The sequence below is a fragment of the Pelecanus crispus genome, chromosome 16, assembly GCF_030463565.1.
Source record: "Pelecanus crispus isolate bPelCri1 chromosome 16, bPelCri1.pri, whole genome shotgun sequence".
NCBI classification, from domain to species: domain Eukaryota; kingdom Metazoa; phylum Chordata; class Aves; order Pelecaniformes; family Pelecanidae; genus Pelecanus; species Pelecanus crispus.
Window position 1 is genome coordinate 8,987,420 of NC_134658.1, and position 284,722 is coordinate 9,272,141.

Sequence of the window (284,722 nt, forward strand, 5' to 3'; positions counted from 1 at the left end):
AGGGCGCTACGAAAGCCTGAGCGGGCTCTGGCTGGGCTGTAGCTTGGCTTGAGCTGGGCTTAGCAAGGGTTTCTGCTCTTAAAATCTAAAGATAATTGAGTATCATGGTGAGATTTTGCTCAGTTTGTCTCCCTTTGGAGGGGTAGCTGCAGAAGAGTGCTGAAGCTGGTGATGCGAGAGCAGTGGGGATGAACTTCTACACATGGAAAGTCGCAGAGTGAGGGCTTCTGAATTCCCTGGTCCCTGGTGCCTCATGGACATCTCCGGGACAAGAATACCAAAGCGGGGGGCTGGAAATCATCATCGCTTCACTTCAAAATGGCCTGGTCTCCTGGGCTCTGACCAAGTAATTACGTTTCAAACTTGAAATTAAATGTCTTTTTTGACGAGAAAATGCAAATTTAAATGAATTAGCTGCATCTATCAGCAGGCGCTGAAGGGGCTATTTTAATTTAAAAGCTAGGTGTAATCCTGGCTTGGCACATACAGCTTAATTACAGTCAGTTTTAACAATAAACAAAAACACAAGGGGAGAGCAGAGCCTGGCCTAGGCAGCTCTGGGATTTAAAATTTTTTACCAGTATTGAAATTGCTTTCTAATTAATTTACTCACACCTAATGGCATTCCTGGTTAGCTTGATCCCTTAGCTGAATTATGTCATTTAACATTTAAATTTGAGACATGCAGCGAGAGTTCAGCCTGTGCGGACGCAGAGCGCGCTGCTCCTGAGGCTGTGCCGTCGCTGTCTCTGGGGTGCGCGGCTCGGCTTTTCCCACGAGCAGGTGGTGCCTGGGAGCAGAGCGCTGGGCAGGGTGGCCGGGCAGGGTCCGGTTCTACGGTGCCCAGAGTGTCTGGGAACGGCTCCTTCTGCGACGGTGCTGTCGGGCTGCGTGGAGTGACTGGGATAGCGGCAGTCCGCATAAAAATACCTGTATCGGAGTACTGTAGATGCCTTTAAATGTACTGTATCTCTGAATGAGAGGGATGAAGATTATACCGCTAGTGAAAAAGTAATTTTCATTTTTCTACAACTAACACAAAATTGTTGGAGAAATACAATGGAACTTCCTGAAGAGGAGGGGAACTCTTAGCTGATCATGAAGTCGTATGTTAAGCCTGCTAATTTTGCATCCTATATTTATTTAGCAGCCAAAAATGTTTTTGTCATATTGTGAAAACCACATCATTAGCTCTGTTATTTGTCCCATTAACATAGCTCATTGTGCATCGGAGTTTGCCAGTCATCGTGGAGTTAGCACATAGCTTAGAGCACGGACTATGATGTGAAGACAGATGCGTATCTCAGGCCTGATTATAAGCTGTAGCTGGGAAAACAGGGAGTGATTTAATGAAGTTTTGATACAGCTCATCAGATACTGAAATGGGAAGATGCAATATTAATTTAGAAACACATTATCATTTCAATTGTAGTTATTCTGAAGAGTATTAATAACAAGGGAGCTTGTGGCAGTTTGGAAAGATGATGTATTATTCTAAAGGCAAAAATATTCTTCAGAATTATGTTTCATTTGACACCTAAGCATCTAGCATATTCCTATTATCACTGTGTAATCAATTTTTTTGCCGTGTCTTCCACGCTTACAAAACATAATCACTTTAGGCATTTCATGTGCTGTACTGGAGGCTTCTGAAGTGGGTAGGCAGGACAAGCTTAAGACACTAGGTTGACAACTTTTATCTTTTAATCCTCGATTCTTCTGTGGATTTAAATGACTTGAAATTCTGTTTGACAGCAGGACCTCCTTTTGCTGTCACAACCAAAAGAAAGATGCAAATGTAATCTAAAACATTTAATATAGATAGTACTGACCACCATTACTCTGAAAGCTTTGATCCTTTTTACACTACAGTTAGTGCACCTTGGGAAAAATGAGTGGCATCCTCTTCTGCTTAAACAGCAATGTAATTCTCAGCTAACATTAGAGTAGCATCTCTGCTGATGATAGAAGATGTAGAAAGCATATATCCTGATTTTTCTGACCCTGGGTGCAGTTTAATAGAAAATTTGGCATTGGGTTCATGAATTGAGCAAACTTGAATTGATATTTGGTGATCATATGAAGCCACAGCCCTTCTTACCATGACGCGTGCTCAGGCTGTAGCTGCACTGTAAGTGCGCAGCCTGAATTCAAGTTGTGCAGGTGGTGTGTTCAGCCTCTAAAGCACAGTTAGCAGCAGCTGGCAGGAAGGGGTGTGCTTGCTCTTAAAAAAGTGTATGTGGGGTGTTGCTGCTGCTGTGTCTGCTCCTGTAGGATTTCCTGGGTCCTCAGCTTTCTGAGATGAGACAAAAATGAATGTTCTGGAAAATACTTACATGCCCTGAACCATGCATTGTATGGTTGAAGCACGGAAACAAGTGTTTAAATGGATCCCCAGTCTATCACAAGCAGAAGTCCTGTAATCATGCCTTTGAATTTTCAGATCCTTCCGTGATGTGTGTATGTGACCAAGTCCATTGGGATCATCCGTTCCTTCTCCCTCTCCTCCCCATCCCAGAGGAGCAGCTCCTGAGCCTGTGAAGGACCTGGGGGGTTGCTGTATGCAAGGCATATTTGCATCTTGTTAGTGCTTTGCTAAAATAGGCAGGCTCCCTCTGAAATCACTGCTCATAACTTGAGCAAGCTCCAGCCTGAATAACCACTTAATTAACATAGTCTCCTGGCAATGGTGCGCAAGCAAATTTCCCATCTAAAAGCAGAATCAAGGCAATATTTTGTGTCTATTCTTAGTCACATCCATTTAATCTGTAGATACTTGAAATCCTCAAACGGGCTGACTGCAGGGCAGCTCCTTCCTGATGCTTTACAGTGAATTCCAGCCTGCTGCATTCCTGTGCCATGTTGCCAAGATGCAGAGCAGGATCCTGTTCTGTTCCTGAGCTGACCTGCTGAGGGGGGCTCAAGGAGATGCTCCTGGGGGCTGCAGCAGCTCTCCCCAGCAGGCAAGCTGGCGTTCTCAGCTGGCTATAGAGAGCATCAATACCAGATGTCTCCTTTTTCCAGCCCAGTCCTGAAGAGATCATTCTGGTGGTGTCCCAGGAAGTTTTTGGAGGCATTCACTCAAGTCTCTGGACTTCAGCTGTCCTGTGTGACTTTTAATAGACCTGTTACTAGTACCTAGTTGGATTCTTGGCAGACCTGCTGGGCTCCGGCTGTTCAGATTGCAGTGCTTTCCGTAACTTCTGACACAGGCAGCAAAACAACCTTGGCTGGTTTCTCCCAGCCTGTGGGACCTGTCATTCCCCCAAGAAGGCTTACAGAGCCTGCTGGGTTTTTTTGTTTTGTGGGTTTTTTTTTTTTAGCAAAACACAGTGCTGGTGAGGACAGGCAGGTGATCGATGAACAGTGTTTCTTCAAGTGTGCAAGCAGAAATGAATCATCTCAGCACTGAGTGGACAGCTGTATGTGATGCAGATCCTGTTTGTTTAGCAGCATACTGAGCTTGAGACAACTGTTTTCTGGACACTGTCTCCCAGGGAATACGCTGGAATAGAACTGAACTTTTCTTTGGGAAGTGTGAGCCTACTCTTGCAAGGAGGATTAGTCCTTCCTGACACTGGAGCTTTTAGTGGCCTTACATAAATACCATCTAGTCACTGTCTGGTACTTCTGAGAACATCGCTGTCGTGGCTCAGCTTCGCTGCTTTCCCCAGTGACTGGCATAGCGGGCACTGGTGATAACAGGCTTTTGGGCTCATCAGAACACAGGCATTTAAAATATCTGCCAGTCTGTCCTCAGTTCTAAGTGACTGTGAAGGACAAAGTCACCTCTGGTGGTTGGGATGCTTTGGATTTGAGGTAAGAAACAAGTCAAGATGCAAGCATGGCTGGAAGATCTGATGCTGCCTATTCTAGGTGTAAATGAGAAAACTGTTTTGATGGTTTTATGCAAAAGTTCACAGAGGAAACAGCTAGAGACATATATCCTTGCCTCTACCATCTCATTGAATGAGAAGAGTACCGCTCAGTTAAAAATGGCCAGATGATCTGGGAGCTGCCAGCAGACACCTCATCCTTCCCCTTATGGTGGTATTTTCATCATGAACAACAATTTTTTGTGTGTGTGTATACATGTAAAAAAAACCAAGGACAAGCAAAGACAAATCTGCCATTAAAAATAAATAATTAAAAAAAATTTCTAATCTGAGGAAATATTTCTGTGAAGTAGATATTTAGAAAAACCATTTCCTCAGTAATTCCTTTGCTTGGTCCCAAACCGGGGCACAAAAGTGTGCTCAAACCTCAGCTTTTACAGCAATTTCCCCTATTGGAGAATGTGGATAGCTGTCCTCTGAGTTATGCTTTGGCCCTTACTTGTATGTCAAGTCTTTGTATATTTGCCTGCCCAGAGCAGAAATGGTGGGGCCTGACTGTGCTATAATGGCCAATTCCGCAGCGCCGTGCCCTAGGAGGCACTGCAGGGCGCGGTGGCCTCAGGGGCAGGCTGCATCTTAGCTTTTGGCATGTTCTCATTGAATAAAATCTGTAAAAATAAAGCCTTGTATTAGGCTGCTAGTTTCACAATAATTTAAATCAACAAAGGCTTTAGCTACCTCTCTGGTGCTCACTGCTCTTGCCATGTGATGGGGAAAGATAAATAATGAGGCAATATTTTACTCTTCAGGCTCTGCCATTGGCAAATGCTTCTAAATGTGTTCTGTGAATTTATGATGCTGGTGGCAGACTTCCATGGCAATCCTTGTAATTAATCACTTGGTTTAACAATGAGGAACATTTCATTGGTCTGATTAGCACCAGGTGAAGTGATTAGCACAATTAATCAGGTGCAGGGAAGGACTGGGGCTGAATTCAGGCAGAAAAACCCCTTTTGTTTGAAAACCAACTGTTTCCTGCTCCTAGGCGTGAAACGGCCTCAGCAGTGTGTGCTTGGTATGCTGCAGCAGAGCTGCTGCGCGCTGTCCTCTGGGCCAGCTCTCTTGGGGGGTGGGCCTGGAGCAGGGGACAAGGTTTGAATAAAGTGGGTCTGTACAAGAGATCCCAAATATTAAAAGCAGGTCCATCACTTCTGGAATCTGAGATGGCCAAGTGATTCATGTGAGCTACTCACCAAGTACTTGTGTTTGCACATACCCGTGGGGGAACCACAGAAAGTTCCACAAGTCCCAAAATACTTCCTAAAAATATGTTCTTTAAAGATGCTTTTCCTGTTTTGCTGCTTATTGGCTTCAGCTGCCTACTGTTTGACTAGGAAGGCTCTAACACCGCTAGTGAATATTTTATGTGGATCAACTCCCAGTAGCAGTTCTGAACGACCCTAAAGAAGCTGGTTGTATGAGTCGCTTCAGTGCCAGGTTATGTGACGGTCCCTCTTGCATAGCTCTGCAGTCAGTACTGGAGCTCTCTGTTCTGTCCTCACCTTCGGAATTCATCCTGCACACGTTGCATAGTGTTTTAAATGGCAGCTTCAGGCCCGTTTCTGTACCACACATGCACTCGTGTTTAGGTTGTTAGTAGTTCGAGTTCATTCTTCGCTCTGAGGGTGGTGAGGCACTGGCACAGGTTGCCCAGAGAAGCTGTGGATGCCCCATCCCTGGAAGTGCTCAAGGCCAGGTGGGATGGGGCTTGGAGCAGCCTGGTCTGGTGGAAGGTGTCCCTGCCCATGGCAGGGGGCTGGAACGAGATGATCTTTAAGGCTCCTTCTGACCCAAACCATTCTGTGATTGTGCTATAATTGGGTAGCCTTGGGGAAATCACTGTCAGAATTTATAACCTCCGAGCAATCTTTTATCTAGTGGTGAATTACTGCGTACGTTTTTTTTCAGATGTTCATGTATTTATACCCTCCCATGGCACTGCATTTCCTTTGGAGAAATGTACTGATAAATTAGCATCGCAAGCAATGGAAAGGGACAGATCTCCTTTAAACAAGGTGATGTGTGCAGCCTTCAGAATTGCTCAGAACAATAAACAAACAACTTGAAAACAAAGGGAAATACTTTGAACTGTACTTATTCTCTTACCCCATGCCATTGTGGTGACTTACATGTCTGTAAATCTGGGTTGGTAGCAGTGGTGCCTGTCGGCGAACACCGCGAGGCACCCGCAGCCCAGCTCCGTGAGGCGTGTGGGTGTCCCGGCTGGGTTGGTGCCCGGGGGGTGACTGTCCACTGGGATTCCCTGGTGTCTAGCAAGGGGGCTTTCATCTCTGGGGGATCCAGGCGGGAGGAAGTTTTTCCTGTTTATGCTCTGCTGTGTGAGTTACAGACACTCCGGTCTGTCACCTCTTTCCATCTGACACCTTCCGGGTTTCCTGAAGGCAGTGAGTGAGCGCATGGCCATGCAGAGCGTGATGGCACATGTGTTAGTTTCTCAGGCTGGAGTTTTATTATTAATGCTTTCACTTCGAGCTAGCAGCTACTGGTTGTTACTGGTCCCCTCTGGGGTAAGAGGCAGGCTCTCCCAGGAGCAGATAAGCAGCAGCTGCAGAGCTGTGGTGTCTTTGTCACCAAATTACAGAGGAGGCCTCACACACGATGGGGTGATTCATCCAGATTAAGGCAGGAAACATGTTTTCCTGGTGTGTCAGATCCATTTTATGAATCCCAAGGCAGCTGGCGCTCTCCTGCAGAGTTCAGTGAATCCTTTGCTTAAACAGTCCAGTGACGATAGGGATGTAGGAAATAGCTCTCACTCCCTTTAACTTGACTGCTCAGGTTCCTTGTTTACGCCGTGTATTTGCCTTTTCCAAGGGTAAGGCCAACCATTAATTTACTAATTTGTGGGCCCAGCAGACTCAGAAGCTTTCAAAGGTTGTTGCTCACACAGCCTCTTCTCCCAGTCCTCTGGGACGTGCTATGTGAAATGGTGGAAATGGTGCATGATGAGGGAATGCCCTTTGGAAAAGGTTAAGCCTGCTGCCAGTTTATCACACAGCCCTGCGAGCAGGGAAGAGGGCCGGTGGGAAATCAGAGGGAAGCAGGCGCGCTCCGCTGATTAGTGTGAGCCTCGCTGGCCTGCGTTCGCCGGAGATACACGTGCAGAATTAGGATGAGCCCTGTCTGCGCAGGCAGGCTGGCAGCCCTGCTCAGGCGGAGCAGCCTGGGCTGTGGCTGCAGCTGGTTCACTTCGGCTCATTATTAGGCTCCTGGTGTGGTGATGCAAAAATCCCCTCCTGAAATGTTGTATGGTCAAAACTGCTCCAGCTGTCCTAAACCAAAATAGGTTTGTACTTAATTTAGTTCTGTCCTCTTAGTGAATTACCACCTAAATGCCTTTTTACATTGCCAGTGGCTATGCTCAGTTTCATGTTTTGTTTGTCTGGGTTTTTTTTCCTGCAATCTGCATAATCTGCATTTGATTTTTATGCCCAGTTTGGCCATTGAAGGGAAAACAGGACACAACCATAGTCTGGACAACTGGAAGGAATGAGAACAGAAGCTGACTTTTAACTATGAATAGCTGATACCATACTGTTGTTAGCTATTGATAGTTTATACCACCCCATTGTACACAAACTCCTGTCTGCGTGCTCTGCTGGGCCGGAGGTGCTGGGGTTTGTTAGCCCTTCTGTGCAAGCTCCTTCAGGCGGGGATGGGGAAGCAGCCTCCTGGGTCTGCTCGGTTGTGTTTTTCCTTCCACCTGCAAGTCAGCAAGGTGTTGCAGACAGCTCCATGTGTTTTCCGGCTCATTCTTTGTTATTGCACAGAAGTTGGTAAAACGTTTTTTGCGACTGCCAGCCGCAGTGCAGAGGAAGCCCCTGGACAGCGGGAGCGCCCCCGGAAGGTCAGCCCTGCAGAGAGGGCAGGGTGAAGCCCAGGGGCTCGCCTTCCCCCCGCACTGTGCTGCTCAGCAATGAGCTTCACTGTAAAGGGCAGAACTCACAACCTGCTGCTTTATGGTTAGACAAAGGTTTACTTTGCAGATTATATTTATCACATTTGACCTCCTTAATATTTTCATTATTGCTAGTCCCAAGTGCCTCAGTTATGCCAGAATTGTGAAACTGTTTTTAGTAAGTACTTCTGGATTAGTTCTGTTTGTTCCTGTTTCTGTGCAGTGAAGTTGCACTTGGTTTTCCTTCTAACCAAGAGAACCGAGACTCGCTATCAGCTGACACAAGAAGGGCAAACCTAAACAGGAAAGCCAAGAATTTGCAGCCTCATAAATGGAAGATGATCTGGGCTCTGTCGTGTTCCCTGCCCCTGTGTGAGCTGCTTCTGCAATAGGAAATTCTGCAGGTTCCTTCTCTACAGCTTGCATTGGAAGGGAGCATTCATGCAGTTTTTTCAGCTCCATTAAATAGCACAGCTGCCCAAGCAGCTAAATGGATGAGGCTAATGAACATGTGCACAAGCTTGATGGTTCAGGAGCTAAATTGCCTGGGAGCAAGCAAAACAGAATTAGGCAAGTAAAGAACCTGATTGTTTTTCAAGTGATAAAAGATTGGCATGAATTACAGGAGGCATTAGAAATTTGGAAGATATGTAGATTTAAATGGATACATTTGTTTCAATTAGAAAGGGGAACAAAATGCCTGTTCAGAACTATTGTAGAGTGAGGTTTCCATCTGATTTACTGATTCCTGGGCTAAGAATGAATGTCTCTGCATCTGGGGATTAAGAATTTTCTTTTTGTTGTGGGGGAGCCCACCCAAAACAGAGCAAGGGCAGAACAGCTCATTGGGAGCCAGAATAAGAGACTCTGGTCCGTGCTCTGTAGATGCGGGCTCGAGTGCCAGCAGTGGAGCCAGCTCACTTGTTGATGTGTTTTAAGGCATTTTAATGGAGATCTCAATTACCTGCCTTCTCCAGATGGGCTGCTGTCAGAAATCCAGCTTTGAAGTGGCCTTTGGTTCAGCTCAGATGTGGAGTTTGGAGGACCCAAGTACCCAGCACCTGCATGTGGGGTGAACGCAGGTGTTGCAGGGAATGGTCCTGTGGCTGCAGAACCCCAATGTGCTGGTCACGGCCACCCTCCCGTGTCCTCAGCGTGTCCAGGAGAAGGGAAGGCGTGGCAAACCAAAGTGACACAGAAAACCTCACCCTTCTGATATGGTTCTTTTTCAGTGAATCTGAATCTTCCCATTTCCTCTTTATGAAGTTTTGTCTGGTGTTTAACCCAAAATTTTAATTGGAAGTTTTATCAGGTTAGTTTCCAAAGCTGGTATTGGGGTTTTTTTCAATTACAAGTGTTCTTCCTGCAGCCTTTGGAAAATACAGCATTTCTGTGAAGGTTTTAGAAAGTATCTCAAAGAAAATTTTGGTTAAAGCTCTAAACTGAAACATGTGAAGTGTGCTGTTACTGGCAGTCCCCCCAAAGTAATCTAGTTTTATGAAAAATGTGAATGCGTTCATTTACACGCATTGCCCTCTGGGGCACAGACCTCTCCTGCGGGGAAGGACACTGCTGCTGGTTTTGGCAGACGGACAACAGACTCTAACCCCCAATTTCCCTTCCTTATGTCCCATCTTAAAGCTCCTGACATTTCCCATCAGCCCCAGTCCTGTAACGATTGCCTCGCAGAATGTAAATGCAGCACTTTCGCAGCCCCAGAGCCCTTTAGAAAAATCTACTGTCAGGTTCATACAAGCGCTGCGTGGTAGCTTCCTTCCCATTCAGGTCTCAAGATTACTGTGGCATTGATTGAACAGAAGATTCATGGAGGGAAATTAAGCCTCCAGAAGATACAATAATTTAAATAATTGGCAATTTTTTTGTGTATGTGAGAACATGAGAAATACAGAGTGTTCATTCACCATAAATTCCTCCAGGACTGCAGTACAGAAGCAGATGAATTCTTATGAAACAAAGATTCTATTTTCATGCAAATATCCCTCAGTAATAAAATACCCAGGGAATAAAAATGACAGGAAAATGTATGATGTACAAGCAGAACTGTTTCCAAAGCAGTGTATTTTCCACGAAGCCTCAATAGCTCTTTATACTGTAGGCCACGTTGGCAACAATGCAGAAGGCGAGATCAGGCTTCGCATGAGCGGTGTGGTGGAGAGCGCGAGAGATTCTGCTGCTCACGCTGCTTTCTAACTGTAGGTTCTGTGCAGAGGCGATCGTCTCCAGTCATGTATTGAGACAGGGAAAAGTCTTCCCCTTATGCAAGGGGAGTGGGATCTGGCAGGAGGAGAGCAGCTCTTGGAGCGCACTTGGACGATGGCCAAAAGCCCCGATCCCAGTTGAGTCTTGTCCAAATCCGAAGTATTTGAGATTCACTTGTAGAAGCGTGGGTGTAGGCTCTCCTTCGGATGGCTCTGCCCTGTTACTTAGGAGCACAAAGAGGAAGAGCTCCTGCGCGTGGTACGCATTTAGCGCTGACCCGGACTGTCCTTTGGCAGCAGCCATTAGTCAGGAGGACTACAGCGCTGTCTCACCGTTGCAGCCCCAGACAGGTGCTAGCATGTTGTCAAGGCCAGGACATTACCTCTCTCCCTTATTTTTTCTATTTTATACATATTAATGAATATACACAGCTGCAAATGGTGGGAATGCAATCCATGTTCAGTAATCTTTCTTGACTTTTTATCCTGGTGGGAAAACACCCTCAGTGTTTCAGGATGATCCACTGAAGGCTGTTCACTGCTCTCTAGGCAGCTGATAAATGGCTGGAGTGTGAAGCCTTCCTGCTGCCTGAGCTAATGATTGCCTTCCAAATGGCGTATGTACTGGGGGGGCCGTGGGAGGCGGCGCGCTGCGGGAGAAGGGGAATAATCACAGTAAACTCCATCTTACCAAGTGCTGGGCGTATATATCATTTTTACTGCAGGGAAGATGTATAGATTCTGTGGTGGGTTTGGTTTTGTTTCAGTGTAAGGACGTGTTTAAGTTGCTGGTGTATTTCAAACTGTTTGGGTAATCTGGGGCTCATAAACCTTGTTGGAGTTGAGGAAGGCTTCAAAGGCCACTCCTCCGGCTAGCTGATGCGGCAGGGATTTCTGAAGCCCGGAGCACGGTTGCCTCGGCTGGGACGTGAGCGGAACAAGGATTGCTGCTGCTTGGTTTCTTTCCTTTGTTCATTGCTGTGCGATGAAACCCTTTGATTAGCGTTCCTGTGGCACTGCTGTAACAGACGTGCGATAATTGTGCTCACCTCTTTGCCTTCCTCGTCAGGCATGAGCCTACCTGAAACTGGGCCAGTTCACAGTCATCTCCAACCTGTGTGTTTGATGTTTGTGCTGCTGTCTCGTGCTCGGAGTCAAACTTTCAATTGAATAGATTTAAAATCCTTTTTGAATAGAGATGCACCCCAAATGAATAGTTTTTGCACACAATTTTATTGGGGGGAAGGGGAAGTAGTTATTTTTTTGGTGTTGATTTTCCTGCTTTGCTTGCTTGAATAAATAGAACCACTTCATGTAGGCTTTATAAGAAACAGTTTGCCCTAACCTGTGCAAAGTGGAAAGCTTTTGATAGGTATAAATTTGAAGCTTTTCTTCCTTCTATTTAAAAGAATTTAAAATCATTATGTCAAAGCAAAAATCGCTTGTTCAGAATTAATTTCTAATTTTCAAAGCTGTTAATGAATTCTTAATTGCTTTATTTGTTGAGATCAAGGTGTGAAGAATTTACTTGGAAGGGCAACCAGCTGGAGGTGTGAGGGGCAGGGTTGTTCTGTCCTGGCTCTAGAGCCTTCGGTGGCTGAGCTATTCCTCCAAACTTTTTTATAGACAGAGGAAACAGTGCATCCAGAGGACAATGTTCAGCCTGTAACATGCTAAGATAGGTACTTAAAGTCAGATAAACTCTCCTCCAGGGGTGAGTTTTTCTCCAGTCTCTAAAGTGAGCACTGTGACCAATTTGGCTTTGAAGTATTTCTGTTTAGACATTTCACCTTGCAGAAAGCATACCCTGCCATCAGATCCTTTATTTCTGTCAGCAGTATTGCACGGAATATGTTAATTTTGGAAAAATTGCCATTGCTCATCTTTCTCCTTGATGTGGGGAATGTAGAAGCTCAACTTGAGAGTTTTCAGGCCAAAATTATCAGATTGTAAATGTCAAAAGTTCTGAGAGTGCATCAAGAAACAAGCTTGTTCAGCTTTCCGCAGGATACCCACCTCTGGAACGGGACCAAAGCATGGGAAACTTCAGCCAGAAAGGAAAATTCCTCAGAAAGCTGAGAGCATATGAGAAGGGAATTTACAGGGGTGTCCATATGAAATCCCTAATTCAAGCCTGGGCTGTCATGAAGCTGTGTGTGTGCAGGTATGTGCATAGGTACAGTTTGAGGCTTGTGATAAGAGGGGGGAAAAAAAGAATCCCATGGAATTACCTCTTTGAAATTGCGAAGTCATTCTGTTCCACTAGTGTATTTCTGAATCGGAATGTTGCATGAAGAGTACATTACCTCAGAAGCAATCCATTAATGTATTCTGACCACAGTGCAGTCTCATTTACTGTGCAAAATGCAGAGTCTTGGAGATAAAAAAAAAAAAAAAAATCAGTTAGGCTTATTTAATGCTGGGTTTGAAAAACAGCAAAATCAGATGGATAAACTACCCATGAGCTTTTAAACCCCCACCTTGCTAATGTTAATTCATTCTTTTATTTTTCAGCTTGTTTTGATCAGATTCTTCTTTTCTAAATGAATTGGAGATGGATGTTAATCAGCCAGGATGCTCAATGCTTTTCCCCCCTTGCCAAAAACATCTGTCAGTCAGTCAGCCACAGGCGCCGGTTCTGCTGGGGGCAGGTTGGCTGGTTACTCGGAAGTGTGGGATGGGAATGTTCTCGTACCGTCTCGGATCGCGATCTTCTCCTGGCCTGTGGGTGACTGATGGGACTTGGGACGCGGGGTCAGCGGGCAGTAGCCGATCCCTCGGGAAGCCCGTCGCCTTGGAGGAGAGCGGAGCCGTTCGAGGCTTCACGTGCCTCCGGGCCTGAATCTGACCCAGGCGTTTCCCAGCGCCCCGGTCCCGCTGCCGCTTGAGCCTCTCCGTCCCTTTGGTTACTGCAGCTCTGCCGCTCGGGCTGCTGGGTGTAACGCCAGGCTGTTGCAACATCAATCAGGGGTTTTTCCTGCTGTATCTTGGGCCTTACAAGCATGGTTTTAAACATTAGATGAAACTAAATTAATCAATGTATAAATTAATTACCGAAAGTGACTTAGCCTCAGAGGCTGACGCAGGGATGTGAGAGAGAAACCTAAATGGCAAAATCAAAATCTCGATTAAATTTTACAAATAATGGATAATTACAGGGCTTTTTTCTTTTTCTATGTTCATATTAAATTGTAAGGAATTATTAGATATTTAACTGACATTTATCCACATAGCCCACAGCAAGTTAGGTAGCAGTTACATGCTGTAATAAATGTCAGCATTTAAAAATTAATTGCTATGCTATCTAACTTGCTGTGGGCTGTCTCGTTAAATATTAATGGAATGTCTAAAAATATGTTATGAGCTGAAAGGATTATTTGGATATGGGATGGCAGAGTTATAAGGCCTAGAGGGGGAAGGCTGTGTTCGAGCATCATCAGTTCATAGGGATTGCTTCCTGGCGAGGCGGCTCCCAGACACGCACGCCGTCTCCAACGGGAATGGGTTTCTCGGAGAGACCGAGTGCGTGCCGCGGGCTGGGCCTGGCTGTTCGGGGAGCCGGTGCCTGGCAGTGTCCGCTCTACATACAAGCAGATCCTTCAGCTCCTTTGATAATGCATTAGAGGAAACCAGTCCTTGCAGAGGTCAGTCAGCTTTTCAGCAGAGAAGTGGACTTCGCCGCCCCCCCGGGAGAAGAACAGGAGCTGTGGGGTCCCTTGAGATCCCGCTACCGTGCGGAGAGCAGAGCAGTTTCCACCCAGCTGCAGCCCTGGCCCAGATTCTGCAGCTGCTGTGGTTTCGGTGAATGCAGGCAATGGGATTCTGAGGAAGGAAATAGCAAAAAATTTAGTTAAGACCTGGTTCTGCCTGTTGCACCCTCTGTATACAAATCTGAGGCCTTGGGAAGAAAACTAACCATTGTGTGTCTCCCCAGACGCTGCTTCACGTCTCTCATGCACCCCCGTCCCAGCGTGGGCCCATCCTTGTGCTCGGGCGCAGGGCGAAGGGGGTTTGAGCAGGGTCCCTGCCGTTCCCTTCCATGTGGAGCTAATACACAGGGGGAAGGGTGAAGATGAGCTAGGGAGGAGGGATGCCCTGTCCAATGTGATTATTTGTATTTATTATTTTGAGCAAAATACATGCTAAGTGCTTTGCGGAGAATATACATCTAAGCGTGCTAGGTGTTTAAAAAGCAGTGCAAGCGCTGGGAGGGAAAAGTCTTTTGCAGCTCAGTGATACAAACTGAAGGGATATTTTTGTTCTAACTCAATCTCCCCCCATGCATAATGCATGCTGGTCTCCCAGAAACACAGGGTAATCAGAAATATACTGTGTCCATGACAAACACAGTGCACATTACTGTAATAGAGCTTAAAGACTATTCCTATTGACTCTTACTATTTAAAGCTAAGAAATGTGCAATGTGTTTTCCCAGTCAGCCACCACTTTAACTCTAATGCTTTGCTATTCCCCATACACTAATAAAGCGTTTGGAGTGAGCAAGAGCTTTTGCACATAGAGGGAAGGATGCACGATGTGACTGTGGGATGGGTTATTCCTGCGGCTGAAACCTTCCGAGCAAGTACAGATGTCTCGCAGGGTTTCCCTGGTGAACTCCTCCGTGGCAGGGTCCCTGACATAGCTAATTAACTCTGCAGCCAAGGAAATCCCTGTCCCCTGAGCCCCCGCCACGCGGCCAGGCAGATAACGTGAGGATCTCTCCCCAGGGGAGGACCCGTGCGTGTCCCAGGCGGCTGCAGGGCAGATGCCACAACCCGGGCAGGGTGAGCTCAGGGGCTACGTCAGTCTTCCCTGCCTCCATTTTGCATCTCTTGGTTTTGTACACTCTGAGAGAAAATACACCATGATGCGGATTTTCAGTCAGCTGAAGTGTGTGAATCAGGTCTGCATGGATTTTTGAGAGGTGCCATCTCTGAAATAGAAATGGTGAGATTGCTGCGGAAATACCTGCATGAATCCTCTGCCTGCCTTGTGCAGAAGACAGTGCATTTCCTCCTGCACAATTTCTGTCCTTTTCAGCCTCCATCTCTTCCCAATATGCTCTGTAATACCCCTTTGAAGCAGAATATCCTCTGTAAACACTGAGCCTGGTGTGATGCTTGTCCAGCAGGCTGACTTTTCGATTCAGCAGCAAATGACGAAGAATTGAATTTAAGATGCTTTGGAGGAATTCCCCCTTTCTTTCCCCTAAGCAGGCCAGGGAATGTGATTTCATTCATCATGTACTCGGTTCAAAGCACCATTTACTGCTGAAGGATTGAGCAAATATAATTTAAGGTTCCACTGTGCATGTGACAGATTTAATTAGTGTACATGGGAGCTCAAAGTTGTTCAGAAAGTATTTGTTTGCATAAAAATAGGCTATGTCTGCAATTTAAACTGGAATAAAGTACTGCGGTTATGAAGAATTTAATGAGTTGTTGCGTAATGTTCTTTATAAACACCATCCTAGATGGGAAATTGTATTAGGAAATAAAAACTAGGTTAGTAAATGCAACCAAATCCAGCCTCCCATATCCTCTTGCTTACAGCGGCTGTAATTCGTTGTTAATGCCATTCAGTTAATCTGAACGGGAATTGTGTGTCTGCAGTGGTTGTCAGAGGAGCTGGAGTGAAAATCCCTCATGCTTATCACCTCGCCTCTGCGCTAGCTGGAGCGTCGCTCCCGTAGCCGGCTGAGACAGCGGTGCGGCTCTGGGCTGCGGGGTCACGGCTGGCTCCTTCAGCACTGCGCTCATGTGCCTTCCTGGGAAAACCCTTGCAGATAACCTGTTCTCCTGTGGTGTCTAGAGAGTTTGTCCTAAAACGCTGCAACTGTTTGTGCAGAATTGTCAGAAAATTGTTGATCTGTCAGCTGAGGTGCTGATACAAAGATAGAAGTTCTGTTTTGCTGTTTTGTAGATGTCTAACATCGTATGTTAATTGTAAGACTGCTGGCAGCCTGCTTACTACATGACAGTGAAGCTGGTGAGGATTCAGGTTGGAGTGAAATGTGATGACACGGCACAGATTTATCTGAGGAAAAGAGAAAATGGCTTATGAGGCTGTAATCCAGCTGCTGGCTATGTGGGGAGATCAGAGGATTCACCAGCGAACGGCAGTACTGATCTCAGAGAGGTGTGTATGGAAAGAACGAGCAATACTCTGCGTCTCCTCAAGTACAGTAACCTTCAGGTATTGATGAAAGCCAACACGAGTCAGCAGGCAGATGATTCTCTCTCCCCTCTCTCTTTGGGTTTCCGTGCTCTTGTGCAGCAGCCTGGGAGCTTGGCCCCCTGTGCAGGGCTGCTTCGGCAATGAGCGTTTCCGAGCGGCACCCTGCTCTGCACGAGGCTTGGGAACATCCCTGAGCTGTGACAGGTCACTCTGTATTTAAAGGGCACCTTAAGCCATCCAGTGCTGAGCATCTGCACTCTGAGAAAGTCTTTCACGGTCTAAAGCAGAAAAACAAGAGGTGAGAGAAAGGAAGAATTCTTTTCCTCTCCTATTTAGTGCTGTGCAGAGAGCTACCAGCCTGGCTGCCCTGAGCTGGCGCTGCGTGCGGGGCTGCAATGCCGCTCTGCTGGGCACAGAGCTCCCTAAAGAACCCTCTGCCTAGCGTCACTATACGTTTGTTCCTGGTGCAACTTAAATCGTAAGGAGTATTTTCTTTATACTATAACTTCAGCAAACATACCCGTTATTTATTAAGAGGGAGACTAGAGCATTGTGTATTATTTTGCTTTTTTCATCGGCTGTCCAGCAGTTTGAGATCATTGGGACACTGTTTCAGAGCTGTTACAGCTCGTGGCAGCCATGGGAGCAAGCACCATTCAAACAGATAGCGTATTTCATTAGCTTTCTTTTTTTGTAGGCAGGCTGCATGGATGGGGATGTGGCTTCTATTCCAGTAAACCTGTTTCAATGGAATTTCCATCTTATGCTTCTCATATAACACCCAGTAACTTACACATTACTGAGCTGCAGTTACAATCTTGTGGGAGTGAACTCTGTCATTTCCTACTTGGGAATGTCAGTTTTTACCTAGTACCTCTGGAGGTCACTATAACAAAGACAAAAATACAGATACTGGAAATTGTTTTAAGGTTTTTATTTGGATGTTTGCTCTCTAAGTTATTTTCTGTGTTACAGCACATGCATGTGTGAAATCTGATCAATTCATGCAGATGTTTGAATTGATTTCTGCACAGAAAGGTCTTGATCCTGCAGGATCTTGATCCTTCAGTCCATCCTTCTCATTAACTACAGCAATCATCACCTACTGTGCCTGCCCAGTTTGAAGATTTTTCCCACTGGTCAGAAACGGAAGATACCTTAATGGTTTAATACACGCTCATCTGTGTGAAACCCCCAAAAGCTCTGATCTTTCCCTTGAGAGTGAGGAGGTTTTGATATATTTAGTGCTCTTTACACTGATGGCAGAACTGCAGCATGGTTTCTTAAGAGACATAGCTTGAAATAGGAAAACTCTTAAGGCAAATTAACTCAAGAGAGCACCGAATCGCATCTCCAGTATGTAGTGTTAGCCACTGAAGTATCAGCTGGTCCCTCTTAATAAAGCAAAGAGGTGCTGACAAATTACAGTGTAATTTAACAGCTGCTAATTGTCTCTTTTGTAGTATGCAGTAAACCAAGAAGGGGCCTGATTCTCTCAGCATTTAGCCTCTCTTTAATGCTCCCTTATACTGCAGAGTGGTCTAAAAGAGCTTTAATGAACAGCGGAGCAAGAGCCATCCAGTGCACATTGGCCAGATGTCAACACTGTTTTTCAAAACAGACTCAAACCTTCATTTTATTGACAATGTTCCTTGAGCCTTGACTTGGGCTTTGGCGTAATTGTATTTTGAAAGCTCCCTTTTGCCCTCGGTGGGTTGCTGTATAGCAGAAGAAAATCTGAATTCATGACTGTAATGAAAACATGTTGTTCCATGAACAGTTGAATTAACAAGGCCTATGTATTGATTCTTGTTTATAGATGTACATCTTGTATTTGGATTCTCTGCTGTCTAATGAGGCATGAGCTCTGACTTGCAGCCTGGAGCTTTCAAAGCATCCCTCCTTACTCTGTCCTCTGCCCTAAAAGTTCTCTGGTGTTTGCAAGCCTGGAGCACAAGCCAATGGCTTGCTTTCCACAGTACCACTATTATCTCTCTCCTGCACAAACACCTCTTCTTAGGAAGTCAGCTGCAACAAAAGTTTGATACCTCTACTCTGTGCCAGATGTGGCTGAAACAGGCTAGCGAGTGAAAGGGTTACCGGGGGAGGAGGGAACGAGAACAGACTCCCACAAAGCAGAGTCGTGTTGCCCTATTTCCCTAGCAGAAAAAACAAATAGCACGAAGACCTGAGTGTGCCCCTGGTTACAGGTGTAAGGGGCCCCTGTTCCCTCTGCAGCCTGGCCAGCTTGCAAGTCTCTGCTGCTGACACTGCAAATGCATGAGGCTGGGATATTCACGTTGTGCCTTTCCGATGTGTTGGAGTAAATTCTCAGTGGGATTAGACATGTGAAAGGGACCTGTGTTTGTGAGGATGCTTGGTTTTGTGGCTGCGCGGCTGGTCACTGTAGCGTCATTCAGAGAAGACGGGATGTACAGGAGGTACGTGCTAATGCTGTCTGGGGTGCAAGTGCAGAGGATGGATCTGGTCGCATATTTAAAAGCGTAACATGAAGAATGATGTGTGACTGCTGTGGCGTCTGAGCTTGTGCATGAATGAGTGTACAACATCACTGTGGCACAGGAGACCCTGGGTGAGAGGAGCATCTGTGCGGTTATCCTGGACTCATCTCCCTCCTCTCTCCTTCCCATGGCATCTTGCCCCCATGCTGCAGGAGCTCAGGTTAGTCCAGGAGATGCTCGCAGAGCAGCAGAATGCTGCCACCCCCTTTGCATAATGAGACACAGGAGGATGGTGACAAGACCAAGGATATGATGGGGAGATTTTGGGAAAGCCTGGAGTGCTGAATTTGGAAGAAAAATGGAAATATCCCTACAAATAGAATTTCCATTAATGCTACCATTTAAAAAAACCGCTGTTGAAAGAAAGAAGTTGATGGAACGATTTCTACTGGTTTTTAGTCCTTGCCAGCAGAGGTGGGTGCTCAAAAGATCTCATCAGCCATTTCACACCATATCTTGTGTCTTTTTGATCCAGTGTAGACAATTGCAGCATCAGCCAAAAGGTATTATTCTAGGACTTCCTATGAGAAATAAGAATTTTTCATTCTGGTAATATGCAGCATGACCTTCAACTCTGAACACCCTACAATGAAGTTTGCCTGAACTTTCCAATTGATGTAACCAGGCTGCAGTATAAAGCATGAGGGTTTCTCATGATCTGAAGCTTGTGCTCTCCAGTTGTTTATCACCTGAAAAGTACAATGTCTATTCCCTGATATGTCAGGGTATAGACACTATTTTTTGTTTGATGGCTCAGCTTGACTTTTCAATGACTAAAATTTACATTATGGGTTTTCAATCATTTAAGTTAGTTCTTAGCCAAACTTCAGATGCCTTTGATCTCTGCCCATGGGTTAACTGCTTTGAGGAGTCTCAAAATTGTTGGTATTGTTAAACAGACAACATATTTTTCTTTTGATTAGACACCGAGGCTAGCACAACTGTCTGCTTTTCAGAGTTATCTGAGCAGCTTTCTCAAGTGCTGGAAGTTTACCCTTGAATATGACAGGTATAAAACATGTTTTCTGTGTCTGTGTATCTTTCAGTCAAGTGATTGATCTGCTACATTAGTGCAAGCTTCAGTCTTGTCACCCTGGCACTTGCAGGCTGAGCTATATGCTCTGCAAGGGGAGATGACCGAGTGTGAGATTACCAAGGACACTCCTAGGATGGAGTAATCGCCAATAGAAACCTTTGCATCATTTGCAAATATATGAATTTGGTTTGTATGCTAATAAGCACAAAATGTCCATAACAGAAATTGTTTTCAAGGACAACCACAGAGGAAATACTCCTGCAGCCTGCAACCTGAGTAATGTCACTCAGCATCTTTTCTTCAGTGTGTATTAACTTTTCAGAGGTGTTATCAATCAGCTGGTTAAACACCTCTGCTAATATTATTTCAACAGAACTGTAAGGACATACAGCAAATACATGAGGAATGTGGTATAAGCTGTATTTTGTAATTTTTCCTCAAATTAGTTTTTGAAAATGAGTGCAAAAATAATGACGATACATTGCAGAGGTAGGACAGAGCATGGTATATTCGTTCATTTTCTTCAGGATAGTGATAATTCCTAATGAAAGTAGGCAAGAGAGCAAGGCCCTACCAATTAGTCCCAATAAGATGTTAAATACAGCTGCTCCCATGCAGCTGTTCCTTCCAGAATGGATGTGGGCAGGAGATGGACATTGGGAGACATCCTGATGCTGCTTCCTCCATTGGTGTCTTCTGGAAGAGCTGCTGAAGGAGCCACATGTTCTCAGGGGAAGTGCTCTCTTCTGGTGCAGGAGTAAAGCAGGGGTAACCCCATTGCATTTCCCCTCCCGGGCAGCGGAGGGGCGAGGAGGCTGAGCGCTGGGTCTGTTCCTGGCACTGCGTGGGGTGTGTTCCTGGCTCCCGGGCTGAACTGAGGAGCGCCGAGTCCGCAACTGTGTGAGATGGCATTTTTGCCCAAAGAGGGAACTGGCAAAATATGACTTGGCTTTGCAAATCAAGCAATTGATGTGGCCAGTCGTGCCACATGGCACGTGTGGGGCAGCGTGCTTCACGTTGTGCACCACGCTGGGTACCAACCAGAGCAAATTCAGCTGCAGTTTTTCCTTCAGAGAATTGGTTCTGTGTGTCTCGAGCTTTGTGCTTCTGCTCATTCCCCCAAATGTGGAAAGCAACTACAGTTAGCTCCAGTATCTGGTAATAATCCCATCTACTGAATTTCAAGGCTTTAATCAGCCCTAAGTATACAGTAACCTCCTTTAGTAAGAGTAGTCACAGTACAGAGCAAACAGCATCCATCCAGTGTGGGGAGATTATCTCCCTTGTTTTGCCTTGTAGTCATTACTTACAAAAAAGGAAAAAAACCTCAATAAGAGCTAAACAATAGTCTTAACACCTGCAAAGTTAAGAAATAGTAAATAGCAATTATAATTTAAAAGGATGTTTTTTACAGTGGCATTTGAAAATTACTTATTTGGAAACGAACATTTGAAGAGAAACAAAACTTACCGTGTAGTGATGGAAACAGAATTTTATACAAAAGGCAGCACTGCAGTACCTGTAACCTTGATGAACTAGGCAGAAGCAGACACAGTACATCCATCCCTCACCGTCTTGCTAATGTGGTGCCTGGTCTCGGTGTGACTGGAACATTAATTCAGGATTTGGGACCTCTTTTCTCTTAAGTCTACTGGTGCCACAGCAGCAGGTGGCATCGACCTGCTGGGAACTCGGCGGAGTATGAATTGCCAGATGAAGGTGGGGGGAAAAAAGATATCTTGGAAGTTTGAATGGCAGCTGTCAAATGTGCAACTGAGGCCAATATCTCTTTAATTTGTCTCAAGAGATGAGAAATTCCTTGGTGACATTTAGTTATGTCTCCAAAGGTGGTAGAGGTTAGGTTTTTTGGAGACCACTTCTCTGAAGTGCCTCAGAATAAGTATTCAATTCCCTTTTCTCCCAAGAGACTCTGGGCATCTTGTTGAAATACCAAGGAGAGAACAGTAGAAAGACATAAAAAGGTCGTTAGAAAAATTTAAGAAAGTGGCATTTAGCATTTCATCAGATGAAATGCTAGCCTTTACACTAACTGTTGCATGTAAAGATCACCAGGAATGTTTTTTAGAGGACATCTCAGTGAAATATTGCAATTCTTGTTTGTCAACAGACTTTAAGGGGCTATTCACTGAGTAAAATACAGGATGCAACACATCCCTCTTATATTGCAAGATTGCTAGAGTAAATGAATTCTTTGAAATTATAATAGGAATTGCAAACACTAATAGGTATCTCCCAGCTTGCTTAATTGCCAGAAGTGCCCATAGGGAGAAATCTCTGGAGAAAGAAGAATTTTCTTCATTAGCGGTTGTGTGTGGTGTTCTAGCAACACAGAAGTGGAGGGATTTCCCTGACAAACCTCTGCCGCGTGGTGCCGTCGCCGAGTGCCTTCTCACAGAACCAGTGGAATTTGCTGGCGTGCAGGTCGGTGCCTCAGGAAGGGACGTCTTCAGCAGCAGCTCACCCCAGCCGATGCCGAAGGCTTGCAGAGACGAGCGCCGTGGGCTGGGTTGAGCCAGGGCTCCATCTCCGAGGGGGCACGGGCCCCCCCGTTCTGCTCCTAGCCGCCTTCTGAAATGGCGAAAAGCTGGAAGTTGCATACGTGGAGATTTGGTTGTTCCTGGGTTTTGTTTGTTTGCGTTCAGAATAACCTTACTGTTCAACTTCGGGGATGGGTGGCTTTTTGAAAAGAAAACAAACAGGCATTAAAAGAAACTTAGGCTTTTTTTTTTTAAAGCGTTTTAGTGTAACACCCCCTCCTGAATCAAAGCTCTCTATCAAGGGAGGAATATTCCCATATGGGTTATTCCCTGGTGCTCATGTGCTGACTGGCTGAGAGGAAAGCCTGCTAAGAGGCTTCTTCCCACGTTCCTCCAGCTCTCCTCATTACCCCTATTAGATGCGGGCAGATCTGGTATGAAGACGAATGCAACTTCAGTGCTTAGGAAGTGCCAGTGTTTACTGAAATAATGAATTAAATTGCTGCCATGAAGCTTGTTTCACCTTGTGATGTGCATGTTTAATTATTTGACAGGTTTTGATAGAAAGTACAACATTTAAGTGTCGGTTTATTCATAGTATATGGTTCAATGAACTGATCTTTATGTATTCATGCCTTATAAATGGCTTTGAATGCACATCTAACAAGGGACTGTATTAGGCATAATAGGATAGGTACAGCAGAAAGGCGAATGTTTCAATTGGCATCTGAAAGGCATCAGTTTCTGTATGGGATGACAGTGTGAAAGTGCCTCTTAGAATAACCCACGGAAAATGCAAGAGATGAGTTAAATGTGAACCCAGGAGGAAGGTCTTGAAGATTGTGCTCGCGGCAAAAATCTGATCAATCGAGAACAGAAAGCGAAACAATGGTAAAGCCTACCAGCTAAGTAGGTCACCGGTTAACAAGACAGTGACTCACTCAGAGAGGGAGAATTTCATTTTTAAATACCAAATCCCTAGTTTGCTTGAAATGTATATATAAATTTAGCAGCTGGTCAAATAAGATAAAAATATTTAGATTATTTCATTGTTGGCAATTTTTATTTTATTTACTTCTGCAATAGTTTAATAACTTTCAACATTTAAGTCTTGATTCTGTGTGAATTCTTTGTGTTGCTCGTGTTCCTACATACCCAGCTCAGGGCTCACATGAGCCAGTAGCTGTTTGTTCCAGGTGGTGCAGCGGTACACAGCCTTCCAATTTAAATCTCTTAGTAAGGGAGCAAATGTCTGGCCCTGGGGAGAGGTGCATTGTTTTTCTGCTAGTATTGGTCTGTAGCATTCTTCGGGTGCTGCACTAAAATTTCTGGGAGAAGGGCCCGGTCTGTGTTGTCGGCAGCCACCGCCCTTCCCAGGTGCCGCGCAAGCATGAAGCAGCAGGTCCAGCTGGCCCGCTGTCCTGCAGCTTGGCTTTGTTTCCACCGCCTGAGTGAGTGCCACCACGCTCATTTCTCTGCTGCGTGTAGTGCTGTGAAGTTGGTAGATTCAGGTTCTTTGTGTCCTATCTATTCATAGATGTAATATAAAAATATATGTGTGCATGAAAAGCATGATATGTAAAATCATTGATGTATTGCCAGAAAAAGTGGCTGCCCTATCAATTGAATCGGTATATCCTTTACGTAGCCTAAAGGACGTACAAAGTATAATTAAGGTGCCATAATTCAGATCAATGCTTTCCCAATGTATTTGTTATATATGAACAGTTAGTATTTTAATGCATTGCTTTTTCTCCAAGAACAGCTCTGTGTTCACTCGAACCCCAGTTAAAATCTTTCTGTGGTTATAATTAGTATTTTATCTTATTGATTAATGGAGAAAGATCTATAAGGCATATCTCAAAATCATTTAGCAATAAAACACTGTGTAATAATAGTGTCTTTGTAATATTTTTAATAATGACACAAAGAACTTATTCTTCCCTCTCAGATGTCAACACTGGTTTTACGTTAATGAGAGGGAAATTCATTGCGAATCTGTCTAGCCACGGTCTGCACTTCTGGTAGTCCCGAAGCCGAGCAGCTGAGCTGTTTGCAGCTCCGGGCGCACTCGTGGAACTAAGTGCTTAACAATGATGATAAACCACTAATGTATGATATCTGTCCCCACTGTTTGTCAGCTACACAGTTTTGTGTTAGTGGAAAAATATCATCTGGTTTTATGCCTGTAGCTTTTTTCACAGAGCAAATGTTTTCTATAGTATTTTTGTTATATCTGCTGCTTGGCAGAGGGTCTGAAACAGCCCCTCAGTCTGAAGACGTGGGCAACAAATGGGCTAGAAGCAGGCAGGGAGGGAAGTTACTGTCCCCGCGGGCCCCGAGGAGCACACCCAGTGCCCATTTGTCAGGGTGCGCTGTTTTAAAACTAAGTGCACTTAAATGGACGATGCTTTTCTTTTGGTCTACAGAATGATAGATCTTGTTATTTTTGGGTCCCAAACTGAGCTGAGTTAAGCCTACATCATCCCCTCTTAAACAGAATATAAAATGTCCACGTGAAGCTGTGCACCGATTTAATCTGAATAGCTCTTCCAAGCTGTTGAATTCTGAATTGCAGCCAGTGACTAAAGGTGAAAATCTTGCTATTGTGCTTAGTCTTCTGCATTATCCAGACCAACTCATTCTCATGAGGTTTTTAAAAGCATCCTTGAGAGATAAGCACAAATTTTAGACAGTGAAAGGAATTCAACTGTCAGTAGAATGTTTTATGTCTGGAAAATCTTTGAAAGGAGAGATTTGAACCCTCACCAAGCTTCGTTAGTGGTTGGCAAGAGAGGTATCTGAAGAAATCCTTCAGCAGGGAAGGAACGGAACAGGAATCAGAATATTTCAAACAAAAGCAGAGTAATTTTTGTGAAAATCTTCAAACAATTTTGCATGCAAGCAGCTTCTCATTTGCACCTTTCCAATCAAACCCATCTGTCTTGTATTAGCCAGTCCATGGACAGACGCTCCATTTGTCTTCTAGCACATGGCAATGCCAGACTTCCTCAAATCACCGGTTTCTTTTTGTAGCGATCTCTTGGCTGCTTTTTTTCCATCACACCTACACTACCTGATAGTGGCTAGTGCCTGACACCACCATAGCTCTTTTTCAGTTTAGCCCGTCAGTTTTGCAGGGAGGGCAAGGCAGCGTCCCTTCCGTACACGTGGCACGCAGCCAGGGAGCGCCCCGTTTTAATCCGAGAATTGTTCCTCCATGGAGCCACGCCTGCCTGGCTCTGCACTGTGAGAGACTGTGCTCCTGTGGACCATTGCGGAGGTTAAGACAGGGACTGTGAAGAAGAGGGGGGGGCTGTGTTTGCATTCCCTTCTGGTAGGTGTTTTTGCAACTATATGCTGCTAGGCATTGGTCTAAAATAATGAAATGCATATGTATTTTTAGAGATGATGTGAATTTTGGATTAATTAAGAATGTAAGTTCCAGGCCTCTTCTTTAGATGTGAGCTCTTATTAATATTTATAAAAAACTATTACATATTAATACATTCATAATACATAAGATATGTGGCACTATCAGTTTTAATAGATTTTTTTAGAACATCATTGTAACTGTGAGGATGTTCTCCTCTGTCCTTCTTGGAGTTGAAAGAGTAATCATATGGATTTATTCTCCCAATGTTTATACAAGATTTTTTTGAAAAGCCTCCTTTTTAATTACCCTGCCAGTCTATCAATAAAAGGCTGTAGGCAATGTAATTTCAGCTGCGAGTAGCTGTATAAACTGCAATCAGAACACTCAAGGAGCAAAATGGCTGTAGGTATGAACCTGATTGAATCCAATATACGGCACTGGTGCTGAAGAATGTGAATGAATGTGGGGCTTGGGCTGCTCTGGAGAGGTTTGGAAGGCTCCTTAGGAGCACGGCACCGTTCCGAGAAGACCGTGGGTGCCCGTGCCGCATGGTGCGCCATGCCCGGAGGGCTTGGCTTGGCCTCGCCGCTCCGCGTCCTCGCCGCTCCGCGTCCTCGCCGCTCCGCGTCCTCGCCGCTCCGCGTCCTCGCCGCTCCGCGTCCTCGCCGGCTGGCCGCCCCGCTGAGGGTCTGCTCTGGTTCCGCCTACGAGTGGGCAGGGGCCGCTGCCAGGCGAGGTGATGTCCAGCACGCATCGCGTGGCTCACCACTGACTTCGAGCCCGCAGTCGTAGACGGAGTGGGGGAGGGATGAGGAATGCTCCCTGGGTGGAAATATCTGCCGTGGGTTTAAAGGCAGAGCAGAGCTTGGACCAGAGACTGTGGTACAGGAGCTTTTAACTTACTTTTCTGCATACCAGAAATGACTTTAGACTTGTTGGCTGGAAGTGAGTCGCTTTTTCATGGAGGAAAAAGAAGGTGTCTGTTTTTAAAAAATAAAGCAACTAAGGTCTGGGCCTCTTGTATTGCTGCTTCCATGCACGTTTGTACTGGTGTTTGGCTAAACTTTGCCAAACTCCTTCCTCTGCAGTAATTAGGATTCCATATTTTTTTTAAATCTTTTTAGCATTCCTCATTTCAAAGTTAATTTGCTTTCAGAACAACCCAATTAAAGGTGAATCACTCTATATATGTGCAGTTCTGCACTAATTGCTTTATTTGACTATTTTATATTTATAAGTTAAATGCCTTATTTTCTTTAGACGGGAGCTATCATTGCCTCCCACCTACTGCATCTCAAGGTCTTTTCCATTTTGTGGCTGGCTATTAGCAATAAAGAATAAAGTTATTACACGGTTGTTCAGAGAATTATGTAATTTGCAAGAGAATCGCACTAAGAAGCCATCACGTGCTGTTCGAAGGGAGGCTGCATGAAGGGCTCAGGCCGGTGCGGGGGAGCGATGCTTGTCCTGCTTGACACCGCGGGCACGGGAGCTCGGATCCTGCTGCCGTACCTGCTGGATCAAAACCCTGGTCCAGGAGACGAGAAAAATAATTCGGTAATTTGTGACTGGTTGTCTGTGGTGCTGCGGAGAGATGAGATGCCTCTTCCTGGCCCCAGCCGATCATAGTGTTCGTGCTAAACTTTAACTGCACACACAGTCCCATGTCCTGGACTAAATTATTTTTCTGGTTTGAAATAAGTATCTCCTAGTTTCGCAGTAAAGATACATAAATAGTTAAGGGCAAGCCCCTTTGGTCTGTGTTTTTTTATGCGAGTTTAGGATTAATTCTGCATTGGTCCACAGTGGTCTTAAAATAAAAATAACTTTAAAATATTTTGCTATTAGCATATGTTGGCAAGAATAAGCATGAAACCAGGCCTGGTTTTCAGTCAGCCTCACAGTGTGAGAGCTCCAGCTCTAAATGTTCACAGCATGTTCTTTAGGCCGTGTTAATACACATCAATTCTCACAGACAAATTAACATTGAACATTTGCAGCCAGAATGTTTATTAGCTGGGTCAGCTGCAGTATTCTTATTGTAAGGGTGATTTTACCCAGACCTTTCCTCTGACTCCTGGTTTTCTCTTTGGAGTGGGTCACTCTGACCGTGCACCCACACCTTTCTTCCAGATGTATCCGGTCAGAAAAAGAACAAGGATACTTTAAGTCCAGACCTAAGAAGAGAGAAAATCAAAATCTAAAATTTGGAGTGGTGGGGTAAAAGTGAAGCAGAGAGTGGGTAGAATGCCAGATTGACTAGTGGAAACAGCTAACGAACCAGCCCTGGCAAGAGTCAGATGAATATGCCAAGCTGCATTCATGTGGCATTAAAAAAATATCTATTTCCTTAAACACCACAATAAAAGATGATGCCATGCTTTGAAGCCTGCAGCAAATTTTCATGGGAGAGAAAGTAAGTTCTATTTTTTTAAAATTAAATGAATAAATCAATATTAGGTAAGTTTGCCAGTGGTATTTACAACATTGATACTTGAACTTTTGGTTTATTTATAATTTCAAGGATACCGTAGCCAAATTAGTAATGTAAACATTGCTGTCTTGTAACATTTCAAAGTTACAGGCAGCAGTATCCATCTCGAGCAGAATCCCATCTAACAAGCCAGCAGCAAGAAAAGAAATTGGCACAAATTCAATTCATTCAGGCTGGAAATAAGATTGAGAAATACCATCACCTTAATTCATTATTATTTTCACCATGTGAATTGTAATCTTGTCATTATCCTTTATGCCATCCTTACGATAATTCTCTTCTCTGGGGAGTTTCAAATATTTCTTGCCATGTAGCAACGCTAGAAATGTATGTTACATATCGGCACACCGAGCACTGCGTGATAATTACAGGGGACATGCAATCTCATTTAAAAACCCGGGGAGCACCTGTAAAAGCAGGGAAGGTGCTGTGCTCGTTATGCTGCATGGCAGCCACTAATGTTGTTGTTATACAGGTGTGTATTAGATTAAACTGTTTGCTCATTCCATTATGCATTTCCCCAGTAATCATAACTACAGGCACAGAAAGCTCCTGGGATACTAGCAGGCTGTAAGAAAGTATTGAAATGCACTTCCTTACCACCAGCTGTGTTTGAAATAAGAAGCTTTTGTGAGTAATTTCCAAACCCACTGGACCAAACAGGCGAATGGTGAGACCCCTGAGCCTGCAGAACAGGGCAGGCTCGAGAAGCGCGTTGGCAACTGTTGTTCTTTTGGCCGCGACCCAGCAGAGCAGCGCGCGTTTAGCTGGAGAGCCTGGTTCGGAGTCGCTGCCGCGGGGGCCAAGAGCCAGGCCCGTTCCCTTGGGCGTCCAGAGGCTGGGGATCGCGGGCCCTGCGCAGGGAGCGGTTTTGGTTAAGCACAGCGGGTTGTTGTGCTCGAGATGGCTGGAAAAGGAGCTGCTTTGTAAAATGACCTCTGCACTGAGAACTTGCGGACGGGAGCAGGGGTGTGGGGACCAGGTGGGCGGGGGAGATGGGCCAGGAATGCTGATGGAAGCCCTGTCCTAGGGCCCAGCCTGCGGATACAAATGAAATCTGCTTTCTTTGGGGCCAAAACTCTGTCAAAGGCCAAGTGCTCCTGCAGCCTGGGGCAGATGTTTCAGCGGGGGCGTGGAAGGGCAGCTGCTGCCAACATGGCCCCTGTGCTCCGGCTCTGCCGCGGCCCATCTGACCCTGGTCCCCTTCCTACCCGCCATCGTGGCCACCAAAAAGCACAGTCAGGGGAGCAGGAGCACGGGTGGGCAGCTGTTTGCTCTGGTGTGGTGGAAGGTGCCTGCCTGGCAGGAGCTGTCTGTCTGTCCCTGCCTTCATCACACCTGACAGCCTGGTCCCAGCTTAGCAGTCGGAGGTGCTGGGCTGAGGCAAGGCTTGACAGTGTGATGAACACCGCACGCTGACATGTAGGACAAATTGCTGTAGCGGAGCTGTGGTAATAGCTTGTAATGCAGAGGGAAAATAAAACAAGCACCACCTGGAAGGTGCAGGGAGGGCGGGTGCCCCTGCAGCCGCGGGCTGGGACCCTGTGGGTGCTGCTCCTGTGGCTGCCCCAGGTCCCCACCAACTGCCAGACCCCTGGCAAACAAGAAACTCCTGCACCTAGATGGCTATAAAAATACATGATGGGGAATATCTGTAAGAGCATCAATCTTCATGAGTGAGGAGAGGATGGAGCAGGGGAGTCACAAGTGAGTTATCCTGTCGCTCCTGACAAATGAAGATAAATTGTGTGACACTGGCTATTTATTTATACACTTTGCTGGGTATGCATATGGGTGTAAGCAGGAGAAACGGCGTTATGTCACACATGTAACTGTGTGCTACAAAGGGCTTTTGTGAGGCTGAGTTTTGGGTCGTTATTGCTGTATGGTCAAAATGGTCAATGCCTTGGCTCCACAGAAGGCTTGAGATGGCCAGTTCATTAGGGGGTGAGGGAGGGCAGTGGCTGGAAGCAAGCCCCGTAGCCGCAGTGGTGTGTTTGGTCCCTCGGGGGAAGCTCGTGCTGGTCAGCGGGGCAGCACAGCAGCTCTGCGCCCGCCTGTGAGGAGGGAGTGCGGAACTGCTAGGGGAAGCTACAAACTCCTTTTCTACAAGCAAGCCTAAAAGCAGGGGATGGGCCAGTCCCCTGTCTTTGGAAAACAAGCAGTGGGTAAAAAAAGGGGTGGCATATTGTAGAAATACTGCTCTTTCTTGTTAACCAGCTTGCTCGCATGTTTCTATTGGTTTGCAGTTAACTGGCCCCTGGGCAGGGGAAAGAGAATATGTGCAAACACCGCACTACTGCACTGACGTGCAGAATCTGACACCTTGGGCTCACAGATACCCTGCCTGGTGGCCTGACACGTCCCTTGTACATGGAAATGAGCGGGTGGGAGAAGCTCTTTTTGAATGGATACCGTACTTGCGTGTGTCAGGAGGGGATTTCTGAACACGGAACAAGCCTGGGTTTCTGCTGGGGACAGGCTCCGGGGAGGAGCAGTGTGACTCTGTTAGAGGAGCTAAGTGTCCCCAGAACTGAGGCGGAGGGCTGGCGGCCGAGCTGTTGGGGTGTGCTCTGCCTCGGATCACATTTTCAGTCTCGTGCTGCGCTGTGGTAAGTGACACGATAGAGGCTCTCTGCTGAGACCGGCTGGGATGCTTTATAAAAACACTTCCAAGCAGAGCGAGTTGGTTAGGGGAAAAATCCTCTTAGTTGTGCTGGATCTGTGCTCTCATCAGAAATAAATTGATAGAGTTAAACTCCTGTTGTTTCACATCTGAGCAAAGAGAGGCTCCTGTTCTGCAGACTGCCATCTCAAAGAATTGCAGGTGCAAATAACAATAGTTGTGCCTCATCCTGGTTGTTTTCAGCAGCTGACTAGCTAGAGTATAAGCACCCATTAAAAATGAATGTCTGCATTAGCTGGTGGCAAGTTTTCAAAACTGGGCCCCATAGCATTAGGAAATGTTTTATCTGCTACGGTGGCTGTGCTAAAGCTTTGTCAGTCGTGTGGCAGTGTCAGGAGAACCGATGAACCTGATGTGCTGGTGCCCGCTCTGCAGCCTCAGCTCTGCTAGGCTGGGGCGAGCCGTGCCCCTCAGCCATGGGTGTCCTTGTAGCCTGTGAGCACGGCCGGACTCTGCGCTCTTCCCATGCTGGAATGGTGCAGCTGGCTTCGGAGAGCAGCACCCACGACAAACGAGCTGCGACTGGGCCACGTCAGATGGGACATGCCCCGCAGAGCTGATGCTTGCAGGATGCGTTCCTCGCCTTGTCTGGAGCATCTGGCACTTAAACTGCATCCTCCCCTAATCAGCGTTTTCAAAGGCCACCCGGCCCCACACGTGCTGCTCTGCCTGTGGTGCCCAGGTTTCAGTCTCTGTCATGCCAGGGGATTCCTGGAGCTGCCCTGTGGGTGTCACGAAGGACTCTTGTCCTTGCACATGGAAGTAGCCATCAGTCACTCGGGTGCTTGACCCTTCCAGGGCTCCGATCCGAGCCTAGCCATCATGTCTGCCCTGCTTGCAGCCACCTTCGGAGCACGGAGGTGCTTCTGCGCTTGCTTGGCTTGGCCACTGCCACAAAGAGCCGGCAGCATGTGCTGCCTGTAGTGCTTGAAGCCTTTTAACTGTTGGTGGCACTCTGTTTTCACTTGTAAGTCACTGCTATTTTAGTGGCAGTTGCTGTTGATAACTTGCTTCTCTGGCTGCCGTGGGGCCACGCACGACCCGCCGCCCGCTGAGCGTGCCAAGAGTGAGCAGCGGCACGGTGGCATTTGGCCCCGGTGTTACCGCCAGCGTATCCGGGGGGACGTGGTGCTCCCAGCTGAGCTCCCTTCAGCAAGCACCGATCTGGGGCTGGTTCTTGCTCCTGCGCGGTGAGGAAGTCCCGCACAAGTCCCGCAGGCTGAGGCCGCGTCTGTGCATGGCGTTTTGGGCTGGGCAGCCTGAACGCGTTGGCACAGACCGTGAGCAGGAGAGAGCTCTGAGATTCTGGAGAGGAACTTAAAAACTGCTGTAAAATGCCAGTGCTGCCACAGCCTGCCTGCAGGATGCTAGGCAGATCTTTAATTATTCCAACAACAAATCACCTATCCGTCAAATGATATGAGACCAAACACAGTAATCCCTATTTTGTTGAATTTGCTATTTGAAATAATTTTTTAGTCACATTTGTTTGGATGGAAAACATAATAGATGGTTTCCCATGAAAATCTGTATCTTATCTAAAACGTAATAAAAATATTTTCCCCTAACTCTCCTTAGTCTTTCTGTTGCTCAGTTACATGTGCATATATGGTCCCATGTGGTGTCTGAATATTCTCAGCTTCCTTGATCAAGCAAAATACGAAACTTAGAGCTGATATCATTGCTGTCAATGAAGAAATTGAAATAAAATGGAAATAAAGCTATTTAAACTCCTAGGTAATATTAATGCAGAACAAATGGGTGTAAACAGGCCAAGAATAAGTTTAGATGAAAAATGAGAAAGAAAAATCAGCCTGTCAGACAGAACCTGAAACAGCCTTCAAAAAAAAATATATGGGGGAATAAAAAAAAAGCCTCAGCAATTACCAAGTGTATCTTCACTTTATATATTACATGTCAGGATTATATGGCAGGCCTGAAAGATCATAGGAGACTTTTTCTCGCTGATGCTTTCTGGGATGGATCTCTTTGTTTTCCTGAAGCCCACAGCACTGTGAAGATTGAAATCTGTAATTTTGAGAAATCTGTATTGTTGGAACAAAGCTCTGATAGAGTGTAATCCCCGATGTTCTGCAGTGTTTGCAGCACGTCTCATGGAGAGAGTCATGAAGATGCAGGGTGTATGGGCCTGAGAGAGCATTATGCACTTTGCATTATGCATCTTTAGAGATGCAAAATTATTTTCAAATTAACCCTCAGCTCAGTGGAGTCCCACTAATCCTTTTACAAAGGCATGAACTGCTAATCCAAGTCTTGCACTGGGCTTGCAGCTCTTTGGGCAGCTACCTCGATTAGTTTTCATGTTTAAAATGAAACTTGTATTATTTGTATCAAGAGTGCAGTTTAAATTGGCGGTGACTTTTGCTACTCTGGAGGGGTTTCCTGGGAGAGAGCTAGAATGGAATCTTATTTCGAAGCTGCTTCCTAAAATAGAAAGCTGTGGCAGATGAGGTAACGTCTTTCAGTTTCCTGGGATGTGGATTACAGCTGGCTTCTCCTTACGGAACAGTAAAAAGGTGTTACGCTAATACAGTGTCGTGACTTTTGCCTGCAGCAGATAGTGCAAATGGGGACCAAAGTGTGGGAGAGGCTGGCGCGGTGCGGGCCTGCAGTAGCTAACGCGTGACGTGCCAGAGGAGGCCTGCACGCAGCCCGGGCTGCGTCTGATGGTTGCCCATTACCTTCCATCAATATGTTGATAAACTGTTCTCACTAAATTATCCTCAGTCTAATAGAAGCTTCACATCAGTCGGGTATGAAATCCATTACTGTCTGTCATCCCGCTTGGCTAATGGAAGGAAGCCCTGTTTTCTCCATTAGATTTCGGTTGGATCCCTTTATCTGCTCATTACTTCTCCTGTAACTCCTTCTAATGGAATCAGACTAATACGAAATGACAAGGAATCAGAAAAAATGACACTGAAACTGGGGGAGCTGTAAAAGCCTGTATTGCCCCTACTTGGCTTTGTTAAGGAGTGTGAAGTCTGAATTAGTTTAAAGATTTGTTCGTTCACTGAGTGATCCCATGAGCTGGTTTCTTTTGCTTAAAAAAAAAAAGTAATTTTTGTTTTGCAATACATTCAGTATACAAATGGAAAAATATTTACTGTGATGAGTGCAAGAGTTTCTCTGACTCCTTTGTCTTTATAAAAAACGTGGCTGCCTTATAATTTACTATTGTTTTATCAATTTAATCTTACTGTTCTTCCAGCGATCATTCCTATCAAAAAAGGGGAGCTGTGTGATCCAAACAAGGCAGCCAGTCTCGGTGTGTCTGCTCTCTTACCAGCCCTGCGGCTGGGGCGAGGTGCCGTGCACGCTCTCCGGGCCCTGCAGCGGCCGTACGCGTGCTGAGTCGCCCCGCGGCGAGCGGCACCGCACAAGCGCGGTCCATCGGCGATCGCCAGAGCTGTTGTCTGTGCAGGGAGCTGCGCTCGGCAGCGCAGAGGCGAAGCGAGCCGGACCTCGGGGCTGTTTTCGGCAGCGGGACAGCTCAGCTGCGCCTTGACCTTTTGCAGCCCAGCCGTCTGCCCCAGCAGGCAGCAGGGAGAGAAGCGGCTGCGAGCCGCTGCCAATGGCTAACAGAGGTTTGACATCCCGGCTTGCTGCAGGAGTTCCATGCGGGATGCCACGCCAGGCAGCGCTGATTACAGATGTTTGCCGGCACTTAACATTCGCTGCAGGAGCTGGGGCTGCCGCCCGAAGGACGCGCTGATCTCCGAGCATTAAGGAAGGAGGCTCCTCTTAGAGGGCTGGCTGCACGGCCCAGCCTTTGCTGCCTGCTGGCTGGTAGCACTGAGGAAGAAATGCACTGCAGGCAGCGAATGCCCTGCCGGCTTGTATCTCAGTGGCGGCAGAGCCGCTGACTTACTGTGAGCAATACATAAAGGGTCTCATGAGGAAACGGTTAGGGAATACTGCCTTTGGGGGAAGAGCAGGAGCAGGAGCCCTGCTGCCTGGTTAACAAAAGTACTGCCTCTCCTGGCAATCCTCGCCTCTGAGTTGAGTATTTTTCTAACGTTTCTGGCTGGGGATTTTAAAGATTTAGCACATTTTTTTTTTTTAATATTCCATGGACACATGAGATGAGACCAGGCTGTATAATTTTCTTCCTGCTCCCTCTGTGCAGTCACCGAATTCGTCTTAATTTCCTGCATCAGTGCCCATGGACTGGGAGCTGGTTTCTGCCACCTGTGAAGTCAATGGCACTGCTCACAAGCTCAGGTGATTCAAATGGTCAGACTCCAGCTAGGCAGAGAAAAGTGCATTTTCTAATGTATGTTCTCAGTATAATGCAGCAAAAAGAGGTGGGACTGTGGATTGATGCAGCGGGCTGGAGAACGCCTTTAGATGCCATCACCATTTTGGTCTGTGACTACGTGAAGACACGGCAAAGCAGAGCCCCGGAGAGCAGGTATCCGAAAACAGAATGGCCAGTTAATGCCTGTCCATGTCAGCGCTGGCTGCAGGGTGCTCCCGCATGCCAGTAAGGTGGTCTGCACACTGCCTTTGGGTCTGCTCTGCTCAGCTGTGTAAATGAAGACTTTGAGTCCCAGTTTACTGCTGTGTTCACCACTTCATTGCAGCAGATGAAAGCTGTGAAGCCTAAAGGTACTTGAATCTTCCCAAACCCCAGGCCATTAGTCGAGGCTTCCTTGTCCTGGCTCCAAGCACTGCTTTCTTCTTCTCCAAGTTGCGTGACTGCTGTCCTCGGACGCTCTTTGTCCTCCCGCAGTTCCTGCAGACTGCAGGTTTCTTGAAGATGGTAGTTCCGTTCTGTCTCTGGTTTTCACTCCTAGTCTGTTTAGTGTTTGCAGAAAAAAGAGACAAAAGGACTTGACCAAATCCCGAACAAAATCAGATGCGAGAAGAGTGCGTTTCTGAGCTGCAGTGCTGACTCTAGGAATTTTTCTTGTGCTCTCACTGATACACACTTCTGACTTTAATCTCTGAAGTTTGTCTACATGCTGGCTCTGAACTGATTGCTTTTTCTCTTGTGAATCTCTAACAAGCTCTTGCTTCCTTAGCAAAAATGTAATCCTGATCAAAGTTCTCTTCTTTCTCACTTGATTAGAGGAAAAAAACCAACCCTGACAAACCACAGCATCCCCCCGCCAAGTGTGTACTTGAGTTCTTCATTTTACAAACCGTTTTCTCATGCTCCGGTTGCATATTTGTGGGTGCTTTCTGTAGGAAGTCAGAACAAGGCTCATGCAATGCTTGTACGCTATTTAAATAGGTGTTGGCATACTGTGGCTAACAGCAGGCTGGGGCCGGAGGGCGGAGGAACACTTCCCCTTCCCGCTGAAGGGGGATCTCTGCTTCCCTCTTCATCCTCGGGCTGCTCCTGCGCTGAGCAGAGCCCTTTGGTGGGCCCCTGGAGACTGAGCTGCTGTCTCCTGAGAAGCGCTAGAATTTAATAAAGTAAATAAATGAAGAGTGTTTCATGGGCAATTGAGAGGTCAGCACAGATCACGCCATATCATTTGCTGTTCTTCAAACATCCTTTTGTGGCTTCTTGTTAATCCCCAGCCAGATAAGCCACAAGTGCATTCGTTCTCTCTCCCTCTCCCCCCCCACTCCAGCCAGCACCCGCAAGACCCTGGCTTGTCACTGCTGTAACCAGTTGTACACTCGCTTCTGCTGCAGATATTAATTCTTTGTTTATAGAAAAATCCATAAGGTTTGAGTTATCAAAGGCTGTGTGCACTAGTGGGAAAGACACAAAATCAATGCTGAAATATTGCCTTATTTAATGGCTGCTGTAAATAGCTCTGTTATGATTCTTTAGTAGAGGTAAATTATGAAAGCACAGGAGAGGTCAGTTGAACGTACTTGTTTGCAGCCTACGCCCCAGCAAGCCCATCCAGCTTACCTGGCCCTGTTAGGCATTCGCTGACAGAAGTTTGAGATATCTTAGTCCATGGGTTTGCCATCACTCACGTGAGAAAACAAAGAGGAGCATGGGCGGATTCTGCTGGGCTCCCCGTGCTTTGCTCTGCTTCTTGGTACTTCCTTGCTGCTGGAGTTGCTCCGGCAGGTTCCCTCCTGCGGTGCCAGCCGTGGCTCCTCGCTGTGCTCTCTTCTCCGGGCTCCTGCCGTGAGGGGACCGGCTCCCAGCGGCTGCTTTGCAGGGTTTTCCCTTTCCTGGGGGACAGCACAGCCCTGGGGAGGAATTTCATCTCATGTTTCTTCTCACTTTCTCCTTTTTAAGGCATGTTTTTAGAAACATCATTAAGGCTTATAAATGAGGCTTTTAAAAGGTTTTAAATACCGATAATTTTTAATGGTTTATTTCTGTGTCATTGAATGTAATTATCTCCAGTAGAAGTTCTTTCTAGAATATATTTAGGTACTTTGGAAAACACTGGCATTTCCCCCACATTTCTGGAAAGCCAAGTCCTGGGTTGGGGTTACTGTGGTAACCCAGCTGTGTTTCCACCAGCAACAATAATCACTATGGATGAGGGAAAAAAAACCAAAACCCAAAACATTCTAGGATGCCTTGCTTGAAAGTCACAAGGAATTAGGAAATCCTGCTTTGCATAGCTCCTTGAAGGTCAGACAGGCTCACTCTGCAAGCAGCATTAGTCAGTCCAATCACATGAGCAAACTCCGGCGTCTGAAGGGCTCACCAAAAGCTGATAAGAGTTTTCCCTGAAGTACTGCTGCAGCCAGTCGGATAGTGCCGGCACCGCCTCCGTCAATATTTAACTCTGGGTCAATACAGCTTGATGTTTGGCTTAACAGAACCTAATATCTGCCTAATGTCAGCAAAGTTCTAGCAACTGTGCCAGCGCGCTGCCCGATGCCGCGGGGAAGGGGTTTCTCAGCTGAGGAGCCGCAGAGCGGTGGGGCCTCTCGGCTGCTCAGCCGGTGGGAAGGAGCCATGGCTCTCGTTGCTTGCGCGCGAGGGCTGCGCGAGTGACTCCATCTCCGATTCACCCCAGCTGGCTGGGCTGCAAACCCAGACTGGCTTACTGGGGCTGTGCTGGTAAGAGCGAGCGGCGTATCAGGGGACGCGCCTGTCGCTGGCACACAGGACTGATTCCCTAGGCAGGGCTGCGCCGGGCGTTAGCAGCAACTTCTCAAGTCGGCCTCATCCGTCGCCTGTCTGGACAAGCTGCCGGGACTCATGCAGCTCTAACGGGCACCAAAGAAGTACGGAATAGAGGTCCTCTGGTTCCTGTCAATGTCTATAGGGGGGTGGTGCTGCTGGTTTTGCTGTGCGTTGTTCTCGTGAGGAGTCCCCTTATCTCCAACCCGCAGCGATGCATTGAGGCTGATGCAAGCTGCTGGCAGCTGCGGCGAAGGCATGCATCGCTGCTGCTGGCTCCGTCCTCCCCTCAACGTCTTTCCTTCCTCCCTGCAGACTGTTTCTTTGGGCAGCAGTTAGCCAGTGAAAGTGTTTTCTTCTTATTATGGTTTTAATATTCATGATACATGCAAATTAGAAAAAAGGTAATTGTCCTAATTAACACTAAATAGGTTTTTCTCACACATCTTGAGTAATTTGATGCTTCTGCTTATCTCATAAAAAGTTTCCTAGTGGAACTGCCTCAGACTCAGTGTTCATGCAAGAGCCTGCTGAGCTTCTGTAATTAAGCTGTGATTAGCCAGCTATAAATACATGGTTTTGAATACAACATTGCACTCTTGGGGCAACTGGAGATAATAAAGTGATCAGATCAGTGAACACCTAAGGTGCATCAGTAGTGGGGAGCTAGAGCTTTCGCTGCTAATGGCAGGTCACTTGCAGTGGTTCAGTTCCCACGGACTCTCTAAGCCGTGGTCGAGTGCTGGACCGAGCCTGCTGCTGCTGGGAGCGATTGCGTGCCTGCGGTCCTGATGCTCGTGGCTCTGCAGGCAGGCGTTGAGGGAACCTGCCTGTGTGGTGCTGTATGGAATCTCCTCTCTGCTCAGCTCTTCTGACGGAGCGGTTAACCCAAAATGGCTTTCCATTAGGATGACTGGTTCCCCCGACAGCCGGGCGCCCCTGGCTGTGAGCGCTGGCTCAGGTGGAGCTCTTGCAGAGGGGCAGCGGCCGGCAGCACAGAAGCTCCCCATCCCTGGGAGCTCTGTGGGTACGTACCTGTGCCGGGAGCACGAGGGCTCAGTCTAGATGCCTGCAGCTGGTTTCCATTGCCAGATGTCTGGGAAGATCATTTCCACCGAGCACTTGGCACCCTGTCCCACCAGCATCCCTTTGTATTGGAGAGTGATGGGAGAGCGGTGGTAAATTTGCACGGAGGGGGGTGGGCCCCTCTGCTCCCCTTGCTCCCCGTGAGCGGGGCTCCGGAGGTGTGGGATGGGGGGGCTGACAAACCAGATCCTCCTTTCCCCCCGGGACAGAGCACATCTCCTGGGCTTGAAACCAAGGGCCGCACGGTTGTGTTCGTTCAGCCAGAGACATGATGTATCTTGTGGCCTCTGGGCCCAACTGCAGCTGTTTGTAATGTCAGGGAACTGCTCTCAAATGAATTACGGCTGATATTTCATCACACATATTATTCAGCTAAAGAATAAACTGGAGGAAGGCAGGACAATTCAGTGAAGAAAAGCAAGCTGACAGTTCTTGAATAAATGATTCATTATTCACTCAGCTCTGGCTGTTTAGTGCACTTGCCCCGACTCCTGAACAAAAGTTAGCTCGTTTCAAACCCTGCTGCATTTTCATTTCTCTACTGTGACCCAACATGACAGCTGAAATGTTCATGAACACACTTATCTTTCGAATTAGAAGTTCTGTCAAATTTCATTCTGTGAACTGCTTGCAGAAAATTTGTATCAGCTGCTAATTTTCATCCCCTTACATCTCAAATACTGTTTGTGAGCTTTCTAACTCAATGTTATTTCAGTTTTAAAAGCACTTCAGGAAAAACAATGTAGGATTATTTGGCAAAAGAGGCAGTTGTCTAAAGCACTTTCTTTTTAGCGGCCTCTTTCCTCCCTATTACTGCTCCTACCGGGGTTGTTACTGACTTGGCCCCTCTGGGCCGGGCACTGGAGAAACGATGTGTGCAAAATCCTGATGCCCCTGAGCTAAATGGGAGCTCGGTGGTTGCCTGTGGATGTAGCTAGGCGACTCCTCTCAGGCCAGTGAAAGCAGATGCCCCTTCAGTGTGCCAGAGGTTGAAATCCATGGACGGAGGCAAGCGCTGGCTTCCCATGAGCAAGCCCCAGAGGCTGCCGTGCTGGAAAATGTTTGCTTCATACTGGGAGAAATGTTTGCCTGCCGTTCTATGACACGTAAGTACCCAGCCAAGACCCTAGTGTTGAGCTGAAGGCAGTTTTTAAGCAATTTGGGGTAGCGTCATGGATTTTGTAGAGTTGGACATACTGTTGTGGAAGTGTTCCAGTGGATGTGAATGAGGAAATTTGAAACTTCACAAGATTGTGCAAGAGCGAAGAGGTGCAGCACCAGAGAGGGAATGGCAGAGTCCATGCCTAGGTGGAGGGGGAGAAACAGGCGGAAGAGAAAACAGTGTAAAGATTTATGCAAGATCAGAACTGAACAAAATATCCAAGCAAAGACAAAGATCCCAAACAAAATTCAGAGAAAGGAAAACAAAGATTCAGAAAGGGCTCTGCACTCTGGACTCTGTGATGTGCAGGCAAATGTGGCATGTTCCACACCAGCCCCTAAAAATTCGTGAAAACACCTGTGACCAATTAGATCCAAGCTGCCAGCAGGAAACTTCACCCAGAGGGTTGTGAATGCATCCCACATCATTGCTACAACGCTGGCTCGCTGTGCTAGCCTCAGGCAGCGTTAGAATAACCGCAGGGAGCACTAGCAAGTGTTAGCTTCAGTTTGGGTTGTTTCGCACAAAGGACTGTGTCCATGTACATGCTTATTCAGACTGGGAGGAAACATACAGTATAGCTGGAAAACTTTCCTTTCATTGCTAATTTCTCCATCTGTTTTCTATCTTTGCTTTGTTCGCTTGCAGTACTGCGTGGGTGCTTGTCGGAAGAAGGGCGTTCCAGAGCCGCTGCACAGCTTTCCTTGGTAAACATGCTTTGATAGTCACTTCAAGTGGGGCTTTTGCAGTAATTCTCACATTTTATTCCTTTATGCTCTGCCAATCCAGCTGAGTCCTGCTGCTCCTCTTTGTCCCTCTGCTATTCCAGTCCAACCCTGCCCCCCCCCACCCCCCCATGAATGCACAGAGAAGTATTTTTTCCAATTTAAAGCCAGGCAATTTTTATTTGTAGCTGTGAGTGGGTCCATTAGTGCCAGTCAGAGGAAAGCTGAAGAACATTTGGCAGATAATTGGGCCTGGGTCCATCAGAAGGTCTTGATGCAGAGCCTGCTGCACTATGTGCTGGTAAAACATCTGTGTAAATAGCTCTGCAGCTGAGGTTTCATTAGAACTGCCCATCACAACACTCCCCTTAAGCTCTAAATACACTAGGGACTCCTCTGTGTCTACTCAAAATAGCAAGCTCTCCATTTAGCCAGTCCTGTACTGAAACTGGGGTCGTCTCATTTAAATGTTTCTGGCTGTAGGCATGACCTGAGATTCTTTGTTGTAATGTGCTGAGCTATCAAAGCATCACTCTTCATAGCATCTCATCAGTCTTGGAAGAGGTGAGGCTAGGGATGGCATCCAGCTGTGTCCCTGAGCTGAGTATATAATTTTCCAGCCACATCTGGAAAGGGGGAGGTATGTAATTGGATGTAAATGGTCATCTGTCACAGTGAAAAATGTCTTTTCCAGTAGGCTTTTCTTTGAAAAAAAGAGTATACCTTTGGATGAGATGAGATAATTCTAGTGTTTGTGGAACTGAGCGACAGATATAATTTCAGACTCTTTCCCCAACTCTGTTCGAGTTCTGCTCATTTTTAGCCTAGCATACCCATACAGTTTTTCTGGGGCGCCTCACCGCTGCTTCGTGCCTGACCCTGGTTTCCCCACGTGTTTGCCAGCTGTGCGTGTGCCCAGCTCTGCTGCTCACCCTGCTGCTCTGAGCTCGTGCCTGCCGCTGGCTTGGGATGCTTCTGCATCTTGACATTTGTTCATGGCCTAGTGCTCCCTTCAGCTTCTAGAAACTACGTACCGCTTAAGTGACCATCAGAGGATCGCAACCTTCTTTGAGCCAAGAAAATGAACCTTCCCGTGTAGTCTCTTAAAAACATTTAACACTGAGAGAAGATGCAAACCAGAACAGAGCTGACTGAAACCCTTCTGCCTGATGCCCCTCTGCATCTCTCGCGTAGGGCAGAGTAAGTTCCTCCTGGGTCTCCGTCGCCAGGCTGTTACAGCCTGGGCATACCGTACACAGACTATGCTTTGACCTTTAAAAGGCATCAGCTCGTTGGCAGTCACCCGTCGGGCTGGGTTGTTCTGCTCTTGTTATTGTCCGTACTCCTGCTCTCTCCATAAAGCACAGGACAGTGGGCTTTGCAGACAGTATCCCACTTCGTTGTCTGTCGCCAAATACTGCACGTGACGGCAGTGTAAGGCTGGGCTGTGGAGAAGAGGTGTGGGGTTCCATCCCTGCTGGTTAATCAGTAGGGGACGTTATTTAAGATTATTGTTGTATCACTAAGATCAAGTCAGAGGACTTGCTGTTTGCTTGCTGAGATGTGTGTTGATGCCGTACAGGATGAATACCAACCGAGTACTGAGTTTTCAGACATGCAGATTTGTTTTGCAGATCATCATCTGTTCCTTCTGTGTGCCACTTAAACTGTCTGTTGTTATGCAAATCCGGTAATGTATTTGTGAGCGCTCTCCAGAGATTTCAAATGGCATCTAATCTGGTTAGCAGATCCATTCTGCAAGAGACCCGTGTAACGTATTCAGCTGAAGATGAGATATTGGTATTTTATGCATTTGACTAGAGGCAGAAGCTGTTTTATCCCATTCACCAGGCATTGCAATGCTCTTACTGACCTGAAACCCAGGTAACTGCCATGAAGAAGAATGAACACACAAATGTGAACAAGCATGTACAACATACAGCTCCTGACAGTGTCTGCATCAGAGTCACTGCAAACTGTGAACTCGCCTGTTCTCATGGATTAGGCAAGGCTGGGTTGAGTCTGTACCTGGATGAGAAACCCACAGGAACGATCATGGGTGACTGTAGACAGCAGCGCTCTTCCTTTCTGAGCAAATCCGTCCTGATGTCCAGAACGCTCTGGAGCCCAGCCGACAGCACAACCCACTCACTTCTGACCCTGGTATTAGTTTCCAAAGTTTAGACTTGAGTTGCTCACCAGAGCGCCACATCCCGGCTGTGCTGTACCCCTCTGCTCAGCATCTCTAAGCTGTTCTTCTCTATCTGCACAGCTGAATTTGTTCGGGTTTTCATTGCCTTGTGCCCCGATCGCTGAAACTGCTTATCCACAGTTACTGGTCAAGGCAGCCTTGCCCTGCTGTAGCCACTATTTTATGGCTCGTTGCATCTTTCCTCTGCTCCCCCGTTTCCCCTTGCACTGCGTTCAGTGCATGGGTGTCAGGTGCCTGCCCTTGTGCCCACTCCACCTGCAGCTCTTCGGCCAGGGCTAGGTCAGCCCCGCTGTATTTAGTTGGTTACTTGTTTGATTTACAAACAGAGAGCGTTCCCGTGTTCCGTACCGCACAATTGACAAGAGCTCTGTGTAAACAGCTGTAAACGCGTTTCATTCTTTTCCTCCGAATTCTCTGTTCGAACCTGCCCTGCACAGGATGATGCCCGTGACGGCTGCAGGAGCGCTGGGGCTGCCGGTGCCGTCCCAGCGTGCCCGTGCGCCGTGGCCGGTTCCTTTCTGGCGTCCTCCTGTCCATCTGCTGCCTTGTCCTTTGGTTGCAGGAAGTGATGTGGTTTTGTTCTGTATTTGATAATATAATTACTTTCTTGCAAATAAGTGTTTCTACTTTACGGGCTGAACTTAAAAACTACATGTATCCTCTTGGAATGCTTTACTGCAAAAGCTTATTTCTAGCCAAAATGAAAAATTACAACACAGACATTTTGATCAAATGGCACATTTAGTTTCTGTTAGTCAATACAAATTGTTTCTGGTTTTTTTAATGCTGCATTAGAATTAGATTGAGGGAATTAACTCAGAACAGTCTTACTGAAATAAAAAATGTTAATTTAAAAAGTCTCTATGTTTAGACTCTAAAAATAAATTTAAAAGGCAAATGTCTTCAACAAAACAGCAAAAGCGTTTGAATAATTTTGATGAAACACTTTATCAAATTAATCTTTCATTTGAAGACCATAAATGCTGTAAAATTCATAAATCGTAATTTCCCCCCGGTCATCGTGCATTCCAGAAAGGCAGAGCGCGGCGTGGTTCTTGTCTCCCGCTTCCGCGTGGCTCCGGGCCGGCTCCCCACCTGCCGCGGGCACGGCGAGGCTGGAGGAGAGCAGCGAAGGGGCAGAAGAGCCCCCGCTGCCCCGCAGCGTCTTCGCTCCCTTCCCGGACTCTGGGCCGTGTCCCTCCCAGCCCAGAACTGGCCCACGTGGCGCTTCAGCGTTCCTTGTCAACGACGGATTTCAGGAGAGCATTAGTAATTAGGAACTCCACTCTCATCAAGGAAAATAATTAGTGAGAATGCATGCAGTTTACAAAAGCAGTTCAATTAAAGAGAATAACAAGCTTTTTACAGCAACAAAGGAAGGACTAAGTAGACCTCAGTGAGTAAATACAGCTGTAATCAGTGTGATTAATTTAAAATCTCGGGAAGGCATGAATTGGGTTGATATTCCGAAAGTCTAATGTCTCTCCTGGGATCTCAAAAGTAGTCATTCCATGGTTTAGGGAGAATATGAGGCCTCATTAATTGTGAACAACAAGAAAAAGTAAAAAACTGACAGATGTTATTTTGCTATAAATTTCTTTGGAAACACAGAGTTTTGACTAGCGTTTTCTTCATGAGGCTCAGAAAAATCTGTGTATGTTGCCTGGCTAAAATGAAATTAAAGAAACATTTAGAAATGGATTGGCTGGCAATTTAACCAAGATCGTTAAAAACCTCCTTCATCTGAGCGCAGCTGGGAAGCAACTTTGGGGAGGGATTTTTCCCGCAGGTAAGGCTGAGCAATGGTATTTTATGGCAGAACAGGGGCTACGCAAAATGGCCAGGCATTATATTGCCGTATGTGAGAACAGGCAGAAATTCACGGGCAGAAGGGAGCGTGCTGCCTGCGGAATGGCATCCATGGGAGCCGACGGAGCTGGGGCTCCCCGGCTGCGTGGGTCCCGGAGCAGGGGCTGTGCTCGCCTGCAGCTGGAGCGTTGGGAGAAGGAAGGGGAGGGTGCAGGTGACCCTCCCGCAGGGCACGGGGCTGACGCCAGCCTCGGGGACACCCCCGCCGTGACAGGCACTCAGGCACCTTCTCATCCGCTGCCCAGCTCACAGGCTGAGACAAAAATGGAATAAAACTGGCACTTGCTTCACTGCCGCCTTTTTTTTTCTTTTTTTCCTTTTTTTTTTTTTTTTTTTCCTGCCAGCACTGTAGGGACTCACTGATGCTTTTTCTGTTGCTCAAGAAATCAGTGCTACTGGTATTGCTGCCACCAGTATCGCTTCTCCTGCATCTGAAATCTGGCTTTCCTCCATAGTTAATTTTGGGTAGCAACAAACCCTGAACAACTGGACAAGAGCTTGGACTGTAAATTGTAACCGGCTTTAATTTAGTTCATTTCCCACAGGTGACTGATGGCTTCATGGTGCTTTACTACACTTCATAATAATTTAAAGCAGATATTTAGTACATCTATAAAACCTCTTTCACAATGTACTGGGGAAGAAAAGCAATATGAATATTCTTCTGGCTTTTGGTCGCGTTACAAAATGTTGACAGGTCAGTCTTACAAAATAAGTCGTTCCTGGGGGTAGAGGACAGGGCGCTGGGCGCCTGCAGGCGCGATGGTGTGAATGTGCTGCTTCGGGGCAACGCGGAGCGGCGGAAGGGATGCAGCCCCTTGCGTGTGCGGGGTTGGAGTGTATTTTCCCTAGTCCTGATCGACAGCTGTGCAGGGGATGTCCTGGTCTGTGGCCCGTGGAGGCAGATTTCTATTTAACTGTGTGGTGTGTATTAAAATGCCACCCTGAGATGTGCATTGGAGGTATTTGCTGTGGGATTTCACTTTTGTTCTTGTTAAAATCGTCACGTGTGCATTCAGCGCTGACGAGTATAAAGCATCGCAGGGGAAGAACAGGCTGCCACGCAACGGTCCCTCTGTCCCGCTTCCCGCTGCCGGGCAGGCACGAGTCGTCTCCTCCAGCACAACTGGGCATTTCTGTAACCCTGGCTTTACACGAGAGAGACCCAACCGCCTGTAAAGATAAGGCCGTAAGAAATCACCGTGCTCGAAGCAGCCGTTCAGTTCTTGGGGATGGTGTTCTAAATTAATCCCAATCCCCACCTCAGTCTTTATCACTTCATCCTCAAATTCCCTGCCTATTCCTCTCCCTCTATTTCTTGCCAAAAAAATGCCCCATTTTCTTCTAAACCCGGGAGTATTTGCCGCTTTGGGACCTTAAGAGGAGCCTTGCCCTGCGGACTTGCTTTGTTTTAGTGAAAAGAAAAAGAATGACCAAATCTGGAACAGCGGCTGTACGGGAGCGTTTCACGGTCTCCACGTTCAGAGCGGCTTCACTGTGCTCCTCGTTACTGAACCCCTTTGCTTACAGGGAGCCTTTGTTTATAGGGATTTCTAAGTTTTCTCTGGTTGGATCTGGACAGGCTTAATGCTGAAATCTATCTTTGAAGCCAGGAAACATCTTGATGATGTTTCAGTCTAGAAATGTCATGTTCATCCTGAGACAGGCAACTCTTGGGTCTGCTTTTGCTGCAGGATGTAAGGATATAATAATTTACATTGATTAATACTTTTTATTCTTTCTTATTTTTCTAGTCTTTCCAGTATGCTCAACTTTTCTACTCAGTATTTTTGAGTGGAAAAGGAAAAATCATTTGAATGTCTTTGAGTTACATGACAATTATCACTGAATAAGCGCCTCTGATTTACTGGATCTTTCACTTTGGGCAAGGCAGCGCGTTGCGGAGAGGTTCTGAGCAGTTCGGTGTACAAATACAGCAGCCTGCTCCGTTCCCCTCATCTCGCAGAGCAGGGAAACCTTGGCATGCATCCAGCGAGTTAGCTAGGTGAAGCCTCCTTCGTAGAAATACAGGTTGGTTTCTTCTAATTCAGTTATGTTTCTCAAGGCCTCCTCTTGCTAAATGTAAAATTGTGTCTCAGCTGAAGAAAACAAATACTCAGCGCTGTGTGCTGTATATCAGTCTGTTGTGGCACCCCAGAGAGAGATGTGGTATTCAGAGCAGGCATCCGAACAGGTAGAAGCAAAACATACCCTAATTAAAAATACAGCTGGATAAAGAGAGTTCTGATGCGGTCCCGGCAGCCACCGGAGACACGGCAACGGCAATCTGGTGGGTAGGTGGTTGCACGAGCGGAGCGTAGCCAGATGCAGAAGCGATGGTATGTGACAGGGCTTATGTCCGTGCCCGCTGGAGAGACGCCAGTGCTCCTCTGGTTGGACAAAGGTCAGTCTCCATTGGGAAACCTGATAAAAACTTGCAGGCGAAGCATAATTCTAAATTCTAATTCTAAAATTTATGAAGTCGCTGCCCTGTTAGTGTTGTCTGGACTGGACATGGCTCTTGAAAATAGCCTGCCCGTACAATCCCAGATCGTCCTCTGTTGGATACGAGTATATGGCATCTACCAAAAAAATGCGTTAGGCTTTGTGGACATCTAGCAAAACTTGCTATGAGGACACCTCCACGGGCCCCCGGGCCCTGCTGCGGGCAGCGGCTCCCCGGCGGGGCTCCTCAGTGAGCCGGTGCTGACGCGTGCTCGCCCGCGCCGCAGTGCTCGCGCTCATCCCGTGCTCCTGAACACGCACCAAGCCCTCACGCCTTGCCACGGCTCGCGAAGAGCTGCTGCTGCTCCTCTGCTCGTGCATGGCCAGAGATGAGATGGGCTGTAGCTGGCTCCCATCAAATACTGAAGCAGCTTGAGAGGGAATTTCAATTTGTACTACTTCAGATTTTGGATTATTCCCCCTCCCCCAGCCGCCCACAGTATTATGAATGATTTTTCAAATTTAAGCTTACTGTTTATGTGAACCTTGTCTGTGAACTCTGCAGCAGCTTGTATTGTATTGTGAAGGGTAGCATGAAAATAACCTTTCCACAAATAAATGCTGAACGCCGGGGAGCACCTGCAGCACGAATGAAAAATCAGAGGCGATAGGGCTATTTCAGCAGGTTCAAATTCCAACCAACCTCTTTGCAGCAGAGGAAAATGCGATATCAGTACCTCCCCGTACTGTTCATTTGCACCGGAGAAGGATCAGCGTTTGCATTAAGTTCTCCAAAGTTTTGATAACCTTGTTTCCCCCGAGGGAGTTTTCAGGCAGGATAATGTATAGCCCATTGTTGTATGTTCCAAATTCTATTTGTGAGAGATCAGTATTTTATTGCCAGACCAGCATTTAAAAATTGCTCTCTATTTTCTTAGCTCTGTGGGAATTTATGGCCCCCAGAGTGGAAAGAAAAGGATTTTTTTATAAGATATAGGGCTTGATTTTTATTTATTAGTTTTGATGGGAATCTTTACCCCACAGATTAATCTTGCTAGTTACAAAAAGTAGTTAATGAAAACGCCCGGCTCTTTCCTGCTGAGGTGAGGTAGCTGAAGCTCGTGGTGTGTGGCCTGGCTCCCCAGGCACGGAAAGGCTTTTCTCGAGTTGCAGGCACACGTCTTCAGAAACGCCTGGTGATTTGACTGCCCAGCCACCAGCATCGCGAGGCAGGCAGTTCCAAAGGCGTAGTGCTCAGCTTTTCCTAAAAATAGGAGCTCTTTGAGGCGTCTCAAGTTTCTTCCTTTATTCCTCTCTTCATGCCCTCCTTTAGCAGTCGCTGGGGCCAGCCGTGTGTTAGACTCCAGTGCCTCCCCGTAGGCTGCCTTTTGATTGACGATACAGCGCCTTCAGATCCCCGCTGCACCCTTCTGCTCGCGCGTGCCATCCCGTCGGCGCCCGCAGAGCTGGCTGTTCCTGGAGAAGCAGCCGGACGATGTGCCCCAGAAGCTGGAATCGCCTCCTCCTCCTGGCATCCCTGACTGCCGCCTTGCGCTGGCCGTGCTCCTTGCCCCTGCGCTCTTGCAGCTCCACCGCAAGCTGCTCGCTCTAACGCCTGATTTCAGAGGGCCCGCGGTCTCTAGGAGTTTGCATCCGTGCCTCCGCGAGGTCGGGGAGCCCGGATGCGCGAGCAGACGCGGTCCTGCTGGGCTGGTCCACGTGCTGGGGTCCTGGGTGCCTGCTGCGGGTCGGGGCTGTGCTGGGAGCGCTCCGTGCGCGCCCCGCGCCGCCGGCCGGCTCCCTGCGGGGCTCTGCCTTCCAGCTGGAGACGGCGCAGAACTTGCCCGCCGAGTTTTCTGCTTGCTCTTTATTTACCGAAGTATCTATCAAAATGTCTCCTGTTCACTGGTCTCCTGAAGGATTGAGGCTTTGATGCAGATCACAGAAATTATTCTTGGGATAGCGGTTTGGGCTGTGTGCCGCTCCAGCACAGCTGTGGTCTGAGATCCTTTAAATGCATGGGTTCCTTTCCTGAAGCATTAACAGAGAAACTCGCTAATTGCTGCTAATTAATCCTGTCTATGGTTTATCATGTTTATGAGCAGATGAAGTATAACTTTCTTCCCCTCCTCGACGACTTGAGAACATTTAAGCCTTTTGTGTGGCTCCTTGTATCGTCACATTTCAAACCCCACAGATACTGAAATACTTAGTAATTGGCTGATATATATACAATGTACTTGATAACTATATGGGGTTTTTTCTAGTCCTGTATTACTCCCTGTATTGTCATGTCATGTGGCAAATCAATTCTGTTTTAATTTCTGGATCTTTCTCTGAACACTTTGAGAGTCACGGTCCCTCTAAGGCTGGTCTCCACGGTCCCTCTGCCCGCCTGGGGTGACGCTTCCTCGCCTGCGCACGCGTGCGCGCTTGTGAGTGTTCCCGAGTGGCTTTCTGGTGAGCTGCCGCCTCGACCGGCTCCACGGAACAGCGAGCCAGGAGGGCTGGCAGGAGTTCCTGGGCTTTGAAGGTCCCTGAGAGTACCCTGGCTTTTCCGTGCTGGGATCTGTGTCGGTGCCCGTGCAGGCTGCAGCCATGCCGCGTTAGCCGGCAGTTGTAGACTATAGCGTTTGTTACCATTAATTGTGCGTCTTTGCCTGGAGGTGTCTCTGCTCATCTTTGTAGCTAATTTCAAGCAGAATCTCCTTTACAGTCTGAAAAGTCTGGATAAAACAAAGCTAACCAGAGTTTTGTGCCTGCTTGCGCACATCTGCGCTGTGGCTGGGAAAGAACTGCTGCTGCTGGAAATCCGAGGAGTAAAAAGCCTCCTCTGAGTCCGGATGTCAGCGTCGGTGGCACAGTTAGATTTTTGGAGTTCCTGAAACAAAGCTGAGTTCTGAGGTTTTCTTGTTGCTACTAAATAGAGGTATATACATTATTTTCTTTAGCATTTTATGACCTTAACTTGCTGTCTGCTTGCAAGGAAAAAAAACTTTTAAGGAAGTGTTTTAGTCCAGCCCTTCTCCCCCAAAAGCTCTGCTCTTCTAAACCAGCCATGGAATAGCAGCACTGGCTCTGCAAATGTCATTGTACTTGTTGCTTCTTGAGAGCAACACTAGATAAATGGATCTTCCCTTCCCTCCAGGAGTAATGACAGTTTAAAAATGCCCTGTCCTGCCTCCGCTTCCTTCATTTGGCAGATTTTTGGTAGTTTATATAATCTGGCAGTGATCCTCTGTCTAAACCATGTCCAACATTTCATGCAATAAACTTAATGGACTTTTCCATCTTTGAACAGCTGAATTCTTTCTGAGCAGCTGCTCTGGGTTATTGATGGCCTCATTAGAGTGCTGCCTTAGGCCTGCCACCAGCCTAGGAAAGACTTTTTTACATATTCCAGTGTAAAACGCAGAAGCAAAGCGTTTCCAAATGATCCTGCTTAAGGAAGGGAGCACCTGCGGTTTGGATTGCAACAGCACAGACGTGGAGTCTGGCGAGGACAAAATGGCCGGTGCAGGGAGAGCCGCTGCAACAGCCGGCAGGCGAGGTCCTGACTTTTGCAAGGGGCGCGTGCCGAGACGTAGTTAGCCTGGCAGAAATACTGCTGAAGGGCTGCAGTGGCCTCGTGCAAAATGTTTGTCTCTTTTGGGGTGGGGGTGTGCCCAGCGTGCCCACCGCCAGCCCAGGGACCGCGTGGAGAGGCCGAGCTTGTTGGTCCGTGGGTCTCTGCAGCCCTGGCAGGGAAAGTGGCATTTCCCTCACCACTACGTTTTGAGAAAATCTAAACCATTTAGATTGTTTTTAAATTTCCACTGGAAGCTTTGCAATGAAAATGATGCTCCCCTCCCCTGAAAAGCAATAACATTGCCCTTTCCACCCAGCTTTGTTGTTTACTCCATCAATCATCCTTGCTTGGTAGCTCATTTCAAAGGAGTGCTGTAACAGCTTTCTTGGGTGTGAAAACTGAAATTTCAGTCCTTGTGCTTGCATCCAGAAGTCACCTGGCATGTGTCCATTGGTGAGTTAGTCCAGACTGTCTTATCATTCCCCTCCAGATTCTGAGGGGGATAAAAACTCTTGACTTTACTTTCTGGGACCATTCTGCAGCATCCATTTAAATCGCACTGTGCTAGAAAACATTCAAGATGCTAAATTTGTTTACTGGACCTTTCTAGCTATTGACACCCGCTGGAAAAAAAGCTGAAGGGAGTAAGAACAAATTCAGGTGGTTTCCAAATCTCGTAATTTAACATTTGTGGTCACGTAAATAGTTCTTCAGGTCCAAGCTGGAGCGCTCGGACATCGCCGAACAGGTCTGCCTTTTGCAGACGGGGCTGGAAGAGATGAGAGGGAGAGAAAAAGCCTCTCTCATTTAGTCTGGAAGGGCCAGGTCCTCCAAGAAGCCGACTGGAGTGTAGTCTTGAAGATAATCGTGGGTTTGTGTTTGCGTAAGCAGGCGCCAGAGGGCTGCTCTTCCCAAACTTCCTTTAAACCCAACGTGCCCATGGTGTGCACTGTAAATCCTGTTCGAAATAAATAAATAAACCCACCAAGCGATTCAGCCATCAGAATCTCAGACGGTTTTGTTTGTGTTATTTTCATTTGCCTGGGTAATCAAATTTGTTGGAATTAGGGGTTTGTCTGGATAATAACGTTTTCTAACCCTCTGGAACAGAAGAGGGCTGTGGTGAATACCGATGCACAGAGCGCTTGTATTGATTGGAATAAACTGGCCCCAGATAGCATCAATTACCCACTTCTGATGGATGTTTGCTTGCTGGCTGCCAGGTTGGGATTGCACAGTATTAGCCGCCATTTCTGCCTGCTAGAAATGCCCTAAAGCAAACGTACCTCCGCCTCCGCTGGGCACCCCTGGCACGTGGAGGAGACCCGCAGCACGAGCGGATGCTGCGGCGCCGGGCACCCCGGCATCCCTGTTAGAGCAAGCGGTGCGCCGGTGCGTTGGCAGCCTGTCAGGTCGCTATCGATTGCAGCGCTCAGCCTGAATGTCTGCGGCCACTCTGCTTAGCTAATCGCCTCTTTTCTAACGTTCTTTGGTGATTACTGGAGTCAGGCGCTGCCGGATGTTTGGCGACAGAAACAAGGGCACCTGTAATGGCTTGCAGAGCACCTTAGGGCTGTTCCCCGACCTGGTTCTTCAGCGTGAGGCTGGAGTGGCCGCAGTTTGTGAGTATAGGTGGTAGCTAAGCCGTACTGTATCTGAGCCAAATCCTGCCCTGTTAATGGTTAAGGATCTAAAATGTAGATCATTTGTGTTCTTGTATAGCTCTATGTGGAGGAAAAAAATGCAGCAGCTGCATTTAATTTTTCCTGTTTGCCTAGGGTTGTTCAGCCCAGAAGCAATTTGGGTGATGATCCCTTGTGCTCAGGTGTCTGATGTGTCTGGGCCGGAGCCCGTCGGCCCTGCCAGCCCCACGTCTGCAGGTGACCCTGCTCATGTTCATGCCGAATTTCCAGCCAGGAGGGGAGCGGGGCCTCTCTGGTGGCCGTGGCCCCTCGCCCCAGCGGTCCAGCCATGGGGGCTCCCCACGGGCTCGCTCCGTGTGCTTGGGAGCCTCTCCCCATCCAGGAGCAGCCAGGGACAGCTGATCCTGGCAGACTCAGAGTCTTCAAGGAGGTCTGGGATTAGAGACGAAGTGTGTTTTGTGCCGTGGGAACACCAGGGCAGCAAGGCAAACTGGAAATTTAGACGTGTGTATGAACAAGTGTAAAGCTAGAAATGTGAGCAGGGCTGTGGGGTGTGATTATGTTGCAGTGCATCAAGAGGGCCAGTATTCGTGCTAAAAGACAAACTATTCCAATTGTATTACCTGTTGTAGCTGCATGATCATCTGCAGGATAGACTGGGATTAGCATTGTAGTAACAACCTGCTGCTTAACACCCAGCTACTCAAGACTCTCTAATGCTTCTGTGAACTAAAGGAGCCGTCCTCCGCCATGCTCCGTTCCCATCTGAGCAGACAAGAGTGGCAAAGCCATTAGCTCGGAGCATATTCGTTAATGTGGTATAAGCAGCTAAAGAAGATGTATTTATGCTCCTTCATTTGCAATTGATAATCTCAAGACTGAGAGGCTGGTAATAAATTTTCTCACTGGGGCTTCTATCCCTCTGCAGCCCAGGCTGCAGAAGGGAATAGACAGCTCATTTACATAAGATAATGAAACTGCAGCAAAATAGTAAAATTGCAAATCAACTTTGTTTTAATAATGACAGATGCTTCTTAAACACTTTAATTATGTGCCTCAGAGTAGTTTTAGCTGGGCCATGAAAAGGGAGCGCAATATTGCTGAAATACTCGGAATAAAACCCATTCCCTTTCCATAGCTTGAAGTCTCCTGCAAACCAAAACTTTTCTCCTTTGCTCAAATGCTTTTCTGTCTCAGGGAACACCTGTTCCAGGTCCTGAGAGAGAACAGACGAGTCCTCACAGGCAGATAACCCCCAGAGAGGTGGGATGGTGTGGTCTGCAGGCAGTGAGATCCCAGACGAGCGGGGACAGCATTTCTTCCGGCTCTGAGCAAGAGCAGGAGGGACACCAGCCCGGGCAGGTCTGCGTGCTGCAGACACGGGAGCGCTGGGGGACTGCGATTTCTTGTGCTGTCCCACTTGAATTTTTGGAGGCAGCTGGGAGCAGCAGGGCTCTCCCGTGGGTTTGCTGCTTGCTGCAGTCCCCGAGGGGCGAGTGCCCTGATCCCGCGCCCCAGCCCTGCGGGCTCTCGCTGCAGGAGAGCGAAGCGTGGCGATGCCCCTGTGGGCTGGTTCCCCCGGGCACCCGCAGCCCCTCCGCTCCCCGGCACTGAGAAACACAGGGGGCTGCCACCCGCTCTGTAACGGTGCAGATCTCCATGGCTAATGATACCCACAATAACAACAGTGCAAGCAGCAGCCTAAACTTCCCTGGGCAAAATTCCCTGTCAAAGTGCAGCAGCCACTTTGCTATAAAGCAGCAGTGAATGGTGCGTCCAGCAAAGCACGGGGAGAAAGATAAACACATTAATGGAGAAAAAGCCATAATGTGAGTAAACAGCATGCATGTAGAAAATGGAAAGAAATTCTGGGCAGCAGGGGAGGATGAAAATAAGCTAACTAGTGCTGAAGGGTAAAAAGCCCTAAAAGGATGGGATGGTCTGTGCCTGAAATCTTTCTGCAGCACACTTTCAGTCTTTTCTGCAACGATTCGTCTAAGCCTGTTCTCTGCCGTGTGCCCCCTTTCTTCCTGTAACGATGCCCCTTTCCCTTCTGCTGGAGATCATGTTCTGGTTCTGCCTGCTTCCCTTTAATGCCCACAAAAAGAAGCCCCCCAGACCTGGTCCTCCTTTCAGCCAGGGCAGGGTATCTTTGGGGCTGTGAAGTATTAGCTGCATCAGAGCCGCTTCGCTAGTCTGCGAAAACCATTTCAAGGCACTTTATGTACAGAGCCCATATGTTACTTCAGTGCTGCCAAAAGAGTTCTTGTTTACTAAGATCATGCTTTCAGTCGGTGTTCAGAGTGTACTAAATAGCACCATTGATACTACTTAAAATAAAAGGTGTCAGCACCCTGTCTGCCCCAGCAAATCGCGCCGCACTTTCAGCTCTGAAAATGTCCCCGGGCACGGACGCCTCCAGCTGAGCCGCTCCTGCTGAGCTGCTCCTGCTCGCTCGGTCTGGCAGCGGGGCCGGATTCGGCTCCAGTCCTGACCCATCCTTGGTGCTCTCTCATCCTGGCGTGCTCCCCCATCCGCCTGTGTACGTGAGCTCTCGGGCACCTCAGGGGATGCGCCGGGCAAGAGCAGCATTAGCAAAGTTGTTCTTAGGTTGGTGCAGGTGACTCCGGGTTCTCATCTGTGGAGCAGGAGATGGAGGTGGTGCGAGCCGTGCTCACCCCTCGCACGCTCAGCAGGCTCACTCGGGATGACGATAACACCACTTCTGAAAATTGCATTGAGACCCTGAAAGGCTCTCGATGCCTGAAAGGCAACAGCTTTTTCAAGTGGAAAGTTATTTTACTATATGTAGTTACAGCTCCCTGTTTGCGTGGTTGTTATGGCCCGTATGTTAACGATGCATGCCCAGTTCTGACATGTAATGACCGTCTCTCGGTCTGTTAAACCCACCACGTAGGGCATCAGAGGAGAAGCTGGATTTCCTGCTGCCATTATTCTCTCTGTTCCATCCCCAAACTTTCGTTAGGGTATTTTGCTTATGAAAACATTTGGGTCCAAACTTGCCTGAGTCCTTCCCAAGTGACAAAGGTTTGGTTTGGTTTGTTTTGAGGGAGGAGGAGAGAGCTGGTGTTGGTGGCTGCTGGGTGGAGAGCAGGCAAGAGTGCAAGGGAGGAGTCGTGGTGGTTCGTGTCGGCTGCCCTTCCCTGCGAGCAGGCATGGGGATGCATCAGAGCTCTGACATCCACGGTCAGGAACACACCTGCTTGCAGATGTACAACTACTGCTTTAAAATGAGATTTGGCTGAAAGAAATGCAGGTTAAAAATCGTGCTCTCTGCTGAGCTGAAAATCTAAAATGTCTAAAGGTGCCTGGACGGAACAGGGAGGTGGGAGATTGGGCAGAGATGTCTCTCTCACCATTTCCCAATTTTCTCCGTCTTCTGCCCAGGGGGACTCATTGGTGCTCAAAGGGAGCTGATCTCTTTTTTCATGAGTGAAATCTGTTGTCTGATTAATTATTCATTTGTAGCATGATTGGCAGCTTTGAGGTGGTGAGTTCACAGTCAGTAAAGGGTGGTCTGTTGACTGACAAGGTTAATTGCTGCCTCGCGTTATTGGTGATAACGATTTATGTTGACAATTGCTCGTATTTCTAGCGCAGACAGAGGTTTGCCGCGCAGGGTCAGCCAGCGCTGCCCTGTCCTGCCCCGTGCTTGCCTCGGCAGACGGGAGCAGCCATTCCCTTGCTGCAACCCTTGGCACGTGGGAAGGGATTTCGGTCCCAGAAGCAGGTCTCACATGCTAAGCAGTGTAGAAGCAGCTTTGCTTCTACCTTTTTCCCCCTTCTTCTTTTTGACATGTTCTCTGCATATTGATCAGGGTTCAGAATACAACAGTGAGACTCGGCTCTGCTCTGAAAGTCCCTCCTCGGCAGGAGCGTCAAAGCTGTGGTTTTCCAGGGGGCTTGAGTGAATAGAGATGAGAAAGATTTATGAGGGTGACCCTTAAATGTAATTAAAATGGGAAGGAATTGTATTTTAAATCTCAGTGTACAGGAAATGGCAACTTCTGGGGATTATTTAATAAACGCGCAACCCCAGAGCCTGAAATGCCTTCCACCCCCCGCGCGTTTCCAGGGCAATGCCCGTCCCTGGCCGGGGAGGAGAGGAGGGCTTTGGGGAGCGAGGCTTGCAGGAGCCCAAGCTGGGCCAGCGGTCCCCGGGCCGTGCCTCTGCTTCTAGAGGTTGTTTTACTGCAGCCGCGAACGGCACAGCTCTGATCGCTCCCGTCGTTCCCGTCCCGGGAACCACAGACATTTGCTTTCTGCCTCAATATAATACAGCAGAGTCATAAAGATTTCAGACTAATAAACATTGGCCTTTAGGGTGCTTTCAGCTTTTATCAGGCTAATAAGATTTTTGACTTACACCGAAAAGGAAAGCAGGTAAACAGAGCTTTTATGAACCTCGAAGCCCGCTGGGGACCTGCGGTCTCGTCGGAGGGTCTTGGGCTCAGGCACTTTTCTGTAATGAAAAGCGCACGCAGCCTCCGGGCGAGCCGTGCTGGGAGAGGTTTCTGCAGATGGCGTTTCGTGGAGTACCTGGACTTAATTATTTGTCTGATACCAAACTCTCCGTAGGTGTACGAGGACAGGGAGAGTTACGCTGTCTGAGCCTCATCGCCTGTCTGACCCCCGTCACCGAAGGTGAAGCAGATGGGGTCTTTCCTTCCTCGCCGTGGGTTGTGGTCGAGCCCATCATCGCCGCTGCTAAACGCACGCAGGTCCCCTCTGGCGAGCAGCACGAGCAGCTCTGCTCCGGAGGCCTTTGGGTTGAGTTGTGAATTGGGTTTTTTGTCATTGACTTTTTATGGCTGATTATCAGGAGAGACAGGGGATGTCATTAAACAGCTTGGCTTTAGGTATAAAATTTCAACAAGGGAGAAGGAAGTTGTTCGGTATAAACAGGCATAAACTTCATTATTTTCTAGAAATTATTTTTTATTTAAAATTTAAAACCATATTACTTCATACAGCAAACTGTGCACTTTGATATATCACAGTGTCTTAAAAAGGAAAATAATCAGAATTTTTTCTTTTTTTTTTTCTTGGAAATTTTATTTACATCAGCCTAGAATGATCAGCAAGTAACACAGTTACTATGAAACCAAAATTGTTACAAAATGTTTACAAAAAACTATATTCATAGAAATTCTGCATGTCCACAAAGGAAAATCCCCTGAATGTCACGGAGACCATTTTTTTCCTTTTTTCCACTCTTTTCTAGTTTTTTTCTTCTTCTTTTTTTTTGTCTTTTTTTGAGAAACATGTCAAAGTAAGGTACAGACAGCAGAGGGCTTGCGACGCCGATGCCCAGGAACGCTCCTGCCCGGGCAGCCCCGAGCACCCCCGTCCGTGCCGTCGCACCCCACGGTCGCTGGCTCTTGGGGCTCGGGGTCTCCGCGCGGTTTGGCCGCGCGTGGCTCGGCTTGGCGAGCGCTGGGGACAGCTGCCAGGGTCCGCGGGGTCCCTTTGCGGCGACCTTCCCAGAGAGCAGCCACGCTTGCGCCCGGCCGAGTCCCGCCCCGCAGAGGCACCCGCCGAGCGGGGAGCGGTGCTTGCCCGGAGCTGGAGCTGCTTCTCCTTCGCGTATTCCGTCTCTGCGGATCTGTCGTCTCGACATCGCACCCAACGCGCTGTTGGCCAACTCCAAACAGAAAAGCAACCCCAATGCAAGCTACCCGCTGTGCCCCTGCTCTGTCTCGCAGGAGAGCTGGAAGGAAAAAGCAAGTGACAAAGGGACGGTGAACTGAGGTGACGACAGTTTAGATACAGTTTAATAGCCCAAACCTGTTTTTTCTTTATTTCCTCCTCACTTTTTCAGTCCCTCTGCCCACCAAGTGAAGAAAGGAACCGGTTCAAACAAAGTTGGAAGTCCGATGATTTCTAAGACGTGAGCTGCCGATAGTCACACGCAGGTCCCAGAACAGCTCGCAGAAGGCTGTGAGGCTTTCTCATCAGGTCTGCCCCTCCTGAAGTCTCCCGGCGCATCGCTGCCAAGGTCAGGCTCGCTGCTCCTCCTCCGCAATTAAACAGCGCGTGGCTTACGGGCTCCCGCGCTCCCCAGGATGAAGGCAAGGAGGACGCCGGGTACGTGGGAATAACGGGAGAGACGCCGGGCTCTGCCGAGGGCGCAGCAATGGGCCGAGTTCGCCGCCGCTCTGGGTTGCAGCAGGGGGGCTGAGGGCTGAAACCAGCTCCCCTCCTCAGCTCGCGGGAGCTGCGTCCCAGGCAGCTCCCCCAGCTCCTGCGTTGCTTTGAGTGGTGCAGAACAGTTCCTTGTTAAACGTGTCAGATGTTTCAGTGGTCAGGATTTAAACAGAAAACCGTGATGTAGGTGCACGAAGTGAGCTGCTATTTCATGGCTGATCTATGGTCAGTGCAGGGAGGGAAGGGAAAAGGTTCCTCTGCAGGGTTTGGTCTTGCTGGGAGACAGCACCAGTAATTCCAGATTCTCCCCTGTCACTCTGGGACATGGGTGAGTAACATCAAATCAAACTGGTGTCAAAGGTGAATAAACGGGGTTTATGGTATTAGTAATATTTATTTTTAAAAAATCTGCTAAGAAGCAAAATGAATGCTGTTTGCTGTGGTATTTTACTCTCTCTGGACATTTAAAGCCAGTTTCAGACTTTGTTTTTATCTCTGCCTTAATTGTAAAAATGTCCTTCTAAGTAGAAATCTGCAAAGGAAACACAAAATCTACTACTCTGACAAGCCTAAGGATTTGCAAAGAAATGCAGGAAGAATGTCATTAGCTTTGGGAAACAGACCCGGGATTCCAGACTATCCTCTGCTCTAGGTATTTGGTCAGCAAACTATTAAGAATATGATGCCCGTTGAGTTGGCACCTTTCACCCCTAATTTTTCATGGTTTCTATGAACAGGTGAAAATTTAATGTAAATTCTTTGCGTATCTTTACTTGAGTCAAAATACAACAAATTACCTTTTGTTTTGGGTCACTATGTTGCTTTTTTACATCACGGAAAAGCAAAACAAGGACAAATTGTGTTCTGTGATGGGGGGGAACATCTGTCTCCCCTTGAGCTAATTTGCTAATTCTGATCAGCTCCAAAGAGAACCTTAACTGAGCCTCAGAAAGAAATGGGGGAGAAAAAAAAAAATCTGAAATCAGCTACGAACAGGTTTGTTCCTTTGGGGGAGGATAAGCTTTCCAGAAAGGCCTTGCAGGTAGGGGAGGGCGCAGGGGCTCAGCCGGCTGCTGGTTCCTGTGGTGGCCGTGGCGCCTTGCCACGCTGCGACGCAGAGGGCGAAGGCTCGGGCCGCAGAGCTCGGGCACCATCGGGCTGCTCCGTCGCCGCTCTGCCCTGGTGCCCGCCAGCCCATAGCCGGGGTGGGTGCAGGAGGGTCTGCAGCAGCACGACCTGCGGCAGGGCGCTGTCGCCCTTACGTGTGCAAGGGCAGGAGGTCGCTCTTTTCTTCCACAGCTGTGTTTAAATCAGAGCTTTTAAGCACCTTTGCAATATTCTCCATGTGGTGTTCTGGGTTACGATGGGCAGAGCTGTTTCTGCTTGTTTCGTTTTGCAAATTAATCCGCAGAGTGTCCCGGTGGCCACCCGTGCGGTTCCCGCTGGAGGGATGGAGCTGAGTGGTGTCACTCGAGCATTACGTTAGGTCAGCAGAGGGCTCTTTGGTAATGCTGACTGAATTCATCTGCAGGACCAGCCTTCTGGGTTAAGCAACCTGAAAATAAGAACACGGTTCATGGAAGATTTCTTAAAAACGTTCTCGTGTGTGTTTGCTTAAATCACGCGGAGATGCTGCCTGGGGGGCTGCGGTTCGCGGGCAGAGTGAGAGGGGGCTCGGGCTTGGCTCCCACCGTGCTGCTCGTCCCAGGCCAGCCCTGGCCCGGCAGGCTGAGGCTGCCTTTCAGGTCTCTGATGCCACAGAGAGCATTTAGTCCTAAACCAGACGTACAGTCCTCTCCTGGCCCGCGTGCGAACGCAGCAGAGCTGCAGTTCAGCGCTGCTGAATTTCATGGAAATCGATACCGTTTGGCTCTGGGAAACAGCTCTGCTCTGCTGCTGCTGAAGCCTGGGGGCTCGGCTGCTTTCTGCGCTGCTTTGCAGGAGAGACTGAGCTTTGCGGAGAGAGAGAAGCAGCTGAGGAGCTGGAGATCACGGTGTCACCCTGGGCGTGGGCTGGCGTTTGGCACGGGGCGTGCGGGCGCTGTCACTTGGAGATGGCGGTAGCTCCCGTGCATGCTGTGCTGTCCCATTCCTGGCCAGGCGTTGGGCTCCATTCGGGCTTACTCGCCCCTTCCGTAGTCAGCTGTCTTGGATCTGCCGGTGAAGGCGTGCGTTGCCTTCTCCCAGCACACCCCACGAGGACTTCCAGCTGCGGACGGCCACAGCCAGCACAGCCGCGAGGTGAAGGGCCACCGTGAGCTGCTTCGAGAGAAGGCACAGCCTTGGCCGTCACGGCGCTTCACAGATACCTCTCCCTTTCCCAGACAACGTATCCCAAATGTGCTGTGTATGTCAGTGTGGAATAGATGCTCGCACAGACGGCTGCTCACGCTGCACCTGACAAAGTGTTTCTTTTTATTGCCATGCTAAAGAAGCCTTGCTCGGGGGCTCCTCCTTACCCACCGAGGGTCAGTTTGGCTCAATTCTGTTTCGCCTCCATGTGTTTTTAGTATGTAAACATCAGACTCCGGGATGGTAGTGTGTTTGGACTCCATGAGGCCTGTAGGATCTAAGCGTTTAAAAAAAAAAAAAAGGAATGAAAAATAACAAAAACAAAACAGGAAAGCCCCAAGACCCATGTTACAGTCCGTGCTTTGAAGTTCTTGCTTCTGTGCCGGTGATTGATGCAGCTGTGTTGTAAAGGCCTTGTTCTTGAAATGAACCAAACCAGGCTTTTTTTTTTTTTCTGTTTTTTTCTTGTTTTTTAATCCCTTCTTCCCTAGTTAAGAGTGCATCCAGCCTTGTCTGCAGCAATTCCTTCCCTCCCGCCCCCCCGTTCCCATTCCCTAGGGAAACACAGGTGTCAGCCCCGTGTTGCATGTCATGTTGTCCTTCCCTGGCAGCCGTCGGTCGTTGAACGTGTGCATGTTGATCACGGCGTCCGTCTTCACCATGACGGGTGGCTGGGGCTTGTGTTTGACCCGTCGCTGGCAGGTGAGCGACAGCCGGATCTCGTCGGCCATGGCGCTGCAGAAGGAGCGCTGGGGAGAGCAGGGACAAAAAGCACCGTTACTCCTGGCAAAATGTTCTGCTCACCTCTCCGTGAGCAGGAGGTTGCTGAAACTAGGCTCTGCAGAGGGCAAGCACGAGGTTTAGGCTGCATTTAAGGCATCAGCTGTGCTTAGTGGGACGTCAGTGAAGCACGGGTGTCTGGTTGACCCCTCTCTCCTTTGGCAAGAACTGTACCTTTGACACGCTAAATCCTGCAAAAAGGCAGAGTTACAGGCGGCTGTTGGAGTGCTGGTGCTTTGTGTGATCCCTGCTGGGGGTCTGGTAGATTTATGTGCTGGGAAGCAGGGCTATCAAATCCTGCTGGGCTTGCTAGTGGGCAGTTTTCCTTCATCTATCTAGTCCATCACATGGGCAGCTTGCTTTGATTTCTGGTCATGCATGCAAATGCACTTTCCACTTACTGTACAGTGACACACAAGGAAGAGGGAAAAACATAAAAGCAGTCCTCTTGTTTCATGAGCGCTAATCAGCCAGCGCAGGTGGGATGGGCAGTCTGTGTAAGTGTTGTGAAAGGTTGATAAAATAGTATGAGGCTTCCTGGTGGACCCTGACCGGTTCCTTGAGGCTCTTTGAACAGGAGTGGGGAGAAGAGATGGAGACTTCATGCATGTATACATTACGCCTGGAATATGCAACACGATTGCACGGGATAGTGGCGAGTGGATAAAACAGCTCAGAAAGGTCCCTCCCAGGGACCTCTGTCCGTGTTTTCATGACTTATGTGTTGGCTTGCTCAAAATTACACTACAAATGTTTACTAGTCTACTTACTGCAGCAGCAGATGACCCTGTCCAGAGTAGACATGATTTGCCCCCTGGCCTAAGGCTGTTGGAGCCGGACAGAAGCAACAAGCCTTAGAGAAGGGCATTTTGGGCGTGCTGCGTTTCAGCCCTTGGGCTGCAGGCGCTTGCACCTCCAGGCAGCAGGGGCAGGGCTGAATCCCTCTGCCCATCTCCCTGCCTGTCTCTGGGGCCAGCGTGCAAAATCCTTAATGGCTGGGCTAGTGGTGGTGCAGGGAGACCGAGGAAATCAGTACCTGCTCACGCTCGGCCGTTTTGCGCAGCTTGTAGATGAACTCCACCATGGCCACAAAGACGGACAGCACCAAGCCTGCTGCCAAAACGATGAAAATCCCACCGATGTTTTGGATGCCCAGAGCACTGGCCTCCTTGTTCTCATCCTCAGGGCAGCCATTCCCTCGCCACCACTTCTCCTTCATTACGTGGAGCTTGTCTTCCTCCTGGAGCTGGAGGATGGCAATGGTGATCTTGTCCCTGTACGGTGACCCTGGGGACAGGGAACACCATTACGCACAGAGGGAAAGTAGGACAAAAATCACACAAAGTAGGGAATGTGTCTGCGCTGAGCAGGGCTGCTCAGACCGCTCTTCAGCCCGTGGACAGCGTAAGCTTTGGTATTTAGAAATTTGCTGTTGGGAGTGGACTGTCTCAATCCCATCTGTTGTATTTGTGGTAACTAGCCCCCGTCCAGGGCTACCTACAGAAACCCCACTGCTGCCACTTACCCATGGGAGTCCCAATGCCGTAGCCTTTGGAATCGATGAGCCCCCCGATCTGAGTCAGGTTGCAGTTCCTCTGGGTGATGTATTCGATGGTGGTTGACTCCATCAGCAGGGCGTAATCGGCTGTGAGGGTTCGCTGGATTCCTTCCTCGTTGTTTTTAACAAGTGCTGTGGGTTTGCTGCTCATGAAAGCCCACATTTTTTCAAACGTGGAAATTTTGGATTTCTGGAAACAAACGATACCCCCCACCCCCAAAATAAGAATTAGTCTTCTATTTGCTGAAACCTCGTGTCTTTACAGTAAATGATAACACCAGTTTGAGAACAGATCACGTAATGGAACTATTACCAGTTTGACCTTGTCTGAAATATCTCTGTGCTTTCACTGCCCAACACTGTTCAGCTTCGCATCGCCGTAACAAGAGACAAAGGTTCCAGCACGCCCTGTGCAGACGCTCAGCAGAAGAGGTCCCTGCTCCGGAGACCGGACTGTTCATTGGCTTGGGTAAGGTACAGCCAGACCCTGCCTTCGTGCCCTGCAGAGCTTGCTAGTGTGACAGGCTATCAGTATAACTGTTTAAATACATTAGTTTCCTAACCAGAATTTGGTTTATCCTGTAATGTTTCTGCACAATGAGAGAAGACAGAGAACATTTCAGAGGGCATGTTTTTCTCTTTTGCACACATACTATTATATTTTCATCTTTCCTCAAGCATCGCAAGGAAACATGTCTCCTCTGAGATCCGTGCAACTGCCAAACAAATTTAACGTATCCACATAAACAGAAGCATAGAAATATTCAAGAAGATTGTCTTCTGGCTAAAAATAAACATGGATATTCTTTCACTATCAGCAGGCGTTCTGTTAAAAAAGGAGGAATATGTTTTCTAGTTTACTATTCACATGAATGTTTTTTTCTTCTTCTAGACTATGTGTTGGGTGGGCAGAAATATGGTTATTTTATGTCTTTCCATAACATTTGAAATACACCATTTATCTCCGACCACCTTCTGAATGTCTCTGTGTAGATGTCACAAAAGACGTAACTGGCTTTAGTCTAGAAAGCTGATGTGCCTTTCCTGGGGAGTCCTTCTCTTGAAGTACCCCCTTCGCTGGTCACCGTACTCCCGTGGGTGAATGTAGCTCTCAGCAAGCCAGCCCCGCACATCCAGCTGAGCTCTGGAAAAGCGCTTGGGTATTGAGGCTTGTGTTCATGCTGCTGCCTGCTCCTTTATGTGCCATTCTTCTTTTCTGCCTAATTTCTTGGGTTTCCTAGGTGTCTTATTTTATAAGAGGCAGCTTAGTCAGCCAAAACCACCTCCTCCACAACACTACTTAGCCAGAGCCTGAAGCTGGCTGATAAGTTGGAGGGCCTGATAAGTCTTTGTGCTTTGCCTTGAAGAAGGGTAACTGCTCACCTGCAGCTGCACGAGGAGTCGCTGCGGCAGAAGCTGCACTTTCTGGTTTAGCTGTCGTTTACCTCCGTTTCAGGCCTCTGTCCTTCCATAAGAAAGCAGGAGATGGAGCCCCAGCCCATCCCAACTGCTGCTATCGCATCTCCCCCTCATTTTTCAATATCACCCAAAACATGCCAGCATAGGTTCTTCTCATAAAACCAATATAAATAAGGGTAAAAAAAAGTCCTTTATAATGCTTTATATTTCAAATGCTTTGCCTGTCCACATCCTTTTTTTCAGCATATTTAACAACGGTTGGCATGTGGCTTAACACCCCAAAGATGGTTAGTGTAGCACGGTGACAGAGGCTGTTCCTCTGTCTTTAACCCTGTGGGTTCATTCTCCTGACTGAAATAACCATGGACTCATTTCCTCTCCGTTAAAGCTCACGCTTGTTGTAATCCACTTGAACGCGCAGTAGTGGATGTGCCGGAGCAAACTTCATTCGAGAGGCAGGATAATCTCCCTCACTTGAAAATCTGGGCCAGTGCCTGTGAGGTAGATTTGTGGCATCTATCAAACCTCAAAGAGCAGCAAGAAATGTAGCCTCCAAAAGGATTATTAAATATCTGTGCATTACAATGGGTAATTGAAATGAATAGCATACTCGGCTTGCTGATAACGACTTGTTTAACATTTATATAGTTCACATCAGAGGCCTCTGGGTTCACTGGCTCTCTCTTTCTCTCCTCCTCTTCCTGCATTTAATGCTCCTTGGGTGTTGACACAGAGCTCTTAAACTGGGAGAACACTGATGTTGTTTAAAGCATAGAGCAAAATAAACTGGCAAAAAATCAATAGGCTGCATTTAGTGAAGCTAATAGGACTTGCATGAGGCATTGTAGCTCTTCAGGAAACTTAAATTACATGAGACAGGGATCCCTGGAAGAGAAAAAACACTTGTCTGAAATCACCGCTTCTGACCACCTGAAAGGACTTAATCATATTTTGAAATGCCAGGAGGACCCCAGCTTTCCTGGCTCCGGCTGCGCTGCTTCAAGGTGTCCTGGGTGGGGGGCACCGGGCTGGGGCACCCGCGGCGGGCGAGCACCCTCGCCACGAGGCCAGGGCTACCTGTCGCTGCTTGCTCGCGCCTAATGAAACAGCCAAACCAGAGACCCGGCAACAGGGCTGAGCCCCTCGGCAGCAGAACGCCGCTGCTTGCAATGGCCTCATCTTCCCCAAAGATAAGGCTGTGCTCGCTCCTTCAGGGAGGGCAGGGCAAGCCCTCGGTGCCGGCAGCGCAGTCGACACACGTCTCTGGTCACGGCAATCTCAGGCTCTCCTGTAGCCTAAAACCTGCCACATCCTCACTGGGAATTTATTTCCTATTAGTTTCTTTAACTTAGCTAACATGAGGTAAGAACACTCGTTTTCCAAGTGAAAATGCACCAACTGTAATTCTCAGCACAGCACTAGCAGTTTGATAGACCCGGCTATTTGTTCAAAGTCCAATTTAGACGCAATTGTCAGTCATTGTGAGAGCAGTCATCAATCAAAAATTGCAGGAGCAACCATGGTGAGGAGCATACAGTGCTCCAGCTCACACCTCATTCTGGAGAGCTTTGACTACTATACATTTTTTCCTATTAGGGGAAAAGTTGTTCCTTTCTCCCTTTCCTCCTCTCAGAATACTTCAGCCATGCTGCAAAGGTGGTTGCTTATTTATGGGAATTTGGGTGACATCACCTGAGAACATACCATTCAAATAAGCAAAAATATCTTAGCAGTAATTTAATAGTCAGTAAAGAATGCACATAAATTATGTTTATTTTGCTGGCCTTTTTTTTTTTCTCTGTGTGTATACATTTTGTTTCACTGGACGTCTGATTTTACAGCTTAAGTAATTTACCTTAAAAAAAACATCCTGGGGTTAGTTACTGGTTTGAACTGATATTTGCTGTGCTGTGGCTAGGTGCAAATTCTTCTCTATAGAATCACCGTTTACTTTTATGGGCTGCATAAAAGAAATGTGAGTTGGTGGCAGGCAGAGACACCCTCCTGTGCTCCTGCATCCTCTGTAGGGTCCCCAGGTCCCCCTCAGTGACAACTTTGCTTTGCTGTCAAAGGTAGATGAAGAGGAACTGCTTGGTTGGTCTGAGGCGTTAAGATGAAGCGTTAATTGGCCTCGCAATGACTTCTTCCTGGCAGAGAAATTCCAGAGTCGGGAACTCCGGAACGTTAGGAATGATGGAGATTATTGCTAACAAACAAAGGCGGTAGCGTAACGCTGCTGATCAGCGCAGCCGTGGTTCACACCAGGGGATCCAGTCTCTCTCCCGCTTACACGCTCTCCCACCGATTCGTGTGAGTGGAGCTTCTCCTCGTTTTGGTCGGGAGAAATAACATCAGAGTCTGGCCTGCTGTCCTCTGCATCTTAATAAAACCCTGCGTTAGTGCTAAATGAGGTGCATGTATGAAAAGCTGAGTACCGGCCCCTCTGAATGCAGCAATTGCAACGACACTGAGAACGCCTCTGCATTCATTCTTTAGAGTCATAGCTCAGGAGCTACCTTTAATAACCAATGCTTCAAGACCAGTCACCCAAATAAATTAATGGAATAGTTTAGAGGAGCCACTACAAGGCACCTTGCCAAGACACATAGGCTTTTTTATCAGTGAAATGGGCAAGAAAGTAACTTTCAGGCTTAAGATTTTCAATTCCAGCCTGTGTGAAAAAATAAATTGATTTTCACCAACTGAAGATACTTACTCTCGAGGATTTAACATTTCTGTACGAGTGAATGTATATGTACACACATACACACACACTCACACTCGTACTCCAAACTGCACGTTAAACCCAGCATTTGTTCAGAGAGGGACAGCATCCTTTGCAAGATATGAAGGATTTCTGGCATGGTTTATAATGAATGCTGGATGCTGTTCCTAAATTAATTGATCTGTGTTTATTCCTGTAACTCGATCTGCATTGCCAGGGAATAAATAGCTTCTCAAAAGTTCTTTTCATTAAGTCGAAATCTGCCAGTACGGTTGGTAAAACTCACTCTGCTTCCCATTTGCTGGAGCTGGTTAGCTCAGCTGCACAGGCAAAAACCTTTGTGGGAGCGAGATTGCTCGCGGTGGGTCTGCCCCAGAGATGTGTTTTGGCTTGGTTCAGCAGGGAACTCTGCAGTGGCTTTGAGCTCTGCATGAACCCTCGGTCAGCCTGACCACGGGCAGAAAACTGTTTAGCACTTTGGGAACCATCTCAGGGAACAGCATGCAGGGCACTTGCCTTCCTCTTCCTCCTGTTTCCCTTTGCCCCTGAGCTCAGCTCCGGGATCGTGCTCTCCTCCTGCGGCACTAGGTCCCTCTCTCAGACCTCCCGGGTGCCGGGAGGGCTGCGGACCCAGGCAAGGTTCAGCGAAGGACGATGGCCACAGCCGCCAGTCACAGGCGCAGGGGCTGCGGGACCCGGGCTGTGGCGTGGCGGGTCAGTGTCTGAGGTTTGCAGCTTCTTTAATATGCAGAAGCGGAGGAGTGAGTTCCTAATGTGAGGGGAACGACTTTGGGGAACAGCCATACAAGGAGCAAGGTAGCAGTTTGGGCTAAGTCCTAGTGGATAATCCACCAAATAGGCGCGGTGGGGGATCCCCGTTAGGATGCTGCCATCAGCCTCTTGTCCCGGCAGTGGCAGTCTGTTCAGCAAACCGCAGGAGCGCTTGACCAGGTCTCCAGGAGCTTTTCAAGAGCAGCAGTCGCACAGCAGCTGTCTCTCTCCCGGTTACCCCGCTTTTGGCAGAGCAGGGGAAGGAGACATGAAGCCTCGTGCCGTTCGCCGGTCCTTCAGTCCCACCCATCCGGTGGGAGCACAGATCCTCGGCAGACACCGGAGGTGCCCGCTGCTCCGTCCTCCGGGCCTGTGTGCCGTTTGACGGACGTCCCCGTGAAGGTGGCGCTGGCAGAGCAGCCGTACCGAAACCACCGCGGGATTTGCCCGGGCATTTGGCGAAGACCTCGCTGAGGGGTGGGAGAGGTTCTGGCTCTCCCGTATTTCTCTGTACACAAAGGACAAGTGAACATAGCGTCCCACATGGGCGCTCTCACTGTCCAGTAATCGAAATGCTTGTCAGAAGGGATGTCCCTGAGAATTCATCTCCAAACAACAATAATAATAAAAAAGAAAAAGGAAGACACGCTGCATCAATAAACCCTGCCAAATGCCTGTTAGAAGCCTGAAGAATGATTCTGATGGCTAATGATATGAAACAATAAATATACTGTGTCCTTGATTATTTTTAAAAAAGACAGTTTCCTTTCATTCCCATATAAAACTCTTATTGCAAAGAGTGGTTAAAACACAACAGTAAGTCTGTCTCTTCCTAATAGCTGTTGTAGGTTTATATTGCTTTTGGAAGGTAATGCAACACATCCGACCGTGCCAAAGACAAAACTGCGTGCACCAGCTCCACTGCAGAAAGCAAACTAGCCAGCACCAACCTGCTATTCTACGCAACATTTTAATTTCCCAGCGTTAATTAAAGATCAAACCAAACAAAACCCTCCATGTTTCTTTACCAGTCTGTGTTCCTGCCTGGCAAAGTAAGCATAGAGATTCGGAAAGCGTAGTGGCTCCTTAACCAAGTCCTAGCCAAGAAGAGCTGCAGAAGAATGCCGCTGTTTCTTGTTATTAAGATTCAGCACTTCCTTCAATGGGCCTTGGCAATTAAACTGCTGATGGCCTAGTCCAGCTGCCTTTACACTGTGCCTATTCAAATTATTCCAGTATTCCAGGCACCAACTTTTTTTGCAGCATGAACTATGTTTGTCACACTTCAGCTCATGTATTTCCTTCTGAATTAGGGTGACCGGGGGGGAAGGAATATTCCCCAGCGCTGCTCAGAGCAGGGCTGCGGGGGGAGGCAGCCCCGTTCCTGCAGCCAAAGGCTCTGACCTGCCCGTGCTCCGGCTGCCGCGCTGACCCAGTGCCCGGGGAGAGCATCGGCATTGCGCCGGTCGAGCGCACGCCGCGGCTGGGCCCGAGCTCGGCCGGTGCTCCCAGGGAGCGTGGCCGGGGCCCTGCACCGCCTGCACGGGTAACTCCAAACCTTTCCTTGAAAGATGGCGCTCCGAGTTCACCGTTGAATTTAAATTCTTCTTCAAGCCAGGGTGATAATTCCTTAGATTAATCACCCCTCATTTCTATTCCTTTAGTCTTTCTCTTTTTTTTTTTTTTTTTAAAGTGTGTTTTTACAGGCCAGCTGTGGTTTTAAAGGTCTTTTTAAGTCTCTCGGTTTCTTTCAATTTTTGAGGCGGTAGTGAAATATGAATGCTCTTAGCACCCTCCTCTGCAGTGTTGGCTAACTTCTCAAATTAATTATCCTTTAAAGAGAAGAAATTAATGTAATTTGATTCTGATGCATTGGTGGTGTTACCTTGCACAGGGGTTTGGAGGTTAATAAAACTTGACTACATTAATGTGGATACATGAAGGACAAGAAAGATATTTCAGCTGTAAAAAATACTGGTGAGGGAGGGCACATCTGTGCAGCTTTAGGTTTCATTTGTTGTCCTCTAGCCCCGGCAGGCTGGCCGGGTCAGCCTCAAGGGCTCTGGGGCTGTGAGTGCAGGGGCGAGGAAGGAGCTGCAGCGGGCGAGATGTGGACATAGGGAAGATGCGTAAGGGAGTGCAAGGTTTTTCTGTAGGGCTTTAATCTAAGGTGCACCCATCCTATTGTGCCTAATATATGCTTCGTTTTAGGGTGTCTGAGCTAATATTTGGTACAGTCTTTGAAGCTGTCGAATCAATATAATTTTGTAATCGTGACTTCAGTTAGCAATGGGAAGAGGGGAGATTAGCCGTGATGTGCATCTCGGTAAGCTAAACTGACGGGGTCAGAGTCTTGGCGAGGTGCGAGATGGAAACAACCGGCTTATAAGGAGAAGCAGTGGCAGCTTAGGAAGCTTTGTGTCTTTGGTTCTTTGTTCTCACTGCTGTTGGCCTGAGAGCGTTGCATCTCTGCCTGGATGGTAGAAAGCCTTTGCCTGGTCTCACCTTGAAGAAGGTCATAGTAGCTCCATCCTTCACTGCTCCATACTCTATTTTTGTCTGCTTTGCCAAGTCATCTGCTGAGTCGATGGGGGATTCCATCCTCTCCACCGTCAGGAAGGCAGCAAGGTTGGCCGTGTAGGACGAGATGATAATTAGGGTGAAGAACCACCATATGCCACCAATGATCCGTGTAGACAGTGCTTTGGGCATCAGCTCAGAGCCTGGAGTGCGGGATGGGGAAGGAGAAGGAGGAAAGAGGAAACAGAGAGAGAACCCGTTTTATATATACATACGTATATTATATACATACACATATAAAAAGGATTAGGTTTCACTGTCAAAACTGCGCTAGCTATGCAATTAAAGCCAACTGGTTTTGAGGCAAATTATCCAGACATCTTGCATGCAAGGAAATCAGTGGGGTTTTTGTATCATGTGCAGAAAACCCCTCTCCCTTTATTGCTGACCTTGGGTACAGTGCACAATTTAAAGGAAACGTTCAAACTGAAGTAATTAACTAGGCTGCTTTTATGAGATTTAAATAGCAAGCCATTTATGAACTTTTATGGTGTTTTGTTCTGCCATTTAAAAAGTGCTTTGGTTTTATATGGATTACTTTTCAAAGGACTCACTCTAGGGAGTATGTTCAAATACACAAGGTTTAAAAAAAAAAAAAAAAAAATCAAACAGCAAGAGAAAGGAGCTATCAGGGTCCAGTACTTTGAATACTGGTTGGAAGTAGGGAGGCAGGAGATATTACAGCATAAAAGGTGTAACAGGTCTGGAATGACTTTTACTGAGCAGACATGAAGGACTAAATGGGCTGTGCTATTTTTGTAATCGCCCAAGACACCTTTTAAAACTAGGAAAGAGCTTTGCGTTTCAAGCAACTGCGTTCAGAGGATATATCCAACCTGGAATTTGCCACAAAGATTGGGCTTTGCAAAGCAATTTTAAGCAGTGTGGCATCAAAGCATAGTGTGGAGTGTAGCTTTTCTCCTGAGTGCAGCAAGGAGGCACCAGGAAGCGGAGGAGCCCTGGGTATCGAGGGCTGCTTTGGCTCTGCTCAAGATCCTGCTTCTTTCCCATTCCATCTCTTGCCCTTTGATGCATTGGACGCCGTGACATCAGTCTAGCTTTGAAATATTTTTCTTCTTAGATGCAGAATAGAGTTAAAAAGAACACAGCTCTCTTCATTTCTCAGCATCTGATAAGAGGATGATTCATCCTGCTAAACCCTCTTGCTGGGAACTGCCCCTGTCCGTCAGGGCAGCGAGATCTGGGAGGAATCTCTGACGCGCTGCAGCGGCGGCGGCGCGGAGCACTAGCACTGTGCACGCCACCGAGCTGGTGCTGTGGCTCTTCTGCTCTCTGGGTAGAACTGCTGATGGTACACGGTAAATTAAAGTGTGACAAATGTTTGACATTTTCTACTTATTTCTATTCCTGGATTTTCTGCAATTAGATCACAGCTGAATTTGGTTCCTTATTCAGAGCTGCTCACAAGCTCCCCCTCTGCTGTCTTCCTAACAGACTTACTCTGTTCATTCCATCTATATATATTCCATTTGTTCTATTCCATCTACATGTAATCCCGTCCGTATCCCATTTCTAAGGTCCCTGTCATTGTGGCGTCTTACACCGGACCACCGAAGACGTTCAGTCTCGCAGGCAGTGGCTGCCAGGCAGAGCTGCCCGGAGCTGCTCCTCGCCGCCCTCCGACCCAGCAGCCTTTGCCCTGTGCTGGAGGGAGCTTCGGGCTTTCACGACGTGCAGTGACCGCATGAGGTAAAAACGGAGACAGGCCAGAGGGCAAGATGCCCCGTCTTCTGTAAAAGTTGATTTAAAACAGAGCAAGCCAGGACAGAGATCCTGAAATTAAGCAAATTGCTTGAATTAACAGAAGTAGGAGTTTACAGAATCTGTGGGATGCTGTTGAGTTTGATGAATTAAACAGCTGAGGGAGACGAAGGCAGCGTTCCTCCTCGGGGCACGGAGGGTGGGTGCTCCGCTGTGCGCACCAGCAGCAGGACACCTGCGAACGCGCCACCGCTCCATCATCCGGCTGCGTGCTTCCAGATGGCTCCTTCTGACACCTGCCAGAGCGTGCATGCTTCATTAATAGTAATTATTGTTACGCAGCGGCACGTGCGTGCCGGCAGCTAGCTGCAGCTCGCGGGGCGAGCCATGAGTCTGTTGCCGGAGCTGCGGGGCGAGCTGTTGGGATGGGGGCTTTGACCCGCAGAAGGCGGAAAGCACAAATCGAAGCAGGTGTCAAAAAAAAAAAAAAAAAGACTGAAAAGCTCCAGCCTGGATGGCTTTCTTGGCATAAAAGCCTTGGACCTTTTCCCTGGTGCCGCAGACAGGGCTCGGCCCTGGCACATGTGCCGCGCTGTTTCTCCATCCCCGCTGTGCAGGCGAACCGGCACGGCTCAGCGCGTGTCCGCGTGGGGATGAAGTTCAAAGTGAGTGAGTAACAACAAGCGCAGCCGCCAAGAGCTGCTGAACTGCAGATCACAGCCGGTTCCCCCGATGAGGTTATTGTCCCATTAGCCCTTTGCTGGCCTTGGCCCCAGCCAGAGGCCGCCGGCCGCACACGCAGCTCCCCAGGGAGCGGCTGCCTTCGGCGCTGCGGTGCCGGATGCGCGTCTCCGTCGGGAGCAGCGGGCGCCGAGCGGGTGCCAGGAGGTGCTGGGGAGAGCTGCCTCCCCTCTCCCGCACCTCGCCGCCTTCCAGCGGGGAGCCGGGAGCCGGTGCTGACGAGCGCTTCTGTGCCTGCTCAGATGTTTTATCTTGTTCCTGTCGCAAGCAAACTAAATTTTAAATGTGAAAAGCGGTGACAAAAGGCCTGCGCTGGAGGAGCGGCGGGAGGGTGCATGGGCGCGGAGGTGCCGCTGTACCTTGCTGCATCAGCGCTCCCATCCCAAACCAGAAGCTGTTCAAGAGGGTGAAGTTATTCTCCACGATGTCCGATCCTGGGTTGCAGGGATGAGCATCGTACCACTCGTACGGGCTGAACCTGTGGCGGCACATGGAAAGCGAGAACTCGTTAGGCAGGATGTGGCATGACAAGACCCTAAAGGAACAGGAAAAAAAAGAGTCTTAATACATTCCGTGCTGCTGTGCAGGGCCTGCCGATTCCTTCGGTTGTGCGGCTTATTAAAGAAAAAGACAAATTCAGCCAAGAATGGTGGGAGAACACTTATTCCCTGTGGGGGCATATTTCCACGGACAGCTCTGTAGTTCTTGCGCAAAACTGAGGGAATTTTCTGTGATCATCTCTCTGCAAATGCTGCCTAGGATTGGTAGGAAGCGCTGCCGTGAACGTAGCTCTTTTAGCCAGGATCTGGGGAGGATGCTCAACAGGAGAGATGCTAATATTTTTAGAGCTGTTTATTTACATTTTCTAAGAGTCCCAAATTTTGCTGAGATTAAATTAAAAACATAATTGGTATAATTGCTTTTGAACCAGGCATTAATTATCATCTCCGCTTCCTTCCAAAATCCCTGTAGCTTCACAACAGCCCTTTCTCAAAGCCCAGCCCACAGTTTGTATTAGGAGATATTTCTCCCTGTAATTCTCTGCCAGACGCGCTGCTACCCAAGGAGATGTCTTGTTGCTTAATTTCAGACAGTTGGATGTATTTGGAGAAAAGAGCCGCAGCTCTCTGCCAGGTGCCCCTCGGCACACAAACTCCCCAAGCAAACAGCCACCCCCGGCTCTGCTCCGCGCAGCCGCGCCGTGAGACTCCCCCAGAGCCCGACACGCGGGGACATTCCACGAACACGGAGCCGCGGTCCCTGGGCACGCGAACCCGGCGAGGCAGAGGAGGGTGTCCGCAGGGGAGACCCCGTCACAGGGGATGGAGTAGGTGCAACACGCAGGACTTGCGGTTTTAGAACAGGTTGTTCTAGGTGCATCTGCCCCACTTTTTGCTGCCATTTTCCACATTCAAGGTACAGGGTAATGACCTTTCCTTTTCACCCCCCTTTCCTCTTGCCTTTCTGCAGCGGGGACCGTTGCCCCTCTGGGTTTGCAGGGTGCAGAGGCCTCGCCCAGGCTGCACCTGACAATCCTGCTCGTTCCTCCGGCTAATGGCTGCGCCGTTCGTACTGCCCACCTCCCTCTGCTTTTTTAAATAAGAGAAAATCGGAAAGGAAAACAAGAATTCACACCTGGTTTTACATGCTGTCTATTCCTTTAAACTTGCTGTAAATTTATGCCAGAGGTGTATAAAGGCTGGTGCTTAAGCCCTTTCTGTCAAATAAAGCCAGAGTTCAAGAAATAGATGAAAACTTTCTTGGGCTGCCAATGAAAGAATATGAAACGGAAAGGGAATTGGTAAGATCAAATGAACCTGACAAGATGACACACTGAAGAACTTCAAGGTTTCTGAGTGAAAACCTACTGGTGCTGCTCAAATTACAGAGAAATATTCAGAGAACTGCAAAGCAGCGACAGAGTCTTCAGTGCTTGAAAAGCAAGTGGGACCATTAGCGGAAGCAGAGGGGTGATGAAGGCAGAAGCGAGCAGAGCTCCTTGACCCGTACGGCTGAGCCGTAATGAATGGGGGCTGCTCAGGATTCACCATGGGCTGGCTTCCCTCTTCCTCAGGTGCAGAACGGGGCCTGAGAAATATTTCATCAAAAACTGTGATTATTTTCTTGTCTCATCTTGGCCTTTTTGGCAGGGAAACGGGAGCATTTCAAAGAAGGTTTAAAGATCTAACACGAAATACTTTTGAGTCTAAATTGCATCTCCAGAGAAATTTCTTCTGGATGATGCCAGTCCTTGCTGCAATTAAGATGAATATTAAACCCAGCCGCCCCGTTCTGCACCCAAAGGTGATTAGCTGTAATTTGAAGGCTGTACGAGTCTGAGGACGGGTGGCAGTTCAGCTCAGCCAGCTGCACGCCCGCCTGCAGCCTCGCACCAGAGCCACCAGACAAATTACCCCCAGGAAGCCGTATAAATTGCTGGTGTTTATGGCTCTTCAGGGGCTGGGCTGGTTAGGAGCAGAGGCTCCATCAGTAACTACGAAAGACTGATTAAAAGGGGAGATGGATCAAATGCATCCTTTGCCTGCCTCTAAATAGTCCCTAAGTTGGTTTTAAGTGGCATTGACCTATGATTATAGCATCAGCAGAGGACTCTGGTGCCTAGTTCAGGAGACTCATGTCTTTGAAATAAGGCTTTGCTATTTTGACTGTGGTTTTCTCCTGAGAATTGAATTTTAGAGGCCTTGCTGGGGTCAAAAGCAGATATTGCTTCCATTACTTCTGAATGCAGTAAATATTTTCCTCGTGAAATCTCTTGCTCTTCATCTCTGTGTTAAAAGATCGTTCCTGCAGAGCCTTAATTACACCGGATACTTGGTGTTCTTTAAAAGAACAGGAAGACAGACATGTCAGGAGCAAAACATGTGAAGAAGAAACTGTAATTGCAGTATTTTATAGGTTCCATTTCGGCCAAAAAATAGCCTGATAGGGAAAAACTGTTGTATTACATCATAACTGCTATGATGTAGAGAGATTATGAGGCTCATTTCAGGTATTTCAGATCAAAAGCAGAGAACAGCCATGGTCTTCAGGTTTCCATCCCTCAGCGCCAGCCACAAAGCCCAGCACAGCAAGCGGTTCGGAGCCTCCGGCGTCCCTCGTGCCAGGGCAGTCACCGGCGGGGCGTCAAAACAGACACTCGGATCCCGACTGCGGCTGCCGTGTGTTCGGGCGCTCGGGGGTCTGGGTCAGCCCAGGCCCCCACCTCTCTGGGCAGCGAGTGCAGGACGGGTTGCCCTGAGTGCCCGAGGCTGGGCAGCCCCACGGCTCTCGGAACAGAGCATCGAGATTTTCCTGTCTGTAAAACGTGGCTTCTAAGGTGTTTTCGCATCGGGGCCTGCCCTAGCATTTCATTCAACCTTTCCTCAGTATTTAGCGCAATGAATTTCATGCGCAGATACAATTTGCACATTTAACGTGCTTTGAAGGTGGGATTTGGACAATTTGGGCTGGATTTGGCCACTATATGAGTCGGGAAAAATAAACTCATAAATGTAAGATTGTATTTGAATTGTCATTCTGAGTTGCACAAGCAGTCTAATACTTTATGGCATCGGAGCCAAAGATGTTACGGCAGCAGAGCCCATCTAGCTGTGTTCTGCATGGCTAACAGAGACATAAAGCGAAGGAGTTCGATCAGTCATCACAATATTTTTCCTTTTCGTAATTATCTCGAGTTCATTTTCCCAGATGCCTATCCTTTCCTGCCGAGAGCGTCTGGTTCCCCTCTGACACAAAGCAAAACCGCTGAGGGCCTCATCCTGCCCCGCCGGCGTCCCCGGCAGCCTTCCCAGGGGCTTCGGCCGGGGCAGGACAAAGCCGGCAGCAGGGTTTTGCCGGACTGTCGGGCATTTTGTGTGGCCCCCGGCCCCTCGCCCAGCAGTGCCTCCGGCCGCGGGGGCTGCGGGGCAGAGCTGGCGGGAGGGTGGAACAGCGTGTTAATGGCAGCGCAACTCTCGGCCTCTCACGGCGCAGAAACAGCAAGCACTACCGTTTCTGTGCCTTGCGCCGCCGGCTTGCTGAATGCTCTGGTTGGTTGGTGGTACGAGCTGCTGTCCGTATGTCTGTACTGCAGTGCGAGGAGAGCCCCGGCCCGTGCTCCCAGCGGGCGCTGTGCAAGCAGCCTGCAGAGCCACCCGCGCTCAGACGGCTCTGCGGGACCTCGGGAAAACCTGGAAACCCGGTGTGTCTGCGTGCGAGAGAGGGGCATTGCAAAGGCTAGGGAGGAGAACGGCTGCAGTTAAAATCTGGGCCGTAGAAGGCTGCCTGTGTCCTCTAAGAGTGAAGCGCAACCTCTGCGGCTCTGCCCCTCCGCAGAGGAGGGATCAGGCGATGTAGCTGCTTCGCCGTCCCAGATGGTTTGCGGCGTTAATACTGGCTGCTAAGCCGAGTTTGCTCTGACAACTGCTGTTATGTGTAATTAGGATATTACATAGTAAACTCAGGAAATCATCTTTAAATGCCTCTGTGGACCTGAGGGATGTTGAAAATTGCAGATTTGTTGTAACATGAGGGTTAATGGATTCTGGTTGCTGCAGTTTTGTATTTAATCTGTGACTGTCTGATTGATGTCAGTGGATCAGATGGAAGCTGTTTTCTGAAGGATGCTCGGAGGAAAACAGCACAGCAGCCCTTGGAGGGAGAGGGTCTGCACAGAGCCCCGGTCCGAGGTGTGGGGTCAGCAGGGAGGTTTCTGAAGGCACCCCTGGCATAGCTGGAACTGGATGAAACGAGAGATGAGTGGCTAACTGCAGGTCGTGCTTAGGAAGCTTCTCCGGCCGTGCAAAACATTTAAGCATCCAGCGAGGGCTGTGTGGGGCCGGGGAGGGCGGCCGTCCGGCAGGAGGGAGGCAAGTGCTTTGTTTTGGTTTGAAAAGGTAGAATCATGTACTGAGTGCAGCCCTGGACGGTGCAGCTCATCAAAGACTCTGTGAAATTAATAACACATGCAAATGTATGCAAATTCTGCTGCTTTTAAATATAGAGGTTTTAAACATGCTAATTAGATGCATATTAATTTTGTAAACAGACACTGTCTGATCCGTAGCAACGGGTTCTCCATTCTTTTGATATAGGGAAGGGTTTGTGGGAGCTTTGCTGGTGGAGGGTTCAGAGACAGGAGCTGAAAATGGTGCGGGACCACGGGAGCTTTGTGTCCAGGACACCGCGGAGAGGCTGGGCTTCTCCCTGGAGAAGGTGGGTGAGAAGCGACCTAACAGGAGCATGAACCGTGAACGGTACAGAACAGGAAAATCACCCTTCATTATACCAGGGAGGTGCTAATGAAATGGAAAGGCAACAAAATTTCTAAAATGATAAAAGAAAGTGCATTTTAAAATTCTTTTGTACTGGAAGTCTGCTAAATCTGTGGAACTGCCTGCCCTGATACAGCAAAAGAGGCTTACAGGTTTATGTTAATAAAGCAAACAAACACAGGCACATTCAGTATGGTAAAGCAGTACAAAAGATGTAATACAAGCTGGAGCTAGCGAAGAAGGAAACAAATTTCCCCTGTGGATAGCTCATCTTTAATTTTCACCACAGGGTTTGTATCACCTCTACAACCACTCTGAGATACCGGTCCAAAAGGGAACAGAGCACGGGAGCCTGGCAGTCGTGAGCGTCCCCGCGGCAAGAGACCAGCCTGCCTTTGGGTAATGGACCAAAAGTAATTTCATTAATGACACGGGTTTAATGCTGCGGCTCCTGCTGGGTGGTTGGATTCCACCGACACACCGGGCAGCAAAACGGATCTGAGCGTGGGCAGGGCGCCTGGTGGCACGGTGGCACCGGCGTCCCCTTACCTGGCTATGACAAACAGCACGCAGCTGACCCCCAGGTAGGCGAGGAGGATGTACATCCAAATGTCAGGAGACAGGGGGTTGAGGAAGGAGAACACGCTGGGGTTGGTCCCGTTGGGCTTCCGGTACAAGATGCTGACCCCCAGCGTCATAAAGGGCTTGGAGAAGTCTATCGCTTTCTCCCGAACGTGGGTGATGGTGAGAGGAGCAACGGCCAGGTCAGCTTTCTGCGTGCAACACAGAGCGAGAGCGGAAGAAGGCGTTAGAAACCGAGGCGTTTCCATCCCCTTAGACACACCCGCAGCAGTCACACTGCAGTGTGGGGCCAGAAAACCCCCAAAGCACAGCCCTGGGGTCCCCCCTCCCTTTGCACGGGGGTGAGCCTGCCCTGTGCCCCCTGCGCCTGGGCAGCGCGGGCGCCGCGTAGCTGCTCCCCGTCAGACCCGCAGCCTGGCTGTACGGGCGAACACAAAGCTGTCACGCAGCTGCGCTGCCGGGCACACGAGCGGTGTCGGGGCAGCTTTCTGTGAGCTCTGCTCCAAAGCCTTCCAGGTGGGGCACCAAGGACCGGTCTGTGTGCGATAGCACGAGCCTGAGGTAGGACAGGTGGAACGTGGAACCGATCTAATGTGGCCCGGTTGTTACGAATACTTCTCATCACCTACACAAAACTCCATCAACATCGATGCAGGGTCTCCAAAACATGCTGGGCGAGATTCTGGACGTGGTGGTGTGCATGTGTTTACCACCTTTATGAGAGTTGTTCTGGATTTAGATTAGCGAGCTGGAGAGCGAAATGCGGTCTACTGTTTGCTAGTTATACTTTATGACTTTCATTGTCTAGATTTTTGGCTGATGTTAGCTACTGAAATACAGCGCAGACAACAGAGAGATGTTCCGGCCTCCACCGCTTTAGCCCAGGTGCAGTGAGCGCATTTTGATAGGCTCTTCCAAGATGGTCAGAACAATTATATCTTAAAATGGTATAAAACACCTGCGATCCTCGCTGTGCTTGCTTCTTGCCGCAGAACTCTTTGCAACAGAGCGTTTGCTCTGTGCAAATCCCACCGTTTGCAGAGATGATTTGTTTTTGTTGGCCTTCCTTTTAATGTTGCTGCGAGAGGAGAAAGTCGCAGGGGGAGGCCACTCCAGAATGAAGTTGCATGAAGTAATATTGTAGTGGCGTGAGGGAAAAGGCTCAATTTCTTTCCCCTCAGTCGACTTCATGATACGACTTGAAAGGCTCATTCTAAGGAAGCTGTGGCATAGGGCACCGCTGTTTGGGAATGCTCACAAGCGTGCCTGGCTGGTGGGAGTGAGCAAAACCTCACGCGGTTCCCGTGGGGGCTTTCTTCCGTGCGTAAGGCTGCAAGCCCCACCGGGGAGATGCTTCTGCTCATTAATGGTGGACTTCACAGCTCATTGTGCTGGAACTGTCTGAGCTGCACGAGGAATTTAAGCTGAGGATAGTATTCATCCTGACTTCCTGTATGAATTGTGTTTCCTTCTATTATTCCTGTTATTTCATCATTTCTGTGCTAGATTCAGCGAGTGACCACGTACAACCTCTTTCTGTTGCTTAAGAGCTGCGTTCATTTCCTCTCACTAAACATTCATTCAGGTTCTTAAAAATCTTCAGTAAATGCGTCCAAGGCTACCTCAATGTCAGCTGCCTTGCTTGGGTTTGCAAATCGCTCTTTTGGTATCGACTTCAGAGGAAATGCAGGCACATAAATTACGTTTCTGAAGTTGAGCAGTGCCTTCCCCCCGTGCCAGGTGCCTAGCATACCCGTACAAGATTTATTTAACATCTGGTTCTGAAAATTAAAATTCTAAATTAACCATGAGTGATAATTACCTAGAGATATAGTGGATTTGTCATTACTTGCAAACTTTAAATCAATATTAGCTGTCTTGCTAGAACATGCTTTTCTCTAACAGAAACTATGGGTTCACTGTGGAAATTGGTGAAGATCTCTGGCCTGTGTTGTGGAGGAAGGTCAGACTAATGATCTTGTTTGACCTTGCAAATCCGTGACGAAAGTCAGCGGAATATTTTTAAATACAGGAATCTGTGTCTTTTTCTACAAGAGGAGTTTCTACGCGAGCTTTTATCCGTTACATACATATGTATGTGTGTGTATGAAAGGGTCTGCTCGCCAAAGAACATAGCTGTAGAGGTCCTGAACAGAACGGTTTCAGGAATTCTCTAACAAGGGTAAAAATATGTATTTTTTTTTTTAGCATGGTTCTTTAGCCAAGCTCTGGTTGGTTCCCTCTCCTTGTCACTTTCCAAATGGAAATACATTTTAAAATCAGCTTGGTACAGAATGTGTCCGTTTCAATCACTGGCATTTGTCAAAACTTTGAGAAAATGGAAACAATATGTTCCCAACGAGCGCCTTTGTGCCAGCTGTGGCTGGCTGCGGTGACATTGATGAAAACTGAAGGACAGCGGCTTTCAGAAGCGGCCAGGCAATGCTGGCTGCCCAGCTCGAGACGGGGAGGGTCTGCGTCTCGGGAGCCGGCTCTGCATCCTGGGCGCCGTCCTGGCAGAGGATGCCCGGCAGCTTTGTAGCTCGGCTGCTCTCCCCACGTTACAGCGCACTTGGGAATTTTGGCTTATCAGTCTCCAAAGTCGCAAGGCAGAAATGGCAAAAGAAACGCAGCGTTACGGCTCCTGCGTCGCTCCTGCGTGCGTGTCCTGACTCAACGGGGAAAACCAAAGGAGATCTTGAAGGATTTGGCTATGGATTTTTCTGAAGGAGGAAACAAATGAGCAGTTCTGTGGTCTGTGCTCGCTAGCAACGGCCTGTCTGAAAGATCCTGAGCCAAATTTGTCAAAATGGTGTAGCAAGCTAAGTAACAGCTAGGAGTTTATGCTTTACCACAGAAAATGAAGAGAGAGAAATCTGCATGGATGCCCAAGGATCAAAATGCTTTTAGTGCAGAAATAAAATTTTACTGTGTCATTTCAGCAGCTCCTGTGATTTGATCACAGCCCCGTGTCCTTGGCAGTAAATGTCGCACACAGGCAGAAGGGAGCATGCATTAGGGAGCCCAGTCTGGTGCGGTGTCCTGAGCTGTTAAAGGCAGTACGGGGCTGCACTTCGATATCCTTTTCATCAATGCAGATTTTTCTGAAGGTGGCCTCTAATTAAGGGTTTGCTGACTGAGAGGATCTAAATCAAAACCCACCAAGGGCGAAGCTTTCATTTGTCGTGCTCTGACATTACAAACCGGGAAGTCAATTATCAGGCCCTGACTGCTTCCTTCCCTCAGCCCCAACTTTTATGCTGTTGCACAGTAAGATGGGTTTTATTAAAAATGAGGAATTACATCAAGTGCCAGTGGCTTAAAGGCCCTTATCCAGCAAAACCACTTAAGCACACGCTTCTGTTTTACTGGAGCTTGCACGCCTTCCAAGTCTTATGTATGTTCTTAAGTGTTCTGCTGAAATGAGGCCAAAAAGATGAATTTTCCAAAGGCAGCTACACACCGAATGCAGACATTTCTCTAACACACCTTGAAGGGTTTGGATCTCCTTATTCACCCAGCGTTACAGCATTTTCACTTGGGTGGAACTGATGCGAGTGCACTGGGCATTCAGTGGATGGAGGATTGGATTCTCTGAGAGATATTGGGCTTTTATCAGAAAATGCTAGGTCTTATCTTCAAGTTCTCAGTTATCATAGGAATGTGGCCTACGGGTCAGAACAGCTCCTGCACAGCCGTGGTCACTGTGGAAATCCTGCGGCATCCGACCTCCGCCGGAGGAAAGCCGCACGTGACGGCCAGTCACGGCAAAGCCCACAGACAGCATAAGCACCAAGATAAATAATTATTCAAGAAAATAAGCTGCCTCTGTGCTTATTTTGCCAATCTGAGTTAGGTATTTACATAAACTAATTACGTGCGTGTTGCCTGAGAGACAGGTAAATAGTGCATATTTTACTTATTTAATTGTTACTCAGGTGTCTGTCTGGCAGCGTTGACACTTTCATCCCTCGGTCTCTTTTGCCACCACCACCGCCAGCGCTGGGGCTGCAGCGTTTTCCTGCTCTTCTGCTCCCACCGCCCTGCTTCGGGTCCCATCTCCCTCCCCTCCCTGCTTTGCTTGCTCGGCTGCTGTGCCGTGCTCCAGCGCCCTGTCCCTGCATGGTCTGCTGCGTGCCGGCCTCGCTCCTGCGTCTTCCCGCATCTTTCCCTGCAGCGGAGCCGGCACCCGGGCATCCTTGGGCACAGACGTCCCGGAGCACTGGGGGAGGACAAGGCCAGGCACAGCCGGGGCAGCCGCTCTGTCTTGCAGCCCGTGGCTTGGAGACAGAGGGGCTGCTGCTTTAGCGGGCGGCCGAACGCTCTGCCAAGAGCCCTGTGCCCGCAGCCCTCCCCTCTTGCTGCCCAGCGGTAGGAAGACACTCCGCGTGGGAAGCGATGCTCGAGGCAGAGCGAGGTCGCGCCCGGCAGCATCCCAGACGCTCCTCAGCCTGCCACCACGTGCCCCGTGCGCGGGCGGTCAGCGTTAATTGCCTGACTCCAGCTCTTAATGGCTGCTCTTGCAATGTCGGTCCTAATTTCCACATAATTTTTGTCAATGAATTTATTTAATATCAGTGTGAATTAAGAACAGGTGTCGGCAGGGAAAAGCCTAGCTGTAAGCTGAAGAGGAGAAATGAGGAGCATGAAGTCCTCTTGGGCCTCTTGTGATCTTTTCTTTAGGGAAGTTCCTCAGAGATAGAGCTACCCTTAGTTGTACCTAAGAGATGGCTGTCGGATCCCGGTGAGGACGGCCGTATTTTTAGACAAGCCCTGTCCTATGAATTGCTGGCAGGTGAGCAAGCTGGGGAGGGAGAGGCAGGTCCAGAGCCTGCAGAACAAGCAGAGAGCTCAGGGCTCCCAACGCGCACCTCAGTATGCTTCCATCGCCGGGATCGCCGAATACGATGAATATGAATCCACCCAATTAACGATGCTGAGCACAAAGGGAGAAACTGCAGCCAGCTGTTTGGGCTTATTTCTGTCTCCTCCCTAACGCTGAGCTCCTGCAGCGTATAAACAAGAGATGGGGAACACTTCATTCAACAAAATTGGTTTTTTCCTATTCCTGGCCTAGTGGCTTCCAAATGAATCCCCAGCTCATGGCACTTGAAAAGAACATCCACCGGTGCGGGGACGTTAAATGGGAATGTGGCAATGTGGTGCAGTATGTGTTTCTGCCAGAATTTACTGTCAATAAATGCCCATTTATTGTGAAAGTGTTAAATCAACTGTCATAAATCGTCCCTAAGGATAGATATTACATCTTCTCTATAGTTACCATTGGCAGGGATTTCCATTAGAAACCCTATTATTTTTCATACCTTTTTTATTCCCACATGAAGTTTTAGATTGAATGGAAATTTGATATGCACTGTCTCAGCAGAAGACAAGTTTTATTTGTGAAAAAGTTTGTGCAAAATGTCCAGAACAACTAATTTTGCTGGTTTTATGTGATTCCGCCCACAAACAATGGGGAAGATTTGCAGGCGTTCTTTTGCCAGACAACTAGAATTTATAAATCAGAATGTATGGGCCACAGTGCACACTGTAGTTTTGCTTGTGTCAATAATAATTTCTATGAATAAACATCAATAACAGTTCACTACTGATGAAAGGAGGCGACTCGACAGTTGCCAGGTTCCCCGTATATTACGGATGCAGGGCGCAGGAGCTTCTGTGTCACCTGGGTGCCCCAAAGCTCCCCAAATGCCGGTGTTGAGTTCCGCTTTCATGGCCCATCTGATGGAGGCTCCTCTGCGGGGGTGGCCAGGGAGACCGACAATAACAACCGGCTGTGGCGAGGAAAGGGGCTGGTTCTCCGGGGAATGGACTGAACTCCCCAAAACAGGGATTTTTTTGTGGTGAAGGACGAGCAGCAGATGAAAGGCGGCAGGGCGGGGCGTTTTGCCTCTAACTGCACGAGGCTGGCTTCTCCAGATCTGCTACCGGGGTCCGGGAAGGCAGGGTCACGTTGCGAGCTGCTCTGACTGCTCTTGCTTTTCCTGTTTATGCTTAAGGCCAGACTAGAAACGAAGCGATTTTACAAAGGGTCACAGCCTAAGGCGTTACTGCCTGTGGGCAGGCATGTCTGGATCAGAGAGGACAGGCGAAGGAGGAGGATGCGTAACTCCAAAACAAGCCATGAGAGCTCACCGCGTAACCAGCCCGCCCTGCCTCACGTGCTCTGGGCTGTACGCCTTCGCGCGCTGGGCACCACCGTCCCCGACGCCGTAGTTATACGCCTGCCTGGGCTGCCCTGCCTCGCACCTGCGCCCAGCTCCTCTGGCTCTATTTGCAGCCCCAGCAGAAGGCTGTCCCGCCCGATGGGCTGCCCCTTGCTTCGACCGTCTCCTTTTCACCAAATTTCAGCCTCGGATCAGCATCTGCCGCGCCCATGGCTCTCAGCCCTTCCATAACAATCATAACATAACGATGGTGATAACAATCGCCATTTTAGCCTCTTATTTCACCTCGGGAGCGCCCTGTCCCATGCACAGGGCATTCAGCCAGGCCTGTGCGTCAGCTCGGTGCATCGCAGCAGTGCTCGGCGGCTCATTATCATAACATGCACGAGTTAAGTGGCTCCTCAGCCACGCACAGTCTTTCTGCACAGAGTTAATCCTGGCCGGGGTGTTTGGATCTCACAAAATCCTACCTGCTTTACACTCTTACCTGAATGATCCCAATTCTTTTATGAGAATGAGACACTGAACATGGAGGAAAGCCAGCCTAGATATCAAACTCGCAGTGTGGGCAGCCCTGTTTTCATCACTACAACTTTGTTTGAATGCTGTCTCCAACACTTTTCCTACTAGGTGTGAAGTAAGTTTGAACTTTCCCATTGCAAAGTGCCAATCAGTTGTTCCTTTCCCCACACAATTTGAAGATGCTTTGCTGCTGAGGAAGGGCCCCATCTGCTTGCAGTTTCACTTTTTAATGCTTTACATAAACACTGCTATAAAAAGCAATGACATGCAGATAAAGAAAATAATGGCTTCATATGGGGTTTGGGCAGTGGTTATGAATCACTGCAAGGCGTGTGCCCAACCACGCCTGTTAGAAAGCAAAGTTCAAACTTGATGCTACAGTAAAACTTGCAAGGAGAGGGGATTTGGTCCTTTTCTGTCGCCGTATGTTAATTTGCTTTTTAAATACTTAGCCAAGAAATACTTTGATGCAGGTTGACCATGAATTTTGTCTTATTTAATGAGGTTGTTCCCCATACTTTCTTCTCGGTCTGTCTCTTTGAGCTGACCACACACAGCTCTGGGAAGGCTGAAAGCCTCCCGGGAGCCCTATTACATCTTGTAGGGCGTTGGAAGTGACATGGTTTGGACTAAATGACAGTCTGGTTTCTATTTCCTCTATCTTATTTTCTGCTGTGCAGTGATTTACTTCTTCAGAGCCCTAATCTACAGATGCTCTGCGGTGAGAGCCACAGCCTCTGCTCCCGGCAGCGGGCGCGGGACCGCAGGAGGCTGTGTCCCGGGGCGCGCTGCCGCGGTTCGCAGCCTGTGCTCTGCGTCTCTTCGTATCCGTCGCGCACATCACTCCGAGCGGCACAGCACCAGTCTCTTCCGCTGGGACGCCGAGTGTCACTTGTCTAACTTAGCGAGGCTGTTGCGTAGAGACCATGAAATCTGTATTTTGAGCTGTGTGGAGTTCTCTGGAAGCAAAAATACAAAGGCGGGTTTGCGCAGCCTGTGGTGTATTCCCCTGTGAGACGCAGTGTCCTGCTTCCTGAGGGCCGTCCTTGCGTGCCCTTGCCGCACTTCCCACTTCTCCAGGGTGAGCCACGTAAGGACTAGAGCGCTCTTCGCAAACTGATTAAGCATCACTTTGTCCCTATAAGGGACATAATCATAATCATCTGCGTTTTACAGATGGAGGAAGTATTGCACAGAAGCAACTTGTCCAATGTCATTTAGGGCAGAGAAGCCAAATCCGGAAACACAACCGAGATCCCTGAGCCCCGGCTCCGCAGTCTCACCGCCAGACAATGCTCTGTTATCTGTTCACAGCGAAGCTCATTTACTGAGGTGACTCACCCAGCAAATAGATTCTTCTCACATGAACTGTAAGAGCATCACAGCTGCTACGTACGTGGGATTATTTTTGTCTCTTTTCTGCTTAGGCAACGTTTTCAAAATGTAGCCAGGAACACAAGAGGTGGTCCGAGGGCTGCACCACTTGAGCAGGACATTCAGGAGCAGGCTTATACTGCTGCCTGTGCTGCGGAGAGCATGGATTAATTTTGTCCTGATCTCTTCTTCCAGAGACCTTTTCTGGGAATAAGAGATTCATAAAAACACCAGCTTTCCTCACCTCCCTAACTGGGCTTCTGGGATCATAGGATGTGCTGGAGGCAAAATATCTAATTAGGAAACTGAGCAACTTCTGGCTGCGAGTCGAGGTTTCAGACTAGGTGACTTTTTGGCGGCTGTGAAAGTAAAGCTGCCACGACAGTTTCACTGGTGTTTAACGGGCTTTTAGAAGCGGCCGCAGAAGGAAAAGCAAAGCTGCTCTGCTGCAGGGGGAGTGCTGTGTCCCAGGAGATTTTAGAAAATAATATGTGTTTATAAAAAACATATATATATATATATATATATATATATATATAAAACCCTGTCCGCTGCACAGCTGCTCTTGCAGACTGGATATGCCACCTGGGTTCAGCTGAGCTGTGTCTGGGATGAGTCTGGGGTCCCTGCGCCGCCTCCGTCGTGCCCTGGCCCGTGCTTGTCGGGGCAGAGCGGCAGCGTCCTCGGGGGCCGAGAGCAGGCGCGCACTGCTCCCGGGCGCCGTGCTGCCGGCTGGGGAGAGCCAGCGCGCAGCTGGGCCTCGGAGAAGCCACTTCCCTCCTCCCTGCGTGCCCAGCCTGCATCCCGCTGCAGGGCAGCAGCCTGGCGGGGAGGGTCTGCGGCTGGAGCCACGGACCCCGTTTCTGTACTGTGAGAACGTCCATTCAGAAATTCCAAATGAATATTTGGAAGAGTCAGACAAAAAGAAACTCTCCCGACAAACGGTGCAACAGAGGCAGAGCCCAGGCAGGGTTGGGAGCTCGCTGCGGGGGTCCCGAGCCAGCCAGCAGCGGGCACCCGTCCTACCCCCGCAGAAAGCCCCGGGCACCGCCACCCCTCGGCAGCCGCCGGCCGCCCGCCCCGCGGATGGGCCCCACTCACGTGGTCGATGAGCTCCTTGATCATGCCGTTCCACTGCCCCTTCTCATCCTGCGCCCCGTACTTCCCATCCTCCACCAGCCGGATCTCGTAGGTGAAGCCCAGGATGATGGCCAGCTCCTTCAGGAGGTCGATGCAGTAACCCTCAAAGCGGTCGTTCCCAAACAGGGCCGTGTCGGACTTACGGAACATGACGAAGGGCTCTTCCTGCGCACGGGAAGGCAAAAAGTCCCCGTTAGGGTCAGCTGTGGTCCCAGCTCCCACCGGCGGCAGGGCCGCCCCTGCGGGCCAACCTGAGCCACGAGGCGCAGGCTCTTCGAGCAGGGTTGGCACCGTGACACGCTGGGAATAAATTAACTTTGCACAGCGCATCAGCTAATTAGCAACCTTGTTTACCCCACAAAATTTAATTTTGTCTCTTCTGAGCAGCCAACTGTTTTCCATTTGGTAGAATTTCAGGGAGGAAAATAACCATTTCATGCTCTGAAAATGAAGAGTGTTGGGAAACAATAAAAGGGGGGGACGACAAATTCAACCCCGAGTCCCGTACAGCAGAAGTGCGGCCCAACCGCACCGCAGTACCTGTCGCTTGCTGCAGCGAGCAAGAGGCTGGTGGGTTAAATACAGGGCGAGGGAGCCACGCGTGGCTGGTGGCGGTGGCCAGCCCGAAACACTCCCCGGTTTGGTTTGCTTCCCTTTTGGCCGGCGCTAGCTGATGGGGTACGGGGCCCTACTGCTGCCCGGAGAGAGTTCCTGCCGTCTGCTCCAGTTACGCCTGCCCTGGGAAGGTGGGGGGTGTCTTTAATCTCAGCAGGGCCAAGCACCAGTGCAAGGGAAAAGTGACAAATAAAGTGCTTTCCAGCAGGCTTTGCCCTATGGATCCCTGCCTCTTTTGCAGAGGCTGGCGGGTGAAGCGGGCAAACACGCAGCAAACTGCACAGCCCCTCGGTGAATATCAGGCTTGGGCGGCCACCGAGGACGAGGGACACTGGGGAGCCCGAGGGAGGAAATGTGTAGAGGACAGATGGAAATGGCAAAAGATGGTAGGCAGCAGGCAAAGCTAGAAGGCAAGGGGAGGACGAGGTATCAACAGCAGCTAACTCATGGCTTGCGCTGGGGGTACCTGTGAGGCTGCTGTCCTTGCCCGCGGGGCGGGGGGGCTCATGTTTTGCTGTGTCGCTGGAGTCCCCGCGGTATTGCACGGGGACTTGGAGTTGTGGGAGGGAAGGTCTGGAGTCCTGGTTGGGGTATTGCCGAGATGCCCGGTCTGGCGGAGGCGGGCGCCTGCCTCGGGTGGGTGCGCCGAGGAGGGGGTTCGGGACCCGGCGCTGGAGGTTGGCGGCTCTTGTCTCCCAGCAGCGCCCGTCAGCCCCCACCCCTGCCACCCCCGGGGCGGGCAGGGGGTGCCTGCTCGGCCTCACAGCAGGGCAGGGAGGGGATGAGAGAGCACGTGAACCTCGATTTGCAGAATTACAAGGCAAAACTGATAGCATCACACCTATAGAGTTTAGCTTGGCATGCGCAGCACAGCTAAATCCTCCTCTCCCTGGCCGCCTCCTCAGCTTTCTTCTCTGGAATTAGTGCTTTGTTTGTGAATCAGCTGAATCTATGGATCTCGGTACAAATACACCAGCTCCGGAGCAGCCATAAAGCACTATTAATTTTGGGAAGTGCTGTAGGGATTACATACATATTTAACAGCCGAAGCACTGAACATTAGGACGCCACACGCTTCAGTAATGTATCTCCAGGTCTCAAACATTTCCTAGGGGGTAATTCTGAACTCTGTGAACCACTTATTCACGGACTATTTCACAATTTATTACTGAAAATGGCCAGACATCCAATTCGCAAGCTCTCTCGGTTTGCTAATCGATTTCTCAGTGAAGGTGCCCTCAATTTCATAACTTCACAGTTCCCATATTGCTTGGGGAGAGTGGTGCTGGCTGCTGGGGTAATATTTCTCTTCCAACAAGTCACTGCAATATGAGCAAAAGGGGAAAAAATAACCTTTCATGCTTTTCCTCTTAAAGGTTCCTCCTATGGCTTTTGAACAATCATTTGCACCAGTGCAAAAGTACAAAGGGGTGTTGCAGATGCAAATAAAATTTAGGGCTGTATTTTATTTTTTAGAATCCAGTATACGAAAATGTAATTATTGCAGAACTCAGGTCTAAGCACATTTCCTCCTCCTGCAGGCAAAGGAATTGCAGGACAGCTGCGGTTTTGAGGTAGATACCCCGGGGCACATGTGCAGGTCCAAGGAATGGCGCAATTAATAGGAACTGATACCACCCTTGTACATTATGTAGTTTGTACACGCTCGTGGAGTACGAGATGAAAATGCTGCCGAAAAAAGCATGTCAAAGGCAGATGGCTGACGCGTCTCCTCCTGGCTCCATCATTTTGCATTATGCTGTGGCCTTTGAGGTACAGTGATCATTGCACCCTAGACCCAGGCATTTCCCCAGCTCTGGCCACGCATCCTGCCCCTGACAAGATGCGTCTTTTCTGGTTTCCCTCAGTCCTGTCCGTACAGCTTTCACGGATATTCCAGTCCTGAACTTATCTGCTGTCCCTCGGCTTCACGCCGCGCCCGGGTGCTCCTCAGCTCCCAGTGCAGGCAGCTCTGCTGCCGTCCCTCAGCCTTCCCCCCAGCGCCACCAGCCATCCCGCCCCGGGAATCTTGCCCAGCGTGCTGCGCACAGGTCTAATTAAAGAGAGTAGGGGGAACAGGAGTCATTGTGTAACTTCTGGTGAGTTTTAGCCAGCCGCAGCGCGGGTTGAACAATTCCCTTAGAGCTGATCCTGAGCCTCCACCTGGGAGTGACGCGATGTGTTATTCACGTTGCCCTAAAAATTTGCATCTCCCACGTATAGATACTGGCAGCACTTTAGGTTACCTTGCTAAAATGAACTAAACCTGGCATGGCAGGTCTCTCCATTTGGCCTGTTAGAAAAACACTACCTAAATTTCTGCTTTCTGAACACGCCAAGAATGCTTAAATGCAAAAGAAAAAAAAAAGCAAACTGCGTGTATGCTATGCCTGAGTGCATGCACACTGCTGCAAGGGTCTCAACAGAAGCAGTCTTACAATCTGATGCATGCTGAATTGTTAAAGTGCCTTTTGCTCTGTCATTTCTCTACTCCTCCTGCATTAACTCCTGATGTGACGATTCATTTTGATAACCCTAGCCAGTGGGGAACCATTGCTAATTCAATTAGCAATTCTGCTAATGCACGTGGCACAGGAACGCCTCCCCGTGCAGACTCCCCATATGCAAGACCCATCATGGTCTCATGGGTCTGGCACGGCAGAAAACTTTGGGACTGGGAAGGGAAGGAACTTTTCCAGTCTCCCCTGCATGTTGAGACACAAAAGCTGTGTGTTACTGAGCACAGTCAATGAGCTAAACCTGTACCTGCCTCTTGGAGGAGGGACTTTAATGAAAATGTTTCACTGGAACAAATCTTGTGTGATGAATGGGAAGTTCGTTAGAAGGGGTGGCTAATTTGCAAGGAAAGCTGCAGCAGTGTCTGTATTTGGCTCACATTCTGCCTGCTTCCATTCTGCTAAGCTCTTGCGGAGTGATGCAAGACCTTTGGTTCCAGCCCTCCCTCGCCCTGGACCAAGTGTTTCCTTTCTCTGTTCTCCTCTGGGCACCTTCTTGGTCCCATTCCTTCTACAATACAAAACCTCACTCTGTCAGGTCACGTCCTTTTAGGAAGGCAAGGACGTCACGAGGGATCACGCTGCTCTGGACTGGGGAGTGCATCCCCAGCTGGCTCTTTATCATCTGTACCTTTATGCTCCCTGAAAATATGGAACACGAAAGGGCCAGAGAATGTCCACAGGCAAAACCTAATTCAGGCCTGATCGTGGGTAGGCTGTCCAAGGGCTGATGGTTTTTGTTGCTTCCTGGTGACATGCCATGAGGCTGCGCTGTGTAATACAGCCATATAGAAACCAATGCTACTAGTCATAATTCATTAGATAGTAAATAAAAATTCATTCTGATCTGATGCCTGCTGTCAAATCCAATAGTGAATGTGAGAAGAAAATGCAGCACGACAGTTGGAAGCGGAGGAGACCTGTTAAGCAACCGTGGTTTGCTGGATAACAGCATTACTCTTAGCTAGTTTATCAAATACGTACTTAAGAGGGGGAAGGAAACACGATTGTCACAGCTAAGCCAGGGTCTCTGGTTGTTCTTGGTATTTTCTTCTGCAACAAGAACGCTCCTCTCTGAGGTGGGCAGTGCTGGCCATCTGACAGTGCCCGCCGCTGCCTGCCCAGGCGCTGCTGGTAAATGGGCGACTCGGAGCTTTCCTGGAGCTCGGCACAAACCTCCCGCGCCCTCCAGCACGCAGGGAGCGAGGCGGGACAGGGGGCCCGGCCGGGCAGCTGGCACGGAGGAGCTCGGCCGGGACGAGCAGCAGCCTCCCGGGCACAGGGAACACACAGGGTTCCGGCTGGCCCCCGCCGGCCTCACCGGCCACCACGTGTTGGCTGGCAGCCTGCTCGGGAGCGGTGGCATCGGAGGATGCCGCAGGTCACCTCGGTGCAGGCACACGGGCATCGCGGTGCCCTGTGGAGCCCAGCCCCCACGCGGGGGCTCCCCGTGCCCTTGCTCGGGCTTTCCAGAGGGACTGGCGGATCTGTACTGGGATGCTGTGAATTTTCAGAGATACCAGATATCCCTGAGATTTGTGGGTGGAAGAAAAAGACAGGCTTGTAATCTCCTACCAGGACAGTGGTGACAATTAGAGATCTGTTGCTCAGTGAGTCTGTGACGTTAGGCCCTCGTCCTTTGGAGATTTCTGTGATGTTCAAACCATCGGAAGGGCTCCACGCTCCAACCTGCAACGAAGGAAATGAATGCATGAACACCCAGCTTACATTCCTTACTTGCTCTCAGTATCCTACTGGTCTGGGAAATGGAGCTTGCTTCTTTCATCTACAGTAAACAGAAGCAAAGCTGAAATTACCGTCTTGTGTCACCTAAACAGAAGATTTGCATTAACCCTTCAGTTGCAGGTCACTCCAGCTGTACAGGTATGATAAGCAACCCTTATGCTGCCCTCTGATGCAGGTGTATGAAAGAAGACCACGATGACTGGAATTTAGGGGCTGAATGAATAATTTGCAGAGGTACTGTGTAGAGCAAACAATCAAACCATGCTGAAGAGTCAACTCTGGGCAAGGATAAAGCAGAACAAAAGAAAACAAATACAGATATGAGGCCATTTTCCTTCTTTTTTATTTCCCCACCAATTTGCTTTGGTGGGGAAGATTAAAAACGACTTGACCAGCTTTGCAAATCCCTGGTAGGGGCCATTCCTATCCTCTGCGCTGTGGCAAACTAGACGGATGTTTCTGATGGGTCCCCTTGGAAGGACCCTGGTCACCCCTTCAGGGGTGCCACCGCAACGGGAGCTGTCGGTCCTGGTAGCAGACCTGGAGGAGGGAGTGGCAGCAGCCTTGCTCAGGCATGGGCACAGGCACACGCAGCCGTGTTCCTCATCAATTCGAGGTGCTCTGTTTTTCTTAAGCTGTCAATTTTAATAAATTATTAGACTTTGAAGAAGTCTATTGACCCAGAAATAGCAAAACATGTCTCTATTTAAGAGAAGTCATCTGGGCAACGCTAAGCCTGTTAACCTGATCTCCACGGTGCAGGGGAGGCTTTAGAACAAACTTTGAAGGCAGGACTGGCTAAAGGACTGTGACGGTGAGATAAAATGTCAGGAAAGCTGGAGGAATATGGGATTGCTGCCAAGAAACGGAGCAGGGTGGCCATATAGCCAGCCTGACAGTGAGAAAAAACAAAACCCCACGTGGAAATGGGAACAGAACGATCCATCTGTAGGGTCAAACTGTGAGATGGGACTCAGAGAGAAACCAAAGGCAGACAACTCAAACCCACTGGGGAGCCAGGAACTTCCGATATTTTATTTATTGCTATTCTTAAGATTCTTTGCCCTCTTCAGCAGTCCAAGGAGAGAACTTGGTTTTCCTGCATCCCCAAAAAGAGACTTTGTAATGAGCAATGCTGCCTGGCAAAAAAATGTCATAAATTCTAGAAGAGTTTCCATGAACTTTGTGAAAGGCTCTAAATATGTCAGGTAAAACCTAAGCAATCCTCCATATCTCCCTTCGATCGCACAACAGCTGCAATGTCAAAAGATTATTATTGTGCATGGGAAAAGAGAAGCAAGTCTAAGAGGTCCCTGCTAGCAGTGCTGCAGGCTCAGTTAACTACGCCTTGCTAAGTTTTCTTTAAGAAAATTAAATATGCGGCACTTAAGACTGAATTAATCAGTTTAAAATATTAAAAAAGGAAAGAGAAAGGAAAAAAGTGCATTGAGAGAACTGTGCGAGTCAGATAGTCAAACTACATGTGATTAGGTTTAGTTAATACTCCTGTAGTCCCTGGAACATCCAGGAGGTACGAGGATCAGGAGTTCAATCCTAAAGCTCAACAAACATAAGCTATTATGCATAATGCACAATCCGTGAGGGATTTGTTTGTAGTTTGGCGTTTTGTTATTTCAGATTAACTATTGACAGAAACCGAGCTTCAACAGAGATTTGACACTGATACTGTAAAACCCCTCTAGAGTTGACAAGAAGCTTTAAAAAAATAATAGTGGGAACTGTGAAATCTGTGAATTGTTGGAGACAAAAGTTGAATGGCTGTACGAGTATGCATCAAGGTATGGCAGCTTCCTATGGGCTTTCTGTGACACACAATAGTAATAAATACAGCTGGTGCCGGCTATTCTCCAGTGCACCTGAGGAGCGTTAGTTTGACAGATAGATATTGTGGTTGTACTTAAACACTTAGATTCGCATAGTATCCAAATCCTTGCCCATTTTTCTATTATTCTACCAACACAGCTCTCCGGCAGTCCGTCGGTGCCGCCGTACTCCAAAAAGATGTGTTGCGTTTTTTTGGTTTAGACTCTATAAGCAACATATTTTGTAAAAAAAGAAGCCAAGCTACAACGATCATCTGCTCCGTTCTTGTGAGAGGGTGGCGGCTCCCCCTGCTCCTCTCCTGCCTCCTTCCTGCCCAGGCTCGGCTGATCTCAGCCGAGACTGAAGGTCACTGGGTTTCTTTGAAATGTTTTCTTTATTCTGTATTTGACACCAAAAATACCCACTAGGAGAGTGCTGTGGTGACCTTGAGAGTTTTTACATGAAGCAAAGAACTACTGCTGTGGTGTGAAAGCGTGGCAACAATTTATCTCAAAGCGAAGGAGAAACGAACTGCAAAAAGGGGGGACGGGGAAGTCAAGCTGCTTGGTCTCAGGGAGCTTCACCGCGCAGGAGCCGTCCCCTCCGAACAGGGGGGGTTGATCAAACTGCTGCCTCCCGCCTCCGGGGGCTGCCTGCCGGCGCCGTTTGATTAATTCCCCGGCCTTAACTGGAAAAGTCATCTGTGCATGTTGAGCCGCTTGCTGCATGGTTAATTGAAAACTCTCTTTCTCCACTCCCGGCTGGCATTTCCCGCGGCAGCGTAACCTGTCTCCATGCCCAAAGGTTACAGGACTCGGCACTCGTCCCCAGCTGCCGGTAGGCACCCTGTGCGTGTCAAAAAGCAGACTCTGCTCTAGAAAGCGATTTGCTGCCCAGTGGCCAGCTTTCTCCTGTAAATCTGCAAGACGCCTTTAGCGGAACAGGGACTCAAAATTACTCACAAAAGGGGTCAGGCTCCGGCAGCCCTCGGCGGCCTCGCGTGCCGTTATTTGGAGCCCGATCAGAGCGCAGCCCCCGGGCATTGCTCCCTGTTGGCATCAGCTGTCCGCCGCGCAGCGCTTTCTTCTCTTCAGGCCGCTCGCTGCTCCCTTTTGTCTTCAACGAACTGATCTCGCCTTGAAACCCGTGTTCTAGGGGCTTTAATGCTGTGCATATTGCCTTTTTTTTTTTTTTAAGTAATTGAAGGAAAGGAAATGAAATCCCCATGAACACCTGAGAATCAGATTTGCACATCAGCTTTGTATTTCTGTGCCCAGAGGAGATTTGCACTAATTAGGAGGATCTGAGGCTGCAGCCTTTGTGCTGCGTCTCCTCTGGGTGGCTGGGCAAACACAGCCACTGAATGAGACCCCTCCAGCCAGCCAGGTAAAAACACACTTTGCTTTTTTTCTTATTGTCCCTTAAATAACACGGAGAAGAAATAAACAAAAATACACACTGCATCCTCCTGCAAAATCTAGGCTGTAATAAGCTGGTGCTATTTCCAAGCCTTAGGCAATTTTCATTGTGGGAATCACACCGAGATGATGCTTTCAAGAGCTGTTGCCTCCTTAGGGAAAAATAAACATTTTGTGAGCAAGCCCAGCAAGACAGGGGGTGGGACAGGCTTTATTCCTTCCACCTTTGGCCTGGGCAAGGAGAGGCTAATGGCTGCTCAGAAAGTTTCTTCTGCTTCCAGTATCCCAGGAAGGTGCCACAGCACTTCTGCAGCTAGTAACTGTAATCCCACGCACGTCGCTTCGGGGCTAGTGAGTCATGGATGAGGCATGGAAAAGGATCTGAGAAATCCCACCAAGTAAAAATCCTTTCATATAAAAAACAGAAAACGTGGAAACAATGCAACCACCCACCATTTTCTCTGTTGCCTGAGTATCAGAGTTAAACTAAGCTATATGCAGATAAGACAAACCCTGCCTACCTTTTCGAGACCATCTTCTTTGAGGCTGATGATATCCAAATCAAAATCTGTCCGTAAACCACTGGTTTTATTAAAGACAATTCGTCCCGTTAATCCTTCCCATTGGGCCTGTGGAAGGGAGAAAAAGTAGCAGGGTTGTTGGTACCATAAATAATCTTTTGCCCTCCACTGTATATTCTTTTAATTAGTCCTTAAGCTGGTCCTTTCTCCCCAAAGAGCATGCTTAATTAATAATCACCTCCATCACTGTTCAGACTGCAGACAGAGCTGTGGATTTTCTTAACTCTCTTGCAGTCCTTGCTACAATTTTTGTTTGCACCTTTTGTGTTCGCCAGCTGTTGCAGGACATGATGACTCAGTAGAAAACTGTTTGCATTTATCATGGCATCCTTGTGTGCTGCATTTATCCTTGTAGTACTGATAAATGGCGGGCTGCAGGGAGCCTGGGTTTGGGACAACTCCAGTCAACCTCATAAATAATCCTTTTTTGCCCAAACCTGCTGATGCTTCCAAGGTGTGTGGAAGCTAAAATGTCCTGAACACTTCCCTCCATCCTTTCAGATGGAAAGTGGACCAGAAGAGGCTAAGGGCTTGTCCATGCTAGCAGGCTCTGTTGTTTTGAAACAGGCATGGGAATCTGGTGGGTGCGTGCTGCATCGGTACCTGGCTCAGTTTTTGGCCATATAAGCATGGGGCAGGTGCCCAAAGGGGCTGGGGAAGCCCCGTTCTGGAGATTTTCAATGCTTGACTGGACAAGGTCCTGCACAGCCTGGTCCGATTTAGGAGCTAGTCCTGCTCTGAGCAGGAGCTTGGGGCAAAGATGTCCCAGCTGGTTTCAACCAAAATTATGCTATGTCGCTGTTTCTTTTCCGCTGTACACTTTGCAGCACCACCAGAATTAATCTCTCTGAGTGTTCAAAAAACGGGTAGATGTGGCACTTCGGGACATGGTTTAGTCTGGTCTACCCTTGATTGGTTTAGAGTGGACTCGGTAGTGTAGGTTAATGGTTGGACTGGATGATCTTAAAGGTCTTTTCCAACCTAAACGATTCTATGATTCTATGATTCAAGTATCAGGCGCTAGCTGTGTTAGCAGCGCAGGCGCTAAGGGACGGCGTGGTGTGCGATGCCTGCTCTGCCCGGGGACAGTGCTCGGATGTGCTATAAGCATCCGTCCCGAGGAGGATGCTCCCGTAAGAGTGCCGGGCTGCTGGCGTGGTTTACTGCTTTGTAACCACATCTCAGCGGCGGAGAGCCGGGATTCGGGCTCGTTCCCCTGAGCAGTTCAGTGCGCGCTCCTCGCCGGTGAAGGTGTTTCCTTTATGGGCAAGGGAGCTTGAAATATCCCAGTGTGATGAAGGTGGCATAGTGTATTCTCAGGGGGGAATGACTGGCATATTTCTCAGTAAATACGCTCCTCTGACTCTTCCTCATTAATTCCTGAGGGGTAATGACAGCTCCTCCCAGCCTCGCCACCCTTGAGTTTTGGGGAAGGCTGCCTGTGTTTGCTCACTTTGGCGTGCAGGAGGCTCGCCTGTGGGATGCGCAGCCTGCGGAGCCCCCCGGGAGCCTGGGAAAACACGGCGCGATCAGGTGCCCAGCTGGAGAAAACACAGCTGTGCGCTGAGCCCTGCACCTGCCGCGGGGCTGGAGCGAGGGCACCGACGGGCTGCACGGCTCCCACGGCCGGGCTGGGGTGCACGGCATCGCCACGGCCCCCGACGGGCTCCGATCCCGCCGGTGTCGGCCCCGTCTCTGCGGGCAAACTCCGAGCGCTGCTGTCCCGGGCTCCGGGCAGGAGGAGCCTGTCCCCTCGCCTCCTGCCTCCGTGCTCGGGCCTGTGCCCCGTTCCCGGGGAGCCCTGACGGCACACGGGATGAGGGCGGCCTCCCCGGGGCTGGCAGGGCCACCATCCCGGCCCCTTTGCCCCTCGGCACGTGTGAACAAACGGGGCGTCAGCCCGGGAGCGAGAGCTCGGCAGCGAGGCGGTGCAGTCGGGGCCGCGGCCTGTGCCCGCACAAAGAGCGAGCGGGGCTGCTATCTGTGGGGAGCCGGGGCGGGGGGAGCGGGCGTCTGCGCTGAGGCATCCCTCTGCGCGCCGCTTGCTCTCACGGGAGTTCAGAGAGCGCGGTTACTGTGTGTTCGATTGCAGCGGGGAGGAAGCTTATCCCTGCAACGAGCTGACACGGCGCCAGAAAGGGAAACAACAGGCAGGCACTGGAGTGTGAGGCTCAGGGTAATTTGCAAAAGGAGCCAACCAAACAAATTATTTACACTCTCTTTTGGCAGCCAGCTGGAGCGGCTTTCTGCAGAAAGGAACAAAACACAAAGAGGGGAGAAAGAGAGAGGCAGAGAGAGGAGAGATACCATCTTCGGTGCCTATTAAGAAAAAAGTTCATTCTCTCTCTGCAGCGGGAATCATTTTCTCTTCTCCTCCCCTACGTCTGTGCGCTCCGTGCAGCTCGGGGAGTGCCTGGGGTGGGCCCGCTCTCACGGCGCTTACGTGCCCTGTTCAGGGTCCGCTGGGGTCTGTGGGCGATAGTGCAGCACAAATCATAGTAGCGATTAACAGTGTACCTCTCTTTTCTGTTTAAAAACCTCAGGGGATTTTATGCCCAGACTTTCAAATGCGGCCCAGTTGTGTATCCTGTACTGTAGCCAATTTTGTAACTTCCCACGTGAAGAGCCACAGGCACGGAAGTTTAAAAAGGCCTCAGGGTAAATAAGGATTTTTTATCACACAGACATGTCCGGTAGAGTTTGCAGTATCTCCCTGAAGCTTCGCCTTCGTTTTTTTCTTATGTGAGGGCTCCTTTTTGCAGACAGAGCAAAACCCGGGGGGTGGATGCAGGGGTGTGTGCCCGGGGGCTCTTTTGGGAGGGCTGGCCACCTCTCGCTGCAACCTCCCTGTGCCGCGCTCACTGCTCATAAACACCCGTGCTTTGAGTCTGCTTGCGTGCTTAAGCCAGATGCAAACAAACAATTACGTGGGCTGAAAAGAGAGAAGTCATAATGACTGAAAACAGAGAGGGAACGAAGCTGCCTCCTCGCTCCCCTGGCTCCCTGCTTGCTCAATCCACCGCTCTGCCAAAGCCGTTCATCAGCACACAGGCAGAGCCGCACAGCGCTGCCAGCTTTGCCGCTGGGATGTAGCTGCCCTGAATGCCCTTTGTGGACCCCAAGCAAATGTTCCTGTAAAAGGCAAATGGCTGTTGCTCTGCTAAGGAACGGCCTCCGAGAGAGAGGTCTAGCTGCTCTTGACGCAAGAAGAGGCCAGGGCAAGTCTCGGGGACAGCATGGGAGATTTCAGCGTGCTTTGGATGTTTTGGCATGGCTGCACGGATGTTATTTTGAAGGCAAAGACAGGATTTTTCCTTTCTGGGTGCACTCAGCAGCCTGGTGCATATCTGTGCTTCCATCCAGTTGTACCTGCCCAGGCGAGGGGATTTTTTATCACCCTCTACCTGCCAAGCCTCTCGGCCACATGCCTCCGTACCTGCATGCTGAGCAGCTGCGCTGCTCCTGCTGGGCAAGTTCTGCGTTAGTGGGAAGCAATTACGGTTGCAAATCATGCTTTTACCTCTTTTATAAAATTCATGAAGCGGCCACCGAACCTCCAGGCTTTGTGCCGATGGCACTGCAGGGAGTTCACGGTCATCTGAGGGGCGCGCTGGTAGCAGACGGAGACCACGTGCACCGCGTCGTACAACAGGGCAGCGTCTGTCTAAAGTAAAGGGGAACAGCATTTGTGTCGAGAGTGGTTCCAGAGCAAGGCAGCATTTGGACAGCAAGGCAGCGGGGGATCTGTAACGTGTCGCAGGAGAAGCTGCAAGAACCCCCTCTGAGCTACCCCCTGCCCAACACCCGGCGGACCCGAGGGATTCTCTGTCCTGGTGTGCTGCCGGCCACGCCACCTCCTGGGTGTCTGACCCTGCACACAGCGCTCCGCGGGCAGGGCTGTGCTCTCGAGATTCACTGGGGTCTCACGAGATTGCCGTCAATGCGTACGCTTTAACACAAGACTTGTATAAACCTCTAGGCTGACCTCTCATGCAAAACACATCCTCAACACGTAGCTCTGCGCATGACAAAGCCTCGTGAGCGTGTTTTTCTGTTATGTGGCTCTTTAGACTAAAAGGTCATAGTCCTGTCTTAAAATCAGAGATTGTGAAAATGTCATCTGTCTGTGTGCACCCATTTTGGTTATTCCTAGCGCATTTACTACTGTATTGCCAAACAAGGGAGCTGGCTATTTCTAAATGTAGAAAATAGTAACAGAATTTTCTTATGTAGTCTGTTTTGTCCGAGTATAAAAAAAACCTGTATGAACATATTATCCACATGGGGAAGTAAGAAACAGAGAAGTTAAATGGCTTGTTCACGAGCACGGAATTTTCCAAAATGACCCAAACTGCCGCTGAAATCAGGACCTCAGAGATCTGTAACACCTTCCCACATTTCAGTGATTTGAACTAGGGAGAACTTTTTTTTTTCCTTCCATATAACATGATGGGTTTAGATTCAATTTGAGATGGCCCGTCTCACCTCCAAACAGTGTTCAAGAGAACTGGATTTATTTTACACACCAATATGGTAAGACCTCCTAGTGAAAATAAATTATTTGCTGGCTTCACAAAGCTACAAAACAGATGTGAGTGTAGCAGCAGCGTAATAAAACACAATAAAACAAAATAATACAGCAAACAACCGAGCAAATATCGAACAGGATGTGGCCATGGAGAAAATCCTCCAGCGCTGGCAGCCATCCCCGTGACCTTCCCTTTCCGCAGCACCCGAGCATAAAGAGCAGGCACCCGACCTGCGTCCCGTGGGCTTGTACTTCCCGCAGCAGGGACAGGTTTTGTAGGTTTGGGACTGGGGAGGAGTAGGTACAAGAATATGTCTAAGCGATTTCATGGTGAATTACGTATTGTAATGCCCAGCTGAGATCAGGGCCCCACTGGGATGGACACCGGGCAAACAAAAGTAAGAGGCAGGATCCCCTCTGAAGAAGCAAACAGGCAGAGAACGGGAGGGGAGCCAGCGGCGGCGGGGGGAAGCCAGCACCGCTGCCGGCAGCTCGCTGCTGTCGTCGTGGGCAGCGCTGCAGAGGAGTGGAAGGCTAAAGGAGAATGGTGGGGCTCTCCTCTAGGAAAAAAAAAAAGAACAGGAGGGATACGAGGAGCTGTTTCAAGGTGAAAGTCTGGGAGGCTTTGCCACTTATGGAGGGAGTTCTGGCAGATCTAAAGGGAGAGGGAAGGAGGGAGCCAGTCAGCAATTACGGGTGTCGGAGACAGCCTCGCAGGGAAGACAGATGGGCGAGCAGGTGCTGTACCTTCCGAGGAGTAACTCAGCGGAGCAGAGCTGCCATCAGACCCTAAAAGGAGTCATCAAAGCTGCAGCAAAGCCCATCTCTGGGCATAGCTTTGGCTCTTTCTCCCTGCATCAATCTCAGCAAATTGCCTGGCCCAGTCCAGCCGTGTGCTGTGCTCCCAGGCTGCTCTCAGGGACCGCATGGGGAGACGATGGCAGCTGGAGCCCTGCAAGCCCCGGTGGGACAGGCCCTGGCTACCTGGCTCATCCGGTGGGATGGGAGCATTTCTGCTCCCCAGCGCTGCTCCCGGGGCTGGCAGGGGGACTTGCAAGGTGATCGTCCTGCCCTGAGCCAAAACAGGGAGGGCAACCAAAGAGAGAGGATGCCCTTTCCTGTGTGCTCCGGGGTTTGGGGCACTCGAAGCCCATCCCTTTCCAGGTCAGTGAGCACTCGCTGCAGCTGCACGTCAGGCGAGCACGGAGAAATCCTGCTGCGCCTGAACATGGGGTACAATATCCAGCCGATTGCGGCTCCCTCTCTTGTTCCTGGCACAAAATGGCCGGGGCGCTTCCCCACCATGCTCAGCCCTTTCTGGAACTGGAAGCTTTGAATTTTGCTGGTCCAGGGGGCAGCTTTTTACTGGCAAGAAGGGAGGGGAGGGAAGGAGCACAGTCTCTCAAAATTGGCAAATCTGTCGGCAGTTGGGCCTGCAGAAGGACAGACAGAGCAGTGGGCTGCAGGGCATTCACCAGCCGAACTTGCTGCAATTGGACGGTTCCTAAAGAATGCAAGTGGCTACCTTGGGGAAGGTATCTGGGATGAGCTGTTACAAGAACCAGTAACCGTAACATTAGGCATGTTCCTGCCTTCCCCACCGCTCTGGTCTGCTTCCCAGACTTCACCCGTGCTTTTCTAAACTTCTCATACCATCATCACGCCATCGAGCAGTCCCAGCTCCGCCTTGGGCGCTGACTGCAGCCGCTCCATGGACCACTTCTCGATGATGGAGGACACGTGCGGGTTCTCCACATTGAGGATCCGGAAGCCGGTCAGGTTCACTCCGGAGTAGCGGTATGGTTCTAGGTCTAATGCATAAAGATCCTTAAAAGAGAGAAACCAGTTTAAACATTTTGTTTAGCTTTGTTTTGTTTGTCTTTTCTGCACCGGTTCATGTCTGTGTTTGAAGCGAGAAGGCAGAGCCCACAGAAGGTGGGAGGGAGGACGATGCCCTCATGGATTTGGTGGATTGTACTGTCTGTTGCCATCCGTCACTGCTTGCAGAAAGACAGCACTCGTAGGTGTTAGCGGAATTAGGGTGTCATATGTGCAGGTTCACCCACACACGGCAGAGGGAAACTCCCTGCCAAAGAGCTCACTCTCTGCATAAAAGAGGCAAGTGGATTGTGGGGAGAAACCCAGAACCGCTATCTGTAACCGTGAAAAAAGAGGCTTGCAACCAAGGGGGAGGGGACAAGGCAGAGTTCCTGTATCCAAAGCTCTCCGGGGCCTTTCCGTGGAGGATTTGCTGTGAGTGCTGAAGCCCACAGGGTGCTGCAGATGACAGAGTACCTCTGAATGCAGAATGCCAATTTGCAGACGGCTATCAAAGAGGAACTAAGACGCATTTCTTGACATTACGACCAGCCTACACAGTCTGCAAATGAATGAGAGTGCCCTTTATATGATTTAAAAAGCCACAGCCAGGCAGTCCTCAGCTCTGCTGGCAGCCAGCCCGCGAGCATCACTTGGCAGGCAGCGAGAGAGGGGCACTTGGAGGCCTCTGCAAGCGCGCTTCTTCGGTGCATCTCTTGGCTCTGCCGCACGTCTAAGTATTACCTTCGGTTCAGGGATTAACTTCGATGCTCCGTAACTAGTCTGAGTAGTTTGGGGTTAGACAACGTGGCAAGAGCATACCACGGCTGATCTGCTCAGCAAAAACCCAGGGCAGCTGACCCGAGGGAAGTGAGGGCTGCCCGGGTGATGGTGCCGAGCCAGGGGGATCATGAAGCAACGTGGTGGAGTGGCAGTCTGGAGCAGGGGGCTTCGTTAATGAATCATTTGTTGGATGGGACACATTTAATCAGAGTTTATCCTGAACAATTTCCGCAAGTGTTCAATGGTAGTAGAAATGTGGGGGGGCGGAAAGGCAACACCGCTGTCTTCTGTGATAGAGAGTGGGGGATGAATATGGGAACGATGTCATTGCTCTCACAAGGGATTATAAAAAAGAGTTTAAATACAGCATGAGATTACGTGGCTGTTGCTGTTCTGCATAACGTGGCTACACTGGCAGGACACAGCCACGCTGTGGGTTCACCCAGACGCGGCGTCCGTCAGCAGCGAGCTCTGTTCTGCCCACGGGGGAGCTGGAAAAGCCCTGGTCCTAAAACGCACTGCCCGAAGCAAAGCATGACAAAATCAGCACTTGCCAGCAACTGAGACTTCATTCTCAGTGGGAGAGCAAAGAATTCTTACAGCTGTTTTGCTTTAATAAGCTTCGGAGGGTTGATCTTTTCCTTAAGCACTGGCCTCTGACTTTGCACCCCCAAGGCATGCTGCTGATGGATGCCGTGTTTTAATCTGCAGGTGCAGCCAGGGACCGAGTCATTAATCACACCCGCAACAGAGTTCAGGATCTTTGTTATTTGGGGTATTTTTTTCCCCCCTGAAAGATTGCAAATACAAAACTCCATGTTTTGTTAAAGGGCATCGTGCAAAACCAGGCCATAAAGTTGACTTTTAAATGACTTACAGTAACTAAGGACAAATGCAGTTTCACCTCAGACAGATGCTTATATCATCTGGGTATGAGGGTGTGCAGCGGTCCTGTGCCTGACCCACTGGAACAGATTTTTTTTTTTTCAGGATTCATAACTTTTTGTCAGACACTTCAGTTTGTATTCTGGAAATTGCTGTGGGGAAATAATTTTTGGTTGCAAAAGCAGACCATTTGCCCCTCACAATGTGACCATGTGTGACAAATCTGATCCACCGAGCTCCAGATCTCATGGTCTCCATCGCGCAGCTGTCAGACTGCTGGCCCTGGCCACCTCTCAGATCCTACCAGTGTTTTGGGTGCCCTCACGGGTTCAATCCCTGCTCACTGCAGGGGGGTTGGGCTAGATGATCTCTCAAGGTCCCTTCCAACCCAAAGCATTCTATGACTCTATGACTCCCTGTCCTGCTGCTCTCCACTGACCCTTCATTTCACCAATTTCCTATAGAAGCCAACCTCCCATCAGGTCCCTTTTTGGTTCCAGTTTAAATCTCAGCTGCAACCTGATTTATCATCTCCTGGAATTAGAGGATAATTAAGAATACAAGCTGAGTGTCAGAATATGGAGAGGTGGGGGGGGGAGGGAATTGCCATATCAGTTTCTTCTGGATTTTCTGCTCCTGCGCAGCCACAAATTGAAACATCTGGTTCTATTTTCCACCTCATCTACATTCCCTTTCACTCATTATTTTCTGTACTGCAGATTAATTCTCCCCTCCATCTTACTACCTTTTAAGAAAGTTTTATTCTCGGTGTTCCTGTGCAGCTCTTCCCCTTTCTTACACACGCTCTCCCACCTCCCCAGCTTCGGTTCATCAGCCGTAGGCGGCAACGCTGAGGTCTGATCCTCGCCACCATCCGCAGTAGGAAGCTGCAAAAGCAAGCGTCCAGGAAGGGCATCCTCCATCTGCTGTTGTGCGAAACAGCTCGTGGATACCGTGCCTGCCGCGGATTGCCGAGGATGCCTGTCTGGGCACGCGTTTGCATGGGCAGCTGTCACTGGGAGGCGCGGCCGTGGCCGTGGCGGGAGGCATACGTGTACAGCGCCGTTACAACCGCTGATGTACTCGGTCACGAGTACGCTCGCGTTGTGACGGGAGCCTCGGGTACCCTGAGTTTAACAAGAGTACCTGATTATCAGCGCCAGTGGAAAACTGGACTGGTGTGGTTTCGTGTCTCGTCGGGAGAAGGCAGGCTGGGTGTGTAATTTTTGTTTACGTTGACTCAAAGCATGGGAAGAGGTTCCTGCTTCTGCCTGTCTGTAACTGCTGTAGGCAGCGGCAGTGACAGCAGGCAGCGGGGAAACCTCTGTATTTGCAAGGGCTCACTTTTACTAGCTGCTGAGAAATTCCTGGAAGCGTTGAGTTCAAGGGGGCTGTCACTGCTTGGGACTTTGCACGCCTGAGACAAAGGCTCGGAAGAGTTCCTCCTCCTCCTCCTCTGGTAGAAGAGGCTGATGGGGCTCTTCATGCTCAAATCAGTGAACTGTAGTCTTGCTGCCTAGCAAAATGTTGAAGCGTTTCATGCCAAGTGTTGATACACTGTACTCAGTATTGACTAGGGACCTTTTAGAAACATTCAGTGTAACATAACAGAGTAATTCATTAGCACCCCATGGGCCTAGTATGTAGAAGCTGAAGCACATGCATTGCAAGCTAGGAAAACATTGCCTTAAGGAATGACAGATTAAAATATCTTTCCCATGATATAACTGTTATTTCAGGAAAGTGGCATTAATTGTGATTGCTTATCTATTAATTTATTATAATTCTTCTTTTCCCACCTCCAGGCTGTACCTACACATGAAATGTACGCTAGGCTCAGCTGGGGCTGATTAATAGGAGGTTATCTGGGAAATGCTTAAAGCTGCCTGGAATAGATAATGGCAGCAGGGGTAATTAAAATGTCTTTTGCATTTGAAAAATAAATTTTGCAGTTTTTAAGGGTTAGTTTAGTCTGATTCTTTCCTAAAGGCAAAAAGATAAATTGGATTTTCAAAAAATCGCACAAAATTCAACAGTATACTAGACAATAGCATCCTAAATGGAAACAAAAATGGCATGCCAAAAAAACCAAACCAAAATGCCTCCTGGAGTCAGAGAAGAACTGGCCCATGTTTAATGAGAGTGGAGTTAATTTCAAGCCGAGTTCTTCTCATGCAAAATAAACCTGCAGCACTGAACTATTGACCACAGCAGGGCTGCTCCTGGCTTTTAAGGGAGACCTACGTGAACACACAGAAACACAAACCCAGTTCTTACTGAAACCTGGTCCCATGGAACCCTGTCTGTGGGACTACAACCTCGCAAGTTCACACACATGCTCATCTTCCAGTGCATGGGTAACTACGCTGAAATCAAAATGACTGGGAGGGGAAATTAAACCAGAACCTACATCTGTGCACAGCCCAGAGGAGTGGGCCAGTCCAAAAGCAGCGAAAGAAAGGACTGATGTCTCTCAGAATGGGCACTTGGGCAGGGCTGCAGTCGCAGAGATGTTACAACCAAATCATTGTGGTTTGATTCTAACCCGAAGCTAAGTCTAGCCCTGCCCTCGCCTTCTGTTAGGGTACAGACCTCCCGTTCCCTTGCTTTTCCCACCCCACCGCTTCAGTCTCCTGCAGCTGTGCAATGCACGCCCAGGACGGGACACCCAGCCCGCTCTCCTGCCGCTTAGGCTGCCTCCTCGCTTCCCATCCCGGCGCAGCTGCGAGCGTGTAAAAGGCGTTTGCGCGGATTAGATACTTTACCAGAGTGGTGAAGATGAAGTGGTAGTATTCTGTCATCATTCCCATTGCCATGGCCTTGAGGAGAGTAGGGAAAGGAGGTTAGTAAGAGTGGGTACAAGAATATAACAACAGTCATGCAACATAAACCTCTAAAGAGCTGATCTGGAAAATGCGGCAGGAGACGGACCCAGAGACACAGAAGCTGGATTCTGGATCAGTCGTGTGAAGCAGTTAAGCATGTGCTTAGCCAGCAAGAGGCACGTGCTTAAGTGCTGAGCTGAACTGTGGCCCTCGAACCTTTCTGAAACGGCAGCAAAGCCTCGCTGTCCAGCTCCCGCAGAGGCCGGTGGCGTTTCTGCGTGTTGCTGTGGCGCAGAAAGCCGTGACACCGGCTGCGGCACACCGCTGTGCTCACGGGTCACGCACGGTGCAGAATCTTCCAGGGCTGCAGGCTTGCTTCTGTCGGCACGACGGGGAGGAAGGGGGTTGCCTTTCCTTCTCGGATACCAAACAGCCAGCAGCCTTACATAAACCTGTGCGGAATGACCACAAAGCAGCCTGTTCTTATGGTTACAAGTCCATGTGCTGGCTAAGCTCAGTAAAAGGCTTTTTATTTCTTGCGTGTGTATTTCTGGTGCTCTGTATCCCCTCCCCTTCAGTGCCTGTTTGTAGAACGTGTACCTATAGCTCCTGTCTGTGCGTCCCTCCTTCCCGCATACAACAGCCAGATTCTAACGTAGCGCCTGGTTTAGAAACGGGTCAGTGAAAGTACAGGCGCAGGGATGGGGAGCAGGAACATCTCCCATCCCTCAGCCCTTGGAGATCGTGGTCTGGACGATCCAGAGCCTTGGCCAGCCCAGGCTCTAGGTGTGCCAGCCCCGACACGACGGATGGTTTGTGCAGATTGCTGGGATTTGCATAACTGAGCAGTGGAGAGAACATGCTGTTCTGTGAGGTTTGTCAGAGAATGACTGGGCTGAAGGGACCTGGGCTGGGTGACCTTGCCCAGGCCCTACACAACACAAGGGCAACGTGTTTCCGTCAAGGGTTGCCTTGACGTTTGTGGCTGGCTAAAGGAAAGAGATACCCATGGGTTTGACTGTGATGCTGACTCTGTGAGCATGTTTTCTGGAGAAAACACATGCAAGAGCACTTTCAAATGTCCACCGATGGGAAAGTGACTTCAAGTCCCCCCAGGAAATGCTTGCTTCTTTGGTTTTTGCTAAAATTACTAGAGCAGAATGTAGCTCCGAGGAAGGAAGTGACAGTTTGAAAAGAAGTGAGATGTCAAAAACCAAGGGAAAAGGAAGGGGTCTAGATTACAAGCCTAGGTATTGTAACTCTAGAGCGTGACTTTATCCCACGTTTTCTGGCCTGGAAGTTCCTTTCAGAAAGCCTGGCAGCCGCCTCTGTGCGGCAGCGTGCCGTGCCGTCCCGTCCCCCTCCTCCCTGCGCAGCCGGTGGATCTGCGGGGCCGCGTCATAGCTCCCTCCTGACCCGCACACCCGGGTGCAAAGAGCTGGAGCAGGGAACGATACCTCAGTATGTGAAGCATCAGTTAGATGATGTGAAACCAATCGGGAGTAAATCATGCGATTCCAGTTCAGATTCTACAGCTGGATCAGTGGTAGATGAAGAGTCCAGACCTGCTGTAAGAAGCAAGCCCCAGCTTCCCAGTACTTGCAGCCTGTGTGCAGGATACATCTGGGTTTGTGGGGAAATGAATAAATGATAAACCTGGTGGCTAAGCTACAGGCAATCACCAGGATGAGAACGGGAGCTCCGTTAGAGCTAAGGCAGGCACATCTGCGCGCTGCAGACTGCAGCAACTGTTCGGAGGCAGCTGCCAAGGAGCACAGAGAGGCTGGGAAGCCGGAGAACAGATGTCAAGCATTAACCAGTGACCAAAGATGAGCAAGGCCAGGGAAGCTGGGGTAGGATGGGGAGGCCTCAGGAGCGGGCCTGGCTCTGTGATAGGTTTCTACAATGACTTGTTTGTCCAAGGGGGTGAAATAATGAATGGATTAATGTCTCAGTCACTCCAAGGAACCCAGGCTGGAGCAGTATGTGGCAATGTCACCTGTACCTCTTTGTGCCACCTCCTGTGTTATTATTCATGGATTACTAATCCATGGGGGTTTTTTACTAATCCAGTTTAAAAATACTGCCCAGATTATCAGCAAAGTGTCTTGCTACTCATGTGTTGTGGGAGCGTGTTACCTTAAATAACTGGGGAGCAAGATCTGGGCTGGCTTGATGCTGTGTTTAGGAGCTACTTGTAGTCAGAGCAATCGTAGGCTGTAGTTGCTCAAACCATTTTAAGTTACCTAAAGATGCGCAGTTAAAGCCAGTACCAAGTGGTGGAAATTTAGCACGAGTCTCGAGAGAACCTTTTCTGCATCCATGGGTGCTGCACTGGGGCGGGCAGCGCGGCCAAGGGGCTGCAGGGACCTTGCCTGGTCGGAGCAAACACCGGAGGCCAAATGTCTGCAAAGCTAACTGGTGTAGTTACCAAAATGCTACAAAAGGCAAATAGCAGCAATAATAGATGAACGTTATTGTTTCTGGGACAAACAGAAGGCTGGGCCGTTCTTCCCTGACTTTTTTTGCAGTCCTTTTTTTTTCCCCTGTGTAGTGTTCTTCTAACACTGCAAAGTGTGTCAGGAGGAGATTTTGGCTTTACCCAGCTCGTACTTCTGGTGAGCCTGCAAAGCAGAGCGTGAGGAGGGCAGCGTGGAGTAGGGATTGGGAAGCCTGTTTGTCTGTCCCATCCTATGCAAAAGAAAAACGCTGTTTCAGAAGTGAAGGTGGCACCTCTAGAAGTGCATTTCTTGATACGGGTAGAAAAGTGAGGAAAAGGTGAGGTTTCTGAGCTTCCCAATTCTTCAGCAAATGAGGGTGCCAACAGCGAGAGACACACAAGGGTTGCGGTGTGCGCTGCTCGGAGCCTCCGCGGTGTTACACACCCGAGCGTGCAAGCGTTCAGAGAGGCTCGGGTTTGTGCACCCTCCCAAACTCTGAAAATATTTAACAGTTTTTTTCCTGAGTGAAAATACACTATGTAATATTGCTAAGCTGAAATCCATTGCTTTGGGTCCTGAAAAAAGCCAACACACGCACAGAACCAGCCAGAAGGACTTAGAAAGACTTCTTTCCCCCTAGTCCCCCTTCTCCTCCATCTTCCTCACTCTGCACTCCCCGGGATGAGCGGAGCAGATGGCACAATACGCTATAATAAACTGCATAATAAGTGAACAGCACCAAACACAGCCAGCATGTTAAAACAACAGGCAGGAGACAATGAGCCCCTTATATTGCTTTCTTTAATAATCCCTCCAAGGCTTTCTGATTTCTCTGAGCACTTCTCTTCATTTTGCATCAAGCAGGCTGCAAGAGAAGTCTCTTTCCATGAGCTTGCGTTCTCAGCCCTTCAGGGGATTTATTTAATCTATGTGGTAGTGTCTTGCTGGGCTGATATGAGCAACACTTCCACCGGCTGGTTTTTAGCATTCTTTGTGAGAGCATTTTCCTCTGCCTCATATTGACCCTGAAACCTAAAGGCACTTGGAAATGAGGAGGAGCTGGGATGAGCAGCAAACCTTCTGGTCTGTGAAAAATGCCCGCGGAGGAACTCGGGGAGAAAGAAGAGAGACCAAATGAATGGAAAATCACTGACATCTGGCTTAAAGTCCAAGAATTGCACATGGTGCTCACGAAGGGACAGAGGACGCCGTCCCTCCCCGGCTGGCCCAGTCCTGGCTGCCTGCAGCGAGACGCAGGACTGCGTGCACAGCTCGGAAAATAGCTACGCAAAACGAAGCGTTTTATACCCTGCCCTGTATGGGCATGTGTGCACAACCCTGGGGGCATGAAGCAGCACAGAAGGGAAAGAAGATACTTAAAATCGGCAAGCATGAAAAGCTCGTACAGGGCTAAATGAGCAGTGGCGGAAGTGGCCCAGGGCAGAGTCCTGCCTGACGCCCTGGCCGAGGGAGAGAAGCGACCGCTGCTGCCGGCAGCTGCGGCGGAGGGCAGAGGGCTGGGGCTGCGCAGCCGCGGGCAGAAGCGGGACGGCAGCCTGGTCTCAGCGCTGCGTTCGGCGCAGACGCTTGGCACTTTCTCCTCCTGTAACATTTGTTCGTTCTTACCGACAGTCGCTTTTTGATACTTCCAGTTTTTTTCAGTGAAAACCAAATTTTCTATAGAAATCCAATAGTATCCTTGAAAAATGTACGTGTTGTATCTTTTAGCGTAGCTGTGGATGGTGGAGGGAGGGAAAGCTGCGGGTCTGCACCCCTATCTGCGGGGCTCCCTGCAGCACGGCCGCCCCGTACGCACGGGGCCCTCGGTGGCCGCTTCTGCTTCGCCCCCCGTCGCTCCCCGCTCACCTGCTTGAGGATCTGAGCCGCCATCAGGTGGCTGCAGTCGAAGATGATGCGGAATTCCCTGCCCCGCTTCATCTCCTTCAGCAGCGGCCGGGCATCGTCGGTGTCCAGCGGGAGCTGGCGGATTTTCAGCCGGATATTGTACCTTGACGGGGCCATGATGAGCTCTTGCAGCCGTATAAGGCCTTTGGGCATTGCACAAAGACAAACCCACAGTGTTACAGGAAAGTCTGCCCTTGCCCTGCAGGCTGGGTATAACAGCAAGTTATTTCTTCCTATATTATTTTATGGAATGCAATCAAGTCTTTCCTCCCTCCCTCAGATGGCCGTTGCTAAAGGCGGATCAAAGCCAAGCTGTCATGTGTCAATCATTAAACCCCCAGATATTTCCCGAGCAGTTGTTCTAAGGCAGAATGGCTTTTCCTGGGGTTTTCCTGCTGCCCCTGCATCCAGCTATGGTAGAGCTGGGATCCCCGCACTAGGTAGGAAGGGGAGAATAGCACATTGGTCCTAAACTTTGACATCTCTGGGATCATGACATTTTTTCTTAAGCAAATATGCCCTTGAGAAAGGACAGAATGTGATAATCAGCTATAAGACAAATTATAATCTGCAGTATTTACCATGCACAACAGCAAAAGAGAAAAATGAATATGCGCTTAGATTTATGAATAGCATAGCTCATAATGGTCACTTAATCACAACTTGTAACTTTCTTACTAGCCTGAGAATTAATTTGTTTTTTATGTAGAAGGTATAAAGCAATGCTGGATGCAGCTGAGCAGGAATTATTGGTATCTAATGTTGCAAGAAGAAATTAATCAGACGCCTATTGCAAGGAGGAAAAGAGAAGCATGTCCCTCTGCATCGTGGAAGAAATACATTAGAATACGCCACGAAGGGAACATACTGTGACCCACATTTGCAAAACAGGAATGTCAAACTGTGTTCTCATCAGCCCTCCTCTAAAGAAACCATTTGGTTTAGTGGAATTAGGTTGGACAGGCTATCCAATGTGTCTTTTGTTTTGTTATTTTTTTTAATCTATAGTGCTCTGCAGTGCTTTGCTTTGTTTAACCATCAACAGCTTGCTTTATGTGAAAAACTTTGTCAGCTATGCTTTATAGAATTAACCAGAAAACAAAAAACTTCCCAGAACCGCTTTTGCTTTTAGCTGGGAAACTGCACCCTCAGTGGCAGCCACAGACCAAGGTCTTTGCTTGTGCAGACGGGCACCGCGGTGCCAAATACAGCCGAGCTGAGCCAGATCACACCAGCGGGCCACTAATCCTCGCCCTGACCCTTTGTCAGCTGGCGTGGTGCTGAGGGCCACCCACTTGCTAAGCGCTTTGGGGATGAAATGCTTCAGAAAGGATCCCAGGGCCTTCTACAACGCTCGCTTGAATGCTCGGGAACCGGGGTGTCCCCTGCACTGATCGCGGCACGGGGTGTCATTTTGCTCCTAAAAGGGTTCATTAGAAAAGTTCCTAAATGGGACCTACAACAAAAAAAATCTCCTGGATTCCTCCTCTAAAGCCCCTCCTTTACCTACCTGTACTGTCATCGTAAACCACAGTGGCTGACCTCCATTTCAAATATTGCACGAGGTCCAGGATGGCATGGCTAAGAGAAGCGTAGTCGGGATACAGGTTGACGTAGAAAGTGTCCTTGTTATCCAAAGGGTGATGCTTCCATCGAAGCTGTATGTGGGGGACTTCCAGGGCGTTGCAAATAGACTGGACGGCATTGGTACAGGAGCCTTGGGAAGGTCCGAATATTGCTACGACCCCCAGCGCGAGCTGGTCACAGGCTGGAAGAGGAAGGAGGGAGGGGAAGGATGCGGTCAGTAGGCACGGGGCACCGCTGCGGCGGGGAGCGTGGGGCAGCTCTCGCCCCGGCCGGGCAGGGCAGCCGGCGGGCACAGGCTGCTTCCCGACCTGGACCACGGAGCGGCGGGCGGGCAGAGGAGCTGCTGGGCACTAACAGCGGCACGGGTACTAGGTAATACAACTGTGAAGAGAGGCAGAGGAGGAATTACGGCAGCGGGGGTCTGGACCAGTTGTTAGAGGCACAGGGATGTTTCCAGAGGAGGGAATAACGGCTGCGGTGTGTTAGGAATGGCTGAGCCTCCAGAGGTGTGAAAGAAATACCCAGAGATGATCAGAGTTGCCCTGACAAATGTGTTTTTCCATTAATTTTAGTAATTTTTTTTTGTTTCTGCAAAATAATGCTTTTCATAGCTTTGCTCAAGCTTTCACTGAGAAATTAAAATGGAACAACCGCATTTGGGGCTGCACTTTCGGGGCGGGGGGTAAGTATCAGTTTTGCAGAGGAACAGGAGCCGATCGTTTCTCAACTGCCTCTGCAGGACCTTCCAAACTGAACGCCAACACGTAGCACTGTCAGCAGGAGCTTTGTGACGGCTGCATGTCGTTACAAGAGTTTAGGAAAGCCACCGCTCCCAGCCCGGAGGGGCGGGAACGCAGAGAGCAGCTGAGGCTCACGGGTCCCCCGGCACGCACGTGTCCCGGCGCGGGCCCGGCGCCTTCTGCCCCTGTCCCGACCCTCGGAGCAGCCGCCCGGGGTGCTCCCCGCAGCCCGGCACAGCGGAGAGCCAGGCAGAGCTCTGAGGAAGCCTCTGCCACAAAGCAACCCTGAAAAGGGGCAGCGGGGGGGGAACGCGCCTGTGAGCAGATTCCCCTCTCCCCGGTGATGCCCCTCGGATAACCTGCTCAGGCAGCAGGTTTCATTTCTCCCAAAACAGAAGCAAACTCGATAAGCCCTCAGGTCATCAGCCCCACAGCCCTTGCTGTGTACTGCCATTTCTTCCCTCCCCTTCAGTGCTTCAGGTAGGCTGCTGTTATCCGATAATAAAAAATGACTGTCTGTTAGGAAGAGAATGGAATTTCTACACTAGGGATGTTAAAACTGCCAGGGATACACTAAAATAAACAAAGGCATGGCCTACAGCCCTTCGCTCAGGATTAGAAGCAAACACTGAAAGGAATTTTGTGAGGTTTGCAGACGAAAAAAAGAATCGCTGTTCCCCTTATATTAAAATGCCTCTGGAAGGTCAGCTCCTGGAGGACTTCAGATCTCAATCACTGACTAGAGCAGGACAAAACGAGCTGCTGGGTCTCAAGCCAAACCATGCCTTTTTCTAATGAATCAATGACCACAAAGCTGCTAAGCGTGCTCTGCTCTTACCTTTCTTAGTTGCTTCAAAGCTGTCATGGAAGTGTATCCTCTGAATGTCGTAGGTTAGTGTTGTGTTAGGCAACAAAGTTCTGTTTCTATTAATAATATTGGCAGAAAATCTGAAGGCTTGCTCCTCAGCACTCATAACCTGGGTATTGGGGCCATCTGCATACTCAAAGATTCCTCCTGCAAGACAAGACAAAACCAGCATTAAGCCACGTAAAGTTTGATTATTAATCTTACGTAGCAAGGCCAAGAAAACTCTTGGACAGAGCTGTGACATTTGCAGGCTGAACAAGCCTTGCTCCCAGGACATTTCCTGGACTGAAATAAAGACATGAAAACATTTGGGGTTTTATTACTTGCTGGTCCACGGAAGAGTTCAGAATGCCAGCTTTGCAGGGCAATACGGGACAAATTTAAAGTCTTGGAATATTTTTATTAGACAGATGAGTGGCTTCCCATAGCACTTTAAGACCAGACCTTGGGAAGCGTGGACCGGCTTATTGCTGAGCTGCAGAGGTGCTGCGGGCCTGGGCTCTGAGGAGCTGCTGCGGCACGAAGCTGGCACTGCCCTTCCCTGCCTGCCACGCCGGACCCCCCGCCTCGCCCACCCGCTCCAAGGCCTCACGCAGGAGGCAGGCAGTGCAGCGCTGCTGCTCGCTGGTTTTAGTGCCATTTTTAGTGCCCTGCTCATCTTTTATTGTTCCTCATGTTTAGTTATTCAAGTCCTTAATTCAGACCAGCAGAGACTTCTAAATTTGCCTACCCTACAGCTTATCTGCTCAATAATGCACATCTTGAATGCGTGCTTTCCCATGTTCAAAAGTTGTTAATGCCGTTACACCTCCCCAAGGGCAGCAAGCTCATGTCACAGTATCGCTGGGTTTCTTGGCTCTGTATCTGCGAGTCTTGTCCTCAGTTCCCCACTGACAGCCGCTCTAATTGAAGTGACTGAGCGCAGGCGTAAATTATGTACTTGCATGTCCTTGTCTCCGAGATGTAGGCACCGTCCTGTGCCCCTTACAGAACCACCGAAAGACACATAAACCTTGCTCTATCTTATTACAAAGTAAACCAAAATAATTAATGGATAAGCGAGATAAGCAAGTGCAATTGGTAACAGATGGTCTCTGGGTTCATTAGCAGAAGGAAAATCTTCCTCTTCAATTTAAGGTAGACCTAAAATGTTTTGTTACAGACAACAGATGTCTACTCAGCCCTCCCAGTTTTCAAGCAACTGCATGAATCCTCCTCCAGGAGCCAGAGCACACTGTCTGTAGTTTTTGTGGCAATTTGGTGCAAGCCAAGATTGCCACCTTGGCAAGAGCCAAGCTGACACATGTTGACAGCCATGCTCTGTGCGTCCTCCCAGGCCATGGGCTGAGCGAGCCACAGTAGCGATGCTCGCAGATTTTCACAGCAAGGGTGCAAAGGAGGCTGCGGAAGGCCTCTGGCTTTTCTGCTCCCCATGATCATGGCAAGGCACTTCCCTCTTCCTGCAGACTCTGTGCATTTGTGTCCCCAGTTGTAAAGTGAGTGTGGTAATGAATTTACATTCCTAAACATCCAAAAACGTTTGAGCTGATCACTGCATGTCTCTGGTAGAAAAAATATTACTGATCTCAGTACCAAAACTTAAGTAATAGGGGGAAGAATAAAGAAAAAGAGGGTGAATGCTCCTTTGGAGACCCGTTTCAGTCCCATGCGATCTTCAGGCAAATCACTTAGGACCAGGTTTTCAATCTAGAATGCCTAGCAGTGTAGGCAGGAGCCTAGCAAAATTGTCCAAGTGCCTCATTCTCACTGGATCGTGCCAAAACATTTGGTTATTGACCGCTGTGAGGAAAGTTATTCATCCATATCAAAGTTTGCACATGCTGGTAGCTCAATCTAAGTTTCTTAGGGCGGAAAAAGTTCATACACAATATACAGCAGAAACAATAAACAAAACTAAAGTGAGCGTGAGATTCATCCCTGTCTTTCTGTTCAAAGCTTTACTGTCCAGAACATTTTAGCAAAGGATTTTTTGTTTTCTAGCATCATCCTGAAGCAATAACTGGGTTCATGTTACATTGATTATCAACTAGCTGACATTAGGCTGTCTCCTAGCCCAGAGCTTCAGGGTTGCTTTCGAGCATGTCTTACTATGATAGAATATAGAAGGACTGGGTATGTGGATTATTGGTGTTTGATCCCAAATAAATTCACATTCCAGACATCCAACTGGATATAATAGGCTTTTTGACAGAAAAGAATTTTCTGTGCAGCCACCCAATACCTTGAATTTAGTGCCAGGCAATCGGAAAGCAGACAGGCAGAAGTAACGCATTTCTGGTTTTACTGCTGGGTGCTGAATACATTGGGACAATGTGAAATCCACTGCAGTTGCGAAGGTGTTGAAGAGCAGCCACCACATGCAACAGCCTGCTCTCTCCTCAGAAACCCGGGGGACGGAGAACGTCTGACGGCAGAGCTGCGCTGCAGCCGGGCGTGCTGAGCGCGGCCCCGTCCCCGGAGCCCAGCTCCTGGAGATCGGGCGCTGCCGTCCCTCTTGGCTTGTGTGCCTCTCCTTCAGAGATGTTCATTCTGATCATTATTTAAAGAGCCTAATAACTGGCTTGCAACAGCTGATTAATGCATAATCTTCATCATGATTACATAGCATAACTGGCATTAATTTGAAAAGCCAGCTAATTATGAAAATAATTGTTGCAGCTTTTTCATTTGCGCAAAATGGAGAATATCAGCCTGTGCTACTGAGAGAATGAGGGATGTGACATCAGCTGGCTGATCACTGGGCTGGGGGGACCCCCTGCGTCCCCTGCGAGCCTCAACAGGAAAGGTGAAGCAACACAAAGATGGGCAAAGTGTCTGGACAAACAAACTTGGTCAGCTCTACCTGTGCTCCCCAGAGAGAGCGATCGCATGTGGATCTTAGGACAGTAACCTCACTGTGACTTTACTCTTATAAAAATATAGAAAGTCAATGGGCTATAAAAAGTCAACAACAAAAGAGTTTCCACTTTTATATACTACCTATAAACAAGTTTCATCTGAGATAGTAAAACTAAAGGTCCTTAGTGTTGCTGTCTGTCTCTCAACCATGTCCATCTCTCAACCATTTCTGCCTCCACCCTGGTTTTTATGATATTTCAAATGTCTTGGAGATTAATTGATGCTGCTCACTTGACCTGGTGCTAACGACCTTTTCCCAGTATTGCCTCTGTCTGTTCAGATCCCAGCTTCCCCTTCCTTCCTTCTTCACCTCCTGTAGCTTTGCAGACAGATAAAAGACGGCCGTGCTGAGGTCTGTCACGATTTGGAACGTCCTCCTGATGCTCATGAGAGTATTCACTGCCAAATTTATCCAGGAAGGGACCGTGCTGTTTCCTTGACCAGTCAGCACAGCCCACGGACTCCCTACTGCAACGCCACGTGTTGTTCAGCACACACTGAGGTTTAACAACTTCAGGTTGTGCTTGTTTGCGTATAAGTTTCTCCCTGAAAACCTTTTTATGCCATGTTTGTACTGCCTTCAGTGCAATGGGATCCAGGTCTGGCAATCAGCCTTGCAGGAGATGCCTCAGCACAAACCGTAGATATCTTCTCAGGCAGGACAGGATCAAACGCTATCAACTGTTATCACTTTTACATATTTTTTGATGGAGTCATCCATTATTAGATCTGACTTCTTGGACTTAACAATATCAATCACCAGGTAGGTTAAGTAATTATTCAGTTGTCTTTTACCTTTAAAACAGGCTTAATTGCTTTCCAGAGAATGCCAGTCAGCAAATGAGAAAACACAGTAATTAGAATCAACTTCCCATCTTGTTATTTTATATTATTTTATTTGATTTGATGACCACTGACATTGCTGCTGAGGTGGGGAGGTTTAAAAATTCAAGATGAGAATCCAAAGCCTGAAACTCTTATTTTAGATCTAGCCCAGAAGAGCAATAGTAGGGCCAGGCCCGGGAAGGAGGCTGGCGCTGCGCTGAAGGGAGGTTCAGCCGCAAAACACGGAGGATCTCGCTCCCAGTAGCAGAAAATTAGCCTCTCTGTTCAGGGTAAAATCTGGATCCCACAGAACACCCGAAATCTCACTGAGGTCAGTCAGAACAGGCCCACGTCTGTCTGCTCAAGCACAGGCACGCTGCACTCCTCCCATCTCTGGGTGACGATGCTGGAAGACCTTTGGAATGGCCCCAGGAGGGAGCCAGAATGAAGCCTGGTCAATGGGATGGGAATCCTTTTCCAGTGCTTTAGCTTATCCTGAGCTGTGGCTGCACAGGCTGAATGCAATCGGAGTTATTTTTAGCTTTGTCGAAAGCTAAGTCAAGAAAGTCAGAGTATTTTAGGTTTTCACTTTCGCCCCTCTTCCCCTTTTTAACAAAACAAACAGCTTCATTCTCCGAAAGAAAATTCCAACAGCCCTCAGTGTATGGTGTGATCTCTTATCTTTTACTCCTTATAAAACCACCGAGTTACTTAGCTTTGAAGAACAACTATTTCTGATAACACTTTTCTCTCCCCCGCTGACAGTGTTGTTAACACATTTAGACAGCTTTCTGACAGTCTCCTTCCATGTGACGTCCTGGAAGAAGTACTTGTTTTGAAATAGCTCTTACTGAGGATGGAGCCAGCCTGGGCTCCTCCGGGGACGCGAGAGCTCCTGCCTCCACCTCACAGACCTCTCGTGCCCCAAGATCTGCATTTTATGTATTTTTTCTCTGAGGTCACAAAACGTCTTTCTTGGTGAACAGCAGGGCTGGCTGTGGCAAGGCAATTTGTCCTCTTCTGATGGGCTCTGTTTTGGGGACAGCATTAGCAAACGGGACGATCAGGACCAGTATGCATCATTCAGTGCCTGTTCCTCCAGGATGCCGCTCGGCAGGTCCCCGAGGCGGGAGGACGGGAGAGCCCTTCCTCACAAGACGTGCCTCCCCCGGCAAGGCTTGGAGAACGGATGCTTCTGCTTATCCAGCCAGACCAGTGGAGAGAATGTCACTGTCGTGGTCCAGGTCCCTCCGGGGCCGGTGTTTATACTGATAAAGAGAAACGAGATAACACTGGTGGGAAGTAAAAGAAAGTTCTCAGGAGCACGCGGTTGTGCACTGGGAATGGAGCTAAAACTCCCGGAGACTGCCCGTCAGCACGGGACCGCTACAGTCTCAAATGCAGTAATACTGAATGCAGTGAAAGCAGCAAAATCCGGAAGGCAATAAATATCACCAAAAAAAGAGGAGAAGCAATGACAGATTTGTTCACAAGAAATCTCTCCTTGCACTTTCCCCCAAGGAGCTGCCACTATAAAATGCTCCACAAGTAAATGCAGCTGAAGCTGGAGTTGGTCCCTCGTTCAGCCAGGCGTTGAGCGGAGCCCCTCCATCTGATGTCGATGCCAGCTGGTGTCCTCCAAACAGAAACAAAACCAGCCTGTGCATTGATGAGCGAGGAAGGCAGTGCCGAGGAATGTGGGGGGCTCCCACCCTTCAAGAGCCCCTTTTCCTGCCTGGGAAGTCCTTGCACCCGGAGCGGTGCCGTGGAGCTGCCCTGGTGCTCCACGGGCTCTGCTCGGACTCTACGTGTCAGACTGCGGCGGCGCGGGACGTGCTCACTGCGGCAGGACCATGGACAGGCGCAATGCAAAGGCGGTAAGCAGAACTTGCAAACCTACTGAAACAAACCTGGGAAGGACCTGAAAATAATTTCTTCGGTCTGTCAAGGGGTTTCTGATTTTGACAGAACAGCGGAGCGGCAGCACCCGAGTTCCTGTCCTCTTAAACTGCTGCTGATCATGCATCAGCCTTGTCACTTCAGCGTGGCACTGCTTAATGTGATGCAGCACAGCCACGTATCCAAAGCAATTTCAGGCTTCATAAACACGCATCACGCAAGAGAGATCCTGTGCAGGAATCTGCTGCTGCTCACAGGCCCAAGCTGTCCCCTGCCCACGGGGGCTGCTCCCTCTCTGGATGCTAATTGCTAAAAACCCAGGAGGATCTGACTCCGAACGCAGGAAGAGCATTACCTTCGGAGCCGGCATGTCTGGATTGCTTACACTCACACGCTGCCCGTATTCATTACGCATCTCTTTTACAAGAATTAAAAAGGAATCGTGCCTGTCCCCGAGCAGACACGTTCCTGCCCTGGCAGTTTCTCTGGCTCTCAGGTCCAGGGTATTTCCAGCTGTATTTGCTGAGGACGCCAAGGTTCCCCCTGCCTCCAGGCACTGATGAAGCCCGGGATGTACTTGCCCAGCTGGAAGCTTCCCCCGTGTCCACGACACCCTACAGCGAGGTGGAGCCAAGCGGGGGCTCAGCGCAGCCCCTCCATGCTCTGCCTGCTCGAATAGCACGGCTGCGGGGTCGTGAATGCCCCAGCTTAGGTTGCCAGATCTGCTCCCCAACGGCCTTCACAAGAGGCAAGGCGTGGCGCAGGGAGGACGGCTCTCCTCTGCTTTGAACCCTCCCGTGAGCTCAGAGGGGGGACAGACACAGGAGAACCGCCGGTCCCCGAGGTGGCCAGGAGCTCCCCGTCCCCCCAGCACGGTCAAAAGCGAACGTGCAACTTCAGATTTCTGACCCTCACGACAGCCCCGAGGCACCGGCCGCCGCCGCCGGCACTGCCGCGCAGCCGCCGCCGCGAGACTTCAGCACGGGGCCGAATGTCGGAGGGGACGGTCCCGCTCCCAGCTGCCCGCCGCAGCCTGGCTCCCGGCGCTGCCCGCCTCGCTGGGGGTCTGCTGGGGACCCCGCGGCGGCTGGCGGGAGGAGCTGGCAAACCGAGTAGCGCTCCCAGGACCTCGGATTCCACCACGTTTGGCAGCGTAATGAAAGGCCAGGTACTTGCTGAGTAATGCCAGGAAAATGAACTCAAGCAGAAAATCAGATATGCAGAACGCGCGTGTCCCATAAGGAGGGATTTTCCCACCTGCCAGGACAGAAAGCCCGTCACAGCGGGTTGATCCATTCCCAGGAGACGGCATCTCCCTCTTTTCTCGTTTTGCTATTGAATATGCAAAATCCTATTTCATTTGCTCTGTATTAGGTACTTCATGTCACAGGGGGTGACATTCTTCTCCTATGTATAAGCTGCTTAACAGATGAGCAGTCAAGTGGCAAAGAAATACATTATTAATGTTTCTGGTTAAATTAACTCATTAAAAACACTGTAGCTAAAATGTATGTATCAGCACTTTACTTGCACTAAATGAGAAATTAATGGAATATGGCGGCTAGATAGGGATGGTCTGGCGAGGTACACCACCTCCAACAGAATGACCCGTGCGGGCCGCGGGCGCACAGATTTGGTTTTTCAGCGCACGCCTTTGCATCCTCGGCAGCGAGTCCGGGCGCAGGCACCACTCATCCCCGCAGGGCTGGAGCAGGGCTGGGCACGCGTGCACGGTTGCAGCTTCTGGAAACAAACTTCTCCTCGTTTGCAACTCCTACTCACTTGGCCTAATTGGCAATGTTTCCTCTGCCATTTCTTTGAACAAGCTGTTCTGGTGTTGCATGTTTTACATCTGAGAAAGAGCATTTACCACAGCAGCAGCACGTAACCCCGACCAAGGGAGTGGATCAAAGCGCTAATGTGAGATCAAAGGCCTTCAGCAGTGCTCCAGCAGAAATAAATTAAGTTAGCAACAGATTTCTTAGTGATATTTACATTTTTCATTTGCATAATACATGATTAAAATGAAATGGGCATCTTTATTTTTTATGCAGGCTCAATTAATTAAAAAAAAAGCCAACCCAGCATCATAATCTCCTAGGAATAGATTCCCATCAAGATAAGGGCAATGAAAATGCCAAGAAACTTTTCATTTACCTAACGTGCAGCTCACAGAGTAATGCGGATCTCCACAAGTGACCGGTGGGTCGCAGCCCGGGAAACCCCCGCGGGGCAGAGCTGCCAGAAGGAGCCCAGTGACCCCCGTCCCCCCGTCCCCCCCGTCCCACCGCCCTCCCTCAGTGCTGGCTGGGAAGGGCTCCCACCGCCTCCATAGTTGCACTTCAAGCGGGCTTATTCCTCCGAAAAAGGTAATCTTGCAGGCTGTGGGCTACTCGCATTCGAATCGTTCTCACCATCGGATACCTCACCAAATACCTGGGCTCACTCTGAGGAATTAGCAAGTCAGATTTTTTGTGCGTGGGTTGCCACAAGTACGGAATTAAACCGCGTTATTTATTCGTGCCTCCGCTTTACGACAGCCCGCTGCTGGGGAGGAGCAGCTGGGCTGGCCCGTGCCCAGAGCTGCCACGCAGCGCGCCGGGGCCGTCCCCTGCTCTGAGCGATGAGCAGCTCCCTCCCCAAAATCTTACTGAGGCTGTGCAAACTCAGCAGACTTGTCCTGGAAATCACCGATGACCAAATAAATCAGGCACGCTCGGATGTCATGTTTATGATTGTGCTTTGGGCTATAAGCATGCTTTAAACTGTAATATATGGGAGAAAAAATGTTTGAAAGCTTAAAATTATTAAGGATCTGTAATACAGGGTTTAGGCAACACAGCTGTAAGTATATTTTTCTATTGTGTTTTATTGGCCTGCAGTGTAATCTAGTGTTAGATGTGATGTCCATCTGGCGCACAGCTCGAGCGAAATATGAAGCAGAGAAGCAAGGCCACAACTGAAATAAATCCAGGTTCATGCCTGTGATTGACTGGGCTTGTAACAAAACCTGCAGGATGATAAAATACTTCAGATGTGTCTTTATTATGTGCCACGGAGCTCGGCGTTGGCACCGTGTCTCCCTGCACACTCTCCAGTTTTGGACTTGCAACAACTGCTCGAGTGTAGCGCAGCTTGGCTGGCCGCGGTTTTTTATGTTCTCTGTCCATTTTCCTCCCCTACTAGTTATTAGCTCCTGTTTTACCTGGAAATAGAAATATACCTGGTATAAATATGAAATAGAAGGTGTCCTGTGATGAAATGAAGTCCCTCATAAAAATTCAACCCAATTAAAATTACAAGTATTGCATGCTAATTAAATTCTTAAATATTCATTGCTAAGCCCCAGCTAACAAACGTTAATACCTACCTGGCGTGTGGCATATAATATTAGACTTCAGAAATCTAAATTAAAGCCTACACTTCATTTACAATGTAACCAAATCCCGGCAGTCAACTGATTGTTTCTCATTCTTGCGTTGATGCTTCCAAAAATCAGGGCTTTAAGTAAGATGATGCATTGAATAGCAAATGCCATTCTGCAAATATTATGACATATTGTTTGTCATCTGCCCTAAATATTTAACAGTTCAGTTTTACAAGATTTTTATGCCACATGCTGAGAATTTGCTCCTGATAGATGCTGAATTTGATGAAATGGATTCCATTCAGGAGCTGACAATCCCCAGCCCTTGTCAGGGTCTTTGCTGTCAGCATCTTCTGGTTTTGTCCCCTCTTTAAAAGAAAGCAGAGAGAGGGGAAAAACCCCACAGAGTTCTCTGGGAAAACTGTTTCTGCTTAATCCCATCCACTCTGTACAGAAAAAGCTTTATGTAGGAAAAGATCAAAGGTCTGTAATAGATTTCAGCAGGTTTGCAAGAGGTGCGTGGTGCAGAAGGGAGCGCAAGGCTCCGAGTGATTGCCCTGCCCTGTGCTGCTGCTACCCAGGGACAGCCCAAGATGCAACTGGGAGATCTAAACACCTATTTTAACCTTTTTATCTTCCTATTTTAATGTCGTTGCACAGAGAGAAAAGCCAGACTTTGCCAGGACGTGGGGCTTGTGCGTGCTGGGAGCGGGAGGTGGTGGGGAGCACGGGGTCTGCTCCCGGGCAGGGGTTTGGGGGGCAGCGCTGGGATGTGCCTGACCCGGGACCTGTGCTCCCCGTGCTGCTCCCGGCCGTGTTCAGGAAAATAACGTCAGAGCCCATTTCTGGTGAGCTGGGGTTTTCCCTGTCGGGTTCTGGATGGTTACTCCGTACTGACCGAGCGGGGCGGGAGGGACGAGGAGCGGTTCTGGCAGCGCGGGCAGAGCCTGCTCACAGCACAGCGGCAGGGAGCCCCCAGCCCCGGAGCATCCCGGCGAGAGGGCGGCCGCTGCGTCTGCATGGTCTGGTATTTTGTGAGGAAAAAAGCTCAGGATTTTTTGGATATTCCTTCACAATCCACCTTGACTAACATCTTTCATGGTAGGAAAGATCTGCCTGGGGTAGGCATTTTGTAAACGTGCAACATCCAAAATTTTTTATGAATGGTTATTTTTCCTTAGGTTTTTTTTTTTTTTAATTTCTTAATTGTCAATTCTGAATGTCCAGGGTAATTAAAGCTGCAAGATTTGCTGACTTAAAAGCAGCACTTTATTCCGGGGAATGAAAGAAAAAAAGGGAGTGACAAAAGGGTCCACTCTGAAAAATGCTTTCATTATTTTCCTGTCATCTGCACTCTCATTTTACAAACAGCTACACACAGAGCAGGGGATGCAAAGGGATGCGCTGGAACTGCCCAGCAGCATGACCGCAAAGGAATTGTAAATCCCCCTAAATGATCAAAATCAGCTACTAAAAATCTTTTCCATCTCATAAAAGAAAATGGTGCAGATGAAAGGCAGCTTGCGTGGAGCTGCGATCGGTGCCTTTGGCCGAACCCGCTGCTCGCTCTGGGTCTCGGTGGGCGCGGCGGCAGCACGGGGCCCTGGCACGGCGGCGGGCACCCTGCCTGCGCCGCAGCCACGCGTCCAGGCTGCCCAGGGCGCTCGGACGTCGCTGCTGGCCCCTCTGCCCAAGGCCGGGGCTCGGCCCGTGGTGCGTGCGGAGCCGGGTGCTCGCACCGGGGCAGGGTCCCGATCCCGTCCACGCCGAGCTCTGCTCCTGTGGGAAGAGGGGTTCGGATTGTGCCACGAGCGGGGAGCAGACCCAAGCGCTGTCCCGGGGCACCGGCTGCTCCGTGCCGAGCTCCGGGCAGGGCAGCACCCCACCGCCGGGCACCCTGCGAGCCCCCTTCCGTCTCCCCTCCTGCTGCCGGCGAGGTGGCGAGCAGCAGGGCCGCGCGCGGCGTGAGCCTGCGCAGGGCTGGGAGCAGGCCCTGCCGAGCGACGCCGCTGTCACGCAGACGGAGCTGCGCGCCTTTCAGCGTCAACCGAACCGAGTGTGTGCTGAGGAAGCTGCATATTCATTATTACGACTAAACACAGTGAATCACAAATGAAAGTGGGTAAATTATTAGTTTGGTAGCTCAGAAAAGGGGAAATTTGAAGACCGTTCCAATTGTAGAGGAGGTGGAATAGGAAAACTTTGTTAATAGATTCAAATCTAATTAAAAATGCATGCTAGTCATTGTATAGTGCTTCACACCTTTGTCATCGATGACAATGGATGTAACCGTACCACTTGTCTGCTCAGCAGTGACCTAACCACTTAATTGCTTTGATGTTTTGTGATAATTCCAAGATTTATCATGGTGATCGCTGTTTATTTAATGCTAAGGACATTGTTTCCTCAACTACAGCATTATGAATTACCAAGGATTATGCATTCAGTGGCTCCTATTGATTCATGCAGAGCTAATTAATGAGACACATCACCCAATCATAAACATGAGCAATAACACATGCCTCGTTAGCACAAACGAGTAAACTGCTGCAGGGAGCATGGAGGGTGAGGGCAGGTCTCTGGAAGGGTTAATGGGACAATATCTACTGATTGAGGTAAAACTTCTTTTATCAACTCCTAAGGAGAGAGTGAAAAGCTGCACCTGCTGCAGGCAGCTGGGTTATTGCTTCCTCCTAATTGCCCTGGCCTTGGGGTGGGTATTTCTGCTGCCCTGGGGCGGCTGGGGCTGCTTCCGGAGTGGTGGGAGAGGCTGTGGAGCTGGAGGAGTGATTGGAGCTTAAAGCAGACCTGTAGATCTAAGGTATGTTTGTTGAGCTTTATTTAGATGAAAGTTTTTGTTATCTGGCGCTTCTCCTGTAGGCTCTTCAGGAATTAGCACCTTCTTCCACCTCTGGAGCATGGCGTAGCTAAAGAGGTCTTTGTGGGAATTGGGTTTTGGCCAGGCCCTTGGTAAAGACTGGAAGGTAGCTCGAGTCTGGGAGCTTCCCTTCCCGCCAGGAGCAGAGCTGTGCCGCTGTCGGAGCGCCCTGGGGACTGCTCGGACCGAGATCTCGTACCTCCGCGTCGCTACCTTAGCTCTAGGTCTGTTGGGGTAGGACGCAGGGTAAGAAGTTGCAGATGAGACTGTGAAAGGTGAACTGACTGGCTTCCCGTGGGATGTTAAGTAACCCCTTACTTTCTTGCTTTCTTCTGGAATTGTTTCTTTTCTGCTATTTTGTTCATTTTAGGTGAATCGGTGTCTCCTGTGTAATGATTGTATGGTGTAAAATGAACTGGGAGCTATAAACTGAGAGTAGTATGAATTCAATGGTAAAAATGACTTGATACAAGTTAAGCAAGCTTGGGAGGAAGGGTTACTTATGAGTGGGAGATGCAAAAGGAGCTTAAAATGCAGCTGAGCTGAATTTGACTTCAATTAAAAGTGTATTCAAGGAAGAGATTTCTGACAGGAAAGCTGAGGAGTGAAGGTTTCCTATTTCCCACCCTATTTATAAACCAGTGAACATGAGCTGGCGTTCCTCTCCACGGTGGGTCTACAGTAAGCAGATTGTCTGTGGGGAAACCACACGAAGTTGGGCAAAACAATCCTCCCCCTCTTCTTCCTGCGTGTGGGACGAGCAGCCGTGGAGCAGCTTGGTGGTGGCTACTACTGCCGTGCCTGGGCCATAGGTCAGGATCGGGGACAGTGTCCCTGACTTATCCTCTAATTTACAGATGACTGGTGCAGAACTCAATTAATATCCTCAGTTTTAAAGAGTTAAGCAGGATAAACCCAAGATTAATAAGTAGAACAGTCCATCTGAAAGCAAGTTTGGAGCGGATGCTGTAGACATACACCCTACTATACTGCTGAGCATCTGGCTTATGCAGCACTTCCTTCTTGATGCATGTGACATATTTAAAGGCTATTCGGAAAAGATGTTTCTAGCACCCTCTAGCCCAGCAGCAAGGGGGACTCTGCTGGGTAGCAGCACTACTGATGAACCGAAGGGTCAGGTCACTGCCGTGTGCCCTGTACAGCATCCCGAATTAAGCCACTGCAAATGCGTCGGTCCCAGTAACGTCCCAAGGGTGGCTGGGGGAACCTGCAGGGCGCCGATCCAGCTCTGGAAATGATATATTGCAGACGTACCCTCTGCCCCGCGCGCCTGGCACAGCTTTGTGCGTGCAGTTGTGGAGGTGAGCGCCGCGGGCACGGGGACGGCGGCGCGTTACGCAGGAGCTGCAGGGCTGGTGGCGGCTCGCGAGCGCGCTGTCACTGCAGGGCTGCGTAAGCACCGGTGCCACGTCGCAAGCAAAGGTGATGCCCAGCAAGCCAGGGGGGCGTGGGGTTTTGGCATTGCACGCATCCTGCTCTGCGCTCTTTTAAAGCTGGTATCGCAACTCGGCTGTTCTGCCAGGGTGAGCGTGTACAATGCGTGTGCTTCACGGGATTCCCTTAATTACAATCAACTAGTAACATCTTGGGGCTATAATAATGAAACTACACGAGTTAGCATTGGAAATCAATAGCGTTATTTCTGGTCATGCTGTGGACCTCGCTGGTGAAATGTAGAAACAATGCAGAAAAGATCTGAAATTAAAACGTAAAGTGAGATGTAAGGCTGCTTCATGCTGGTGTGCGCTTCCCTTTCTTTCCCTTGTTCCTGTGCAAGTGAAGGGGTGGGTGCGGTCCTTGTCGCCCTCGCTGGTGCCCCAGCAGAGCTTTCGTCTTTGGGCAGCTCCTAGGATGTTCCCAGCCGCGGAGATGACCTTGCCCTCTCCTGGGCGGGGAGCAGCGTAGATCTCTAGGCTTTGCTCAGGTCCCTCTTGCAAAACTACTTACTAGAAATGCAGTGTGAATTATTTTACTACTTAGATACTGTTTATGGAAATACTTCAAGGCCTGACCTCAGTCACATCTCACCAGGCAATGAGCTGGAATAACCCTACTGCTTAGTGTTTCACTCGGCTTTGTAGTATAAAGAGAGTACTAGAGCTTTATAGTGTAAAGAGAAAAACCAGACACCAGCTAGAAGGCAAGGGAGGGGAAAAAAAGGATGCGATTTTTAAAACTTGCAGATGGTAAGATTAAGGCCCAGAAAGATGATTCTTTGCTCAAGATCTGCAGTGAGTTTGGCAGAGTCCTGGGTACCCTACCTGCGGCGTGAATGCTCTCCCTCCTGCCTTGCCGGCAGGTTTGGGTGACTTGCTGGCTGGAGCTCCGGACCGTGCGACACTGCCTGTCCCCTCCTGCTAGGCAAGAGCTGTTTCGGTGCCCGCAGCGTGGCGTGAGACACCTGCTCTGCTGCAGGGAGCAAACCAGCTCAACGTGGCAGCTGCTTTGAGCTCCACCCCGCAGGCCCTCCCAGCTCCCCAAGATGGACAGGACCGAGCCCAGGTAGATGAGGACTATGGTGAGATGTGACAACTGTCCAGAAGTGTTTAGAAGGCATCAGCTCTTATTTGCACAGGTCCTGGCAGGGTGAGCAGAGATAGTGAAGATCAGATGGAAATTTTAGGTTGGACTTCAGAAAGAGCTTCCTTGCTGCAAAGCTGACAGACTGAAGGCACAGCCTCTTAGGATGGAAATCTTCCTGACGCTGCAGATAAACTCCCCCTGCTGTCCCCCCACTTCTGCTTTCTCCTGGCCTGTGTCCTCAGGAACGTCCTGCCAGAGACCTTGCAGGATAAATTGGGTTCATGGGAACTGCCACAGCCAGGAAGAACTGTTTTCGGTTGACAGGCAACCCCAAATTGCAGTGGGTGTGCTGCAATACTTGTGATGCTATTGGGAGCAATGCTTTAATTTAGACACTCGCTTTGGCAGAGCAAAGAGCTTTCACATTGAAAGAAATGCTCACCTTTACATTTTAAAGGAAAGGAAACTCTGCTGTTAAATGCTCTCCTGGTATATTGTAGAGCAAATGGAAGAAAGCGTCCGGAAGCCATGCTGTAATGACTTGTGATGCCTTGCCACCCAGGAAAGCACTTGGAAAATCACCAAGAGGAAAAAAATCTTAGTTTACCCTGCAGGAACCCTGGGTTTTATGCTGCTTTTGAGTTAGCGTGAGGAGCTTTAGGACGCTGAAAGCTCCACTCGCCTGAAGAAAGGACAAATGTTCCCAGGGTGGAAATTTGCTCCACTTAGCGATATTAGTAAATTTATAGCTCCCTTCCCTGCATTCCCTGTGACCTGCCAGCAGTGACTAAAAATTCAAGGTAATGTCCATGTCCCCATCAGCCAGGTGGAGTCCTGCGTGCTGGAGGTGGGCTCCCTGGAGAGGGTTTGGCTGGAGATGAAGGACCCGCGTTAGCAGATTGCAGCAGTGCAGCAGGGGGATAGAGGCAGCGAAAGCTTTCCCCAGGATGACAGGCACAATGCGGTGATGCGGAGATTTCCTGAGCTGTTGTTGCTTTTTTCAGATGAAACGGCAATGGGAACTGGGAATAAAATTGGTGCCATGTTAGCACATTAGCAGCTCGGGGCGGGGGGAATCCCGTCATGCGCATGAAATGCAGCAGGAGAGCCTGCAAGGGGCTTTGCCCTGGGCTGCGCGGGAGAAGCGTTCAGAGGTGAGCTCTCCCCAGGGCGAGCGGTCGCTGAGGCTCTGCCGGGCCTCCTGCTCGCTCACAAACGCTTTTATTTTTAGACAGAGCTTTTGCCAGTGGCCTGGTGATCCGCGGGTGTCTCTTACCCTTGAGGAGAGGCAAATGTGGAGGGAGAAGCTGTGCTTGATACTAAATGCCCACACTTCAGGGGTATTTCCTGAGGAAAAATGACTGAAGGCACTGAGCAAATGATACAAGGGGAGCTATTGACCCAACTAGCAAAAGAGTGCTCTTGCTCTGTACTGCAGGCTCTGATACTGAGCTGGTTTGCAGCTTTTCTCTTTCAAACGGTGCTTTCAGGTGCCAGCGCAATCCTTTCAGATGTGCGTGCTTCTGACAGGGTCTGGTAACAGTAGAGGCTTTGTACGCATGGACAGGTAACTGGATGGCAGCACGACGAGGGGGAAAGGGACCGGTTTTGTAACTGAAAGTGTTAGGAAATGCATCGGAACTTCTGGAACTTAACCCAGACTGAAGTGCTGAAATCTGGGGAAAATGCGCAGAGTAGTAGAAATCAGATTTTCTTGCCCCTTCTTGTCTCCTCCTTAGCAGGAGCGGCCCGTCTTTTGAGGATGCAGAAAACCAGAGCGAGGGCTTGCACTTTGATGCTGCGTTTGTCCATCTCCACGTAGCCCGGGGGAGCCTTGCCCAGCCCGAGCTTGCTGCAGCGGTTCCCTGTCCCTGTCCCCGTCCCTCCCCGCTGTCCTGCAGGAGCCGGCTGCTGCGGGGACCCCGGGGAGCTGCCGCCCCTGCTCCTCACGCAGGCTGCAGCGCAAAAAGGGGCGTGCAAATCCTCCTCTGCAAAACCTGTGCCATGTCCCTGATGGTAGCCTACCATGCTCACTGCAGAGATTTTAATTGCCATAATCCCTTTCCATGTTGTAGTAATAAAGTGCTTGCTTCCCCAATAAACAGGAGTTAATTTGGGTGCACTGAAGCTCCGTGTTTGTTTTTTTGGATTTGGGAGGCTCTTCCTGAAGCATTCATGTTGAACTAACAAATTTTTATTAATGCTTTCAAATGGAGATGAAAATGACGCGTTATCTCAGATGTCAGGCTTGATGAAACCAAAAATCCCACTGGTTCAACCTCTGGTCCTTCTGCTCTGTGTAGCTGAGCCTTAATGCAGTAATGATATTGCAGTACCCTCCGAGATGAATATAGAAACCCTAACTGGATTAGCATGCTGAACTGTTACTCCAGCTGGGCTTTCTTTGCTCACAAGAGCTTGTCTGAACTTCATTCATTAATGTGCTGCTAAAACAAGGGAATGGCTTTGCAGTGTAAGTTTCGTCTTTTCTATTTTCCCTCACCTAAGCAAGTGTACAACTATTTATTTCCTCCTGTAGAGTAATCCAAACAAATCCTAGGAGCAGCCAGGTTAATCTCTTCGGCAATTGAAGCTGGTCAATAGAATCCAGTGGAAGGGTGAATGTATTGGATTGGGCAGCAGAGATAACCCAGTCCTTATTTTCTCTATCCCTTAACGAAGGCATGGCTCACCAGCACTCCTTTTGAGGATCACCTTGCTAGTGCAGTCAGCACAGCGGTTTGGGAGCTGCTGGGGCAGCCGGCTTCGGCCGCCGAGGATGCAGCAGCCCCCGTTTCACGCGTGTCCCTGGGTGGCCGCTCCGCTGGGAACCGCGGGGATGTGTCCCGTCGGCTGGTGAGGCGGTCACCGTGATGGGGTGTGAGCTAAGAACGTGCTATGGAGATGTGTGCAGCCGCGTCTGTGCTTAGGTGTTGCTTTTGCCTTCTATGCAGATTTTACCATTAATAATGATATTTTAGCTTCTCCTTCCAGAACTCACACAAGCATGTATTTTTGATCTCTCTCAAATATCTTGCTAGCAAATCTGAAATATATTCTTGCAACGTATGTTGCAAGCATATAAGAAACACATTTTTTCCTTAAGAGTTCTTCAAATAATCCTTGTTTGTCAAGTGCCAAAACAAAGACACATAAAGGTCTGTTTCTGCAGGAGGAACATAAGTTAAAGGTCACAGGGAGAACGTATGAGGGTTGCCCATGGAGCTAAAGGGATAAATGCAAATGCCTGCCTTAACTTCTCTCATCCTCTTGATGCTCACCCACCACCAGTGGCAATAATGCAGCCTCTTCTGCAGGAGAGGAGAGGGGAAAGGGCACCTTAGCTGTGCTGAAGAGCTACATGTGCTGAATCTTTTTCTGCAAATTTTCTTTTTTTTTTAAAGTTGTATCAGATACTAAGAACTAAGCCTTTTCCTGGTTTAATAACAAGGAATATTCCCAATGTCAAAGGCAGTATTAGAATCTATGGGGCCAATTAACTCCCAGAGTTTTCCTGTGACCTTTGAAGTCTGCACTGAGGTACACTTTGTATAAATAGACTAAAATAATATTGAAGGATGATGGTTGTTCCTTCAGTTTAGTAGCAAAAAAGGCTTTCCTTGAACAAATATGGCAAGTGTGTACAGAAAGGTCAGCAAACTGAGTCCCATAGTTGATACAGAGAGGCTGGTATTTAAAACCCAACTTGTTTCAAAGCTGAACACTGCTGTGATGGGTACAACCCCTTTGGCAGCATCCCAGGTGCATCCATGTGGAGTTTGTCCACATTTCTGTGCCTGCGAAGCACCCGATTATCTCTGGGAAGTCAGCGTCGGGCAGCGGAACAGCGGTGGCAGGCTCTGCAGCTTCTGGCAGGACGAGTGCTTTGCTTTGGCACCCTCGGATCTCTCCAGTCTGGTCTCGGAGATGCCGGTTCTGCCTCCAGATCCGCCTGTGGTCGATCTCTGTCCGGCGCCTTGCAGAGCGGCTCCTGCAGAGCAGCCCCTGCGTGTCGCGTCCCCCGCTCCCCGGGTGCCCTGCCAGGCGCGGCGCAGCAGGGCGAGTGCGATGGAAGGCGTGACGATGCCCCGTTCTCGGCCGGGTTGTTCCTGTCGGTCTGTGTGCTCCTCTGAATGGCTCGGCCGTGCTCCCTGGGGCCAGTCCTCCCAGAAGGATGAGAGGGTCCTGCAGGGAGGAGGTCTGTGGGGGAATAGCCCTGGGAGCTCTGCCAAAGTCCGTGTGCCCCTGGGTATCTCAGTCGGAGCCCTTCCTCGCCAGCCGCGGAGAGGGGATGCAATGTTTATCTACAGTCAGCAGTCGGGATCTCCACTGGCCCTGAATCGCCCTCTCGGAGCTCCCGCAGCACAGGGGCCAGCCCCGGTCTGTTCGGGCCACAGCATGGGCGCCCTGCGGCACATCCCAGGCTCCGTCCTCTGGGAGAAGCTCCCTCGGGCTGTGTTTCGAGCTCTTTCGGACCAAGGCAAGGTTCCACTTACGGCACTCGGGCAGCTCAGCTCCCCGGGTGTGCGGAGCAAATACTCGAGGTCTCCGTGAGCGTCGGCTGGAGCCCGCTCGGCAGCCTGGGGTGGGACTGACCGTGCCAGGACAGCCCCCGCCACGGCACAGCTTTGCCCTGCTTGTGCCGCTGCTGCCCGTGTGCTGCCTGCGCCCCTTCAAGGGGAGGCATTTTAGGGCAGAGCACTAGGGAGTCGGTTTAATTACCAGGTTACGAGGTATTTGTGCTTAAATTAACGCTGGGCCTGTTTTCTTCCCACTGCACAAGCTTAGTTAAGACACCACTTAATAGTGCAGACTTCTTAACGGGTTCTCTAGTAAGTGGCTGTGGCTTTATCTACTGATTAATAACCGCAAGCTGAATTGAAGGTCGCAGTGTTATGTTCTCCATGGGTGTATAAAAATAAACATGTAAGATGTCCTTTCGGTATTTCTGTGCAGGCATTGTGCACGGGGGCCAGAGCATAAACATGGCCATAAAATCATCGTAACATCGCACAGCTCAATGACAATGTATTGTCTAATTATGGAAGGCTCAAAGACATCCTCAAGAAGATATAAAGTGGAAATGTAGGTCTATGGATGGATCCAGGATGAATCCTGAGGAGACTGGCTAAAAGAAGTTGGTATTAATGAGTAGCACAGAAATAAAGACTTGAGGAAATTCAGCTATAAAAAGATGGGGGGAAAGGGCTTGTCTGTATAACTAGGAAAGAGCTAAAACAACAGACCAAAAGGGAAACATAAAGCTGGAAATTGGGTAATAAATCTCTGCCCTCATCAAAGAAGAGACAGTTCTATTGGAAAATAAAAATAACATTCTAGAACACAACAACATGGAATTTATAGTCCAATTAAAAATGCATGACTAAAAAAAGAAAACCTCAAATACTTTTCTTCCTACTTTAGGTAGAATATGGTGAGAGCACAGTGTATCTGGGGGGGAAGAAGGCTGTTGGAAACTGCAAGAAAATAATAGCTTGCACGTACGATTGATTAAAGACTTCTCTCTGCCTCTGAGACAGTCTGCAAAGTCACAAGCTGCTCCAGAGCTGCTGCTTCCCCTGGACTTGGATTCATTTGCTCTACAGCAGTTGAATGTCTGGCCCTGGTGCTCCAACCTGAGGTTGAGAGACCATGAAAAATGGAGCCTGGGGAAGAGATGGTCTCACCTGCACCGAGCCGTTGCTCAGGGTTTACAGGGGATGGCTGTGCTGCATGTGACAGGACTATGTGGGAATCTGTAGATGCGACTTAAACTTGACATTTTTAAACTATTGGGAGATGCAGCAGGAGCCTGGGGACAGGATGGAGGCTTGTACCTGTAGTGGTGTCAGCAGAGGAAGCTGTAACCGGAGTCAGGAGCAGCCCTACGGCTCTCCTCCCCTGGAGGAAATGCTCTGTCATAGCATTAATGTGGCTACAAACCTAATGAAACAGCTCAATGACAACAGATTGTCTAATTATAGAGGCCACAAAAACATCATCTTTAAGCATCATATAAAACAGAAGTGCAGATCTGAGGATGAATCACCAACTCCCAAAGAACACGGGAAAAGAGGGAGGAACGCTGATGTGCTGCACCGGGAGGACAACTCCCTCCCGGCCGACAGCGGTGTCAGCGCTGGGAGGAGAGAGGAGTGCCCTGGTAGTGCTTCAGCGGGGAAAGGAACACCCATGGGTCCAGGGAGGGAGGGAGGAAAGCGAACGCCGTTATTATCACAAATGCTCCTGAAAATTCAGGGTGGCTTTTGCATGAGCAACAAAAGCTGCGCTAGCCATGCAAACCATCTGGAGTTCCCTGTGGGGATTCAATAAACTTGCTCAAATTGCTTTAGACATTTTCCACTCTCTCCACTCATTTTATGTGCAGAGTTCAGCGAGACACTGTTTCCTATTCCAACACCACTTGTCACTTATATTTGGGTCGTTTTTCTTCTCTCTGCCAATACTTTGTTCTTCTGGCTCTTGAGCCTCCCGTGCCCTTCCCCACACCAGCCCTTGGCGCAGAGGGGCTGTGCACCTCGGCACAGGTCACGCAGCTCAGCAAGGCGCAGCCAGCCCCGTCGCGCCGTGGGGCACCCCGCCGCCCTTGGAGCCTCGCAGCGATGCGGTGAGCGCTGGTGCGTTTGTGCACCAGGGACTGACTCAGCTGCCAGACCCCTCCCTTCTCCTCCAACAGAATTGCTGGTTTTTTTTCTCTGTGCTCTTCACCAGCTCCTGTCCTGCTCCAGCCCTGCTGCAGTGCAGGCAGCGGTGCCAGCAGCACCAGCTGGTGACCACGTTTCTGTCTGTCTGCTGCTTATCAGGAGTCAAGCCACAGACACTCACACTCCAGCAGTGAATTATGATATAAAAATAAGCATAGGCCTGATTATTGGCTTTGTCTGCTTTTTGCAAACAGATGCTCCATTGTTTATTGAGCCTGTTCTCTAAATCCACTGACATGTACGTGGTATTTTAGATTTGCAGGCACTCTTGTATCTTAATTTTTAAAGTGCACCCTTTAAAATGCCCAACAGATGCATTTTGCGTGTTCTCTGTTAGCATGGCCTTCTCCCACAGGCCGGTGTATTTAGCAGTGACCCAAGGCCAGAAGAGCTTTGTTTCCCAACCCTATCAGAAAAGTAGATCCCACCGCAACCTTGATCTAAAGAAAGCATTTATGTGTATATCACAGCCTTCCCTTGCTGATGCTCAGTGGTTCATCTCAAGGAAGGGGAAACTTTGTTGTGCTGGAGCTGACCCCTGGCTCAGAGTCTGATAGTTTTCTTCTAGACAATATGAAAATATGCTGAAGTAACAGTCATTAATCACCGATCATGCCATCTCGCAAGGTATAGAAGGCTGAACTCTTAGGAAGTTGCCCAGTGCATGTTCTCTGCTCTGTTGGATGACCAAATAGGACCTTCTGGCGCCTATATAGACTTAATTTGCTCAAATACAGGTCTTCTGTGAATATATGAGCTCACATGATGTTAAAATTAGCTTGCATCAAACATTCTATCCCTTGTCTATTTGCAGACACGCTGTATATATGGCAAGCAGATTCATTAAAAAAAAAATCAATTTTACAGAGGGAATATTTTGAACTATTATGCCTACCATAGTTGTTTATGCACATGCTGGATAGAAAAGAACCCCTGCCTGTTCATTGTGCTGTTTGTGACATTTTCAAATCTCAGCCCTGTCCCATCTACCAATATTGCAAGAGTGCGTCCTGAATAAGGGGATTTGGTGAAGCTCTGCAATACTCAGCAATTTCAGCTCCCAGGGATACACAGGAGCAATTTTCCTCATGCTCCTTGTCATTTCAGGTTTCATTTCTGAAGAAACTTAAAGGAAAACTCAGCCCAAATTACCCTGCATTTGCCTCCCATCAGAGCAAAATTGTATGATAGCTTTTACTTGATTTCTGCATGAAGCCCCGTGTCTTAGTCAAGAACTTTTTGTATGTGTCCCGCTAAATAAGAAGGAAATGCAGGTGCTTGAAAGGGTAAACCCCAGCCTTGAATCCCTGACTCTCAGCAAGTTTGGCTTGCTTCAGCTCTCCAGCCAGAGCAGATGCGGGAGGGCATCTCCTTTCTGAAGTCCTTTCAACTCCGGTTGGAGCTTATCCTGAACCGAGGCGGCTGCGCGGTGCCTCTACCAAATACCTGGAGCCCACGGCAGCCGGCAGTGCCGCCCCGTGCTGGCTCTACCTCGGCTGGTGCAGGCAGCCAGCGAGGCTGCAAATAACCAAGACCTTTCTGAGCACCTGTGTTGTCAGTGGGTTTTAATGGCAAGGCCATAATAATTGCTGCCTGGAAGTCTTGATGCCGTGTATTATCACAAATGCTCCTGAAAATTCAGGGTGGCTTTTGCATGAGCAAATGTTGCTGTGGTGCATGGCGCCAGGAGATGCATGTGCAGAACCTGCCTGAAAGGAAGACGCCCACACGAGAGATACTGACCTAGGCCAGACGCTCTCTGCTGCTGATGCCAAATCTAGGTTTGTTCTGCTTCTAAAATAGTAACGGAGCAAACTTTCTAAGCATCTCGGTGACAGACATATCTTCCCCGAATTCTTCAAAGGGAAAGGCTCCTTCTTTCAGAGCTCGCTGAGGTCACTTAGGCTGCGGCACAACAACACTACATGGCTTTCAACAGCATTTTCAATTAACACCAAAATCTAATGAGAGTACGTAATCACAGGTATTGGACTGCCACGGGATTGATAGGAGATGCAGACTTCAAATGCAGTGTCTTCAGAAACCCAGCTAAAAAAAGCTTTTTATGCATATTAGTCTGATACGTGCTTTCTCACTTAGGCATTTTGCCAAGGGAACGATCTTTAGTTAATTCTGACAGAAGGAGAAACCACTTTGCCCCATAAGGGCTAAGACTGGTCCCAAAAAGCAGAAGTCAGTGGGAAGTGTGGTGAGCAGCAGCAGGCGCAGCTCAGCTCTGCCCAGCTGTGAGCGTAACGCACGTTCGAACAACGAGCTGGCGCAGAAGCCGTTCTGCCGTCGGGAGCCTGCTCAGCAGACAGCAAAAGAGGATGATGTCCCCCAGTAGCTGGGACTTTGCTATTATTATTAATTTTTAATGTCTTGCTTTGTTCATGCATCACATACGTGCAGCCCGAATCCAGCCTTCAGTCAATAACCTGTCAGTCTTCCTCCCGTCTTTCCCCTTGCAAATCTCTACGCCTGTGTTGCCGGCTGGTTTTGCCGGTGCCGAGGGAAGGGCCGGTGACCACGGGGAAGCGGATCACTTACACCTTGGGTCAGCCTGGCCCTTGCTTCTCAGCTGGGTTGTGTATACTTGCTTTTCTGTTCTACGCATTAGTGCATTTTTATGATTGCATTTATATTCATCGTTCTAAAGCCTGCTTCAGGCGCTCAGCAGGGCACCTTGTTAGCCAAGGTCATGTCCCGAGATGCTTTGAAGCCATTACGCAAGTGGGATGCAGTGAGCAAGGAGGAGGTGGGGGCGAACAAAGGGTTGCACCGCTAAAACTCTGAGGTGCTTTGGAAACCTTGCTCGCGTCTCAATGCGTTCCAGGCGTTGCAGCTACCTGCGCATGGGATTAGCTCCCCCAGTGCCAGTCAGAGCGTTCGTGCTGCCCGTGGCCGGGCCCTGCCCGTGCCGGAGCGCGGCCGGGTGCTTTGCACCGGTTGCTGTCTGATCGTTCCCGCGTGCGAGCTGTGACCCTCATCCCTCATGGGGTCTTGTAGCAATCGCCCCCTTTGTTTCTTGCCCTTGGTCTGAAAGAGTTTCAGACTTCTATAAACCAAATTTGAAGTACTTTAAATGATGTGCAGATCTGCAGTTATTTCTGAGCGCAACTGGTGGTTCTTAGTGTCTGGGAACAACTGGCTTAGAGGGAGAAATCCTTGGCTCCTCCAAACAGCCACAAATCGCCTGAGTCTGGGGCCACTTTTGTTGCTTTTGATAGCCAGGAAAAAAGCCAGTGCAAATTCAATAGGGACCAGAGTTTGGAAATCGTGTATTAGATTTGTGCCCTGGAAAAGCAAGTAAAGAAGAGGAACCTTTATTATTAAGTGTCCCTATAGCACAGACTATCTGAGAGTGAATTCGCCTAGCTGATTCAATTGGAAATAATGTTTTCAAAAACAAGATGCAGCTGTTCTCTCCTCCCCTAATGAAATTACTTAGCACCCTACTATTATACTGTTTCCAGAAATAAGATTCACTGGATGATAAAAATGACGCAAAAAATGGATCCAGGTAGAGGAAGTACGTATGGAGCGACAGTAGTAACCTGAGCAGCTGTGCCGCACCAGTACGCTTCAGGTAAACTTCTTCCTATAGCAGAAGCACTAACTGCGTTAAAAATGTGCTGGCTTCTGTTTTATTCACAGTTAGCCAAAGATGCATGTTGTTTAGAGTTCTTGGTTCAGGAACGTGTAGGATGTGTTACTTCCCAGTGAGGGGAAGGGTGGAGGTGGGGGGGAATGATTAAACCAAATAAAGTGAAGAAGAAGAAGAAATAGCCCTTGAGCCCCCGTTCTTCCAGAATCAAATTTCTGATTCCGGTGTCCAAAAGGTTGGTGGTGTTGATGTTTTCATGTATCCACTGTACAAAATAGACACCTTCATCCCTTGCTCTTAGAACTGCGCGAACTCTCCGCTCGTAACGCATAACCATCCTAGGTGATGTAATTTCTAGGGAAGCTTCAGAGTTAGTTTTATAGTGATATTTTTTCCCCCTAAAGTTTGACAGGAGAGCCAGAAATGCCAAACTCCACCTTAATACCCACGACCCGTGCCACGCGGGCCCCTCCAGATGCAGCTTACGGCCTCTGTGCCTTTCCACCATCCTCCCGCGTGGCTTTGCACGTCAGTCTGTGCCGGTCGTCTCCTCTGGGCTCCGCACGGCTCTGCGCCCATTCACGCTAACGCTAAAATCCAACACTGAATAAGAGAGAGGGCTGTATCGCCCGAATCCCAGACCTCATCAAAGAATGAAGTCAGATTTATCTGACAGCTCTTTTCCATGAAAATGTGTTGGGAGGCGTTACGCTAGTACTACTCGCAAACGCTTCATTAATTGACTTTCCCATCACCTCTGCCAAGCTTGCATTAACTGGTTCACCCCGCTTTCCTCTCTTTAACAGTGCTGTCTCCCCGACTTCTGGAACTTGCCAGCACTCGCACATTTTGTTAAAATCGGCCCGTGTTGCCCAGTGCCACCCTCAGCCATCGCCCGGCCTGGGGAAGCTTTTCTGGGTTTTTAGTCTCTCCTTACAGCCACAGTCTGGGCTCCCCCTCGGTTACCAAGGGAAAGAAATACACTTCAGCATCCCTCAGCAAAACTGGATAGCACTGCTCTTTTCTTGTAAAGATCAGAAAGTAGGTATTAATCCTTTCTCTGTATTACTTCTGCACTGTTAAAAACAATTACATCATATTCATCTAATAACGTCCTATTGATTTATTAGCATTTTGTAGGATTTCGCCTATTCTCTACCTTGCTAACCATGGATCTTTTACCAGGGTATCTTTAGATTTTCTTATAAATTTTCTAGTTTGCATAATCTCTAATTTATTGTTACCAATTTTGTATTTTTCCTTTATGCTTTTTGTGTTTTGTTTCTGGCTTTTGATTTTATTGCTGGCTTCAGTTCAGCAATAAATAGGGATGGGCTCCTAGCCAAAGCTATCTTCTCTTCTGATGTGCCAAAGCAAATGTATCTCTATATTCTGGTAAATTCTCCAAAGCTGCCTGGTTGCAGTGCCCCCCTCCCGCTGGCGTGAGGTCAGTGAGGGCTTCCCGGGAGCTGCCGGCCAGGGCTCTGGCGCCAGCGCTGCGTAAGCAGGTGCCCGGAACCAGAAAGTTACTTAGAAAGATTAAATGACTCGGTGCGCTGCATCTCAAACACCTCGGAGCATCAGTTGTGACACAGCTATATTTTAAACTGACAGGATCCCATTGCTGCACTGCAATGAAGGGGGCTTTCAGCTCCTGTTGGGCAAGGGCTTTTCCCGGCGTGCTTGTCCTTCGCTCCAGAGCCAGCTCCAGCTCGGAGGAGTAGAAAGATGCTCCTTGGTTGACACAAAGAAGTAGCTGCTTCCAGGACTCTGAAGCACCTTATCCAGACACTTCTGAACAGGTTTTTCCTTTAGTCAGGCAGGAATCGAGCCAAGCCAGCCCATGTCCACCCTCGCGGGTGCCTGACCAGCCTGTCCCCCAGTTCCGCGTCTGCCTGGGATGGAGCCTGCGGAGCGCGTTTGCCCCGCCGCGGCGCGGGCTCTGCGGACGGGGAGGAGGAGGAGGCTGGCAGAGCTGCTGGCAGATCCTGACTTACGGTAACAAGGATGGTGCGCAGAGCATCGGCTGGCAGCCGCAGCGCTCCCACCTCAGCATATGTCCTCCTGCCACTTAGCATAAGCCGGTTTTTGCTAATGGGAATTATCGGCGCTTTCATCTGTGCTGCTGATTGAAGTGCTGCATGGTTCCCACCACTCCGCAGCCCGGGAGGGGACGCGCACCCGGCAAGGAGCCGCCGGCAGAGCCTGCAGCCAGGCGCTTCCCCTCGCGGGATCCAGTGGGATCCTGCTTCCCAGGTCCTCTCCAGACCCAGTCCCGCGTTAGCGGAGGGCTGCAAAGCACCCTCTGAGATCCTGCAAAAGCATCTGTTGGGGTCCAATTTCCCCTCTTTTAAACATCCTCCAGGATGTCTACAGCCTTTTCTGCTCTTTAGTGGGAGCTGCAGAAAGCTTTCAACAACTATGGTAAATTCAAAGTATTGGGATTTAAAACCAGCGGTCATGGGGGTCCTGATGTACCTGGCTAAGAGAAGGCTCCATTTTCTTTGCTCTCTGTGCCCACTCCAGCAGTGCTATTCTGAATAACACACCAGTTCCTAGAATCTCAGGCACAGGCTGAGATTGCAGTATTTTTAAGACATAATGAAAAAGGTAATTTTCCCAGCCTCCCTGCAATCTTCATCATTGGGGAGGTATTTTGTGCAATTTTCAGTACTAGCTATAATCATGCTCCCAGAGATGATAGTGTGCTGCCGTATTGCCAGGGGTTCTTTGAAAGCTGCGATGCTTTGGGCCCCCCCAGTAAAGGAGAGGAAAAGTGAGTACAGCTGTATAGGTGCCATCTCTGCTGAGCTGCTCACGTCTAAAGCTCCTGTGCCGAGAGCAGTGTGTCATCTAGGCAAAGGCTGGCCGAATACCCGGAGTTTAGTCTCTGCTACTGAGACGAGAAGCTTAAAAAAACAGAGATCAAAGGTGAATGAATCCCTCAAATGTGTTAGCACACGGAACATATGTCCTGTGAAGGGGACACCGACATGGCCCTGGCGACATACTGCAGTCTGTCACTCTTCTGCCACGCTGTTGCTTCAGGGGAGAAACCCACAGCACTGAAATTATGGTGATCACCATAATAATTTTGGCAGGATTAGTTGCTGTGCAATGAACGGGACACAAGATTGATGTGATGTCCAGCACATTAGCCTTTGAAAACCTGATGGGACTTGGAAGAGCTTCTAGATTGCTGGGGACTTTGTAGTTCTCACTGTCTGTGATGGATTTGTTGAAACCAGGGGCGGAGCGGGAAGCAGAGCAGGCTTTCTAGAGGACCTAAGGGCGGGAGTAAGGGGTGCAGGTCTGAAGGCAGCAAAGCTATGTGGGTGCTGTTTCTTCCCCCCGCTCCTGGGGTGCCTTTGGAGGCAGGCGTCGAGCCTGGCTCAGCGCGGCTCGGGAAGGCACGGGAGCGTGCGCGGCCGGCGGCTGTGGCCTGGATCTCCAGCTGCGTTCAGCAGAACCCGTTGCGGCTGCACGGAGCAGCCGTGCTCTCGCCCTGCCGCTTTCCCTTACCCTGCAGAGAGGGTCTGTTACACCAGGAGACCCGCATTCGTGGAAGATGATGTTTCAGAGTTGTAGGACAAGATCTGAGAAGAGCTGTGAAGAGCCCGTTGCTAATGTCTGAATATGTAGATATATGGGGTATTAATAGCAGGACGGTGCTCCCAACAAGAGCTCTGTAGTCAGAGAGCTCCCAGCAGTGAAGCTGGTTGGAATGAGCTCCATCTACTGACACAGCAGCACTGTCATACACTCAAGGGCAAGGCTGGCTTGAAGGAGGCTGCGTTTCGCTCCCCAACTGCTTGTACCAGATGAGCGGGACGCTGAGGGGTAACGCTAAACAGCACAGAGTCTGTAATGCGCTTGCAGCAGCAGCTGATGGAAGCAAAGTGCAAAGTTGTGTTACCGGCAAAATGGAGCACGGGAGTCTGGGCAGCAGCCTCCGCAGTGCTCATGAAATAAAAACATGCCTCTTGAGCTACATGCCAGAAGCCATTATCCAGAAAGCAAATCATCTACAGAAAGGACCGGGAGGAGAGCACAGCTCAAAGATGGGGGGGTCTGCAGCAGCTAATCTGCAATCACTCACTTAATCAGGACGTCTCTGTCCCTGCCTCACTGCCTTGTGTTTCTGGTGCTAGGGCTTGTGATGTATATTCGCTTGCAGTAGGATGCAAACAAGCTGTAATGCTCAATCAAGTGATGTTAGGGATTTCAAGTAAAACAGAAATGAAAATGTCAAACCTGTTAAGCATTGGAGTGCTTTCACCAGAACGTGGGCAGGAGGGACTCCAGGAGGTTGTTTAAAAATAGGAGCCAGAGGGAAATTGCTCTCACAATGGTGACATTCTGGTGTTGATGCCCTGCTGGAGCACTGCTCACTCTGCTTTTTATAGATCACAAAAGGAAAAAAAAAAGAAAAATCATGTGATGCTTAATATATGAACCCACTCAAAAAGCAGGGGCTCAAAACTCAGCTCAGTCATCTTAATTTCAGCCTTGATAGTGTCTGTGTCATAGCTCCGAGTGCCTGAACAAAGAGGCAGAAGAGGGTAGGAGAGACAGTCAGGTGTCCAAGGCTTGGTGCCTCTTACCGTCGTTTCTACCTGCGCAAGGGCAGCGTAGGACACTCACACCTCGGGAAGGCAGTATCCTACACCTTTTTTGCATCTCTCGAGTACAGATCTCTACTTCAGCACGCAGCAGAACAACAGGTCAGCTGCCTGTACCGCCTCTGCGTGCTGCTCGGCTGTGCTGGGGCTTCTCTGCTGAAGCACAGCACAAGCTAGAAAGCTGAATTGCCTGAGAGCATGGGAGGAGTGACGAATACTAGGAGGGGTCTCAGGAACTTTAAGTATTAATGTAACATAGTTGTTTCTCCTGTACGAGGGCACTGCGGTTAAGAGACGGGGAAAGGGTTAGTGATCGGGATTTTAGCTTGCTTGTTGCAGTTAAAGGCCATTTCAAGCTGCATGTAACTCAGGCTTTTGCTCCACTAAAACATGCATATGTGATAGTATAAGTCTTTTCTTGTGTTTATTTACGTGTAATCCTTTGGTTTACACTATGTTGAATAGGAGAGAGCATTACTAGAAAGCTTTTTGTTAGATTGAAAGCAGTGCACTGGGAAAGGAAGCGTGTAACGCACAGAGACTGATTTTCCCCCCTCTGCGGTCCCTCCTGCAGCCCCCGACCCTGGGCGAATTTGCACCAGGGGCAGGGAGTGAAGGATCGGGCCCCAGGCACCCGGTGCAGGGGTCCTGTCCCCCCTTCCTCCCTCCCCTTCCCCGCGCAGGGATGTCTTCGCTTGCCGCCACAATGCGATCGCTCCCGTGTGCCAAGGAGGAGTCTGGCAGGGCTGTGCCCGACGGCTCTGCCAAGAGCTGTTTGGCAAACGTGGCACTGATAGACTGCGAGAGCAGATACCGGATCTGCAATATGGCCCGGCTCCGACGGTAAGCAAACAAACTACCGTGCCGCCCTGTTTCTTGCTCAGCTTGTTGAATCTCCCCTTGGTCGCCGTAGCAGAAGTGCTGGTGCCCGGCAGCTGCTTCGGCGCTGCGGGCGCCCGTGGCCGCGCAGGACGGCTGCGGGGTCTGCGGCTCCGCCAGCCGCGCCCCTGCCCTGGCCAGCCGCGGGCAAAGCCGGCAGCTCCGCCGAGGCTCCACGTGCGCTCGGGGAAGGTTTCTTTTTGCAGCTCTTTAAGGCTACCAGGATTCCCTAATTGTTACAGCTGCTCTGTTAACATAAAAGTGATTTGTTCTAAGCCTACAAATACAGAAACATTTTGCCTACTCCATTTTTCTTCTTGTCTGAGAGGAGGCTAGGCTAATACATCACAGGGTCTGCAAAGCAGCATCACAACCATCAGCTGATGTAGGAAAATGCTACGAATCCTTCTGTCCGTATCTGCTACCGCAGGCTGGGGAGTCCCCTCGTCACTGCCCTGCCTGTTTTCGGTAACCCACTGTCCAAGGCTTGCGCCACGCAGGGCGGAACAGAGGACCAAAGTCCCTGGGTCAGTAAGGAGTGGATCTGCCCTGCTCCCCCGGTGCTGAACTGACAGCTGAAATACCGTGCTTCGGGAAGTCTGAACGCAGGGGTGGGTTCCCGCACCCGTTTTCCAGGTCTGACTCTGCAGGGTGCCGTATGCTGCCTTCCCTGTGACCATGCTCCAGCCGCTCTTTGCTCCACCTGCATCATGAGGCTCCCACCCTCCCCTTCCTTCCCCTTCCTTTATCTTTCTCAGCCATTTACATCAGAAGCTTTTCGCAGCCAAGACCGCCTTTTGCCCTGTGTTTGCAAAGCCCCTCTTGCAGTAGGGCCCTTTTGATGTTAGAGCCTCCTCGGCATCCCTGTCCCCGCGCTGGCAGGAGCGCTGCGCCGCGAGTCGGGAGCGTCTGCGTTGCAGCGAGACGCGCCGAGCACGGCTCTGCCACAGGTGGTCTCCGCTCTTCCATCTCGGCTGCTCCCGGAGGCATCCCTCCCTCTGCTCCGTGCTCACAGCACAGGCGACAACGGGAGCGAGCTGCACGCCTGGTGTAATCAAAGCAGCAAACAGACAGGGAGACTGCAAATACACCGAGCGGTACAAAGGGCAAGACAAAAATAAAGAGTCTGATCCAGACATTCGGGTATAAGATGACAAAAACATAAACAGCACGCTAGTGCCTGTAAATGAATTGCAATTCAGCAGCCAGGCGAGCAGAGCTGACGGGGAATGACAGCTCCTCTCATCATCTTTTCAATTACCTGCTGAACACTGGACCTCGCAGCCGGCGAAGTCACCGGCCCCTTAGAGAAAGTGGCTGACTGAGCAGCAGCTGTCCCTTCCTTTGGAAGAGGCGAGGAATAAAGACCGGCTTAGAAGGCTTCTAAGCCCTCATTCAGTCCTGCCAGCAGCATCGATTGCTCTGCTGTGGCACGCGGGCGGGAGGGAGACGGCGCCCGTGCCCCCTGTGCCCCCCGCCCCATCGGGCGCTCTGCGGGGCTGCGTGCCCCCGTGCCGCGGGGCCGTGTCCATCCCCGAGCACCTGGAGCTCAGGATTTCCATCCTGCCAGCCGGGAAAGGGCTTTCCCGGTGGTGTGGGCGGCAGCTGCTTTATGCAAAATTAATATTAATACACACGCGTGCAAAGGTTGCTCCCCTGCCGCCGGCGTGCAGGAAGGGAGCCGCAGTGAATGTCCGACTCTGGCCGCCCAGAAGTAGCTGTGTGGCTTTGAGTCGGATCAAAGCATCTCCTTTCTGCAGAAATGCCAAAGGGACAGAGCTCCTCGGCCCCTCTCGCTGCACAGGAAAATGGAGGCAGTTGCAGCGGCTGCAAAAGCTCCGGGGACAGGCAGGGAGGGAGCGGAGGTGGACTCCGCAGGCTGGAAAAAGCGAAGCAGGGAAACAAAAACTTTGGCCACATAAAAAGTCGTAATGTTCACCTTATAAAACACACAAACTCAGTGATTTAAAGGGGGGAAAACTACTATTTGTTTCCAAATTTACAGGCAATAATACTTGATTTAGATCCCTGTCTGCCTCCTGTATAGACTGCAGTATAATTTAAAGGACAATAAAGCCTGGGACCATAATACCATCACCACAATAAATCAGGCTAGCTACCACTACTCGGAACAGAAATTATTAATCTGTGTTCCAAATGATATGCCTGCATATTGCTTATTTTAGCTGTTTATGCAGCAAGCTGAGATAGCACTTTCCCCCGTTATTATTTTTTACTTTTGCAATGAAATACTGTCTCCTCCTACCAAAGGGGCATTTATTACCCAATATATACGGGGGCAGCCTAGCGTGTTGCGCACACAAAGCATCTAATATCAGGATACAACTTTACAACGTACCACCACGCTACTCGTTTCTAGGGTGCTCTCGGTGCTGAGGGCACTAACTCATCCGCAGCCGGCAGCGGCAGGAGCGCGGCGGTGGCACGCACCGGGCAGGCTCGCCGGCGTCGCTGCACGGAGGGAAACGGGACGGTGCCGTGCAGGGAGCCTGTCTGCAGCCCGGCACCCGGTAACGCCGTTAGCGCTGCTCCCGGCGCCCCCGGGGTGCCCTGGGTCCCCTCCCAGCCACGGCGCCTCCCAGGAGGGCTCGGGGCGCCCGGGAACGTTCGTACCCTTTGCACTTGCAGACCGGCAGCGGGTTTGGCAAAGTACATTTACAATGCTAAGATAGAATTTAACTTTTAAAAATTCAAATTTGGGGAGGGGTTAACAATACGAGGAAGGGAGGAAAGTCTGTTAAATTTTGAGGGGGAAAAGCGTGCATTTTCCTGAAGAAGTACACTAGCAAACTGATCAAAGTTTGTCTCGTTTTTCAGCGGGCGTTTCAGGCCCGCGGTCGGCGTGTGAATGCGCTGCTGGGGTGGGTCTGTAGCAGGTCTCCAGCCCGGTCTGGCCGTGCCGTCCGGTGCACTCGTGCTCTCCGGTGACAAAGGGAACCCGTGCCCGAACAGGAACGAGAAGTCATTAGCGTTTGTCCCGCAAACGGCTCTGCAGAGCTGCTGCCAGATAGGCACATTATCATTTTCTGATTACGATCTGACAGTTGACAATTTGAGCAAGGGAGCGATTCACCCAAAGCAACAAAAGCAAGAATGAGACTTTTCAATTTTCTTCCCTTGGGATAGAAACTAATTAAGTGCAGTAATCTGTGGTCCTGTCTGAAGCCAGGCACAGCTCGCATGCCCCGCTGGCCTTGAAAAGGAGGCAGGATGAGCATTGCTGCAGATGTCTCCCTTTCTTTTTTGTAAAATCACAATTATCACCGGGAATTTCCTCATCGCTCCAGACTCAGCTAAACACAAAAAGCCATCCCAGGGAGCATTCAGGAAGCCGGCCCGCCTTTTCATACCCTTTCCCAGTAACTCAGAAGCAATGGACTGAAAATCACAATATTTTATAAGTTCAGGGACTGTTCTTGCATCTTTACCAAGATTCGATCATGCAAGGTCTACCTTCCTCTAATAAAAATTACTAGAATTGTATTTTCTGTTAAGGAATGATGAGATTGGCCCTTGAGTAGAGAACACCCTGTATTGGGTTGGCGTGGCAAGGTTTTGGTAGCAGGGAGGCTACCGGGGTGGCTTCTGTGAGAAGCTGCTGGAAGCTTCCCCGACATCCGACAGAGCCAACGCCAGCCAGCTCCAAGATGGACCCATCGCTGGCCAAGGCCGAGCCCATCAGCGACGGCGGTAGCACCTCTGGGATAAAATATTTAAGAAGGGAAAAAAAGACCCGCACAACAGCAATTGCAGCTGGAGTGAGGAGTGAGAATATGTGAGAGGAAGGGCTCTGCAGCCCCCAAGGTCAGGGCAGGAGGGGCTCCAGGCGCCGGAGCGGAGATTCCCCTGCAGCCCCTGGTGCAGCCCATGGCGAGGCAGCTGTGCCCCCGCAGCCCAGGGGGGTCCGTGGTGGAGCAGAGATCCCCCTGCAGCCGGGGGGGTCCGTGGTGGAGCAGAGATCCCCCTGCAGCCGGGGAGGAGCCCACGCCGGAGCAGGGGAGGAGCGTGAGGAGCCCTCCCCTGCGGAGGAAGGAGCGGCAGAGACATCGTGTGATGAACTGACCCCAACCCCATTCCCGTCCCCCCGCACAGCTGGCGGGGACATGAGAGAGAATTTGGGGGTGAAGTTAAGCCCAGGAAGACGGGAGGGGTGAGGGGAAGGTGTTTCAAGATTTGGTTTTATTTCTCATTACCCTACTCTGATTTGATTGGTAATAAATTAAGTTAATGTCCCCAAGTCGAGTCTGTTTTGCCCGTGACGGTAACTGCTGAGGGATCTCCCCGTCCTTACCTCGACCCACCAGCCGCTCGTTACATTTTCTCTCCCCTGTCCAGCTGAGGAGGGGAGCGATGGAGCGGCTTTGGTGGGCACCTGGTGCCCAGCTGGGGCCAACCCACCACAGCCCCCACCTGGGGTCTTTATCTGGATGCAAACTATGATGAGCTTCCTGTTTAAAATGAGCAGAATTGCTGACTCTTCTGAAATCCCTGGGATTTCATGAGAGGAGAAAGTACTGCTGTCGTGGGCAAACCCACTCACAGCTAGACTCAGGATTTTGTCTACGTTAGCAAGGGATTAGCAGCATTTTCATTTGCAGGAGCGATCTGTTTTCATCTGGAGTAAAACATTAAGATGTTAACGTGAATTTTAACATACTCCTCAGGACTACTTAAAAACCTGTGGTTTTAATAAAGTACAATTTATTTGTTAAACAAATAGCATATTTTTTTGAAAAAAATTGCAGCCTCCCACATTGTCTGCAAACCACATTCTGTCTGAAGCAAAGGGCTGAAAGTTACGTTTGTACATAATGAAATATTCAGCACTGAAATTTTCCCCAGGAATGTCCCCATCTGCTGCTAGATTTCTCTTTCATGCTAATTATTAAATATATCTGAATGCAAATAAATAATAGATCTCCTTTAAAGAAGCGGAAGTAGAATTTCATGAGCGTTTGGTGTTGGGGTGTGTTTTCCCCTTTGAAGTGGCAGCAGCCTTAATGCACCCCGAGCCGCAGGCATCGCCCCCCGTCAGCAGACCAGCAAACCTCTGACGGGAGCAGCACCGCTTGCTCCAGCGCGCTCCCCGCAGCTCTGCCTTGGCTTTGGCAGCCAGGTGCTTCTGTCCCCTCTCATTAGCAACCAAGCTCCTCTCCAAACCCAGTCCTCAGCTAATAAATACAACTTTTTATAGCTATTCTCAAGCAAACTGCAGGACCTGGAGCTGTGCTGAGACAGCCTGTCCCCGAGAAAGCCCCGGTCCCCACCAAAGCCTCAGCAAACCCAGACTGGAAGAGCTCCAGTTACCTCGATCGTTTTGCTTCCTCATGAGCTAATTTCATGCCTTCGCTGGAAGGTATGTTCAGGAATAATGGCAGCGTTCAGTTCACAAAACATCTCACAATATGATGCCCTTTCTTGGTGAGGACTATGCTCTTAAAATACAATGTGTAGCGTTAAGTCTACTTATTTATGCGGCGTGGCCTTGTGCACCAGCTAGAGCCGGTGCAGAGAAGCCCCGTCGAGGCGCTGGCGCGGATCCCGCTGGCGCTGTCTGAACAGCTCGGAACTCCCCGGCAATCTTCACGTGGCACAAGGAGCCTGAGCCTTCTCTGATGCTGCTTTGGTGGAGCGCGATGGAGCTGGGTCTCGTGCGCTGCGGGGTGCGAGACGGGCCGCGGGACAGTCCTCCTCGAGAGAGTGTCTTGGGGAACGTGTTCTCTCTTCTTCCCTCGCGTTAAAAAATGTAGTGTAGTTATTAAGAAATAGGAAGGAATGACAGTGTTGTACTACAGATACAGAAAATGGTTTGTGGAAGAAAGAATGAGAAAAATTGTATTTCCTCCTCAGCGTAATTATTGATGCACCTCTAGAAATGTTGCCCGCTTTCAAAAATGAACCTGTGCCGAGACGTTGGCCCGTCGGCCCCGCCGTCACCGCCCCCATTGCACGCCAGTCGTGGGTGCATCGAGCCCGCTCCTTTGTTCGGCAGGGTTCTTGCCCTTTTCGGTGACTCCTGGCGACTGCAGCAATACAAATAAAAAGTACCGGTAATAACATTTCTTACAAGAGGCCTCGCATCGCACCAGCTAATCAGTTCCCTGCTGGAAGCCCGTGTGTTGCAGGAGCTCTGCACCACGGCGCGGTGACCCCGTCCTTACACTCCGTCTTGGTAGATTTTCTCTCTTCTTACTGGAAGCAAATGTGTCCCTAATAGTGCAGATTGCTGCGGAAGTGTTAATGAAACACGTTGCAACTGTAAAGTAGGAAGAAATCTGTTACTATAAATTGCGTTTCGATTTCCCTATTACCAATTAGACTAGGAGAGTCAAACAGGTCATATTTGTATGCAGCTTGTCAGGAACAAGCTTTCACAGTTAAAATAACAAGAGCAAGAGCTGTTTAATTGTTTACTCTGCCTTTCTGGAGGGAAGGGGTCGGTGCTCAGGGACGGCGAGTGGGAAGGGTCTGGTTGGGGATGGAGATCGCCAGGGTGTCTGTCTGTCTGCGCACTCCTCATCAGCCGATTTCTTTTCCCCCCGTCTTAAATATCCTTGTTCTTAAATAGGGAACCTCTTCAGCAATCAAATATTCTTACCCCTAGGACGGTTTTCTTATTCTGTAATTTATAGCCCATATGTTTCATGTTATAGGGTGGTTTTAAAAATCTACGGAAAGGTGTCTTCTTGATGACAAATTTTGAAGTTAAGTACAAATCCTGTTTGCACCTACCCTGTTTATGCCATAGGAACTTTCTGAGAAGGAAAAGCGAGCGCCACAAATGTCAGGAAGATTAAAAGATCTCTGTAAATGAGGTTTGATTCATCCTTCCATCATTCCGGGAAGAAATGCATTGAACTATACTCCAGAGTTTGCCGTTCACAAGGCTTTCAGATGAAATCTTGAAACACTTAAAATCTGTACGTTTGGTAGAAACTGCAGGTCAAATGGTTGTGCTGAAAGAACGTATTTTTGGTTTGTCACCTGGGCAAAAAGCTCCTTTGATTTTTTTTAAAAAAGCATATTCCTGATGCGGAGATGAATGGTAAGCGTGTGGTAAAACAATTTGGGATCCCTTAGCAGGCAAAGGCTGCGCCTGTTCTGATCTCTTTCCGTTTGGTGACAGTGGAGATGAAAGCTTTGTCTTCTCATGTGCTGGCATATTTAATTCCTCCTCACATCTGTTTTCCCCAATTTATTCCAAATGACAATGGAATTAACATATATAATGGCAAGCAAAAAATCTGACTTAAAATGCTTTCTGAAAACTTTCTGTCCAAAAGATTCAGCTCTGTCCCTTTCAATTAGCTTTTCAGTTTTCTCTCAGTTAATTGCAAAGTTGTCATTCTGACAGTCTGCTGTAAAACAAGGGAAAGAAAAGACTGAGGCAGAAGCCAGAGTGTAAATTATTCAGGGATGTCATGCATTTCTCGAGGGGACCCAGGTGACGTCTCTTCATGCCCAAGAACTCAGAAGACCCAGAGAAGACTTGGGAGGAAATTCAAGCCTCGCCAAGATATCCCAATCTGAGATGGCATTTTGGCCATTAGCCGGTCTTTGTACCCGTGCCCGAACAGAAGCGCAGCGCAGCTGGAAGTGAACACTTCCCATCCCTGGAAGTGTTCAAAAACCGGGCAGAGGTGGCACTTGGGGCCATGGTTCAGTCTGGTCTGCCCTTGACTGGTTTAGTGTGGGCTTGGTAGTGTAGGTTAATGGTTGGACTGGATGATCTTAAAGGGCTTTTCCAACCTCAACGATTCTGTGATTCACAGACAGGCGTGACACCTCGTGTGTATTTAAAAGCCGCTTCTCTGCATCGCTCGTCGTCCCCTGAGCCCCAGCCCTCTTGGGTGCCGTGCCCCTGCCCCCTCTCTGCTCCGTCCTGCCCCTTCCCGGGCTGCGGAGCTCCGCGGCTTGCCTTTGGCGAGCACGGTGTCGGTGGCTCCAGGGACGCGGGCCAGGGAAAGCCGCCGGCGGCAGGGAGCTGCCGGGGTGGGAGGAGAGCTCCGTCGGCCCGAGGGAGCTCGCTCGCCCCGGTGACTTCGAACGGAGCCACTATGGCGCAGGGCCCTCGCTGAATTACAGCAGGGGCTGGACTTCCCCACAGGGGCATTCGGGATGAAATGCACGGTAGGAAACCACGTCTGCGCCCTGAAGGATTTAAAGTGGAAGTGAGTAGGAGAAAGGGACGGAGAGGAGAGCTGTAGGGACTCGCCCTGGGAGAGCCTGCAGGGACAGGGACGCGGAGCTCCGTGGCTCCCCCGAGCCACAGCACCCCCGGCCCGGCGCCACGTCCCGCTGCGGGCCAGAGGACCCGGTAAAGCGAAGCAGGCGAGAGGCGAGCTGGCCCGCGCCATCGCCACGTCCCGCTGCGGGCCAGAGGACCCGGTAAAGCGAAGCAGGCGAGAGGCGAGCTGGCCCGCGCCGGCGAGGGAGGACGCGTGCGGGGACGGGAGGGAGCCACGGCTGCAGCTTGAGACGAGTCTCTGCACGTTTCAGTAGCCAGGTATGGGAAGACCCCGAACCCCATCTTTTATGGGTCACCCGATGAAGCAGCCGCAGGGCAGCGTTCCCTATTGCAGCACAAACTAATGCGTTATGTCTTTGTTATGCTAATGTCCCAGCACTGCACAACTTAAATAGCACTTCCAGAAAAATTAAGTATGTTCATTGACACAGTGAAATGTTTTCACCCTCCATGTAACCTTCACAGTTTCTGTACAAAATCTATCAGTCAGTAAACTATTCATCTGCGAATGCTTACCAATTATTATGCTAATGTATTACAATACATTACAGTGAATTCTTTTTAAATGCCAGGAAATGCAGCTGTCTGGCAACCTACCTCGCCTGTATTATGGAGCTATCAATAAACAGCATAGCATTTGCAACTGGATTTTGACTGCTTTGTCAGAACTATGCAAAAAATGCCTTATCATTTAATATTATGAAGAAATTCAGGAATTAAAGTGGTGCAATGTATTCTCCATGCAGCGGACTCAAGAATGGCACATAAACGCAAAGCAGACAGCTGTTGCATGGGTTTGCATTGAGCCAACTTGTGCATGAACGTTGCGGCATGCAGCGCAGGAAAAGTACTGTACGTCCACAGGAGCCAGTACAGATATATGCATGCTATGATGTGTAACTGCTCCAGAAGTCATATCTCTTTTTTGGAACTGAGTGATATTAAAACTTAGACTAGCATATGTAGACTGCAAATGGAGATACTAGGTTATATATGGAGCACAGCATATTAATAGTTCACACTGAGATGATTCCTTCTACAGATCATGAGAACTGCTTCCCGGTACCTAAAGGATCTCTCTCTTTTGTTGCCTGATAGAGGAAATATTCAATATTAATACAAATTTGGCGGTACTCTAAATCACTGAGGAATGATATTATAAAAATCCTAATTTATTATCTAGAATTAATATTGCTCTGTTGAAAAGATGAAATTGCTTAGTCCGTGTATTTTAAATTTCATTGCATTTTTAACACACTGCCTGTGCTGAGAGGTGCGTGCAGAACAGCGACCAGCACCTGAGTTTGCTTTCCCAGCGGCTCAGTTCCCTTGCCCGAGAACACGTGCAGATCCACGTACCGGCAACTGCGCAGGACTTTGCGCTGTTATGTAGGTTTACATAAATGTACATACTTGGTATTTTTAAACATTTGCAATTGCATGATACTTTAATGAATTCATTTATTCCTCTGTAGCACGACACAGAATATTGGAGAGGGACTGTGCACACGTTAGCGGTGCAAAAAACCTCCCGGCTCCAAGGATGCCCCTGGCAGTCGGGCTTACGAGCCCGGGCCCGTTGCTGCCGATCCCCGGGGACACCGGCTGTCCTGTGGGACCAGCCAAGCCTGGCTGCGCACAGGGCTCTGTCAGATAAGATAATCTCACCCTCGGAGGCAGTGGAAATCTCCATTTTCTCAGAGGAGGTAATGCCCGGGGCCATGAGATGCTGCCAGAGCCTGACGTCCCGTGGTGCTGAGCTGGCCGAGCGTGGACCTGCCAAGCGCGTCTTCGCTGGCAGGGAGGTGGTGTACGGGGAGAGCAGAGCGGGAGCAGCGTTTGCCACACAAGCAAACCCTCTCCCTGTGTACCAGCCCCGCCGCGACAGCCAGCCCTGCCTGCCCGCTCCGAGGGGTCCGAGCAGCTCCTTGGTGCGGGGCCCATCTCGGTGTAGCGCGCTCTCCGTCGCCGGCCGATCCCGGACGTGTGCCTTAGTGCAGCAACGAGCGGTAGTGGCATGTTTCTGCAGCAGCCCGTTTCTCTGTCAGCCCCATGGCTCGTTAGCTACCTAGCCTTCTTAAATTACGGTGAGTTGTCTCAGTGTGGCAGATGTTTGGGAATTTTTAATCAAAAATGCAAAGAAAAATAAATGCAGCTAGAGGCATCCATCAAAACTTCTCTGGTTCCCGTATTTGTCTTTTCTCAGAAGCCAATATCCATGAGCTTGGTTATTAGAGTCACGATGTTATAATTATTTCATTTAATACTCTAATTATCCCTTGTGATTAATCCTGACCATAACAGAAATGTCTGTGAGTCTGGAAGGCATGTTTCAATAGATTTTGCATTATGAATGTTAATTTGAGTTAACAAGTATGATAGCTAGAGGAAAAGAAACTGAAGAGCATGAGGACTTTCAGCTTCTGAGCAAGCACAGGGTCTTTTCCTGTCTGTTTTCGCTAGTAACTGGGCCAGCGAGCCCGAGTTCCTGCTGGCGTGGATTCCGTGACTTCGGTGTAGCATTGGAAAATCTGGGTCCATACGCGGAGGCTGTGCAGCAGCAGAGGTGATGGGTGAGAGCCCATCGGGCTGCGGGCAGACCTGTGTCCGAGTGTTGCATTAGCAAGTACAGCACTGCTGATCGCCTGTGTCCGTGCTGTAACGTCCATGCGCATCCCCTGAGCCCCATGGTGGTACGGATGTTCTCCTGCGGTTCCCTGTTCCCGTTCTCCAGGTTTAGATGGATCCAGTGTAGGGCTTACGCTTTGGCCAGGCGGTATTTTGATGCCTATTTGAGAGCTATCTGATCCCACTGTACTACCCCATTTCCAGTTGTTTTCAGCTACAAAGTCACACTCAAAGAACGTAAAAGTATCTTAAATTCTTCAGTATCTTCAGTGTCTTTGTCGGCAGGCCCAGTGCAGCCACAGCGCACCGCTATGAATAGAAGAGCAAAAGCTTTTTCATAGTATCTGGTCTTCAGGTCCAAGGACGTTGGCGAATGCGCTTTGCAGCTGTCAGAGATGTATTGGCTGTTATATGCACAAATATCTCTTTACACACCTTCACACTGCAGTTGTACCGAGCTGAAAAACTGCTGTCTAGGTCAACACCAAAATGAGCGCTAAGCCTGGCATTTTTGTTGCTTCTTGCTGCAGAGGAAGCAGCAAGGGCGGCGCTCAGAGCCATGCGCACGCTCGGGCTCTTTCTCGAACAAGCGTGCATTCACATGCACGCCCAGACACACGCGTGCCCTCAGCCTCTGCACGCCTGCCTCCAGGGACTGGCCATCTGTGCCCTTCTGTACAGAGGGAAGGAATGTATGGATGGGGAGCCTGCGCCGCTGGCAGAGACCTACGGGGACAGGCTTCTGGGATCTTTAGAGAAAGGCTTTTCCTAGCAGGCAGATCTTTAAACGGCACCGTGTCAAAAAGAGCCAGTGGTATCTTCTCTTCACGGGCCAAGACAGTGGCTGTAAACAAACCTCAACTGAGCACGCAAAAATGAGGGAGGAGAGAAATTTCTGGCCTTGTTGTCTACACACAGGGATCGGGCAGAGTCAGCTTGGCCCATTTCACCGTGCTCTTTACCTAATGCCCGAATTAATCATCAGGCCCTCTTGCTCCACCTCCATATGGTCACAGCAAACACTGCATAGATTTTTTTCTTTATATACACAAACAATGAGGTTGCAGAAAATAGCCTTTCAAACAGGAATTATTGCTGGCTCCTGGCTTCTGTGCCCATCTATCAAAATGACTGCTGACAAAGGCTGAAGTCTTTGGCCTTGCACGCATTGAAAGATGCCAAGCAAGAGGAATACGTGTGATGAGTACTTTTCCCTGTGTAGATATTTCTGTGGCCTTCACATTCCCATCGCTAAAGTGGTCAGTCTTTGAGAAACCAGGAATCCTAAAGATGATGCTTCTGCTCTCATCGCCTGAGGCTGTCTCGGAGCTCCAGCGGTTTGCCCCCCCACTGGTGATTTTCTGCTCCTGCCCCGCCGTCAGTGCTGCAGGCTGGTGAGCCTTGAGCGCTGCAGGACCAGGTTGCTTCTCCATCTGGGGCTGAGCTGTACACGGGAGTCTCACTCCCTTACATGCTACTGCTTAGAAACCATCACTGCTTGCAAAAAAAAATAATTAAAATAAAAATTGCTAGTGGTGACAACCATTTTGTCCGCAAGTACAGCCCTTATTTTGTCAGCTGCACGCAATTCTCTTGGATCCATTTGCTTCAGTCGTTTCCGAAAGAGCTAAGAAGCTGGTGCCTCCGCTTTTCCTGGCTGCTGTCAGAACTGCCCCGGAGCTGCGGGCTCTCCGGCAGAGAAGGCGCCCGGCCCGGCTGCGCCGGCGGAGCAGATTGGGAGAGCACCGTCCCGATCTCGCGTGTGGTACTCGCGGGGCCGGCGCCTCCTCCCACCCTGCACGGGCGCCGAGGGTGAGGGAAGAAGGAAGGAACTGGGAGGTGAGCGTCTCCCTGGCCTGCCTCCGAGACAGGTCTTGTGTAGCGCCACGCTTCCCTACCCGCTGCTGCAAAGGGGGGAGCGGCTGGCGAGACCTGCTTTGGTCTGCAATGCAAGTTACCAGTGACAGACAAATTACCAACATTTACTAAATAGTATGAGACACCTGCGCACACAAACTCACTTTTCCTTTAAACAACGGAACACCTGGCAGTGCCTAACTTCTTGAAATATTTTTTCAGGTGCTCTCAAACGTTTGCATGTTGGCCTCTCTAAAGCGAGGTGCTTAAATTATACAGGGATGGAGCTAGCTGTCTAATTTTAGGTACTGAAATGTGAAAGATTGAGCCGAACGTAGCAAAGCCTCCTCTACAGCCTGGAGTGGAAGGCGAGGCTGCGGCAGAACCTCCGGAGGCTTCTTGTGTCGCACGGACGGCTGAGGGCACACAGGGAATCGCCCCGGGGCTGGAGTACAGATAGGGAAATCAGTGTTACCTGGTTTCTTCCCTACTAGTCCGTAGCCCACGCATTTTTCCCAATTTAGTTCACCTTGTGATAAGTCCACAGCTACTGGGTTCACCACCTCTGCCCTGTTAGCCGCACCAAGCCCGAGTTTCTGGCAGGGTTGCTGCAACACGTCTGAGCACTGCGTGCGCCTGACCTTCCCCTGCCCGCCGCCAGCAGCATTGGAGCTCTCCCAGATGGTTTCCACACCCGCCCACCTCTCATCGCTCCGAGACAGATGTTTATCTGCAGGGCAGCGCTCTGAGCTCCAGCGGCTGTGCCCCGTCCCTCCGCCGAGGCTGGCGGTCGATGGAGAAGGTGGGGCCGTCCTGGGCGGACGGGCTGCGGCGCGGTCTCCTCGTTAGCACAGACAGAGCCCGTTAGCGAGCCAGAGGGAGATCCAGATGTTGAGCAGCTGCAGAGGGCACGCACAGCCACAGGGTGCAGCGGGCCGGCTGGGTGGCACAGTGGTGTTCTGCCAGAACAAACGGGCACTTTCTCTTCCCTTCCTATTTACCTTTTCCATACTCCAAAGGTGGCGGCCAAGGACCGCAGCCACGCAACGGAGCTGCGGCCTTCAGCTGTCAGAGAGATGATCTCAATTTCTGAGAGAAATTGTTGATTCTCAACAATGAAAAGTTCACATCCGACAGAATAGTTCTGCTGGGCCATCTCGGGTATCCTTGGGCTTGTGGAAGTGCTGCAGGAGCAGGGAAGGACGGGCGGAGGCACTTGCGCTTTACGGTGAGGCTAAGGACGTGCCACGCAGCACCACCGAGGGATGTGCTCTTCGACGCTTTTCAGATGGAGCCGCATTAAGTTTCCCAGAAGGAGCAAACCTCATCCTCCGTAAGCAGAACCATCTCCCAGATTGCCCGCTAAAAGCTGTTTGTGTGTTTTATAGCAAGGAGCTACAGCAAGGAGCGCACAGCGGGCTGCAAGGACACAAGCACCGTACCCGGGGTAACCCTCATCCCCACCTCAGTCTCCTCCTGGAGACAACCTCCGTAGAGAAGGTTGCTCAAACCTCATTCAGAGCCAATCGCAACCTGGAGCTGTCGGGAGGGAAATGCTGGTGTGGCGTCTGCTGCCCCATCTCGGCGGCAGGGCGGGCAGCAGACAGTGGGCACGCAGCAGCAGCAGCAGCAGCAGGAGACGGAGGAGCCCCGGGAGCATGGCAGAGCCCGGCGCCCGTGCAGAGCCGGCCCCACGGGCTGCTCGTGCCCTCATTTGATGAACGAGCCGGGTCGGCTTCGCTCCGGCGTAAGCCCCATCTAGAGAGCAGCGACTCTCGGCGAAGCCAAGTCCCCTTTTTCTGTGTCTCTGGCAGCCAATTACTCATTTCCAGTGCGACAGTCTGTTCTTAATTTGGCAGTTAGGGGTTGTCGAAGGAAATAATGCAGCAATGTCCTCTTAGTGGGAGTCTCAAAAACAATATTCTAAGAGACAGGAGAAAATTAATGCGAAAAGGTGGTGTTTACAAGCCCCTGTCACTGCCCATGCTTGAAGGACTGACTATTAACACCTGGGCAATAACAAGAGCTTTCTCTAAAGGTTTTTTTAAAAGGCATCAAGGATGATATTGAAGAGCATGAAAATAATCTGATTAATATGAAGCCTCCCTGAAACATTTCTGAAATGTGTGAAGTGTTACTTTTACTGCAGCGTACTTTTCCGGCACAAAGTGAAAATCAAAGTGCAGAACAACACAAAATGCAGAGATCCTTACTACATGGAATAATGAGGCCATAAAATGAAACAATAAAGTTAAATAATTTACCATAAATATCTAAAGCTCTCAAATTATTCTCTACATTAACTGCCTATGTTTAAAATGATCTTTGCATTCACCATGTCACAGATGGCAACATCAGACAAGAGAGTCCTTGACAAAATCTCGCTGTAATTATTCTTTCCACAGCTGCAGTTATTTTAATGCCTTTTCAGTTAAGCTGAAAGAGACGCACACATTTTATAAATAAGGGCTTTTAACCAGTTTGACAATGAAGCATTTGAAACGTACAGTGCAAAAAAAAAAAAAAACAACCCAAAAACTTTCACTGCATCTTGAAACCTGGGAGAGCAACTGTGCAGACTCAGAGCAGGAAGACGACTGTTCTTCCTACAGCAATATTTAGCAATTACAGCTAAAATTATGTTGATTGTAATGACCTGAGATAGCTGTTACTAGCAACTTTCGGAGTTGCTCAGACACAATCTAACAATTAGTTTTATTTTGGCTAGCAGCTCGAAGAGCCCTGTCTCCATTCAGAAACTGCCCCTCATTACGGACAGGGAGCTCTGAGGCTGACTTCCAGGAGAAAAATACAGCTTGAATGAGGTCAAGGTTGCACACTGCTCTGACCAAAGTGGTCAGCTGCAGTCCGGGTTTGGTTGGCTTTTCTTGTTTGTTTTGGGTTCTTTCCAAAGTGCTTTAAATCACGGTGGCAAGTCCTTCTCCCGAAGGAACACGACACGTTAGCCTCTCCTACACCTAGACAAACCAGCCAACTGGCTGACCAGCCGTGGCTCAGCTGCGCGCTGCGTTTGCACCGCTCCAGTTGCCCAAAAGCCAAGGATGGACTGCCCTGACAGAGGCTGTGTCCCCGGGACGCAGTCCGGCTCCCCTCAGGCCCACTTCCTCAGCCTAGCGACTAAAGCGTCCTTCCCCGGGCACTCGGTTACGCTCCCTCTTCCCCCGTCCCCGTTTCTTTCGGCGAAGGGTGACACCCTTGCTCGGGCTGTTGCCCTCCCCGCCACAGGGGCGATTCCACTTCGGAAGCGACTCTGAAAGCCCGGACGTATTTAGGCACCTAAATAAAAGCAGGCTCATTTTGGAGTGATCCTGTGTATTGTAATTTTCATCCGCTCAGAGGACTTAGGGAGTTTGGGATATACCTAAAACTCCACGCAGCTATGAAAACTTGAGCTGAAGCACCAAAATTTCGGTTCCTGCAGGAGTTTGTGAAAGTGCTGCCGAGCACGCCAGCCAGCAGAGCTCTGTGTGACCTTCCCTCCTGCTTCTAAATCTCTTGAAAGCCTTCAAAACACCTCTCCCCTAAATCTATGTTTCAGGAGCCTGAATAAGTGGCCGTATTTTTTAAAGCTCTGAACACTCAACAGCTCTTGTGAAAAACAAAAGAAGCTGGATCCTCTTTAAGTGAAGTTCGCCCGCTCCCAGCAAGTTGCAGCTGCTTTTCCCTCCCCCCTTTAGGCTGTCTGTTAGCTTAAAAGAAATGTGTAGAGATGCAACTGAAATGATGTAGCTGTACTGGGAGGATATTTTCCCATTTAAACCAAATAAAGAAAAGTGAAAGAAAGGAAGATCGGTGGGAGGTTTTTTCCAAGTGTAATCCCAGCAAGCCTTGGCATACAAAGAAGACATCGTGGTCTCCGACGCTTGCAGACCAGGGAAGCCTGATTAATGAAGGTTATTGTCGGGGAGGCCTGGCTTTTATGCTCAACACTGAAAGGCACCAACCCTCAAAGTATTCAGCATTATACAATAACAGATTGCGTGCAGTTAGCCTTAGACAACAAATGTGCTCTCTCATATGAGATTACAGAGCATCCACCACTGGCTGGCATTAAATACCACGCACTAGTGTATGTAATTAGCAATACATGACATCTAAACATTATTTAAAGCAGTTGGAACAACACAAAACATGGAGTGGATGTTCATATTTCGCCTTCCCGCTGAAGTGTCTTTTCTCTCCGACCCGAGGTCCCCAGGGAAGGGGCTTCTCCAGCCCGCAGAGCCGCGCCGCGGGAGGGGCGCATGGTTACCCTGGCTCTGCCTCCGGCATCCGCCCAGCCTCACGCCTGCACCGCCGGGATGCGGCTGCGTCGGCCACCGCTCCCAGGACAGGGACGGTTCCCTGCCAAAACCTCCGCTGATCCTCTTACTAGGTTTAGACGGCAAATGAAATACAACAGTAGAGCTGAAATGGGGAAAATGGGATTTTTTATGAGACACAGTGTGCACTGTGTTAACGGACTGCTCATAAACCATGGCTTGCCTCAAAATCCTCTGCAAAATCCAAAGAGCTGCCACATCACAGATCTCTCTGCACTTATTTTATCTGCCTACAAAAGGAAACAAGGGCATCAACTCTCTCCAGGAGAAACGACACCACGGTTGTAAATCCGTTTGGTTTGCTCTGTGGGTCACTAGCCCTGAGCTGCTGCACCGGGCGACGCTGCGAGGTGACCCGGAGAGCAGAGGTGTCTCGGTGCTGCCGGCGGAGCTGCTTTAGGAACCCATTTGTCCCCACCTCTCCTCTCTTACTCCAGCGCAACTTCACCGCCGCGGTCAGCGGCGGTGCAGGATGGGGTGAGGACCCTCCTGATGCAGCACACGTGCTATTTAAACCTGCGAGCCCCCCAGTCTCTGGAAGCATTTGGATTCGGAGGGAGAGAGTAGTTACACACCGAAGGGCAGCTCTTTACACATAAATACAGGTGAAAGTCTCTTTTTTCTCCTGCGTCAGTCATTGCTATCACAGCGTTGCCCGGGGTCTCTGTCGGGCAGGGTGCGCAGGCAGGCGCAGCCAGCCCTTACCTCCGGGGGCTGCAGAGAAAGGACGGGCGGAAGACGAACCAGGGACCATCGGCAGGTGACCCCGCTGAAGTCTTCCCATGCTTTCCATGGAATTCCATAGCATTTACTCTCGCTTGCATCCTGCCCACCATATGCAAAATGGGAACTGTATTCTCCTTAAGTATTTTGCCTAGGGCTACCCAGGGTCTCTGTGAGAGATGGGACCTGACCTGAGGCTCCTGGATGCCAAGCTCTTACCCTGCCTTTTTTTTTTTTTTTTTGCACTGTACTGCAGCATCAGCCACACAATTAAGAGCTATATTTAGGCACTTGAATAAACAAACAAACTTCATCCTTGAAACAGTCAAGCATGCCTCGTGGGGTCCCCATATTCCTCAGTTTTGAATCTCAGGCTGATAATTGAAAAGAAAAAAAATCACTTATACAAATTAACATCACATCATGCTGTGGAGCTAGCACAAAGCTATTGTCACTTCCTATTTCAAACATGCTTGAATTAAAGGAGGCTTGGATTATTTTTTTTTTTCCAAGAGAGGCAGAGAGAAGTCACTTGCCTGGACGGCAAGCAGCTGTCTTCAGACGCACATCCCGAGGGCTCCGTCTAACACAGGCTGCCCATGAAAGCCTGGCCCGGGACAGGATAACGATACAGGCACGTCATAACAATGATACAGGCATGTCATAACGATACAGGCACGTCATAACGATACAGGCACGTCACTGCCCGTTCTGCGATTCCCGCTGCGGAAGAGGCAAGGGCAGGGTGCGGTCCAGACTCCCAGCAGGGAGGCAGCAGTGCAGGATTCCCAAGGTTCCCGTAAGCATCACACAATACTTTGGCCTTGGGCGCACCGTCCGGATCGCTCCTTCACACCAGGACTTCTGGCCAAAAGGGGTCACAAGGCTGGCGGGGTCTCCCGCAGGGGAATTGCTTGACGCTGTTTCCCACGGCTGCGATAAAGCCAAAGCTGCCGCTGCGGGCTGCTGCTTGTCAAGAGCATCCTTGCCCTGAGTGGACCCCAGTGAGTATTCTGGTCCCTGGAGCCTCCGGCATCCAGAAGCGTGAAGCATCCACGGCCCGACCTCTCTCCCGCAGCACCTCGGCTCTGCCGCCCCCCAGGATCGAAGCCGTCCCGTACGGGGTAGGAGCAGCTCCCCAGGGCCGAGAGCACCGCACGGGCACCGTCTTGGCCGGCAGCAGCACCGCATCCCCAGCTCCGCGCAGCCCCGGCGTGCTGGCCGCCCCAGCACGGCCCCGTGCGACAGGCGCGTCTGCTCCGCGATGCGCTTGGCACCGAGTGGCGCGCAGAATCCTTGGTCGTATGGATCTGGCTGGGGAGCCAAATGATCGGGAGCTTATTATCGCCTCCTTTTTAATTAAGTGTCTCAAATAGGGATTTAATTGGGATGTAATAGCACACGCTATTGTACATTAGTTAAATACCAAGGGATTATTAAGAGTATGTTTTTAAGGCTTTACAGTCCCATATTGAGTAAACAGTTGTTAAATTTCAATAAATAACTTTTAAAATCTACATTAAATAAGCAGTTAAGCATATTTAGGATACTCCTTTTTTTTCAGAATGACTCCAGTCAGAGAGTCCCGGGCTGTAATCTCAGTATCTCACTAGTTTAATAGGGTTGTGCCTGCTCATACCTATTTGCTCTGCCTCAAAGACCCTGCTTTGGTGCGGCAATCTCAGCTATTTACATCCGCGTGTCACAGTCTTTAAAACCCTCACCATTACAACAGCCCAGAGAAGCAGGGATTGCACTTAGCCCTATTTTACAAGTACAGAATTAAGGCACAGAAGAGCAAAGTCATTTGTTCAAAGCCACGCGGGGAGTCTGTTACAGAGCAGAACAGGAGCTAACGAAAGATCAAAAAATACTTTTCTAAAAATAAGGCTTTGAAAATCTGCAGAGGAAATGTGGCTCTAACAAATTGCTATATTATGATCAAAAATGCAATTAGTCGTATGCTGGTTTTGTCACTGCCATTGGTAACGAACATACAGACGCCCCACGATCCCCAAAATCTAATGAGCATTTCCATCCATTTGCTCCTTGTGTCCAGGGAATGCCAGCTCGGGCTGAAGGGCTGAGGAGGGACAGCAGTGGCCGGCCCCCGAGCTTTGATCCCTGGCAGGCAGCTCTCACCTGTGTTGCACCGGGAGGGTCTTTCTAAGCACATCAGAACCAAAAGGTGTGATCACCCTGGTAACCATGGCAGTGAATAATTTAGGACTCGCTTAACCTTCGTATTAAGGTTGATCGTGAGCTTCCTGCTGCTCTCTGCAGCCGTGGTGTTCCTACAGTGGATTATCGGCGCATCCTGAGCAGTAACTGGGTAAACTGCTGCGGTTCTGGAGACCGGCGCCCGCGGCACAGAGCGAGTGCCCCGGTGCTCGGAGGAGAGGGCGTGAAGAGGCGGCAGCTCCACGCACAGCCCCGCCGCAGCCGGCGGGGAGCAGGAGCAGCGACAGCTCTGTGCACAGGGACCCTTCGGTAACGCCGGGCTGGAAAACCCACCGTGCCTTACGGCCGGGCAGCCGCGCTGCCGGGGCCGCATCCAGGATGCCTCAGCACCAGCAGCCGGCCCCGGGCGGCGGGCGCGCAGGAGCAGGCGGTGCAGGTGGGACGCGTGCGGCCGACCGCTCCGGCTCGGGGCACCGAGTCCCACGGACCGGCGCTGGCTGGCGCCCTGGGGAGACTGAGAAGCCTCTAAAATCTTGCCCTGCTCCCACCTTCTGCTCGGAGCTGCCCAGAGCTTCGTCCTCCCTTTCTGCTGCTGTAAAGCAATCGGAATTCAAGTGCTCCCTTCTGAAGGCACCTCCGTTACTCTGCACTGCTGAACAGGTAACGCTAACGAAGAAGCCAAGGCATCGGGAATCTTCAACCGAGTGCACTGTAAAATTAATGAGAAGCTACTGAAGAAGATAAATAATCCGTGCTCCCCATTAGAGGTAGTTAGCACCATTAAAGCAAGCCAGAGAAAAACCTGCCCAGGCACCACCAGCCGTTCTCCCTTGGAAATCCATCACTGTCACCTAGTTTTTGTCAGCTGAAATCAAAGGGCGGTTAACCCTTTAACATCCAGGCTATTTAGAAATAATTATTGTTATTATAAATCAAAAGTGACGGCTTAACCGGTCGCAAAAATGTATATATAAAAGATCAAAATGAAGGGGCATGGTCACAAAGAAAAAATCATTAGCTCCCTAGTGGGTTTACAAGTAATTTGCTAGCAATAAATATGCAAACCCACATTTTGGTGTGTAATGATCATAAATAATCCTTGGACAAGAATTCTTTCCAGGACGCACATGTCCACTCCCTTAATGGCAAGTTTTATTACCCCGGTTTCTCTGTGTTTTCTTTCAAAATGCTGCTGTCATAACAATTTATGAATTACAGTCCTGTTGGCATAAACTTTCATAATTCATATGGAAATAGGTTTCCCCACAAACATTCACAAAGCACAGAGTCCTGTAACCACACAGAATGACCTTAATGATGCAGTCACAGGATATAGCTCGGGCCCCCGGGCCAGCGCTAAATGCGGACGGTCGGCAGGTCGGGAAGAACGCCCGGGTGGGGTTGTGGAGCGGGGTGGGGTGCGTCGCCGTGCGGCCAGCGCGGCTCCAAGGAGCGGTGCTGTCACCCAGGCTGGTGGCACCTTGCAGGATCTTTAGAAACAAGGAACATATTGAGCGTTTTGTTTCCAAGCACTGGCAATAAGTGAAAATCCCAACCAGCTGCTGAGGAAGCCTGTGAATGCAGTTTTTTCTTAAAATAGGAGAAAGTACAGCTTGTTCAAGATTTAAACCCTATTAAGTTCTTCCCTCCGCTTTTGAGGCAGAGGGTGAAGAGTGGAGTTCAGCCACGATAGCGCGGGGGGAGCTGCAGGGCGGGGGCTGAGGCTATGCCTTGGGCAAGACCAGTGGCAGTCGCAGCTGCCAAGGTGAAATCCTGAACAAGGATGGCGGGGATTTCGCGCGGCTCATCTGTGTGCTTGAGTTGTTCGTCAAAGTGTATGGGGGGGTCCTTGGAGTAGGAGGGAGAGAAGGAAAGAGAGTGAAAGTTAATTAGGTTAGAATTGCCTCCAAAAGGTGCTAAAACTAAATGTGAATTCATAATGTAAAGATGAGGATATGCAGATCGGGCTGGGTTTCAGATTTTAGTGTGCCACTGCTCTCCCTCTAATTGGAGGAAACGGATCCAGCAACTGAAATTGCCACACTTAATGTATAAAGTTACACTGCAGACAAGAAAATATTTCATGTTTTTCCTCAAATAAGCACCCCCACATTAATGTACAAGAAAATTAAGTAAATATGGATGTAGCTATTTTTTTACTGATCAGTTTATAAGTAGATGGGCACATGTACAAAGTCAGTCTTGTCTGCTGAAACACACCACTGGGATTGAAGGCAGCTGCTAGAAGAACAGGATTGTTTATATTCGACACTTTTATTTATAACTTTAATCTTAAGTGAAGTTGATAATCTGTGCAAAGACAAGCTCTGCGTTTTGAAAAATGTTATCGGCTTATCTAAGATCATGCACCACACTTTCTGGATAACCCTTTCCCCACAATGTAGATGAATAGGAAAAGAAACTAAAGATCCTATTTCCATTCACATATTATGAGCCAAGCCTAGATAACACCCTGAAGCTAAACGTCCAAGGACTCATTTTGAATTTCTTCTAAGTAAAGATGACAAAAAATGATCTTGCAGAAATAAAAATGCGTAAGAAGAAAAGTGCATAAAATGAGGAAGAAAATGGTTTTCTTTCCCCGTAAAGGAAGAACAGATCTTTAAGATTTTATAGACCAGAAATTTAAACCAAGAGCCTCCTTTTTACAGGTCCCTGTTTCAGCTTAAAATGGTAATAGCATGACTGCAAAAAAAAAAAAAAAAAAGGAATAGTGATGGCATCCCGAGCTGCGGAAGGTGCAGGTCTCTGCAGCGAGCTCTGGAGCGGTTGCCGGCTCTGCAGGACCGGGGTCCGGAGGAGAGGGACAAGGATTCGGAGGATTTCCCTGCGCCCCCTCCTCTCACCCCAGGGGCTTGAGCTGCCGGCTGCGGGCTTTAAACCGCCCTGCGGGAATGCTGCCATTGGCACGGACGGGAAACAAGATGCCAGCCATCAGCCTGCTTCTGCACCTTGGGAACTCCCCGGGGCTTCGCACAGCTCGAGATTTCCAGTCTCCAGTCAAGTTTTCATTCTGACGGGATGGTTCAAATCAGGAAAATCCTGCCTCTGTGCCAGACAAAGTAATTAAGGCAAAATCTTTTCCTGCAACAGAAAGTACTGAAACTGTGGAGATAGCGTAATAATCAGTGTTTCTGCCATCGAAAGCCCACAAAACAAATTGGATTTTGAATGAAGCACATGGAACAGTGACCTATGTATAAAACTTAACTTGACCTCAAAAAGTAATGGCATTTTGTCTCCAATTCTACTGCTAATTACAAATGCAGAATTCTGAGATTTGCGAAGGATTCATTGCCTGACTGTTTAAGAAATGTAACAGCAGCAAGGTGCTGTGAAGTTTCTCTCTTCGTACGGACAGCCACTTCGCTAAAACTCCCAGGCCTGTCTTCTGCCCAGCTCAAACGGAGCAGACGCCGGCAGCAAACTCCGAACTGTGGGGGGACTTTGGACCCAGGCTCTTCTTCCTCACCTAAAGTATCTATAAGCTTCAGGCTTGGTAATTTTGATTCCTCTTGCTGCATCCCATGGTTAATTCTCTGGATCAACCCTTTCCTAACTCAGGAGGACAGCCAAACGATCGTCCATTACTCAAGTCCTTGAACTGTACAAGACGCAAGTGATGGGGAATTACAGCGACCTTCACCAGGGGTGAGCCCACCCCCGCTGCGCACAGGACGCAGCCGAGCGCAGGCAGCAACCAGGGCAGAGAGCCCAAATTAGATGAAGAACAATTTAAGCAGCCTATAATGCAAAGCAGAGCCAGAGACCAGGGCAGAAGTGACCTGAAGCATGATTTGCAGCGAATGTCTTTTTCTCTCATAAATAGGAGAGACACTGTGGGATGATTATCCACCCAGATTTATCTCTGCAGCTCCGTGTGTATCCTTCTGTGCTTAAAAATGTCTCACTGCCCTTTGCATTATTGCATTGCCCTTTACATTCATACCGCATAAACCTCTCAAGTACCGTAAAACTTACAAGGTGTAATATAATGTCGTGATTTTCTTTTACACACCATAAACAAAAGTCACTGAAAAAGGAGCACGGAAAGGGAGACGTTATTTGGCCTGACAACGATACAGGATGAAAATATATATACAAGTACACATACGTACACTCTTACACACTTAAAATCCCAAGCTGGATTGATTATCTGGCATTGATGGATCACTTTAATGTATTACATAGATAAGGAAATTGATTATGCAATAAATCTCCGTCTGCACTATGAATCCAGTGTTAAAAAAGAAAGGGAAAATATTATAAATCTGTCTTGCACACGCAAGGAAAAAGCTTATACTTTTAAGGTTAATCATTATGTACCTTTTGCCGCACCTCCAGTGAAGGAACAACATCCTGCGTTTCTGCAGCGCCACATGACCGGTTTTCCTTCCCGAAGCTCTCTAGGAAGCGACCCTTCCTTGGGCGGCCCGAGGCTGCTCCGGCCGTTCCTGCGGCGAGCAGCGTGCTGCCGGCGGGCAGGCACCCGGCCGAGGCACCGGCACAGCACCCTGAGCTGCGATGCAGCCGCACAGCGCCCGCGGCAGCCCAGCTGGGCGCCGAAGGTGACCGGAGAGGCAGAAAGTGCCCCAAAACGCGGCGGCAGAGGGGAGGCCGCACGGAGGCTCCGACGCGCAGCCTGCTGCGTCCAGCGTGACTGCAGCCTGCCATGAGCGGGGCTCGGGAGCGGGGAGCTCCCCGCAGCGCCGGGGATGGATGGGAGGAACCTGCCCGGGCACCACGAGCCCCCGGCCGGCACCCGCGCCGCGGGCGGGAGCAGAGCAGAGGGAGCGGGAACGTCACCGGAATGGGAGCCAGAAAGGACAACAAAGGAATATCGAAATGAAAACTGGAATATCTGGGACTCGGAGAAACCATCCGCCTCTGGGTCCCTCTGGAGATCTGGCCAGCGTGTTTTCTGGGCCTGGTTTTGGTCTGTCTCGGGTCTTTCTCGGCAGCGAGCTTGCTTCTGCTTCCGAAGGAGTGGAGCAGGAGCCAGGTGAAGTCAGAGGCTTTTAAAAAGCTCAGGCAAGGCATGTCATTGAAATGCCTTATAGCAGTATTAATAAATAACAGCAAAAGCTAAGCTAACAGACATGCTTTAGAAAGAAAATACCTAATGGCTGGATGCTTTTGCTGGGGAAAAGTGTTTGAAATGGTCTGTGATAAACTTCCTGTAACAGGAATCTGGAGGAAAGAATACAAACATTCCTGCAAGTTATGACTACGATGTCGTCAAGCTGAGTTACTTCTAAAAATCTCCAGGCCACATCATGGTGCCATAATGTTCCTGTGACTCCCAACACAGAAAACAGAGCAGCTCTCCCAGTCATGTGTCGGCAGGGATTGAAAACTGCTGCAAGGCGTTGGTTGCCGAGTGTCCTGCAGGTCTGACGCTGCCCCGGGAGGCAAGACATGAATTCCCGGGAAACCGCCTTCTTGCCCAGGAAACTCCGCTGCCTGCGCTGTCAAGTAGCAGGGAAGGAAGGCAACGAGAGGTTAGCTGATACTGTGCTCTTCAAGGATAGTTTGTCTTTTCTGCTCCAACACGGAGGATCCAGACCCTGTCGCTGCCTGTGCTGCGGTCCGATGTCACCCAGACAGCAGCAGTCCTGTTACGCTCTCAGAACTCTTTCCCTGTATATAAAAATGCAAATGGCTATAGAAACCGTTAGGAAACGGTCTTGATCTGCTCTAATTGTCCCTACAAAATATATACCAGCCACCCTTGTGCAGAATATGAGAGATTAATAATTCCCCTCCGGTGAGGCATGAATCCGAGCGATTCAGACCGAGCAGCACCTGTTCGGTTAGAGAAAACCTTTATTTATACGGCAATGAAAACAGCCGTCTTTTTTTCAAACTCCCAGACACCGTAGCAATACAGACACGCACATTATTCTTCACTGACAACTTAAAGGCCAACTTTCCAGCAGAGCAGCTGCCTGCTGGCAGGCTCCGTTTCACGCTGGCAGCGCAGCCCCGCGGAGCGCCCGTGCGGGCAGAGCGGCGCTGGACCCCGAGAGCAAAGCTGGAGGTGCAGGTGCAGCGCGCGCGGCTCCCGAAGCAACGCCTGCCTCCGTCCTTCGTGCGAGAATCTGCTCTCAGATCCCCTGCTAAGCGTGTGCTGTAGCCATTTGCTTCACTCCTAACAGCCCTGTTTCTAACATACAACTTCTGCTGCAGCCAGGTTAAAACTCCATCGGCGCCTGTACCCGGGCAGGCGCGGTGTCTCGCAGGGGTGGAATTTAAAATCACTGCTGTGACTTCTTTCTGAGTGCTTTGAAATCACTGCAAAACTAACCAACAAGTCTAACACTTCAGTCCCAATAGACAGCTGTAACTCAGCTAAATTTGTGGGTTATACCGGAATTTATTTACCGTTTCATCCTGGGAGGTAAGAGATGACAGCCATCTATTCATTAAAGTGGGGGGAAGCCGCCCACAGCTAATGCTGTTCTCTCACCGTACACTTCCATATCTTTAATCAAATTTGGATTTTGCAGTACCAGCCCTGTTATTTTAAGAACAGCTTATGTTCCTATTCACCTGGGTGCTGGTGAGTTCAAAGAGCTGGTCTGTTCACCTCGAAGTCCCCAATTTGAGCAAAGGACATGCTGTAGCAATCAAATGTCATTAGCAGCTAATGAGTATCCAGTGGCCTATGTAGGAGCAGTCAATGGCCTCTTCCCATTCCTTAGTGGACATAGGAACCACCGTGATAGCCCAAACTGCTGCAGTGGCACTAATGAATGCTCCTGAAGCTACTGTTTGCAGGTGTCAAGGATGGAAGGCTAATTTAAATCAATCAGTCTCAAAAGCCTTTGTAATGTGCTTAGTGCTCTGCTACCTGGGAATCCGGACACCCCTTAGTGGGGATGAGCAAGGCCCAAATTCAAGAATCCAGCTGAACATTTATGTAATTTTAAGTCTTTGTTTTATTCCCTTGATATTAGCTGGTTTACATGTCTGCTTAAAAACCTTCCTGAACAGGGATGTGTTTCTGACTCGGTAACTGCACAGACTAAACTCCTAATCCAAGGTGCAAATAGTCCTTACTTTGGTGTTCGACTTAGCCTGACGTCAGCAAGGTCAGGCTGTACTTCAAGGAACAAAATGCAAACTGGGGGCGTTTTGTGCAGGCGGGTGAGCCTTCGGTGCGTCGGTTCGGGGCAGGGCTGAGGCTGAGCCGGGCAGCAGCCGGTGCCTCCCCGAGCCTCCCCGGCAGCGCCGGTGCCCGCGGCGTGGTGGAGGAGCGCTTCTGCGCCGCCCTGGGCTCGCCCGGGCAGGCTGGAAGCACTGCCCCATCTGCCCCAGCTGTGCGACACCCAAGCGAGCCACCTCACGCCCGCGTCGTGCTCTTGCCCAGGCAGCTGACAAAACGCGCTACAGCATCTTTTGGGCTGCCTGGGAGCCTTTACCTGCAAATCCGAAGGGCACAGGCAGGAGCAGATTACAGCTGAAAACCAGAGCCCCGTTCCCGAAACCTCTGGTGCCCTGTCCTGGTTTCGGCTGGGATAGAGTTAATTTTCTTCCCAGTAGCAGGCACAGTGCTGTGTTTTGGATTTAGGAGGAGAAGAATGCTGATAACACGCTGATGGTTTAGTTGTTGCTCAGCGCTGCTTATGCCAGGCAAGGACTTTCCAGCTTCCCCTGCTCTGCCAGGGGCACAAGAAACTGGGAGGGGGCACAGCCAGAAGAGTTGATCCGAAGTGGCCCAAGGGCCATTCCATACCATACGGCGTCATGGGCAGTATGGAAACTGGGGGGGTTGGCCGGGGAGCAGCGATCGCTGCTCGGGAACTGGCTGGGCATCGGTCAGCGGGTGGTGAGCAATTGCATTGGGCATCGCTTGCTTTGGATATCATTATTATTATTATCATTATTATACTGTTACTATTATCATTACTATTTTACTTTATTTCAATTATTAAACTGTTCTTATCTCACCCCAGGAGTGTTTCTCACTCTTACTCCTCCGATTCTCTCCCCCATCCCATGGGGCAGGGGCAGCGAGTGATGGTTGCGTGGTGCTGAGCCGCTGCCTGGGGCTGAACCCCGACATGCCCAGACCTTTGCAGTTTGCCACCATCGTGCAGCACCCTGGCTCTCGCTGGAGGGGCTTTTCAAGGGAGTAGTTACTGTGCAGCCCCTCTCCTCCTGCCAGGCTGCGCAGCCGCCCCCCTTTAGGGCACCTCTGATCAAGAAGCCAGAAATCTCGTATTTCCTTTTTCCTCCTCTTTTCCTTTTGCACTATTAAGCATCGTGGCAGACTTACTCCACCACTCCCACAGCACCTCTTCATCTCATTATTTTAAACTCTGTGATCACCAAGGGAAGCCGCTCTTCCCGTGCTGCTGCCTCGTTACCTGAGGCTGCACAGCGCGCTCCTCTGCCCCGCTCGGGCTGTCCGCCTTCCCGACATCCCTCTGCCTTCCTCCTTCCCTGCGTCCCCAGCAAGACAGGCCCCGTGCCGGTGATGTATTTACCAGCAGGGCATAGTGACAGAAAACAGCCTCATAAAGTGAAACAACTGGTGGGTCTTCTACACCTGACACGGTGGAGAAAAACTGTCCTGGGTGACTTAGCACAGCCCACCTTGCTATTTAAAAAATGAAAGTATTGAGGTGTTTGCTATCCCCCCAAACTGTGTGCAGCAGATAATCTGTGTTGTGGCAGCCGGAGAAGGGACCTGCGGTAATGCTGCACCCTGCGGCACTGCTCTCGGACATCGTGCGGCTGCGGCCGCACCACTGGCTGCGTCCTGCGGCGTGAGACCTCGGGCAATGGGGAGGCGCGTACCTAGCCAAGAGCGCTCTGGGGCCATACCCACACAGGCCGAGGCTTTTGAAGCCCAGTCCTGCTGGTTATTTTCCAGGTCACGCTGCTTTCCTGAACGTCCCAAGCTCAAGGAGGTAATACTGAATGTGCCGGTTGCTCCCTCACTACTTCACAATTCTGATTTTTGTCTTAGGCATTTGACCCCACACTGAGTGGTGCTGGTTCTTGGCTGGGGCACAGCAACAAAAACCAAAGTCTGACCAGGTCCCTGGGCTAAAATACTAAATAATACAGATGGAGCAAGGTGGCCTTTTGTTGCCGATGCCAGTGTTTGCTTTCCTGTCCTTATTTGCACTGCTGCAGAGGCAGAACAATTTGGTGTGTGTAGCGGGAAGTTCAGAGCAGCATTGGGGATTGCCCCTGACGCATGGTACCCCATGGCTCTCCTGAGCAGTGCTCGCAACCGAACGGCATTTTCCTGATTATCTTCCCTCCCAGAAATGATGGAGCAGGCGCATCCATATTTGTGTATTTATGCACAATGTCTTGCTGCAGTTTTAAAGCACAAGGGCTGATGCTGCTGAACACTCAGGTAACACTCGACATGGCGAGCGCCTCGTGCAAGCCCGAGAGATGAAGGTGTAACGTCAGAGGAAGGTTCCCTGCGGGGCAGCACAGCGAGGGGGGGCAGCAGGAGGCAAGAGCAAAAGGGGTTAACAGAGGCAGCCACAAAGAAGGGCCGGTGCTGGAGCAAAGACAAAGCAGTGAACGGAGCCTTCCGCCTGCTTTAAGAGCTCTTGCTTGCGGTAAGGACCTGCGTCTGTTTTAGGCTTTATTATGAGTGATAAATACCAGCACGTTGTCGCTGGTTTTACTGTTAATGAGCAACAGTAGGGATGCACAAAGCCCCATCGCAGCTGAATCCCCTCTGCAGCAGCCCAAACCAGGACAATCCGTGCCTGAAAAAACAAGCTGGAGTCTCCAAGGGGCGCAGAAGCCCACGGTGCTCGCTGGTGGAGTGTCGGGATCCCCCGTGCAGTCACTGCAAACAGCAACATCTGCAGTCACAGCAATTTCGATTCTCACGGCTTTAAGACAACCAGCACTCCTCATTTCACATCCACTCCCTTTGGCAACATCCCACAGCGCGGCTTTTATCCTCGCCTTCAGCCCTCAGCTCCTCTCCAACATTTGCTTCTCTCCCCCCTCGCCCATGGAGTTCTGGTGCTTTCAACTCGTTATCTGCCTTACCCAGAGACTTCCACCAGCCTGTCTTCGAAGTATGCAAAGGCAAAAAGAAGTCTGTACGGCATCACGTTAAAATGAGGGAAAGGAGATTGCGCAGCGTAACTGGTGGAGACATGCAATACTTTGGATTACGAGGCGTAATGCTTGCTACAAACAGACCGCAGCGTCGGGTTTTGTTTGATATTGTGTCTCCGTGAGAGGCTCCAGCATCGCAGCTGCTCTGGCAGAGCCACTCCATGCACACGCTTGGGGATCAGCGGTGATGGCTGACAGGAGAAGGCAGCGGCCGGGAGCGGGACGGAGGAAGGTGGCCAGCGAGCGCAGGCAGGGCGGGAGGCGGCGAGGCGCAGTGCCCTCTGCTGATGCTGGGCCCCGCCGACCTCTGGCATCGTCCTGGCAGCAGGCGAGAGGAGGAAAAGCTGGATTTCACTTGGGATTGCTAATTTAGTGAAACTGCTGATCTGTGGCAAAGGAGCACTTCATTTACCAGGACAAGAGAGACCCAGCTTCGCCGGAGATTGAATTACTTTTCGTATTGTTCTGTGCACGACTGCGTCGCGAAGGCTTTACAGAGACCTTTTCATAATATCAACCCTCGGTTATTTTCATCAGTAAAAACATCCAGAGACGGAGAGATTCAGCTTGAAGCGGTGGCGGTGGATTTGCACCCGCTGGTGACGGAGCCAAAGTGGCAACGCAGCAGGAGCCGGCGGGCTGCACTGCGAAGGCGTGCGGCCCCGGCGCAGGGCAGAGCAACCGCGGCCGTCCCTGCAACGTCCACGCAAGGCTCCCTCACCGCTCCAGTTCTGCAGAAAGCTGCCGCCCTCCCGCCCGGGGGGTGCGGACGTGCTGGTGCACGCCGTCGGCCGAACGTGCCTGCTCTGAGGAAGCAGCCCAGCACTAAGTAGGTCTGTTTATTTTGGCGGTACTCCTGCCCTATGATGAATGAGGGTCTATTTTTTCTGGTTTGTGGTTTGATCTTAATTTCCTGTATGAAGTTCTCAAGAGGATGCCAAGATCAAATAATTAGACTATTCTGCGATAAAGAGGTAACATTGTTATTCAAATGTATTCAGAATTAATTTACCACCAAACAATTTACACTGCCACCCTTATATCCTGCTGAAATTACTGGAATACGTTATCTGACACACAAAGCATCTCATGACCTGAAGTAACTTCATCAGCCAGTAAATGCTTGAGCAATGGGTGCGTGGCCACAGAAATACACACGGAAACGCTGGGGGAGCCACAAAGGCAGTGGGGTGATTTAAAACCAGGAAAAACAAAACAAAACTAAACTAGCACTTTACTTGCAACAGTGAACGTGCCGAAAGCAGAATCCTGAAGCAGCCCACCAGCGTGCTTGGCCCCAGGGGCTCGGGGGCCAGACCCTCACCTCAGGCTGCCGCGCGAGATGCCATCGGCACCGCTGCGGATCCACGCCCGCAGCACGCAGGGCTCCGTCCCAGCCTGCGCCCGGCCCTGGGCCAGCTGCCCCGTGGCCGGGGACACCCAGCTCTGCCTTCTGCCTGCTTATACTCCACACCGGGAGCAGACGGCAGCGATGTGGGCAGTCGGGCTGCCCGCGGGGAGGGTCCCCCCAGTTAACGTTTGCTGAGCCTGCGGGCTGGTCTCAGGTGCTGCGAAGCTGCTTCTCTGGAGCCGTTCGCTTCGGGGAGGGGGAAGCGTATCGATCGTACTTCAATTTCCGCCTGCTCCTACCCTGCCACGTTTCATCGCCTCGCCAGCCACGGAGGGAGATTTCTCATCGCTTGGCGCTGGGTGAGCCCCGGAGCCTGGGCGGGGGCCGAGGCCGGCTGGGCTCTGGCGTCGCACCTCACCGGCCGGCAGCGCGCGGCGTGGCGGCGGCAGCGGCTGCCTGCGGGGCTCGGACGGCCTGGGGGGGCTCGGGCCGCGGGCAAACACGCACCGCTCGTCTTGGAGCACAAGGGTAAAGAGGCGAGCCTCGGCCAGCCTGCGCCGTTTGCGGGGGGAGAAGCCCCCCCCCACGGGCCGCTGTGCGCAGGTGGGGCTCCGGCCCCCCTCGCGCCCCGGTGCACCCAACGCCGGCGCAACGCCGCGGCTGGAGCGCGGGGCTGGGCCATCCCCTCCCGAAGGACACCGGCCAAACCGCCCCAGGCTCGAGCGGAGCAGAAAACCGCTCGAGCCGCCTTCCTGAGCATCCCCGCTCCAGCATCCGCATCGCCCGTAGCCCTGCAGCTCCCGCCCTGTGGGCACTGCCTTTTTTAGCCTGCAAAAGCCTGCTTTTGCCTTTATTTTTAAAAATAAAACTTCGCTTGCAGAGTGTGGGAAGGTGATTTCAAAATAAAATTCCAGACAGGCATAATAAGCCTCAGAAAAGCCAATCACACGGAGGAGGATAATTATCCACAGAATTTGTTTTCTATGTATTTATATAAAATAATCAATGATTTTTTTTCCAGACTCCAATCCAATTTGATTGTCTTTTCTGTGTTACTTGCAAATCATACAAACAATCGATGCCCTGACCCCTTCTCTACGCAAACACAGCTTACAAAGAGACTACAAGAAATAAAATCCAATGAATTCCTCCATGCAGGACCGTTTGTTTAAAAGCTTAGCTGGAGCCCAGTCCTGTTCACAGCGACCTCAGTGATACAAGACTGGGACCTTCAGACATGCTTGAGGTATAATTATTGCCGCAAATATCAGCGGGAATATAACCTTAGTTAAAAAAACAGAACAAGAGTAAGAACCCGGAGGTGACGGTGATTCCTTTTAAAAATGTAGAAAGCAAAACGAAATCCCTCCCAGGCACAGCGCGCTTCTGCAGAGGCAGGGCAAGGCGAGCGTGCGGGCGGGGTGTGGGGGGCCCCAGGCGCAGGGCGTGCTGCAGCCCCCGCCCGTCCCCTCCCGCCGGCAGGCAGGGTGGCAGCGCCGCGTCTGCTGCTCTCCTGGCGGGAGCCGGGGTGGCCGAGGGGAACGATGGCAGCGGGGCCGCGTGGGCTTGGTGTCACCCCCTCTGCAGCACCTGAATGCAAACAAACCCACTAATCAACAAATGCAGGTGCTAGAACGGGATTGATGGCTCCTGTGGTCTATTTTTTACAATTACTTATTAATCTCAAAGCGTTGGCATCCATCTGATCTGCACGTATATCTTGCTAACACACCATCCATCAAAATAATCACTCCGAGTAATTTCTGATGATGCTTCAGCAAAGCACGGCAATTGCAGCCGGTCTGCTATGCAACGCCAGTCCTTCCGGCCCCACGTGTGACACCGCTCCCAGTCATCCCGCGCTGCTTTGTTAGGGCCCGTGCCATCAGGCTCTGCAAAATGGCATCGAGCTCTCGTCTGTCACTTTGAAGGGGTGCTACTACTGCTTTTTAATCTAAGAGGAAGGTTAGATAAATAGGCTATCTACAGTAGCTTAATCATCTTGCACTCACTGCTTTTACTATATGAGGGGCATGATATTGCAAATGCTCAGCTGCTCGGTGCAGCACTTAATAACAGGTATAATCTCACTGATCTCACCCGCAGTCAGGGCTGGCAGCATCACAGGCTGCCTCTCAGTCACAGTGGTGTAAACACGGAGTAACTCCACTCACACCGTCTTTATACCAGAATAACTCGGAGCTGAATCGAGCACCTGGAGCGTGCAGCAGATCTAGATGGTGTTCTCCGAAACAGCATTTTCAAATATTTAACAGATTGCATAATAATTGAATGGCTGTGAATAAGCTTCAGATACAAACTCATACTTAACAAAAAAAATGCAGCAATGAGGCACAGATTTTCTTTGTACGCATATATGTATAGATTATGTTTAGATGTGTAGATTAAATATTTATATTTTACTTGTGAGAGAAAGAGCGCTTTTGGCTTTTCCTTCCCTTTCTTAGATATCTCTCCCTGTATTTATTTTAATAGTCAGCTTCATAGGAAAACAAGAGACCTTTGAAAAGTTACCTGTTTTCTCTCCAGTTTGATTTTCAGTTCTAAAACAATACTTATTTAAGTGTTCTCCACTTCTTGGCACAACCTAATAATTAAAAGAATTACTTGAAAGCTGGGGCATCTTTGCACAAATCAATGCAGGGGGAAAAAGCTGCAATTTGCTGGTGGGCTGAAAAAGAGGTCAAAATTATGCCAGTTCTAGCTGAGAGCAAAGGTAAACACGTATCTCCCTGCAGCCCCGTTTAAAGCCTTTTTCTGATCTTTAAGTTTCTTATTTTACTGATCAAGAAAAAGGCTAAATGAGGTGCTGAATGTTAGGGTATTTCTCAGCAATTAAAGCAAGGCTGTTGCTGCGGAAGGCACGGCGGTGCTGGCAGAGGAGGTGCAAAGCAGTGCTCCCACGGCGGGCAGCGCTGCCTGCTTGCTGCCTGCCTGAATGTGTGCTGCCTTGCCTGCCTGCTGCCCTGCCTGCTTGCTGCCCTGCCTGCCTGAATGCCTGCTGCCTGCTTGCTGCCTGCTGCCTGCCTGAATGTGTGCTGCCTGCTGCTTGCTGCCCTGCCTGCTTGCTGCCCTGCCTGCTTGCTGCCCTGCCTGCTGCTTGCTGCCCTGCCTGCTTGCTGCCCGCCGCCCTGCCTGAATGCGTGCTGCCTGCCTGCTGCCCTGCCTGCCTGAATGCCTGCCTGCTGCCTGCCTGCGCCCTGCCTGCCTGCTGCCTGCCTGCTGCCTGCCTGCCTGAATGCCTGCCTGCTGCCTGCCTGCTGCCTGCTGTCTCGCTGCGTTCGCAGCAGCCCAGCACGAGTGTCCCCCCGAGCCGAGCCGGGAGCTCCAGGTGAAGGGGAGCAGAGCCACCGCAAACCCAAGTGATTTTGGTGAGCTCCTCCAGCCTTCTGTGCAATCGCTTTGATCCCTGTCCAGAAAAATCCATTTTCAGGGCAACTGAGGCACCTGGACTTGAGGCTAAACATCTCCGCAGATCCACAGGGATACTCCTGGGCCTGAACATCTCCCACGAGCCACGCCGGTGTTCCCAGAGGTCTCAGCACCCCCCCGCCCTAGCAGCTTCAGCCCCTTCCCCCGCGAGCGTCTGCTTGCACAGCAGCAGCCCCTCGCACGCCACCGCCGGAGCATCAGCCTGGCACACGCCGGGTCTGGCCACCGAGGATCAGGCCCGCTGCTGCCGAGCCGAAAGCAGGACGAGCCACAAGCCCAGCGCTCCCAGCTGCGGCAGGACCCCCCCGGGCACGCTGCTTACAGTCCCGATGGGGATCTGCGCCCTGGGACCCCTCGGGAAGGGAGACGCTGCCGCAGCACTGCGGTGCTTGCGGTGGGGACAGGCTGGGGGTACACGGGGGGGCTCTGCCACGGCGCAGCGGGACGCCGCCCCCCCTGCTCGCGTGGGACTGGCAAAGCCCGGCGCGCCCCGTCAGCAGCAACGGGAGCTTTCCCGCGAGCGGGTTTCTGTTGCACAAAACATTTCCAGCTGTTCCAGGCTGCGGCTGAGCATACCAAGCGGCTTGGCTCCGGTAAAAGTTCGGCGGCCGCCAGGCCCCAGGCCCCAGGGGCAGGTCCATTAACCTTTTCCACCAGCAACATGCACAGGACCACGTCTGCCTGGAGTGCCTTGCTCACAGAAGTCCAGGGGGGAGCAGATGTTCACCCTGCAGGAATCTAGCCCTTGTCCATGAGACGATCTGGGCCACGCAGTCGCTCAAAACCGTGCTGGAGGTGACAGCGTTTCTCCTCAGAAGCAGCTGTCCCTCAGGACTAGCATTTTTCTCTTACTGGCTTTCACATTGCTGCTGTGCAGTTGCACTGGGATAAATAAGACCCATTTTTTCCACTTTAAAATATTCACAAATCCATTCAGTTTTCACTCGTTTCTCTGGGTTAGAATTTGGTCCCTGAAAAGACAGGTAAATCTGTCTTTCTAATTTTTACCAGGCAGACAGCAAATCCCTGGGAATGTGTACCGATGGCAAAGTACATGGGATGTAACAGGAAACCAGCACCGTTCTTTACATAACAAGCTTAAAACAAGATCTCGCTAATTGGAAAAAGAAAGATCGTAGACTCTTTCCCAAGCTGTTATCTGTGCAATTACTTTATGTAACATTATTAAAAATTAATTTTCCCCGGAACCTCAGCGATTTAATGAAACACGCCTGGCCCTCAGCAGCAGCTGCAGCGTAGCCAGCCCACCGGCATCCTCTGGGCAGCGGGGTCGGTGCTGCGGGCCCCCCCGGGCTGCCTGTCCCTTGCGCTGGGCACCTCTGGCCCGGGCTCAAAGCACCTCTGCACAGCACCCCATTGCAGCAGGCTCAGCACCTCTGTGCAGCAGCACAGCACCCCTCCTTGCACTGGCACAGCACCGCTTCTCGCACCGGGCACCGCAGCCCCCCCTCACGGGGGGCTCAGCATCCCCTTCTCCAGGGGCACCGCAGCCCTCCTTGTAGCAGGCACAGCATCCCCCCTCTCCAGGGGCTCAGCATCCCCCCTCTCCAGGGGCTCAGCATCCCCCCTCTCCTGGGGGCTCAGCATCCCCCCTCTCTGGGGGCTCAGCATCCCCCCTCTCTGGGGGCACCGCAGCCCTCCTTGGAGCAGGCTCAGCATCTCCCCTCTCCGGGGTCTCAGCATCTCCATGCTCTAGGGACTCGGCATCTCCCCTCTCCGGGGCTCAGCATCCCCTTCTCCAGGGGCACCGCAGCCCTCCTCACACCAGGCACCACAGCCCTCCTTGGAGCAGGCACAGCATCCCCACTCTCCGGGGGCTCAGCATCTCCCTTCTCCCAGGGCTCAGCATTCCGTCTGTCTGGGGCTCAGCATCCCCCCTCTCCAGGGCAGAGCATCCCCCCTGTCCCGGGGCTCAGCATCCTCCCGCTCCGGGGCTCAGCATCGCCCTGCTCCCGGGGCTCAGCATCGCCCTGCTCCCGGGGCTCAGCATCGCCCTGCTCCCGGGGCTCAGCATCCCCCTTCTCCCGGGGCTCAGCATCCCCCTTCTCCCGGGGCTCAGCATCCCCCTTCTCCCGGGGCTCAGCATCCCTCCGCTCCTCTTTGCACCGTGCCCAGCACCCCCGCTGCCCCGTGCCGGGGTTGCCCCTCGGCAGCAGCACCTCGCCCTCCGCGCCGGCCCCCGGCCCCCGCCCCGGCACCGCGCCCCGAACTCGGCGGCCTTACCGATCCGGATGACATGCGGCATCCCGTGCGAGCACTGGCCCCAGAAGCCGCCGACCAGGAGCGCTGCCCAGTATTCCCAGAGCACGCCGCGGAGCGCCGGCCAGAGCTGGGGCATGGTCGGGGAGGGCGCGGCCCTAGGGCCCCCGGGGCAGCGGGGCGGCGGGCGGCTGCTGCCCGGGGCTCAGGCGGAGCGGCCGGTGGGCGCCGAGCCCGCCCCGCGCATGGCGCATCTTAGTGCGGCCGCGCCGGGCCGTCCCGCGGCAGCCGAGCCGAGCCGGGCCGAGCCGGGCCGAGCCGGGCCGAGCCGGGCCGATCCCAGCCGAGCCAAGCCGATCCCAGCCGAGCCGGGCTGAGCCGAGCCGAGCCGAGCCGAGCCCAGCCGAGCCGAGCCGATCCCAGCCGAGCCGGGCCGAGCCGAGCCGGGCCGAGCCGAGCCGGGCCGAGCCGAGCCCAGCCGAGCCGGGTCGAGCCGAGCCGAGCCCAGCGAAGCCCAGCCGAGCCGAGCCGGGCCGAGCCGATCCCAGCCGAGCCGAGCCCAGCCGAGCCGAGCCGAGCCGAGCCGAGCCGATCCCAGCCGATCCCAGCCGAGCCGAGCCGAGCCGAGCCCAGCCGATCCCAGCCGAGCCGAGCCGAGCCGAGCCCAGCCGATCCCAGCCGAGCCGAGCCGAGCCGAGCCGAGCCGAGCCCAGCCGATCCCAGCCGAGCCCAGCCGATCCCAGCCGAGCCGAGCCCAGCCGATCCCAGCCGAGCCGAGCCGGGCCGGGCCGTGCGGTGCCGGTGCCGGTCGGGCAGCACCTGCGGAGCCCGGTGCCGGTGCGCCCGCGGGAGCGGCTCTGTCCCCTCCTACCGCTGATGCGCGCGGCTCGCGCCAAGCCCCGGAGTGGAGCCTGCACACACAGACAGACAGACAGACAGACAGACGGACAGACAGACACGGTCACACCCCCGGCACACACCCCCGGCACCCGCCCGCTCCCCCGGGTCCCGCGGGCGGGCAGGAGGCGGCCGGGGACCCTCGGCGGGCACCGCGGGGCGGGGGGCGGCAGCCCCGGGGGTCCCCGCGTCCCCCCGGCCCCGGCCCGCAGAGCCCGGGGCGCCGCTGTCCCCTGCGTGCCCGGGGTGCCCGGCCCGGGAGCGGGCAGCGGGGCTGCGGTGACCCCGGTGGCAGAGACAAAGGGGCCGCACATGCGGCAGATAAGCAGGCGGCTTTGTCAACTTGCTGGGCTAGGCTAGGGCGAATTTATTTTTTTCTCATTTAAGTAATTTGATCTATTCCATCATTTCCAATCGCTCCCATTTGCCAGCTGTCTGCTAACTACATCGCGTGGAACATCTGAAGAGCAAATCTTTAATTTTCTTACAAACACACTATTACTCTGTATCTGTTCGTTCTTTTAATTTTCCCTGTCCGTCGCTTTCCCCAGCAGCAAGCTCGGCGTGCTCTGCGCTGTGAGAAACGCTGGTCGCTGTCCTGCGCTCGAGTGACCCATCCCGGGCCAGCCTCCGCTAGCCCGAGTGTATGAGCCGGAGGAGGGGACACGTGCAAATCGTGAAACTCAGAGTTTCTGGGTGTTGCATCTGACAGCAGACAGCGAGCACGCTGGCTGCTGCAGTGAGGCAGGCCCGCTGGGCGGGATCCCTGCGTGCCCATCGCAGCGGTGTCCGATCTCCGGCTGTTTCTGTACAGCAGGAGCAGTGGGGGGTTGGCCAGGGTACCCGAGAGCTGTCATCATCGCGGAATCACCAGGAAAAGCTGGCAGAGTCTCTGGGGGATCTGCACGCCCAGGGTAGGACCAGCCTGTCCTGGAGATGCTGGTGTAACTCTTCCTAAAGCCTCCCCGGTGCCGTGGTTTAACCCGCGCTTCGTTTGGGGTGATGGGAGGGCACCCCGAGCGTGACCTGAGCCCTCAGCGTTATGTCACGGTGGAGGAAACTTTTTTCTTACTCCCACCTAAGAGTCAAGCCAGAGAGGCAAGGGCACTACTCAGCATCCTCAAAGCACCGTGCAGAAGTTTGCTCGCTGAGTAGAGCTGTTGTTGCTGTGGATTGTGGGCAGGCCGAGGCCCCACCAGCCAGCGGGGAATCTTCTTACCACTGCCCCCGACAGTTACAGAAAGGGGTTCTCCTGTTAAGGATATTTTTATCCCTCATGACACCAAAAAGGATAAGATTTAGCAAAAGGGCATGGAAGACATTTTCTTTACTTCTTGCTTAAATGACAGACAGGTGTTTCTGCGAACTTGTTATAAAGTTAAATGTCACAACCTGGTGAGCCTTTGCACCTGGAGAGGAAAAAGCCCTACAAAGCTCTTGGGAGGGAGAGGGTAGAGAGGGCTCTTCTGTGGCTGTTCTTTACTCTTTGCAGACTCCAGCATGTAGAGAAGAGGGTTTGATTTTCAGTAACTCGGGACAAGAGGTTCAGACTTTGTGGGCTGTTTAAATTAAAATGTAGCGAGGGTGATACGTTCTGTTAGTTCATTAGTGTCAAGATGCTGCTTCTTGCCTTTTTCTTGGCACCAGGCACTAATAAGGCTCTAACCTTCGCTTCAGCCTCTGGATCCTACTGCAGTACCAGCACAAACTATTTATTTCTTATTATCTTATCTGATTAGTATCTGATGGGTGTATGGAGGTCATGAATAGTCCTCGTCGTGTATGTAGGTCAGAGAGGAAGCCTGCGCCGCTCAGAAAGGCCGGACAGGAGCAATCATTCATCAGAAGTTGGACAGCAAACCAAACCAAACGTGCCCAGACACCGGGCAGAGGTGCGCTCTGTGCTGCAGGTCTCCTTGCTCGGGGCTTGCGTGGCCTTTCCTTCCCAAAGCGATCGGAGCGGCGTGCAGCGGAACAGCGGGTCATGGCTGTGCTTCCCTTCCTCCGAATCCCTGAGTTCCCGCGCTGTCCCCAGCCCCGTCCCTCGCGTGCAGCTCGGCAGCGCTCCTCTCTCCTGGCAGCGTCCCGCTGCCCTCCAAGGGGGTCCCAGGGCTGTGCCATGTCGTGATTAAAAAGAGGGATAATTTTGAAACTACTCTTAGGTGTTGCACCGCAGTTGCCTTAGATGACTTTTTTCCCTACAGTGACTGCTTGGCTTCGTATGCTGCCTGTGGATGCGCTGCCCCAGGGTCCGCACCCGCGAGCAATGACCCCTCTCCGTCAGGCCAAGCTCTCCCCCAGCTGCGGTGCAGCTAGGGCGTTAGCATATCATTACAGGAAAGACAAAATGGCTGAAAGAAGCGGAACGTGCCTGCGAGGCCAGCAGAGCACCTCTCGGGACCGGAGCTCCATCCCCGTGCTACCGCGTGGTAAGTGCTGCCCTGCCCTGTGCCGCGTGGGATGCCGGGGCTGGGCCGCGTGGGCAGCGCGGCCTTGGGAGGGGGCGGGCGTGGGTTGGGTAAGTTGGGAACTTCTTGGGGAGCCTGCGGCTGCTGCCTTGCTGAAGGACAGTCGAAGGTAGCAGGAGGGCTTTGGCATTCTGCTGCGGTCTGTTACAGTGATGCTGAAACTGTAAGGTGTTTGCTTGGTTCTCAACCGCTGAGAAAATAGCTTTAGTGCGGTAATTCGTTTCATAGTATATTAATTAGTGCAAATTCTCTGCTGTATTTATAACTTATGAGCATAGTGTACTATTTAAAAGAAGTCAGTTGGTTATTCCTAGTTTGTTACGAGGATATTTGGATATGTTGGATTTTCATGCTGCCTTTTTTTATAGTAAATACATGTGGTATTTAGAGCTCTGTTTATTCCACAGGTGCTCGTGTATGTTACAGTCTGGTACTCGTGTACGTTTTACGTTTTTTCTCTATACATAAAAATCTCAGTTCTCCCACCTACAAATGAAGCTCTATATTTATGGATGTTCTAAAGACTATGAATGTAAGACATTTTATTTTTGAGTATGAAAAGGAACTGCTTGCAAAAGGGGAAAAAATGTTGAAATTATTAATATCTAGGGAAAAATGTTGATTGACAAAGGACCTTTTCAAATAAGATTCATGCTTCAGAGCAGCAGCAGAAGTATGAGCCTTGCAGAAAGAGGCATAGGCATTTCTATAGCTATGGCATTTTTCCATGCTAATGAAGAAAAAGAGGCTTCTCTTTATTTTTTTTGATGGTATCTAAACTGGTTCATTTGAATTAGCTACATCCACATGCATTTTGTTTAGATTTATATGCATCAGGCGTAATATAACCACAATCAATGTGAGTTATGAGGCCCAGTGCTCACATTACTGAGATTCATGTGCTGAAGTCCTCTCCTAAAATACCGGAGAGTAAATAACCGGGGCTGGCAAATGCAGATTTCTGGGACTTGAGTGCCCTCTACTGAAACAGTCCCAGCTAGCCCTTAGCTCTGACACCCAGCAGCTCGATTGATGGGTTGCTAAATGAGATTTAAGCCTAAGGTTCACAGGTTCACCGGTCATGAAGAATCAGTCCTTCCTTTCGTTCTTCTCCTGTCTGATCCTGCGCTCGGTTCTTCTCCCTTCTCTTCTTTTAGCACTCTGGTTTTAATTCTGACTCCGCCTGAAGCTCTGCATATGCCACAGTAGATTTTCTTTTTTTCAAATGGCAAGTTTAGATACAGCAAGGATTCCTTCTGAAACAATCTGGGGAGCCGCAATCGTGCCGACGAGCGCTGAGGGTTGCGTTAGGCTGGGCACGGCAGCGCCCACGGGGAGAAGCCGGCTTCGCCCCGGAGAGCTCGGGTCTGTTGGGCGCTCCGTCGCTGTGAAAGGCGTTGACGCCTCGCGAGCAGCTGGGGCGAGGGACGGTGCCACCCACGCTCTCGGGGCTCTTGCAAAAGAAACAGCAAGAAACCATGTTTGTCCCCACAAACTTCTTGTAATTTTGTGTTGTATTTTGCTTGTTGCGAGGGGAAAGAGGAAAAATTTCCACTCCCTACTCGGCATTTCATCTGTAACGGGAAGAGCGTTGTGTTTCCCCGCGCCTCGCCTACAGCCCGAGCAGGGCTCCTCTCGCCGCAGCGCAGCGATGCTCCGCTCTCAGGCAGCGACGGAGGCACCGGGCGGTTCCGCCATCCCCGCCGCGGGGGAGGGACTGAGGAACGTACCAGAAACCGCTCGCACGTTGTACAGCGTGCTGCTGGAGGGATGATTTGAATGCCTGGAGGCTTCCCCCTTCTTAAATTTCTGTCAGGTTTATTCTCTCTGATTTTGTGCAGGTTTGCCAGGGGAGCATGTTTTGCGGCGCGGTCCGCTCTGTAAGTCCTGGCGCGGTGAGGGAGGTGGGGCGGGTGTCGGAGCAGGTAGGGAAATGCGTTTTTTCTGCAATCTGTGTTACAGAGTAATACTCCTTGAAGAATTGTTGCTGAACTACACTGCATATATTTGTGTTGGAACATACTGTGGTGTAATAGCTGGTTTGAAACATATCCAGTTCTGCTGAATACATTACCGTGAAAGTCAGGCAAACACACTGGGAGAATGCGAGCTCCTGTCAAACCAGAGAGCAGAAACGCTCCGCAGAAACTGTGAAAACGAGAAGGGAGTTGGTACCGACTGCAGCACTCCTGTTCTCGTACAGGGCTGTTTGCAGGGGCCGGTGCTACGGGGAGAGCTCTGGTCAGAGCCGCGCGTGGGGCCCGTGTGTCTGAACACATCAAACGGCTTCTTTGCTCCCGTCCGGGAATGGCATCGCCTGCCTTCGCGCACTCCCCTCCTCACGGCGGGCGCAGGAGCCGAGCGCGGGGCCCGGCTGGTCCCTGCCCGCAGAGCTGGTGGGAGGATTTGTCCTGGTGTCCCCTGGCTGGCAGGAGATGCGAGCCGGCTCTTCCTTCGCCCGGGTGGTATTTGCATCGCCAGTTCCTTCCATCCCCTCCTTCCCAGCCGGGTCCTCGGCGCCCTGGGGCAGACCTGGGGGGTGAGCCAAGGGCTGCACCCAGTGCTGGGAGAGCATCGCACAGCCCTTGATAAAATGATGACGACTGGAGAAGTTTGCCAGACTTTCCTGCCTGGAGCTGGTTTAACTAAGGCTAATGGAAACTCTTCGAATAAGAAAATAACAAGGGGGCGGGGGAATCCTGATTTTATTTTTATCACTTACGCCCCCATTTGCCTTGTCTGAGGGTCCCCTCCCGGCTCGCAGTGGTGTCACGCCGCTGGCAGGGACCCGGCTGGGTCTTTGCAGTAGCACCCAACCCCCGTCATACGGGGGTGCCTGCCCCGGGGGGGCTGGCTGCTTTCGCCCAGGAGGGGACAGCAGAAACACGGCACCCTCGGCTGGCGGTGGGAGGTCGTGGGAGGTGGTTCAGCCACCCTGGCTCTGCCGCGGATGCTGGGGCAGCTGCGTCCGTGCCAGCTCTCGCGTTGAACCCCACGCCCTTGCCGGGCACCTCCCCGGCAGGGACTCCCTTATCAGCCGCTTCTTCTGGAGTGATCCTGGTCTTGAACCTGGAGATGGGCCGGTACTCGCTCTGAGAGACCGGGCTGCGTGCTTCCCAGCACCCGCGTTGTCGGAGTCGCCTGAGGCGTGGGAGAATGTAAAGAGCTGCCCGGCCTTCTTGGGTGGCTGTGGCGGCAGCGAGCAGGGACTGAGCTCTCTCGGTGCCCGAGGGCGTCGCATCCCGCCGGGCACGGGGAGCGTGCCCTCGGCTGCTCGTCAGCCTTACACAGCAGCAGGCGAATTTGTACAATTGTAGCATGCCTTACAGGCTGAAAAGGGCAACAGGGAACAAATGAATAAGTAAGACCAGTTTAAATTATTATCTTTATTGCGCCACATGTTCGTTCCCTGGCAGGAGAAGCTGTTTTGGCCAGTCAGCTCCGTCAAGTGCTCCCTTCTCTGCGCTGCAGTGTAATCTTTTGAACTAGGCTGAGTGGAAATACGCATTTGTATCAGACAGCCTTTGCATGTATTTTTCATTCTCTTTCTGCAGAGGTAGGAAATAATCTTTTTTCCTTTGGGGGGGAAAAAAAAAAAAACCTCACACCTCTATCTTTAGGATTGGTGGGAGAAGCCATTTGCAACTGATGGGTGTAAATTATGCCTGCTTAGTCAGACAAGAAAATTAGAGACTGCAGAATTAGACTCTGCTTGCAATTATCGTTACATGGAACCAGTTTACAAAAAAACTTGGTATGCTCCTTGGCTTTCTGATAAATTCTTATGCGATTTATTTTTGACCTGTCAGCTTCAAAGTGTGGTCCATTGTATGATGTATACCCGGGAAGGGTATCTCCTTTTTTTCTCCTGTACAAGCGTACCAACTGGCTGAGCAGAAGGTTGGTCACCTGCCAACCTGTGAGTGCACAGGGCACTTTACTACCCATGTGTCTAATTACCCATGCAAAGATTTGGAATGAGTTGTTAATACCTTTTTTTTTTTCCTGTACACATGCAAAGGGCAAGAAAAGAGCACGTTATTTCGAATGCCTGTTAAAATCGGACTTCAGTGGAATTATGCTGGGAATTAATTTGGCCAGCTGCAGCCAGTCTTTTTTCCCAATCCCCTTGCAAACTCAGGCCTGTTTCCAATTCGCAGCAAATTTCTCGGTTGTTCCAGCACATTCAGAGAAAGTTTAAATGTCGGGTGGGGAAGCTGTGACTGGGTCTGGCTGTTCCTATTCAGAACAAAATACGGCATGCCTAGGCATCGCTTCTCTTGGCAGTCCTGATGTACGGGGGGATAAGGAGGCTCCTGCCTCGGGAAGGGCATGGGATGTCCAGGAGAAAGCAGCTTTCCTGTAGCAGTGGGCATTGGCTATGGGCAAGATGCTGTGACAGGCTGAGGTGCGTTCAGTGTGGAGGGAAAAGGTATGTGTGCGTAGGGGGAAAAATGTCCTGGCCCTGAGCTATGGCGTGATCCCACCTTTGGGAAGGGGCGTACGAGAGGAGGGGTGGGAGAAGGAGGAGGTGCCACGCTGTGCTCTGGGGGGGCTGGGATTATCCTTGTGTGGTTACCTGGTGTTTGTGTGCCTGGACTTTGTCGTTACTTGGGCCCCCCAAACTCTTCTGTGCAATTCCAGCTTAGAACCCCAGACTCTGTAACACTCGCAAAACACGCTTTTCCTACCGCACTGCCTGGATAATGAATGAGCAATTAATGAGCCCACACGTGGCCCCGACCATATCCCGCCTCTCGCCGCCGTCATGCAGTGGGGCTGAGCGGGGGTCTGGCAGGGGGTGGGCAGCGGCTGAGAAACCACCCCGAAACATTCCTGCCCAGTCTTTCAGAGCTCCTGTGTGTGACCAAACTGTGTTCCAGTGCAAACGACGCTGCCCGTCCCCAAAGGTGAGGGTGTGGGTACAGGCGATCGGGGAGGGAAAACCTCTCCGTCAGCTGCTGCGGACGGCGCTTGCCTCCTGCCTGGGGTCACGAGGCGCGAGGAGACCCGCCTGCACCACGGGCTTCCAGTGGCCGTGTTTTAAGCTGATGCGAAACTCTAAAACTGGTGCTAAACCAGACCACTGCGCCGGTTAATACTTGTTATTTGTGGCTGTCGGTGCCTGGGCATGAGGTTAATTTTGGCACTTTTCAGCTTAGCAAGCAATGAACAGCTTCATGTTTTATCCTGTTGGAAGAGGATCGTGCAGCATGTCGTATTTATGGATTGAAAGGGGAGTGTGGGAGGCTTCCCGCGTACGTCCTATTCACAGGAAGAGAGAAATGCTGCTTTTTATTCTCTTTTTTTAAAATCTGATGTTTATTTGGTATTTTAAAGGTGTTAAGAAAACAGAGAAAACGAATTTCAAAAGATGGAAAACAAATTGGGATTTGAAATGTAGCTTGTAAGATGCTCTCTGGTTTTCCCAGTTCTTCCAGGTTGCCCCAGTGACCGTGGTGACAGACACGCTGCCGGGGTGGTGGCACCGGCGTCTGGCTGATGCTGCCGGGATGCCACCTTTCCTTCCAGCAGTGCCCCGTGCCACTGAGCAACTTCAGCAACTGCTGACCTCGCCGTAGAGGAGAACTTGAAAGCTGACGTGCCGCAGGCTATGCTGAGTTTGCCTTTTTTGTAAACCGTTTTGAGAGACCTCCTTTGGCTGTGTAGGAGATGCAGGGCTCAGAATTCACCCAGGGTTTGCAGGTAACTCGGCTGTGTTCGTATCGTAAGAGCTGGAGGGACAAGAAAGAGATGGCTGGGAGCAAAAGCAGCGAGAGACCTGACGCCGGGCAGTCTCCCAGCTGGAGAGGGCTGCTCTTCCCTTCAGTCCTTCAGCACAAACCGCACACAAGGCGCAGGACTCTGAATTCATTCATGTTTTATATCCAAGTCTTTCTTGCACCCGGAAAGAATATAAAATTAATTTATTTAATGGTAACTCTCGGATGTGTCCCGTTTGGTGCAGCAGAGAGGAACCAGCCCAAGGGGGGTCTTGTGGGCGAGCGCTGGCTGGTTTGGTTTTCACCCCCCGTTCCGCCAACAGGCTCCGAAATGCGGGCGGGGAAGGACGTTACAAACCCTCCTGTGAATTCTTGGTTGGCTTCACACCGGGAACGCCTGGTTCCCTGCTCTGATGCCCAGCTGCTCTAACTTCGAATCTGAAATACCCTGTGTAATTTTCATCGCTGCTATTTCTATGTATCTTTTCTCTTTGGTGATGAGACAGAAGAACATTTTTAAGCAGGTCTTAGTACAAGTAAAACAGAGCTGATGTGGCTTTATTTTAGACAGTGCGCAAAATCTTCACTCGATTGTATCTGTGCTCTGCGTGGCCTTCCACTTCCCAGTGCGAACATGACTTGCATATTGAAACCTGATGTGAAAAAACCCTAGGAAAAATAACGAGCCTCTCTTTATAGTTTATTTCCATAATTTCCTATGGGAAGCTTTTGCTTTTTTCAAATGTAAAGGAGAAAAACCAAACTGTGTCCTGTAAATGTTAGATATTTAAAGTGTTTGTATATAGAGAAGTATTTTGTGTTGGCTTTTTTTTTTAAATATAAAAGCAAAAAGTGAATAACTTTGCATAACTATTTTTGTTTTATAAGTATTCACTGGGGGAAGGGAGAGCGCAAGGTCTTGCCAAAATTATGCATTCTGTAGAATTTTTATTTGGTCAAAATCCTTCCCCCCCCCGCTACACTTCAGTGGATGCGAGGCTCTGGCTGTGGTGATGCCTGCTTTGTCCCAGGATGGGTGGAGGCTGTCTGCTGGACTGTGTGACTGTTTTTTAATAAACAAAGGCCAAAATCATACGAAATCAATCAGTTCGTGCCTGTCTGCACGTCATACCTTAGGGAACAGGGAAGTCAGATGCCTTTATGTTTTGATTGGAAGTGAATCTATATCTTTCCAGGAAAGCAGTCGCAATTCTCGTAAATACTTTCACATATTTCAGTAAGATACAGCCTGAAAGCGGGCGAGAGCGAAGCGTTCTGGCTCTGCCCTCCCAGCGCCCGCTGGGCTCAGATGCTCGCTGCGGGAGGATGTGGCCCTGGAGAGATGCAATTACATACCCTTGTGTTAACAGTTTAAAGATCAAGTAAGGAGGAGTTTGACTAGAGATTAAATATAAAGATACCCATTTATGAATTGGAAAAAAAGAAGCAAAAACCCTCCAAGTAGATTAAAGTCTTGCAGAACTGACTAATAAATCAACTGCTGGCGAAGCGTGGCAGCCTTGTCTGCCTCTCTGAAGTGGCTAAGGACAAGTTTAATAATGCTTTACAATTCAGAGGCTAAATGAAGAGCAAGCAAAGAGAGAGCAGCACACCCACTAACTCTGTAAAGGCGATGAAAAGGGACTCAGGAATAAGCACAAGCTTTGGCTGCAGCGAGAGCCAGCGGTGGGAGAGGTGACCCCCGGGACCTCCGCTCGCCTGCGCCCGCTCCGCCTCCGTCCTTCCAGCTGGAAGGAGGGTGCCCCGTAAAGCAGGCCCTGAGTTTGGGCTGAGACCTCCTGGGTGAAGGAGAGAAATGCCGTAGCCACGCGCGGGGGAATAAGATGATGGATATTGTAATTTTCCTTTTTAACTTTCCTTTGTTAGCTTAGACTGAGGACTCTTCTGAGGCATAGACTGCCTTTTAGTGCCGAACTTTCAAAACAGCATGAAGGGACATGCCTCTCTAGGCAAAATCAGAGTGCAGTGACAGGTCAGCTGTGGCCCGCCATGGGGACAAGCTTGGGAAGCAAACGCTCCTGGAGTTTCTTGGGAAAACTCACCCTTTACTGCAACCAGTAAAGTAAATACTTTAGAAATTGTGCTCTTCTGGAAAAAGCCAAAACACACCTCACTGCATTACCGCAATAGGTAGCGGAAGGTAACTAATAAGCCATCAAAGGCTTTGGGAGGTATCCCTTGGAGATATTTGGAGAGAGAAGCTGCTGCAAAGGCGTGCTGCTTCTAGGGCTGAAGGTTCTCATACGCATTTAGCAAAGTGTCTGTAGATGCTGCCTGCCTGCCCCCTCACACACATCAAAGCATAACCTACTGCTTGTATCATTTTCGTAGCAAAACAAAAATATTGCAATATGATCCTAGCAGAGGATTACAATCTGTCCTTCAGGCACAGGATAACGGTAGGAGCACACTTCCTTTGCCAACAGAAAAGGCTTTGGTGAACTTGGCTGGTGTTCACGTGCCATGGCAATGCAGCTGGAAGGTGCTTAATAGAACAGGCTGGAGTTCTGATATGGCCCTTCCTGGGGAATGAACTATATTTATGTCAGGGAGTCCTTGCAAATACACAGCAGCATCGGGTTCTGTGATTACTAAACATCAGATCCTTGGGATTTTTGCTCATTTGTTGCATTGCTCTTCATTACACCGGTGTGAAAATGGACCTTACAGAACCAGGTGCAGCTACCACTGGATAAGAGATGTCATTTGCTTCAGCAGCAACCTATTGCTTTTACTGGGTGTACGCTTTTAACAACCCAGTCTTGGGGTGGAGAGACAGTGGGATTAATTTCTGGCTCAGGGAGCGAACAGCTCTAGGTGAAGTCAAGGGTGATCAACCTCAGCTAGGCAGCCATTTCCCAGGAGACGCTGTATGCCAAGGGTACCTCGGGCTATAAATTGCTTTGGATGTTTGAATATAGACCTCTTATAAACTCAAACACCGCACAGGACACTTGTGTCCTTGTGCTGCCATCGTGCCCTCAATCACTGTGAATTGTTCAAGTTCATAAGAAGAGCCTCTAGTAATCTCGAATTAAATCCAGTTTGTTTGACTACCGTAATTTTGTCTTATCTTTGCACCCAGTTTTCCCAATTCTCAGAATGCTTTTTCTGTTCTGTCCTGTGGGGTGCTCCCGGGTCCGTCACCGTACTGATGCATCAGAAGCATCTTGAGTAATATGCAGATGCAAATCGGTTATTTCTGCAGTGTGCTCTCAGAACCTGCTAAAAGACGAAGAGCACGGTGCTGAGAGCCCGCTGGCAAGCAATGCACTCAAGCCCCTATTAAAAACAGCAGAACAAGTTTAATGTCTGGATGGTGGGGAAGTTTGCATTGTCAGCATTGTTTGATCCAAGTTTTAAAGGCAAAATTGAAATCATTCTTCACCAGGCTCAACACATTGATCTCTAGAAAAGAGCACTTGTAAATAACCTCCTTGAGGATGTGTCACCCTCTTTCTCCTCCAAACCATACTCCTCCATGAAAAGGGCGATCCCCAAGGATGCTCCAAAAGCAAGAAGGAGAATAAGCAGAAGTGGCTTCAGGGAATTTCTCTCTCTCATTCCTCCTCCTCCGGTCCACCATCGAACGCACGCATCGCATGCTCCAGATCACAAGCCATTAATAAGGAAAAATACCGACTCATTTCCCCTTTCCCAAAAAGGGTTGACTTGCTTTCCTAAACGGTTCATCTTCTCCAGCATTCCGAAGGTGCCGGGCAGGACAGGTGGCTGAGCCATGGACGCTGGCCAGACAGGCTGTTCGGTGTGTGCCCAGGCGGGCTCGCAACCAAAAAGCAGAGGGTTGGCTGGGTTCGGGTGCAGGGCGCGTCCCTGGAGCACTGGCAGGATGCTCTGTGAGGCAGCGTCCCTGCTCTCCCTGTCTTCAGAGCCAGGATTTTCCATGTCCCACTTCGGTGAAGTCTTTCATGCTTCCTGTAACTTGAAGTAACCTCCTTCCTGTTTACGCTGTGTTTCTTGTTGATTTTATTTCTAGCAGTGTAAGGTGTGCCTGCAGACAGCCGTAAGGTTCTTCCTCCCTTATTCAGATCAAGAATTTTTCTTTTTTCCAACTTGTTTTACAAGAAGGAAAAGGCGCAACCTCTGCACTCTTTGCTAATTATTTGACATTACAAACCGCTTAAGCAGAGTTTAATCAATGTTTCCCCTCTACTAGCAGCAGTCCCGACTACCACCACCTCCTGTTTTCCAAACCCTTTTTGTACGCCCCGAGGAGACCCAGCCCCGCGGTGGCATGTCCCTCCTCGTGCCGCGTTGCACGTTGGCAGGAGTGGAAGGGAACCGTCACCCCGGCTTTGGGCTCGGTGCCACGGGGACGGACGAGGTGCTTGGGCACCGAGATCTGGATGCGGGTTTACCCTTCCCTCGGCGCTGATCAAATGCCACGCGCTTTCCGCTTCCGTCAGCAAGGTTGCTTCAGCGCAGCCTTTGGGGGAAACGAATGATCTCTTCTCTTGGGATTGATAGGACATTTTTAGGCATATCTTCAATAGAAAGGAAAAGCAGCTAATGTTAGACTTGCTCTATGTGTAAGATTTCCCTGGCAGGGTTAGATATATTTAGGGCATCTAACTGCCAGGGAATTATAAAGTGATTTTTTTTTTTTTCTTCTTGACTAAATGAGACATAATGATCACTTTCAGCATGTGTAAATTGCACTGAAAATGGAAAAACTTGTAATATGGAGATTTAAAAATTGTTATTTTTTGAATTAGCCCCTGTTAAACTTCAAGATAGTTTGTGAAATGGCTTGTGGGGGTGTGTGTCCTGTCGGTGCGGCGTGCTTGTGTCATTTCCCTTAACGTCTGCAGGAGCGGCCGTGACTAACGTGACCTCGTGTGGGATTTGATCTTGCAAGATGCTGAGCACTTTGGATTTGATCTTCAAGTATCTTTTGACTTCAATAAGTTGATTCATTAGCTTCAAGTTAAGAACACGTTTAAATGATTTGCAGAATTGAACCCAGTCAATGTGATTTTCAAATTAGATGTATTCCATGGGGTGTTTTTTCTTAGGTTTATTGGATTTTTTCACAGCTTTGAAGGGATACTGTGGCAGTTGCTATGACCTACTTCGGAGCAGAGACTGGGTGAGTCTGGCCAGTGGCTCTGCGCTGATTACCCATGTCTTTCTAAATACATACGCTTCCACTTGAATGTAATTTACCTGCAAGGGCGGGGGGGGTGGGGAAAATCAGTGTAGCGTAACTGGACAAATTCACAGGAAAAGCATCTTTAACAGTGACAGGCATCTAATTCATGCTCTCCTCTGAACGAGGAGGAGGAGGTTTCCTCTCTCGCCCTCCTCATCTGATGCAGACAAATCCGTCTGACCAGGGACAGAACCAGGACTGTGCTCACTGAGGATTTTCAGTGGCAACACGTAGCATTTGATTACGTGTTGGTCCAAAATTAATATATTCTAGCTTTCCAATTGATCTGGAAGGATTGTCCGAGATGGATTGGGGGATGGAGGATGTTGGCATTGGGGGAAAAACAAATCTTTTTTTTTTTTTTTTAAACAAAGCTGTCTATATTTGAAAGTGAAAACGATCATGATGCATTTTCAGAACAAAATCTTGATGCAACGTGTGGAGCCGCTGGCGTGGGGTGACGCCGTTCCCGCAGCTCCTGCTGCGCTTGGGCTGGCCCGGGGATGCGGTGGCCGAGCCCGGGGCCCTGCGGAGCTGCTGGGCTGCCCGTGCAAGGCGAGGACACGGGCTTGCTCCAAGCCTTGTCTGCCTAGGCTGCGTCTGGGGGCTGGCGGGCGTGCTGATCCCCCCGGGGGCCACCCGGCTGGCAGGGGGAGCCCCTAATTTGCAGCGTCGAGGGCAGTTTGGGTGCGCAGCCCGGGGCTGCCGGGACACGGCCCAAAGCGGGGTCTGACGGAGCCCAGCTTGCTGCCCCGCGGTGCGCTCCGGCGCGTGCCCAGCGCGCAGGAGGCCTCGCCGTGTCCGCTGGGATGCTCGCGGCAAGCAAACCTCTTGCCGTTCTGGAAGCCTCACAGAAACCAGCTGAGAAATGCCCTGCGTTCGGGTAGCTCTGGATCCAAGCATCTCAAGGTTGGAGCGAATAGATCTAGGAAAACACAAGCAGGAGATGAAAGAGAAGAATGCATGATTTGGAAATAAAATGAAGTCATCTTTAATGAAGCACTTCAAAAATAGCTTTGTCACTTTTACCCACAAAGGAAGTTATTGTGGTGAAATTACATTATCATCTCGTGCTGGTTCTGAAAACCAAGCTGTGCCTCCTGGGGAAAAGTGACTGTAAAAAGCTCTTTGTTTTTTCTTGAAAAAACAATGCTGTGAGGATGTGTGTTTTCAGTCAGTGGGGGCTCATAACTAATGGATCAGAACAGTTGAGAAGCCAGCAACAAACTGAAGGCATTAATAACTGTTGCTTTCAAGTCAATGGAATTGATCAGCAAATTCAGTTTATTTCTGAATGATCATTGTAGAAAAGTGGAAAGCAAACCAATATTTAAAGATGTACCTGCAAGCAATAATACATGATTGCAGCCTTTGGCAAGCTGGGTAGCAGCAAAAGGGCTGGATGACATAACAGATCATTCATAATTGTCAACCAAATTGCATAGCTGGTATTGAGCTTTAAAAAATGAACCATAAGAAGCATTTCTTATTGATTTTGTTTCGTTAGAAACAATATAAGGTTGCCTTAAAGAACTGGGAACAGGCTGCAATTGATTCTCTTTCCTTTTGAGCAAATTCCAGTAGAATTTGCAATTTGATTTTAATTTAGGATTTATTAAGCTTTTTCTTTCTCTTCCACTTCTCTGTTACTATAGGAGAGGTTGGAGGCATGGGAGCTGAACTAAAACTTGGGGAAAGTTTATGCCAGAGGGCACAAACTCCACTGAAACTGGGTATTTCACAGATTCTCTAAAGGGGGGGCGAGAACTGAGAGTCCAACTTTTACAGGCCAGAGACAGCTGATTTTTGGCAGGTATGCAGGGTGTGCTACCACCAGCTTCCCAATTCGTTTCTGCTCCTCTGCCCAATATTTAGATTATCGCCAGTTCCTCCTCACTGTCCTTCCTCTGCCGTGAAGATGCTGTCATTAAACCTTTTAATTGTGAACTATTAGGCTTGTATTTGCAAACAGAGCGCTCCCTCGCTTAGATGTATGGCTCCTAAATGATCATTAGGCTTTTACATGAAAACGCCCTTATTTTAACCAGAACCGCGTTGCTGTAGATGTGACTTCAAGGGGATTTGTTAGTCACCAGCAGCCTGCACACCGGGACGCCTTCCCTGGGAGCCCGACTGGAGACCGCAGCGTGCGGCGCTCTGGACCGGTGCCCGTCCGCGCCGGTGCTCTCGCTCTCTGCCGGCGTCCCTGCGTTCTCTTTGCCGGTATCGTGCAAAGAGGAGAGTTCATCTTGTGGGGCAGCTCCTTCTCCTGCTCTCCGATAAACCCCCCGTAACCTGCCATTCGCTGCGGACCCGTGTGACCGCAGGTGCCTGGGCTGAGAACAGGATGACTTGCGCTGCCGCAGCTCTGCGGAGAGCAGCACCTGGGGCTCTGCCGGGCTCGTGCCACGGGCTGGCTGCATCCCGGCGCCCTTCCCCGTCACCGTGGGTGCTGCGGGCCCCGGGGCGCTGGGGATCTGGCTGGACGGCTTCAGGATCAGCCCCTCAGCAAGAGAGCGAGCTCGCAGGCTTGCTTTCTAGTCCTGGGAAAAGTGGGGATGCCCTGTCTCAACGAGGGAATGACAAGTGTAAAGAAATGGGTGTTCAGGCTTTGCTTTACCAGCATCCTGCAGCTCAGCAGCTAATGAGGAATGCTGTGTCCGAAAAGGCTGTCCGGTTTTATGGCAAACTCACAAGATGCCTGAGCCAATGCAGCTGCGGTGTGAAATGGAGGCGCTTGGAGCTGCGGAGAGAGCTTCAGGGCTGTGATGTGCTGGGAACAGCGCCCGGTTTGGGTGACTAGAGCAGGTAGTGTGTTGTAAGATACCGCTTCTCTGTCACTTGTCTTGAAATGTGAACGTGGTGGGACTTCATGTGACCTTGCTCTGGCCCTTGGCGTGTGGGGCAGAGGGGGTTTCTCCTGGGAAGACACACACTTTGCACAAACTGGGAAGTGTTTGAGCTGGGGGGTTTCCATGTGCACTTGGCTTTCCCTCCCCAGTGCCAAATAACGATGCTACTGCTTCTACTCGTGTGATTCATTTCCAATGCTTGCTTCTAAACAGACCGATCTCCTCTTCCATCCCTCCACTGCTAGATAATAAATACACAGCACCTCATGCATGAAGGTTACACATCTCTTCTTCCTCCTCAAGACCACAGGCAAAGCCTGTAAGACCTAATATTATTTAAGGTCCTTCTAACATGAGAAAGAGATGTAATCGCCCTTCACAGGCGAGAGATTCTGAGGGGATTAATTTCACGTTATTCTACATTAAACTGGTTCACTTTAAACTTTTAGTGCCTGCTGTTAGGAGGAGAAGGCAGGTGGGATGAGGCAAGGCTTGCTGCCCGCTGCGGTGGGGCTGGTCCGGGCACCTGCAGATGTGTCCGTCCCAGGGGCGCTGATTCCCTGGACCATGGAAGCGATTCCTCACTTTCATCTGTACTGAAGTTATTTCTTTGAGGAAACAGAAGAGAACTCTACAGAAAGGAATAGTAATTTTCCTGAATTGATCTAACCAGTCATTTGTATAATCTATTCTTCGCATGAGACAAATGGCTCGAGCAGAGGTTAGCAAGGGAGAGTAAAGACACAGGGGCTTTGTGGGGGCTCTTCGAGGCCCCCTTAATTAATGGGGAGACTCTGCTGACTTGGTGCGTTTTAGCCGATGCTCCCTCTCTAAACCTGGGCGATGTGCGCTGAAGCTGCAGAAGCCGTGGCAGCGTGAGCTGGCGCAGCCGCTGCCCTGCGGTGGAGGGAGCGGCAGGGTCCGGCGATGCCGGCCGTGCTCCTGCCCTGCCTGCACGTGCTGCTGCTCCCGGGCTGGGGCTCGGCAGCATTTGCTTAGTGTGGGAGCAGAGTTAAGCTGGGTCCTTCCCCATTTCCCCTTTTTTAGCCTCCTGCAAACGCTCAATAAGGCTGGAGAGAAGTACACGGCAACGGTGTAGGGGCAAACCCAAACAAATAAACCCCAGCTCCAAAAATGTGAAACAAGAGCCAGTTATTTTAGGCTAACTTTGAAAGTGTTTCTGTTTTTCCTTATAAGATACTTACCTGCTGCCAATAGAAATATGATGTGAAACCAGATTTTTTTTTTTACTTTCCTGGTGTTACCTGCAGGTGATGTGGCCCTAGTTAAGGGGAGCTCATTGCATCTGCCATCATGCTGGTTATCAAAGATTTTACACTGGGGCCAGGATGGCCTTTACCAGGTGCCGTGTCCAGGGCCAGTCCTTGGGGGGTCTGGCTGTGCGTATTAAATTCTAAGCAATAAGGCAAATCTAGAATAATGTCTACATGTTTCTGTTTTCTCAGAATAGCAGATGTGCTTCAGCTCAGCCCTCCAGAGGAGCAGGCTTCTCTTAAAGCACTGATTTGTAGGGGTTTGTTATTCAGAGCCTCCTGTTAAGTTAACAGTAAAGATTCAAAACTGCAAATTAATCGCAGGATCAAAATTGCTTACAAACATGTCAAGGCCTGAAGCTGCTGCAAGTTGGTCAGATTTACATATATCATATGGCTAAATAATTCAAGCTAAACAGATTAGCATGTTATGCTCCTGATGAAATGATCCTCGAATATACCACGGCCTCGTGCCAGGGCCATTACGAGAAGGGGAAAATCCTTGTTTGCTGCCAGTGACATTCAAGTGACAATGAAAGCAGAAAAACACCTGGAGGTGGTGGTTTTGTAGATATTAAAAAAAAAAAAATCAAGATGTTAGAGTCTTGCCATGAGCCAAGGAAGGAAAAGCAGAGAGAGGTTCTTGTGGTTTTGATTTAACTTCTGACCTCAGGAGCCAGCAGAGGACAAGCGAGCCGCTCTGACTGCAGCTGCTCTTCGCCTGCTGGTAGCAGATGGCTGGGTCTGGCACGGGCTCCGAGCATCCCTGGGGAGGGATGGGTGGATAACAGCCGCCACAGGACTAAGTTCACCTATCGTGATTTATGCAAACAAAACCACACCAGCTTTTGGCCCCTGTGTACCGATATCAAATGTAAAGAGAGGCTTTAAGGTCAAGCATGTGCTTGGCTAATATAAATGATGATGCGTGCGATTTGGGCCTGAAGCCTGCTTATTTGTCATTTAAAAACACATAAATACACTTCTGTTCATTTTTTTTGAATGTCATTGGCACTGCCTGTCACAGATGTTGCGGTTAAATACCTCCATATACATGGGTATTGGGCTTAGATTTGATTTGGACGAGAGAGCGATCCGGATAAAGGGGCGATGCAGACCTCCCAGCACCAGCAAAGGCAGCGGAGTTATTGCTGCCCCCCAGTCAATGGAGGCGACTGGGAAACTAAGGGCACTGGAACAGAGGAGGAGAGGAATAAATTCTGCAGTAAAGCTGGGAGCAAAGTGCCTTTGCTGGTCACCGTCCTCGATGCGGACACTGAGTGCGGCTCTTCGATGTGCTCCGCTTCTCGCAGCCTTCATGGCAGGAGACAGCGTTGGCGAAGGAAAACCTTGTTCCTCAGGAACAAAAGGTTGCACTCTGAAGAGAGATGGGTGCGCGGGTGGGATTTACCCCAAAAGTAACGCTCACATAGCATCTATAGGTGATAGGAAGAAGCTGTCTCTATTATTTCATCTAAAGGAGTTACTCCTTCGAGTGATCAGTATCGCCTGGATGGGACCCAGCAGGTGGTGGGTCAGCGTACGACCTGCCTGTGCGGGCGTCTGAATGCTCCCTAGGCTGGGAGCAGGCAACCTTGGCCTCAAACGGTCTTTCTTTTGGAGGAGACAAAGCGGACAGATTTAAATTGTGTCTCCTAATTGCGTGGTTCAGGGTAGGGTGTGGGGGGGGTGCGGTTTGCCCCGGGAGCGCAGGCAGTGATGCTGCTGGTGAGCCGGCTCCAGCAGATGAGCGCTCGGGCACCAAGCGCAGCCGGTGCGATAGCTCTGTAAATCATAGAATCGTTGAGGTTGGAAAACACCTTTAAGATCATCCAGTCCAACCATTAACCTACACTACCAAGCCCACACTAAACCAGTCAAGGGCAGACCAGACTGAACCATGGCCCCAAGTGCCACCTCTGCCCGGTTTTTGAACCCCTCCAGGGATGGGGACTCCCCCACCTCTCTGGGCAGCCTGTTCCAATGCCTGACCACCCTTTCCGTAAAGAAATTTTTCCTAATTTCCAACCTAAACCTCCCCTGGCACAGCTTGAGCCCATTTCCTCTCGTCCCATCGCTGTTCCTTGGGAGCAGAGCCCAGCACCCCCTCCCTGCCCCCTCCTGCCAGGAGCTGCAGAGCGATCAGGTCTCCCCTCAGCCTCCTCTTCTCCAGGCTGAACACCCCCAGCTCCCTCAGCCGCTCCCCACCAGCCCTGTGCTCCAGACCCTGCCCCAGCTCCGCTGCCCTTCTCTGGACACGCTCCAGCACCTCACTGTCTGTCTTGTAGTGAGGGGCCCAATACAGCTGGCTGGCGGCTTGCTTTTTCTTACTGTTTTATTTTATGCAGAGATTTTTGCTGAAATGTTCTCCTTTCAGCACCATAACTTCAATACATTTTATAGGGAGCTCTTTTATGTGTCAATAAAGAAAAAGCAGCGCTGGTGTTCCATGAGGCTGTAAGCGTGATGGAGAGCGTGGCAGCGGCTGCTCCGGGGCTGCCGGAGGTTTCGGCAGGGCAGACCTGGCTTGGCGAAGAGTGCCGGGGTCTCTCGGCTGCCGCGGGGCCGGCTCCCTTACGCGTGCGCTCCGTGTAGACAGGCACGGTTCTGCAGACCCGTCGGGAAGAAAAGAAAAACCTCTAGGGCTTCCAAGTACTTAGGCGATGCTTTTGGCTCTGGGAAGAAGCGTGTGAGCCTGAGCCAGCACGTGCGTGGATGGAAGGACTCGGGGTACGCGCTGCAGGATGTGGCCACGGCCCCGCTCGGACGCGGCAGAGCAGCAGCGCTGCGCTTGCCGTCTTAGGGGCTCGTGGTAAATGTGCTGATATTCCTGTGGCTATCGTGGCGCTGGTATCTAGGCAGATGTGGAGATACGTGTATAGCGTTAGCGCAGAAATCTATTAGCATAAATTACTGATGAATTCACCTAAAAAGCCAAGCCCCAGCTCCATGATTAAAAATAGTGACAGAACTTCAAAGGGGCAATAGGCATGATTTATTTTTAAGATAATGTGGATAATTTCAAGTACCAAAGGATCTTGCTTATGCTGCTTTCCTTGGTATTCTGCATAATCTGCTGTGTCCAGCTAAGCTTAGATAAAAGCAAAAGCAGGATCACTTTTCCTTTCCAACATTAACTATTTTGCTTCTCTTTACCCAGAGATGAGGTCTCAGAGCTTCATGAGCAGAATGTTCCTCTTGGCTCCAGACTTCACTTCCAGAAACTTTTTGGGTTTTTTTTTTTTCTGCATTGTGCTGCTCATGGTTAGGTCTGTGGGAGCACTGGGGTGCGGCCTTCGGTGTGGCCCAGCGGCGGGGAAGGGAGCGGTGGTGCGGGTGCCTCGGCAGAACCTCGTGTGCGGCAAGCGGCGCACGCGGTCGCGGTCCTGCCGCCCGTGCCAGCCCGTCCCCAGGCTCAGAAGCAGAGCTGCTCACCAAGGGCAGTCCAGCTTCTTAGTTCTTGCTTGGTTTTATCTGAAACTTTTTATTTACTCACATTCAATGCAAATGAGCCTTCCACACAAACATTACCAAAGCTTATTTGCAGTATGCCAGGCATCTTTAAAAGTCCATTTGTTTCATCAGGTTTCTAATTGTTTACAAATTGTTGTTACTCGGGCTCAAAAAGGAGCAACCACTTCTATAAAACTGGCGTGATCTTGGTGTCGCTTTTCCTACGCTCCCATCTTTATTTTTATTACTAATATCGTGGTGATCTTTCCTGCTTCAGGAGCTCCTGGGAAGCGCTCACGGTGCTGGTGGGTCTGTCCCCACACCAGTAACCCCCTCCGGGCTGTGAACAGCAGTGACTGCGTGTTTCCTGGCAGAACGTCTGGGGCAGCAATAACTCATTGCCAAGTTTCTGCAGGATGGTCTCGAGGGATGATTATCTGGGCTATACTTGCACTCAAGCATTATGCAACTTTTTTTTTTTTTGATCCTATTCATATGGTAGAAATCTTGTCTGTAGAAATGAGCCTGTCTGATGGGTCTGTGCCTTTGGCACTCTCTGCTGCCCGCTCCGCTGGGCTCAGCGTGATGCGCAGCCTCCTGCAGCAGCGGGGCTTGCCAAAGAGGAGCTGCCTCTCACCTGTGAGCGTACAGGTGCAGTGCCAGCGTCTGGCAAAGGGGCACAAGGGGTGGCTGGTATTTTGGTTTTCCCCTAAAAAGAAATGGCTGATCCCTTCAAAGTTCAAAACTAAGCAGAAACAACTTTCAGGGATGATCAAACCTCAGCTAAGAGCATTCTCTTGCCGCCTCGCCTGTGCACAAACCCCAGCCGCTCCCAGAGTGAGCAAGCTGCTCCGGTGCAGCCACATCCTCTCCGCTCGTCGTCTTTTATGTTGTTAGTGGCGGCGGAGGGAGGATCAATGCCTTTGGTGTCACAGCAAGACAATGTCTGTGCGTTACTGCCGTGATATTGACAGCTTGGCTGCTTTTCTGGTGTCTTCTATACTTCATTTGTGAAAAGTACTGTAATTATCCCCTAGTAGTCATTTTGGGAATGGTGCACAACTTGAAAAGAAATCGAAATGGGTACACCTGATTGCAAAGAAAACACTTTAAATATTGAACAATTTTTCTAACGGTCTAAATTTTCTATTTGCCTTGGCACCTGGCATTTGTGCAGCCATTTCATATGAGCTTAACAATGGACATTTTACACTGAGGGCATTTATAGTAATAAAAATGAAGAAGAGTTTACCCCCCCATACCCTTCTTGCTATTTTGTATCTCTCCTTCTGTATACTCCCAGGCAATTAATAAAACCCTTAAGTCTGTCTTCCCCGCCCCCCCCCAATCCATGCAGACTTTCCCAACCTCATTGTCAGTCTAGCTCTCATTAAGCCAGCTGCAGACTTTTAATCTACTTCTTTGGAAGAGCTTTTGTGTTCAGCATTTGAACGAACTAGTCGCATTTACAAGATTCCAAAATAAGGTTTCTGGAAAAGAAAATGCAGCTTAGCAAAATAAAAAAATTGTGCAAAGCCCCCAGAGAACTAATTCATATGCATTTCAGCAATAATAATAAAAAAAATAGCATGAGTAGCACGAGACAGTCTGGCTTAGCAGTGCAGAGATGCAGTAAGAATGTGGCGTTCTCCACCTCCTAGAAGCTTTTTTACTTAGGCACCAGGCTGGTAACAGCCCCGAATCTGCAGGATCAGAGTGCTGCGCTTCTGTGCATCTTCCTTAGAGTAACTTTGTATGAAAGTTTGTCAACCTGAAACCAGCTCCTTTGGCGTTGTACTCAAATAACTCAAAGTACCGGGATAAGACTTTATGCTTAACGCCAAGATGAGGATGGAGCATGGCGCAACAGCCCCGGGCTGAGGATGAGCCACGGGCAGTGGCTCCAGGAGCTCTTTTGTGATCGACACAAGACCATGGTGATGCTCTCGGCTCTGGGCCGAGGCAGTGCTACCTGTTTCCCCCGGCTGCCCTCTTGCGTTACACGCGCACCCCGTCGCCTAGAGAAAAATCCATTTAGGAGCTGATAAATGCTGAAGAAAACTGCAGCAGTTAGTTAATAGCCCCGTGTCTTGTGCGGTTGGCTCCAATAGCAGATTCTGGTATCGGAGCTGTTTGGGAAGTCAGTCCAGATTGTATCCTACAGAACACATTCACGCTAATAAGCGATTTCTGTATTCAAGGGTAGTTTTTATTCCATTTCCAGTACTTTATTTTGACTAGCGAGTCAAATATTCTTGAAGTATCAAAACAATCTTTGTAGCTGTGTAACAGGAGCATAAGGATGTCATTAAAAATGAACCCAGCTTGATCTGGATGCTGGCAAAACAACTTCAAAAGTATCCCAGTTATTCTGGGGGAAAGGAGCTGTGTTCTCTCAGGATGAAAGGATCCATTTGAGAGTAGTTGAAAGGCAGGATTGGTCCCAGGCAAAGGGAAGGCTGCCTAGGGATCCTCCCTGAAACGAATTGGTAAAAATCTGACTGTAGATTTTGGGGAGCCTGTAAATGACTGCCGGATGTAGCCCCCGAACTCGCACAGACCCGAGCGCTGCCCGCGGGAAGGAGAGAGCGGGAGCAGCAGCAGCCAGCGCAATGCTTTCCTAGCGCAGAGAGGTTGGGTCTGGCGGTCCTCCCACAAAGAGGCATCCGGTGACGTTGTTGGGCAGGAGGTGTAAAATGAAGGGAAACTGTTTTCAGAGTATGGGGATCACTGCTGCTGGATGCTGTAGAGCTAGGAGTATAAACGGGTAGGGGAAGAGCCGACACAAAGGAGGAATAGGTCCATGGGTGGCAGATAGCATTGACAGCCCAGTCGGCCAGGAAATTCCTGAATCTCTGCCAAAGCTGGAAGGGTAGAGAGTGGGAAATGTCACTCTGTACGTGACACCTTTTACTCTCTCTCTATACATCTACTTCAGCTACTATTGCAAATAGGAGTGCTAGGACTCTGATTTAGCTCAATTTTTTTTTTTTTTTTTTTTTTTTAAGTAAAGTTGTGGAAATGACAGTAATGATTAGAGACAGGGAAATCCTGGTGGTATCTATGGAGAGTCCGTGTTCCATCATTCAAAGCCATGTCTCTTTGGGCTTGAAAGTGCAGTGAATGAGTAGAACAAAAAAATTAACTTTTGCATTAGGTTATTGATACTTTGATTCTCTGCATTCCTTTGATGTTTGGGGGTTTTTCTTTGGTTTTTCTTCGTGGAGTGTCCCTTGGATTTAAGCAAGAGCAAGGCTCTTATTTAATGGTTTTTCTTGCCCCAGCAGTACCTTAGTGAAAGAGAAAAGGAATGTCAGGCAGGTTAATTCAACTGTCTTGTGGGATGAGACACTTCTTACTGGAAAACAGTTAAGGAATTTGGGCTTAAATTTCCTTGTTCCAAAATTCTTGTCTAGCGACATCCCTATATCCTTATAGACGTAAGCAGGTACCTCTGGGATCCCTCTGCCCCACCAACCATAGACAAATACGTCTTTAATTTTAGGGTTAAGGCAGTAAAAGCAGGTCAGGATGAAGTGCTTTATAGGTTAATACTACCTTCACTTATGAAGTAGTGGAGCAAAACCCCAGAGGTCTGAAAAGTCGATGAAGAATCTTCATCTCCCCCAATATTTTTTTTTGCTACTGTAAAACCTAGTTTGCATCAGTCATACACAGTTGTGCAGTTTTCCCAGAAGGTCACTGTGCAATGAATGTGTAACTGCACAAACTATTTCTGCATATTCAAAAAAAAAAAAAAAGATTTTTCTCTTTGCATGCAATTTTTAAGAAGCGGAGACCAAAGAGCCATAAAGCTTCCTTTTATAGATGTGGAAGACAGCAGCAGAGTGTGCTAAAGTGAGCGAGGAAAACCCAAGGTGACATTTAATTTTAGTGATAATAAGCTATGGTAAAACTCCTCTTATTAAAGACCTAAGGCAAAAATGTTCGGCTGGTATATTCTGGAGCAGAGACACTGCAAGGAGCAAAGGGAGATGGAGTAAGACACCTTGAGCAAGATTCAAAGAGCCAGGCATTAATTTTGGAGATGAAGAATTTGAGCACCTTTGCTAAGCAATAAATGAGTAATGCCCGTTACAGCAAGACAGAGCTGTTCTACTTCTCAGGTTGGCACAACAGAAATTTCCCTTGAATAAGGCAAGACTGCTGCTTGGGCACAGCTGGGGTGCGTGGGCTGGGGCCCCTACAAAAACATTCTCCAGCTCGCGCCCTAAGCACCCCTGCCTCTCACAGCGGGTGCGAGCTGTCGGAGGCCATTTCCAGCGTCAGGGAGCTGCAGGCTGTGCCGCGGCAGCAAGGAAGGGCCGGAGTCCTGCTGGGGTGCTGCTGCCCTGCGTCCGACTCACAGACAGGTCTCGAGGGGCCAGTCCAGCCAAGTGACCTTGCATGCTTCTGGATACAGCATCTGCTACCTCTCACCTGAAAACCTTGCAGCCTCTGGATTAGGGGAAAAACTGAGTCAGAATTTGAGGTGACGGGTAGAAAGCATCCAGGGTGAGGTGTTTTCCTTAGCAGATGACTGGCCAGCAGGCCCGTATCCCACCTCAGCCTTGCTTTGCAGAAATGCCTGTTGAAACTCCAACTGTGGAGTATGAAGAGTGCAATCTGTTTGCTTTTATAGGTTTAGGGGTGAAGTGCTGTAATTCTCACCTTGCATTCTGCTCCAGTGCACAGTGGTGCAGTCTCTGGAGATGGGGGTCTGTTGATGGAGGGGGCTTCACATAACGCCCTCCCTACTCCCAATAATACCAGTTTGCTCTGAGTGCAGAGCCCTGGTTCTGCCCCCCTTGCTGCAGTCCTCTCACTAGTTTCCTTTCATTTGCTGCAAATCCTCATGACTGAATGTTTTCAAAGGGAGGAGGGCTCTTTCGATAGGTCTCTTTGCAGATGTTTATTCCTGGTGGCAGCTATATCTGCAGATAATTGCCCAACACCTATTTTGGCAGTACTTTTCTAGAAAGAATTGATAAAATCTAATAAAGCACGTAGCTGGTGAAGCTGCGTGGCTTTCCGGCTGCACACCCGAGTGGGTAATACAGCGGGATATTGAGTCTCCTCAAAGGACTCCCAGCAGCCGGGGCACAGCTGTGAGTCTGAGCTGTTCAGCCTTGCCATGGTGCTCCTGGAACTGCGCTGTGAACAGGCGCGTTGCAGAGGGAGTCCACGGCAGTGGCTTGCTAGGATGCTCCAGGTATATTTGTTAATACAGATGCCTCCAATTACATGTAGAACAGATCTAAAAGGCCTGGTACAGCTGCTGTACAGAAAGAAATTTGCAGTTTCTGCCATCTCTCTGTGCATGTTCTCTTGTTGAGCAGTCCTGCAATGGTGCCAAAAGCCGTGCTGAGGCTTTGAGTCACGATTTTCAGCCTGGTTCCTTTCTGCTTTGTCTCTGGTGTGTTAGTGCCATAGGATCTCTCGGTGCTTCAGTAGAGGAAGGAAGATGTTGCTGGCACCCATAACAAGCTGCCTGTACAGTAATTGTGTTCAGTAATGGGCGAGATGGGTGCTTGAATACCAAACAGCTGCTCCCAGTCACTGCCTGCAGTGGTTTTCTCTCCGGAGATCTGTGCCACTGCTGCTTGGGGAAGCACGGGGAGCGAGACGTGTGGTGCAAACCCATCGGTCCCGTCGGAGCAATCCTCACTTGGCTCCGTGGCTGTAGGGAAAACGGTGACACATACTGGTACTTGTAGCAGATTCTCCAGCTGTGTCAGGTGTAATTCTCATATTGGCCTCGGCTAATGTGCTCCAGTGCCCAGGAGCGTGTTGCCGACCCACTAACGCAGCCCAGCGGGGCTGCATCTGCTGCTGGGGCCGGGAACCGGCTCCCTCCTGGGGGCTGGCAGAAACGGATGGGGCAGCGGGATTCCCGCCCTTGGGAAGCCCCTCTGTCCCCTCTCCAGCTGGTAGGGAGGAGGTGGGCTGGCAGGACCCGCAGCTCCTGCCTGCCTGCCCTTGGAGCTGCGCTGCAGGAGGGGAGCAGGAGAGTCAGATCAAGGACTCCCAAATCTGTTTCTGAATCTCTGTCTTATCCGGCTGGATCAAAGCAAGGCTGCATAGCCTAGACCGTGTCTCTGGATTTCTAATATTAAGCTGCTTTATAGCAAGTTTGTGAAAATAAGTAGAAGGCAGCAACGGGCAGCCTGCTGACCAGCAACTTCTTAGTTCTTGGCTGTCTGTAGAACCAGACCTTTCTCTGCCAGCGTGGATGTGGATATAAATAGATGCACAGAGGTGATGAGTGGATTAACAATGAACCTCGGTGCTCTCAAGAGCCAAAAATACCTATGGGAATGATGGGCAGTTTGAATGACACTGGCAGAATGCTGCTAATGGCAAAAAATTGCTGCCATGTGTAACAGAGTCCCTGTCGCAGATGAATCGCCCGTCCTGCCAGCACAGAGACTCGCACCCGTGAGTTCAGCTAATGGTGGCCCCTCCGTCGCCGTGCGTTTGCTGCTCTCGCCCCGGTGCTTTGCTGCCTGAGGAGGGACGGGGCTCAGCAGACAAAAGGGTTCCAGCGTTTCATGGTCTCCTCGGCCTCGCGGCTCAGATTTCAGGTCAACGTCATTTTCCTCTTCCATTTTGCAAAATGACAGGAGAACTGATCATGCTCCCCTTAGCAAGGAAGCGAATCCTGCCATTGTTGCAGTATAATAGGGGACAATAATTCTTGGAGAGAGAGCGAGAGAGGGAGGTTTTGTGAAATGCTCCCATTTTGTATATAAACCTATCTCTCTTTTTTTCAATCCTAAATGGCCCTTGTATTGAAAGCCCGGTGTACGAGCCGTCTCCATTCACTGTGAAAGCTGCAAAGAAATAGACACTGTCCAGAATTGCTCAGCCTCCGGGAGAGGGGATGGTTTTCTCTACGGATGTTTTTAACTATGTCTTGCTGCAAAGCTGCGATGATTTTATGGTTATGAGATTGGGACTAAAAGGTATTGAGCTTCTCACCCGGCTCGCTCGCAGACCCCGTGTGACCTTGGGCAGTTTGCCGTGCCGCGCTGTGTGTCCGGCCCCAGCTCTAAAACGCGTGGGACCGGCGTCCGCCTGCCTTGCAGGGTCCTGGGTGCTGCCGGGGCGCGCGCAGCGCGGTGGCTGCGGGGACCGGCCGAGTGCGGCTCCGTCCGAGGGCCGGTGAAGTGCAACCTCCGCAGCCGGGCAGCCTTAGGCAGAAAATGGGATGTTCCTCCCTCTGCCATTGGATCGCAGATCCCCGTGGGCATTTCTTAAATACAGGAGCCCGAGAAGGTTCGAGCACCACTTAGGAAATGAGTTGTTAAATTATAGCTGTCTTGAGGCGTGCATGTAGCATGTTCTCCTTATTCTGGCAGTGACCACGGGGACGGTCGCAGGGCTGGGGGTCCGGCAGGCGCTGCCGCAGGACTGAGCTGCGGATGGGCGCAGTCGGTACGCCGGTGGGGAAGGGCAGGGTCGAAACCCGACGGAGACAGCCTGCTGCTCTCTGCGCAGTACCCCCAGCCAAATCCTGCCGCGCTCCAGTGAGCGGTCTCGGTACGTGCCCAGGTGGCCAAGGTGGCCAACAGCATCCTGGCTTGTGTCAGGAACGGTGTGGCCAGCAGGAGCAGGGAGGTGATTGTGCCCCTGTGCTCGGCGCTGGGGAGGCCGCACCTGGAATGCTGTGTCCAGTTTTGGGCCCCTCGGCACAAGAAGGACATCGGGGTGCTGGAGCGTGTCCAGAGAAGGGCAGCGGAGCTGGGGCAGGGTCTGGAGCACAGGGCTGGTGGGGAGCGGCTGAGGGAGCTGGGGGTGTTCAGCCTGGAGAAGAGGAGGCTGAGGGGAGACCTGATCGCTCTGCAGCTCCTGGCAGGAGGGGGCAGGGAGGGGGTGCTGGGCTCTGCTCCCAAGGAACAGCGATAGGACGAGAGGAAATGGGCTCAAGCTGCGCCAGGGGAGGTTTAGGTTGGAAATTAGGAAAAATTTCTTTACGGAAAGGGTGGTCAAGCATTGGACCAGGCTGCCCAGAGAGGTGGGGGAGTCCCCAGCCCTGGAAGTGTTCAAAAACCGGGCAGAGGTGGCACTTGGGGACATGGTTCAGTCTGGTCTGCCCTTGACTGGTTTAGTGTGGGCTTGGTAGTATAGGTTAATGGTTGGACTGGATGATCTTAAAGGGCTTTTCCAACCTAAATGATTCTATTCTATGATTCTATACGTTAAAGAGCGTGCTGGAGGCAGGGGTGAGGCACGGCTGCGGAGGTGCGGTGCTGCCATTTGGGAACTGGGAGGGCTATAGTCACAGCTGAAAACTTACCACTGGCGTTTGAATAATTCAGTTCCTTATAAAAAAAACCAAACCAAGAAAACCACAGCGCTACCCCTGGGTCCGGCCCTGCGTGTGAGCAGTTTGCAGACTGCTGCTCTCGTTAGCCCCGTTACCGACCCCGCGCAGGCGCTGCCGGCACCGGGAGCCCGTGGTGAGCCCGGGCGGGCTGGGCTGGGAACGGCGGTGTCTTGCAGATGTCTCGTACAGGGTTTGCCTCGAGCCATTTTTGCTAACAGTAAGTGGTGAATGTTTCTATGAATCTCATATCCCAAGGCCCTTAACTGTTACAAGTAAACCATGTTATTAAAATTGTCAGAGCAGAGTGAGTAAAGCAAATCCTTACTGCATGTTTAGATGCTGTAGTTGTCCTTCCAGGGGCTGCTGGAGAGGTTTGCGGGTAGGTGGAGGCTGCGAACCCCGTAATGTCACACGTGTGTTATTCACTGACAGTTGCTTGGGATTAACCAGCAATCGTGTATATCAGTTCTTGGTGCGGCTGACATCCAGCACTGCTCTGGGCACATACCGCAGCTTTCAGCAGCATTGTCTCTCCGTCAGGCTGGTTTCCCCACGCTGTCGATTCTGTTAATGAGAAGCTGTCGGGGTGCCCGGGCAGCCCGTCTCTGATTCCCGACGGGGGCAAGGCTCCCCCTTCCTTCCACAAAGGGCTTGGTTTTCTCAGATGCTATTTTTCGTGGCAGATGCGCTGCTATAGGCAGCCTCCTGCTTGGGCCCCGCTGTATTAAAAACGAATAGCAAAGTCTGACGCTCCATTCCAAAACACCAAGTTCACGTGCTGGCTCGAATCGCCCTGTGCCAGAGGTGCCTGAATCGCACGTGCTCACACGGACTCGTGACGGGTTTTGATAATCCTGATGTGCTCAGAGCTAAAAGCTGGAAATCACCCGTGCGGTTTTTGAGCAGAATGAGCGGCAGCTGGGGCTCGGCCGAGATGTGCTGTGTTGCAGTTCCGTGCCGAATTTCCATTGCTGCAGTTTCGGGAGGTGTGGGCTCTGCCACTGCGTGTTTGCTCGGGATGAGGGGGAGCAAACTCCCTTACGCCCATCGCCTCGGGGTGACATACGCCTTCTGCAAGGGGACGCGTGGTCTGTCGGAGGGAGCGTGTGCAGCACGAGGACAGGCGAGGTTACAGCACTGGGCGTTGGGCTATAAGGAATCCCCAGACGTTCCTGGTGTTTGGTTGACTCTGGGAATGTTCTCCAAAAATCCTAAAATAAAAATAAGGATGGGAATTGCCACCCACCCTGCAAGGAGGGATTGCCCAAAGAGAACTGCCTCCTTGAAACACGACTTGGTGGAATTCCAATATCCTATTTATTTTCCTCTAATTTGGGGTGCTGAAATGCCAGTGGGCTCCCTTGTTTGTACCCGTACCTTTGCCGGAGCTCCTTCAGAGCGCAAAATCAGCGACGTGTCCCTGCCTGCTTCCAACCCTAGGCTCCACTAGACATATATTAGTAGTTGCATGACTCAATCGTATTAATTGTTGCATTAAATTATATGGTATTACTCAAAAAGAATGTTAATTTAGTTTTCCTACAACTGTGTTCAACTTAATTTTTAATCAGAACTGACAGTAAAAATTTAAATCAAGTGCTGCATCTTGGCTCTAAGAGGACTGAGTACATAATGAATGTACTAAAGCGATCAGGACCGTTTGCAACACTAATACACATTAAACGTAGGCAGGCTGCTGAGCTGAAGACAGTAATTATTCCTTTTCTCCCACCAAGCTGAACTTCATGGAGGAAGAGCTGAACAGAGCTCTTGGGTCGGGGTCTGGAAGGCAGAACTAGGATCGTTTAATGCTGACGCTCCGTGAGCCAGAGCTGACGGACACAAACAGGTTTAACAGGGGGCCGAGAGTGACCCCCCTGGCAAACTCATGCTCCCGGTAGCAAACGTGAAGCAAAAATAGGTTAGAAAGCAGGCTTCAGTTTTTGTAATTTGGACAGTAACGCAGGAAGGGTAGGGAGGGAACCAAAAGCAATTTGCAGTGGCAGAGTGAGCATGTAACTGCATTTTAAGTTGAAAAGCGACAGTAAGAGTGTTTTCCAGGCAATTGCAATGTTACTGAACTTCACCAAATGAAAGAGCGTCTTCCAAACTAGGCCAGGTAGCAGCATGGTTTCTATTCAGCGTTTCCTACAACTGATCTGTATTCAGGAGATCAGGTCCTGGAGATAAAGGACTACTAATTAGGAGAGCTTGGCTAATTAAAGAAAAAATAAACCACTAAACCCCTAGCAAGCCGCTGGTCTGTTAATCCCAGTAATATACTGGGGGGAGTTTAGGGAGCCATGCAAGTTCTTAAAAATCCTAATGGAAACACTACAGATCTCCTCTCTTGCCTTATTGAGAGTGCATTAGTCTGCTGAAAATACCGATGGCCACTCGTTCCACCGCGCGGGAAGGCGCATGCGTGGGTTTGTGCTCGCGTGTTTCTCTCCTCGGCGCTCATTCCATCAGCAGGCATGAAAGGGTTTTTCCTTTTTTGAAAGCCGTGTGCATCGCTGTATGTCCTCTAATAGGAAAAGCAAGATCTGTATAAATTCATAATGGCTGCAGTAATCTTTCTTTTCCATGAGAAGCTGGTATTAATAAGGAGTGTCACAAACTATGAATTTTATTGTAGTGATATTCATTATATGTGATATACAGAGAGAAAACGCGATGCAGCAAGTGCAATGAATTGTATTTGTTGCAAAGACTAGAGCTAAGTGGAAATAAATTAAGCGTGATGTGTTTTAGGAGGTTCTATATTCTCTAGCAGGTACAAAAAACTGTCCAAAAATGTTGATATAGAAAAGATTTCTAAGGTGCAAACGGAGATACAAACATAGAAAAAGAAAAATAAATTCATTTTGATGCGCAGAGATACATCCTTTGCTGTGCATTTAGAAGAGGGCTGCAGAAAGCAAATATTCCTTCTGTTCTAGAAATTTGCAGAACCAGGATAATTGCTACCTGTGGTTGCTGTGGGAACCAGAACTTTTCAATTCCAGATTTCAAGAGCATAAAGTCTCAGCCAAATGTGCCATATTAATGTGACTGCTGTCACATTACAGGAAATCGGCCAATTTGTGGTTAATATAAACACATTAGGAAGGGAGAATTTTGTAGAAGTAGAGAACAGGTTGGTGTTTTTTTTTCCTCGAAGAAAACTGGGATTTGGCAGTTGGGCTGGAGCCACGGGTTTGGTTCGAGGGCAGAGCCGTTTGAGCCCCAGATTGCCTTTCTGAGCACCGGGAGCAGGGGCTGGCTGGGCTGGCTGGGCGCTGCTGTGGGTCCCTCTGCCCACGCCGTGCCCTCTCCGTCCCGCGGCAGCGGCAGGGCTGGCTGGGTGCGGGCAGGAGCAGCCGGCGCTCGCGGTGTGAGGAGGCTCCCCAGTACTTCCACGCGTCAAATAGGAAATTGAACCCAGGTCCCTGACAGCTTCCACGACTTCTCTTCAGGAAAATAACCGCTCCAGCACCCCAGCCCGGGAGAGCCGTCCTGCCAGCAGCCTCCCAGGCAGGGCGCGCGTCTGCCGGGTCTGTTGCCCGCCGGGGTAGCACGGGGCATCTCCGCGCCAGAGACCCCCAGCCCTCCCGTCGCAGCCGCCTGCGTCCCAGTGAGCGGCTCCCGCGTCCCACCGGCAGGCTCGGAGCCGCCCGGGGCGGCCACCGGACGCGGGTGCCTGCAGCAGCCTCCGGTAGGAAGAGTGACCGTCACGCTGGGTACCACGCTTCCTCTTGCTTTTAGAACAAATGCACGCTTGTTCTATTTTTCTCTCGATTAACAACAGGAAAAGCAGCGAAGAGGTGGATTAGGGACTTGGCTGTCGCCAGCCTTACAAAAGGAGCGATGACGGGTAATGGCTCCTCGGCAGGGGAGCACGGGGAGGTTTTTGCGGGGGAGAGGAGCCGGTGGCAGTGCAGCGGAGGAGCAGATCCATTTGGAAGAGCAGCGGCACCACACAGCCAAGCCCCGTGGCCCCTCGCTGGCGCTGCCATGTTCGTGGAGACCCCGGAGCAGCTCGGAGCTGCGGGTCCAAGGCAGAAGTGATGCTCCCAGGCTTCTAAAGTACATGCGGGACCAAGGGCCAGAGAGCATTTTATTTAGTATTTGACTGGAAGAAAGTAATCAGGATAAAAGGGCTCCCTAGTTAACAATTCAGTCTTGGCATCTGGTGGTTTTTCATGTGTGCATTGATTGTTTGTGCTCATTGGGGCTTGTCAGCCTCCTTGCACAGCCAGCTTCGCACCTGCAGCGAGCGAGGGATGCTCTCTGGGCTTCAGGTGCCTGGTGTCGAGCCAGGCAGCGTAATACGGAGCCGTGCGTGTTGCCAAATTTGCACGGTCATTTCTGAGCCCCTCAGGACACAGCCTGGAACCATCACAAATATATCTACATCTCCAGCGTCACTGCCCTGGTAGCATTTTATTTTTAAGGGACACTTAAATGAGCCTGTGTAGGCTTAGGGACAAAAAACCCACCAAGGCAGAGCAAGTGCAGGGAGGGTCACAGCAACGTGATGCCGAGCACCAGCCAGAAATCCACAGCAGCAGCGCACCGGCTAGAGCACTCGTCGGGAAAAATATTACCTGAAATGCAAAGCAAAGGCAAAGAAGGCTCCAGCTTAGATACATCTGCAGTGATATTTTATTGATTGCATGGGACCCTTAAGGCAATTTCGTTAGAGCCTGTAAAGAAGGATTTTGTTTTTGTTCCCCTGAATGCCGTTGTTTCCTGGCTGCCTAGAAAAGTCCTTTGACTTCCTTTGTGCAGTGCTACAAGCTGCCAGAATAATCGCTTTAAAACTTAGGTTTGGGTTTCTAGAAGATGCTAGAAGGAACAGAGTAATTTAGCTAAAACCAATATTCCTTGCATCAACGTTGCATTTATGACTTATAAGCAAGGCTTAGGATTTGCTGTGTTGGCACATTTAGGCTGTGTTTTAGCAACGCTCTCTAACTGGCACTTCAGATGATTCAAAGCAGGCCCAAATATTCCTGTACAAAAACTGTGGCAGGTGTACTACGGTTTGTGCTTCCTAATTCTCACAGGGTGTTGCTAAATGCGCTGGGAATAGGGATTATTGCGCGTGCCTGGGACAAATTAGCAGGAACACTTAGCTGCGCCTGAAACTGATGCAGAAGATAAGGAAAATAAGCTATATTTAAAATAGAAGTAAAGAGGGTCCCTATAGGGGGTCCCTTGGCAGTGTTAGGTTAATGGTTGGACTGGATGATCGTAAAGGTCTCTTCCAACCTAAACGATTCTGTGATTCATAGGAACCGCGGTGCTGAGGCACGGCCGCAGCGGTGGTGCGGGTGAACGGCCCCGGCAGCTATAGCCGTAGCTACAGGGCTCTGCCCGGCGGCCGGAACGTCAGGGCCCGGCTCTGCGCCATGGAGCTCTGGCTGAGGAACCGGCTGTATCCGCACAAAGGACTTCTTGATGCACAGGAGTAAATTTGGAAAGTACCGTGCATTATTTTATGTTCTTTACATAAGCAAGGGTTAAAAAGTGTAGCGCACTTATTAATTTTTTTTTTCATTTGCAGAGCTTTGCTGGAGGTATTTTATAGAGAGAATAAAACTCAAACTGATGGCCTATTTGATATTTTTTTCTACACTTTTCAAGTCTCTCAAGCGTACACCCTTGCAGAGCTGCTTCACTCCAGCCAGACGTTTCCAAGTGAACTTGCTGTTGCTGGATCGGGAGCGCGTGGTGTGTCCGCGGCTGGGGTGCTGAAGGCTGGGCTCTGTCCTGGTGCAAGCCCACTGCTGTTTGAGCTGTGGAGTAACGTTTGCTGCCTAGTGAAGGTTCTCGTCAGTTCTCTGAGCTGTTGTTTTAGCAACTGGTTAAGAACCCAGTACGCACTCGTATGGTAACACTTCTTACTAGATTGAATGGGAAAGATTTTACTTTGTAAGTTCATAGACGATGAAAACTCCCAGTGTATTGGTGATACATCAGTGTTTGCATAAATAGCAGGAGTTTTTCTAGTAAAAAAGCAATATTCTTGGCATCATGCTAGGCAAAGAGGGTGCTTTTACCTGCTTTGAATAAATGTTCTCATTTTAAAAGGAAATAAGTCTGTGAATTCCTACGATTGCTTATGAAAGATCTTACAGTGCAATTAAAATACTGGCTTTTACTTAATCTTACTGAGAAACGATGGACTGTTTATTGGGAACAGGAAATAACAATGAAGCTTGATACTGCTGTCATTTGGGTATTCTCATTTTCCAGGGAAGGAGATCTGGTGATGTAGGGGCTGGCGGGTGCGCGGGGTCGGGCTGCTGGCGCGGGGCCAGCGCGGGCACTGCCGGCACCGCTCGTGCCCGTGGGCACCCGGCGGGCGAGCGTGGGCGCGGGCACCGACCCCTCGCTTGGGCACCGACCCCTCGCTCGGGCTGGCTGGAAACCCTCAGCCTTCTGCCGACAGCGTCAGGAGAAAAGCTTCCCCAGGCTGCTTCCTCCGGATAGAAACAATTCCTCAAAGCATAAACGTTTCTGATGGGAGCCAGGGAGGGTTTCGTGCTGTGTCCCCGCGGCCGCAGGGCAACGAGTGACAAACCTGCCCGTGCACTGAAAACGGAAAATGAAAAATAAAGATTTATACTGAGATCATTTAGGCTGGAAGTTAAACGTGTTGAGTCAAAATGGCTTTTTCACTTTGAACATCTTTACTGCAGAATTTTAGGAAACTCAGACTTGATGTTTCCTTTAACACTTTCATTAAACACTTTTCTTAAAAACAGGTTTTGGGCCAAAGCAAATCTAACCAGCTTGGGTTTGGAAATCTGGTTTGGATTTTAAACCTGTGATAGTACAACTCTTTCCAAATTCCAATTAGCTAGAATTTTTTCTTAGCATTTTTTTCTACAGAAGCCTCTATTCTCTATGCATTTTTAATAAGCTTTATCCTGGGAAAACATGAGAGCGCTAACTGCAAGTGAAAAGAATAAAGGCAGTTGCTGCGTAGCTCTGAAAAATCTGTTAAGTACTGGAAAGCTCGTAGTAAAAAGCAAAGCAATGAAGAAATCTTAGCTCTGTTCTTAGCTCTGTTCTTATTAGAAACTGTGAATGAAGATAAAACCTTTTCACAAACCTCGTCTGGCTGAAAAAAATGCAGAGTAACAGCACGAGATAAACCTGCGACAGCGCTCGTATGTGTTGCCAGTAGCGGAATACACAGCAGAAGACCTCTGTGTCCTTTTTTTCTTTCCCTAAATTGCAGAGCTTCGAGTTCGGGACTGACTGATCCCTCCTGGAGGAGGGGAGGGTGCGCTGGATCAGTGTCAAACGCTGAAAGCAGAGGAGTTAAAAAAAACCCACATAAACCCAGATTGTTAAGGAGAAAGTAGTTATACAGATGATCTTTCCAGAATGTATAATTTTTTTTTTTTTTTTTAAGGCGAACAGATGGGCCCAGGGTACCCAGCAGGCAGGTTTCTGCCTCGGGTGCAGGTTAGCAAGGCGGGCGGGAGCGTGGCAGCGTCACCCGGCGCAGAGCCCAGGCGAGGGCTGCGGCCGCCGGGGGTTGCTGGGCCGAAGGCCAGGAGCCAAGGTGAGGGGCGAGACCCCACGGGTGACCCTCGCCAGGCCCCGGCGCTCGCCGCCTTTGCTCGCCAGCCGCTGCCAGGTGCCGCGGCTCTGCGCAGTCGCCGCGGTCCGGCCCTGCCAGGGCCAGCTGTGGGGCGCGCAGCGCTCCCGGCCCCCCGGCCAGCTCTCCGCAGCCACGGCGCAGCCCCCCGAGCCTTTTCGTGGCTCAAGCGGCGGAGATGCCCCAGGGCTAGAGTCGGGGCCCGTTCTTGCCCTTCATCCCGGGCAGGCAGCCCACCCGGTGCCGGCGCTGGGGCGCGGGGCTGTGCCGGGCGTCCCTGCGGGGATGGGAGCGCAGAGCAGGGCCTCGGGGGGGCACGGGGAGGCTCTGGGCTGGCAGGGGGGCACGGGGGCTGCCCAGCCTCCCACTGCCGCGTTCTCCTTCCCACCTGTTCATGTTTTGGAAATACTAAGAAATAATATTTAGGTGTTTAAAACATACTCCTGGTTTGAACCTAGGCGTTTGTAATGGGCAGCTTGAGCCCCCCGAGCCGGCGTGCAGGGCGTTTGCTGTTTGCCTGCACTGGCACGAGCGTTCCTTTACCTGCAATTACACGATTCCAGAAGTTTCCCTCAAATCTCACGTGCTGTTTTCTGCAGCTCCCTTTTAGTGCCTGCTGTTCTGAGAGCACCCCGTCTCTACCTTGGGCCCCTCTTGCTAAATGTGGGGTGCTGGAGCCAGGCCCCCCAGGTCTCCCCAACCCATCTGGGGGACGTGGGGCAGCCAGGGCGGGAGGGCTCCCGTGCTGCACGCAGAGGGGTCCCGCGGCCGGGTGCCGCTGTGCAGAGGGGTCCCGTGGCCGGGTGCCACCGTCGCCCCGTGCAGAGGGGTCCCGCGGCCGGGTGCCGCCATCGCCCCGTGCAGAGGGGTCCCGTGGCCGGGTGCAGCTGTGCAGAGGGGTCCTGTGGCCACGTGCAGCCGTCGCCCCGTGCAGAGGGGTCCCGCGGCCGGGTGCAGCCGTCGCCCCGTGCAGAGGGGTCCTGTGGCCACGTGCAGCCGTCGCCCCATGCAGAGGGGTCCCGCGGCCGGGTGCAGCCGTCGCCCTGTGCAGAGGGGTCCCGCGGCCGGGTGCAGCCGTCGCCCCGTGCAGAGGGTGCAGACACCGCAGCGGGGAGCGGGTGGGCCCCGCTCGGCTCCTCGGCCATCCCGGCGAGCGGGCGCGGGAGCAGCCTCGCCAGGAAAAGCTGCTGATCAGCCCTTTCCCCGTCAGAACTAATCAGCATCAGACAAGCTAATGGGGAACACAAAACCTATTTAAAAGCTACATTTACCACTTGGCTGATTCCATTACATCGTGTAATATCCAGGTGTCACATTTCTTCTCCAAATGCCGGTTTTAATGCTTTCCTGGCCGGCTCAGCTGAGCTGTCTGACAGGAGGGACCTCCCACCACGCGTCCTCAGCCCGGCAGCACCCAGGAGCTGCCAGGAGGAGAGGGGACCCGTGGGGCGACGATGGGGCATGGGGGCCCGAGGGGAAATTGGGTGCTCAGCCGGGTGCTCCGGAGGTGGGGTGGAAACGCGTTAACTGAGCCGGTCGTGATGCTGCCAGACCCGAGTGCCCGCAGTCCTGGGGACACCGAGCGGTTCGGGGATGTGCTGAAGTCCCTCAGGTTTCCGAGGTTTTCCCTGGACCGGGTCCACATGTGCTGGCCGGCCTTGGCTCCCCACGGCAAAGGCTTTCCAGCCGACGGCTCCTGGATGGGAAGCAGCCGCTTGGTTATTTCTGAGATTTAAGGGCTGAGTGCATTGGGTTTTTAATGTCTCGGTGTAGTCTCCATTATCACTGAATTATGCATGATCACTTTCATTACAGGAATGGGTTTAAAACTATTTGTGTTTGTTTTGTTTTTTTTTTAAGGGAGACACCTATCCCTGCCTTCTCTGCGCTGTAAATAGACAAACTGTTGCTTTCCGCCACCTCTGTAAATCCAGCACAGGCAGGGGCCGTGGCAGCCAAGGCTACGCAAAGGGCTGCATTCTGTTGACTTACTGCCTTGACGTGGAGTGCTGCTCTTCACCTCTGAAAAAAGAAGTGCATTGCCTGGAGCCGTACCGCTCGCCTGTACCAATGCAGTTTCCCCCAGGAAAGCATCTTGAGCTTCCCATCTGCTGTAGGTGATGTGTCCTCATTGGTACAGGCTGTTCCTGTTCCAGGGACGCCGGGTGTCTAGAATCACCTGGAACAATGAATTTTTATTTTGCAGTAATTCTTGGTTTAGAGTAGGTATTTTTGCAAGGATTCAGGTGCTTAGTGAAAAGTAAATATCATCTGTGCTGCTCACCCAGTTTCCCACACTGAGGCTCTGTCATGAGTGACTTTATGCAAGCACAAAAAGCCAACACATGTAACTTGTGCCATGCAAGTTCTGCTGGGGGACTGGAATAGGCTTTGTGGTGCTAAAATGAGATGTTTAAGTCATAGCTAGCTCTTCCACTGTGCTGGATTTCACCCAAAGTGAAAAAAATATTTTTTCAGCAAACGGAATGCTATGTACATAGCTCCTTTTGAGTTTCATCTCTTCCCCATACTTATAAAGCTGAAATTCCTTTCTTAGCTTTTTCTTTTCTTCTGTTTTGCTTCCCCTTTGGGCCCTTGAAATCTTACAGATCTGCAGCCATATCAGTAAATGTATCTAGAATTAGAAGGAAACCTTATCTTTAGGCCTTGCTGATATTTTCTGTTCTTGGTACACAAGTGCCAGAAAAAAGCCTCTGAGTTTGCAACTTGCACTCAAGCTGTCTTAGACGGATCTGAAATTTTAGGGAGTTCTGAAGCTCCTTTCTAGGTGTCTTAAGTCAGGCATCAAAGATCACACGTCACTTTTACTCTCTTGTTTTGTGTTCGTGCTATAGTATATGTTACCCATGGTGGTTTTATCTGTAGCTACAGTTTTATAGAACAAGATTAAGGATGTAATTGCTTTCTTTGATTCTTAACAAGATCAAACAGAATGACAGACATACCAGTAAAAGGTTTTGCAAAATGCTCACTTATTTGAACAGATGTATGTACCTACCTCTCGCGGTTAAAAGGAGCGCTGGCTGCAGGGTGATGCTCTGTGAAGAAAGAATAGGCTGCTTCTCCAGAAAATGATGCTGATAAACAACATTGGTCAGAGCGCGGGGTTTTTTCCAAGTGCTTTTGCATGGGTCGGAGACTGCACAGGCACAAAAATGTTGGGACAACCAACGGCTCGGCACGGTCCCCCGGGTCAGCGTGGCAGCCTCTCCCAGCCCCAGCCCCGGGCAGCTCGGGGACCCCCAGCCGGGTGGGCGAGGCGGCCGTCGGCACCCGGTGCGGTCCCGCAGCCCTGCACGCCGGTGCTCTGCCGCGGTGCTCTGCCGCGGTGCTCCGGGCGCCCGGCTGGCTGCGGGCAGCCGCTCAGGCTGGTGAGACACGTCTGACGGAGGGAGAGCTGCACGCTCTTCTCGGTGCCTTTCCTTAGGTCCTCTTTCAGCTCGGCGTGCCTGTGTGAGATAAAACAGGTCAAGTAAACGAACAGACGTAAGTCTGCTCAGAGTAAATGCAAGGATAACAGAGTAATGATGTTTAAGCACGACACAACTCATCGGCAGCATAACAGGAGTTGGCATCTGATCTCATGCCGCGCAATTACTCAAGTGCTGCATGCACAAGTAGGAAGCTATCACGCTGCTGCATAATTTAGCCTTGTGTTGTGTGTGATTCCTGGCTCTAATGCTAAGTACGTGAATGATTAAATATATGGCGCTCCCCATTAGTCTGCAAGGCAAGAAGAGTTTGCAGGGGAGTTCAGCTCATGTGCAGACAGAGGAGCCATGACCCAGAAGCAGGGCTGTGAAAGTGCATTTTGTGCCATAGCTATGTCCGGAATGTGTGATTGCGGGACACAGATCCTGTTGGAGAAGGACATCGGGCAGGAGGATTTACAGGTGCTATTAAGAACAAAGAATGAATCTAAGCATTTGGGGTTTTAGAAGAAAATCTGTTCGGATACGCTAAAGTTTGCTTTGTGGTACATTCCCCACCTCTGTCAGAGGAATAAACACGGAGTCCCCGTGGCAAGGAGGAGGTTGTCGCTGCGAGGTTCCCAGCACAGGCTTTGGTGGCTGGGGGGCTCACTGGGAGGTAGCTCCCTCAGGCTGGTCTTTGCAGAGCTTTGTGGAGCAGGTGCAGGCAGTCAGGCTCCTCCGGGCTTCTCCGGAGCCACATCCCAGGAAAAATCCCTTTCATTTCAGCAGGAGAGTTTAGCTGGGGACTGGTAGATTTGTCCTTCGCGGATGCTGCTGCTGTGGCCACCCAGGAGCTGCCAGGACGGGATGCAACGTGCCCTGGAGACAAGTGTTTGGGATGGGTCCTGTGTTCAGAGCCAAGCACTAACTTCTGACAACTTCTGAAAAGGCCGTGGTGAGAACGATGCAGGAGGACGAGCTAAGGCGCGGCTCGGGCGGCCGGCACTGCAGAGGGCTCGCGTGCCTCTGCCTTGGCTCTGCCGGAGAAAGGTGCAGCAGGTGCCCGGGTCCTGGCGGGGCAGGGGCTGCGTGCGCTCCCTTTGGGCTTGCACGCTTGAAACGTGCTATTTCTGACATCCACGGCCAAGGTGGGGTGACCCACGGCCATCTCGCCTTCCAGACCTTTGGTTTCTGTTGTTGTTTGGAAAAGGAAGGAATGATGAGATTTTGAAATGTTTCTGAAATTTTCTGGGGGGTAAAGTCTCTCTCAGCCAGCTCAGTGCTGTGTTTTCCACAGTACAGCGCACAGAATGACATCTTTATTAAGAAAGATGAAGTTCTCGGGCTCAGCTAGAACAGCTTCTGCAAGGCTGTATGGCAGGGTCACTGAAACAGCAGTTGTCGTGAACTTAACATAAAGGTATTGAAAAATAGTGTTAAAATACTGGAGGAATATAACAAAGGTCTCTTATTTGGTACACCTTAAACACAAATGTTCAAATAAACAGAGGAAGAAGAGCATGACAAATGGATATTGAAAAAAGCAGTTCTGGGTGCAGGTGCAGAAATGAACGGAAAGGAATGCACAGGATTTTGTTTTCCTCTTCTCTGAAATATCCTCTGTTCCTCTGAGATATGGGAACGATAAGTCTCTGAGAAAGAAAAACATTCCTCTTGGTGACCTTATGGATTTAAGATCTATTTCTAAACCAAATTTTCATAAAAAACCTGCCACACACAATCTCCAGATTAAACCTCATTTTATTTTCAGACAGGCATGACCTTTCCTAGCTTTGGATATTAAATATCACAAAACCTGCTGCAATTTAAGCTGAGGATTTTACATTTAAATAAATGTAACTTAAAAGCAAAGCTAACTTCTGTGCAGAACACAGGGGAACACGGAGCTGGGTGGGAGAAGCGCTCCCCTCTCCTCCCGAGGACGCCCCTGCACGGTCCGTGTCCCTGCGGGTGGGTTCTGCGCCCCTTGCCCAGCCCGCGCAGAGATGCTCGTGTTGGTTTGACCTTCTGGCCGGCCTGCAGGAGACGGCTGTCGGGGCACGGGCAGCCTCCTTAGTCCTTAGCCTGAAAGAAGCAGCTTTGCCCAGCGGTTTGGTCTACGTCAGTCACTGAGTGGTGTACGGCGCTGGAAGGGGGAGCGGAATCATTCCCTGTGGAACATCGGTGCTGCTGGGACGGCCAGTGCCGTCAGAGTGGCCGCAGGACAGGACCTGGGTGGACAGGCAGCCACTAGTGACGATTTTTGCAAAGAGAAAATAACAACACCTGGTGTGCGAATGCTATTTTGGATATGCTCATGTTCACCGAAAGATGCATCGTAAGGGGGGGGAAAGGCACTGACATCAGCAGATTTCGTCTCTGGCCTTGTCTCCGCTGGAGAACATGTACTTAGTTGTAAAATGAAGTTTGTCTAATTTCCAAGAACTTTAAACTTCAGCAGGTTTTTTTCCATCCTTCCCTTTTCAGCTGGAAATGCCTTTTGGTGAACAAATGCTTTGCGACAACAAATCAATGTTCTTCTGTGTAACGGAATTAACTCAACTTGCACAGCTACAGATTTGCTCTTTGATTATTGTCAATAACCAATCTTTTCGTGGGTGAAATGAAGGATCTCAGCTCATTAGCACATCCTTTACTGAATGTCATTTATCAGCAGAAGGAAGTTAAAACCTCCAAAAGGGGTAAGGGCAGTATAGGTGAAGGTGAATGCTAAACAAAGAATGATAGTGCTGGGCAAGGCTGGGACAAAATAAATAATCTTGGTTTGGACTGGGAGGGCAATTTTGGATGCTTTCCCAAGGCTTTGCTCTGTTCTTTTTTTTGTCTTGCACTTGAAATTTCATGAGAATTAAATGGCTCATCTGATTTCCAGTGTTGCTGCTTCAATAGCTGGATCCTAAATATCTCTCCAAAGAGTAGTTGTTGCACTCGTGCTATAAGCGTATAGTTACAGCATTCTCGGGAAGATGTGGTTGAGAGAAATCACTGCTGTGGACAAAGCCAGGGACGGTGGGTTCGGCAGCAGAGAATTCACCGTGCGCGCGTGCGTGCGTGTGACGCCACGATTGTTTTCTGGTGCGAGTTGACGGCCGCTCAAAGCAAGGGATGCTCACGGCCAAAGGCCAAGTGAAGTGACTGGTGAGGGGAGCGGTGGTAAAGCCTGGAGGGACTCTGTCTCCTTCAGACTGTCCCGCCCGGTTTATCCAGCCCTGAATTGGAGTCTTCATCTCAGATTCGTCACGGTGCCGCTCGCCCCCTCCCCATCCCACCCGCAAAGCTGGTCTTCCTCCCCGAGATACCTCCCTGCTTCAGAGCCTGCAGTTCTGATTTAGTGGGGTACTTTCAGCAAAAATGAAGGCAGCTGGTCCTGCCGCTGCTCCCCGAGGCCGCGCCGCCGGCTGCCCTGCCCACTTCTGTACTGCCACGGTCGCGGGTGCAAGGTCTGACCAGACTGAAACACCCCACAAGTCCAGGCGAGCCCCGAATTTCCCAACGTGTCTATTCAGGCCACATAAGCGAGTTGCCATGGAGATGTGCTGAGTGCGGGCACGATGCTCGAGTGATGGAGTCTCACAGCCAGAGGCATCTGTTAATCTTATTTTTATCAATTTTTAAAGAAGGTATGGTGGTGGTATCTCCCCCACCTTCCCCTTGTCTCTTGCAAAAGCTTGGCATTTGCACTTTATTGAGGGCACGGACTTCAACAACTTTGAAAATGAACCTTAACGAACATGAAGAGCCAGCTTGGGGAATGTGTGCTATGAGGGATGGAATTTAGTAGCAGGGAGCTGCCACCTTTGACATATTGCTCTGGCTGTAATGAGGGGGAGATTGACAGCCCAAGAGAGAGGTAAAGGAAGATGTGCCTTTGCCTTCACCGGGGGGGGGTGGGAGCTGGGTCAGGGGGAGGAAACGGGGCTTTTATTTATGGAACTCTGACTCAGTGGCCATCTGCAAATGGATCTCTTAATTGGATTTTCCTTCCCCTTGTTCTGGGTGTGTTGACTCCAGCTGCCTGGTAACGTGTTCCTGGAGGAGATGGGGCGGTGGGTCCCGGTGAGCGCCCGGCCCTGCCGCAGCCGGAGCAGCGAGCACCGGCTCTGGGCTGGGAGAGCTGTGGGGGCTGCAGGTACTTTTATGGAAGCGTAAGGGGACGTCCAGCCAGAAGCGCTTCTATCGTTTAACGTGGGTAACGTATACCTCGGCAGCGAGGTATTGAATGTGCATCGGCATTTTGAAGTCCTTACACAATAGCCGCTGGTGGAGCATGTAAATGCAGAGTAGTAATAGTGTTCCGAGGAGGAAATAATTTTTTAACATGAAGCAAATATGTGTTTTCCTCATTTTTTACCTGATTTTATTTAGCTAAGTGCCATACAAGTCTCAACAATGGGAAAACTTCTACCTCGGCTCCAAGCAGACAAAGCGAGCCTGTCTCTCTCAGGCGTAAATCACGGCTAACTCCTCTGAGGCTATTATAAGTCACTATAAAAATGACACAAAGAACCACATAGGGCGTGAGCCAAAAACAGCATGGGGGGAAAAATAAAGCAAAGTTATGGCCCTTATCACTTGCAAAGTACACTTTCCACACAGATTCCCAAGAAGAATAGCCCTGAATGCCGTGCTGCGAATCAGACAGCAGTGATGCGGTGGTGTTACTGCTCACGTATTATCATGATTTTCAGCATCATGGTGGTGCTTGAAGATGCTGATTAGGCTCTGGCCTCATTAAACTGTGCAAATATGTAATGAAAAGCTGGCCTCCCTGGAAAGTCTCGTACCCTGAGCTTCGAAGAGAGCAGGTGGCAGAAGGCTTTAGGAGTGAAGATGAAGACAGCAATAAAGCAGATGTGTTTTTTAGGGAATCGGTTTCAGTCCAAATAGGACTGTGCTGGGCTGGGCACAGTCTTTATTTCATGGATATAACCACGATCACAGCAAGGAATTATTCTTCACTCTAAAAACCACGGGTCTGCAGCACCCAGGACTATCCCGTGAAGGGGTGTTGAGGCGGGTTCCAAGGCAGGGCGAGATCATAACCAGCCAAAATCCGCGGCTCTCCTCCGTGGCCGTGCCGGGGAGGGACATTGCTGAAGCTGCTGCTGCCTGCAGCCGTCTGCTCCGAGCCCGGGACGTGCCCGCTGAGGCGGCAGCAGCGGTGGGCAGCGCTGGGCTGGGACAGCCTCACATCCCCGCGGCGTTACCAAGCCGTAAAGCGATGGTTCGGTAATTAGCACATGCTGACCCCTAATGACTGTTCCACAGGAATAAGATCACCTGGGCTGAGAGCATGGGTCTGCGAAGGGGGGCTCTGCGCCGTGCCCAGACCCCATCCCGTGCCCGCTCCTGCCCACCCCGGGCACCCGCCAGCCCCCCACCTGTGGGGACACGCGCATTTCCACGTCTTGGCTCGCAGCTGTGTGCAAAAGTGTTTCTGGAACCCAACAGGGTTCACTCTGGAACACATAATGCAGAATTATGAGAGTCGTTTGCCTGAGTATTATCTAATCATGGAGCTAAACTGAGCTGTGTGATGATACGGGTACATTTTTTACATGAGTAATCTGCTAAGATGCTCTACATAAACGTCACCTGATTTTGTTCTGATTTAATCCCCTTTATTTATTGTACTGTTGTACCTGTTTATTATTTTCAATTTCTCTTCTTGGCATTTTACTTCGCTGCACCTGCCACTTCTGATCCTGCATCAGAACCTCCAGGTGAGGACAACGAAGCACCTCCGTGTCATTCTCTGCTTTGATAGGAAAGTAAGAGAGGGAATATGGAGAAAATAGATGCCAAAAAAGCTGCACACACATGTTCTAAAAATAGCGCGATGGCTCCTTGCAGCGCTGGCAGCAACGCGGTCTGGAGGCGGTCGCCGTGCCCCGCTGTGGCCAGCGCGTCTTGCTGCCCTGGTTCAGAGCACCCTGCACCAGGCGCGGGGGCGTTGGCGGGGTCGGGTCGGAGCGAGCCCGGGGTCTGCTCTCCTGCGCCTGCTCGTGCAGGTCGTCCCAGGGCTGCAGAGCTGGCGAGCCGCTCCCCGGGCTGGGACGGCGCCGGCGGCATCCCTCGCGCATCCCTGGCTGGGAGAGAGCTTGCTTCTCCGCGAGTTGTCCGGCTCTGGTCCCAGGCCAGCGCCGCGGTGCAGCGGCGGGGCGGGTGGCGTGGCTGATGGGCGCGCAGCTCGCCGCAGGCTGTGCGGGGTGGCCCAGCGCAGCCCCCGGGCCAGGCCAGCCGCGAGCTCCTGCCTCGGGGAGACGGGGGGCTCCTTCCCGCTGCGGTCTCGGGGCATCGGCCGCCGCTGCACCCCGGGACGAGGATGCTCCCCTGGACCGCGGAGGCGGCTCCGCTCTGAGCGACGGTTGGTCTTGGCAATTTATCAGACATAATTACGCCAATTAGCCCACACATGCAGCTCCGGCTCCAGGAAGGCTTTATGACCTGACAATATATCTCTGCTGGCCAGAGAAGCACATACCTTTTCCTCACATTATTGCAAACTAATCACCCTGGGTGATAAGTTTACGATTCAGCACACAGCTCGGTAGTCTGGTTATAAATGCTTCGGTTTGTTGCTGTTTAAGTTGCCCTCCTTTGCAGGACTGATATCAATCCTCATTCAAATCAAAGTCCTTTTCGCACATGCTTCAGTGAAGTGGAATTTTCTGCAAAATAAGGTGTTATTAACCTAGCTCCGCTCTTCCCAGCAAGGAATGAGCCCTGCCACTGAAACCATTCCTCACCGATGAACCCCACTTAAATAGCAATTAGCAGACTTTCTAGCAGCAAGAAAAATGCAAAACCTGTGACCTTTCGAGCTCTTAGCTGCAGTGACTTTTAAGATGCAAGAGTATTTTCTGTTTCTCTTCCCAGAATTTCAGCAAACAGTGATTTTTATAGCTCTTCTCATCAGCACATCGCTTTTCGACTTCTCCATTTCTGTTTACTTTACTTCTCCTCTCCCTCTTGCATGATGCTATTCTGGGACCAGCTCGGGGACCATCTGACAGCCCAAATTCCCACCCCGCAGAGCTGGCGCAGGGCGCTCCCCCCCAGCCCGGACAACCCTCGTGTTGGCTGTGGATCAGCCAGCGCCGTACTGGTGGTGCCGCTTCTTGAAATAGGGCGGTAATATTCTTGCGTCAAGCCTGAGTTAAAACAAGGAGGGTGGGGAGAGAAGGGGGGACGAGGGGCACCCCGAAGCCCAGGGGCGGTGCCAGCCCAGCACCTCCGGGCCCATCGCCAGCCCTGGGAGAGACGTGCTGTCACGTCCGGATGCGCGGAAGGGCAGGAGAAGCGTAGATGGGAAGCGTTGCAGCGTTCGGTGTCTCCTGCCAGGTTTACCCCAAAATAGCAGGAGTCGCTGGAGGTTTGAGTCCCCTGGCATTTGGTGGGTTTATCTGCATGAGGAGCCTGCCGCGGCTCCGTAGCGCTAGCTGAAAAATGGAAACATTAGTGCATGGAAAAACATTTGTAATTTAAAAATTGTTCCCATTTCAGAAATTTAAAAAAGAAACAGCAGTTTTATTTTAAGATTTGTCAGGATTTTGTTGATGATGATGATTTCCCTCTCCTGCTACAGTCTAACGTAAAATGAATAAATGCATTCTCCTGCCTTTTTCTCCTACTCAGTAACTTCTAAATTTGTAGAGAAAAAAGAAAATGTGATGAGAACCCTCCTTTTTCTCCGTCTAACCTTATTCATTGTGGTGTATTCTTTCAGTAATAAACGGAGGGGAAAATCGGGGAGAGCAATATCAAATTGCAGATTCCCCCTCAAAAAAAACCCACAACCCAAAATCCAAAAGCAAACTAAAATGCTACTTTCCATCAAAGCGGTATTTTTTTTGTGGAAGAGGTTGCTTTCAGCTGGGCCCAGTTTTTCCAGGGAAAGATGTTAATTTTAACCACCAAGGAGGAGGGGAGGGAGGCACTCTGCATGGGTGACGCTGCGGCTGCGCGAGCAGCAGGTGCTCCTCTGAGCTGGTCTGTGCGGCATCGCCTCCGCCTGTGTCCTCTGCCCGCTCCTCCAGCCCCCAGGGCTGGGGGCAGGCAGCAGCCCTTAGCAGCCAGAGAATCTAATGCCACTGCCGCTACGTCTTGGAATAACGCTTTGCAGAACGTATTGCAGAGGCAAACCGTGCTTTTGTGCGTGCCATCGCTAAAGCGAAGCACAGAAAGCAGAGCGTGTGCTGCCTGCGGTGGTGGCGGGGGCTGCGGCCCTTCGGAGTTGGGCGCAGCATCTTTACCTGCTGCTGCGCCTTTCCTCCGAGAGCATCCTCCAGCGTCGCTCTGCCTCCCCGCTTCTGACAGCGCAACTCTGCCCGACACGGTGTTCGGCACCAAGGGCAGCCCGCGGGACCCAGGAGGGGTGCCCTGGGACCTAGGAGGGGGGCCCTGGGAGCCGGGAGGGGGGCCCTGGGAGCGAGGAGGGGTGCCCTGGGAGCCGGGGGACCCCTCTGCCCGTGGGCTGAGCTGCTCCGTCTCCCTCTGCTTCATATCTTATCTGCCAAAGGGAGCTTTAAGTACAGCGTCGTGGTTTCTGCAGGGCAGGGAGGGGTGGGTGCCTGACTGATTGGTGCCTGGATGGTGGGGGGAGCAGGACAGACAGACGCACAGATGTGCAAAACCAAGCAGCATGCAGAAGCCTTTCGGGAGCCGTTGAGATCTGTGATGGAACAGCCAACCACCCGTGTGCATGCATGCAGGCACTTGTAGAGGCACATGAAAGAATGCGCCCCAAAGCCCGCCCGACCCTCCCAGCACAAGCACAGGCTGCTTCATGGCGTTTTGGTAATTTTGAGCTGACCTGAGCCTGTGCTTTTCACATGGGTAACTTACCCGCAGGTCTGGCTGAGGAAAGCTGTGTCAGTTCAGGTATCTGAGCTGTTCTTGTGAAGAAGAGCTTACACCAGACCAAAGAACTAACAGCTATAATTATTAGCTTTAAAAATTCTAAAACTTTGAAATGAAAAGAAAGTTTCAGCATAAGCCAGAAATCTATGTTGTAGGTATTGACATAGTCCTCACCCTCGTGCGTTGTCATAAACAAGGACATGATAATTAGATATTTTTTAAGGGCCAAAATTATTTTATTTGCTTTCCTGCCAGTTTTCATGAGACCATCAATCATCCCCTGCATAGATAAGATTTCTTATGTTCACTGACAGGATAAATTATATGGTTCTCATCCAGCAAATCAGCGTTACTGTGCAACGTTATCTCTCGCAAAGCGATGTCTGAGAAAATCATAAATTCCATCCAGGTTTATTAGATCTGTCTCTTATTCACATATTTATTTTATCCCAAGCTGAGGTGCATTTTTTCCCTAATTATTAATCACATTAATAAGGATGGGGGGGGATGTGGCTTTCTGTAAAACAAAACCGCTGCGGTGACGCTTGGGTGTTCATGGACTTTTCATTAGAGGGTGCTGTGAAGTCCGACCGTGGCGATGTTGCGGCTATCAGCGCGGAGATGACGCGGTGACAGATCTGGCGTGCGTGCTCACCGGGGAGATGATGACAGCCAGGCTAACGAGGAGCCGTTCTGCCTTGCCGTGTAGGGTTTGGGTGGAGAGGCAACATCACCTCAGCCGGCAGCCGGGCCACCCCGGGCGGCCGTGGCTGAGCCCTGGCAGGGGGTGGCCAGTGGCCACGGGGGGTGCGGGGCAGGAGCAGGTCCCCGTCCGCCGTGCCTGAGCAGGTGCTGAGCATCCACGGCATCCTCAGCATCACCGTGCCTTCGGCGCAGCCTGAGAGACTTTTGAGACCTTCCCAAATCAGAGCTTGCTGGTTTAGAAAATCTCAATTATCGGGATGGCTAATTATTGGCTTCCACATTTCCCCGGTGATCTCCCTGACAGCTCGCCAAAGATAAGCTTTGCAGTGGGGAAAGAGGGGAATTTCTCCCCACCATCCCCTATGGGCCCTTTGTTTTCAAGGAGGAAGCTGGTGAATCCTCCAGCTGATTATCTGAGACCACCAAAATAAATGTATGCGTAATGGAGATGTGATGCTCTGGAGAGCTGTAAAAGTCACCGCGAGTCAAGAGCCTGCCGTAAAGTAAAAGGCTTGAAAATGAGATTGAGAAATGAACCGGGAGCGACATTGGCATTTAGCGATGATGAGCCTCGTCGGCAGCCTGGCCGTGCCGAGGCCGTGCTCTCCTGACGCCCCTGCCGAGCTGGGTTACAGCCAGGTGACAGAGTCAGAGATCGCTGTCTCGCCGGGCTGAGGATGTCTGTCAAGCAAAACTTTGCTCAGGCCGAGCACAGGGACTGCGACGGCTCCTAGCGCAGCTGTAAACTGGGTGTGCCGAAATATTGCCGTCACGGAGCGTGAAGGGATGCTGCCCGCAGCACCCCGTGCTTCGTATCGCAACGGAGGAGCCGTGGCCTCCTGTTAGACACCTGCGCTACCAAAAGGAAACGGCATTTTGCCAGGTGTGATATGGGACTCGCGTGAAGTGGAAACCACCGCTGAAGTTACTGGCTGAGCAAGCAGCTGGGTGCATGGGGCTTTGCAGCATTTTTCACATCGCTTGCATATAATGCGGTTGGTGTAATTCAGCACCCTTTTATCCTCCCAGACTCATCAAAAGCTCCGAGAAATGAGGCTGGATATGTGGGCTGAGGTGAGCGAGGCTGAATTATTGTTGAAGTTATTGATTGAAGAGTGGGAGAAATAGCATTAGAGCCTGGATCTCCTTTTATTCTGTTAGAGAGAGGAAACAACATTTTCTTAAACTATGAGTCAATAAATAATTGTTTGTGACTTTTTTTACCCTTTCTGATGATGTTGTTATGTAGCTCTGAGGCATTTTTGGAAGGAGTGCAGCTTTCTTGGCCTTTGGAGGGGTAAAAGCTTTCAGCTCATCAGCTTGGTTAATACGAAAAGGAGGAGCCTGAACACCTTTAAGAAAAGAAAATCTCTTTAACCGGACACAGAGGACAGAAGCGATGGGAGCCGTTTATCAAACACAGGCACAGGTTAGACCTCACGGCCGAGAGACTTGCTAACTCTGGTGTCCTTACCCAGTCTCTGCAAGGGCTCCACTCTCCATCCTCGGAAACGCTGGAGGGGCTGTGGCACCCCCCAGGTGCCTCACATCTGGCACCCGGGTACCGTGGGGCTCCGCTTCCCCCGTCACCTCTGAGCCCCCCGGGGTTGCAGCCCCCCTCCCAAAGCACAGCCTGCAGCCGAGAGAGCAAAGGCTTCCGTGCGTCCGTCCCCGCTGCTCCCCCGAGCCAGCTGCCCAGGGCTCCTGCAACCCCTTCCCATTCTGTACTTTTAACATGAAAAAATACGATTAATTCTAATCATATGGTGCTCCCGTCTCTTCATAAGTTGGGAATGAAACAAATACTATATTTCAAAGAAATGGTGCAGGGCAACAATTTGTAAGGTGTAGTTTATCCAGCAAATTAAAGTTTTCCTCTGCAAAGATTTCTATGAAGGAACAGATTATTTACTCCTTTGTTCAGTCATATTAAACTGATGAGTAAGTAGCAGGAACAGACTTCATGTTTATTGAACGCTCGCAGATTTTCATTTCATTTGATGCTCGCTGTTCTAGGCTTGGGTTCTGGGACTGGCAGCCCAGGTACCGCTGCTACCATGACGTTGTTTCTTTTCCGTGGCTGGTGTCCTGGCATTTTTAAGGAAGCCCTGCTTCTTCTAGTAGAAGTGAGTTTGATTTTGTAATTAAATTAAACTTCCGCTTTGTGCCAAAAATTTGCTTTTCAAGAACGTAACTCAGAAAAGAACTGAATTCTCTTATTTCATCAACTCCCACAAAGTGAACAGTGGAGCCATTTACTGTGATTAAATTAATCACTGAGCAGAAATTTGCGTGTAATAGTCTGCCACCAAAGCAGTCACTAATGACTTTAAGCATTATACTCTAGGGGTCAGCAATTTCTCACCCCTTCGGGCTGGAACGAAGGGGCTGTTAGGCTCCTTGCGGGGAAGTCTCTCGTTAAATGAGAGGGGTATCTGAAGGATGCCAGGGTTGTGACGGGTCAGAACACTTGAACAGCAAAACGCCGGGAGAGGCCCAGGAGATCGGTAACGCTCCCAGCTCCAGGCGTGCCCTGCGTGGCGGTGCAGCCGCGCCGGCTCTCTGGACCGCGCCGTCCCGCGAGTCGCGTTTGCCTCATCTCGGTGCCGGCGGTGCCGCCCTGCCAGCTGCTTTGCCGCTCTTCCCTTTGGTTTGCTCGAGCAGCGTCGGGCCGGGGATCCAGGCATGGAGGCGCGCGTGGGGTGCCGCGGGGTGCGATGCAGAGGAGCTGGGGCGCGTGGGGGCTGGCCGGCTTTGCTGCAGGCAGCGGGCTGCTTCGCAGCTCCCCAGCTGGGGCTGGGACGGGTTCTCCTGAGCAGTTTCTTACAGTCTCTTCGTGGTTACAGCGAGTGCTGTTAACGTGAGCCACGGAAAGACCTGTCATCCGTTTTCAAGGAGTAACATTCTCCTGCTTCTTCTAACTGGCATAGTTGGAGATAAAATTGTTTCTCAGAAACGGGCGTGAGATTTGAACTGACATTCCCTGAGAAGATGAATTCTGCAGCTAATTTCCCAATGTACAGGTTGAGCTGAATGGTAAATGAATGATACTAACCAAGAGGAGTGGCTGGGTTTTCATGAAGTTCCAGCTTCAATTGCTTTACTCTATTCGTGCCGTGCGCTGACTGCAGAAAGCACCAGCCCTGGTGCCACAGCGCCCGGAGCCCGAGGGGGCCGGGGAGGGGTATTCAGGAACGCATCGAACTGCAGAACGGTTTGGTTTTGTAGGCATTTCATGTTGTCTGGTCACTTACCAAAACAATGAACCTTCTTAAAAGAAACCGCAAGCATTGCACGTGGAGAAGAGGAAGCAGACTTGGGGCTCTGCTCTTCATCCTCCTCGTAGCTGCCCCGCTCCAGTGCCTCGGCACGGCTGCGCAGCGCTGAGCTCGCGAGTAGGTGCTGGAGAAGTGATCGCTTCACACGCAGCCTTTTGAGGTACAAAAATAATGTCATTGCCTCTCTCATTATCCACTTCATCAATCTCAAACTGTCGCCTAATGACACTCACCCACTCTTCCTCCTCCCCGGCAAAGTTAAATAACAAATAGCTGCTCTCACCCCAAGGGTACCGGTTCTGCGGAGCTGCATACCTTGGGCGATGCATGCGATCAGGAACGGCTTTTGGAGCAGGCACGATGTAATTCCCAGTCCCACAGATAGGTCCTGGCTCGGCTTCTGGGGGTTTGGGAGCTTTGAGGTGGGGGCTCCGCTCCCAGCGCAGGAGGGCGGGCTGCGGGGGGCAGGAGGCTGGCGCAGGGCGCGGGCAGATTGGGGCCGTGTTGGTGGGAGCAGGGGAAGATGTGGAGCGCGTGCAGCCCCCGTTGCTAAGGGAGCAAACCACATCTCGTTCCCGTGCAAGGCTGAGCTGGGAGTCGGGGTTTGAGGATCAAAGTGGTGCCTGGCCTCCATCTGAGCCACGAGCGTGAATTTTAGCAGCACAAAACCAAAGCACAGTGGGTTTTCAGGCTCAGGAAAGACTCAGAACTGTGCAGTGACCCAGACAGGGGGAGGACGGGATTTGTGCTCTGACAGCATCTTCTGTCTGCCCTAAAGGCTCTGCGTGCTGATGGATGCTCATCCATCAGAGGGAAATCCACAGCAGCTTGTGTCCATCTTGGCAGCGTTTTTTTCTCTTCCTGGCACTTTGTCTGCCTTGTCCGTGGAGACTGTGAGCTCCTGGGAGGGGTGACGGTCCCTGGCTGGGGGGTTATACAGCACTTAACACAAAGAGGCATTGCCTCCGTTGGCACCTCTAAGCTGGAAGAGGTTTGTCCCACACGCCGGTGAACCTTTCGCAAACACCTGTACCCAAATCATCGCCCTCAGGGCTCAGCATGGGATCAGGAACTGCTGGTGAGGCAGGGACTGGCATTGCTCTGGAATTGCTGCTTTCCTGCGGAGCATCTGGTACCCACAAGAGACTGAACTCGGGGATCAGTGGTGTGGCGCAGAGCAGTGCATCGCCCACGCTCCAGACAGCCGGCCTGTCTGTGACTCCAGGGCGGGGAGGGCGATGCCAAGAGGAGGTGGTGCTGTGGTGAGAAGGCGGCGGGAATCGCCCTTGCATTCTGCTCAGGGCAGCGCGTGGGACGTGACCGTCCGCGCCAGGCTTTGTTAGGGACTGTCGGTAGGAAGGATCGCCGCATCTCTCACACCCGGCAATCCTAGGACGAAGCTCGCCCTGCCTCAGCAGCGCGCTGTCTGACTCCAGGGTGTACGAGAGCATCGTATCTCAATGGGAAGGGAGAGCGAGCGATAACAAAGAAGTCCCACAATACAACGCATTTACTCAGTTGAAGGAAATAAGTCATTCTCTAACTCAGGAGAGAGTCGTGAAGGTCATTGCATTAAGTAGAGAAATAAATTCTCGCATATTTTATTGTTTCCCATGCCTTGTTTATATTATTGCTACCTGTGTGGTATGTTTTATTAGTACCAAGTGCCTAATCTCTTGATGCTTCATTATTTTGCTAGATTTATATGACTGGCAATAAAAATAATTATTTTAAAATAAGTAGCCAATCATGAAATCTCTAGATACTAATAGTGAAGAATTAACTCGGCATTAATGCCAATGCAGTATGCCATTTGTGTGGGTAGAGAAGTACACTAAGTCACTAAATAAAGAGCGGGGGATCAGCGTAGAGGATATGCACAGAGGAAACAGCTGTATATTAGTGCATCTGTAAAATGGAAATACTTCAGAAGCAACTGAGAGACGTTCAGTGTGAAGGGTAGCGGGTGTTTCCCAGAGCCCCAGAAGCCAATATTTTGTGATTTCCGACACATTCCTGTGTAGGTCCTCTTTGCCCTGGCTGAACCCCGGAGCTGGTGTGGAAGGGAACTGTCTTGAGGAGAAATTGCTTCTGTGAATTGCCTGGACCTGGATATTTGCACCCTGGAAACTGCCTGTGGAGCGGGAGCAGCTCTCTGCTTTTTGTAGGCAAAAAATCATATATTTTCATTGTAATGAAATGCTCACCTCTTGATTCTGTCCCTAATGTCATCCCCCATCATCATGTTCCTCCTTGTACTGGAGCATAATCAAAATTTCAAAGGGCTTGGATGAAGCTGATCGAAGATGGATGGGGAATGTTTTTCTCCCCTGACAATAGGCGTTGTTAAGGCTTTTGTGCGCAGCTCCTCGGCTTCTGAGAAATGAGCATGTAATCTCCATCCTTACATGCAAAGGAAATAGAAAATCCATACAGGCCATTTTAAACCCTATAGATTTCAAAAGCTTTATTCCCCTAGGGGTGCTGAGCAAAATGCAGTCCCCTATTGAAAGCCAGGCACGCCGCTCCCCCCGTATTTAGGGGCGCGAGGAGGGGTCCTGCGCGGCGCCCGCAGCGGGGAGGGCGCGCGCTGATGGGGTGATCAGTGCTCGCAGTGGCAGAAGTGAGCGGGGGAGTTGTGTAGAGGATCCGCTCTTCCTCTGGACCAGCCCCGGAGCCGGTCTTGGAGAATCTAACGGGGTCTCGGGCCCTTGAGCGTTTTGCAGCCTTTGAAGCTATTGGGGAGCAATCCGGAATCCTTTGAAATGATCCTTTGATTCCAGTGGCCTTTCTTGAGGCACAACATGAAGTCCTAAAAGGTGAACGCTCTGAGCTGATAACTGCTGCTGCTCGCTGGCTGGGCATGGGATGGGAGCTTCTTTCTTACCTCTAGAGTCTGTCAAAAACTCCAACGTGCGTGTCCTAGGGAAGATTTTGTTTTCAAAAGACACTGCTAAGTGGCACCATCTCACTGTTTAGGTAACAGGTAGATTGTTCTGGACAAGAATATAGGTGTCTCTTTAAATAAAATACTTACGGCAAAATAATAAAAACTGAAGAAGAAAAAGAAAATTTTCATCCATTTGGTCATTATGATATAATTATTTAATAAAAATTAGAAAACAAAGTGCAAGGATCAATTCTTAAGACTTTGTAATGCTTTAGATAAGTAGCACAGAGTTTTCTTTCCTTTCTGTTTATATTTAGATCAGCCTCACGCAACAGAGGTAAAATCGTTTTGGTTAATTTTAGAAGCCCCTTAATTTCTTCATTGCTTTACCAGCATTTCTCACCGGCTCCGCGGCCTTCAAGCCCAAGACAGTTGACTAAAGACAAATTAGAGCCCGCGCTGCTTTTGTCTGCTTTAATGAGTGGCTGCCATTACCCTTGAGATGCTTCCAGGACTGTGAGCTCTTAAATGCCTGTTTTCAATAAGAAAGATATAATTTTAGTTTTTAGTGTTTAAAGATTAATTACATAGTAGCCCCTCTGCAGATCCTCAGCTTCCTTCCCCTTGTTTGCAATTTGGTACTTTAAAATAGTTAAGGCAGGGGGTGAGGCTGGCTCTGGTCCCCACGAAACACCCTCGGGGTCGCTCCCCGCAGCCGCGCTCCAGCCTGGGTGACCCGGGAGGGCCACGGGGCGACGTTTCTCGCCCGGTTTGTCTCTGCGCGGTGGGCTCCCAGGCCAGCAGCTCTAAGGGCTTTATTCCATCTTGTGATTTGCAGATTGTCTGAGTGCACAAATATTTTCCCTCCGTGCCTCTCCTCTGATCCTAACCGTACGACAAAACCCCGGCAGTCTGAGCTCTAGGCTTGCGCAGAATTCACAAGGCAAATAAACCATGTTAAAACACGTCAACAAGATGTGTGTTAATAGAAGCAATTTCAATGCTTAAGATGGTGCATTTTTTAACAGTTTTTTTTAACATCATAATCCTTTGCATTTGGCAACCTTCAGATCACTCCTGGATACACACATTTGTCACTGGTTGATTGATTTTGACAATTACGCTATTAGAGCAAACCCAGGACATTCACATCATATTCCTTGCATGTTTCCAGCATGAAAAAAGCAACTCCGATTTAAAAAATAATTTTAGGTGTTCCTTCATGACCGACCGGCTGCAAAGAAATATTTTAAATCAAAATAATGAGGTTTCTACAAGCGGGTTCTCTTTCCTGTGCCTTCGGTGAGAAACAATCGAGAAGTTTCCGCTGGCCTCGCTGCTCTCCCCCGGCAGCGCCCAGGGTCCCTCTCTCTTTCGGCTGAGCGCAAACCGTAAAGCCGGCGACCGGCTGCTCCCCGGTCAGCGCGGGCGGCTCGGGGCCGTGGCTGGTGCAGGATGTGACAGGGTTTTCTGGAGCAAACAGAGCCCTCCCGCCGACGGTAAGGAGTCGCTAGGAACGGATCCTGGAAACCCTCAGTGCTGTGACCCTCCTCCTCCAGCTGCGAGAGCAATTGAGTGTCTGTTAGCAGTGGCAGATCCTTCAAAAGGAGCGTTTTGTCGGTCATAGTAACAAAGGAAAGGAGAGCGTGAGGGACGCCACAGGGCGCTGGTGAGTAGCACCAGGGGATTGCTCTGGGTCTGAAGCGAACTGAAAAGGACCCCAAGTTCTCCGCTGAGTCTCAAGGGATCAGACCTGGCAGCCCAGGCAGCCCCCCAGAAGCTGCGGGTGCCCCCACCCAAGGGCCCTGCCGACCGCTCCGTCGCGTGCGGGTGGTGCGTCGTCGCGGGGACGAAGCCCGGCGGGGCCCTGCTCCGTCGGCGCCTCCAGGTTGCAGAGGGCGAGGGGAGGGCCCCTCCCCGCCCCTCCCCGCCCCTCCCCGCCGCGCTCGCCCAGGCTGCCGAAGGTGGCTCCGTACTGCAGAGGGACGAAGAGGGCGGTGGCGATGCGGGTAACGAAAGGATCCATCGGGTTTCTCCCTGCAGAGCATCGGGGCTTCACGAGCGCGGGCGGCCCCGGGGGCAGGCGGGGCTGCAGCAGAGATGCAGCGGGGAGGCGTTGGATGCGGCGCAGTCCCGGCGAGGGCGCGACGGGCTCTCCGGGAGCTGCAGCCCAAGGCTGAGCTCGGACTTGAGGAAAACAGCGTTCTCTTAATTCTGTTCGGAGAAAAATGCTACTATTCCTTCTGGGGAAAAACAGGCAACTGGGAGGAAGGATTGTGGGTTTCTGCAGAAAGACTAGTCAGCCTTCAGTGGTTTCACACGTTGCCTTCTGCCTTTTCTTTCCCTACAGAAATAGCTCTTACTCCAGCACATGGGAATGGCATCACAAAAAGTAAGCTGCCTGTGACCGGCGTAAATGGGCCACTTTGCTGGCAGATTCGTTTATCGTGGCAGTTGAACCTCCCTGGCAGAGCTGTCCCAGCAGGAGCTCTGCGTGCTCCTGGGTGTCCCTGGTGTGACCGCAGCCGTGGCTGCCCAGCCTGGCACAGGGAGCAGTAGCTGTTGTGACAGCCTCATCCAAGGGAAAATACTACATACAGTGCAAGAGGCTAAAAATAGGTAACATTTCTCCATCTGTTCTGCTTGCACTAAGAGCACAGAAAGCAAACGAGGCGTAAACCGCTCTGCCTGCAGCTGTGGGCGCCGGGGCAGGAGGAGGGAAGGGGAAGGAGCCGAAGGAGCCGGGTCTCCTCCCGGGGCTGCTCCTCGCGCACGGGCTGGAGCGGGGCCGAGGTGCTCAGCAGGATTCGCGGCCGGCCTGAGCCGGCCCATCGAAGCCGTTCCAGGGGCATCATTTCAACATGTTGGCCACAAGGTCTCGTGAATGAAACGGGCCAGTGGCCGAGCCCCTGGGCCGGCTGCGCTGAAGGCCCCTTCGGTGGCTGTGCCCTCTGGTCTTTTAAAGTCCTCTCTGGAAGGGGTGGACAGGGCTAGACGTACAAACACCTGCAGCCGTGGGAGCGGCAGGGTAATAGATGTGATTATTTTTATGAATGATAGGCAGGAGCCTTGATTTCCATGGGTGAAACGATATAATATGCCAATTCCTCGCAAACCCACCAAATAAATCTACATTCTGTATACAACTTAATTTCAACTTCATAGCTCAAATGTATGTGTTTATTCCTGGGAGTAAGCACTATTTGTAGTTTCCAGTACAATGCAGCTCATAATTTTTTCACACCTCTCGGAGCAGGTGACAGCTTGCTTGCAAAGTCTAATTCATTCTCACACTGTGCAGAAAGCTGTGTTTTTAATGCATGCACAAATAACACATCAAAATAAGACTGTAGACAGAAGGATCTGTCCCCATTCCCAAAACACCCCTTGCGTGTCCAGCAATAAGAAAGGACGCTGTGCAGCAGCCAGCCCGACACTCGCAGGCGGCCACGCGAGGAGACCTCACTCTATAATTTCCTCTTGGACAGAGCCCCTTTTTACTTAATTGCAGGAAGGATTGTTATGCTAATTGCTGTTTTGCACCGAGTTAATTCTCCAGTGTTGCGCATCTAAATTAAGCTCCCCGCGCTGAGGGGCCGGTGCCTGTGCTGGGATGCAGTGGGACGGTTCTTTGGCTCGTAGTGACCCCGTCCATGCCCCCGGTCCCCGCCGGTCGCTGTCACTGAGCATCACCGAGCATCTGCCCGCTGGTCCCGCTGGTCCTGCCCTGTCTCGCCATGGTGCAGAAGCTGGCTTCTCGCTCCATCCGGGTGCAGGGAGCTGAGGTCTGGGATTCAAGATCCTTGCCGAGCGGTCTTTGAAACCCCTTAAGCTGCACTATTCTTTGATGTGCCGTAATTGCATTTAGTCAAGTTTTGGGTGTATTTTAATGGTATCGATTGTTAATAACAAAGCTGTGGCTGCTTAATGCCGAAAGATGATTCATTGTCAGTGGGAGCAGAAAGTCCGGGGGCAAAGTATTATTTTTGACATACAGTAATTTCTTCTAGCAGGATTTTTTTTTTTTTTTTTTAATAAACCAGCTCTGTGTTCTGGAGGCCGATGGGCGGGTGGGTTCCTGGGGGCGTCGGGCTGTGTGTGCCCGCAGGGGCGATGAGCGGCTGCGGAGCCCCCGTGCCGCCCCGCCGGGCTCCAGCCCCGGCTCTGGCTCCCGCGGCGAGCCTGGTCTTTGTCTGGAGCTGGAGGGGCTTTAGCGGGAAAGCGCAGCGCAAAAGGGACTTGGACCCGCTAGCCTGGGAGCTGTGGGAAATGGGGAAGGAGAGTGGGGCGGGTTGCTCGGACCTGGGCAGAGCCTTTGCAATTTTAGTGGAAAACCTGAGGAAGCAGAGGCGGGGCAGCGGGCAGCGCCGGGGGCTGTGAAGCCGGCAAGGTCATGACATTGAGTGCTGGGGAAATTGTTGGGCTGCTGAGCAGCTTTCATCTCTGGCACGAACTTGGGACCGCCCTGGTAACGTAGGTGCGTACCTTCTGTGTCTGCAGCGAGTGCGATGAGTGAGGCCTCGTGGGGACTTGTCGCATAAATAATAGTAATGAAAAACTGGTAGTTCCCTCACTCCGCGTTTTCCCTATATATGTTCCCTTTATTGGTTAATCCTCATAGTCAACAAAATAGATATTTCTGATCAGGTTTAACTTGCAGGATACTTATGTGCAATGCAAAGTGTATTAAAACGTAGTATACTTTTTAAAATTAGGGTGGGTTTTTTTTGTGATAAGCCGTTGAGCTGTAAATGCATTTCAGTCACACTGAGAAGATGAAAGAGCCTGAGCCACTGTATTACTTTAAGTAATCAGGCTTGAGGCTAAAGGTAGCTTTCTTTTTAGCTGACAAATAGAAGGAATAAATAACCTGGACACTAAAAGTTGCATTAGGCAAATAAACATTTCCACAAGAATTATGTGTGACGTTCAAGGGACAGCAAATAAACCTTGACTTATGGAAAGCTATCAACCCTCTTGGAGAATTAAATAACAGAAAATCATTATGTAGCATTTGCAGCAGCTATTAAAGACTGTCCGTTCTTTTAGGCGCTACTGTAAATAAGGCGTGTTTGTAACCCCGCGTACACCACATTCATCCAGCATCTGGTTCTGAGCATACTAAGCAATTCGGTTTTATTTGAAACGCCTTTTGATTGTGAGAAAGGCGGTTTCCCATACCCCTGCCCCCCCGCGAGTGCTTGTGCGCTGTGGGGGACCTGTCCCCGTGGGTCCGTTCACCCAAGCCATCGGCCGGGCTCCCCCGCGCCGTGTTCCAGCACCTTCCGGTGCTGCTGCGGAGCACCGCGGCTCTGCCGCGACGGCTGCGCCGGCGTCCCCGCAGGGCTCCTTGGGGACGGGCTGACCCCTCCGCCTTCCAAACTGGGGTGTCGGGGTAAAACTCCCTAAACCAAGTTCACGCGTTGGCTGTCGGAGGGGAAGAGGCAGTGGTGGTAAGCTCCGTGTGACAGAAGCAGCCCCTCCGGTTTTAATTGAACTCTTGAAGGACGAGGTGCGGTGACAGCTCTGCGCCGTCAAGGCAGGGTCTGCGGCCACGCGCTGGGGGTGCCGAACCGCAGTTCCCCCGGGAGAGAGGCCGGTATTTCATTTATAGCTCTGGGATACCTGGGGGTACTGGGTACGATGGAGATGTCACCCCAGGACTTGGCACACGAGCACGTCTGTGGTAATAACAGCCGCCAATCACGCAGCCCTGCTCTGCAGCAGAAATAGCCGCGCTCAGAGCCCGTCGCTCTCTGCTGCAGCAGCAGATTGCACGGGCAAAGCGGGGTACACAGAGAAAACAATTTCGGCTTGAAACTAAAACACGTTTTCTGAGACCAGCAAATGTAGCTCTGCAGAAAACGCAACAGTCAACATGACATAAATAGCACCCAGCGCTGCAGTCAGGCAGCTACTGTGGCTCTGAAGACAAAAAGCCTCTTTTCAGCTATGCTCAAACTTTTCTGCAAGTGATTTCTGTGCTGGTAAAAGCTTGGCAGAGGCAGCAGCTGCCACGGCAGTAGGTTTGCCATGCTGCGGGTTCACGGGCGCCAGCACGGAGAGGGCGATCAGCGCTTTTAGCCGGTCTGCAGTATCCGAGTCTTTCCTAGCTCAGCAGTGCAGCCCCCAGTTCTTTGCCGTTTGAGGGCACTTGCTCTATCCTGTTAGAAGAGCGGCGGGGAAATGCGCTGCCGGGGGTGAGGGGAGTGTGCTACAGCCCAGCTTCAGCGCTCCTCCAGCCCCTGCTCCCGACGGGGATCCCCCAGGATCCGGCTGATCCAGCTGGAACACCTTGCCAGGCTCCCCTGAGCAGCAAAGACTTGTTTGGGGGTCTGGCTTTGTTGCTTTCGTCTTTCCTGTGGCTTCGCTTTTTAGTAAGATGACTTATTTCTTAATTCCAATTATAAGAAGTTAATCAAATAACTTAAAGATGATGGCAACATCCAGCTAAGCGAGCACCCCCGGGGGCGCGGCCTCGGCAGAGCGCCACGTTAATGTTCGGTTCTAACAGCAAACATTACGGTTTTCAATTTAGCAGATGATACTTGCGGTTAGTTATGTATCGTGCTATACTCTGCTCTCTGGGTGGTTTCTGTCATCAGCAGCAACAGTATTTTGCCAGTTATAAAAAAGGCCATTTTTCTCTGAGAGCACTTTCTATTTACTGATCCAGTGAAGCAGCATCGGGATCAAAATCATGTTCTGAAAAGTAATTGATATAATCAGCTAGACAGAGCTCTCTGTTCATGATAAAAGTTTTCTCCAGCGAGCCGCGGGAAGTGCAGCAAGATGGGATTTGATTAACGGGAGTTTAGCCCCCGAGCAGAGGAGCGTCAGGAGGAATTCCCTCTTCACTGCCTTCTCCTGCAGGTGATGTTTCCTCCGGCATCTCCAGGTAACATCAGTGCCCTCCCCCCTGCACTCCTGCTGCCTGTCGGCAGTGAAAGGCGTCATCCTCTCCTGCCAAGAAGCCAGCCCTTCGCATTTCTGACGTCCTCCCGCAGTGCCTGGGCTCCAGCCCTCGGCACGGCAGAACTGGGGCGGCAGCCCAAGGCATCTGCACGCAGCCCCTTCCCCTCTGCCCCCCGGCCCCGGCAGCAGCCCTGGCCCCGGCGGCGTGGACACGAAGCCCACCGTGCCCCGGCAAGGCAGCGGCTGTTGCGTCAGCCCTGCGCAGGCTGTGAACGCACGGGAGAGCCAGGATCCGCAGGCAGAGCCATCCTGCAAGACAGACAGTGCTCGGGTGGGACGGCGGTGCTGCTTCGGGGTCACTCATCCCTCTCTGCTGGCATCCCCCTGTGGTAGGATACCCTGGAAAACCAGCCGCCTGATGTGCTTCACTCGTCACCCTGTTGGCAAATGCTCAGATCGGGGCAGCGCTGAGTTCACTGATGTGAAACCCAAGCAGAAAATGAGAGCAACCACTGACTGCGCCGCGGAAATCCCTGCAGCACCCCTGCAGCGCACTGCATCGTGCGGTCCCCAGGCCCCGGGAGATGGGTCTCCCAGGGAAGCTGCAGGCTGTCAAGTGTGCCAGCAACTTCCATGACTTGGCAGCGGGGAAAGAACACAACACTCATTGAAAGTGTCATGAAGGGAGATACAGAGGAGCAAATATTGCAGGAAGGTGCTGCAGAGTTAATGCAGGCTAGAGCTGTCACCTTCGCCTTCTCCTTGCCACAGCCCCAGCTCAGCATCTGGCTGCATCGTGTCTGCAAGCAAAGAGCCATTACTTTCCAAAACGTGCTTGTGAAAGGGCAAAGGTCGGCAGCAAGGGTATTTCAAATGCTCTCTCTGCTTTGGAATGCTGCTGGAGAACACCAGGGGATGGAGCAGAGCCGCAGAGTGAAAGGCAGCGGCTGCTGCTCTGAATTGTCCCCGCGCGCCGCCGGCTCCAGCGTGGGTGCGGGCTCCTGAAAGCCTTTTCTTGACTCCACGCACACTGCGCTCGTGCTCTGCTTTGCCAGGACTTGAGGAACGTGGTGTAGTTGCTGGCTGATAGCTATTTATTTTCCCCGTGTGTGAGGTGAAAAGGTTCTGTGCCACAAAACTCGGCTCTAGAGATAGCTTTAAATTAATCAATTAGGAAAAATGAGCTGTGTGATGTAAAATGTCCTTGCTCCATACAAGTCTTTTGAACTATTAGTTCTCTTGAGGAGATTAATTATGAGCGTACAGAGCTAATGCCCTTTTAATGGAATCAGTTACTCGGTTTTAAGGAGTCCTGGGTACTGAGGACGCTGGTATTAGATATTCATTGTGTAAGTTCCAGATCAAACAAGAGAGGATAAAGCTGATCAAGGAGGGGCTCTCTGTTCTCGGGGAGCTGATCTGATGCGAGGCGCAGGCTGGGAGTTGCTTTAATCGTCTCCTCTGTATGTGATTCCAGAAACTGGCTTTTAACCTGCAGTAAAAAGGGTTGTTTACGAAGTGCATACATTTGCATCTCAACTAACTCTCCTTGGCTTAATGAAACTTGGAGATGAGCACTTGGCTTCTTGTTGCTGCTGGGTTGCAGACAAATTCCTCCCCAGATCCTGCACAGCTTTCCCTTTCTCTGCCTTCTCCTTCTGAGTTGGAGTCATCCATTTTTAGTGCCCGCATTTTAAGGTAGCAAAGGCCCAAGATCACGCAGCTCCCACCAGCCTCGTTAGCAATTGGGACAATTAAGCATGTGATGTGCACCTGCTCCAAAATCGAAGCACCAAGAGCAAATCCCCTTATTCGGCAGCAAATTGCAAATGGAAAGTTGAAGGAAACAATCTCTGAAATAACTCTGATAGGGAAGAACAGGATCTTTCCAGAATATCTCAAGTCCCTCTAGGACACTTTCAGAAAGGCGTCCTTTGGGCAAAAAGACTTTATTAGCTGGGCTGGTGGTGTGGGAGGGAAAGAAGGGCCATTAGCTTGGGAATCTGATTAAAGTACCACCTTTCTTGAATGGATTCAATCCAGAAAGCTAGTTTGCAGTCTGGCCCAAAACACAGGCTTCCTAGTGAGTCAATACATTTTTTTTTTGCAGGCCGGTCTACTCAGACTTATCAATTATGGATCTAACTGGTAGCACAGCTTTCTCTATATGGCAGCCAGATCTATCTCCAATGTTATTCTTTTTCCATGGTAGAAACAAAACATTTGCTAAACTGAAGAACATTCATTAGCACACGATGGAAATGACCCAGTATTTTGGTTTCCCACTTGCCTAATTAGTTTTTGCAGATTAGCAAGTAGAACAGCTGAACAATCAATTGGACATATTAATCAGGCCTATTTTGGAAGCTTTAAATAGAGAATATGTTTCGTCTCTTCTTTCATTTAGGATATAATGGCTCGTAAATGGACACACACAACATAAATTACATCCTTTAACAAGATGAGAGGAGAAAATGGTAAAGTCTAAATAAGGAAAGCTGGAGCATTTATTGGCAACTCATGGGGCTCCAGCCTCTCGTGAGCGAGGCATGCGGAGCCCCAGCCTCATCGCTTAACTCGGCACGAGCATCGCCCCAGCTCCATCCCCGCTCTTTCCCCGTGGACCCACCAGTGAGGGCTGTACAGATGAACCATCTGAGAGCTGCTTCTCCCTCTCAGGGAATGCGACAAGTGGTAGGGAAAAGACCCAGCAGGGGAACAAGAGAGACCCGCTGGGATGGGATGGGGTTTGGATAACCGTACCATGAACAGATCCTGGCAGAAACATCCAGGTCTGCACCTCTGGCATGAAATACCTCAATACACAGCAACGAATTTCTGTGTGGGGATCCCCGCTAGATCTGCTCCCACCTGCTTTCATGGGTGCTGGGGAATAGGCAGGCATGGCTTATATTTCTTTCACGCATTTCTTAGAAAAACCAATAGTATCCTAGCCAGGTTCACTGACAGCTCCAAGTGGGGAGGAGGTTTGGGATGCTTTGTTCTGTGTCGGGCCATGGCACCAGCAGAGTCTTCTTTAAATGGCAGAATGGATGAGCAGGATGGCCTGATGGTCATTGTGCAACTCAAAGTTAAACTTCAGAGTGAGGTCCCCAACTTAGGCGGGAGGGAGGAGAAGCAGACCGTGACTGTGTGCCCGCAGCTGCCAGGAGAGCTCTGGCAATCAAAGCAGCAAGGTCAGATGAGAGAGAGATCTTTTGTAGCTGAAAGCCTCTTATATCTGATCCTGAATGCTGCAGCTTACTAATAGCTGAGCAGTGATACTACATGTAGGTGTGAGGCAGACATATAGGTACATTTCATACATTATTCCTATTTGCAAAGGTTCAATAAAAAATGTGTGGGTTGTTGCAAATTATTTCTACCATCCTTCTTGCAATGAAGTTAACAGCTGACTGCGTTCAAATGCATCAGTTGTATAAATTCATAGGGCATTTTCATGTTTCAATCTAGTTATGTATTTCTAGTTGACCAAACATGTTCAAATTACCATTAACTGCAATCCTATCACTTGGTTCACTGAGCAGAAAGGCAATATCTGTGTTTTAACCATTGCAGAACTGAAGCCGGAGGCAGTGGGAGAGGAGTCGGTGCAGGGGAAGGCGATGGGAGGGAGGGGGAGCGCAGGTCTGAGCTCTCTCCCGGCACAGTGGACGTGCCATCGCGTTTTGAGACCCGGGCTCACCGGGACCATGCTGCCTTGTCTTGTGCCAATGGTGACCTGCATCCCTGCGATGCTCAGCCCACGGCTCGTCCCCTCTCCTGGCCCGGCAAGGACTTTGCTCCCACCCCAACCAGCTTGCAGCGGGTCTCATCCCTCCACCCCTGCTCAGGCAGGGGAGATCCCCGGGCATCCTGTACCGCACGGCTGCACCCCATCGCCCATGGGACTCCCGGTCCTGGCCATCGCACCCCTCCGCACCCGCAGGAGCCGCAGCGCCGAGCGGGGTCACAGCAGCCTCTCGGATCCGCCTGCTTTGTTGCAAGGACCGGGACTGCTCACGTCTCTTCCAGCCTTCGATGCTGGAACTACGACCTCCTGTCCCAAGCTGAAGCCCCAGGCTCCCAGGACGTGGCGGCGGAGGGCTCTGGCAGCTCTCCCCGCGGCAGGGCCCGGCTGTGCCCGTTTCCCTCTCCCCTTTCTCAGCCAGAAAACTCTGTACGCGAGGACACACCATGTTTTCCCCCGGGTGCTGCGACGCTCTTAATAGATCTTGTTTTGCCAAACGCTGCTTGGGTGTAAACGTACAAATGGGCTAGAAAACAGCTTTTCCTGAAGAGATTAGCGTGAGCAGGAATAAGCCCCAGAAGCCAATTAAGAGGAGAACACGGGTCTGCAAGCCACGGCCTGCTACAGGAGGCAGCGCAAAGCGTCGAGGGCAGCCTGCCCCGCGGGCGGCCCGCTGGTGGCGAGGGGCGGCGGGGTGGTCTCTGCCTCGCGCCGCTGGCCCCGGGCAGGGCAGGCCTTCGGCAGGCTCGGCGCCGCGTCTGGCCCCGGCCACGCGAGGACACATCTCCCTCTATTCCTTTCCGGGCTGTAGCTGCTGTGTTGATCCCTGCCTGGCTGGCGAAGGGCTGTAAATGCTTTTATGAACCCAGCGTCCCTCCGAGGGGTCCCACCACGCTGCCGGGCGCTCGCTGAATTATTTAATGTGCCACTTAGGTTTTTAAAGCTGCTGCCTCTCGCACCAGCAGAGCTTAAACGAGCCTCTCCTGTGGATAAATGCCTCTGCAAAGCCAGGTCTGACCGCCAGATCCGCCTGTGCTTTCCAGAAAGTCGTTTCTTTTCTTTACACTTGCAGGAGCTTGTCCAACCCTCAGCCTCTGCCGTCCTGCCAGCTTCGCGTTCTTCATCAGGCCGATGAATCTCTTATTGACACAAAATGTTTTATCTTCTTGAACATATGTGCCCTCGCATCAGCAGTGCAAGTCAGGCTTCTCACTGAGAACATCCCTCGCTGGGGTAACGCTGTGGCAGTGCCACACAGGCAGGGCCTGAATTTGGGGACGGATTACATTGAAGAGCAGCAGCGTTGCCTCCTCCCGTGCTCACAGCAGCACCAGCACCGACCCACGCGCACCGTTCACAGGGGTTTGCTGCACATTTTGCAGAGGTGGAAATCGGTATTTATGCAGGCGGAGCAGCCACGGCAAAGTGCAGCCCTTGCTGCAGCAAGCCCAGCCTGTAACACGGACCAGGCATTCCTGGCTCTTTCTAAGGCAAAAGTAAAGGAAAAGGCAAAAGTAAAGGAAAGTAAAGGAAAGAGAAATGGATGGAAATGACTGTTAAAAATCGCTGCATGTAGCACATTCGAGATATATCTGATATATTTTCAAGGAAAATGAGACGTGGTCCAAAGTCAACATGAATGACATAGAAATTACCTTAAAAATTCACCTTATTTTAATGAATGTGATGTGGGAGAGGCTTTTTTAACCTGCAGTTTTGCATTACTTTTCTAGCTCTGCAGGAGAAGCTCGCCTCTGCTGCTGGTAGTCCATAGGGCGTTTTTCATTCCAGAGAGCAATTTTTTGGCAAATTATTAGTCAAAACTCTCTTTTGGTTGATGCCAACCAGAAGTGTTCCACTGCTGCTTGGCTGAGACTCCTCCAATGTAAAATAAACCCCCATTCCTGCAGCATGAGCATGCAGAATGTGTTTCAAACTGGTGGTAGGGTCTCGGGCAGAGGAAGGCAGAGGCAGAAGAGCGCATCCCGAGACACAGACCTGGCACCTGCGGAAGAGGCAGGAGGGAGCCGGGATGGGGACAGGAGGGAGATGGCCAGGTTGCTGGGGGAGATGCAGGGAGATGTGTGGGTGTGGATGTTGATGACAGCGAAACCAACAGCAGAGGTGAGCCAAGGCGTCTCGGACCGATTCGTGTGTTTCTGGTTCCCATGTAAAGGCTTGTGGTATAGAAAACATAAGCAGCCAGGAAACAGGCAGCAGTAACCAGCCCTGGTAACCCAGCCCTCACTATTGTACGTGTCCGCTCGGACTCTCAAAAAGCTGGAGTAATAAAAAAATAAATAAAGGAAACATTCCAGACTGCTGCAAACTCCCCAAATTGCACTCCTGACTTTTAACACCCGACCTGCTGGCTGGTGCTAAAAAACTAATTTAGTGCAGCTGATGACAAAACGCGTGCCTGGAGCACAGCGTCGGCGGGGTGTGCCCAGCGCCGGCTGCAGCGAGGGGCAGCTCGGCCCCATCTGCAGCCCGTCCCCGCCGGGCACTGCCAGCACCGGGAGGGCACGGCAGAGCGGTACGGCCGCGGCAAGGTAGAGCTTAAGCCTGTGGAGTCAGGCCAGCCCCACGGCTTGTTCCAGGTAGTTTGGAAGAGCAGGAGCGAGCTGATGAGCTCTGGAACAAAAGCACACAGTTTGATGCAGGATTTAACTTCAGGTCAGCCGGAAGGCTTTCTAGCACCTGGCTGAGGCTCTGCAGCATAAAAGACGTTCATCAGAAGGCATTTCACCTTGATAATATTCTCTTGTATCTTTTCTGGCAACTGGCTAAGATGCACCATTATAGTTATTTTGGGAAATGGGTTTAATACAGGCTTTTCTCTCGTTTGATGGCAAGTGGTATATCCCTCCCAAGAGATGGCTGCCTTTCATTGCAGGGACCATAATCAGATTCTTCGTGTATTATTAATTACCTAGGAAGAAGCTATAAATATAATGAAAACGCCAGTGCTTCCTAAAGGTACCAGTAGTTACTTTCAGAGAAATTAATTATCTGTGAAAATCAGATCAAATAAATAACATTCTCCTGGAATATCCGATATAACTCATAATTTCAGAGAGTTTAAGACTAGGGAAGACCACTGGATAATCTGCCCTCACCTCATTTATGATGTGGGCCATCAGATTTCACCCAGCTGTGCATCTGCGGAGCCGCTTCTCTTGTGCAGATGACTGAAGCCTAACTGGTGTTTGGGTTGGGCTCCTCTTCCAGCTGTGGGGAGCGTACCCCTTCCCTGGGCACAACACTCGTGTGGCATAAGGACATCCATCTCTTTTCTGCCTAATATGAACATTTGCCCTAATCCTCCTTCCATCTGTCACCTTGTTTTGCAGACGCTGCCCGGGAGCGGAGCAGAGCCTCCAGCCGCATCCGCAGGTGAGTGTCAAAGCCCAGAGAACCGCTGGGAAAAGCCACTTGGTGGATGGGTTCGCTGTGGTTCTTGCTCCTGAGTCTCACCTTTCAAGAAAGGGAAAAAAGGACCTAGCTGCTTTCACTTTAATTAGTGTCTAGTCTCTGTTGCAACTTGACATCTTCATTTAATTTTGTTTGCAATATACACGTAGAGGAGAATGATAATGTAATATAGTAATGATCATGCCTGAGACAGTTACTTACTCAAAATATTACTCCTGTTTAATCAGTGCAGTCGAGTGATTTATTGACTTGCATAACCAATCTTGCCTGGCGTTTCACTGTAATTAAAACTACTACATGCCCAGAGTCCATCTGCATATAATAAATTGTAAAAAACCGTGTCAGGGCAACATTAATACTGACGTTTTGCAGGCATGACAGTCGTGTCCCTCTGAGCTGGGGCTCATCCTCTTCCCACCGGCGAGGGCGGACGCTCAGGCGGGAGCTGGAGCTTGGGGAGTCCTGGGAGGCTGCAGGAACAAACCCGGGCAGCGTCCGGGTCGTGTCCAGCGGAACGAGAGAAGGTGCATTTAGGGCTTTTCCCATGGGTGCTCTGGAGGGATGCGGCTATGGTTTTCTCAAATGGAGTTGCCCGATTCCTTCTCAATTTACAGAGGGAGGGCAGCGTGAGGAGGAACTTGGTGAGAGACCAGAGCAGACCCCAAAGCCCAGGCAGCGGCTGAGAAAGCCGAGTCAGCCGCTCGCTTTGTTCCAGGCCTTGGCAGGAGTCAGTGAATTCGCAGCCTCAGAGGCAGAAGGCGACGGTGACACAAGCGTTTGAAGTATGAGTAAATCCGATTCTCCCGGCTAAGCTGTAAGGAACGTGAAGGCAAAGGCTGTGCTCTGCCCCCCGTTCCTCTTCCCCATCAACGCCTGCCCAAGCTCTCCCCATGGCTCCCCTTGACCTGCCACCTCGGATTGTCCTGGACACGCTGAGCAGTTCACTTCTGTTATCAGAGGGCTTGCGAAAATCAGTTTCCGTTTCTTGAGTCAAATTCCAACAACCAAAACTCAGAAGTATTCTAAAAAAAAATGTAGTGGAAGATGTCAGCTTGTCGTTGAGAAAAGAACAACTGTCAAAACCCAAAGATTTTCTGCCAAAACCCACTGAAAAATGTTGGCTGAAAACTGCAGAGAGAGAGAAGCCGGTCCAAAAGAGTCAGTTTGGGTGTCGTCAGCCTTTCTTTTGACAAAAATTCTAAATATTTTGAAGAAAGGGGACAGCTTCCAGGAATTTCTGTTTTCAGCAGCTCCGTTTTCTGGGAGTTCTGACCCAGAATTCCCCGCCAGGAGCCGTGCTGGTGCCCCTGACCCGCCGCAGCGCTGGTGCCCGCACCTGCGGGAGCCATGCCGGAGAAGATCCTTCCTGTTTCGGTGGAGCTCAGCTGCTCCTCGCCGCTGGGACGCAGCCCCAGGGCCCTCCTTGAGAAAGGGCAGGTTAGCTGAGTGATTAGAGAAGAGGGTCTTCAGTTCTGCTTCTATTTCTGTTCTTCTAATTGGTATGACATTTTTTCCTCTAATTTACCCAGTGCTGAATTTCAAGCGTTGTGGAAAAATGAAGACCTGAGTCTGGTTTTGGCCTGAGTCACTCTTAGCTTAGCATTGCCAGTGCCAAGCACTGTACAGAGCCTGCACGCACTGATTAGCATAAGCTTAGACAGAAACGAGCACACCACCGTGTCAGCGCAGAAGGGAGCAATCTGGGCAGCTCACGGCTTCGGCTCAGCCCGTGGGTTGGCACCGCCGCCTCCAGCTGCTGAGCCCTGCCGGGCGCTGCGGCTGCCCCAGAAGGATGCTCGGAGCTGCTGCGCGGCGTCCACAGCCAGCACCTCGCCCCCAGCCAGGGAGGAGAGGTACGGGGGAGGTAAACGGGTTCCTGCTGCGGAAATGGAAAGCAAAAAGCAGCTGCCTGCAGTGAAACCAGCAGCCCGAGGCAGTCAGCTTGGAGAGAGCTGGGGGCAAGGCAGGGAAAGGGCACGAGGTGCTGCAGGGCAGAGAAAATCAGCTGGATGACACTCGACTCTCACCTGAGGCTCTTATCCATGTGTTGAAGTGTTGTGATGCTATTAAAATACTAGGAAAGGGCTTAACACTCTTCCCTGCCTTTGCTGCTTCACGCTGGGCTTGTTGAGCTATAGTGGCGTGAGACCGGCGCATTGCGTGGTAAGACCTTCATATCCAGTGCCAACCAACGCCATACGATGGCACAGCACCGACGGAGCGGTCCCGTGGCCAAAACAGCGATGCTGCCCTTGGAGGCAGCTGCCACCGACCGGCAGGCATCCCTGCGCCTGCTTTCAGCTCTTCGCTGTTCACCAGTAAGTCAAAAAGCCGCCCCAGGACACAGATTTTTGTTGCCCAAGCACTTGCGTGGTTTCAGGCTGGTCCGGCCGGGACGCTCCTGTGGCTGCTGTCAGCTCTCTGCTCCACTCTGCTCCTTCCAGCATTTCTCTCTCTTCCCTTGCACGTGAGCACTGTGCTGCTGTCGCTCACAGAAGATTTTCCCTTGGCACTTTTTCAACCCAATGTTTTCCTCAGCAACTTCCTCCTGCTCGGAGATACAGAGGCTTGGGCATTTGCTTTTGCCTTTAGGTTCAATGGCAGTTGTTCAAGGGAAGGTGGATGGAGAATTCGGGGTCTTTGGCCACCCACTCCAAATAATTACAGAGGAAATTATTTTATTTCTCCTGTTACACGTGGGAACGGGATCAGAACCAAAGCATTTGGCTGCTTAGCCACAGGCTAACCCGGCATGGCTGATGGCAGAGCTGTAACCCCCGTGGGTGACCCCGCTGCGGCGATGGGTATCCCGCCCGGACGGACACGCAGAAGAGCCAGGTCTGGCTGGAGACAGGAGGTGCAGGTCAGCTGCCCGCGCAGGCAGAGCCGTGTCCCGCTGCACGGGGTCTGGCAGCCCTTGGAGCCACTGTGAGACTATTTCATGCTTGGGGAGCTTGACAAACAGGAGTGATTTATAGCTCCTGGGTCTGATTTTCATTGCTACCGAGGGCTGTGTGCACCACTCCAGTGGTGGGATAACCCAGTGTAAGCCACACTCAGAAACATCTGGGGGTTCCATTTTTAAATTAAAGCCGTAGCTGACAAACTGTGCTGTGAGGAGAAGGAATGGGAGCTCAAAGGGGAGTAAAAGGTGTCAAACCCTGATGGTTCCCTTGCAGTGTGTGACAGGAGCAGCACACATGTGTCTGCAAGAGCGAGAAGCAGCACGAATGCCACGTGTGCACGCGAGAGAAAGCACAAAGGTGCGAGAACAGGAAGAAGTCATAAGCAGTTGCTCTAATTGCCGTGCTGTACCTCCATGAGCCAGCCAAGCGTGCCACTGCCGTGGCCGCTGGCGGGTGGGATCCATCCCAGGGAGGCGGCGCTGGGGGCACACGGAGCCGTCGCAGCCCCCCAGGCGTGTGGGGTCAGAGGAGAGCGTTGCTAAAAGCCTGTCACCAGCCTGCCTGCTCTTACCGCTGCTGTCATCGCTCCCGAAGCTGTCGCGGCGAGGGCGCCGTGTCAGGACAGGACGTCACGTTGCAGCCGTGGGTCATGGCCGCAGCACTTACGTGGGAAGTGGCCGCGTGGCCAGCTTGGGCACGTGCGATCGGGTCGGGGGGCAGAGCCAGTGCCACCACAGCTGTGCCGGACCCCGTGCCATGTGCTGCCCCAGCTCAGGCACCGATCCGTGCGGTCCTGCCCGTACGTGCTGTGCAGAGGTGTCCTGGCCATCCCCTGCCCCTCTCCTATCAAAGTGCCCTCGGCAGAGACAGCGATGGTCCAGCCACAGGTCGCTCGAGGATTGCCATGTCCCAGCTGGGGGCCAGCACCAGCTCCGGCTCCACACGCGCTCCTGGGAGTGTCCCAGTTCTTGGCAGTTTGACGTGTTTGGTGATCAGCTGCAGAGCAGGAGTCGGGAAGCAAAGTTCAGCTCCTTCCAGGCGTGTGCCTGCCTTGCACCCACGGCTTCGGCACGCTGCCTGTGCACAGGGATGGAGCAGGAGATACTCCAAGCCAGCTGCTCTGTGGCTAATGCACCGCTTGCTTCTTGGAAGCACTGAATAAGGTTGTATGATTTAGCACTCAGGTGGATGAATAATATTTATTTATCTCTGCCACGCAGCATGGCTGCATTGGTGCTGTGGACGTCAGCACGGGCTGCTGTGAGCACAGCTGCACGGCATGCAGGCCAGCCTGCACAAGTGCACCGATCCAGTTGGTAGAGCAGCCTCAGGCTGGGAGGGGGCTCCTGTCTGGGACCTGGCCTGTGGCTGGAGAACAAAGTTTGCAAGGGCTCAGCATCTAGGAGGGAAAGTTATTCCTGTCTAGAAATTATTCCCTGCCGAGGAAATAGCATTGGTTCTTTGTTAGAGCACAGCAAGCATGTAAGAGCCAGCCCGAGGAGAGCCGCTCCCCGCGGCACGGTGCGAGCAAGCGGGTGGGCTCGGGGGGCTCCCTGGCAGCGGAGCCGCTTCCCCAGCTCCCTGCCCTTGGGCAGAGCCAGCGGCCGGAGCACCCGCCTCCGTCCCGCTCGCAAGATGCGATTGCCACCTACAGTCCCCGCTCCCGCATTTCTGCTCGGCAGCGGGAAGCTCCCTGCAGCTCACCAGCTGGGCCTGGACAGGGCTCGCTCCGGCTCTCAGCTGCACGCTTGCAGCTGCGCGCTGGGCCAGGGCAGGCGGACGAAGCCGCAGGATTGCAGCAATTTTGGCAATACTGTGTCTCCTCTAGGAGGAACCTCCTGCTGCTGCCCAGGGACGGGATGGGATGGGCTGAGATGAGCTGGTAAATCCAGCAAGAGCAAGCAAAGCCCGGTGGTTTCATTCTTCCCAGCCTGGGAAGAGAGCCAGGGCTGGTGGGAGACAGGAGCTGGGGAGCGCAGGTGCCTGTGCCGTGTCCCCAGGCGCCCGCGGGACCCCGGGATCCCTCAGCATCCCACCGCCCCATTCCGACAGCAGCGCCTGGCAGCAGGGACTGTGCCTGCCCGGGGTGCGAGCCCCATCCGGCGGTCCTGGAGACCCGCTGGGACCGGGGAGTGCCTCTGCTTCATTATTATTTATTATTTGCATTGACTTTGATTACAACACGTCGCTTCTCTGATGCCGGTGATTAAAGTGGAAAGGACTCATCTGACCCGTCAGCTGAGCGCGTTTTCTCCGGATGCCGCAGATACACAAACACGGAGCCCTTGGCATCTCACACAGACGAGCGGCCGCTCTGCTCTCGCCGCAGCGGTGCCGGCTGGGACCCTGCGCTGGAGCCCGCGGCTGCGGTGCGGTAACCACCCCCCAGCCCGGGACTGCCGGTGCCTGCGGCGGCGTAAACTGGGAGAGTTAGAGACAATCCGTTTAATCTGTCCTGACGCTGATCAATTCAGAAATATTCCAGAGTATTGGAGGCACAGATCAGCAGAAAATTTCTGATTCAGGTCATTAAAAAACAAACGAAGTCTGTGCTGACGTGGAAATTACCTTCACATAGGGGAAGAGAAGTTACGTGGATCTCTGCTGCTCCCAAGCATTTACATTGCCTTCAGCCCCGCAGTCGGGCCCCCAGCACACTGTAGAGTTTGGCTTAATTAGTATTTAATCTTTCATTCTAGGCTGTAAAAGAAGCTAGGATTCACGTGCTGGGTTTTATTTTTGTGAGCAACGCTGTGCTGTGGTGCGAGCGGGTAATTTGCTGCATGGGAGGGGGGGCACTGCTGGGGTCCCCGGGCAGCGCCGAGCCCAGGGTGACCCCAGCCCCTCGCACAGTCCCTGCGGACGCAGGTATTTTCCTCCTGGCACATTCCCCCACTCCTGCCTGCACCGTATGCAGTGCCTGGTGCTCCTCCTACAGCCTATTTACAACTGCCTAGACAACACAGCCCTATCCCCATCTGTGGTTACAAATTAGCAGCCTAATCCTAAGTATCTTTTTTGCCTGAGGATGCTTGTCTAAATCTGATTTTTAATCTGTCTTTACCAGCTGCTCCTGCTGCTGCCCTTTGCAATTTATTTTGCATGTGACTTACACTGGATAAAAAAAAATATCTGTTCTCCAATGTCAAACATCCTTTTAGCTGGAGACAGTGTTTTATGTGTTCCACAATATGAGGGGAGCTCTGCCAGCGTAGCGGTCTCTTCTTTTCCTCGGGATTTATTGACTACAGTGAGGTCCTGCTCTAATCTTCTCCTCTCACACCCTGTTTCTTTCCCTAAGAACTGCTAAGCTCCTTGAGTCTCCTGTATCGTCTCCATTATGGGCAGAGCTCTTCACTGGCTTATACCCCGTTCAATCCTATTGAAGTGCAGGGCAGCGCTGCGCATCCGAATCAGCACAGATTTTTTGCCTTGAATAGCCTATTTTATGCATGCTCTGGGGAAGAGAACCAGCCTCGCTAAAGACTAAAATCCTTCCAAAAGGGATTTTAAATATTTCAGATAAATCTTACTAATGGTAAATCTAGCTATTCACTCCCAGCTCCTCATCCATAGGCTCTGACCCTTTATTACGTTAATGCAGGCGTTCAGTGGATGCTGTTCACAGCCCGGTTTGGCCTCTCCGTTTCCCCAGGTGCTTGCCATCAGCGATCCCCAGCCCCTGCGCTGCAGGCCCCCGGGCCACCCCGCAGTGCCGGCTGTGGCCCGAGGGCTCGCCCCTTACGCCGGCAGGGGCGGCTGGGGGGCCTTTGCCTCCGGGAGCCCCCGGGGGTGGTGGGCGCCTGGGGGGGCCAGGCTGCGAGGGCCAGCCCAGGGCCGGTGGTACCGGCAGCACCCGCTCCCTGCGGCACAAGGTTTAGTTTGAACCACTGTGGGTCTCTTCTGGCTAAAGGGGAGAGGAGGGAGAAGTTAGCCTGTTTGCTTGGGGCGTTGCAAATGGCCACTGGTTTGCTTGTTCTGCGGTTCTCTCTTCCAGCTGCGGGGGGGATTCGGGGCTCACCGGGTGCCCCGGGGCAGCTGACACCGTGCGATTTCTCGTGCGCTCCTCCACAGCTCTGTTTGCACACACGGGGCTGTGCCCAGAGTGCGCGTGCAGACACAAGCCTCAGCCTCTACAGTGAGAGCAAATCGCTCTGGGTACGCGTGTCTCTGCTCTGCATTTCAGCTCAGTGCTGTTGTGCAGACACAGCGATATCCTTGGGATCCAGGCTAGGAGATGAGCAAAAAATTACATCAGGGTCTTACTAAAGAAAGAAAAGCAAGAGCGTAAGAAGCCTCAGAAAATGTTCTGGAGAAATTTATGTTTTGGCATTCCTATCTCCTGCCTGTCTGGGGCTTGTCAGCAGCTGACAAGCAGTAAATGAAATGGGCAGACGTTGTCAGCTGCTAGTGGGAGCGCCGGTCTAGTTCTTCCTCTGTCACTCAGCTCCGCCAGCCCGAAAGGAAGGTGCAAAGCAAAAAATCTCCGAGCTGCTCCCTTCCCCCTGCTGCGGTGGGAAGCCCAGGGGAGCACCCGGCCAGCAATCACCTCATCAACAGCCTCTGCGTCTTACTTTCTCTGGAGGCAGCTGTTAGCAGTGCGTGCTCTCGCCCTGGGGATGGCCTGAGCGCCGCGCGTCCGCACGCGACTCTATCCTCCAGCTTAGCAAAGCCCGCGGGGCTTTACATTGCTCACAGGTTTCTCGGGGGGACTTTGGGGTACCAAAACTTTGAGGTTTCTGAGGACGTTTCTGCCTCTCTCTGTAGGAAGCACATTCCCACTCTTGCTGGAACCATGCTTGCCGTGTGCGGATGCTGCCCCAGGAGCACCGATGCAGGCACTGCTGGGAGCAGATCTGAACCCCGAACGAGCACCTGTGAAAAGCAGCCATACGAGGCTCAGCAGCGAGCAGCGTGTTTGCAGGTAAGCCCCTCGGAGCAGGAGGGAGACCTTGCAGTCCCAGCCCCAGCCATCCACCCGGGCTGTTAGCAGCTCGCTCTGGAGCAGGGTTGCCTTCCCTGATTGCTAATTTAGATTTTCCTGCCATCCCACACAGTGGAATCAGGGGAAATAAAATTACAGACTTATTCACTCTTTTTGTACAACTGATGTGCTGATTACCTGTCAATCAAGGAATTGCATTAACATCTGACAGTGTGTGCATAACAATTACCCCCATCAAATTAAGGAAACCTTTCACACTCAGAGACAGAGAGAGGGAGGAAATTCAATCAGCGTAATTAGTTCAATCAGAAAAGAACTTCTTTTCATCAAGAAGGGGAAGAAGGTACAGCAAAAGCAGGGTAGGAGACAGGTATCTTTCAGGGCTGCAAGGTCGGCTCACGCACGCACCGCAGCGGTGCCTGGCGTGGTGCGGCCGAGGGCTGGATTCCCAGCCGTGGGCACCAAGGGCTCGCCGGGCTCCGTGCGTCCTCCCCACCTGAGTTCCTCCTCTCCTGGCTCCCGAAATCCTCTTCTGTAGTTCCTGGGCGAGCTCCTTCCCGGAGGCTCTGCCGCCCTGGCTTTCCCTGCCCACCTCCGGGGAGGCAAAGCGGGAGGCGTTGGGCTCCCACCGCCCCTCCAGCGGTTCCTCCCCTCCGCACCCCGAAACAGCAGCCGGAGGAGGCGGGTGCACGGGGCTGCGGGGGCTGCCTTGGCTTTGTGGCACCTGAGCGGGGCCGAGCGGCGTGGAGGCGGCGTGCTCTCGCGGGAGGATTTGTTTCGTGTTCCCCGGGGAGGGGGGGGGATTATTAATGCTAATTACTAACAGCAAAAACAGGAGAGAGGAAGAAAAGCTCAATTAGCAACAATGCAAATGAAGCTGGACTAGCGCTGCTGAGCGATGGCGAGCGTGCTCCCGGCCCTTCCCTGCCAGGCAAGCTGAGGTGGGGATGTACATGGTACCAGGGCTGCGCTGGGCAGGGCACCGCCGCCTTCCTCCCCAGGGTTTGAAGCAAACCCCACCGGCATCGCCTGCGTGCTCCAGGAGGGACGGGGAAGCCCGGGGTGCTGGATCTACCCCTTCTGCCATCTCCCTCCATTAAACACGGTGGCTAGAGGCATCAGGTAGACGGTCGCTGAGGCTGAAGGGGGCTGAACCCGCGATCAGACTTGAGGTGGTTTTATCCAGCGGTCTGAGAAATGTCACGCAGCTGGAATGAGAAGGGGAAGGGATGTGGAGCTTCATGACTTCTCAGCGCAGCTCTTGCAGTAGAGAGACAGGCACATGTGCCAAATGACTCCTGAATTTTTGCTGAGTTAATTATTTTGTAATTAAATTCAAGTTGAAAGGCAAAAGCGTTCCTCCTACTGAGACAGCAGCTCTGTGGGAGCAAGCTGCAGCAAGGTCAGGTAGTCGTGGTGGTTTTGCTTTAGCATCAGCTCTGTGTGCTATGAAGGTTTTACCCAAAAGAGGCCCTTCTGACGGGCAGACCCCTTTGAACATCAGCCGTGAGCCATTTCGGAGTGTGCTGTCGGGGCCAGCTGCCCTGAGAGCATCTGGGTCACTCCAGGGTTTGTATGGGATTTACTGTGTCTGGGATCACTGTGCTGTCCTGCTGTTTTAGGAAGGCTCCAGTGTTGGAGGTGAAATTTAAAGCAGTTGGGGGTGGGACAGGGTTTCCCACATTGGGGACTTTTTTGAGGCATAGAGGAGTTATTGCGGAATGAGGTCGAAGGGTCATAGAATCATAGAATAGAATAGAATCGTTTAGGTTGGAAAAGACCTTTAAGATCATCCAGTCCAACCATTAACCTACACTACCAAGTCTACTCTAAGCCAATCAAGGGTAGACCAGACTAAACCATGTCCCCAAGTGCTGGCACAAGCAGAGTGGGGCTCAAAGCTGGGAGAGAACAGGATCCTAGCAAGTCTTCACTGCGAATGCTTGCAACAAAAGAGATTTTCAACTTTAAGGGCAATTAGTGTGAGAACAGGTCGCTGGAGAGGATGGAGGATTCTTGATTTCTAAGAATAAGGTAAATAGCATCTCTAGGAACGGCGTAGCAGAGCTGCTGCTGCCTCAGGCAGGCAAGTGGCCCCTCGCAGCATGCTTTTCTGCAGTTCTGTGATGTGCAGTTTCCCCATCCCAGCCCCACTCTAGGATCAGGCCCAGCTTTGCATAACTGTGCAGAAGACTGGGAGGACCCGATCCCTGACCACCAGCCTTCCTAAACAGCAGATAAATACAAGAGAGCAGGAACCCACAGTAGGAGGAACGGGGAGGGGTGCAGGTAGCCGTGGCCCATGCCTGTGCCTGTTCTGAGTGCAGGTGGGTGGTACAAAGTCAGGTTAATTTTCTTTTCCCAAAATATGGTCTATAAATGAATAAGCAAGTAAATAAACCAGTCCTCTCTCAGCAGTCTTCCTGCCATCTGCTTACCATTACCAGCTGGCACCCACCCATTAGTTTATATCCCTTTCGTTCCAGAGGATCCAAAGCATCCTGCAAAGTTTGGGCAACGTTTGGCTCTCACTTGCACCTGCGTATGTCCGGAATAACTCAGAGCTGACTTTGTCCTTGAAAGAGCTGATATTAAGGGTTATTTAGCTGTCCACTGAAATGCAGACATCCCTGGCAAGCCACGCAGCAGCTGCCCGGTGGCCCAGGGTAGGTGCTGAGCGTCAGGCTGCTTTGGAGACCTGCTCTCACCGCCCCACCCCAGCGCCCTGGCCCTGCACGGGGCTGTGCTGCGGAGATTCACCTTCCGACAAGAACAACTTCTCCCATCGTGGGCACAAGGCGGGTGGAGTGGAAGCTTTCTCCCAGCAAGCTCCATGTGCCTGAGGTCTGCACAAGAAGTTTATCTCAGCTCTAGGGCCAGAGTCAGACAAGGAGGAGCAGAGTGAGGAATTAGAAACAAATTGTGAACAGATGTCAGGCAGAATAATAAGAAATGTATGGAAGGCCCACCAGGATAGATTGATGAGGCAAAAAAAGCACTGGGCTCGCTCAAGCAACAGCTGCCGTCCTGGAGGGAAAGGCACGGGGAGGAGGCACAAGCCTGCATGGGATCGGCGCCGTCAATAAACTTCTGTTATGCAAGTTGTCCTCCCGCGGGGACGCCCGCTCGCAGGCACGCCTGCTGCTCTGCTGCGGTTGCACAGCAACATCGCATTAGGATGCATGATTTAAACATCTTGGCTCCGGTGCTTTCACTTATCCTGCAAATTGGGGAGAGGGAGACAGGTTTCCCTCTCCTTCCACCTCGTCTGTGGCTGCAGACGGAGAGGGAGGAGGGCAAAGTCTCTGGGCAGGACAGCTCATAACAGGGGCAAAAATTCCTTGCATAGTGATAAAAGCAGTAATGTGGTTCTCCTGCTTTGGCTTGCTCTCCTAACCTTGGTTGGACCAAAAACTTCATTGCGTGAACAGCTTGGGTGAGTCTTGCTTGTCGCCCTGTAGACACTTAAAGCCCTTTTGCAGCGAAGAGCTGTGCCAGTCCCACCCCGCTGACTGCCCTGCCAGGAAAGGCGATGCATTAAATCAGCCGCTTCTGCCAGGGGACAGTGCTTCCCAGCCCTGCCCTGCCCCGCTCTCGCCCATCTGGAGCTTCACCCTCTCACGTTCTGTGGGACGAGCGAGCACGGGGGCTGGGAGCCAGCGTGTCCCCGGCAGCGCCCGTGGCCCGGCGTCGTAGCTGCTCGCTCAGCCTCGAGCACAGCCGCCCAGGAGAAGCAGCTGAGCTTTACCTGTGAGGCAGCGAGGTTTGCTGCACGGGCAGAGCCCCAGCGCCCTGCGCAGCGCCCAGGGCATCGCGTCCCGGCTCCGGCTCACGGTGGCGGGGGGCACATAGACGTGGGGTAGGAAGAGGCAAAAACCTCTTTAAATACCCCAAAAGGGAGTTTGTTTATTTACTCATAAGAGTAAAGATCAAAGTGTATTTTTTGTCATTAGCCTATTTTAAAATCACTTCTAATGAGTGAGTCAGAGAGGAAATGCTGGGGAGGGAGCTGAGCCTGTCATTCAGCACATGAAAGGCTGAAAAATCTCTTTGTCTGACTTACAAATTAAAGTATAAAGATTGGAGATTACTACGGGCCGCGGATAGTGATGGAGCAGATACAAACCTGGAGCAGTGATAGGATGCGCTCTTGACTGCTTCCCTCTGGGCCTGAAACAATAAAGCTCGCGCTTGCCAAGCCGCGTAGTGAATGTGCAAGCTGGAGAGTTGTGGTAAAGCCCTTTCTGGGGGTTCGCTCTGCACTGCATTTGGTACATTTGGTCAGGGTGGCTGGAGGAGCAGAAAACCGGTGCTTGTGACACAAGATCGAGATCTGCCCCAGGCAGCAGGTCAGCGCTTCCCCGCGGACTTGCTCCAGAGCCGCTCCGTTCCCTGCCGCACGCTGCAGGGACGTCACCCTGCCGCTATCGGTGTTGGGGCGTGGGTCCCTGCTGCAGCGAGCAAGGACGCGCTCTCTCCCTCTTCCCTCCTCACTGGGAAAGAGCCCCGGGGCCAGGCAGCGCTGACTCCGGGTGCTGCGGTGGGGGGCTGCTGCTCCTGAGATAACCGACTCGTGCTTCCCGTGGAAAGGTGTCTGCAAAAGTCGTTTGGACAGAAGCGTCGTGGCTGACTGGCAGACCTGGACCCCCAAGCCCACCTGATTTCATTAACACCAGTTTTTGCACGTGCAGATTATTTCCTGTGGGAGTAGACAAGTATGCGTGAGGGCAGAGATGCACGCTTAATATTGCACATGCAATTCAATGTCTGGTTTTGAAAACTTGGCATCCATAGGAAAACAAATCCTGTTAAGAAGAGCCATGCCAACAAGGCAAAGACAGAATGAGCCCCGCATGAATAATCCTCCAGGAGCTGTCACGGGAGGTAAATGTCAGCCAACCTTGGTCCTTGTCTTCGGACTTGACCTCATTATTTTTCTGGCTTGTAAATGAACAAGTTGCCGATATTTTCATCAGTGATATTAAAGCCCGTATAGCTGTGCAGCGTAACGGGTCGTGACACTGGCTCAGGTTCCTTTGCCAGGGGAAAGGAGAGGGAAGACAAACCTTCCCGTGGCTGTTGGAGGCGAGCAGGGCACGTGCGTGCGTGAGCAGAGCTGGCTGGTGGTGCAAAGCCGTCAGGAGAGGGACGGGATGGGGTCTGACTGACTGCTGGAGAGCCAGTTAAAAGGCTAATCTGCCTACGAAGAGCTGGTGTCTCTCCTGATTAGGAAAAGCACTCCTTCCCTTGTTCTGCTCCGACTGCAGCTCCACAGACTGAGCTGCTGTAAGACTTCCTCTGATTCCCCCTCCTGCCTTGCCCTGGAGCCGAACGCAGCCCTGGTGAAAAGCCGGACGGCGGCTGCGGGGCTGGATGCAGCCCACGGGGACGCGAGCGCTGCGGGCTCCTCGCACCCGGCGCGGCAGCGCTGGCAGCTGCTCTGCGCCGCCCGGGAGCACCGGGGCGTCCCTGAAAGAAGCCACTTGGTCGTGGATTGCTTAACCGTAGCCACGTTCCTTAATGCCACGTTCCTTAATGTGTCACGCCGATAGACATGCTCGGCACAAAGAGGCAGTAAGATCCTGAAGGCAAATTTTCTGGTGCCCTGGCACAGCGATGCCAGAGCCGGTGTCACCAGCCTCCGTCCCGCCGCTGCCCTGGGCGCAGGCTCCCTCTTGGAGGCTGAGGAGCAGACCTTGTGCGCGTTGGCTTTGTCCCGCGTGCGATGAGGCGCCAGGGACATCGAGCGGTCCCTCGCGCAGCTTTGGGGTGGCAAACGGTGCGGTGCCAGCCTGGTGCTGTGCCCCAGCAGCAGCGCAGAGCGACGCGGCACTGCCCGACGTGCCACCACGGCCAAGCGCGGCGTCCCAGGGCGGGAGCGGGGGGTGATGTGTAAACTGCCTGAGCTTTGGGCAAGTCACCCCACCCTTGTGTCCTCCTCCTCCTCCTCGAAAGCCTGGGTGCTGCTGGCAGGAGGGGCACCTGGTAGAGGGGTCTCGGCCTGGGGCAGGGTCCCCGTGGCCGCACGCGTGACCTGAGCGGGCGCCCTGGCCCCTGTCTGTGTCCTGGCACGCCATCCCTGCCTTAGACGTCTAATATTTTTTCTAGGAAATACTTCTTGTAAGCGGTAATGTTGATATTTAACAGTGTTTCTTTTTAAAGGTATCTTTAAGCAAAATCAAGCTTTAGCCGTGATTCATTCCCACTTGACAATCAAGCAGACACGCATAGGCACAGATATTTCTGCATATATATATATATATATACACACGCACACATAGACGCATACATGTCTGTTCAAAATTGGAAAGCAATCAATTCTGAGATTTATTTAATGCTGCATTGCACAAGTTTGATAGCCGGGTTGGTTAATTGCCACACTAATAACACCCTTCGTCAAAGAGACGTCAGGCAAAAAATAAAAAAAGCTTAAAAAATTAAAATGGCAATAAATACAAACTCCCGCTCACACTTTTTAAAACCAGCATCTAAATAGCAAATTAGCTGACACTGAGAGGAACTGTATTTTTTTCCAATTCGATTCCTTATTCTAGCAGTTCTAAAAACTCAATTTTTTTATCATTAAGGAACTTTCCCAGTTAAGCAACAAGCGCCTCACACACGCGCTCGTGTGCTCGCGCCCTCGACCCTCCGACCGCAGCTGGGGGGGCCGCGTTTCAGCAGAAAATGGGGCTTCGTTTTTGCTGCTGCGGGTCACGGGCGGGAAGGGACCTGGGACCTTACCCAGGGTGGTGGCCAGGCAGGGGGACGCTGGGGACCGCAGGGCACTGGAAACGCTGGGCAGGACCCCTCGCTTCGAAGCCGATAACCGCAAATCGCACGGGCGAGCGCTGTTGTTCAGCTTATTAAAAATACTGGTACTTGCTGAGAAGCGATGGGCACGGCCGCGGCGGTGCCGAGCTCGGATGGCAGGAGGGCACGCGAGCGGCTCCTCCCCAGGGCAGACCTGAGCCAGCGGACGGGACTGAGATCCCAGCGCAGTTTGCAGCGAGGGCTGGGGCTGCGCGGTTTTGGGGCTGAGCATTTGCAGCGGGTGAGAGGAGGTGGGGGCCTCCTCTGCCCCCTCACCTCCGCTCACGGGTTCACGAGCGCGTCCTCGCCAAGCAGAGCAGGACGCGGCGTCGCTCCCATCTGCCGCCAGCAAGGTCGCGGGCTGCAGACCCAGGACTGCAATTCATGGTGCCGCCGTGAGCGCGGGCGAAACCTATCTGCACGCAGGTAATTTGCTTAGAAATTAATTGGCCTGCATCAGCGCCTTAAAAATCTAACAGATTTGCTGCTGATAAAATTAAAATTAGAAACTGAATTGATTAGCCTGTGCCAGCAAAGGAACCAAAATGTCAAAGGCACCAGCTGCACATTTGCATTTGGTACTTAGCAAAGTTCTTACCAAAGCGAGTGAGAGATGTTTGACATTTCCGTGATTTCTGCAATTCTAATGTATCTTTTATTGATATTAATTTAAAAATGCAAGGGAATAATGAAGTGAGAGGTGACAGAAGGGAGTTCGGCCATTCCAGCTCGGCAGCCAGTACAGCGCGGTGTGCGGTTGCCGCTCTGCCCTCATTAGGAGCAATTAGCATTGGGCTGTTCCTCCTTCGCCTTCCTCTGGGACGGGGCTGGCGCGGGCGCCGCGTGCTGCCCTGCCTTTGCTGGGGCAGCTGCTGCGCAGGCGTCCCCCGGGTCCTCTCCCGCTTCAGCGGAGGGCTGAGCTGCGGCGCGGGTGCGGGGAGCCCGTGGCGCTCCCCGGCGAAGCCGTGCCAGGCAGGGCTCGTCCCGCCGGCTGCGCGGCGGCGGCGGGCAGATGGTGCGATGCTGCCGGGTGACGGGCAGCGTCCTGGGTGGGTTGCGCCACGTCCTTCTCCGCTCAGAGGTGCAGTGGGGATCGGAGCGCTGCCCTCGCCCTTCTCCCGGGCAGCCCGCCTGCGTTACGCCGTGGCGCAGGGAGAAGTCGCAACCTTAACGTGAAAATCGGGAGCGACGTTCCCCGACCCTGCTGCCCGGGGGTCGCGCGGGGCGGCCGCTGTAAAGGCTCTTTGTGGCGTGGTTGCCATGGACCTGTGTGTGCCCTGCAAGGGAGGCATGGCCGGCGGCTCCACGTGAAACCAGCTGGCGGAGGCTGGGCTTGTGAGCGCTCGGAGACGGAAAAGCATTGCGTTAGCCATCCCCAAATCCAGATGGCACAGAAAAGATGATTAAACGTCACTCTTCACATTTCCTTCCTTCCCGTTTGCTTTCCCGGCACCGGACCGTGGGAAGCACAGACATTTTATGTCGTCGGTCAGTCTGGCTCTTCCCTCCGGGAGGAGGGTTTTGCCGATGAAGCCTTGTCCTGTAACGGCAGCGGGGACAGGCTCCCGGTGTGCCCGCCTGTTTGTGCGTCCCTGCGTGTGCCCGGGTGGCTGTGTGTCAGTGTGTTACCGTACGTGTGTCTGCTTGCGCGTGCCCTGCGCACATACGTCATGCGAGCCGCCGGGTGCATAAGCGAGTTTGCCGGTAAGAGCGTGTACGCGCATTAGCGCGAATCGTGCAGGCAAGGGGAAGAGGGGCCCGCGTCCCTGGGGCCCGCGTTTCAAACGGGCAGAGCGAATAAATCACTTGACTTACTGGCCCGTTTTCATTGGCTGGGCATGTGTCATTTTTATGCTTATCGTGTTGCAAAAAAGAGTACTTGTGGAGTGTAAACCCGGGGTGAAGTTTTAATTGGGAACAGTTATTTTTGAAACATTTTCTGCTGTAATTTATTTTACCTTTGGGACTTATTACTGTAGGAAAATCCTATCAGGTTTATGCAAAGGTTTCTGCCATAGTCTGTTGGGATATTTTAATTTCAGTTTCACAATGAGATATTCAGGAATATTGTGAATAAATAATTGTAAAGACTCCACATAAAGCGATGGGAAATTATTGAAACTTTCACCAAAGGGTGAAAATTTTGGGTTTTTTTTTTTTTAAAACAAGTGCTCCAAAAGTCATCTTCCCATCCTCAAAATGCTTCCCAGTGCCCTCTGTGAAACCGAGCCCATGATCAGGCGCTGGTGACACGTTGCCCAGCAGAGCTGCAGCGAGCGCTGCCAGTGCTCATTCCTGCCGGTGCCCGTCGCTGCCGGTGCCCGTTATTGCCAGTGCCCATCGCTGCCCGTGCTCGTTGTTGCTGGTGTCCGTCGCTGCCCATGCTCGTCACTGCCGGTGCCCATCGCTGCCAGTGCCCATCGCTGCTGGTGCCCGTTATTGCCCGTGCCCATCGCTGCCCGTGCTCGTTGTTGCTGGTGTCCGTCGCTGCCCATGCTCGTCACTGCCGGTGCCCATCGCTGCCAGTGCCCATCGCTGCTGGTGCCCATCGCTGCTGGTGCCCGTCGCTGCTGGTGCCCATCGCTGCAGGTACCTGTCGCTGCCCGTGCCTGTCGCTGCCGGTGCCCATCGCTGCCGGTGCAGCTCCCAGCCGCACAGCCAGGTCCTGGGTGGGCAGCCCCTTGACTCGGGTGCTCCATAGCCTCTCTGGGAGGAGCCTCACATCACCGTCGGTTTCCAAGCTCTCTGCCAGCTCACCGGCAAAGCGTCGGTGCTGCGGGACAGGGGTGACAGCATCCCTTGGGGAGCTGAGCCCTTCGACCTGGGGCTGCGGCCGCTGGCTTCTCCTCTCTCCTCCCCAGCTTTCTGCAATCGCTAGCCATGGTTTGCTTCGTATCTGTCCCTGCAGGCTAAAATTACACATATGTCAGATGAAAAGCTTAGTTCTCTTAGAGTGAAGGTGAGGGAGAGCCTATAAATTTTGCAACCTGTGTCTGAAAATACGAAGGACCACTTAAAATTCCCTTTTAAAAAAAAAAATCCTTCCTGCTTTATAAATATTAATTGCAAGTATGTGGTAATGAGAGAGACGAGGAGCCCCTGGCTCTTATCTGTGATTGTTTGACTAATATTAGCAACAGTTTAAAGACGACAGTTATTTGATATGACACCAAATTAGAAGGTTCACACTTCATATTAAAGATTGGCTTATTTGAGGGTAGGGGAAATTTGATTCTGCAGGTCAGAATTATTCTCAACAGATGTGCTGATTAAATTACACGCTGCCGCGTGGCTCATTAAGATACCGCCTGGGTGGGGTCCCTGGGCTGTCGCTGGGGATGGCGTGGGAAGAGCCTCTGTGCCCCCCGCGAGGCTGCAGCCGGGGCACCCGCCTGCTCGAGGAACCGCAGCGCCTCTACATCTTCAAACTAGGCAGTGAAAATGTGAAAAAAATGGAGTATTCCCTCATGCCAGGGTTGTTTCACTGGGGAGCAGGGGTCCTGTGCGGTGAAGCCTCTGGCAGCGTCGCGGGAGGGGGTGGATGAGCTGCAGCCCCCGCGCACCCGAGGGAAGGAGAGGGGTCCTGGTCCCGTGCTCCCCCGCCGAATATCCCTGGCGTGGCAAAGGGCTCCTGCGGCAGCGATAGCCAAAAAAACGGGTCCGGTGTCTGCGTAGGTGCCCGGTCGGCAGCTTACGTGGGAGCCAAGGCGAGGCGCTGGGGGAGCCGTGCGCGCAGCACAGAGATCAATAATCATTTTTATGATCCAGGCAGAGCTGGATTTCATCTTACAGTACATTAATTGGATATCACTTTTACACAGTTGTATTACAGGCTTTGGGAAATATGAGGCATTATTTCTTTTTAATGCTAATAAGTAAATCAGCTGCTGCTTGCAAGGCTTGTTTAGGTGACAAGCGAGCTGACGGCTTCCTGCAGGGTTACACCAACCGCCGCGAAAGGCGCCGGTCCCAAACATGCCCGAGACTGAGCAAAGTTGTGTGGATCACCTGTGGGGCTTCAACCTGTGGGAACGGGCTTAGTAGGAACAAGCTAACGATAACCAGAGAAACCGCAGCCTGGCATCCTCCCCTGGACTCCCAGGACCCGCGTGCATCCATCCGCAATTCAAAGCTCGAGCCAGAATGAGCCGGCACAGCACCGACCATTTGAAGTCTGTGCTATAATGCTTCTAAAATTACCAAACCTCACTATACTTAGGAAATAGCCATTATCAGAAGCTACTTTTATTGCCATGGAAACGGAAAGATAACAGCGAAAAGTCCGGTCACATCTCTCCGCTGAAGGGCAGATATGTATTATGTACGTATTATGTTTATGTATGAGGCGGCAGCGATCACTGCTGGCTCCGGGTAAGACTGCAAGAGGCCGGGAGGTTGAGGGGTTCGTGTGTACATGTATGTCTGTATGTGTATGTGTGAGTGCATATATACAAATGTATATGGGAACCTCAGAAAAAATGCAATTTTGTATAAAACTGCCAGAACTATCTGTTTGTGGCCAAACGCTAAATTCCATTTTTCCGGACTTGTGGATGGTGTAAGACTGAATCACGCAAACAACCAGCGCAGAAAAGCCAGCAGAGCACAGAGGAAAGCCAGGCTGTCCTGAGAGGAGAAAGGGATGTTTTCCTGAAGGAATGCGGGCAGTCTGGGGGTCCGGCTCTCCCGGGGCCGGGGCACGTGCCCGGCAGTGCTGCGGGGCGCGGGCGCCCGCGGGGGAAGGCGGCAGCTGGGGGCCGGCGGGGCGCGGGGCGCGGGACGGAGGGTTAATGCCCCCGCAGCGCTGGGGCTGTGGCTGGGGTCTCATCCACTTCAGGCGGAGGGGAGCGACTGGCATCTGAATATCGAATGGGACTCATTTTCTCCCGCCTGTTCCCCGTGAATCTCGAGCTCTGACAAATGTTTTTATTCCTGCCGCTTGTTCCTTCTTGCTCAACATGAAATCTTCATCTCATCAGCACTTGACTGAATTTGTAGCAACAAAGTAGAAGAGGGGAACTCGGGCATGAATTAGCAGTTTAAGACCAGAAAAGAGTTCGTATAAATCCCTGATCTTGATTCATCAAAATGTGATAATGCAAAGATACCAACACGACCCATGGCTCGCTGGCTGTCCCGGCCGCCCGTCCCGGGGCCGTTCCTCCCGCAGGCGCGTCCCCGCGCTGCAGCCGGCCTTTCCGCTGCCCCTGGCCCGCAGAGGACGCTCAGCACATGAAGGACAAAGGAAATGGTATTTTCATTCTGGCTCCAGAGCTGGGGATTCAGGGAATTAAATTGTGTCAGCTGTTCTCTCCTTTTTTCTTCTTTTTTTTTTTTTTTTTTCCCCCCAAACAGCACAATTTATGGCCATGGCCATTGAAAAGCAATTGCCTCTTGCTCAGGCAGAGACCAAACACGCATGTTTTCTGGTGTGGTCCAGATCTGGGTCCTGGGCAGAGCAAAGCTCAACAATCCTGAGCCAGGACAGGGTGGCAGGGGTCTGTGAGCAGGAAGGATGTTTCCGCCCTGCCGTGACCGGCTCTCCCGTGGATGGAGGAGCACTTTGCAGTCCTCAGCACCAGGACAGCTGGGCGGTTTGATGCTTTAATCACACAGAAGTACGTGTTCCTCCTCCCTGACACGGGCGGGAAGAGCTTTGTCAGAAATAGTGGCTCCCTGGTGAAGCCTTTGCAGGAATCCCAGGCACGGAAAATCTTGCAGCTCCCTCAGCACAAACACCAAAATGCACCCTCTCCACCTCGGGTTTGAGTTCAGGGAACCCGTCACCAAAGCAAAGGAGCAGTCAGCTCTGTCTCCTGTGCCCTGCTGCCCTTCCCCTGAGTAGGAACGAGATCATTAAATCAAGGGACTTGCGCAGCAGATCTGAGATTCAACCCACGGCCGCAGCCGTACAGAGGGTCGCTGCGCTGCGCTCGGGCTGTGCAGCACCCGGAACACTGGGCTGAAGGGCTGCTCCTGCGGTTTTCAGTCAGTTTGAAAGGACTCTGATTTACGAATTTCCTATGATGTCAATTAATATTTACATGTGGTGTAAAAAAAAGATGAAAGGGCAGCCATGCGTAAGCTTGCGTTAGTATGTCTGAGCAGTACCGGCCTTAAAATATCCATTAAGCTTTCACAGTGTTGAAATAGGAGCAATAAATAATGACACGGCCTTTAAAAAGTAAGAAATAAAGCAGAAGTAAAGAAATATGCCAGTGATGGATTTGCACCCCTCAGAATATACAAGATTTTATTGTGCAGGATTATTTCCACGCAGTTTGACACGCAGTGGTGATGCTAAGTATTGCACAGCTGAGAAATCCTTGTAGGCGCTCATTGCTCGTGTATGAGGTCCTTTGTGTGAATTCACGTCTGCAAATACATTAATGGTTTAAATCAATGCAGTTACTACTGCTGAGGTGCCCTTAACCCAGGTCTTCCTAGTGATTTCAGTAGGTCGCTGCTGACATTTTCTTTTCTGGCGGGAGTGGAGGACCAGCCGTGGCCAGGCTTCGGTTCGGGGGTGCTCTGGGGGCACAGAGCTGACCCCAGAGATCCCCTTCAGCTCGGGGGAGCGTTTAGAGCTGTGCGTGTCCCCCATCACCACCACGCTCCAGTTTGCGCCCGGCGTTGTCGTCGGGACACGGGTGCATGCGGGAAGCGCGCTGCAGAGCTCGGGAAAGAACAAAGGGGGAGAGCAAAGCTGTGTGAATGAATCCCTGCTATTTCACTACTAAACTACGGAAATCATTTAAAAATAATTTAGGGTTAATGTGAAATGAAACCTTCTGATGATGCTCTTTGCATTCAAGGTTTCCTTTCTTCAGTAAATACAGGAAATAAAGTCCCTAATCATTTCATTTCAAAATGAAAAATTGCAATGCTCCCTTTAGAAAATTTTGATATCTTTAACATTTAACAAAATTATATTCTTTTTTGTCTGAGGTGATTTTCTAAATTCATCACAAAATAATGAATAATCTCAATCAACCTGAAGCTGCATTTTGTTGAGTACTTTATCCGTCAGATAAATATCACTCAGCTCTATGCAGGCATTTTAGCTTTTCTACTGGCTGTTAGAAAACCTCCTGTTACTGCAGGCAGAAGCAAACCGAGTCCCCTCCTGTCCTACCCCAGAGGCAGTGCCAGCTTCTGAAGTTCTTTTATTAAATTAACACACTGGCATGACAATCAAAAGAGCTTTACAGGGTTTAATAATGAACAAACGTGCACCATGTATTTCAAGCCCATTACCTTCTGAAAACAAACCTGCCATGTCAAAAAGGCGACTGCGTGGTCCAGAGCTATTGGAACACATCCAACGCCACCCAAGAGGAAAGACCGGATCGTCAAAACGATGGGAGAACGAAAGTAACCCTGCAGTACTCTGAATGAGAGTAGATGGGCATGGCCGCGTCGTTCACCCTCCGTGCGAGGCCGCCACGTGCCCTGCTTAATTAAATAAAAGGCTGTTGGAAAAGAGTCTGACATTTAGGCTCTGCTTCATGAAAAGAGCTCCCACATTGTCATTTTCCAGATTTGAACAGAACTCCCCATACTTCTGAAAATGAAAGCAAAATAGAGATCTGTGTGGTCTGCAGAGGCACTGAAGACTTGGAGCTCCTAACGAGCTGTGAAGAGCCGGCTGCTGGTGTTTTCTAAATAATTTGTTAATCTTGGGAGATGGGCAGAGTGATCACATTGAAGGTGCAGAAAGCACATCCCTATGCCAAAGACACTGGCTGTGGAGCAGCTGCATTATGAAGCTCAATGATCTTAAGGGTCTTTTTCAACCTAAATAATTCTATGATTCTAAGCCATCCAGCCTTAAATGTGCCATTTTTTTTCCACTGAGAAAGCAGGACCAGGAGCTGTGAGAGAAGCCAGGGTCTCCAGAGATGATCAGGCTAACTCATCCCCTGTGTTGCCTGTTGAAATGGATTACATTTTGTTGATGAGGTGAAATTAAAGCAAGAAGATTTCAAATGTAGTTAAAGCAACAAATCCCCTATAGGACACTGAAACCACATTAGAATAAACCTTCATTCCAGGTTTATCCCTGCAGCCTGCCTCCAACACGTACCGCTGCAGGACATCTGCACCGCTGCTGCCTCGTTAGCCCCAGCCCTCCTGCCCTTCCTGTACCGAGTGCTCCTTGTCCCTCAGATTTGGGCTGCAAAACTCAAAGGCAAGGACGTGGAACAGAGCTTGGAGGGGATGTGATGCCCGGGGATGCAGGAGCAGCTGCTCCTCAAAGGCTCTGGAGGCAGGGAGCTCTGCCATCCGGCAGAGCATCCTGCAGAGCCCTTCTTTTCTGCAAAAGAAAAAGGTAATGAAATTTTAATCAGAACTTCCACAGAGTGTACAGAGCTGTAAATAAGGGCCTCAGCGTGCTGCTCCACCTACACCTTCATCCTCTTCTCATCTCACACACGATCATCTGCAGACCCATCTCGGAGTGTTTCATGGTCTGACTTCCCCCAGGATTTCGAGCCGCCCAATTTACGCTCCTTTGAAGCAAGAGACCCGCTCAATCTCTAATTTATATTTTTTAATCAGGGCACTAAAGTGTGAGAGAGCTCAAGGGAAACATGTCCCTTTTAAAAACAAAGTTATTGCTTTAATAAACATGGGAGGAAGGCAGTAATGGACTAGGGAGCTTCCCCTGGTTAAAAATTTAGTAATCAAGCCCTGCTCTTAATGAAACCGAAGATTAGTCCTACCGAACAGAAACTTGTTTCTTGGCAAGGCAATAACGACTGGTGATGTGAACGTGGGGAAACGCAAATGGCACGGCGAAGTCCTGCTGGCGTGGAGGTCTCTCTCAGAAGCTGCTTGGGTCCCTCGGACAGAAAATTCCCCCGCGGCCGCAGGGAGCCTTCGTGGGAGGCAGCCGCTCCGGGAGCAGCCCAGACCCTGCTCCTGCCCCAGCTGGCTCTGATCCCGGGGACTGAGCTGCAGTGACGGCACAGTGCTTAGCCGGGCAGAGCACTTTGTCATCATTAACTAATTAATTAGCTGTTATGCAAAGTGTAACTGCAACCTCCATAATTACGGCAGGCACCCTAAGCTGTCACGCAGCGCAGGTTCTCAGAGGCGCTGCTTTCTTCCTGCCTTTGGGTATGTGCTAGGGCTGCTCTCTAGGCTTACTGACAGTGGAATTTGGGAGCAGTTTGCAAGAAGCTGGAATGGTGCCGCTTGCTGAAAGGCAGTGAAACCCTCAGCGAAGGGACACGGAGCCAGGCTGCCTGCCCCACCCACACCCTGCCGCGTTCCAGCCGCGGCTCCGGGAAGCGGCCGATGGAGCGAGTTTGCCATCCGGACCACAGCGCAGCCGAGGACATCGGCCCATTGCCCTGGTGCTGGGAATGCTCCCGGCATCCTCTATGAAGCCAGAGTTGCCTCATGTCAACCTGGCCATCCCCACCCCGAAACCAGGGTGCTCTCTTACAGCAACAAGTGGTAGTCTTCCCTCCTTCCTGCCGTCTCTTTCGAACAGAAGTCTGCTCATTAAAAGCTAAGGAGTGAGCCAGCCGCAGCGAGCAGTAAGAGTAAAAGCTAGCGGGCTTTGCCTGAAAGGAAGACGACCGGTCTTTTGTGTTTAACTCAGGCATGCGGTAAAGCTTTCCTCACTGAGTGATTTAACTTATTGTCCCTTGATTGCTTTCATTATTTATAAAAGGTAAAATGTATCATCATCATCATCTGCCTCCCGTTCCGGTCCCTGCTTGCTGGAGCTCGCAGTATCAGCTGGCCAGCGACCCACCTCGGGTCCTGGACGAATGAGGCGGCTCTGGGGTTCGCTTCAGACCCCGCGCTGGCAGCTGCCAGGCAGCAAAGCGATGCTCGATGCCTGGCCGTGCATCCTCCACCCCTGCACCGGCGCTCCTCGGGGAGGGTTTCACCCTGCAAGCACCACTGACCCTGGGCTCCAGAACCCCTGCCAGGGGCGAGGAGGGCAGGAGGGCACGAGCTACCCAAGGCAGCGGCACCAGGGTAGGAAAGAGGAGCCGTGACCCAGGGCCTGGGCTTATTCCAGACTTACTGGGGCTCTGGTGGGAGAAACAGGTCCCAGGTCAGGCCAAGCAAAACCAGGACTAACTCCCTGCTCAGGCCCCACGAGTGCTCGGTCTGCGGGGCCGTGTCTGTGTTGGTAGCTGGGCTGATCAATCTGCCACACGGGCACACGCAACCCCGCGGGCGTTGCTGCGCGCTTCGGGGGCTTGCGGGGGGTCAGAAGCAGCTGAGGCAAAGCCACGTCTTGAGCTGTTTCTGATATTTAGGCTGAGCCTGAACGCGACTTCCCTGCAGCTCCCCATCGAGAGGGAGAATAGCTTCCTGCGCAGCCAGGTTTTGAGGTGGGACTGGCATTAAATTATTCATTGTGTTCCCTCTCTGGGTTTCTAGCTTTGCAGCAATGTGGTAATTTCATTTTGGCTTCAGGCGGGTGGCTGGAGTGCCGTGCCAGGGGCAAGGGGGCAAGCTGGAGACACTTGGGTTATCAAAGGTGGCCAAAGACGTATTTCAAACCTACCAAACACCCACTTGGGAAGGACGGTTGGTAGGGAAGACCCCACGCACCCTGCAGTCAGAGCTGCATAAAAGAGAAGGTCTGACAAAGCTCACCCATTTTCTTAATAGCAATGTAAAGTTACAGCGCAGAGCTGGTTCTTGAAAGTAATAGAGGCATTTGCTTAATCCTGTTCTATTCACTGTAATTTAATTTGAAAATAACTTTAAAGCTTCATTCATTCTGTGTTTTCCTTCGGTTCTTGGTTGGAGCAGGGTCTCTTGCATGGGAGCCCCTGGCCCTGGGTGCTCTGCCCGAGCTGCCGGGGTGGGTGAAGCACAGCGGTACCCGCAGGCTGCCCCGGCTGCTTCCCCCCGTGCCGCCCCGGCAGAGCAGACCCAGCGGGTGGGCGCCGCGGTCAGTGCTGGGCGGCCGAGGGGGGCACGGGGACGCGGTGCCGTTTGCAGGTGCTGCCCGGGCGCTGGCCACGACCCTGCCTGGGGCGCAGCCCTCATCCCCGCCACTGCGGTTGCATCCTTACGGAGGAAGAATCCTCCTCCTTCTCAGCAGCAGTAATGATTTTAAGAGTTGATTTGTGGGAGCGGTGGGATTAGCGAGCCGCTGGCAGCCTGGTGCATCCAGAGCCAGTGCCACCGAGGTCATGGCAGCCCTGCCAGCCTCCGTCCCCTGGGGACGGGCGTTTCAGCGTGCTCGCGGGACAGTGCAGCGATCCGCCGGTGCGCCGGACACCGAGGGTCCTGCCTCTCTCAGAGCCGCGTTTCTGAGCTGCCGGCTGTTTCACACGGGCGTTACGGCGCTGGGGGCCGCATCGCTGCTGGCGATGCCGGAGGGATCCCCCACAGGCGGCCGCGGCGGCGCTGGGCCCCCTCCGCGCTGCAGCACCGTCTGTCAGCGGCGGGAGGTGTCCGAGCGGCCGTGCCGCGTGCGGCGGTGGGCAGCGGGGGCTGGCTGCGGTCCAGCCAGGCCTGGAGACAGGCAGACTCGCAGAGAGGCCTTTAATTGCTGCCATTTGCCTTTCGGGCATGATTTATTGCTCCCTGTCTTTTCCCAGTTGGAGCAGGAACTGGGGCTTTGGGAAGGATTTTCAGTGGAGTCTGAGTGTAACCTTAGGGGCTTTTAAAGTTGCATTTTTATTTTCCTTTCTCTTGTTATTGGAATAAGTTTCAGAGGAAAATATAAAACATGGTGGGAAGCCTTTCAGAGCTTGGCTTTCTCGAATAATGGCCTGTAACTTGGAGAAACAATAGGGACTTACAAAATGCAGCAATTTCCATCATGAATTTGAAGGGCGAGGTGCACCAAGATCCGGGTTACTGGGGTTTAAATTGATTTACAGAATATTCATATCAGCTGTCCTGCTCCTTCACTGCCCTTCTTTCTCTTTTGTGCTCACAGAAGTATGCGCTGGAGATCCCTGTTGCTATTTCTTGATTTTTAATTGTAGTGTAATTTGCTCCCAGAACATACAGACCTGCCTTTTTGCACCCTGGCTGCGCAGCACAGCTTCTCCCGTCCCTCCGAGCCACTCGTGCATCCTGTGAAAGTCCTCGGGGCCAGGGCACGCAGCCAGGCTGGGGCGGGGGGAGCGAAGGGGCTTCTCAGCCACCCTCCCTCCCTTCCCCTCCCTTCCCCGCTCTGGCCAGGACCGTACGGGACTGGGACTTGGGTGGCTTTAGTGGCACGCAGGGGCGGCAGGCGGGTCCCTGCCTTGCTTCCCCGCACCCATCCCGCGGCACTGCTGCACTTGGTGCCAGGTCAAACGACGTGAGCCTCGCCATGCCTGTGTTTGCACCTTTCCCTGCAGACGCGTGCCCCCGTTCCTGCAGCCTTTGCTGGATCCGTTCGGCCACCCCAAAGTTTTCGAAGCAGCTCCCCAGCCCTTGCAGCCGTCTCTGGCCCTTGCTTTCCGGGCCGCGCGTGAGTGCAGGAAGCCCCCTCCACTGCTGCCGTGTCCCCAGCCCCGAGCCCGGCGGCGACGCGGGCAGGCGAGCGTGCTTGCTTGGGGCCGGTGTCCCCAGCCGGCAGAGCCGGGGCGGGCGCCGTGCAGCTCTGCTCGCCCTCACGGGCAGGCGCGGGGGCACGGGCGAGCTCTGCTCTTCGCTCTCAGCTCTTACAGCCAATTTCTGAATATGTCTGTGCCCTGTCTAACTTTGATCTAGGTAATGACTCTGAACTCTCGTTAAATCTCATTTCGTGTTGTGCCTTTCATGGTTCCTTGTCATCTTGTTTATTCTGCTGCACGCTTTGAAGTAACTAAGCCGTACGTGCTGCACGTTGTGCCTTGCTGCATAGCGGGCTGCAGCGCTGTGCATTAGCATCATTATTTTTTAAGAGCACATTTGCGGAACTACAGTGAGTCTGTCCTAGACCAAAGGTGCCCCGAAACACCCTGAGAAGTGCAAGGGCAGGGGCGGGAGCCGGGGGGTGGCAGCGGGAACCTCGGCTCTGGCCAGGTACCCACACAGCCCCGCTGGTGACGGCGCAGGGGACGCTCACAGCCTGCGATGCTCGCTGCAGCCCTGGTGACTCAGCTATGGCAAAGCTAGTGCTTGGTATCGGGGGTTTTAAAAAACAGCAATAATACCTTTTTGGAAACAGAACCAGTGATAGCAGCATCCTTCATTTCTCCTGTTTCTCTTTGTGCTCAGGCTAGCTAATTAAGCCATTGGGTCGCTAGGAACAGCTCCGTTTCAGGCAATAGGAGTGTGACTGCCCCTTTATTCTGCTTTTCAGCTTCTCTCTCTTCTGTTCATATTTAAAGGCATAATTCTCTGTCATATCTTGCTTGGCAGCATGTCAGGAGCCTATGCCAGGCAAAGTGGGAAGTGAGACTAAAGGATTTCCTTTACACATTCACTTCTATTTAAAATATTCTCGGTATTCACCAGATGGTTTTGCATTTGCCCTTGAAAATGCTCCTTATGCAGAAATCCCTCACCCATCCCTGCCCACCTGGTCTGAATCTCCCCAAAACCAGACACGAGGTCTGACTGTTCTCTGCGCGGCTCCAGCTCTGTGTTCACGTAGCAGGTGAAAACCCGAGGGCAGCATCCCACGGAGTGCACACAGCAATGAGACAAATGAAGTAGGAAGGGGTTTTTTGCAAGACGAGTTAGTATAAAAGACATTTATTCATTCTTTATAGTTCATTACAGATGAAACAAAGCTTTTCTGCTCAGAGTTCAGATGCTTGGGATTCTTTCTGAAAGTGCTACGAGCTCTTCCATCTAATTTTGGGAAGGAGATATATTCATATTGCTCCTGCTGCGCTTTGTTGTGTCCCAAAAGGCTGACAATCTGCTTTCAGAAATTGCAGGCAAAATGCTAGTAAACCCAGATAAAATGCTGGTCATTGTAAGGCAGGCAGCACTTGCTGTAGACCCAGCGCAGGTGAGCAGTCGCTGAGCCGTGCTGCGGTACCGGCCGGTGCCGGCACGCACCGGGAGCCGGATCATTCTCCGGGACGGGGAGTGCTGTAGCCATGGAAGTGGCTGCGCTGTGCTGTGCTCGCTGCCTGCCAGCACTGCCTGCCGGGGGATCGCTGCCCCAGTGCGGTGCAGGGGAGGGGGCTGGCAGCCCCCGCCTGTGTCCCCACCGCTTGTCCCCAGCTGCCTCGAGCAGCGAGTCCCTGCGGGGCTGGGGCACCCTCTCCCGCTGCAATCTCTGCCCCTTTTTAAGGGTGATTTCTGCCAGGTCACCCTGTTCTCTGACTGCAGCACCGTCTGCGTGCGATACCGCGCTACTGCCAGGAAGCCCGAGTTGTCTGATGCCGTCACTTGGGTCAGCTCTGCTGGGCAACTGCACGCCCATTTGGCATCTGTGTTGTAAAATGTCCCACCGATAGCTTGTGCTTACTGCTATGGCGTTCTGCTTTAATGCCTTTGCACAATATATATAAATATATATTTATTAGTCCTGCTTTAAGCAGTTTAATGAATCCAGGCCTTTAGGGAAAGCTAACAGTGTAGTAACATTGCATCTGAAAAATTAAAGGAATAGTCAAGCGAATTTCTTTTTATTGACTTTTAGTGAGCCATTTAATCCAAACATCTCATTAACTGCAATATAACTATACTATATAATGGGTTTTGCAATAAGAACAATTAGCTTTGCAATTAGCGTAAGAGTGAGCGCTCTGCAACTGCCTGCAATTGGCAACGGGCCTATTAAAAACGCGTCCTGTGGAGAAAAAATAATAGTGTTTCAGGTGGCTAGATTGAAACAGTTTGACTTTAAGCACCAATAATATTTCTTCTATTGATCCGGTGTCCCGGATGATCTAGGGGTGGGGAGGGAAGGTTAGCTGCTCATGGCCAACTTATTGCTCCTCTGTCATCGGCATGGCATCGATCAGCTTGATTTGCAGGTGAACCATGGAGTCCTGCAGTAATTAGCCCACCCCGTTAAGCTCGGCCTGCCTGACCTCCCATGGTGGTTGCAAGATGGACCTGCGGGGTGCCTGGGCTGGCGAGCGGCGGCAGCTCCGGCGCGGGGATGGGGCACCCGCTGCTGGCACCCTGCTCGCCCCGGGGTGCTCCCGGGGCTCCGGGCCAGCGCAGCCTCCGGCGGGTGCGTGGCCGGGCGGGCTGCACGACTGAGGGCAGGGGTAGACGTTTCTGCTACGGGATTTTCGTGTCGAAAGAGTGAGCGTCCCTGTGGCTGCCCTCGAGCCCATTTCTGGGAGAATATTCGCCTGGGATTGTGCTGAAGCACAGGATGAAATGGCAATCCGTCACCTGCGTAAGGATCACCTGCCTGTGCCTGGAGCTTCTCCTGCTTAGAAAACTGAAGACAACAAGGTTTGACATCTCAGGCTATTGAATAAATAATGACCATAAAAAATGTCAGCATTTAGGTTTTATTTAAATCTCCTAGCCAACAACACTAACTTAAACTTTATGATGCACCATTACAGCCTCTGAGAGCGTTCTGCCTGCCAAACAATATGTTCCGTGAAAACTGATATAATCTGCTTGTTATCTGCAGCACCGCCTTGTAGTGGTGCTTTATTGATTTTCTGCACAATCACAGCAAAAAAGTCTTTTTTTTCCCCCTCTGGTATCTTTTTATGATTCTGGAGGATTTGTTTCCGCTCATCTGTCATTTTTCACCCACTCGTATCGCGGCTGTTTTATAATGCTAAAAAAAAACCCCAACCTACTATTGATTTGCTCAACCACATTAACAAACATAAAGCTGACAAGGAGTGGAGATGGTGATAACCACCACGAGCTACGTGGACGGACAGACAGACAGACAAACAGACAACCTCGCAACGGGGTCCCCGGAGCAGGAGATGGGCACTCGCAGCAGCTCCGTGGGGCAATCCTGGGGGCCGCAGGGCAGGCGGGACTGGCTCGGCCCCTCGCTGCCGAGGGAAGAAAGCCCAAACATTTTCTTAATTACCAAGAACCACAAAAAGCAATGTTTCCCAACAATTCTTTGAAAGATATTGTCCAATGAAACATTTCCTACCGTTTCAGCCAAAAGCACTTTTTC

The 284,722-nt window shown here is 50.7% G+C and overlaps 1 protein-coding gene across 1 annotated transcript; it reads right to left on the bottom strand.

Moving 5' to 3' along the window:
* Positions 1–61,625: 61,625 nt before the first annotated feature.
* On the bottom strand, positions 61,626–183,083 carry LOC104026064 (glutamate receptor ionotropic, kainate 3). Its single transcript, XM_075722048.1, has 16 exons — positions 182,969–183,083; positions 115,497–115,673; positions 113,842–114,099; positions 112,293–112,474; positions 107,926–107,979; positions 103,328–103,501; positions 100,667–100,810; positions 97,087–97,194; positions 93,153–93,266; positions 88,408–88,611; positions 79,190–79,413; positions 73,727–73,845; positions 70,830–71,047; positions 63,377–63,599; positions 62,888–63,138; positions 61,626–61,820 (listed from the first exon to the last, which is right to left on the bottom strand). Exons 1-16 carry the CDS (start codon positions 183,081–183,083, stop codon positions 61,626–61,628), a joined length of 2,760 nt encoding a protein of 919 aa, XP_075578163.1.
* Positions 183,084–284,722: the final 101,639 nt, after the last annotated feature.

What these genes read in the sequence shown, in the direction of transcription:
- LOC104026064 (XM_075722048.1), bottom strand. Translation starts at nt 183,083, where the DNA reads ATGCCCCAGCTCTGGCCGGCGCTCCGCGGCGTGCTCTGGGAATACTGG. An exon ending in GCCGCATGTCATCCGGATCG is followed by an intron (nt 115,674 to 182,968) that starts GTAAGGCCGCCG and finishes CTTGTCTTGCAG; the next exon opens with GAGGAATCTTTGAGTATGCA. An exon ending in CTTTGAAGCAACTAAGAAAG is followed by an intron (nt 114,100 to 115,496) that starts GTAAGAGCAGAG and finishes TTCCTCTTCCAG; the next exon opens with CCTGTGACCAGCTCGCGCTG.